Genomic DNA, 288,358 nt, shown 5'->3' on the forward strand with positions numbered 1-288,358 from the left:
AAATATTCTATTTCCTTCCCAGTCTACATTCTGATAGATGCTTAGTTAATTGCAGACAATAGTCCATGTTATCTGTCTCGAAGAAACCACTGTTCTCCATTAAAGATGTCAAAGGCATAGGCACAGTCACTAACCTTGCCATCCAGAGCCAATGGAAGCAGTCAGTTTCCACACTTCATTGCACCCACTGCCAATCTTACACAATTACCATGTCGATCAGGAGTGGACCCAGGAAAAGAGGAAAGGTAAAAGAGAGAGAAACAGAAAAACAGGATATCATCACACTGTCAGTTTTCACAGCTTTGATCGACATGTACTGCAGGAGCGTTGACATGTGTAGACAAGAGAAGTCTTTTAGTATGGTTTTAGCTTGCACACTCAAAGGTAACTATTGATGTTATATGTGATATACCTGATTACAGACTGTATTTCAAACTATTATAAAATGAGCTGTAGGACGATTAAAGTGGATATGATAACTAGAATGAACACTCTGAGTTACTATATGGTATTTTTTTTAAGAGAAATACTTTCAGAGTTATGGAATATGTTTAATATCACTGATCATGTTCAATGTAATATACCATTGGTAATCATATAATTGCTATACATATCTATTCTATACTATTCTCACAACAATACATATATTTCAACATGTTTCCACTGACTTCTCTTGCAGAAGAACATTGCACTAATATCTGACTAAATCTAGCCATATGGCGCCTTGTAAAAATACATAGTACAAATAGTGTATCTAATTCTAACAGAGGACTCATGGTGAAAAGACAGATTTCAAAATGGAGTTGGTAACCCTAATGGATGACTCCTGGTTCAATACAAGTACAAATCTGTAGATCCTTTATAAGTGTGGTGCATGAATACTTATATGTCTTTATTATCAATGATATCTTTTATGTGTTCTCAAAAATCACAAGTTAGAAAATTCAAATTTCCATTACCAAGTCCTGGCTGCAGCAAATATATCACGATTGCCTAGAAAAGGTGCTGAAACAAGAAGGAACTTATGCTTTAGGCCAGGGGTCTCCAAACCGGTCCTGGAGGGCCGGATCCATGCCAGATTTTTTGGATATCCCCATTGAGATACATGTAGTAATTTTAAAAATCTGGCATGGATCCGGCCCTCCAGGACCGGTTTGGAGACCCCTGCTCTAGGCATTCAAGTTAGTTGACACCATTGGTAAGAGGTCTTTGACTTCACAGGGCAGGCAGTCCTTCTTGCCTATTTTGGGATGTTTAGTGTTGTGCCTACTTCTAAGAAGCAATGATTCTGTCCCGATGGCACCGGCACTTCGGACACCCCGTCAAACTCCAAGACATACAAATTCAAGGGCGTATGGAGTAGCATGGCACCTGGAACTAGCTTGTCCAGGTAAGTGTATCCCCTGCCAAATCTTTCATTATCTGCAATTAAAAAACAACAACATTTTAATGATTTTTAATTGAAACTTGTGATATAGCGGCCATTAAAATACCAATAAAATATGAGACATACCAGCCAAGTTACATTAGCCACCGTCCCTCGCCCTCCGTGGGTATAAGGTCGAGCCATTGACGCATCTTTAAATATGCATTATGTTTCCTATATCAATATTATAGCCCCCCCTCCAAAAAAAAAATATGATGGTTCCCCATTGGCTCCAACTCATGAATCCCTCTAGATTTCAGTGGTTTCAACGCTCTTCCAGTGACCCCATATATCTTCAAATTCAAACGTCATGGGTAGCTCCATGCCTATTCCACTAGGTTTTTACCCCTGATGCAGCAGTCTAGATTGGACTCCCAGGCATGCAGCGTCGGTACCTTATCCTGCCTCCATAATCATGTTGCGTCTTGTTACCATCAAGGCGATATTACAAAAGAGGGTTGTGTAGTTGTCCAGGGTTTGTGCCCCCATATGCCTAGGGTCACCAACTGTGATGTGAGGTCTAGCGTGAATTCCAGGACTGCAGACAGCCTTTGGTCTATTTTACCACAGTATTCCTGGATCCTATGGCAGCGCCAGATTGAACGTACCAAAGTACCTTTCTGTCTGCAGCTCCTGAAGCAGAGGCCTGTATCGTTCCTCCCCATGTGGAACAATCCAGTCTTCATGAAGTAGGCTCTGTGGAGTAATTTAAATTGGATTAGTTGGAATGCTGCTCTTATGGCTACTTACCGGTCATACCTGGATGCCCCCCATTTATCATCTTCTGCTCTGCCTAGGTTTCTCTCCCATGTTCCCCCATGACTGTCAATAGGGGGAAGACTATTGGTTAGGAGAGTGGAGCATAGTCTGCACACTGTGTGGTGGATCGGGGGAGGCCCTAAAACTATATACTCCAGGTGTGTCTCATCTGCAGTTTCCTGCAGGATCTCTATGTGTCTTTGCAAATTGTTGGTATCGAAGGTTTTGCCTGCTGGACAACACATATTACTCCTGCAGTTCAGCAAATATGATTAGCTCGTTCCCTTTAGATGTCACCCACGTTGCAGATGTCCACCAGTTCCTTTTTTTTGTGTCCCTCTATATTTTGTAGTCACTTCAGTATCTCAGAGTCCCACAGTGTGGATTTTAGCATCAGTTTCACCTTCCAGCCCAGCACCTTGGTCACCACATGCCATAGCTTGACTACTACAGCAGTAGGGATTAATAGTGGTGCAATCATCCTTTCACCGTATAGTTGTCGGACATATCCCTCTGGGTCCATGGATCATCTGTCTGCCATCATGGAGGGTTTCTCTTGATAAGAACAGGCCCATTCAAAATTGTGTCACCCAATATTAAAGACGTAAATCAGGTAGATACATTTCCTCTCCAGGGGATTTTTTTGTGAGTCCAGGTTTTTCTCAGGCCCCCCCCCTCACGAAACCTTGTGTTATGTCCACTACTTCCTGGAAAAACCCATCAGGGACCTAGAGTGGGTTATTTTGTAACACATAAAGGAATTTCGGTAGGTAATAATTTTATAAAGGGCAGCTTTGCCCATGAGAGAGAGTTGCACTTTCCTCCAATGATCCACGTCTATTTTGTAGGAGTCAATGAATTTTGCCAGGTTTCCCCTGATGAACAGGTCACAATCTATTGTGATGAAGAGCCCAAGATATGTGAAACTTTGAGGTTGCCACTTTGAGGGATAGTGTCAGGCCCATTCTTCCTCTTCCTGTGACAGTTAGAACACAATTGACTTATGCCATTTGATGAGGTGAACGAAACACCTCCAGCATTCTCAGAAACTTGTGAACTGAGTGTTTTGAGTCCACTAGGTACAACAGTATGTCATCTGTATACAATGAGATGACGTCCTCCTATTCTGGGTGCCATCTTATGCGTCTTGCCAGTGCTTCTGTATGCAGCCAACAGAACTATGGGTTTAATTGCCATTTTGAAAAGTATGGGATGACAGCGGACATCCTGTACGTGTTCCTCTGCCGAGGCTGAATTCCCTAAAAAGGACCCAGTTCACACTGACCATAGCTCTGGGGTCTTTGTATAACAACTTTACCCACATCATGAACTCTAAGCCCATCCTCTTTTTATGCTGTATCACAATTAGGAAACGCCATTACAATGAGTCAAATTCCTGTTCGGTATCTACGGCGAGCAGAATGGCTTGCTCGGCAATCAAATCCAGCCAACCTGTGAAGGTTGTGCCTTGCCGCTATATAGGACATGCAGTCCAATTGACTGGGGGCCACCAATGTGTCCACTATTTGTAGCAGGGTTTAGGCCAGTACTTTTGCCAAGATTTGGTTTCCAGGATTATTAGTCGTATTGGGTGATATGGGGTGCACTCCTCCATTGGCTTCCTTTGCTTGTGGATCATGACTATTACTGCTCGCCTAAGGTCTCATGGCAGGGTGCCCTCCTTTCTTGCCCTATTAAACATTGCTAATAGCGGGTCCACTATTTGGAATTTTACACATTTAAAGAACTCAGGATGGAAGCCATTGTGACCTTGGGACTTCTCACTTTTTTAAGTTTGAGTTTATTGAAATATATGAAGTACAAAGGAAAAAATCATGGCGCAATATGTAGAAAATTTCTAACTCCAACAGTTCAGCCTCTGGGGACCGTCTCGCCTCCTCCTTTTTAATGAAGTCCTCAAGGCTGCATATGTGTATCTCCCTTGCCTGGTAAAGGTCAGTCTAGTGCTCAGCAAAGGCTTGCAAGATAGCTTCTGGGGTGTGGCCTAAATCCATCTTTAGCCTTCCTCCTTCTTGGTCAGCCACGCGAGTAGTTTACTCATTTTGTTGCCCATCTCATATAGATTGCCAGTGATGGCTCCTCCAGTAATGCGGATGAGCTTCACCCCACTGCTCCAGGAGCAGTGTAAATGACAAAAATAAATGATAATAACTGAAATATTTAATTTAATTTTTGTATGGTCAGGCTCTGGTGAGGATTGTCACCACTGGACAACATGACCACCCTCAAGCTCGCCAACCGAAAGCACCATCAACTGATCCGCGCCACCAAGAAAACAGCATTCAAGGACCGGCTGGACAACAACGCACACAACAGCAAGGAACTCTTCAACATCGTGAGAGAGCTCTCCAACCCCAACGCCGGAACCAACAACATCACCCCATCGCAAGACCTCTACAACTCCCTCGCCTCCTACTTCCACAACAAGATCGCTGACATACACAACAGCTTCAGCACACAAACAACGCTCCCCACAACCACACCAACGCCCCCCACCACCACCCTCAACGCCTGGACACCGATCAACCTCGAAGACACCATCCGCACGATGAACTCCATCCACTCTGGATCTCCAACCGACCCCTGCCCTCACCACGTCTTCAACAAGGCCGACGCTGTCATCGCACCCCTCCTGCGGGACATTATCAACACCTCCTTCGACACCGCCACCTTCCCTGAGGGCTGGAAGCACGCCGAACTCAGCGCTCTACTAAAGAAACCAACGGCGGACCCCACCGAACTCAAGAACTACCGCCCCATCTCGCTCCTCCCGTTTCCAGCCAAAGTCATCGAGAAGACCGTCAACAAGCAACTGGCAGCCTTCCTCGAGACGACTGGCTCCCTCGTCCCATCTCAGTCAGGCTTCCGGGCCAACCACAGCACCGAGACCGCCCTCATTGCTGCCACCGACGACATCCGAACCCTGCTGGACAACGGAGAAACAGCGGCCCTCATCCTTTTGGACCTCTCCGCTGCATTCAACACTGTCTGCCACCGCACCCTAGTGCAGCGCCTCAGCAACGTCGGAATCGAGGAGAAAGCACTGGAATGGATCATCTCCTTCCACGCCGGAAGGACACAGAGAGTCCGCCTGCCCCCATTCAGATCAGAAGCCACGGAAGTCATCTGCGGCGTCCCTCAGGGATCCTCGCTCAGCCCACACCCTCTTCAATGTCTACATGAGCCCCCTTGCAGCCATCGCACGCCAACACAACCTGAACATCATCTCCTACGCCTATGACACCCAGCTGATCCTCTCCCTGACCAACGACCCCGCCACCGCCAGAGCCAACCTACACGAAGGGATGAAAGACGTGGCCGAGTGGATGACGACCAGCCGCCTGAAACTGAACACAGACAAGACGGAAGTCCTCATCCTGGGCTCCTCACCCTCCGCCTGGGATGACTCCTGGTGGCCCCCCGCCCTGGGCAATGCACCCAAACCGACAGACCACGCACGCAACCTGGGCTTCATCCTGGACTCCTCCCTCTCCATGACCAGACAAGTCAACGCCGTCTCCTCGTCCTGTTTCAACATCCTGCGCATGCTACGTAAGATCTTCCGGTGGATCTCCACCGAGACCAGGAAGACGGTCACCCAGGCCCTCGTCACCAGCCGACTGGACTACGGCAACGCCCTCTACGCCGGAACCACCCCCAAGCTCCAGAAGAGACTCCAGCGGATCCAGAACGCCTTGGCGAGACTCATCCTCGACGTCCCCAGACGAAGCCACATCTCCAGACACCTGAGAGACCTGCACTGGCTCCTGATCAACAAAAGAATCACCTTCCGGCTCCTCACCCACGCACACAAAGCCCTACACAACCAAGGCCCGACCTACCTCAACAGCCGCCTCAACTTCTACGCTCCCAAACGCCACCTCCGCTTGACCAGTCACGCCCTCGCCGCCGTCCCCCGCATCCGCAGAGCGACAACAGGAGGAAGGTCCTTCTCCCACCTGGCCGCCAAGACTTGGAACTCCCTCCCGACCGACCTACGCCTGACCCAAGACCACCTCTCCTTCAGGAAGAAGCTCAAGACCTGGCTGTTTGAGCAGTAGCGGACCCTCCCAACCCCCCAAGCGCCTTGAGACCCTCCGGGTAAGTAGTGCGCGATATAAATGCCTATGTTTGATTGATTGATTGACTGACGTTAGGAGGCGCGGCTGTGCACTCTGTTAAGTGCACATGAATGTTTGACCAGCCCTCACGGACCGGGTAAACATTTAAGCGCACTTTGCACGTTCTCCATGTAGGCTGCATTACAGTCTGCCTGGAGAACATGCCCAGGGCCCCATTCCTTGGATGAGGACCGAACCACGGTGCTCATAGCAATCACAATGCTGCATTGCAGCATTGTTATTGGCTGGGGGGATTCTGGGTGCTTCCCGGTCTCTGGAAGAGACTCACTCATCATGGGAGTGATGGGGCCATGGAGAGACACAGTGAGATCAGATAAGTGATTTTTCTTATTCAAACCTCTTCATCCCGCCTGCCCCCACTTACCGTCTGCCACTATAGCTTTCCCTGTTTTGCCCTATGCCCAATACAACGCCCTTGCCTATAGGTGTACCAGGTTTCTCAGGTGTTCTCTCATCCTTTCTATCAGGAGATCCAGGCTAGGGGTTTGTCAGCCTACTGGTGTAAAAGTTTGTTTTCTAGGTCCCTGGCCTCTCTGTCTCTCTCTTTTCATTTACTGGAAACGTGTGATAAATTGTCCCCGCACTATTGTCTTATATTCCTCCTAGAGGTGAGTCTCAGAGTCCACCGTGCCAGTGTTTTCCATGGGCTCGACAATCCCTTTTCTGGTTCAGTCTAGACACAGAACTCATTTTGTAGAAATTATATGTGTATTGTCATGTTCCCAGGTGTTCTGTTCTTCCTGTCACATTAAATCGAGGATAGGAGCCAGGCGATTCTAGTCGGTTCTAGGTCTGTCTGCCGATATGTCATCCTGTCTGAGGCACTCTGTAGACTTATGTTAAGACCTCCTCCCAGAAGGAGTATGGTTCCTGACATTTCTGCTATCTATTTCCCCAATATATCCAACCCCTTAGTCTGTCCCCCTGGAGGAAAGTACCAACAGGTGAGTATCATGTACACCCTGTGCCACTGCCTGCACACAGTACTTGGCATCCCACCTTGTCTGACCATTTTTGGGACACTTGAAATGAGAGGGATTTGTGGACCAATATTCCTACTCTCCTAGATCCAGAAAAGAATTCTGCATGTAAGAACATATGGTATCCGCCATAATTCAGTGCCCAACAGTTTTTACCTGTGAGGTGTTTTTTTTGCAGTACGATTATGTCAAGGTTGTGCCTCACTAAATATGTTCACATAGCCCCTCTCTCAACTCGATACCTATGCCTTTTTGCCAAAAAAGTATAGCTGTCATGTAATTCCTAGAAAGCGGCTTTCTGGTGCTTGACTTTTTGTGTCCAGATGATTGGAGGTAGGTTACCTTTTCCACATCTCTCTCTTGATTTCTGATTCATCTATGAACACAGCAATCCTGACACTTCTTCAGGTCTTTGGAAGATGACAATCCTAATGTTATCTCAAGATAAGCATCAAACTCCAAGCTACGTGTTTTGTGGATTATCATCAGTTTTAAGACCACTAAGGGCCATATTAAACTTCGGACAGATGCCAGGCATGCACAAAAGGAGTGGCATTTTGAGAGTGCATTGATGTCATAGGCACTCTACATTTGGTGGACAGTACACGTTTTGGTGGTTTCACAGCTCAGCTGATGATTAAATAAGGCCCAAGGGGCCACATTTACGTAGATTTCTATTTGTGAATTCCAAATAGTGAAGTTTTGTTTCAAAATGATAGCTACTCCTAGTGGTGTCACAGTTGACCTGCCTCATTAATGTTCATGAAGTAGGTCGCAAATTGGGAATCACTAAAAACACAGGGATGGTGGCCTGCTCAGGACAGCAGACCACCATGTCTGTGTTTGCTTTTAAACAAAGTAGCTTTTTTTAAAAAAAACGCAACCCGTTTTCCTAAAAGGCTGCATTCAAAAAGAAAAATTGTGTTTCAATTTCATTTCTAAAGATTAGGCAGTGGTCCATAGGACCACTGCCTGCATTCAAAAATGTTTTGCATACATTAACTTGGGGACCTCTTCCCATTTGCAAATGAGTTACCACCAAATTGTTTTTGGTGGTTACAAATTAATGTTTTGAGACCTCATTTTGGGTGCAGAACATTCATACACACCACTGAGTTGCTGTTAAGAAAGGATGCCCATTACATGCCCCTTTCAAATACCAAATTGCAAACCCATTTTGTGATTTGGTAATAGGTTACCAAATAACAAAATAGGGTTTAGTAAATGTTAAAATGCATTTTTGCATTCTCAGAGCCGTTTGAGACCTTGACAAGGCTTCATACATGCGGTCCTAAGTCACTGGGTTTGCGGATTCCATAGATAATTGTTGCAAAAAGCCACTGTCATCTCTTTAAGTTATACCTGCATGTTCTAAAACGTTTACTCGCTCTGCATTTATAATTCCGCAGATGGATTTTAAATTGGCGCTAATCTTCCTCCTGGCTTCCCTATTCAAATCAATTAGCGGTTTCCCAGTCTTTTTACTGACATTAAAAACTGTGGGGCAGGTTAATATTCCTTTCACGCAGCACAACGCAGCAAGCCGCCTTGATGTGCTGCGCTGTGTGAAAGGGCAGGAATGAGCAGTATTTGCCATTGTATGGCGCCTTCCTATCCTTTCCTAGTGCTGGCACACTTTTGGCTACCTAACACCAATGCAGTCACCCATGTGTCATTTTGCAAAGATGTCTGCAGTGTAGGAAGACTTGTTACTGTACAGGAAGGGTCCCTTTCCTGCACAAAAACAATCCTCAGTGGCAGGTTCTTCTTTCTAAGTGTGCTGCAGACTAAAGCTTACTCAGAAAGAGGAAACGATGAGTAGAAATAACCACATTTCTCCTTCTTGCTCCTCTGGTGAGGATGGGTAAAATTCTGACATATTCTCAGGTCTACCAATGTTGGTAAATATGAGAATGTGTCAGAATCCATTTAGGTTTCCTGATGCAAAACATTGATAAATATGCTCCTGTATACTTGGGTGCAATTAATCCTGCCTGATGAGTCCATAAATTGCAAGCCATCTCAGTCTGACCATCTTTTTTGATGGTCCGCCCATTTTTTGGTGTCCGCCCTGATTCCTTCGGAAGCGGACGCTCCCCACGACCCCTGGTCCCACCTGGGTATCGTTACTCTGCTGAATTACTCTGCAACTTAAATTTAATTCTGGTGCCTGCGCGGCTCGCATTGCCTCCCCAGCTGCATCCGCCATTATTGTGCTCGATTTTCAGCTGTTTTGTTTTCGTATGCTGCTCGCTTTGCTTGGCTTTGTTTTGCCTATTTAATCGCATTGCCTCGTATTTATTTCCTAGGGCTGTAGCGATTGCCCGCTTTGCCTGCTAAAGTGTGTAGCCTGATTGTGCCAGTGCCCCTGCCGACAGCGTAACCCTGTCTGTGCCTCGGCCTGTTCCGGTTTCGTTTTGCCAGCCATTTTGTTGTTGTTGTGCATAGCAGCCCGTCCCCTCCACCACGATCCCGCCTCCCAGCTGCTCCTCCCCCGCCCCTCCTCACTCCACTATCCTCATATGTCAGATGCCTTTGCGTGCAGCGTTCACGCGCAGCGGTCGTGCCCCATGCGCGCCGAAGGTGCGCCAAAGGTAAGCACGTCTACGCCCGTCCACGCCTGGACCGCGCCCAGTGCCAGAACCCCTGGCCCTCGCAAAACTCACTCCACTCACTTAACTTATGACGCCGCTACTCTCCTTGCCCTTAACCCCGGACGCACCCCATTTTTTCTGCGTAGCTTCCCCAGGACACACCCACGGACCATTCGCCTGCCACTCCTGCAAGTTCGCCTGCATCAGGACCCATGCCAAATCCTCCCCCTCCAAACACAACTCCGACTCTAACCACCTGAAGTGTATCCTGCTGAACACCCGATCGATCCACAAACATGCCACTGAACTCTGGGACCTACTCGTCACTACATCACCGGACGTCGCCTTCCTTACAGAAACCTGGATGAACGCCTCATCAGCACCCGACATCGCCATAGCCATCCTGGACACCTACAAGAGAATACGAAAAGACTGCACCAACCAAACAGGAGGAGGCATCGCCATCGCCCATAAGAACACCATCCGGATCACGACCAGCTCCGACGTTAACCTCGCGACCGCCGAACACCTTCACTTCCAGATCCACACCGACCCCAGGACCACACTTAGAGGCACCCTCATCTACAGACCACCAGGAACCCGCACACAATTCAATGAAGACATCACTGACTTCATCAGCCCACACGCCTTCATCTCCGAGAACAACATTCTACTGGGAGACCTCAACTTCCATCTGGAAAAGAATAACGACAGCAACACCACCACCCTTCTGGACAACCTGGCAAATCTTACAGAAACCTGGATGAACGCCTCATCAGCACCCGACATCGCCATAGCCATCCTGGACACCTACAAGAGAATACGAAAAGACTGCACCAACCAAACAGGAGGAGGCATCGCCATCGCCCATAAGAACACCATCCGGATCACGACCAGCTCCGACGTTAACCTCGCGACCGCCGAACACCTTCACTTCCAGATCCACACCGACCCCAGGACCACACTTAGAGGCACCCTCATCTACAGACCACCAGGAACCCGCACACAATTCAATGAAGACATCACTGACTTCATCAGCCCACACGCCTTCATCTCCGAGAACAACATTCTACTGGGAGACCTCAACTTCCATCTGGAAAAGAATAACGACAGCAACACCACCACCCTTCTGGACAACCTGGCAAATCTCGGACTCAAACAACTTGTTGACACCCCCACCCACTTAGCCGGACACACCCTCGACCCTATCTTCACCTCCAGCAAACACATCTCCTTCGATCACACCACAGCTCTCCATTGGACGGACCACAGCTGCGTTCACTTCAGCTACAAAAAGACCACGACCCACATCCCACCACAATCTATTCCTCGAAGAAACTGGAACAAAATCCCCACCGACCAACTCTTCACATCGCTTAACCAAAACCCCCCCGCCATATCATCGGACCCACACCAAGCTACCACCAAACTCACATAATGGATCACCCACAGCGCTGACGAATTAGCACCCTTGAAAAACTACCAGATCAAACAAGGTAGCAAAAAGGCCCCCTGGTTCAACGATGACCTTAAGAAATCCAAGAAGTTATGCCGTACCCTCGAGAAAACCTGGAGAAAAAACCCAACCACCAACAACCTGACCACCTTTAAGGACGCCACCCGCAAACACCACCAATTGATCCGATCTACCAAGAAATCAGCATTCAAGGATCGACTCGACAACAACGCCCAAAACAGCAAAGAACTATTCAACATCGTCAAAGAATTTACCAACCCCACCGCTGGCACCAACGACATCACTCCCTCCCAAGACCTCTGCAACTCTCTATCCTCTTTCTTCCACAACAAAATCGCCGACAGTCATAACAGCTTTGAAAACCTGTCCGAAGAACAACCCACTCCACCCACCTCCGAACCAAAACAGCATTCTCACAACCTTTGCGCCTGGAACCCAATCACTACTGAAGACACCATCCGTCTGATGAACTCCATCCACTCAGGTTCACCAACTGACCCATGCCCCCACCACATCTTCAACAAAGCAGACTTCATCATCGCACCCCATCTCCGCGATGTCATCAACTGCTCCCTCAACTCTGCCACGTTCCCAGAAAACTGGAAACATGCCGAACTCAGCGCCCTTCTGAAGAAACCCACAGCGGACCCCTCTGAACGTAAGAACTACCGCCCAATCTCACTCCTCCCCTTCCCGGCCAAAGTCATCGAGAAAACCGTCAATAGCCAGCTCGCCGCCTTCCTTGAATCCAACAATTCACTCGACCCCTCACAGTCCGGCTTTCGAGCCAAACACAGCACCGAAACTGCCCTCATCACTGCTACGGATGACATCCGAACGCTACTGGACAACGGAGAATCAGTTGCCCTCATCCTACTTGACCTCTCCACTGCCTTTGACACAGTCTGTCATAACACCCTTATACAACGCCTCAGCAACGTCGGAATACAAGGAAAAGCATTGGACTGGATCATCTCGTTCCTCGCCGGAAGAACACAGAGAGTCCGCCTCCCACCATTCTAATCAGAGGCCACTGAAGTCATCTGCGGCGTACCACAAGGATCATCACTCAGTCCCACCCTCTTCAACGTGTACATGAGTCCCCTCGCAACCATCGCGCGACAACACGACCTCAACATCATCTCCTACGCTGACGACACCCAGCTAATCCTTTCCCTCACCAAAGACCCCAACACCGCCAAAACCAATCTACACGAAGGAATGAAAGAAGTAGCCGAATGGATGAAGAACAGCCGTTTAAAACTAAACTCGGACAAAACGGAAGACCTCCTCATAGGATCGTCCCCCTGGCATGGGACGACTCTTGGTGGCCACCGGCTCTGGGCACAGCACCCATACCCACAGATCACGCACGGAACTTGGGCTTCATCCTAGACTCCTCCCTCTCGATGTCCAGACAAGTCAACGCCGTTTCATCATCATGCTTCAACATCCTACGCATGCTCAAAAAAATCTTCCGCTGGATCCCCACCGAAACAAGAAAAACAGTCACCCACGCACTAGTCACTAGCCGTATAGATTACGGAAACACTCTACGCCGGAACCACAGCCAAATTACAGAAAAAACTCCAACGCATCCAAAATGCCTCAGCCAGACTCATACTGGACATCCCCCGTCAAGCCCACATCTCCGGTCACCTGAAAGATCTACACTGGCTTCCCGTCAACAAGAGAGTAATGTTCCGTCTCCTCACCCACGCACACAAGGCCCTCTACGACCTAGGACCCGAATGCCTCAACAAACGACTGTCCTTCTACACACCCACCTGCCAACTACGTTCATCCAATCAAGCCCTCGCCGCAATTCCGCGCATCAATAGATCCACCATGGGAGGAAGATCTTTCTCCTACTTAGCGGCCAAAACCTGGAATTCTCTCCCCACTCACCTCCGCCTTACACAGAACCACCTCTCCTTTAGAAAGCAGCTAAAAACCTGGCTATTCGATAAGTAATGCATCCACCCTCCCCCAAGCGCCTTGAGACCCTCTGGGTGAGTAGTGCGCTATACAAATTATTGAACTTGAACTTGTCTACTGAGATAAACTAATGCTTCAAGCATGCCCTTTGTTTCTGCCAAATGTTGTTCCTCTTTTTCCTCTAGTCCACAAATAGATTTTAATCCTTTTCAGTCATGTGTGGGAATGTTTGAAGTGGTCACCTTGAAAATGAATGTTACAAAATTCTGCTGATACACACTCTTTTGCTATAGTCATTCCAATCTTGGATTTGCTGGTCTGCGACTGGCCTAATTGATTTTACTGCTATTTACTTGACTGCTGGCTAAATAGAAGGAATTATTTACTGTTTGGCCAAAGGTCTTCAAAATAGCAGATACACTTTGGTATTTACTCAGCCACTGGCTAAATAATAGAGATTATGCACTGTTTGATGACAGCCCTGCAAATAGCAGACAAGTTCACTATTTACCAGGCTATTGCTTAAATTGAGAGAGAGTCAGCACTGTTTGGCCAGCAGCCATGAAAAAAAAGGAAACTTTGCTTTTAACCTAGCCACCGGCTAAGTAGCAGAGGTCATTTACAATTTGGTCATTAGCCATGCAATAGCAGAAATTATATAATGTTCAATTGGCAGCCTGGAAAATAATGAACTCATTTTAATATTTTCCAGGCTGTTTGTCTGGTAGCCTTGACTATAGAAAAGAAACTACCTTATTCACCTGGTGGCTTGCTAAATAGCAGGCATTTGCCATCAGGTAGAGCTGCAAACAAGGAGTGAATATAATTGACATCAATCTGGGGGGAGGATGTGACCTTATGGCTAGAGCGGTCAACCTCAAAGCTGGGGAGCCCGGCAACGATTCTCAACATCCTGTGATTCTGGGCATGTTACTTAATCTCCCCGTGCCTAACAAAAAAGAATGTCTCCATCTATAGCAAAACTGGTGCTCATGTAAAGCGCTCTGATACCCGATGTCTCGGGTCTGGTTTGCGCTATTTAAAACAAAAACAAAAAATCTCTCGATAATAATTGGGGGCCTGATGCATGATTATTTCATTCTCAAAATGTGCTTGCAACTGCACAACGGAATAGTATTTTACAAACCGACCTATGTGTTATTAGGCTAGCTAAAAATAATACTGAATAACAGGGGATTACATAACTACCTGCCTAATTAATATTCATGATGCAGGTGATACCTTGCAATCCTTTGTAATTAGTTGTAATCACACGTGCAGTGGCCTGCAAGTGACATCCTATGTTCCTAAAATAAACCAGTGCAGCTTTTTAAAAATAAGTGTTCCAACATGCCAACATGATTCCTAAAGGGAAATGGCTCTTAAGGGTAACCATTTCCTTTGGTGAATTAATTCCCACTCAAACCTAGGGGTAGCTAGACCATCAACGTTTTATTAACAGTAATTGCAATCGTAAACAATCAATACATTACTTTCCAAATAGAAAAGGACTTGTGGGAAACCCTATTCACCACCCTTCCTATTTGCATTAAGAAACAATCCTAAAATGTATTTTTCATGTTAAAAACATTTTCCAACTCATTATAGGGATTTTGTATATGATGATTCACACTTTTGTGATCACATGTGACATGAGGCCCTTAGTGCTAAGGCTAGCTTAGATGCAAGGGCTAAGCTATAGGTTGGCCTAGGTGCTGTCACAACTGGCAATCAAATTGTTACAGATAATCCCTCTTTGGACCATTTGAAATGATCTATCAGGAGCTTCCCTCTTCTGCTCATCTGAACCTTCGTATGAACGTCATTCTTCTGATTTCCATAAGCCAATGCCCCCCATGTTAGCCTCTAGCCATTTTCTCTGACTTCAGCCCTCCGAGTTTCCATAAACTGTTCTACTATTCCGCACTGACTACGCTCCTTTCCCCCATCCACCTTTAGATCCCTCTTCCAAGTTCCAGCCTCTCTGCCCTCAAATCAAACCTCTGACAACTGTGCCTGCATCAGACAACATCTGTCATCACTCAGAGATTAGGGTGTAACACTCCTGATTCTTACACAAATATTTACCAGCCTATACGTGGGCTACAAAATGCGGGGGGTTTTCGGGGGTTGACAACATAGAAGCTTCAAGAAGAACCATTTCTACAAAAGGGATATCCTAGTACATGTAGCAATGCTCCTGGTCTTCTTCCTTATGCTCCATATCCTTTATGTCATCAGTATCAAGGTGCTAATGCCCAGCAGATCTTGGGGCATCATGCTTACATTTACTCACCGAGTCCACCACACCATTAATATAAAGGGCAAATAATAATGATGCAAGGACGCAACCTTGCCTTACCCCACAATTGATTTGGATTTTTAGACATTGGGTTTCTGTTTGGCAGAGTTATGCACCCTGTATAAGCATGAACCAACATCTTAGTCAGTGTAAGTCTGATACACACCATAAACTAACCTGTGGTCACCCTCTGATAGCTTGGTACAGAGCAGGCAAACTTATCATAAGAGGCAATGTGTAAGTAACAGGAACACAGAGATAGCCCCATATAAGGACTCCACACCAAGGTAGAAAACAAGTGTATATTTATATGAATGAAACAACAATCTAATAAGTATAACCAGAGTTATCGATTAGAAAGAATACATGAAAATATAGTGTTTAGAAGCACCAACCCGAGGCACCTTGTCATGCTTGACCGGAGTGAATCCAAATGTTCAGGCCAACCGCAATGGAGTGCAAGTCAGATACAGGGACTGGCCTTGGCCTACTGAAAAGTACTGGTGTTCAGGGGTAGCTCCTCCATTGCCCCACTCGTCAGAGTCCGTAACAAAAAAATTAAATGCTAATGAAACAATATAATTTTTTTCTGTGACTGGCTCTGACATCTGTTCAGGGCAGTGCAGGGCAGGGCAGGGCCGGGCCATAACAGGCAGGTGGTGGACACCTAGAAGTGCACATGTATGTTTGACTGTCCATCCTAGACCTGCTAAACATACATGCTCCTTCTATTTCTCCAACCGAGCTGTGTTCACAGCCTGGTCGGAGAAAAGCAGCAGGCTACACAGCAGTGTCTTAGGAGAAGAGCAAGCCGCTCAGACCAATCCTGTTGCTGCTCTTCCAGCAGGGTAGCAGCACCAGGATTGGCTGAGTGGCCTGTGCCTTCCCAGAGACCACTGGAAGAGCTTTGAGGTGGCTGTCGGCATCGGAGTCTGCGGCGAAAGGTAAGTTTTAGAAAAAATATTATTTTCCCTGCCTTGTCCCTCCACCTGTAAATGAAAATTGTCCCCCACCTTCCTTTTGTGGCGACCACCTCTGCCTGGGATGCTTCATCAACAGAGTTGAGATGCGAGAGGCAAAGAGGTGATACGTTGGCATCAATCTGCTGGATTGAAAGCAATGCATCGGCATTGAGAGAGATGTGTCATTGTCGGGGTGCCAGATGTAGGCGATACATCTGGAACTGGAGTCGATGTACCGCTCAGCCGGTGATGCGATGTCCATGCAGCAGTGGTGATGTGTCAGCATCGAGGGAGATGAACCAGTTCCGATCAGCGGAACATTGTTGATGCGTGAAATGTCAACAGTTGCAGCACGTTATACCCACTTCCAAGGGCCGAGGACTGTAATGGCACCACTTGGCAGGGCAAGAGTTGCAACAAGCAAAGTCGAGGTGCTGTTTCAGGTGGATGAAAAGTCTTTGATGTCCCTGAGACTTCTGGCTGCAAGTGTGATAGGTCCAGTCCTTCCTCAGCAGGGCAGAGGGTGGCAGGAAGTAGGCAGCACAGCAGAAAAGCAGTTCTTCCAGAGCAACAATTAGGTAGGGTGTCAGTCATTGTATCAGCACCAGTCCTTCCTCCAAAGGTCCAGCAGTGTCTGGTTTGTTAGGGGTCAGAGACCCAGTACCTATATGAAGTTGTGCTTCTGAATTGGAGGTGACTTAAAAGAGGGGCTTCGAAGTGCACAGAAGTCCGCCCTACCAGCTCTCGCTCCAGACTCACTAAAGGGGGGTATGCAGCCCTTTGTGTGGGGCTAACACACATCCTATGCAGATGCAAGTGTCAGCTACTCTCTCCCATCCTGCCCAGAATAGATGTGGAATAGCCATTCATTCACATCTAAGCTCCTTTTGTGTGCGCTGTCTAGAGGGAATGCACAAAGCCCAGCTGTCACCCACCCTGGACATTTAATGGAGACAGGTTGCAGTTCCACAGGGCTAAGAGCAGAAAAATGCCATCTTTCTACAAGTGGCAATTTTGGAAAGGCAGTGATACATTCATCTTTACCATTAAAAAGAATATATCATTATCATTCCAATGAGCTGAAACACGACAGAGCTTCTCCTTCCCAAACAGAAATTACAGCTTAGAAGTACAATTCACAATGTTAACGTATGAGAGGGGTTCGCCTCATAGTAGTCAAAAGTGAATTTGGGAGTTTGTCAATATCAGGACATGTAAAACTTAAAAGTATGTGTCCTACCTTTTAATTACACAATGCACTGACTCATGGGCTACCTGGGTCCTTCTTTAGGGGTGACTTATATGTAATAAAAGGAGGGTTTAAGGCTTGGCAAGTGGTCAAGTCAGTATAAGATATGTTTAAAGTGATGTGTGTAGGGCTGACACAATTAGTGCTGCCTGCCCACTAGTAGCATGTCATGTATGGGTCTTGGCACATATAGTGCACTCTACTAGGGACCTATAGATAAAACTAAATATGCCAATTTTGGATCAGTCAATCAAACCATCTTTTAGGGGATAAACCCTTGCACTTTAGCACTGGCTGGCAGTGGTAAAGTGCTCAGAGTCCCGCGGCCAACAATAATCAAGACTATCAACAGTCTCAAAAGATCTTTGGAAGCCCATAACCACTCAGCACCTTCCAAAGATTTTCCCTTGGCACTGGATCAAAGGCAGCCCTCATCTCCATAAATATTACATAAAATTGGTCCCTTTTTAGTTCAACATACTTCCAGCATATAGTCCTAAGATGAAGAGCTTGATCTAGAGAACTGACTTTTTATCGAAAGCCGGCTTGGAAGTCTGAGAGCACATGATGATTGTTTAGCCATTCCTTTAATCTAGACATGTCTCCTAACTATATTTTGGAAGTTGTTGATACAACTTATTGGCCTATAATTAGCTGGTAATTCCTTCTCAGCTTTCTTGTACAGTGGTACCAGTATTGCACCTTTCCAGGATGGCTGAATCACCTCTCCTATCACAATAGTATTACTTAGTGTGTTCAAATAGAGGACCCAGGTAGGGGGCCGGGAGAGATACACATTGATGGCACTAAAATCTGACCCTGCAGCTTTTACCCTTTATATTAGCAACAGGGAAAGCTCTGTCTCTTTAAGGATAAAGGTTAGTGGTTTAATGGTACTTTTATCTTGACCTAGAACCAAAGTACCATTCCCATCATCCTTCACCAATTGAGTTAAATCCTGCCTTGGTTAATAAAGTACTTTTGGCTCACAATCCTCTGGCTGGACAATCACCTGTGGCTGTGCCATTGCCTCCCTGCTCCCATTGTTCAATATTTTCCAAAACCCCTTTAAGTCCCTTTTCTAGAGATCCTCTCCCATATCATCCCCCTGGAGTTCCTCCCACTCTTTCTTGCTGCGATGTAGGATAGCCTTATAATACTTCCTTGCCAGGACTCAAGGGGTTAGAGGTGCCCTCACATCACTGGTAAAGAAGCTTTTTAAACTAGTTGCTACCTCCGGTGGACATCTACAAAATTGATCAGGCCTCTATTTATATGTCTGTATGACACCAAGGAGTCTACAAACCTCCAATAGATCTTGCATACCGTAGATTAATTACGGCCTCCCACTTAATATTCCTATGATTATTTGTACTGAAAAGGGGGGTTGCATCAGCACTAAGATCTTTGTGGAAACAAGCATATAGCTCCTCAGTAAATTGAGCGCTAAGGTCATTGTGATAGCTGTACATTCTCAGCATCACTTCCATGTCAACCAGAAAGGGTCATAGCTTGAGATCGAGAAAAATATAATCAATGTTGATCGAATATAAGCCTCTGTTGAATGTAGGTTTCAGATTTATAGCAGACCTTGAACCCCCATTGGCAGCCTTTAACCCATACAACCAAATTATATCAAAGATGTGTTTAGAAACCTTTGGCCATCCTCTTTAGGGCTCAGTAATTAGAGTGGGAACTCCTTATACTATGGGGCATACCTAATACAAAGTGGCGCAGCGTTAGCCTCCTTGACTTAATGCCACACTCCATCACTTCTGACACGCAGGGCTGAACCATATTTACAACAATATGTTGCAGCTCTGCTTTTCCCCGAGCTGTTGCAAGGGTGTCTACGTTGAGAGAAAGATTATTTATGTGCAGGAAGGTCTCCCTTAATGCAGAACACATAGAAGTTGCAAAACGTAATTTTTTTTTATTGATTGTTTATGTGCAGGAAAATGTACCTTCCTGCACATAAGCCGTCAGTGGCCTTTTGCTGTTTACATGTGTGCTGCCCCATGTAAATGTGGGCAGCATCAAATTCAATGGTTGTTGTGGTGGATCGCCCACTGCAACACCCATTGCCCTGCCCTTACACACCAAGCTTAGCATGAAAGGCGGCCTTATTCACAAAGGAAAGTTAAACCACTTTAAGTGGCTTAATGCCATCTTGTGAATATGGCAAAGTCTCTATCGCCACTACAACGTCCTGAAAAGTGACGTTCTATTGACGATAGGGGCTTGTAATTATACTCCTACACCTTCTCACGAGTAAAAAGCAAAAACAATTGCATGAGTTTGATTGTTGCATATGATTTGCGGCCAGCCAGGATCTATACAGTCCAAAATGTCTGTTAAACATAGTAAGGTCTTCGAGAACTTGTTGTCCTGGACTGATCGTATATAGATGTTCATGTGAAAAAAAAGTGTTGGTTAACACCAAAATAACAAAAGGGACTCTAATAGCTGAAAACAAGGCGTACAAATCACTTCAGAAAGACCATGAGAAAGGTATATGATTCAGAAAATCTACACTGGAGCAAACACAAACAGGGCAAAAGAACAGGGTTAAGCAATTAGTGCTTGGAACCTAGATAAAATAATGTACACATTGCTGACCATTACTTTTCTAAAATAAATATCCGGGTTGCCAATTTTCAAAGTGAGTCTAAGCTTTATAGCAAATAAGCAAGAAATGTGTAAATGTGCAGCAATGTATTATGGCTTCTGGGCCTGCTAAAGTTATGAAACGTAGCATAACTTGTAGGGCTAATGAACACTTCAGATTGTATGTAAAATTGTCATTCAGATGTAGTTATATAATAAATACATACGCAAAGGACTATCATTGTTAAAGTAATAGGAACATATGATTATGTTTTGGACTCAAATATCTACATGCTTCATGTGGACGTCCTAACCCAATGTTTCCACAATGTATGGGAAATTTCTCATTGGAATATATCACCCACAGTCTATCTGCAAAGGAAGTGCAGAATTCTTATTAGTCTTGGGTGCTTTTGTGGTTATCTGGTTTCTGGATACCTTATTGACATCATGTGTCCGATGATTTTTTTGCAACACATTTTCAGATGGTGAACTATTAACGCACACCTACACATTTTGATCCAAACATCTCACTTGAAGCTTATGTTAAAATTAATTTTTAGAACCAATTCACCACAGAAATGTAGTGCTTCACATAATTTTACACCCTCTCGATCCTCATTTATTTTTAAGCCGTGAAAGAATAAGAGCAGCACCGCCTGTCTCTTTTTCTCATACTTTGTTTGTTTACCTTTTTTCCGTTCTTCTTTCTCCCTTTTCTGCATTTCTCCCTCAAGCTCTGTGTAAAAATGTGGACTTGAAATAAATAATTCCCGTTTCTCAAACCCGAGTCCTTTTTCCTACAACGTGCACCCACAAATAATGTTAATAACAGATGCTCCTCTTTTATGCAGAAACATTAGTGATATTTAATTCAACAGATTACATTAACCTTCTCCCATAACCAAGAGTCGGTCTAGGACAATGGAAAGGAAATCTTACTGCAAAGCTAATTAGTGTGTAGAACACAAAAGTAGCCACTTTCAAGCAGTTCAACTTAATCTAGCCCTATATTATTATTGAATGTCTGTCCTGCCATGATACAATCTAATTTGCCATTTCACTGTAGTTCTGCCGTTGAGGGATTAATTACTCAATCATGCTTGGGTACCAAGCATCTGCCTATGAAGGTCTGTAGAGAGGCACCTCCATCACCCTGAGGAATCTGGAAGCCACATGTGTGCTCCATCCTGAACTCAATAAAACCCGGGGACTGTAGGAGAGATTTGTAGATTGTGGCCATTGTGTTATTATGTTGAGATGAGGAGATTGACTGCTCAGGCATACCTGGGATCCTGTGTGTAACTCTCTAAGAGATATTGGGAAGTACAATCAGGAAAGGTATGGGCATCTTGTGTGATGGGAAGTGATATTTCTTAGGGTGAAGTATTGATTAAGGCGGTACAGGACAGTAGCTGATGGAGAGAAGGAGCTGAAGGTAAGAAAGGAGATGTAGGATAATCTGAATTTTAAGTGACCTGAAACGGCTGCATTTCAAGCCTCAAATGGAAGAGAAATTGATTTCAAGTGTTATCAATATGTACAAATTATCTAAGTGTTATATAAAATAGAGGCAGAAAATTCAACAACAAAAAAAAGGTTTGGAGGGAAAAAAACACATATTAAATTTGTTTTGTGGGAAATTTCGTGAAAAGCAATGTTTCCTAAAGCTGAAAAACTTGGCAACTTTTGAGAAGTTTGCCAATTATGCAAAACTTCACAGATGGGCATTTTCACCACCAGTAATGCAAAAATATTAGGTTCTTAGCATGCTGGCCAGTAATTAAATGCACCCTCTCCCTAATGGTCTGTCATCTTTTATCTCCGGCTAACTGCCCACCACTGAGTATGGATTGTGCTCATGATTACAAGGGTTCACCCAGTTGTTGGTTAACACATTCTTGTATTGGATCTACAAATTCTTTCTAGAGAACTCATTACAAGCTGGATACTTCCAGGTAGGACATCGAGATGTTTGGAATTTATCTGGCGCGTTACCGCACATATCAGAATATAGTGCAAAGGTAATGAAATGCAAATAGCGAATCACCATAATAAAGGGTACAAAATATATATATCTGATTTAGAGTAAACATATGTAAACATATGTGGAAATATGGACCAACATTACCACTACCTAACAAGGAACTGCAGATGGACAAATTACATTGCATAATTAGTTAAAAGAATAAGTACTATGATCCAAAGTTCAGCTCAGAAGCCTATGGCTTGTAATTCAAAATGTCAAATACTAAGGCTTCGAAGTCTTGATTTCACAATTTGCCTCTTTCATCCACTACTACACAATCTCTGTAGATTTATCTCTTTCTTAGAGGTTAGCCCTCATCTCCACTTTCTCCATGTCTGTCACAAAATGTCATGTCACAGACCTTCCACCAAATAATAAATCCATCAAGCAACATAAATACTTTTTTTTGACATTTTAGTAGGTTTGTGGCATGTCAAGAAAATACTGTTTCATAACATATTTTCCCAAATCTCTTAGGAAATATTTATTTGACACCCATCTTTCTCTGCCAATGGCAGCATGTGCCCACAATGATCTTAGAAACATCCATGCAGAGCTACTTAACTCACTTCATGAAGATGGATGGGCTTATAGGTAGATGTCTGCATGACTTTTCAGTACAAATGGCCTGACCAGATGACTGTGCATCTGGCACATGTACCTGAATCCCATATGTTCAATATGTTGGTGCGATAATGAATGCCTACTACTAAATATTAACATCACCAATACTGAGATAGGAGAGTATCAAGGACAGAATAATGAGAGACAGAATATTGTAAGGTAAGTGCTTGTTGGAAATTCAAGTTTTGCTATTCCTAAATCCACATCTACCCACCTTGAAGATATATGTACTGTGCAGGTACAAACATACTTACTTGTTGATATTTCTATTGATATTTCACCATTGTTATCCCTTCCCACCGATATTGTGGATTTGATATTCAAGGTGCAAACCCTTTAACTTATGATGCGTCACTGAAGAGAAAACCCCAGGACTTTTACTTGTCACAATTCAGTTGACCCAGGGTCTTATTATTATTAACTCACAACCTCTCGTGCTCAGAAAACTATGCTCACTGACACCTAGCTGACATTTTCCACATTTTTCATTTTTCAGCTGTCTAAATAAGTGTTTGATTTTTGGAAAGACAATGTTGGAATGCATTTGCCTAACAAAGGATTGGCAGGTTCAGGGGAACAAGGCTTTATTTAGAGCATGACTTATACCACAACAATTGATTTTCCTGAACAAGCCAGTGCAGCAAAATGTGTGTCTTGCCCTGGCCAAGATAAAATATTTTAATGCACTAAACATTACCCCCATTTGCACAATTTGCGGGTTGGCAACTATACATAAAATACATGGAGGAATCATCAGACACCATGCTTCATATTGGCTTATATATTTCTTCTGGTACCACTCAAAAGGCACAGACAACAGTCGACGTGGTAACTACTTACATTGTTGTGAAATTATGTCTAGATTGGCTAAATACCTCAACATTGTCTCAGGTAAAACAACATTTGTCCTTTCTCTCTGATGATATGGGATTCCAGGACTTTTAGTGGGTCCCAGAAGACCACATCAAAAGCACTTTCTGTAGGCAATGTACAATGAAGCCTGGAAGATTTCAAAGCAGCTAGCTTCTTAGAGATTGCATGCAATTGACAGGGCAAGGCAAGCGCGGAGATACCTCTTTGGGGGTCGATTCTGGCGCTATATAAGAATGCAATAATAATAATAATAATAATAATAATAATAATTAAGAAAGGGCTCTGGCAGTAGTAGATAATGGTATGACTGCTTTATCCACCAGGATTTATTCTCTGGGTAACATTATGTCTTCTACAATTGACAACATACAGAATGGCATGTCTTCTTTACAACATGGGCAGTCGCTGCTTAGAGCTATAATGTCACTGAGTTGGACTCTGGCAATGTATTTAGTCCCTGTTTTAAGTGGATTTATACATATTGAGCCATAAGACACATGATTCCTATGGTAACCTAAGAAGAAATATGAATCAATGCATTAATGCATGAATTAATGAATATGCCATGGTGAATTCCAGTTCATTTCTTAAACTGATGACATTCCCATTAATTAGATCTGTGAATTTCTTTTTATCAGTACTTTGACTTAAAGGGTTTGTGTTCTGTAAATCCGAGAGTCAGCAATGGGAAATAATGCTTAAATTACATCCTACTTCCAAGGAGTAAACTGTCCCTTGATCGAAGATATGTAATTCTCTATAGCTAATAATTTCTATGACTTAATTGTTGTTCTGTATAACTATGGAGGTAGTTCTTACAGAAATGAACCAATTCAGCAGTCAGTGCCAGACTCTAGCATGAATTCCCTGGAAGCTTTCAGAAACCATTTAACAAATCCCAGTCTAAAATTTGAGGAGAAAATCAAAGGTGTGAGTCCTACCTCACTGATATTGTCGATGGAGAAAAGGAAGAGCTCCCTTCCAAAGGTCTGCGACAGCAGGGGGCTCCTCCTTAAGGACAGACTGGTTTTTCGGAGAACAAAAAGCTGGATGGTCAGGGTCTAAGCCAAATCTGAGTGCTGAGCTAATGACATAGACATATGCTTCAGGTCACCGTTGATAGGACTGGCAGCCATGGTGAGTAGTCGGAGTTGGTGGAACCGGCTCATTTGTTCATCATGGGCTCCACTCCTAGTTTCTCAGTAAAGTCTGAAAGCTCCATATTTATGAGTGCTGGGCTTTTGGTGGGCCTGTTTCGAGGCAGATCCATAATAGTAATGAACCTCAGAGTAGTTCATAAGTTCCCTCACTGCTGAATGTGTACTGCCACAATGCAGATGTAGAACAATACTGATTGATACCCCCTGGGATTGAAGAGGTACCCCTGTGCAAGATGAATAGCAAGAAATGTAACTATTCTGCGTGGCTGTAAATTTGCCAAAGGACCTAAATGTGTTCCTTATGTGTGGGAGAGACATGATTATGTGTCCGATCAGCTATTCCAGAAAGGTGCATCCAACCTGCCCTGTTACAACAGGTCGGTATGATATAACTAAACCTCTGAGTATGGTTCCCAGCCGTATAAGGTATTGACCACATGAGGTCATATGTAATCAGGGCACTACAACCCTGATAGGTGGAGGCACAAGGTATATATCAGATGAATATCGCGATGGATTTATTTTTCCCACATAAGCATAGTCCTCCAGTCCAAGAATGCATGTCTATGTCTGTACAGGTCAGCATCGAACCTGGCATGCAGCTAAAAGGGATATTTGGTGTATGAAAAAGAAGCTTGAGTCATGCATAATTGCTACATTTTTTTTTGTTTTATCTGTGATGGATTGTTTATTTATTTTACATACTTCATGGTCAACTTCTCATTCTGCTTGTTCTCAAAATTGTTTTAATCATCTCTTAAGTGGAATCTTGATCTCCATGTAATAAAAAAACCCATAAAAAACATGATTTTTTATAACAAATAACATGAGCTCACACTTTATGAGGCTTCCATCGTTTTCATAGCAATCTAGGGACAACATAATTAATCAGGCTTTGGGGAGCACAGTAGAGTGTTCTTGCAAAATGGTAGGTATGTTTCTATGCCAAACCCATGTTACATAATTATACATGTATGTACCTATTCACCAACTGCATTTTGTCGTATGTTTAGTAGTATTACAATAGTACTACTAAACATACTATAAATGCAATTCACAAACTTACGTGCAGAGGTTCTGCCTCCTCCTCTTCCATAGTTTTCTGTGCAGAGATATCTGTCCAACTGCAGTCTGTGCATATGTAAGTATATGTTTTAGTTCTAAATCTGGAAGGAACAGAGGGAAGTGGCTGCAAAATGAGGAAAACATTTGACTAAAGGTGATGGTATTAGTAAGGAGGGGTTTAGGGATGGCTGAGGAAGAAACAGGGAGGGACGTGCACTCAACCACAAAAGAATAAGCCCATTGCTATCTACAAACTTCACTTCTGAATTTACTACAGTCAAAAAGGGACCCAAAACAGTAGTAAAATACTCAATCTCAGAGCTGGAGTAACCATAGCATCGCACATAGCCAAATACTGCATATGTGATGTAACACCCCTTCTTGAAAATAATGGACCTAAATCTAAACCCCATATGGTATAATCCCAAAATAAATTAACATAATATAAATATTAATTTAATTTAAACAAATTTAAAGATAATGCATATTTTTTACATAATTATAAAATATGTTTTACATTTAAAAATCATGTGACATTGTTTGCTAAAATATAATTAAATTACTTTTAATTGATTGGATACATCACTTTTAATAAATAATAATGCATAAATAATATGCATTTTTATCTTTTATTGAATGTATTTAAACTTAATAAAGATTGAACTCAAAATTAAATTAATAGTCCTGCAGCATTTCTGTTAGGTTGAAATAAATATAAATAATTGAATTAAATTATTATATAACAAAAAAATATTTGTACTAAGTTTTAGGATTTAAATATATCTCTTTACTTTTCCATATCCATTACCATAGTGAGATTCCTAAAGATCTCGGCAGATGGAAAAAAAAGAAGACAAGCTGCTCCCATTGCCAGACTTGTGTTGTGAGATGTTGCGCTCACTGCATTGCTGAGCTCACATGGCATGAGCTGCCTTGTGTATAAGCATTTGTGGCCACTCTAATAGTTGGCAGAGTACTGTGGGCCGGACAGTCAGTCAAAATACTTTATTCGGTTTGTTTTAAAACCATAAAAGCATACTACAAAAAAAATAATTATACCAGGGAATTATAAAACCATAAATTACATATGAAAAATATTAACAGTATACAGAAAATTTTAAATACACAATACATATAATCAAATTCATTTTAGACAGATTTCATAAAACCACATTACTGAGCTGAGACAACCATACATTCAATTGATTCAGATAGGTGCACTGGGACCGGTTATACATAGCTTATTTTTTCTCTTGATTCTAACGGCCGCAGTGAGGAAACTAGCAACATTAAAAATGTCCCACGCATTTGATAATAACTGCAGATAAAGAAGAGCTGGCTTAACTTGCAAGAAGCTTTTGTTAGCTAGGATTGGGAGGATAAAACGCTTCTGAATTTCAATAAAGTGCTCACAGAAAAAAATAAAGTGCGGTGTATCCTGTGCGGAGAAATCATCACACGAACAAACCCCCAGCTCTTCCACCCTCTTCCAGCCTGGTGACTCTGCAAGGAGGAAATGAACGCGGTTCAGCCTGAATCTGACCAGTAGGAATCGATGATTGGGGTTTGTAACGATAACCAAATATGGTTCAATAGTCAGGGTGGTTTTCCACAATTGATGAGCCCTTACCGTCGGCTTTGCCAACTCCCTATCTTCTCTAACCATGGCAGCCATTAAGAGATATGAATCCTTAACCCATTTGACATCCCCCTTCAACAGCTTTTCAGGCTAGTTATATAACTCAGTTCGGCCCAATTTCACTGTCAGGTTATCAACATATCTTATCCAGGGGATACGATTCCCATGGTCAAGAGCCAGACAATCTTTAAAGATTTCCTGGTTTAGCTCTAGTTCTGGATGCAACCAGGTCAAGATTAATTTTAAAAGGGGTGCCATGGCTATGAAGTCCTCCACAAAACCAGCTCCACACTCCTGATGAACAATATAGGCAGCTGTAGATTGTGGGACAGATAAAATATTTCTAAAAAACTTATCCTCAACGACCTGAATTGCTTTCACATTCCTAATTCCCCAAATGCGAGGTAGACGCATTTCGCACCGTATTTTTTCAAAAGGGCTTGCATGGGTCTTGCCCCCAAATTATGTGCAAAGCCCAAAACAGCAGACGTCGATCTCGCCAGGGCATTTCTTTTTGCTAGAATTTGTGGAGTCTAAGGGTCAGATGTAGGTAGCCCTTTACCGGTCGGTAATGGCCGAAAATCGGTAAAATCGGCCGTTACCGACCGGTATCCATGAAATGAGATGTAGGAGCTGAATATTTACCGAATCGGAAAACATGAGTCGGTAAAAATCGGACTCGGTATAAATGAGTCGGTTTTTACTGAAGCGGATTTTACCGATTACATAATTACCGAATTCTTATTTACCGAATCGGTAAATAAGAAACGGTAAATAAATGGCCATGGAGATGAAGGAAACACGAAAAATACCGAATTCACCGAAATTCGGTATTTATGAGTCGGTATTTACCATGGAATGAATGCAGGTGGTAACCAGGTGAAGGCTATAAAAAGAGTCCCAAAATGCAACAGTGGTTTCAGAATGGCGGCTTTCTACGTCATTGCAAGGCGGTTGAGACTACAGGCAGCAGAAGAGAGGGAATGGCAAAGGGAGGAACAAGTGTACAGGAAGAGGATAACACTGTTCCAACTGACAGATCCTGAAATACTCCAGAGGTACAGGCTACATCCCCAAACCATCATGGACTTGATCAGAGACCTACACCCACTCCTGGAGCACCCAACACCCAGGGCCAACGCCATCCCACTCCATGTACAGGTGCTGTGCAGCTTACACCTGCTTGCCTCCGGGAGCTACCAGAGTGTGATAGCAGCAGTGGGTGGTGTGTCCCAGAGCTGCCTGTCCCGCTTCTTCACGAGGTTCCTTGACGCCATGATGCAGAGGATTGAGCATTATATATCATTCCCTGACACACCTGCGGAGCTTGCAAAAACCAAGATGGAATTCTATGAACTGGCACACTTCCCTCACGTGATAGGCTGCATAGATGGAACCGCGTACCACTCTGTCCACCTGCAGCCACAGAACACATATACAGGAACCACAAGTCAACGAACTCCATCAATGTCCAGGTCATATGCAACGCTGGCAACATCATCACAGACATCGTTGCTAAATTCCCTGATTCGTACATATTCCAGAACAGTGGAATACACGCACGCCTAGTTGCTGGAGAATTTGGAAACGGATACTTGCTAGGTAAATTACATTGACACACCCTGACACCCACAGCAGATCATTGTATCATGTACATGCAACTAATGTCAATCTTACTCCTCCCTAGGCGACAGTGCATATGCCCTGCGGTCCTTTGTGCTCACCCCCTACCTGAACCCATCCACCAGGAGTGAAAGGCAGTACAATGTGGCACACAGATCCACACACAACGTTGTAGAGCGCACATTTGGACTGCTCAAGAGCAGGTTCTGCTGCCTCCACAAGAGCGGAGGCGCACAACAGTACACTCCAATCCTGTGCTGCAAAACCATAGCGACCAGTGCAATGTTACACAATCTTGCCACCAAGGAAGGCACATAGGTGGAGATCACACATCATGAGGACATTGATGATGACACAGAACAGGCAGAGGCCCATGGTACAGTAGCGGCACCTGCTACAGATGGGAGAGTCAGATGGGCGGAGGTCACACAGCAATATTTCTGAGTAAGTAATGAGACACAGACAGGCATACATTTTGACGTACGTAGTTTAATTTACACTACGCAAGTGCAATGATACCACACTATGGTTAGAGGTAATATCAATGTCCACAACTGTGTGGTCACGGTTAACACCAGCATGAACTATACCTTGGGTGGAGGGCATTGTTTCACTCCATGGATCACAGGGTGGGACTGATTTGACTGTGTGTCATGGGTTACGGTGTGGCCTCTCTCTGCCGAATGACGCCTGCCGTTCCTGCGTATCTCAGGGACAGGAGTGCTTGCGCCACTCCTGCTGGAGGACTCCTCACTTTCACCCACACATGTGTCGCCTCGAGTGGCAGTCTGTTGTGCGAGCAAGAGCTCCATGGCAGAGGTCACTCTGGCCATTCCCACAGATAAATTGGTGCAGCACTGAACCACAGCATCCTGCATCGCCACTGACCGTCTGCACAGCAGGGAGGTAGCAGTCGCAAATCTATTAAGGGCTTTTGTCTGCTGCCGCACATCTACACGGGCCTTGCGCCTCTCCAAATGGTCCCTGTCCAACTTGTCGCACAGGACAGTCATGCACTGTGTCATGTTTGTGATGCCAGATGCCATAGACTGCATGCTCTCTGATATTTCCCCTATGCCCTTGCCTATGTCATCCAGCTTGCTGTTGGTGGTGCGTGCCTGCCTCTGAACCCCCATCATTGCTTTTGCCTGCAGGCGCTGAACTTTGACCATGGTGGCCTCCAGACCGCAGAAGACCCCCTGACCGTGATGCTCTTCAGCTGCCTCCCGTGACCTTCGTCCTCGGACACTGGCCCGCACAGCTCTAGGAGTGGGCAGATGCTCAGCGTTGGCTGACTCTAGTTGGTTGCTGGGCATGTCAGCCTCATCCTCTTCTTCCTCTGATGTTTCCAGTATGCGGGGAGGGGGCACATCAAGCCGCCTTGACCTTTCAAGCACTGGGGACGGAGTTGTCGGGGTGGGGGACTGTGCAGCCGCTCCTGACTCCTGACTCTCAAACATTAGAGGAGACTGTGGCTGTAGTGGTGTTATGTCCTCAGGTGACTTGGCTGCCTGCTCATTGTCCTTCTCTCCGTGTGCTGAGCTGGGACCAGCTACTTCCCTCCTCTTCTCCCTGGCCTTCGCTGTGCTGCGCAATGACTCTCCTGTGGTGAGACATGGACATTGTGTCAGTGGAGTTGTTCACCTGTGTTACTTGATTAAACACACTACTATCGCATATTTGCCTGCCCCTCATTTGCTTATGCTAGTACTGTGTTGCATCCCTTGCTGTATGGTATGCTGACTGCATAGAGGTATCTACCTATGACTACATCTCCCATGATGCATTGCTGGGCATTGGTAAAACCTGTTCAGAAGTGTGATGTAGGCACACAGGGTGTGGAAGGGGATTCGGGAAAAGGGATGATGACAATGTACATGCATCTTACCTTGTTTATTTGCAGTTCTTGCGGAGCTGTCAGCGTCCCCAATGCCATGGATGGATTCTGGCTCAAGGGTGGATTCCACCTGCTCCTCTATGACGGTGAGTCGTGGTGCACGGTTCTTTCCTCCCCCTGTTGCTGCAGCTTCTTTTCGGTGGGCAGCTAGCTTCTTTTTTGTTGTGATGCGGAGATCATACCACTGTTTTTTCAAATCGTCTATTTCACGGTGGGTGACACCAATGGCATTTACCTTTCCTTGTATGTCAATCCAGGTAGTGCGCTTGATGGACTCAGCAACATGCAGTGATTGTTTCCCAAAGATCTTGCTGTAATGTTTGACAACCTCTGCAACAAGCACCTCCAGTTCTTCAGGGCTGCATTTAGATTTTCTTCTGCGCTCAGCAGCATCCCTCTGTCCATCCTGATTCTCCAATTCAATTCAATTTTATTTAAATATGATTTTGGAACTCCTTGGAGATCCACATATTACAAAGTAACAGGCAAAATATAATAAAATGGGACCACATGTAATCAACTTATTCTAGCAAAGAATGTACAGATTATCATACCATTCATCTAATACAGTTCTAAAAAACATTTGAAAAAATTAAAAATTCTGTTACAGAAAATTTTGTTTGGGGGACTAAAAATAGCATCTATCAGAGATCTTTCAGATAAAATACCAAACTGTACACATACGGGCTTTACCCACAGACGGCGGTGGGCCATTAATGCTGGACAAACTAGCAGGACGTGTATAGAGTCTTGAACTGAGACATTGCAGAAGTTACATACATTAGATATACCGTGCCATTTGGCCAACAACTTATTCAGTGGAAGGAGATCCTGCCTAAGAAGCAGCCAAAAACGGCGCAAACCGTGGGGTATATTCCAGGAGGCATAAGGTTGTATTTGTCTAAACAAACAAGAATCAACAGCTTGAGTAACCCCCTTCTTTTGTATAATCAAGTTGCGATCCCTTTCGTAGCTTAGCTTCCATGTGGCTTGTTTTAATGTAAATTTTAGTTGTTGCATAGAGAGGTCTAAAAGAGTGGCTTCCTCCAAGTCCAAGAGTGTAATGGCCTTCCTGTAATTCTTTATAAGAATCGAATGCTCTTTTAGGGGGCCCATCAACTCTTTTGTGATTAGGGATCTTAGTGTAGCTGGCTTTCCTTTGATCAAACAGATAACCCAGCGAATGACTCCTGCCAGAACCTGTGCCCAGCTACTTCTTAGACCGAATTCTAAACGAAGGGCTGCTGCACTGCAACTATTATTAACCGAAGTTAAGCTTCTCAAGAGGGAACCCTCGATAATGTCCAAAAAACATCATTCGACTAAGTCGATTAGTTCTATGCCGTAAAGCAAAGTTGGGGGGACTTTTGCCCGGAAAGCCTCCAGCAGATAACCAAAGTGTCTTTTACCGGTTGATTTGTATAATGCTCTTAACCCATTTCCCTGCGACTTTGCCTTGCGGGAACTATTTTCTATGTGGGATTCTCCATGGTGTAGTACAGGTAAGCTCAGGGAAGCCTGCTCTTCAGTCTGTCCTCCTGCTCTCCGGACTGTTGGTTTCTGCACCTGCATGGGCGTGGCCACTCCCTGGTACTGCGGAGGGGTGCTTGATTCTAATTGGTTGATTCCACTGAACCTTTGGGTTTGGGTGTGGTTGGTGTTCCTGATTGGTTCACATGCTCACATGTTTGTCAGTTTCAAATTTCCGATTCAGTATTTTCCGATTCGGTATTTTCCGAATTGGTATTTCCCGACTCGGTATATTCCGATATTCATTCATTCCTATGGGCCATGGGCTCGTTGGAATGTATGGGTTTTACCGATTCGGAATTTACCAAGAGCCTTGGTCGTCAAATATAATTCCTAAATAAGGGAAGGTAGAGACCCCAGATAATACGTTCCCCTCGCAGTGAAAGGTTTTAGCCCTTGTGGTCTTAGGACCAATTTTCCTTATGTGGGATTTAGAAAAATTGACACTAAGGTCTAGGGATTTCATAAAGGTCGCAAAGGAATTTAAAAGTAGTTATAACCCCACTGCAGTTCGTGCTAAAAGAGCGGCATCATCCGCATAAAGGAGTGCCGGGATCAGGTGTTTCCCAACATTCGGAATATCTTTACACGCATCGAATAGTACAGAGTCCAGATTATTAATTTAAAGAGTAAAAAGTAAGGGGGCCAAAATGCACCCCTGCCTGACACCATTGGTAATGCATATTCCTCAAATACAGTTGCGCATCTGATCATATCGCACGGTAGCAGATAAATCCCTATGCAGGTCTGCAAGGAAATAAACAATATTTCTGTCAACTCCTAATTTCTGGAGCATAACCCATAGTTTGGACCTATTCACTCGGTCAAAGGCCGAGGAAAGGTCCATAAATGCCAGAAAGAGTGCTCCCTTCTTAGCAACTGTGTATTTCCCAATCAGTAATTATAAGTTGAGGCATTGATCTGAAGTGCCCCTGCACTTCCTGAAACCATATTGCAGATCTGAAAGGGTTTTCATTTCCTCAAGCCATCTCATGAGTTGACTGAGCACCACCCTTCCGAGCACCTGATCTGTGGAATCAATGAGGGAGATGGGACGATAACAAGTAGGATCCCCTCTATTAACTGTTTTAAAAATGGGTACTATTACGGACTCTGACCAAGTGTTGGGTAGGCCTAATTGACAGGCCTTATTAAAAACATTATACAATATTTTAGACCATGTCTTAATATCAGATTTAAAGAGGTCAGCTGGCACACTATCCGGTCCTGGAGCCTTATTACTCGTCATCTGTTTTATTGCAGCTGACACCTCTGATTCTGAAAAAGATAAAGTATACGCCTCAGTCTTAAAATCTGGATTGACACAAATGTCATCCCTGTCATATGCTGATTTAAAATGATTATGCTAGATCTGCTCCTGGATGCCACAATCAAGCTGACTATTAGGAGATGAAAGAAGGGCTTATTAACAACTTCCCAAAATTTAGCGCTATTTTTGATGACATCAGTGGATAATAACCATTCCAAGCCTCCTTTCTGATCTCCTTTTTCCGGTTTATTAGGGCCAATTTATAGGTTTTCCTTAATGCAGTTATTGTTGGCTTATCTAATGGATTAGATTTTAAAGCAGCCAACAGCTTCCTGTGGGCTACTGAACAATTATGGTCAAACCATCTCTCCCCTACTATATCCTGTCCTTTACATGACCGTTTGAGATCCGAGGCGATCTGAGTACAGATTTTAGTATAAGCCGCCAAAACATCCTCATCCCCATTACCTTCATTCATGCAACTAGACATCTCATGTCCGACCGTAGCCATCAGGTTGGCATGGAAATCATGGGGTGCCACTCAACACCATTTTATTCTACGGGTTTGGTCTATGGGCCGTGTATCTAATTTGCCCACCGTTCTGTTCATTTTTCCCTGTTTCTTTAGATCATACACTATGGTCAGTGCAACAGGATTATGGTCACTGAATGTAAACCAAGATATAGTATACCCACTTACCCTATTAATTAATACAGCACTAATAAGAATGTAATCAATAATTGACCCAGTGCCATTGCCCTTAAAGGTTGGAACCGTCAAACCCCCATCAGTTGGCTTCGGACAAATCAGGTCATTTTCTGGCACCAGTTCCTCCAGGTAGAGTCCCTGTGAGGAATGTTCAAAATGGGTGTCTTCTTGGTCAGCCAGTCCCAAACTATCCCAAACATGGCATTTTTCATTACAACAATGTATATTAAAATCACCTAAAACAATAACCGAATAGGATTTAATGTTTATCCCGCTATATGATTCGAGAAAATGATATAAACTAACTAAATGTTCGTTTTTAAAAGTTCTTTCAAAGGAAATTTACAATAATCCAGTTGCCAGCATCAGTGGAAGCAATTTGTACTAACATACAGTCGGGTGAACCTGTCTCAAATTTGGTGTGAGTACCAGCAATTTTCAAGGAAATCAGTGTCAATAATCCACCCTTCGCCCTCCCCATGGGAGAAGTTATTGCAGATGACCAGTAAGTTGTATAACCATCCAGGTTAAATTAATTATTGGTGTCCCAAGTTTCCTGTAACCCAATAATGTCAGATTCAGTTAGACAAGCCCTCCACCTAGCATCATCACACTTATTCTTTAGCCCCGCAATATTCCAACTAAGCATCCTCGTCCCTGCATGGATTTTCTTAATGGGGGTACTGGGCACTAGTATTTCCTTTTTTGAAACCGACCCACTATCTATGATGGTCTTCGTTGGTACTGAGGGGCCCAGTCAATCAATCTCCTCTAGGCTTGTGAATGTCTCAAACCTATTTTGGGTGGGGACATTGAACTCATAGATACCCCGGGTGTATATTCTCTCTATTGGCTCGATCCTGCCTCTTACAGTTGGTAATGTGTTTCGTTAGAAGAACCCTAAGGGTAAAATACTAATAGAAACCCAACTTAGGTTCCTAGTTCCAGCCCTCTCTAGGATCAATTTGACGATTTGCGGGATCCAAAATTTTGTATCACGCAGTCGCCTCTACAGGTTTTGACTGAATCCCCTATCCAGACAATCCTGCGTGTCATTTTAAACTCTCTAAATAAACAGCTGCCAAGTCCCGTTAAGTTATCCAGATGATGGAGGGCTTCATTCCTAAGGGAGGTCCAATGTTCCTCCATTCCAGATTGCAGTGGGGGTACATTTGACAAGATGACAGTGTAAGGAGTGGCCTCTGGTGGTAAGTTAAGCTGAGTAGCCCTATTTTGTCGATGGTGTACTCCCTGGTCTACCCCTGAGACTTCACTTAAATCAGCCCTTCGCCTATCATTAACATATGCAACAGATTTACTGCTTCTCACTACTGGAGAGGCTTGAAGACCAGTATTTTAGCCTCTACCCGGCACCCCTGGCGGCTCGTTTGGTGCAATGACTGGTTCCCTAATCCGATTAGTGGACCCATTTGGCCCTCCACCATCCAGAATACATTGAGGCGAGACTAGCTGGTTCTCAATTTTACTCAATCTACAGTCTATTTCAGCTAGTTTAGTAAAAATAGGTTTAAGTAGGGGCAGTAATTTTTCTTCAAGTTTTGCTCCTATTCGATTTTCCAGGTGAGATTGCACCTGCCTAAGAGAACCTTGTTAATTTACACTTATTGGACTAGATACACTTGGGATAACAACCTCTTGCACGCAGCCTTTCCGTCCACGAGGACCTCTAGTTTTTGGCACCTTACTAGCCTGATGTGAAGTAGATGGGATGCCACCTGCCTTCCTTTTTTTTCGCTGTGGCACTAACAAAGACAGCTCCCCCCCCCCTTTTTCTGCATGAACTAATCGTTGCTGGTGGGTTAAAATTTCAGAAGGAGAGAGTTGATTATGGTGTAAATAAGTTTTCCCTTGGCTAAATTCAATAGCTATTGAAGCCCAAATACTCGTCTTGGACACAAGCAACTAAAAGTTAAATCATAAACATGGCAGCATTCTTTGTATGAGAATGTACAAATATTTTATTAAAACAATTGTCAATACCGAATCATATGAACAAAACACTTCATAAAAATAGAGTTGGAAAGGACTCTATGCGCAACTTATAAAAACATCACCACATAATTATATTAAAAAACATGAATGAAACATGTATGTACTGCATTAATCAAACAATTAATCAAAAAGGAAGACCTACTCAAATTCAATAGAGACATAAAGAATTGTGGGGGAGAGAGACAAAACAAACCCAGAGATTCACAATTTGTCATTCAATATTGCACATTAAATGTCCGATTAAACTCAAACCCAGACCCGACTTGTTCTCGATGTTCTTGGGGCGAGTTTGGTTGTTTTAATTGTGCACTAGTATGCGTCAAACATGAGAGTTGATTATGGACAGAAGTCTCGACTACATGGAATGAGTCATCTAACGCTGCAACTGGTAATACAATAGCCGGTTGGTGGATCAGAACCTCATGCACATTCAATGTTTCTCTAGTATCCACTATATCTGATGTCAGCAAGGGGCCAATTAAAGGGGCTCTAGCAGGGGCCTGTTGGAACTGGCCCTTTTTGCAGGGTCATCCCCAAACTTTTTGCTTCTTCCTCCCTTATTTTTCCTGACCCGTGGCTGTTGGCAATAGGACTCTGCGCACTTTACCACTGCTGATCAGTGCTAAAGTGCATATGCTCTCTGTTTAAATTGTTATCATGATTGGATATACATGTTTGGCATATTTGTATCACCATGAAGTCCCTAGTAAAGTGCACTGGGTGTGCCAGGGCTGGTGATGACAAATGCTACTAGTGGGCCTGCAGCACTGATTGTGCCACCCACATGAGTAGCCCTAAAATGGTGTCTCAGGCCTGCCACTGCGGTGCCTGTGGGCAGTTTAGAACTGCCATGTCCTCCTGGTCAGTGTCCCCACTGACCAGGCCTAACCCTTCCCTTTTCGTGCACATCAGTCACCCCTATGGAAGGCCCAAGGTACCCCCCTGGGCAGGGTGCAGTGTATGTGAAAGGTAGAGCATGTACTAGTGCAGGTACCATGCTCTGGTAGTGAATTACAGCCATTTTCGTTTTTCACTATTGCAAGGCTATCTTGCTCCATAGGTTAACATGGGGGATGCTGGCTACAGTGGTTAACAGCATTTCTTCCCATAGGAACAAGATAGGACATAAGTATCTAGTATCCCTGAACTCAGAATTTAATAATACATCTTTTAGGAAAGGTGGTTTTTAAATCCTGTGTTTGAGAACAGCACTTTTAGAAAGTTGCTGTTCTCTTGTCTGACCCTTCTGTGTGCCTGGGCCTGTTTGTGTATTGACTGTCTGGTTTGTGAGTGACAGGGGCTGGGGAATTCCCCCAGAGGCTGGATGAGTCAGCACTAGGCTGAATGAAGCAATTGCAACCTGAGTGGTGGGAGGAGTTAGCACCTGGGCTGAATAGGGCTGTGCCTGCCTGCCACAATGCTGGCTCCACCTCCTGCTGGGCGGCTGAGGACCCTGCCCCTCACTCTGAAAGGAAAGATGCAGCCAGCAAAACAAAGTACTCAGGATCCACCCAGAACTGGTTCAGACCGGGCTCAGGGCCCACATGCACTGAGAGAACAAAGACTTTAGGGGTATAAGTACAGGACCCCTGACAACAGAAAATTAGATCATCCTGGAAATCAAGAAGGAACCTCTGCCAAGGAGAAAGTTGACTCTGAAGAAGGAAGACTGTCCTGCTGTTGCTCTGCTGGACTGACCTGCTGTTGCTTTGCTGCCAAGGAGAGGGGAAGGACTTTGCTGTGAGCTGTGTCCCCTGTCTTGTAAGGAATCTCCAAGGGCCTGAGAAGAGCTGGCTCCCTGTTCTGAAGTCCCAGGAACAAAAGGACTTCACCCCCAGTCTCCCTGAACTCTGCTGAGAGAGTTCTGTCCTTCCTAGAGTGCTTGATCCAGTTGTGGGGCCTCTGGAAGTAGAACCTGAGCTGGGAAGCTTGAGACTAAGCTGAGAAACTTGTGAAGCTGAAAAGTGTCGCATCGCTCGCTTGCGGAGCGCATCCCCGACAGTGCGAGAAGTTTCCCGCCGCTACGAAGGTCGAGATCGGCGCAGCGCCTGACATCGCTGCCGGAGCCGTCGCACCCTTCGTTTGCGGGACGCACCAGACCGGTGCGGGAGAATCGAACATCGCTGCGAGTGTCGTCGCAGAGCCTGTCGTCGCTGGGTGAGATCGCCGCACCGCTTGCTTGCGGACCGCATCACGTCGCTGCGAGCATCGTCGCAGAACCATCGCATCGAGGAGCTGCGAGAGAGAGGATCACCGCTGGACCGCGCATCGTCGCCCCGGAGATCGTCGCAGCCCCTACGAGATCATCGCATCGTGCCTTTGCGAGAACAGACTTCCCACGGAACCTACGCACCGGAATCTACGCAAGCTGCCTTCCTCCCCATACAGATCGGACTCGTCGCAACACGCCCGCTGCTGCAGCGGGGCTGTCGCATCGCCTCCCCAGGGTCTCAGGAGTGACGCATCGCTTGTTTCCACCGCACCAGCTTCCTGCTTGTGGAACTTTGTTGCATCTAAAAGGTACTGTGAGTAAACGTGATGCAACTGTGAACTTTTCACGCATCTGTGGATTATTTTAACGCAACTTAAAGAACTTTGATTACAACCTGAAGAACTCTTTTGAAACCATATCCTTGAACTGTGTATGTTGGATTTTTGCCGTTTTGGTCTTGTGTAGGTTAGAATAAATATCTTTATTTTCCTAAACTGTTGTGGAATCAGTCTGTGGTGTTTTCACTGTGTTACTGTGAGTGTTGGTACAAATACTTAACGCATTGCCTCTGGTTAGCCTAGACTGCTCAGGCCAAGCTACCTTGAGGGCGAGCAGGGGTTATCTGAGAGGGTTATCTCCTTGTCCTGACTAGAAGCAAGGGTCCCTATTTGGACAGTGGTACCTACCTCTGCCAACTAGAGACCCCCAGTTCTAACAGGGCCCAATTAGGATCTAACAACAGACTCTTTTGGGTCAACTCTATTTCTTGGGTTAGTGCCGATTTGGCCCTAATGAAAAAATCATCAAGAGTGCCCACCATCCCTTATACCCCAGCCCCCTTACAATGACCCTTATTCATTTTTGACAAATATTCTGATCACAGTTATTAGAAGAAAATACAACACTTTTTAAAGTTCAGGTTTGAATACACTAACCCAAGTTTTTTCAAAACGTGAAAGTCTTGATAAAAGGGGGGTGGCCCAGCCCAGCCACTTCCAGCCGCTGACGGGCATGGACAGGCCCGCCCTTGGCCCGGGATTTGCCTGGGCACACCCGTGTGCGTCCCACACCACGGGAGGCACAGCGCTGATTGAAGCGCCTCTGGGCACCTTGGAACAGCGTTGTTGGTGTACGCGACCAAGGGGGTGCTGGGGGATAAAGTCCACGGTAACTGTGGTATCCTTCGGGCCGCCTACGCTGCAGCAAAAGTCCAGGTGAGTTGCAGCGCGATTAGCAAATCTCCCGTGGCAGGTCACTGGCAAGCGGCAGAAAAGAGAAGTTTCACACACATTCATGCCACGACTCTGCCCTTATCGGTGAGACACACCACTTATGCTTCCTTTCCTTTCTCAGGCCGCACGCAATTCTAAGGACCATTCAGATTTTTGACCGAAGCCCGGATAAAGGCTTTCCCAGGTACTACTGTAGTCAGTAATTGTAACCCAGCGCTCTCCACACATCTTAGCCACATGTTAGCAGACTGTTTAGTCCCCTCGATCCCCAGGGCACCCTGCTCCTCACACCCCGGGACCCTAGCGCATCGTTCTCGCACGCAGCCGCAAACACGTAGTAAACCGCTGTGGCCCCCCCCCTTTCTTTATACTAAGCTGCTAGCCCTCAAGCATGCGAGACCATTGTACTATGTCACAGGACAACCTGTAATTTATTGTTCTTTATGTGAATTGACACACTTTTAATCTTATTGTATGGCACTGTAATTTTGTATTTATTAATGCATTATATGTAATAAATTGTACAATTTCTATACAGATTTTTTTTATATATTTGCACTATTTTTTTAAACGTGGTTGCCAATTTGCTGGTATCTTGAGTTATGAGGGGGTATACACAATAGGTTTTTCCCTTAGGGAAGCATTGGGACTTCTCCCTCTTTGATCACAGTACATCAAAGTAGCCACTCACATTAAGGGACATGCCCTAGACCTGGTCTGGTCTGCCAACCTAGAGATAGACAACCTACGAATTTCCACATGCTCATGGTCGGACCATCACTTTATTACCTTCACTATACTGAGTATTCCTATCCCCAAAGCTCAGTCACTATCATGGTGTCAGACCTCCAGATCATGTACTAGCAGGAATAAGTACAAGTCCTGGCCCAACAAGTAAAAGATGGCCAGGAATCAATGATTGGACAATGCTGACGCGAAATCGGAATTGCAAGATGGCCGCCACCCATTTCGAAATCAAGGCAGCGGTCTAGTTTATGTTTCAACAGGTGCCTAGAGATTAGGTGAAGCGGGCGCTCTGAAAACAATGCGCACTTCACTGAAGAACATTTGTGTAACGCACCTTGTACTTGAAGCTCCGAGTCTGAAGAGAATATTTTAGGAATATTCACCAGGTTTTCGTCTGGTTCCCCGTTCCGCTATTCCGTCGGGAGTAGCGTTCTCAGTTCCTACTCCCCGGTTTCATTTCTTGATATCGCACAGATGAGGAAGCGAGTTTGTGTCACACGTCGTCTCTCCTCCTCATAACATGGTTCCATGAGAGTCCGCAACGCCCAAGGCTGAAGAGAAAATTCAGCACACAGTTTCTCCCGGTGCAGAACAGAAGGAGAAGGAGAAAGAAAATCAACAAGAAGAAAACAGAGCTAAGTGAAAAGACGATATTTGAGAATTGAAATCTAAAAACGATTTAAGCTGATAAGAACATTGTAATTGTTTACTTACCTGAAACTTGAAGGAAAAGACAACAGTTATTGGTCTATTAAGAAAAGAAAAGAAAAAACATTAGTATTAACAATAGAATATTGTACAGATAAAACAATTAATAAGAGCGATAAAGAAGTATACATTTAGAAAACAAAATATAAAATAGCAGCACAGCAGAAGAAGTAAGTATAGAAATATACTGGGACAGACTAAGAGATATAAGTGTTAGAGATAAAATAGAGTTAATAAGGAACACTTTGTCGTATAGGCTAAGCAATACTGTGAATTGTGAGACAAGAAGAAAGAACTATTAAATAAGAATAGAGAAACACAGTAGGAGAAGTAAGTAGAGAATCTTACGTAGATAGATACAATAAAAGACCAATACGAAACATTAGGAAAGAAATAAAGAGCAAATATCTTGTTGTGTAGGTTAACCATCACAATGGGTTAAATAGAATTAACAAGAAAAGAATACTAAAAGAAAAGACAGAAGAGAAGCACAGATCTTGGAACTCAGTGTATCTAAGAATAGTTTAAGGATAGAGTAGTTTTCGATAGAGTGGGATAATACATAATTCTTGTGTTTATATTCTAGGTTCTCAGAAAAGAACAAACAGTGAGCTGGTCGGACTAAGAGAAATAGAAGAAGCAGAGTACAAGTTTCGGGACCAGTCTCTTCTTAGTTTGTTGTTTTATCCACTCCCCCTTACCCCTTGGGGGTGGTCTAGAGTCTAGATATATTTTGAATATCCGGAGTATCCTTAAGAAGGAGTTGGGGAACTAGCATCTCTGTTCCTGTGCAAGTTCTTGATTAGAAAATATTATATAGAACCTGACACATGGCTAGGAATTGGAGTCAGGTTCATACCCAAGAATTCGGTACCTTACTAGCCGCATCTAAATCCTCTGTGTGACTGTAACCCCTCAAATCCAGGTCGAACACATTAATGCTTGTTTAGAATCGGCTAGAGACAGTTTTGCTCCTTTGAAGATAATTAAAAACAAGTGGCCCAATGATAGATTGCACTAATAAGGCCAAGGACATCTCACACCAAGCCGGTTTTAGACCAGAACATTCTACCAAGTCTGTCATTTTAAGAGTCCTCGATGAATTACAAAAGGGGGCCGACCGGAGCTCCAAGCAAGCCCTGGTACTCCTGGATCTCTGCTGCTTTCGATACGGTCAACCACTGTGTACTGGTCGACCGGGTCGAGACTGCGGGGATCCGGGGTCTCCCACTGGAATTTATATCTTCCTTCCTCAGTGACCACTTTCAAGCAGTCCGTCTCGCTAGCTTTCTTGCTGAGAAGAGGAGACTGACATGTGGGCTCCCACAAGGTTCATCGCTATCTCCCCTCCTTTTTAATTTGTGTATTTTTTCCTTAATTTTAGCCCTTCAAAAGAGAGGTGGTCATATTCAACTACGCTGACGATCTCCATTTAGTGTTTAACATTGACTCTTCCCCTTCATCTAGGTATAACTTTCAATCTACTATGTTATTCATCAGCAACTGGATGAATACTAACCATCCCAACAAAACCGAGCTGACTCTCACTGCCGGCCCAGTGAATACCTGGAATTCTACCTTTTGACCATACTCACTGGGGTGCCCTCCACCTCCTGTCAGCTAGGTCAAACGTCTGGGAATTGTGATTAGCAATGACCTCACAATGAAGGTACAGATAAATGCTGTGGTCTCTGCTCCTTTCTTTCACCTTTGGAGAATTTGCAAAATGTGCAGACATTTAACCATCGAGGACCGGACTCAAGTTAACTTGCCCTGGGTATGTCACTTATCGATTATGCTAACTCCTTGTACACCGGCATACCAGCCTACCAACTATGTTAGCTTCAATTGGGGCAGAACCAAGCCGCTAGGCTTGTCTATGGTCAACTTAAATCTCACTATGTGAAAACTTTGTTGAAAAACATACATTTACTACCCGTGTCTGGAGCCCCCTATGTAGCTTCTTAATAATTCCCTTATTAAAGATATTATCCCCAACCTTTTTAAAAGTGCGGAAGTTGTACCTATTTTTAAAAAAAAACAGGCTCTGATCAGCAAATGTTGTCCTATCTCACTGCTGCCCTTCTTGGGAAAAAAATTGGAAGCTCTCCTGGCCAAGTGTCTCAGCAGTTTTTTTGAGCAGTCACACTACCTAGTCCCACACCAAGCCGATTTTAGACCAGAACATTCTACCAAGTCTGTCATTTTAGCAGTCCTCGATGAATTACGAAGGGGGGCCGACCGGAGCTCCAAGCAAGCCCTGGTACTCCTGGATCTCTCGGCTGCTTTCAATACGGTCGACCACCGTGTACCGGTCGACCGGGTCGAGAGCGCGGGGATCTGGGGTCTCCCACTGGAATTTATATCTTCCTTCCTCAGTGACGGCTTCCAAGCAGTCCGTCTCGCTAGCTTTCTTGCTGAGAAGAGGAGACTGACATGTGGGGTCCCACAAGGTTCATCGCTATCTCCCCTCCTTTTTAATTTGTATATTTTTTCCTTAATTTTGGCCCTTTATAAGAGAGAGGCGGTCATATTCAACTACGCTGACGATCTCCAGTTAGTGTTTAATATTGACTCTTCCCCTTCATCCACAAATAACTTTCAGTCTACCATGTTATTCATCAGCAGCTGGATGAATACTAACCATCTCAAGCTAAATCCAGACAAATCTCCACCTTCTGTCAGCTTGGTCAAAAGTCTGGGAATTGTGATAAGCAATGACCTCACGATAAAGGCACATATAATACTGTGGTCTCTGCTTGTTTCTTTCACCTCCGGAGAATTCGCAACATATGCAGACATTTAATCATCGAGGCCCGGACTCAAGTTATACTTGCCCTGGTTATGTCACTTATCGATTACGCTAACTCCTTTTACACCAGCATACCTCCCTACCAACTATGTTGGCTTCCATTGGGGCAGAACCAAGCCGCTAGGCTTGTCTATGGTCAACCTAGATCTCACTACATGAAACCTTTGTTGAAAAACAAACATTGGCTTCCCTTGACCCAACACTGTCTCTTTAAATTAGGCCGCACAATCTACAGAGCCCTTTCGGATCGTGGTCCGGCCTTCACTGCATCTAAAGTACGGTGCCATTTCCCCTGCCGTGACTTACGCTCTGCAAACATGAATCTGCTGACCTCTTTTTCATTTAAATGTAAAAAACACGGGTTCTAAGATTCTTGTCTCTGGCACCACAATTTTGGAATTCTCTCCCCCCTGAATTGCGTTTGCCTACTTCCTATACTCAGTTTAGGAAGTCTTGGCTATTTGTTGAGGCATACAATTAAAATCCTCTTTTTCTGTCCCAGCAACTGTTTGACCCTGCTTAGTGCCAAGAAACCACTGGTGAACGTGCGCTCTATAAATAGTTTTCAACATAACATAACCACTCACTCAGGATGGGTACAGCAAACTAGCCATTGTAAGTCGCTATGGAGGTTCTGAGACAGTTGGAAATACAGTCCTTGCCCCCAGGAAGAAGGTGGCAGAGCAGCAAGACAACAGGGTAGCAGTACAGCAGGGCAGCAGTCCTTCATAGCAGCAGTCCAGCAGAGTGGCACTCCTTCTAACAGCAATCATTCTTCTTGGCAGAGTATCCACAAGGCCCAGAAGTGTACTGAAGAGTTGGAGTCTGAGGTCCACTATTTTATACCCTGGTGCCCTGGTTCTAAAAGATGGGAGAAGCTTCTAGACAGTGGTTCATAGTACATGTTCCTACCCCCCTGCCCTGCCTCCAAGCTGACTGGAGTGACAATGTGGGGTCTCTAGGTTCTTTGTGTGGAGGCAGAGCACACCAGATTAATTCGGAAATGGGGCTAGGCTCTGCTCTGACCCCCCTACCCGGCTCACAGATGGCCCATTAAAGCACAGCTAATCCCTCTATTCTGTGATTGTCCCAGGGAAGGCTGCTGGCACCAAATGGCTAGGAGCAGGAAAATGCCAACTCTCGAAAAGTTTCATTTAAAAAATAATTATTTAAAATATGACTTTACTGCTAAACAGGATTTTTATTTGCAATCTCACATATACCAAACATGAGATGCTCATCTGTTCCCAGTCAAATGTTAGCATTTATTAAATGCAATAATCCAACCCAATGTTTTGTTTTTGGACAGGCAGGCCTCACAGTAGTGAAAAACAAATGTAGGCATTTTTCATTCTCAGGATATGTAAAACGCAAGAGAACATGTCCAAGCTTTTAATTACAATGCATACTGTCTTTCGAACTCAATAGGTTCTACCACAGGGTTAACTTTTATGAGAACAAAGTGGAGTTTGAAGCTTGGCAAGGGAGTTATATTGCCAAGTCAAATTTGAAGTCTAAAAGTGAATTCAGGCTGCAATGGCAGGGCTGGGAAATGTTTTTCGGGGCTACTTAAGTGATGCAGGCCCACTAGTAGCATTTTATTTGGAGGCCCAGGGTATATGGTGTACCACTCTACAAGGGACCTATAAATGAATTAAATATGCCAATCAGGTGTTAACCAATTTAACCATATTTAGGTGAGGGAGCACAAGCACTTTAGCACTGGTTTGCAGTGTAAAAGCACACAGAGCCCTAAGGCCAACAGATTGAATGCAGCAAAAAAGGTCAGGGGTAAAAAAAAGGGTTGGAGGTGACCGTGCTGAGATGGCCAAGTCCAACATCTTGGTATTTATACCTAGCCACCTGTCTAAGAATATGTTAAATGCTGCACTTTTTTCTAGATGATTTGGGGTTTTTACTTTGCTGCTGTATACTATTGTTCTAAAATCATCAACTGCTTAAACTCTCCATTGATTTACTTCATATTACAAAAATCATGCTGGTTATTTAATGCCATAAAATAGTTTGTACTTTGTAGGGAAATGCCTCTTTTTGCATGATCACCCTCAATTTTTTGGGGGACTGATTGGACTCTGTACGTGGGAACCTAAATAGCCAGGCACCAGGTCATGTATTCTGGCCCCTCAAAGATTGTCAAATTGATTAAAAATCCTTATTGGGACATTTAACCTACCTAAAAGTCCCTATTATATTGTACCCAGTGTACCCAGGTCCTGTAAGTTAAATGTCATTAGTGGAGTGCCACACCTATTGTGCCACCACGAAAGTGACAAGGGAAAGTTTGTCACTTATGCAGTTTTAAACTGAAAATTCGAATTGTCAAAATACATCTTTTCCCAGGCCTAAACCTTCTTTTTTAATACTTATAAGTCACCCCTACGGTAGGCCCAAATTGTCCGTAGGGCATTGTGCTTGATATTTAAAAAGTAGGACATGTATACTTAAGCTTCTGGCAATGAAAATTCTCCAATTGCGTTTTTCACAAGGCTGGCTCTCTCATAGAAAAGCACTGGGTTACATTATAACACTTTATAATGCAGTTCAGTTTGGGAATAGCCAGTAGCATGCTTCAAGGACTCAAATTAGTAGCAATTTAAAATCAAATCAAATGGCCAAGTCAGATTTTAAATTACTGTTTTGAAAATGCCACTTTTAGAAAGTTGGTATTTTGTTGCCCTCCGCCACTAGTAGCCTTTTCAGATTTAATTCTGGTAACTTCATGGTTTTGTGTGATTTTTAACATGCATGTTGATGAGTCAAACTGCTCCCAGGCCTCTCAGCTGATTCATGGTTTGGAATGCATTAATCTGACTCAGTTAGTCCCCACCCCTTCCCATTAAGCTAGCATCAAGCATGACTTTAACTCGTCCAGTGAAAGTTTTAATATCATTAAATCTTTTACTATTCCGGAAGTGACTAAAAGTGCTTTTCATCTATCTCTATGTACTAGCCTGATTTCTTCATGAGAAGAACTATACTCAATGTTCTCATCAGAAGTCTGCTCAGCAAGACCTTTGATATCTTTGATGGTCCATCCCTTGCTTTATAGGAATTTTATAAAAGGACACTTTTGAGGAGATATTGACATGCTACTCTGGCTATCCAGAGGACCCCTGTCCTCCTCAATTTCTTAAACTGGCTGCCCTTATTGTAAATACTATCCTTAATAGGATTTGGAATGCTTCTTTTAAATCTGGCCTTTTTCCTACTTTATGGAAACAGGCGTTCTTATTACAAGTCAAGTCAAGTCAAGTCAAGTCAGAGAATTTGTATAGCGCACTACATACCCAGAGGGTCTCAAGGCGCTTGAGGGGGGGGGGGGTGGGGAATTACTTGTCGAATATCCACGTTTTAAGTTGCTTTCTGAATGCTAGGTGGTTCTGGGTAAGGCGAAGGTAAGTGGGAAGTGAGTTCCAGGTTTTAGCTGCCAGGTAGGAGAAGGATCTACCTCCCATGGTGGTTTTGTTGATGCGAGGTACAGTGGCAAGGGCTTGGCTGGATGATCGTAGCTGGCGGGAGGGGGTGTAGAAGGACAGTCGTGTGTTGAGGCATTCTGGTCCGATTTCGTAGAGTGCTATGTGTGCATTAATAAAGAAGCCTAATGTAGACCCCGGGGTGCTCAGCAATGTTAGGCCCATTTCATTGTTACGTGCACCTATGAAGATTTTAGAAAAATTGGCTCATTGCCAATTGTCTGCCTTTGTTGAAGCTAATGATTTGCTTCACAATACCCAATCTGGCTTCCGTGCTGGTTATAGCATGTAGACCGTTTTACTGGAAGTATCTGAGACTGTCAGAGAGGTTTTGATGGCTGTGCATCTGCTATGGTAGTGGTACTAGGCCTATTGGCAGCATTCAACATAGTGACACATTCCACCTGTTGAAAAGATTATGCAGTTTGTATGTTTAGGGAACTGTGCTGTCATAGATATGATCTATTTTAGAAGATCGAACTCAACAGGTCTTCCTTTGCCCATTTTCATGTTCGCCTAATCCTTCGCTTGTGGGGTGCCACAGGGATTTGCCCTCAGTCCACTGCTTTTCAACCTTTACTTAGCCCCTTTGGCCACCCTTATTGAGACCTGGGGAGTGAAGGTTGTTTCGTATGCAGATGACACACAACTTGTGTTTTATTTATATAACATTCAGAAGTTGCCTTTCTCAACTTCAAAGAGCATCTAAATGGCATTGTCAAAACAGAGGTGCTTTTCTTCAGTCAGATGGCACCCCCTCCATCCAGTTCCCGGTGACCGACTGAACTGGATCTGTCACTAACACCAGCCATTTCAGCTAGAAACTTAGGGATCAGGTTTGACTCTGACCTTTTCTTTGCAACCCAAATTTGGCAGATCTCATCCTGCTTTCGTAATTTAAGACCAGTCTTGAAACTATTACACCTTCTGCCTGTAGAGACCTGAAAGATCGTAGTAAATGCCCTGGTGATATTTTGCTTGGATTATGCTAACATCCTATATCTGGGTCTTCCGGCTTTCCTGACACATGGACTTCAAATGATTCAGAATGCACTGGCCAGGTTGATTCAGCAGGTACCCTTTCATCATCATATATCCCCCCATTTGAAGCAGCTCCATTGGCACCCTTTTGCTAAGATGGCTGAGTTCAACGCCCTGACATTGGCATTTAGAGCTATTAGGGGCAAAAGTCAATGATACTTGAGAAATAGGCTCAGTCAGTACCACAAAGAGAGAGCCTTGATATCTAATCACCTGCAACTCCTGTGCATACATGGGTCTGCCAAGTTTTTTTGAGGTGGCAGGTCTTTCTTGGCACCGACGGGTAGGCTTTGGAACTCCTTGCCTATTTATCTTTGCATGGCTGAGTCCAAACACCATTTGAATGAGTGAATGAATGAATTTTGGGACTTATATAGCGCATGGCTGCCCGAAAGCGTCCCAGGAAATATTTTTAAAACCTTGCTCTCTAATCAAGTGTAGACATGAGTGACTGATCCTGTTTTTCAGTCTAACCTTTGCGAGCCAGGATGCCTTTGCTGAGGTAGCCGTGTGCTGTACAAATGACTTTTATTGATTGATTGAATCCTCAGTTGACACCTGGAAACCTGCTGGCAGTTGTGACCCCCTCCAGGCAGGATGGCCAGGGGGATGTGCACACTAACTGCACAGATACACCTAGGCCTGTCCTTGCCATTGTCCAAGGAGCCAGAGTGGCAGCAATCCCAATGTGGACAGGGGTGTACCTGTTACAGGACTAGCATGCAGGAAAATTCCTAATCTCCACAGACACAAGTCAGGGGTGTGCCTAGTGCTCTAGCTAAGGAAAGAAAGATTATGCTATGTTGGATTTTGTCAGAGCAGGGAACTGTGGAAGTAGTTAATGCAAAAACTACAAGAAATGATGCCAAAATTGGTAATGGTGCCCCTAGGATTATTTTCTTATGGAACAGGGAGTTTCTCCAATCCAAACCTTTGTGGTAAAAAGGTGGCACCTATGGCTGCCTTCCTCAGAACACTATTGAATCTAAGGAAGACAAAAGTAGGACAGAACCTACTGAACCCTTGTGACTTAAAGAGGACTGAACCTACTGCAACCTGTTGAGAGGAATTACAAGGACAGGACCAGCTCCCACTTGAACCAAAGACAGAAGAGTGTCCTCCAAGGGCTAGTTGGCTAGTCTTATGTCAAGTTAGAGGGACAAAAAAGCTGCAAGAAGTCTACCTTACTGAAAAGCCTAGCTGACCAGTCCCAACTGGACTTGCCCTGGAATTCCTTGATGGCTTCCCCTTCAGTAAGATCTGACCCCCCAAGTGGTACATTGAGGTGCTGGGGCCTTTGAGAAGTGCCAGAGTGTACTCCACCTGCATAACCATTAAAGCTGGCACTTAGGATTTTTGCCAAAAGAACAAGACGCTACCACCAGACAGTCACCATGCGCAGCCACTGATTTCACACTGCCGGTCAGATCAAGTTGGTGGTTTACGCCACTGAAAGGGTTCTGACTTCCAGATGGTTTCAAAGTCCGAAGGTAGATATCTTCTCTGGGCGAAGGCACCAAACGTATCCTGCAGGGGCGGGGTCTTCCTCATGCAAGAATTTCAAAATTATCTTGCTCTAAGCCTTCCAGCTAAATGTAATTGGCTTCACCTGGACTTTGTCCAACAGCTATCTGGCCTTGTAGAATCCATTGTGGCCACTGCCATCTGCCTTGCCCTGCTGAGGGCATTTTGAATTCAGAAGGTAACAATCTTCAACCAACCCTTGTCCCGGTATCCATCCCTCACTCCATCATAGTCAGCCTTAATTTTTGACCTTCACCAGGTGTAGTGAGACCAGATACCCGTTTTCGGAGCTTTGCACTTGTGGGACACCCCCGCGCCGCACGGCCACCAGCTGCTGCGTGCCCTCTGCCTCGCTGCCGCCTCGTTTGCCGGTTGCCGGCTGCCTCCGCTGCGGGGATTGTTTTGCCTGGTTTTGACGATCATTTGTGCCTGTTTTTGTTTTACTTCGTTTAACCTCTTTTTTTCCTTGTTTTGTCGTTTATTTGTGCCTGTTTAGCATTTTTCTTTTTGCCCGTGTTTTAGGCTCTCCTTCCTTGTTGTCCGCCTACCTCGCCGCCCTCCGCCCTCCCTTCCCGCCACCGCCGCTTGTCCCCGCCCCTTTTCTCTTCTGTAACCCTCCCCGCTCCCGCCTCCCAGCTGCTCCGCCCACCCGCGCACTTCGCCTTAAATGGCGACCGTGCGAACGCGCAGCGGGCGCGCCGATTGTGCGCCGAAGGTGCGCCAAAGGTAAGCCCGTCTGCGCCCGTCCGCGACCGGATCGCGACCAGCGCCAGGACCCCTGGTCCTCGAAGACCCCGACCGACCCGCAGGACGTACTCAGCCGCCACCCTCAACGCACTCAACACCGGCCGACGCCCAGAGTGCCACCAAGCCACACCACGTCACACCCACGGACCCTTCAGCTGCCACGCCTGCAAGTTCTCCTGCATCCGGACCTGCCTCGCACCAACACCCGCCAAGTCAAACACCAGCAGCACCCACCTCAAGTGCATCCTGCTCAACACCCGCTCCGTCCACAGACACGCCATCGAACTCTGGAACCTCCTAGACGCCACAGCCCCAGACGTTGCCTTCCTCACAGAGACCTGGATGAACGCCTCTTCAGCTCCCGACATCGCCATCGCTATCCCAGAGGGCTACAAGATCGTCCGGAGGGACCGAAACGCCAACCAGATGGGAGGAGGCATTGCCATCGTCCACAGGAGCACCATCCGTCTCACGACCAGCACCGACAACACCCTGACCAGCGCCGAACACCTGCATTTCCAGATCCACACCAACCCGAAGACCACCCTCAGAGGCACCCTGATCTACCGACCCCCTGGACCACGCACACAATTCAACGAGGACATCGCCGACTTCGTCAGCCCACATGCCCTCCCCTCCGCTGACTACATCCTCCTGGGGGACCTCAACTTCCACCTGGAGAACAACAACGACCGCAACACCAGCACCCTGCTCGACAACCTCGCCAACCTGGGACTCAAGCAACTGGTGTCCACCCCCACCCACCTCGCCGGACACACACTCGACGCAGTCTTCTCTTCCAGCACAGACATCGACTTCAGCCACGCCACTGAGCTTCAATGGACGGACCACAGCTGCGTCCACTTCACCTTCAAGAGAACGACGACCCACCACCACCAGCAACAGGCCGCCCGCAGAAGCTGGAACAAGATCACAGCAGACCAGCTCGCCACCTCCCTGAGCCAGCACCCTCCTGCCAGCTCAGCGAACCCCAGCCAGGCCGCCGACAACCTCACGAAGTGGATCAGCAACTGCGCGGACGAACTCGCCCCACTGAGGACCCCGCCTAGCAGACCCGGCAGCAAGAAGGCCCCATGGTTCACCGACGAACTCAAGAGCTCCAAGAAGAACTGCCGAGCCCTCGAGAAAGTCTGGAGAAGGGAACCGACACCGGACAACAGGACCTCCTTCAAACTCGTCACCCGGAAACACCACCAGCTGATCCGCGCCGCCAAGAAAACAGCATTCAAGGACCGGTTGGACAACAACGCACACAACTGCAAGGAACTCTTCAACATCGTGAAAGAGCTTTCCAACCCCAGCGCAGGAAACAACGACATAACCCCATCGCAAGACCTCTGCAACTCCCTCGCTTCATACTTCCACAACAAGATCGCGGACATACACAGCAGCTTCAACAACCAACCAACGCACACCATGACCGAACAACCGCCCCCCACCACCACCCTCCACGCCTAGACCCCGATCAGCACCGAAGACACCATCCGCACGATGAACTCCATCCACTCCGGATCACCGACCGACCCCTGCCCTCACCACGTCTTCAACAAGGCCGACGCTGTCATCGCACCCCACCTGCGAGACATCATCAACACATCCTTCGACACCGCCACCTTCCCTGAGAGCTGGAAGCACGCCGAACTCAGCGCTCTACTCAAGAAACCCACAGCGGACCCCACCAAACTCAAGAACTACCGCCCCATCTCGCTCCTCCCGTTTCCAGCCAAAGTCATCGAGAAGACCGTCAACAAACAGCTGGCCGCCTTCCTCGAGACAAATGGATCCCTCGACCCCTCGCAGTCCGGCTTCCGAGCCAACCACAGCACCGAGACCGCCCTCATCGCTGCCACCGATGACATCCGAGCCCTGATGGACAAGGGAGAAACAGCGGCCCTCATCCTCCTAGACCTCTCCGCGGCATTCGACATGGTCTGCCACCGCACCCTAGTACGGCGCCTCAGCAACATCGGCATCCAGGACAAGGTGCTGGAATGGATCATCTCCTTCCTCGACGGAAGAACACAGAGAGTCCGCCTTCCACCGTACAAATCAGAGGCCTCCGAAGTCATCTGCGGCGTCCCCCAAGGATCATCTCTGAGCCCCACCCTCTATAACGTCTACATGAGCCCCTCGCGGCCATCGTACGCAAACACAACCTCAGCATAATCTCCTACGCCGACGACACCCAGCTGATCCTCTCTCTGACCAACGACCCCGCCGCCGCCAGAGCCAACCTGCACGAAGGGATGAAAGAGGTAGCCGAGTGGATGACAACCAGCCGCCTGAAACTGAACTCGGACAAGACGGAGGTCCTCATCCTGGGCTCCTCACCCTCCGCCTGGGACGACTCCTGGTGGCCTCCCGCCCTGGGCACCGCACCCAAACCGACAGACCATGCACGAAACCTGGGCTTCATCCTGGACTCCTCCCTCTCCATGACCAGGCAAGTCAACAACATCTCCTCGGCGTGCTTCAACATCCTACGCATGCTACGGAAGATCTTCTGGTGGATCCCCACCGAGACCAGGAAGACCGTCACCCAGGCCCTCGTCACCAGCCGACTGGACTACGGCAACGCCCTCTACGCCGGTACCACCGCCAAGCTCCAGAAGAGACTCCAGCGGATCCAGAACGCCTCAGCCAGACTCATCCTCGACATCCCACGAACCAGCCACATCTCCGGACATCTGAAAGACCTTCACTGGCTCCCCGTCAACAAAAGAATCACCTTCCGCCTCCTCACCCACGCACACAAGGCCCTACACGACCAAGGCCCGAGCTACCTCAACAGCCGAGTCAACTTCTACGCTCCCAAACGCCACCTCCGATCAGCCAACCACGCCCTCGCCGCCGTCCCCCGCATCCGAAGAGCGACTACAGGAGGAAGGTCCTTCTCCTACCTGGCCGCCAAGACCTGGAACTCCCTCCCGACCGACCTGCGCCTGACCCAAGACCACCTCTCCTTCAGGAAGAAGCTGAAGACCTGGCTGTTCGAGCAGTAGCGGCACCCCCCCCCCCCCCAGGGCCTTGAGACCCTACGGGTATGTAGCGCGCTTTACAAGTGTCACTGATTGATTGATTGATTGATTGCACTCTTTAGCAAAAATTCCAATTTCCGAGTCTCTACATCTGATTTTTGCAGTTTTGTTGTCTATTAGAAGATTACAATTTATACTACTTTTATAAATAGGAGTGGACATTTTATTGGGTTGTGGTCTCCTACATTAAACCTGTCTGATCTGTGCCACAGCTACACATGGTTGAGCTGAGGTTTGAATTATTGTGACACAGCTGGTCCTTGTAAGGAAAAGTGCTATTATTAATGGACGAGGACTCTCATCCACTTTTTCTTAGTGGTTCAATGGTGAAAAAAAGGTAGCAAGGTTAAACCAGAGAACATCATGATGATGCCGGACAGGCAGACCGCCGCTCGACACCATGGTGGTCTGGGGACCACCTGACAGGCAGGCGGAGGTCCAACCACCCAATTACATTGTGCCCTCTAGGGGGTGGGAAACACTGCAGCTTGGAATAGAGCCACAGCATAAGCCACAGTGTTCATGCACCATGTGCCAGGCACCATGGGGTCCTCGGCACATGGTGCATGAATGTGCATGGGGGCACTCCATGTGCCCCCAGGGTCACTGAACAGTCCCCCAAAGTCCCTTTCTGTCTGCCTTTTTATGGCAGTGGGAAAAGGCAGTTGGAAAGGGACATCCTAATCCCTACATCGGTATCCACACAGGCACCGCCTCCATTGTTCGGTTAGGATTTTGACCTCCACCCAAAAGGATCCAAAATCCTGTCAGAGGTGGCGGTCCTACCTCATCCCTGCGGTCCAACCAGCTGCATCATAATACAGAGGCCAGACCAATGACCTGTATGTTAGGGGGAGTCTGCCTGACTACATAATAAGGGCCAGAGTTCTTAAGAAGTGATTATTTGAGTCCTGGAGGTACTGAAATTAAGGCAAGAGGTTTGTGGTCGGACCACCACCGAATGGCCGAAAGACCATTGGTGGTGTTCCGACTGACATCCTGTAGAGTGGTCCGACCGTCGCATTATGATGCAGTCGGTCAGACTGCATCAGTCAGAGGGACCAACAAACACTTCTGACAGGCTCAAGGTGCCTGTAGGGCCATTGGTCGGATCATATTCCCTATAATAGGGAGTGGTGATCAGTTTCTGAACTGAATTGATTTTACTACTTGTTTCGTATTGGTTGTATGAAATTTGGACAAGAAAATAACATTTGTTTGAAGTATTGCTCCCTGCCATTACATAAATCGCAGGAACTACTGGTTATTTCTTTTGGGTGCCATTTGTATGTGAATGATATTAGAGGAAGTATTCCAGTAATATAACGAATTGCCAGACACTGTTCTTTAACCCCTCCCATGCTGATGACGAGCTCAGCTCGTCATCAGCCACGGTGCTCATGTCCTGATGACGAGCTGAGTTCGTCATGGCCATTAGAACGCTTGCACGCTGGGATAATTCCCCTGCTGTGCTGAGCATTCTAATGAAACAGGAGCACTGTAGCTCATGACAAGCTGAGCTCGTCATGAGCACCGGGGCGCTGTGCGCGCCCCCCGCCCCCAGCACAGCAGGAAAATGACCCCAGCAGCCAAGAGGTTAAGTTAAAATAAATATACTGCTGTATTTTATTATTAGCAATAAATTCAGTATAGGTTTTATACAGTGGTAATTTGGAACAATGCTGGATGTCAAGTTTGAAGCTTATCCTTGGTGTTAGGTGTTTTAAAAAGAGTTTAAACTGAGCAGGAGTCAAAGACTGCAGTAAATCAGTATTAACATTTGACATTTTAAAAGCAATTGAGACATTCCTACAGAATACATATTTCGGCGATCCTTGTTCAAATGTCTCTATTTTTAATAGGGATCGTAGGGTTCCTTGTTCCGCATGGATGAGGTTATTTGCCCAACTTATAATATTAGTGATTCCTCTGGCATAAGAACTTACTAGTGAGAGTTTGAGGTGAAGGGCTTGTACAGGTACAGCTTGTGACATCTTAGTTAGTTTCTGGAGGACTTTCCCTTCTTTCAGATCCAGATGTTTCCATTGACCTAATGGAATATATTCAAGTGCATATGATAGTACTGGTGGGATCTTAGCACTATATACTTGAAGGAGAGAGGAAAAGTGCCTTTGGCCGGTTTAGGCGTATAATCCTAAAAGTGCCTCCACGTGGACATCAACTTTTCGGCTCAGGTTCTGTATATGAAGCGTGTTTTGCAGAGATTGTGAAAAGTTCTCCTTAGGTATATGTATTTCTTTACCGCTTCCAGCGATTTTCCTCCTAGAGTCCAGTTGTATTTGACAAACCGTTTCCTTCCTGAGATTGGAACTATTTTTGTTTTGGTAATGTTGGTTATTAAATATTAAATGCTTGCAGATTCCTTTGCAGACCAAATGGCGTTAAATCTAAGATGACTACATCGTCTGCATACAACATGGTGTAGATTTTGTGGGATGCTATTTTGGGTGGGAAATTGAAGACTTGTTTAAAACTTTTGGGCAGATCACTAAGATATAGGGAATACAGTATGGGAGCTAAAAGGCATCCTTGACTGAGGCCATTTGGTGTACCTATTGGGCTTGTAAGACCCTTCTCTCTCCCCGTTTGGAATTGACAATAAGTCCCTGAATATAACGATGTTATTAAATAAAGGAGGTTTTCCGGGATTCCCATTTTACTAAGTTTTCTCCAAAGCGTTCCTCTGTCCACCCTATCAAATGCCGTCGTAAAGTCAACGAAAACTGCGTACACAACCTGAGATACATATTTACTGATTATTGTTTGCAATGCTGCAATGTTATCTGTGACCAAGTGTTTTGGTCTTAACCCAGCTTGATATAAGGGAATTAAACCTGATGAGAATGCCCAGTCTTTAAGATGTTCTTATACTACTGCAGCAAAAAAAAATCCTGTTGTATCCAGGAGAGCTACCTGCCTATAGTTGCAGGGGAGCATCCTTGGGCCCTTCTTATGTATTGAGATTATGATGCTCCCCTTCCAAGGTTTTGGGATTTCCCCTGCATACAAATTATGGCAAAAGAGGGGAGCTAAAAACTTTCTCCATTCTTTGAGATTGCTTTGGAGGACCTTAATTGGAATTTCATCCGGTCCCTTTGCTAGCCAACGTTCTTGCTTATGTTGGATAGAGTTCAATTAAAAAAGAAGATGGAGCTCTGTTATCTAATGAGTTGGCTCCTGAGTTACTTGCCGTTCTGTTCGTACTGTCTGAATTCTGATTAAATTTACATAAATTGGTTAAGTATGTTTCCCATTCTGTAGAGGGTACTGAGATAGCATGCAATGATGTTTTTGTGTCTATTTCTTTGGCAATTATATTCCAATATGCACATTTGTTATTCTGTTTTGCTGCTATATGTATGTCCATCCAGTTTATGTCCTGTATATTTTTTCTCTCCTGAATGATTTTTTTAAGTTGTTAATTTCACTTTGTTTTATTCCAGAGAACCAAAGGAATTGCGACCTTATTAATTAATTTATTTAATTTACATTTGTATCTAAGTTCATTCCTTTATTTTGTTCCGCTCTTGGTCCTTGTTGTATTAGATTTTTCTGTAAAGATTACATCAGATTTTTGATCACTGCTTCAAAGTTTGTTATCGGGTTTGTTGAGTAAATAGTCTGTAATGGTTAGGCCATCTAAATTGCACTGATAATTTTGCTAAGTGTCCTTGAATTCTATAGCAGCCACCCTTGGACCTGGTACATCAGAACTGTATTTTGAGAATGCTTAATGTGGCCAGAGGATGTAGGTTTTGGTTCCAACTCTGTTATTAATTGTAAAATTGTGTGATCACTTCCGGGCGCAACATTCATTTTTAGGTATGAGGCTGAACTGAACAGATCCAAACTACAGATCATATAAACGAGGGTTGAGGAGCTGAAGTTGCCTTGTCTTGTGGATGATGCCAGAATATATCCTTCTACATTGCTGTTTAGTATTACTCCGTTCAGCATTGGAAGAGAGGCTAGTAGGATTTTCCCTCTTTTATCTGCTTTACTTCCTGTAGGAAATAGAATAGTTGGAATTTCCAGGGCTTCTTCTTTTTCACTATTAACTCATTTTTCGAGTAAAGCGTTAGATATTTTTCGGTTGAAGTCACCTGTTATGAAGACTGTGGGATAGCTGTGGCCATCGACTACGTTTTCTATTCCTTTTAATATTTATATTGCTAATGCATCCATTTTTGACCCAGGGGGATGTAGACATTAAAGATGAGGAGGATTTTCGAAGTTTCTAGTGGATCGATCCCAAATTTGACCTTCATACATTGAAAGTACTTTGAATCTATTTGGATAATTTCATGGTCCCAGTTTTACGAAGAATTGCTGTCCCACTTTTTGCATGTCCCCGTTCAACCTGTACTGCTTTGATTATTCAAAGAGGTTAGGGTAGGGGCGGCACCACCATGTTCATGGGGCACCACCAATATTGTCCAGAAAGGTAAAGATCCCATTAACCTTGGCTCCTCTATGCCTATAACACTCTTACATAGTGACACTGAATTATATACAAAGATTCTCACTACCTGATTGAATAAGGTAAGGCGCCACCTGGTATCAGTATGGCAGCACAGCTTTATTCAAGGGAGCGGGCCTGTTGACCAAGTTTGGAAGCCAATGGTCTAGAGGATTCCTTTGTAAGAGCAGCACAGGTTTTGTACATAAATCCTACAGAGCAATTGCAGATAATGGGGGAAGAGTCTGAGATTGTTTTAATTGGCAGGGGAACTAGGCAGGGGTGTCCTTATTCCCCCTGCCAATCATGCTATACATATAGATCCTCTTCTTAGATGGCTGGAGGCTTTTCTAGACATTGTTCTGATAAGTCTACAGGTCTAGGATACAAAATTATTGGCATATGCCGATGACGTGGCAATAATTACCTCCGACCCTGACAGAGCACTGTCAGCGGTTGAAACCATTGCAGAAAAGGTTGGGGCACAATCAAGCTTTTCTTTGAGAAAGGCAAAAACTCAGATCTTGATAAATAGATTTCTCCCTTCTTCCGACAGCAGAATCATGGAGAAAGGAGTTTTTTTAGGAATAGACATCACAGCAAAGGTGGAAGATATCATAGATATAAACCCGGCCGCTATAACGGTGAAAATTAAGAATGACATTATGCGATGGGATAATTTAAAGCTGTCTATTATTGGTCGATGCAATTTGATTAGAATAACAATTTTACCTAAATTACTGTATATATTTTGTATGCTCCCTTTGGAAATACATAATGATTGGTTCAGGCTAATTGAGAGAGAGGTGGCTAGATTCATTTGGTCTTGTAGTAGAACCAGATGATATAATGTATTTTTTTCCCTCGCATCTCTGCAATACTATTGGCCTCTCATTGGAATCAGGTCAAGGGAAGAAACTGGTGCCAGTTTTATTCTATCAATCTTCGAGATTTTGATTGGATCACGGGCTAATGGCAGTCTCTTAAAGATTTACAAACCAAGTTATTTTCAAAGAACACGGTTTAAGATTCTGATTGCTGCATTCTGCAACAAGGCAAGCGTCCAGACAAAGGTGGGGGTAGGTAGGTTTAGTAGAAACACCCCTTTGTTTGGTAATGATCAACTACCAAAGGCTCTATCGGATGTCTGCCAGGCAAGGTGGGGAAAAGGGGGTTTCTACAGGATAGTGGACCTTTTGACGGAGGACCATATAGCATCTTTTGAAACAGTCAGGGAAAGATTTAACATCGGCCATCGGGATTTCTTTAAATGTTTGCAATCAAGGGTCTTCCTTCTCATAAAAGCTGGTGGTGCTGATGGCTTTGCACAGGTATCACTGATTGAATTATTAATAAGGTCCTCCGGTGCTTCGATTTTACAGCTGTATAGCTGTCTGCTAGAAGGGGTCATGGACGATATGGACAAGCATGGGCTGAGATGGCAGGACAGGCTAGGGGTCCAGGACTCCTGCTTCTTGGAATCATTAGAGATGGGCAACTCCATACAATGCTTTCCAAACCTGCAGACACAACATTTAAAACCATCTTCAACCTGTATGTCATGCCGCAAAAATAGTGAAGTGGTGAGGAGTGGATGGGACTCAGTGCTTTAGGTGTAAGGCACCTGGGGCCCAATTCACAGAACTAACTTAAGGCAAAATCCTAAACTTACTACCATTTTGGTATTCACAGTAGGCACTTACTCATTTTGGTATTCACAGAAGGCACTTATTCATTGATGAGTAACAAGTACCTTCTATGAAAACCAAAATGAGTAAGTTACTCAAAATGAGTAAGTTACTCATTTTAGCATTCACAGAAGGCACCTATTCATCAATGAGTAAGTGCCATCTGTGAATACTAAAATGGTAGTAAGTTTTAGGATTTTGTCTTAAGTTAGATCTGTGAATCGGGCCCGTGGTGTGGACCTAGTACATATCTTCTCTACATGCCCTAATATTGAGCCTATTGGCCGAAAAATATCTGGCTTTTTGTGTCATGTATTGGATGTTCTAGTGTCACCCGAGCCAATGCTATTAGGTGTCACTGAACAAGATGGGAAAATTAGTGATGAGCTTACATTTGTAGCAATGGCAGAACTTAGACTCTGTGTTGCTTCAGCCTGGCGGCTAGACCCTTCTCCCCTGACTTTTCAGGAGTGGAAAGGTCGCTTTCTGCACATATTCAATTTGGAAAAAGCAATTTATGAACAGAGCGGCAGAAAGGGCAGGATTAAAGGGAAGAGGATCTGGGGGCCATTAACTGCCTGGACGGCTCAACTTGCCCAGGGCGAATTAATATTGAAGCAATGACTAATTATGTTTCTGTATATATAATGAAATCTTGAGATGAATTTATGATACAGGTGTCTGTATTGTACCTATCCCTGTGTTTGTGAGGTCACTTTTTTAGACACTTCTTTGGTATTTTGGGATTTATGACTATTGAAAATTTGAAGGATCTTAGATTTTTGGTCTTAATCTATTTATTCTCATGCCTGTATAAACATGGTATGTTACATTAGTTGCACTGTACTGATTGACATTAAGGAAATATGGTCTCTTTGAAATGTACTTATATGAATTTTGACTTTTGCTGTATTTGCATTGCTTCTGTTTTTCTTTTTTTGAACTATGTATACAAATTAGCTAAAAAAAAAGAAAAACAGCAATCGTAAAATCAAAATCCCCAAAAACAAGAACGTTGCAAAAAAAGTGGCTAAAGAAAATCTATTGTTGAAAATTAAATTCCCAGGAAAAATCCAGTTGTAATTCATCTTCGTTGCAAGTCAGCTATCCTAAAAATCTAAATCCCGCTGAAAGAGTATGTAAAAAAAATTGTAAAAAAGAAAATCCATTTCCCAAAATGAAATTCCCAGACAAGCATCCTGAGTAATCCACTAACAAATCCCGAGTTTCTACAGCAACAATGTGGTATTTGTACCGAAAAAGAACCAAAGTTCTTAGAAAACTTGACACCAAAATGTGTCAATGTTGATTTTGTTTCACATACATTTAAAAAAAGTAATAACCATTTTTCTTGAAACTTTTCCAAAATTACTTCGCAAAACATACCGACTGACCCCACGTAGGCATACAAACACAATCTGCATGGGGATGATAAAGTGGTAAAAGCAGTAAAAACAAACAAGTGCACACTGTATAACATCTATCTACCCCTACCCTCTATTCTTACAATATATGTATTCACCTATATGTAAAAAAAGTAAAGTAAATTGTTCTTACCTTACCACAGCTCTTCTTTACATCCAAACTTGACTCCAATGCTCCACTGACTGTAGAAACAGACACACATCAGTGAACATCCACCCTGAAAGTGAAATGGAATAAAGGACAATATCCTCATTAAAGTCAATGGGAAAGAGTGAACAAATATTTTAAGAATTTTAAATAAATATGCTATGCATTGATAAAAATATATGTTATATGTTTGTAAAATATGTTATGGGTTTTACTATTTAATAATTTGTTTTTGCTATTGTTAAACTATTTATAAATACATATTTTATAAGTTATTGAAGGTTTGATTACCTGTCTTTTACATTTAACATTTTTTAAATGATTCTTTTTCTATAAAAATATGTTTAACATTGTTCTGTATTAGTAATATTTTGGTGATTTTTCACTAAATTCCACCATGTTTTTTAATTATCCATCATACTCACCAATCAATTGTCTTACTCAATGAACTCTTGAGTAATACAATTAATACCTACATATGAATACACTTCCCCACCCAACACCCCTATATCACTTGCATCCAGTCCTGAAATGTTTGTCCTATAATCATTTTAAATAATGAAAATTATATTTAAATATCATAAATTCTGTTCTCAAAACATTACTACACATTAACACACTTCCACGCCTAATACCTGAACACCCCTCTATCCCATACATCCCATCCGTAAAGGTTTGTCCATTTATTTGAAATCATTTTGTAATACAATATCATACACTTCATTCATTAAATAATACTACCCAAGTATTACAGGTAATACTTGAGTATTAATATGGTTTCCTACCCAATAATGCATACTAAATGTTAATGTTGAATAAAAAAAATAGCTTTTGTATTACTATATTTTATATTTAATATTAAATATAATTACACATTACCATTAATATTAATGCATAAAATAGGTATTAAAGTTAATTTCATTACTTTAACTAAGTATATACTTACCTCTCTACTTATCTATATACTTACCCAAAAATGTGTGGTAAAGGCATGCATGGTAAATGTATATATCTATAAACCATGGTAAAGGCATGAGTGGTAATAGAAATGTGTGATAAAGACAGTAGCTTGTTAGTGACATGCGTATAAAAGACTAATGCATGGTATTTACTGTGTAGTAACGGTATTGTGTGGTTAAGACTGTGTTGAATTGGTATATCCCCTACAGCACACCTCTTACTTTAATTGAAGAGGCATGATGGCAAATAAAAAAAAAAGAATTTAATAAATGAAAGGAGCTCGATTAAATAAGGTAGGTGCTGCAAATGACATTCACTAATCATTAGTTGTCAGGCATTGTTGTTGAAAAGTGTTTTTATAATGCTACATTTTGCTTCATTTTACAAAAATTTCTTAGGTGAGAAGCCCTTCTTACCCTTGAGTCTACCTTAGGCTGTTTTGACTTGCTTGCTATTCTCTTTGCCCCAATGCGATTACACTCAAGTCCAATCGATTTAAAATTGTACCAACAACTACTGGTCAATGGGGAACAACATTTTAAAGAGACAGCTTTCCACACAGGTGTTAGCTGTCAAGAAAACTGAAATGTGCCACTGGTGGTAGAATTCTGCTATAGGAAAATATTCATTATTCAGTTTATGCAACCCTCAAAGTTGTATTCAGAAGTGCAACAAAACTCTGCTGTTCTATGCTGAGCTCAGCAAGCAACAGAGAGCATTATTTAAATACTGTTTGTGGTGATTTTCAGTGCCAGGTACTTGTCCACACTGTGTAATCATCGCTATTGGCACCTTGCACAGTGTAAGCAGGTGGTGCTTCCTTTCTACTGCCAGTAGATTTTAAGTCGAGCGGCAGCTTTCTCCACGCGAACGGATGGTTTCTCAACTCGAGCGGTCATGAGTATACGCGACCACACGGAATAAGAAATCTGACTGCCCACGTTCAGAAATCTCACCGGGAGGTTAATTTTCCATGCTTGCGCTCGCCAACTTGATGTTGACGATCGATAATGAGGAAAAATCTAACAAGAGGTAAATTTGACTCGCTTGCGCTCACCCACTTGATGTTGACAAATGTGAGCGTATTGGGGAGTGTGGAAAATTCTGCAAACACCACGAGCGGAGAGGAATTAATGTTATGTTATATGAGTTTATCACCCTCGCGGCTACTCATGAGTGTTCCGGAGTGATGCCAAGCGGGGTATAATCAGTGGGTTTCAGGTAAATAGATGTGTTTTCAGTTTTCTCTTGAACACAACTGGGTCCTGGATGGTGCCCAGGGCAAGAGGAACAGCATTCCAAGCCACCGCCTCTTTCCCTGCAAATTATGTACCCCCTGACATCTGAAGCTTAAAATGAGGGACCTTAGCATAACATAAGAACAAAGAGCGCAGGGAGTGCTCAGGAACATAAAAGGAGAGAGGCCTCTGCAAATAAAGAGGACCAGAACCGTGGAGAGCACAGTGGCCCAGAACCAAAAGTTTAAATTTACCATCCAGACTTAGTATAATGCATTTTTAACATGAGCTATATATTGGCCATATCAATTAATATCCATAATTATTATAAGCAGACAAGATAAGCAAAGATGGCTATAGCAGTATCAATTTACAGGTCTCAATCAATTTATACATGCTATAAATGCATGTAAATTGAACTAAAACTACATAAAATAACCAATTGAAGTTGAATAAAGTAGTCCATATATGTAAAGAAAATCACATGAATTTTTTATTGAAAATTAAAGTGCCAATGTGCAACTGAAAAGTACAATCTTAGTAACATCGGACCCGATTCACAGAATGAACTTAAGATCAATCCTAAACTTACTACTATTTAGGTATTCACAAAATGCACTTACTACTTTTGGTATTAACAGAAGTTAGGATTTTGTCTTAAGCTTGTCTTAAAACAAACTTAAGACAGACTTAAGACAGACTTAGGACAAAATCCTAACTTCTGTGAATGCCATAAGTAGTAAGTTCATTCTGTGAATGCCAAAAGTAGTAAGTGCATTCTGCGAATACCAAAATAGTAGTAAGTTTAGGATTGAGTCTTAAATTCATTGTGTGAATCGGGCCCTTTCTCACGAAATGTCATGTTTCCCAAATACTAAACATCCCACATATGTCCAATGTTAAAAAAAGCTATAATAACATATCATAAAACACCATACATTATAAATAATAATTTCCCTACTAAATTCCTTAATTGTACTGCAGTAGAAATACATGTATATGGGCCCGATTCACAGAATGAACTTAAGACTCAATCCTAAACTTACTACTATTTTGGTATTCACAGAATGCACTTACTACTTTTAGCATTCACAGAATGAACTTACTACTTTTGGTATTCACAGAAGTTCGGATTTTGTCTTACGTTTGTCTTAAAACAGACTTAAGACAGACTTAAGACAAAAATCCCAACTTTCTGTGAATACCAAAAGTAGTAAGTTCATTCAGTTAATGCCAAAAGTAGTAAGTGCATTCTGTGAATACCAAAATAGTAGTAAGTTTAGGATTGAGTCTTAAGTTCATTCTGTGAATAGGGCCCTCAGTCATTAAGCCTATATATTCTGTTTTAAGAAGCTGGAGGTAATACAGAGCCGGCCTGCATTTTCTAATGTTCAAAGCCCTTAGTAATAGAATAATGAACTATTTCCGTGGTTTAGGGTATAGCTGACAGGAAAAGAGAAAATGCAGCATTTTCTGGGGTGAATTAGAGTCACCTGGGTAAGGCTCAAGAAGGGAGTCACAATAAACCTTACTGGGCTAGGAGACCAAAGGATGAGCAAAGTTGAACCTAAATCTAATAAGATAATGCATTTTGGAACGACAGAAGGAAACAAAAGGTACGGCTTTAAGCGTTTGGTGGTGACCATAGGGAAGTATTCAACTACTCTCTTCTTACCCAACTCAATTTGTTCCCTGTGCTCCCTTAACACAATTAGGAGATCATGCTTTAACTAAGATTTTGAAAAAATTGCAATAAGTAGCGGATTACGGAAACAGTTCACTCTCCCCATAAACTCAAGCTGCTTTTGATATAACTAAGCCATGGTATTTTTACATGTGACCAAGACTTAAATAATCCTGTATTATTGCTTGATTAAGTGCAGGTTTATCTTTTGACCAAATGGACATGTATTATGGTGACCAAACCTAATTCCATATGGCATAATATAATCGGGAAGCTGGTGGGGACTGCTAGTTGGGCTTCTAAGAAAGTTGTTTTCTATTGTCTGCAGAAGTGAAGCATTACAAAAGCCCCAGACTCCTGTCCCATACATAATAACAGAACAACAGCATGAAAAACGTAGATGCTAATTAGTGCATCAATTGCTTTAGATACCAGTTTCCTTACAAACCTAAATAATGGAACAAGGGGTTGGTCATCAAAACACCTTTCCTAACCTCAATATGGTGGTGCCAAGTTCCTCTTTGATCAAATGAGACTCCAAAGTATGAGAAGGTTGGTACATGGAGCAGCTTATTATTTTCAATAAAACAAGACTTTAAAGGGGAACAAGTTTTCCAACCACCATAACATGTGACGTAGCTGTATTTGTCTTTAGGCCTAAATCACTCATAAAATCATTATATTTATTTAAAAGTATTTGCAGGCCAACACCAATTCCAGAGATCAATACACAGTCATATGCATAAAGCACATCTGGAAGATTTCTAGCACCGACCCTTGGTGTGTCATCAGCCCACCCGATTAATATAACTCTCAAGGTCATTGATATAACAACAGAACATAAAGGGGGCTAGTATGCACCCTTGCCTTACGCCACACCTCATTTTCATTGGTGCAGTAAGTTTGCCATCTGCTCCATATCTACTCTCCTAGTCACATCTTGATAAATCTGCACTAGGAAGTGGATTGTTTGCCCCAGTTTATCTCTCTCCACCCAGTCAAAAGCTGATGTAAAATCCATAAATACTAGATAGAGACCACCATTTTTCACCAAAGTGGAATTCTGCTATAATTGTATTCTCTTTGCTTTTAACTATTATTGTTCAAACTATCTTTTAAGGGAGCATACTTGCTACTTCAGCTGAGAAGCTCTCAATTGTATTAGATTGTGCTTACCCATAGCTAACCTTAATGTGACTATGGTCAGAAATTCAATATTACAATTAAATAATTTGTTTACATTTTCCGTTTCCACTTGTAGGTTATTGATCACAAGCAAATGAAACCACATAATCAAACCACACAGTTTTCTCTATTATGCCTCACAGACTACCAACTCCTTAGAATTCCACTTTTCCTGCTCTTCATGGCCATGTATGGGGCAACTCTAGTGTGCAACGGTGGCATGATTGCCCTAATCCACAATGACCCTCGACTTTGGACACCCATGTATATTCTCATCAGTCATCTGTCCTTCGTAGACCTCTGCTACTCTTCCACCGTGACACCAAAGATGTTGGTCAGCTTTATTGTTGCAAAAAATGTTATCTCTTACAGTGGCTGTATGGTTCAGCTTTATTTCTTTACTGCTTTCGGAAGTACTGCTCCATTCCTCCTAGCGGCTATGGGGTATGATCGCTATGTTGCTATATGTCTTCCCTTGCACTACACCTCTATCATGACTAAGAAATCTTGCATGATGTTGGCATTCAAATGCTATCTGGGGGGTTTCCTTAATGCATCACTAAATGTAGGCTTTATGTTGGATCTCTCTTTCTGTGATTCTATTGAAATCCAGCATTTCTTTTGTGACTATCCTCCCCTGCTCCAAATATCCTGCACTGACACACAAATAAACAGAGTTCTGCTCTATGTCTCCCCTTTTGTGATAGGAATGTTTTCTACCCTAATTATCCTATTCTCTTATGCCTTCATTTTCAAAAGCATTCTGAAGATGCGTTCCTCAAATGGGCGGCGACGTGCCTTCTCCACCTGCTCCTCACACTTCACAACAGTAATGCTCTTTTATGGAACAGCTTTCTTTATGTATCTACAGCCACCAGGCAGCCACTCCATGGAGAAATATATGGTAGTGTCTGTCTTCTACACAGTGGTGATATCCATGATAAATCCATTGATCTACAGCCTGAGAAACCAGGATGTCAAGAAAGCCTTAAAAATGATCTTGTCCAAAAAATGCTGCTTTCTTCAGAAATTGTGAATTTTTGCCAAAAGGTGAAAGGACATCTGTAACATGTAATAATACTTGCCTTTAAGGTGACAGTGAGTTAGAGAGACTTCATAATCTAGCAGCCCTAATGGTATTACAGATATGTGCACATACTATCACTTTGGATGTTACGCATTAACATACCCTGATTTTTCAGAAACTTTAGCAAGGATTCTACCATTCTGTATTTATTTCTGGTACTCCTGTCCAAAAGATACCAGATGCTAACTGATTAGGGGCTGAAAAATATGCTGTTTCTTACCTAAAAAAAAGTCACTCATGGTGTATTTTCTAAAATTGCAAATCGGACCAAATAATTAGTGATTTTTTTTGTGGCAGAAAGTACTGAATGGCTTATTGCTGTTAACAGATAGCGAAATACGCTATTTTGTCAATGTACGAACAATTTACAAAATGAGATTCATTAAAAGACAGGATTTTGCGCCTGCAAAATGCCACCAATTGGTAGCATGTGGTATTAGATACAAAATGTAAAAGTGGGCCCAAAATGTTTTGCAAGCTTTTACAATAGCTACACTCTATGCTGTAATGAGGAGAATGCAGATTATTGGAGACCATCGGAGGAGGAGAAAGAGTATTTTCTGACAGAGGATGACTCTATTTGACCAAACAGATGAGTCATTTTTTAGTTTAATTAATGCATTGGATCATGTACTAATTAGACCTACACAATGTAGTGAGGCTTTTCCCATCTATTTTCAGACTACGTTATGTTATGTGTATTTCTTAAGTGTACTATCACCCACCTAGGGTATCCTGGCGCCGAGCAAGTCTGTATGGCTATACCTGCCTATGGAATGTTGGTTAATTGCAAAGCCATGTCTTCAACTTCTTGCAGAATTCAAGAACAGAGAAGGAGGCTCTGATGTGGAGTGGGAGATCATACCATGCTTTAGTAGATATGTAAGAGAACACCTGTCTCTCTGATCCGGTTCTATGTATGCGTGGGATGTGTACGAGTAGACGTTCAGTGGAGCGAAGGAGTCTGGGTGATTGGTAGAAGGAGAAGCAACTGTTCAGGTTAGTGGGATTGTGTGTCACCTTGAATGTGTTTATATGTGCACATGAGGATTTTGAAACAGAGTTGTTTGTGTATTTGGAGCCAGTGGAGCACCCTGAGATTGGTCTGATTGTAGTTCTGTTTGTAAAGTTCAGGATGAGTCTGGCTGCCAATTTTTAATCTTTTGTAGTCTTCTGGTGAGTTTCTTGGTGATCCTGTTGTAGAGGGTGTACCTGTAGTCCCACTTACTAGAGACTAGGGCTTGAATGATGGGTTATCTGGTGTTTCTTTGGAGTCATAGAACGATTTGCTTAGCATCTTAAGGGTGTGGAATCAGACTACAGTGACATTGTTGACTTGCACTGTCATATTCAGTTTGCTGTTGATGATGATGCTGAGGCTACTTGGTGGATGCTGGGGGTGGCTCTGACTTTGGCCAAACACCAGTTTGAGTCCTATGGTGAGGTATTCTTGCTAAAGGTCACTGCATCTGTTGAGGTTGAAACAATTGGCTTTCATCCAGTTACTGAACTATGTAATGTGAGGGATGTGCTTGTTTCTTGTGTTGGGGTTCAACTCTCTTATGGATCATGAAGATGTTGTCAGTGGCAGTGATGAATGCTGTTTCTGTACTGTGGTTTGGCCTGAATCTAGACAGTGTGGCATAAAAGAGCTGGTGGTTGCTCAGGTGGTCGGTGAAGATTTATTTAATTAGTTTCTCTAGACCCAGGCGGGTATGGAAGGAGGGAGATGGGTCTGTAGTTAGTTGTTTTTTTTAACAGAGGCATGGCAGCTGCGTGTTTCCAAGTGTCCTGGTGTCCAGGAAAGTGGCTGAGTCTTTGGTGAAGGCAAGGTTGGCACAAGAGTCAGATAGGGTCCCTAAGTGGATGGTCTTTATGATATCTGGATGTATCAATAATAAAGACAGCAGGTCACGGGCTAAGGGTTCATTCATGGGCTTAACAGTAACTGTTGAGGGTCAAACTTGCTGTATATGAAAGTGATTTTGCAACAGAATTCTTAGACCTTGTACTTGGAGGTGGTAAGAGGCACACTGAAATATTTGATGATGGTAAAGATTTACTTGCTGCTGTTTGAGCCTGTCTCAACAGTATATACAAGCTGGGAGCTTGGTGTTCCGTATCTGTGGGTAGCAGCATCAAGGGGCGGATTCAAAGGAGCTTTTTTACATTGTGTTTTGGCTTGATCTCAATTTGTGGTCTTGTTGCTTCCAGTGGCATTTAACCAGCCTCAGCTCCTGCTGACCTGTGGTCAGACTAATGCGGTTAGATTGTGCTTGAGGGGAGAAAGGATGTAGGTGCATCCTGGGATCCAGCTGGAGAGGTTTTTGATGGCTTTTGGCAAGATGCTCTTGTGCTCAGTCTGGTGCTTGGATAGGGCAGAAGCCTGGTGCTCTTCTGTGATGGTTTTCTAACTGTGGCAGGTGGTTCTGTTGGTGGTAGGTCTGTGTTGGTGTGGGATTGTCATGCTGAAATTTAAGAGGGCATGGTATATCTAGGTCATAGTTGCTGGCTTTTCATTTGTTATGTTGCTGATTGAGGAGAAAGTTGGGTCTAATAGTTGTTCAACTGTGTAGGTGGGTTCGGTAACTTACTGGGCAAGGTTTCCAATGTTTTTTTACAAGGGCAGTAGAATTTGGGTCAGTGTGATCTTTCATACGAAAATTAAGTTTTCCTAGAACGATGAAGATGCTGGCATTGATGATGAGGAGTGCAACAAAGTCTGTGATGTCGCGGTGGAATTGATGCATGGTCCTGGTGTTTGCATACAAGGGTTTCACGCCCAGGGAGAAGTTGGCTGTAATACATATCTTGAACATCTTGAATGTTCAAGATATTGCTCCATGCATTGTGTATCTGTGTAGGTACTCTAGCTGATATTGTCTTTGAACATAATGTGACTCTGGCTTGTGCTGATAATCTTGCCTGGCAATCTTGTAGCTTTTGGGAATGAATAAATGTAGTGCTGTTTGATGCAGTTTTGGGGTTTAGCCATTTTTCCCTGCGGAAGATCAGTTCCAGATTTGTGTAGCTTTCCCTTTTTTGCATCTGTTAGCTGCCAACACATGTTTTCCGTTTCAGGATGGTCTCAGTTTCAGTTCCTGTGTCTTTTGCCGGAAGTTGAGATATTACACCCTTTACTAAGTGAACTTTTGTTATCCAGTAACTGGTCTTTCTTTGGAACGCTGTGTACCCCTTCCATGCCCATCTCCACTCTAGCCTCTAGTGTACTGCGATGTAGCTGACATACCAAAAGAAATGCTGCTCACACTACATCCCTTCTCAGTTTCTCCAACTAACCTTGCTGCCCTAAATTCTGCATTAGCAGTTTTTATTTCCTCTAGGTTGTGGAAAAGCATACTTTCATATTCCTATTGTTATTATCTTGTTAATTTGAAGTGCCCTTTAGCCACTTGCTTGCTGTGGTTCATGACGCTAGCAGGTTTAGAAGTCATGGTATTTGACGAAGTACATTTGAGTACGTCCTGCATATCATAGGTTGACAGGTTTTTTCACTCCATAGGCTTGTATTGAAGGGGAAATATTTGTATTTGTATATATTAAGTACCAGAGAAGTAAACCCTGTGGAGTGAAGGTTGACTTCAGAAATATATATTTGTGGAGAGCTATGAGGTCTACAAAATGTATTGAAACTAATGATATCACTCAGAGTGCAATGTATGTTAAAAAGGAGCTGATTGTTGTGTATATGGTATAACGTGCACTTGTAAAGCACACGTTCACCCAAGGATAGCTTGATGCTGAATAACATGTTTCTTGTTACCCAACTGAATGGTTCCCATTTTATTGACCTAAGAAAAATGAAAAGCTGAGTGGACCTGCCAGGATTTGAAGCCGTAACCATGAGGTGGAACACAAGCCCCTTCAGGGGATGCAATAGTCGACTAAGCCACCTGACCAGGTATAATAACCATTGGACTGCAGAACTATTAGTCAGATAGTCAATGCATTTTGGGTCTTAGCTCTCACAATTAGAGTAGTTTTATCCTATGAATTTCTTCAAAAGGAGACCCAAAGCCCCTATGACTTACTCATTAAAAGGTGATTCATAAACAAGGACAAATGAACACCGCCAAATCTTAGGGACTCATCAGTAAAACTTTTGCAACACAGTTCCACTGCCATTAACTGTGATACTACAAGGGGTGGTAAAGTTAGTTGCCTTTTATGTATCCCTATTGAATACCTTTAGTAGACAGTACTTAAGGGTGATTTTCAAGTAATCAGAAGTAGCTCTCAATATAGGAAAGGTTGGAGATTCATGATCTAACCCCTTTGCTGTCTTGTGAGAATTCTTGCCACGCATTGCTTGACCATCATCACAGAACCTCTTTTGCTATTCCCTTCAAGTGCCGCCCTCGCAACTGCCAAATTAAGCCCCTAACTTTCACACTTACTTCCTCGATTGGAGAACACAGCAACAACAATCTGCTTGGCTCATTATAATGCTGTCCCTTTGCTGTTCCCTAAGACTTTAACATTGAGTCACTTCACCTTCTCCTTTGTCCCAGGCACCTTGCCCTTTCAGGGCATTTCCTCCACCACTTAGCTCACAATCTCTATCTCTTCTTTCCAACCCCCTACAACTCCAGCTCACTTCTCCTTGCCATATCTCTAGCTCCAGCTCACTTCTCCTTGCCATTAACTCCCGTGCTCAATTAGAGGATGAACTCGGCCATCTATGTCTGTAGTAGATTCCCTATGGAAGGAATCAAGAAGGGAATACTGCAAGTCAGCTCTAGAGCAGTCGTAAACCATGCCTGGGAAGGCCAGAAAAGGGTTATCAAAAGGAGAGAACTCTGTTCCAATCTCACTTTCTGAAGGACCCTCTGAATCATTGTGAAAGGGGGAAAAGCATAACCTTGGGTTTCCTTCCATGATTGAAGGAAGGCATTGACTGGCAGAGCACCCGGGTCGGGCAATCAGCTGAAATAATTATGAATTTGAAAGGTAAATATGCTTGCGAAAAGGTCTACCTCCAGTGGACCCCAAATTTAATTCAGAGTATGTCCAGTTTCCAATCGCTGAAGTCTATGAGGAATCTCCGGTTCCCTACTCCCGGAAGGTACCCCGCTCTGAGGGCAATCTTGTGTTCCAGACAAAACATCCAGAGCTTCTTGGCTAGATCTGAGAGGTCCGCAGATTTTGTGCCTCCGAAGTGGTTGATATAAGCCACCGCTGACATATTGTCCATTTTTAGCAGGACAAATCTGATTCCAAGACAAAATCTGGGGTTGAACCAAAGATAGCTTTCCCATTCCAAGCCTCTTGGTTGTCCAACCACCAATTCAGTTCTGAACGAGAATCTTGGTCTAGGGAGATACGATCCCCATCCCAAGTCCTGATCTCAGAGCTCTCGCTTTGTTTCTCTAAAGAGCTCGATAATTGAGGGGACTGGGAAAGATTGCTTGGATGGAAGATGAAAGAAGGCCTAGGACTCTCGCCAAGACCATGAGGGATAGGTCTTGACATTTGAGAACGTATTTTATTTGCTTGAAGATGGAAGATGCAACAAACTGTATCAACTGTGAATCCCAGACATTCTAGAGATCTTGAGGGAATTAGGCATGATTTTTCCTTGTTTATGATGAAACCTAGACTCTCTAGGAGATCCATAGAAAATTTAGATCTTTGCTCAGTTGTGAGCAATTCTGGGCCATAATGAGAATATCGTCCAGATAAATGATCAGATGAATACCCCTTGACCTTAAATAAGAGACCACAGCTCTCATCACCTTGGTGAAACACAAAGGGGTGGAAGAGAGACCAAATGGAATTGCTTTAAATCGGCATAGATGACCCTTCCAAAGAAACTGAAGGAAGTTTTGAAGGATTTTCGCCTCAGGAATGGTAAAATAGGCGTCCTTCAGATCTTGTTTGACCAGCCAATCTCCTTCTAGAAGGATGCCCGCCATCTTTAAATGTGTGTAGGAAAGAAATCTGTTCAGTTCTCTCAGGTTTGTCCTTTTTTTGACCAGGAAAAGGTTGCTTATAAAGCCCAGATCTTCAATAGGGACTTCCAAAAGTGCACCTTTCTGAATAATTCAAGAAATTTCCTCCTCTATGATATTTTGTTGATCTGGTGATAGGGGAATTTCCTTCTGGAAGGAAACTTGGGTAGGTGTACGTTCGAAGCCTATTGTGAAGCCTCTTACTGTGCTTAGTACCCAACGGTCCTGAGTAATCAGTTTCCAATTTTTTAGGAAATATTTTATCCTGCCGCCCACCTTTAAGAGGAAAGAATGGGGAGGTGGAGTGGAAATCCTCACCTGAGGGATTGTTTTTATTATTTGATCCGTGCGATCTGAATCCCCTGTTTCGTTGTCCTCTACCTCTTTGGGGGTAGAACTGTGGGAAGTGGTATTGTCGGTAGCCTCTGCCAAACCCATGTCCTCTGAAATTGGCCCTTTGGTTATACCGGCCAGATGGTAGGCCCCGTCTTCCTGCCTTTCCAAAAAGGTTATTACAGCTGTTGACGACCTTGCACATGTTTTCTTGCGCCTTGTCAAGGGCAGTGAATGTGGAAACATATTTCTCTATTGTTTTTATTAGTTCCTCACAAAAAAGTAGTTCTTTAAGGTTTTTAGAGGGTTCCTTATCTGCAAGGTCACTATGTTTTGGGTTGATCCTAGTAAGGACAACTCTACACCTTTCAGTGTTGATGCTTGCATTTGCGTTTCCCAAAAGTATGATGGCCCTCTGGCTCAATCTGCTTATCATTTCTGTATCGAGATGGGTGCCCTGAGTAGGGCTCTCTTTGGCCGAGTCAAAGATCCTTGTCAGAGGACCAAGAACGTCAAGGAGACAATCCTGACAACTCTTAAAAGATTTTTCTATACCCTTTCTAGGGTCATGCCCTAGTTTAAAAAGGAATGTATTCAAATCAGGGTCGAGATTGGGGGTGTAACAGGTCTTATCCCCAACAGAGGGCCTTGAACATTCTGCCCTCAGAATGTTGGGTGTTTTCCTTTCTAAAGGGTTTCTAATCAATTTTCTTACAAACTTCGCAACATGTTCCTACGGGCACCATTCTGAGCTCCGGGGATGTTTCAAATTCGGATGTGAGAGCATTTCTTCACCTAAGGGATTATGGATAACGTCTTTTGAGGAGAATGGTGCATCCTCAAATGCGTCTCCGAAATCCTTGTCCTCCTCGTTGAGGTCGAGGATATATTCATCTATGAATTCAGAGTTGTCTGATTCGCCTTCATAAGTGCCATAATGAGCATTTCTTGCATGTGTGTCGTTTTGGACACCTGTATCTTTTGTGCCACTAAGGACACCCATACGATTTGAGGTGCGAAGACCTCCATCACTCCAAGAGGTGCAAGGACCTCCTTTATTCAGTGAGGTGCTAAGACCTCCCATGCTCTTATCATCATTTCTGTACTTTTTCAATCTCTTACCTTGCGGGCCAGATTGTAAAATCTGTGTTACTTCTTCGTCCGGAGACGGATGTTTTGAAGACATAAGTTGTGAGAGGCTTTCCAACATACAAGATTTTACCTCTAAATGGAGCATTTTCTTAAACGAATCATTGTCTAGATTCCCTGAGGTGGTGGAAGCCTCATCTGAATCTGTGTTTGTCGGAAGGTAAGGAGCAAAGGATTTTAAAAAGGAGCCAGTAGTTAATATTTTTTTTTTAAGGGCTTGTCACTTTCTCCCAGGTTCAACCTAAAAGACTGCCATTCCTCTGAGCGTCCATCTTGATGAGAGGAGCGGGGACCCTGCCAACAAGGAGAAAAGCATAAAAAACTAAAAGGTAAAAACAATGTTTATCGACCAAAAAAACATATGTAGTAATGCTCTAAGCGCGTTAAATAACGCGCTGCGCTAAACGCGCTGAGGCAATGCAGTAGCACTAAAGCGCTCCGCAGACCTAATACACGGCATTATCCGATCAATCACATTGCTTAGACTTGCTAAGAATAGTAACTTAAGTTCGTTAAAATTGCACGCAGACAAGGAACAGAGAAGGGTAAAGGAAGGTAAATCTCAATAAATTGGAGATTAGTAGAGGGACGGGGTGCGAAGGGATGGGGGGTCAAACCACATCATGAGCACATCCTAGAAATAACCATTAAAGGCAATAAATACATTGTAAAAAACTGAGAAAAGGAAAAGGTAAAGTTTGACTTATCTGCTTGGGAGCGGCATTTAAAAGAGGCTATCTGTTGTTGCCTCATTGGCTTTATCTGTTGACTTTGTTCTATTTGGAATGTTTATATTGTGATGTATGTGGCGGATTGGGTCTGCATTAAAGGTAAATGCATAAAGTAGCCTCCAATCTTGTAATGAAATTCACTGAAAAAAACGATCAGTTTCAGGCACGTTATAGTTAGAAATTAGCATTTAAAAAACCTTAGAAATTCACTGAAAAAACCACAGGTTTTGGGGACGTGATAGTTAGTTGGACATTTGACTCGTACAAAACCAGAGAAATTCAGCTGTTATAGTTTTTTGTGCTAACTATAATGTGTGGCCCCACAATGCACTGATGATGATGTCACATATTACATTATTCATGACATAAAAGAAGCAAACGAGGAACTGAAAGAGGGAAGGGGGTGCAGAAAGGAGCATGGGAAGTACAGAAAGAAGCTACAGAGGTACAGAAAGAGGCAAGCAAAGTTCAGAAAGAGGCTGCAGAGGTGCAGAAAGAGGAAACAGGGGTGCAAAAAGAGAAAAGTGGGGTGCCAAAAGAGGCAAATGGGTACAGACATTTTCAAGAGAGGTGAATAAAGAAACAAGAGCAGTGCAGTAAGAAATAACAGAGGTGCAGAAGGAAGCAAGAGGGGTACAGAAGGAGGCAAAAAAGAGCAGTAACAAGGAAAAGCGATCCGGAAAGAGGCTATAGGAATGCAGAAAGAGGCAAGAGAGGTGCAGAAAGAAGCAAGAGAGGTGTAAAAAACACAAGAGCAATGCAGAAAGAAACAACAGATGTGCAGAAAGAAGCAAGAGCAGTGCAGAACGAACCAGCAGAGGTGCAGAAAGAGGCAAGAGGGGTGGGAAAGAGGCAAGAGAAGTGCAGAGAAAAGCAAAAGAGTTGCAGAAAGAGGCAAGAGGGGTGTAGAAACCCAGACAAAAAACATAAATACAAAGAGGCCATAAAAATATACCAAACAGAAATTGAAAAAGCCCAGGCACAATACTATGAGGAGCAAATTAAACTATCCCTATGCCCCAGCCAGAAAGGCCCTCAGAATCGGCCCCTCTGCGATGTAGGGAATTGGCGGAGTTATTGGAAGTCCTCAACCTGCCCCTAACTACCGCAACAGTACCATTAGGCTGGAAACATGCCATGGTCAAAGCACTCTTGGAGAAGCCCAACTTAAACCCAGAAATATGGAGCAACTACCGTACAGTATCTCTGTTCCCCCTGGTCAGTAAGATTCTGAAAAAAACATGTAAACACCTCCCTCTAAAACTACTTTGAAGCCCATAAAATTCTAGACACCTCCCAGACAGGGTTTCATCCCAAACACGGCACTGAGACAGCCCTGATAACAATGACTGAGGAATCAAGGAAAGTTCTCGACTTGGGAGGCATGGTGGCACTCTGGATCTGAGTGCCGCATTTGACACGGTACATCATGGCACTTTACTAGACAGACTCAAGGAGGTAGGAGTGACAGTAAATGCTTTTTCCTGGATCAAGACCTTCCTAATGGACAGAACATTCCAAGTCTTTGAAGGCAATCATACCTCAAGGAAGATCCCTCTCACCTGGGGGTGCCTCAGGGGTCCTCACTGAGCCCCACCCTATTCAACATGAACGTGAGACCTCTTGCCGATCTAGTCACCCCATTTGGAGCCCAGATAGTAACATACGCCGCCAACACCCAACTGGTGGTAGCCCTCAACCACCCTGATGGCAGAACAATTAACTTGGAAGAGTGTCTGACTAAGGTGGCTATCTGGATGGACCAGTCTTACCTGAAGCTTAACAGGGATAAGACTGAACTCATGATCCTGTGTAATACAGCCAGTGGCCCCACAGACCTAAGATTGCCAGCATGCCTTTGACCAATCCCCGAACCCAAAGAAAGAATAAAGAGCCTTGAAATCTTGCTGGATAAGTCACTTAAACTCGACCATCAAGCGGGTCAAGTGGCAGACACATGCTTTGGCGTCCTAAGGCAACTTAGGAAAATGCTTCCAATTCTCCCAGATACCGCATGCAGAACGATGGTACAAGCCCTTATACTCCCCCGATTGGACTACTGCAATGCACTTTACCTGGGCACCCCTAAAACCATAATAAGAAAACTCTAAGTGGTACAGAACTGCGCAGCCAGAACTACTATACAACATCCCCAGAAAACAATCAGCCAAGCCGGTACTGAGAACACTGCACTGGCTCCCCATTTCAGAGCTTGTTAGGTTAGGTTAGGTGTTAGCGTGTTAGGTTTAAATCACTTTGCATTGCAAACAAGACCCTCTGGGACACATGCCCAAAACTTCATTCCACCCTTGTCTCCTTTCACCACCCCCGGCGAAATCTGAGATCTGCCAATCTGTTCCTAGCCAAAGTGCCAAAGATTAGGAGGGTAAGAACGGGGGGACGTACGTTTTTGTACAACACAGCCATTCTGTGGAACACACTTCCCGTACAACTTAGATCCACATCACAGCACCTCTCTTTCAGGAAACAACTAAAAACATGGCTTTTCCAGAAGCTGCAGTAAAACAGGAACGTGTGGTGCCGTCAAAACCAGCGCTGGGATCCCTATGGGTAGCCATGCGCTATACCAAGAATCGATTTAATAATACTAATAATAAAGAGGGAAGAGGGATGTAGAAAGAAGCAAGAAAAGTATAGAAAGAAACAATAGAGGTACAGAAAGATGCAAAGGCAGTGCAGAAAGAACCAACAGAGGTGCAGGAAGAGGCAAGAGGGGTGGAGAATGAGACAAGAGAAGAGCCTTGAGAAGCAAAGGAGGTACAGAAAGAGGAGAGGGGGTGCTGAAAAAAGGAAGAGAAGAGCAGGAATAAGTAACAGAGGTGCTGAAAGAGGATCAACGTATGCAGAAAGATGCAAGAGAAGTACAGAAAGAAGCAACAGGGGTACAGAAAGAGGCCAGTGGAATGCAGAAAGAAGCAAATGAGGTGCAAAAAGAGGCAAAAGAGGTATAGAAAGATGCAAGTGAGGTACAGAGAAAAGCAAGAAAAGTGCAAAGTGGCAAGAGAGTTGCTGAAAGAAGCAACAGAGGTGTAGAAGAGAAGTGCTGAATGAGGCAACAGAGGTACAGAAAGAGGCAAAAGAAGTACAGAAAATGATAGGAGAACTGCAGACAGACGTAAGGGGATGCAAGAAAAGGGAAGCAGGGTGCATAAAGAAGCAAGAGAGATACAGAAATAGGAAAGGGGTATAGAAAGAGGCAAGAGGGGTACAGAAAGAAGCAAGTGAGGTAATCTCAGACGTGAGTCCCAGGCTCTCCACACCACTGGAGTCAAGCTATCCAGGCTGAAAAAGGCTGATAGCCAGAAACCGGTCCTTGGATGCTTGATTCCGGTCTGGGAAAGACATGGCTTGGTAGTTCGGACTGGACTGTTCCCATGAGGCACAGGGTCAGAGTTGATTTGCTTATAGCCAGTGTCTAACCCAGGGTGGTGTGGATTGCAAAAAAATGATGGATTTAGGCCCAGATCCTTGTACTGGGGTGAATGTATGACATTGTTTTACATGCTGTCCATCAACTGTGTTTTTTGCAATTTTCCAGAAGCTGCAGTAAAACAGGAACGTGTGGTGCTGTCACAACCAGCGCTGGGATCCCTATGGGTAGCCATGCGCTATACCAAGAATCGATTTAATAATACTAATAATAAAGAGGAAAGAGGGATGTAGAAAGAAGCAAGAAACGTATAGAAAGAAACAACAAAGGTACAGAAAGAAGCAAAGGCAGTGCAGAAAGAACCAACAGAGGTGCAGGAAGAGGAGCAAAATATGCAGAAAGATGCAAGAGAAGTACAGAAAGAAGCAACAGGGGTACAGAAAGAGGCCACTAGAATGCAGAAAGAAGCAAATGAGGTGCAAAAAGAGGCAAAAGAGGTATAGAAAGATGCAAGTGAGGTACAGAGAAAAGCAAGAAAAGTGCAAAGAGGCAAGAGAGTTGCTGAAAGAAGCAACAGCGGTGTAGAAGAGAAGTGCTGAATGAGGCAACAGAGGTACTGAAAGAGGCAAAAGAAGTACAGAAAATGATAAGAGAACTGCAGACAGATGTAAGGGGATGAAAAAAAAGGGAAGCAAGGTGCAGAAAGAAGCAAGAGAGATGCAGAAATAGGAAAGGGGTATAGAAAGAGACAAGAGGGGTACAGAAAGAAGCAAGTGAGGTATAAAAAGAAGCAAAAGAGGTACAGAAAGATGTAAGAGAGGTATAGAAAGAAGCAGGAGAAGTGCAGAAAGAGGCAAGTGAGGTACAGAAAAAGGTAATAGAGTTGCGAAAAATGACAAGAGAAGTGCAGAAAATAGCAAGAGGGATGCAATAAAGAAAAGGGTGTAGAAAGAAACAAAAGAAGTGCAGAAAGAAGGCACAGAGGTGCAGAGAGAGGCAAGAAAGGTGCAGAAAGAGGGAAAAGGGGTGCAGAAACAGGCATGAGGTTTGCAGAAGGAAGATCGTGAAGCACGGAAAGAAGCAACAGAGGTGCAGAAAGAGTGAAGAGAGGTGCAGAAAGGGGCAAGAGAAGTGCAGAAAAAGCAACTGAGATGCAGAAAGGGGGGAAAGGGTGATGAAAGAGGCAAGAGGGGTGCAGAAAGAAGCAAGAGAGGTGCAAAAAAAACAAAAGTGAAGAAAGGAAAGTGGTGCAGAACGAGGCAAGAGAGGTACAGAAAGAGGGAAGAGGGGTGCAAAGTGAGGCGCAAAGGTTGCAGAAAGAAGGGACAGAGGTACAAAAAGAAGTAAGAAAACTTCAGAAGGAAGCAACAGAGGTGTCAAAAGCGGGATGAGGGGGGAGAAAGAGGCAACAAAAGTACAGAAAGAAGCAACAGAGGTACAAAGGGGAACAGGTGTTGAAAGTAGAAAGAATGGTGCAGAAAGAAGTAAGAGAGATGCAGAAAGAAATCAAAGAAGAGTAGAAACAAGGAACAGAGGTGCAGAAAGACGCAAGAGAGATGCCGAAAAAGGGAAGACTGGTGCAGAAAGAAGCAAATGTGGTGCAGAAAGAAGCAAATAGGTACAGATAAAAGCTAGAGTAGTGCAGTAAGAAGCAACAGAGGTACAGAAAGAGACAAGAGGGGTACAAAAAGAGGGAAGAGGGGTGCAGAAAGTAGTAAGAGAGGTGCAAAAAGAGAGAAGATGGATGCAGATAGAGGCACGAGTGGTGCAGTAAGAAGTAAGAAAAGTGCAGAAAGAAGCAACAGAGCTGCAGAACGATAGAAGAGAGGTAGAGAACGGGGCATCAGAAGTGCAGAAAGAAGTAACAGAGATGCAGAAAGGGGGAGAAAGAGGCGAGAGGGGAGCAGAAAGAAGCAAGAGAGGATCAGAAAGAAACAAAAGAAGTGGAGAAAGAAAGAAAAGTGGTACAGAAAGAGGCAAGAGAAGGCAGAAAGAAGCAACAAAGATGCAGAAGGGATAACAAGAGAAAAGAAAGTGCCAAGAGAGGTGTAGAAAGAAGCAAGAGAGGTACTAAAAGAAACAAAATAAGTGCAGAAAGAAGGAACAGAGGTGCAGGAAGAGGTAAGAGGTGTGCAGATAGAGGGATGGGGTTGCGGAAGAAGCACAAGTGGTGCAGAAAGCAGCAAGAGACATGTAGAAGAAGCAAGAGGAGTCCAGATAGAAGCAACAGAGGTGCAGGAAGAGGCAAGAGTAGTGCAACCAAATTGAAGAGGGGTACAGAAAGAGGCAAGATAGGTAGAGAAAGAAACAAAAGAAGTGCAGAAAGAAGGAACAGAGGTGCAAAAAGAGGCAAGGGGGTGCAGAAAGAAGGATGTATGATGCATAAAAAGAACAAGTGGTGCAGAAAGAAGCAAGAGATGGATAGAAGAAGCAAGAGGAAGGCAGAAAGAAGCAACAGAGGTTCAGAAAGAAGCAAGAAGGGTACAAAAATAGAGAAGAGGGGTGCAGAAAGAGGCACGAGGGTGCAGAAAAAAGAAGAAACATGCAGAAAGAAAGAAAAGAAGTGCAGAATAAGGAACAGAGGTGCAGAAAGGGGCAACTGGAGTGCAGAGCGAGGGAAGAGGGGTGCAGAAAGATGCAAAAGGGGTGCAGAAAAAAGCAAGAGGTGCATAAAGAAGCAAGAGTAGTGCAGAAAGAAGCAAAAGAGGTGTAGAAAGAGGTAAGAGAGGTGCAGAAAGAAGCACAAGGGGTGCAGAAAGAAGCAAGAAATGTGCAGAAAGAAACAAAAGAAGTCCAGAAAGAAGGAACAGATGTCCAGAAAGAGGCAACAAGGGTGAAGAAAGAGTGAAGAGGGTTGGAGAAAGAGGCAAGGTGGGCAGAAAGAAGCAAGACAGCTGCAGATAGAAACAAAATAAGTCTAGAAATAAGAACAGATGTGAAGAAAGAGGCAACCAGGATACAGAAAGAAGCAAAAGGGGCACAGAAAGAAGCAAGAGTTGCAGAAAGAAATGAAATACGTGAAGAAAGAAGGAACATAGGTGTAGAAAGAGGCAAGATGGGTGCAGAAAGAAACAAAAGAAGTGCAGAAAGAAGCAGCAGAGGTACAGAAAGAGACAATAGGAGTACAGCAAGAGGGATGAGGGGTAGAGAAAGGCATGCAGAAAGAATCAAGAGAGGTGCATGAAGAAGCAAGAGAATTGCAGAAAGAAGCAACAGAGGTGTAGAAAGAGGGATGAAGAAAGAGGCAAGAGAAGTACAGAAAGAAGTGACAGAGGTGCCAAAAGAGGAGGCAAGGGTGGAGAAAGTGGCAAGAGTGGTGCAGAACAAGCAAGAGAGGTACAGAAAGAAACAAAAGAAGTAAAGAAAGAAGGAACAGAGGTGCAGAAAGGGGCAACAGGAGTGCAGAAAGAGGGAAGGTTTAGAGAAAGCGGCAAGGGGATGCAGAAAGAAGCATGTAGCTGCAGAAATAAACAAAAGAAGTACAGAAAGAAGGAAAAGAGGTTCAAAAAGAGGCAAGAGGGGTGCAGAAAGAGGCAAAAAGGATGCAGAAAGAAGTGAGAGGTGCAGAGAGAAACAAAAGAAGTACAGAAAGAAAAGAGGAACAGAAAGAGACAAGGGGGTGCATAAAGAGGGAAGAGGGTAAGAAAAATAGGGTAGAGGGGTGCAGAAAGAGGCAAGTGGGGGTGCAGAAAGAAGCAAGCGATGTGCAGAAAGAAACAAAAGAAGTGCTGGAAGAAAGAACAGAGGTACAGAAAGAGGCAACTGGGGTGCAGAAAGAGGGAGCAGGGGTGGAGAAAGAGGCAAGGGGTGCAGAAAGGTGCAGAAAGAAGCAAGAGAGCTGCAGAAGGAGTGCAGAAAGAAGGAACAGAGGTGGAGAATGAGGCAAGAAGGGTTCAGAAACAGGTAAGAGGGGTGAAGAACGAGGTAAAAGGTGTGCAGAAATAAGTGTGAACTGCAGAAAGAAACAAAGGAAGTGCAGAACGAAGGACCTCTTAGCAATACCACTGTGTGGGACCTACTGGCAGTAACAGAAAGGGTAGTGGGTAGTCCACCTTTGCCCACTATCCTGCAAATGCGCTCCCTAGCATGGTCTGGAAAGGGAATTAAAGTCTCCTTTGCTGTTGGGGGTCCTTAGGGGCCAACTAGCCTACCGGATACCTCCAGTAAGCCCCAGATAGTAGGATTGCGGAGAGTTGGACAGAGGTCACGTCCCCTTTCTCCACCACTCTGCAAAAGCGCCTCCTAGCGAGATCCCCTTGCCTCCTGAGGGTCCCTGGGGGAGAACTAGCCATCCTTTTATTTCTGGTAAGCCCACACAGCTGGAATGCTGAGAGTGGTCCGAGACCACCCTCCTTTTTTACACCACTCTACAAACACACCTCCTGGTGCACTGCTGCTCGTGGGATAAAGTCCACTTTAGTCCTGAGGTCCTCATCGCCCCACCAGCAGTGTGCCAGGAGGTGTGTTTGCAGAGTGATGTAAAAAGGGCCATGGCCTCGTAACACCTGTCAGCAATCCCACTGTGTGGGCTTACTGGAGGTACCTGGTAGGCTAGTTAAACACCAATGCCCTGGCAGTCCCTGACAACTCTCTGCCTCCTGCGGAAGCTGGCATTGCTTTTGGACAAGGACAGCTGCAGGCATGCAGCTCACATAGCCCAAAGTAAATCTGCTCTTCTTCTTGGAAGCAAGAGCAGGTTTCCTGCTCTCGCTTCCAAGAAGCAAAGCAGGGTTTGCTATGGCAGGGGGGAGCCGTGCTCCCGCCCTGCCATAGCAAACGGCAATGTGCCGGGGTGGGCACGCTGAGACAGTGCAGGAATGGGTGGCTGTGCCCAAGGTAGCATGGCTCCCCTCCCATCATTTGCCCAGCCCCAGGGAGGTGGTGGTCCCTGGAGCTGGGGGTTTATTACAATGGTGATGTTAGGGAGGTGAAAGGAAGAGCAATGAAAACATTCCTCCTCCTACTTTCATTTTGCTAAGTGTGCTGCATTATGCAGCACACTTAGAAAAAGGAATGCACCTACATGGATTGACTTTGTGCAGGAAAGGTCCCTTCCTGCCCCAAATCAATCATCCCCAGAACGCAGGCACCCTTCCACCATGGTACAAAGGTGACTGTGTTGGCGCATGGCAGCCCATTGTGCGCTGGTGCACGGGAAAAGGACAGCAATGTGTCATATCATATAGCTACAGTGGATTCCTGCCCTTTCCTTTTGCCGTAGGCAGCACAGCAGGGAGGCCTGCTGCACTGCCCTACAACAAAAGCCTATACATAATATCCTAAGTACTTCTTTCTGTACCTGTTTATCTGAATTGTTTATTAATCCTTCTTAAAGACAGATTGCCATGGTCAGACCGTCGGAAAGCCACAGCACAATCGAATGGCGATGCTGATGCTCTAGAGTGCACTATGGAGGTCGCTTTTCACCGATCACTGCCTCGCTGGACGTAAAATATCTACAATGGTGACAGATCAGTTGGACTGCTAAGTATGTGGAGGTGCATCCAACGCTGATGGTACCAAGGCATTCCGACCGGCTGTTACCTCACCAACCTGAGCAACAGTATGAAAAATGTTGGACGTTTTAGGGGTCGGATTTCCTACTTCTACTCCTACCCTCCCACTCCTACCCAAAGTACAGCAAGGAAAACATTGGAGAGGCTGCATTAACTAGTCGCACTCTAACATAAACAATAGTAGTGCTAGTGTTGGATTTTGGAGGGTTGAGAACTACTATTCACACTCTGTGTACGCCAGTAGGGAACTATTACCCTTCAGAAAGCTCAGATTAAATTTTACCTACCCTAAATTATTACTAAGTAAATTAGATTTGTACAACATAAAAATATAAAATATACTCCCATGAGCAAATTAAAAAAGATTTTAAAATAATGATTCCTATGTAAATTGTTAAAAACTAAAAACATGAAATAAATACATAAAATTGTAACTTAAATAATATTGTAATAATAAATCAAATTGTAATTTCCAAAAATATTTCAAAAATACTTCATACCCTATTACCCAAAATTCAAACACAAAAGCGAATTAACTTAATAGCTGAAAAAATGGAAATACATGTTAATATAATAAAATTATTACATTTAATAATTAAAAACATAAACATAATAAAATGATTGAACATCCAAATTAATAAAACAGTTAAGTAATTACCCCAACCACCCAATTTAAGTAAAAAATAATTACCATATTGTTAACATTATTAATAACATAACAAAAAATAAATGTATATGTAATTAAACAAATAAAACATAACATTTAATGTAATAAACATTGTTTTTAAAATAATCCCCACCCTCTTCCTTCCCGGGCTTTTCTCACCCGTTCTTTCCGCCAACAGAAGTTCTCCACACCCCAGGACTTATTTAATTCAAGCCACAGCATGACCGCAAGAGTGGGCACCTAACCTGCCAGTTGTCTGTGGCATCCTGTGCTTGCTTCTTCCAACCTAATCCAGTGACACGGTCACTGCCCGGGATTTCTCGCCTGGGTTTCCCCATTTAAAGTTCTTCCCACCATCAGAATTACCACCCACCGCAGGACCTGCTTAATCCAGGCCTCATCGCAACTTTCCTAATATGCACCAGGGCACCTAGCCTGCCACTTGGCGTGGTCTTCAGTTGCTGTTTGTTCTAGCTGTGTGTGAGTTTTTGCCACCAAGATTTCCGTGTCACTATTCTTCCACCAACAGAATCCCTACTCACCGCAGGACCTACTTCATTCAGGGCACAACATGACTGCAGTCATAGGGCCCTCGCCTGTCACCTGCCTGTGGCCTCCAGTTCCTTCTAATTCCATCATGAACCAGACACACTGCCACTGCCACTGTCTGGGTTTTCATGCTTGGATTTTCCAGCTCACCGTTCTTCCTTCCACCCAGGTACCTACTTATTGCAGGCCCCAGCAAAATGGTGCCAAAGACAAGCTGGTCTATGCCTGCCTGGGCCTGGGCAACACCCAGCTCCACAACTCTTGGCCCTCCCACCCCCGATACACTTTCTCTGACATCAACACTACCAACCTCCTTGACAGCATGAGAAACATCGAACTACCCTACTCTTCCATGACCCCAACTACACTGCAGGCAACTGGCTAGACCTCATCTTGATCTCCAGTGACCATATCAGGTACAGCCACACCACAGAACTCACCTGGACCGACCACTCTAAGTCCTCTTCAACATCACCAGCTCACAACCACTGATCCCAGTCTTACTAAAGCTCCCCACTGCAGCTGGAGCAAAGTCTCATTGATACATTGATCGATGCCCTCAATACCACCCAATCTCCTCAAACAACCTAGACTAGAGTATCAGAAACTTCAATAATTGGATTACCAACTGCACCAACAGCGTTGCCCCCATTGGCAACACCATCCACTGAAGCACCACCAAGCAGACTAGCTGGTACACTGAGGACCTCTGAACAACTAAACAGCACTGTAAACACCTGAAAAGGAGATGGTGCACCACCAAGTACACAACCAACAAGTCCAACTTCAAGACAACCTGCAACCTCTACCACAGACAGTTGAGAGAATCGAAGGAAATGTCCTAGTTGTATGCAGTGATCGAGCTCCAACAACAGCAAAAGACAACATTGTCAAAGAATTCTCCAACTTCTCAGCAGCAACAAACAACATTACCCCCTTCAGGAACTCTGCGAGAACTGTCAAACTTCATCCATGACAAGATCACCAACTTCAACAAAAACTTCAAACCCCAACCCAAGGCCACTGATTTCTTCAAGCAACACAATGACCCCGCTACCACCACAGACATCCAACTAACTAAATCTAGCCAGTTTACCCCACGGGACACTGCCTCCATCATTAACTCAGGAGCCCCAACTGACCCATGCCTTACTAAATCTTCAACCGAGGTAATACCAGAATCAGTTCTCTACTCATGACCTTGTTCAACATCTTAGTTGCCCAGCCACCTTCCCCAAGGACTAGAACCCCACAAAAGACAACACTCTTCTAAAGAAACCACCAGCAGATCCCAGCAAACTTAACAACTACTGACTGATCTCCCTGCGACTGACCAAAGTATTAGAAAAAGCCACCAACCAACAGCTCTATTCACATCTGGAACAGAACATCTTACTCGACCCCTCCCAATCCTGATTCCGCAGCCCAACTTGAACGAAGAGAGACTGTGGCTTTGATCCTCCTAGACCTCTTGGCAGCCTTCAACATTGTCCCCCACCACACACTCATCATAAGGTTCCACAACATGGGCATCCAAGGAGCCATTCTGAGATGGTTCGACCGTACCCTCAGCACAAGAACGCAAAAAGTCTGCCTTCCCCCTTATCTCAGTACCCAAAGAAATGTTCTGTGGAGTACTCCAAGGATTCCAGCTCAGTCCCACACTCTTCAACACTTATATTACACCACTGTCCAGCATCGTAAAAACCCATAGACTCATTCATATCCTACACCAATGACGCACAACTCATCCTTTCCCTCTCTGAAGACACCACCATCCCCAAGGCCAACATCCACAACTGCAGGCGTTGCCGACTTTATGAAGTGAACTGCCTGGAGCTCAAGATGGACAAGACAGTGGTAACGATTTTTGGAAACAAAAGCTCCCCATGCAATGCATTCTTCTGACACTCAGAACTCGAACCTACTCTAACTCCCACTGACCACGCTAGGAACCTAGTCATCATTGTGGACAATAGGCTAATAATGACAACTCAGGTCAAATCCGTCTCCTCCTCCTGCTTCTTCATTCTCCGTATGTTTTGCAAGATATTCAAATATCTATCGGAAAGCTAAAGATACACCATCACCCATGCCTAATCTCCAGCCCACAGGACTATGGCAAAGTTCTCTTGCCGGGATGGCAACTCACCTCCTTCGACAACTACAGACCATACAGAACAATGCAGCCAGACTTATCCTGGATCTCCCTAGACAAACCCACATTACCCTCTACCACAGGGAACTCCACGGACTTCCACCACCAACCACTCCAACAAGAAAGCCACATGGTTCATCGAAGACCTCCAGACCTCCAAGCGCACCTGTCGGAAACTGGAGAAGAACTGGCTCCCCAAACGATCACCAGACAGCTACACAGCCCACAAGAACGCCACCTGCAGACACCACCAACTCATCAGGACTGCCAAGAGGACCACATTCAAGGACCACCTGGATAAGAACTCACACAACAGCAAAGAGCTCTTCAACATCATGAAAGAATTCTCCAACCTCAGCTCCAACACCAACGACATTCCCCCATCTCAAGACCTGTGCGACTCGCTGACCACCTTCTTCCACCGCAACATTTCTGACATCCACGATAGCTTCAACACCACGACTCCCAAATCCACCGCCGAGCCCACCACCCCTGCGACCACCATCCGCACCAGCCGCTTAATTTCCTGGTTCAACGTCAGCGACGAAGACACCATCAAGACCATGAACTCCATCCAATCCGGATGACCGTCTGACCCATGCCCACACCACGTCTTCAACAAACCCATCTCCGGAAAGCGATCAACATCTCCTTCGAGACAGCAACCTTCCCGGAGAGCTGGAAGCACACCAAGATCAACGCCTTTCTCAAGAACCCCATGGCGGACCTCAAGAACTTCCGTCCTAGCTCCCTGCTCCCGTTCCGGGTGAAATCCACAGAGAAAATCATCAATAGACAACTGACCCGTTACCTCGAAGACAACAACATCCTGGACCCATCCCAGTCTGGCTTCTGCAGCAACCACAGCACCGAAACCGCTCTCATCGCCGCTTCCGACGTCAACAGTACCCTGATGGGCAAAGGAGAAACAGCTGCCCTCAGCCTTCTGGAGCTATCAGCTGCCTTCGATATGGCCTGCCACCGCACCCTAGGAGCACGCCCCCATGACGCCGGAATCTAATAGAAGGCTCTGACCTGGATCACATCCTTCCACTTCGGCAGAACCCAGAGCGTCCGCCTCCCATTCTTCAGCTCCAAGACTACCGAGATCATCTGCGTCGTACCACAAGGATTCTCAATCAGCCCGACGTTGTTCAATATTGACATGGCACCACTCACCTAACAGCACAGCCTCAACATCATCTCCTACACTGATGATACCCAGCTGATCATCTCCCTCACCAAAGACCCTCTCACTGCCAAAGCCAACCTCCACAGGGGAATGAAGGCCGTTGCTGAATGGATGAAGGACAGCAGGCTGAAGCTTAACTCTGACAATACGGAGGTCCTCACCCTCGGCTCCATCCCCTCAGCCTGGGACAACTTCTGGTGGCCTACCTCCCTGGGAACAGCTCCAGCACCCACCGACCACGCAGGCAACCTAGGGGTCATCCTCGACTCCACCCTCTCCATGACCAAGCAGGTCAATGCCGTTTCCGCATCCTGCTTCAACACCCTCCAAATGCTCCACAGGAACTTCAAGTGGATGCCCTCCGAAACAAGAAAAACCGTCACCCAAGCCCTTGTCACCGGCAGGCTGGACTACGAAAATGCACTCTACGCAGGAACAACAACCAAGCTTCTGAGACGGCTGCAATGCATCCAGAACGCCTCAGCTCGACTGATCCTCAACATCGGCCAATGCAGCCACATCACCCACCACCTGAGGGACCTACACTGGCTCCCCTTGAACTGGAGGATAACCTTCAAACTCCTCACCCTCGCACACAAAGCCCTACACAATGCTGGACCAGCATACCTCAACAGATGACTCATTTTCTACACCCCCACTCGCAGCCTCCGCTCGGCCAGCCTCGCCCTCGCTATGGTCCCCCACATCCTTAAAATGACCGCCGGCGGTAGATCCTTCTGCCACCTCGCCGCCAAGACCTGGAAGACCCTCCCCACCAACCTACGACAGACCGAAGACCTGCTGGCCTTCAGAAGACTTCTCAAGTCCTGGCTCTTCGATCAGTAGCCGCTCACCCCCCCATCCCCAGCACCTGGAGATTCTCACTGGTCTGTAGTGTGCTTTACAAATTCCCTGATTGATTCCAAATATGCACTATCAAGGAGAAACATGTTCTATTCGACTTTCTTTTCTTACTCTGTATGTGTGCTGTACTGTAGAGCACACATTCAAAGTGAGAAAAGGTTTCAAAATGGTCGAAGCATGGTATTTTGTACTGGAAGGATTCCCTCTAGGTACAAAACTATGCTAGACTCATGGAGACACCATTGGGCTGTATCGCAAAGGTGTGCCTGTGGCGCACAGGAGCATATTTCTGCACCAGCACTAAATAGAGGGGAGGAGAGTGCCATTTTCTGTAAATACGGTGTTCTCTTGCTCTCTCCTCACGCAGGTGCAGCTCAGCATTTGTGGCTGCTGCACTGCACTGAGCTGCATTAGAAACTAGTAAATCTGCCCCTAAAAGCGAAGGTAGAAATCTTTTCCAGGCCTAACGCCAAGCAACATTTGATCAACATCGATGAATTCCTGGTTGTTACCTACAGATTTTTCTTATTCACAGATTTTCCCGACTCCTTCAACAGCCTCATCAAGACTTCATTTTTCACCAAGCTGTCATCATTAACCCGGTTTTGGGCTCCAGTCTGCAGCCTTTCCCCACTGAGGACTCAACGTTCCTGGAAATAGTGAAGTGTGAAGGTAACTTTCTCAACAGAACCAACCTAGTACTCGTATCCAATCCACACTCCATCACAGTCAGCCTAAAACAGTACCTTTATTCCGATCAAGCAAAACCAGTTGCCCCTGGTTGGTTATTTGTGCTTTTTAATCCATGTTTAAAACTTAAAAATCCATAGCTCAGTTTCTCCTTATTGGAATTTTTAGGATTTTGTGTCATTTTGTTATATAAATTGTGTATATTTTTATATATATTGCAGTGGATTTTTTATTGTGCTGTGCTTTTGACTTTTTAATTGCTTTGGTACATGCTTTACACATTTTCTTAAGCTCAGCCTGTTCCTTCTGTGCCATAGCTATCAGGGGTTCCGCTCAGATTTACATTTTTACATCTTTACTGGACCTAGCATAAATATGGACATTAGTACTTTTGGTGCACTACCCTCCACCCCGACTAGTAATCCACTTTCTCACAAGGAACAGTAGGAACTAGGTTGTATCAAGCTAATTGCACTAGATATTTTGCTTTCTGACAACCCTGTTTGGACATTTACTGTGGGTGAGATTGACCAACTAAGCCTTACTCACAGTACATTCTGTGGAAATGGACTGAGATTGCTAATTGCTAGTGTCCACTATGGTGCAGATGGTTAAGAGGCTCTGGGCCATTTACACATGAACAAGTTCAAATATGTGTTAGCTGAGCATGTGGAAGTACTGCCTAGATCAACCCAGTATCAATGCACAGGCATCCTGTCACAGTACGGACCCATCAGGCATTGGTGCTCATCTGTTGTGGGCATTATAATATGAGTAGGCATTCATAGCATACATCTGTAGTGATTACTGCAGTGATGACTGTGTGCTCATAGCATAATACCTTACAGGCAAAACCTGCGCCACAACACTGACTAAAATTAGGCCCAATGATACCGGTCAGGTATCAATTTTAGGGTACACGGACTTTGAATGCAAATTCACTGTCCCTTTTTTTAAGTCTGTACTGTTTATGGCATTTGAAGAATTATCATATTTCCCTGGATCAGCCATAATTAGATTCTAAGACTTTGTCCCCACTACCAGACCAAGTTATTTACTGAGCTGGCCAGCAGGAAGATCAAAGTCTGTCAAAATCATTTTCATAGGGCAGTAAGGTATGCAGGGGTTATTGGGCGTTTTACTCCTGATGTCCTGAGGTCCGACCAGCTATGGACCCTAACCAACTGTGCCAAGTACCCCTTCTGTACTAGACTCTCAATGGTGGATATGATGGTGGATAAGATCAAGCAGTCTAAGGCTCCCTTCTGGGGGGGAGAGAGGTGTGAATACAGATTAATGAACAAGGCTAATCACACAAAAAGTTATCAGTAGTAGCAGCAGCAACAATTCAATTTACAACCAAATAATTACTTTTACACCAAAAGAAGTATTTTATTTCTAACTCTACTTATTCAAAGGAAGGTAACGGCATTCACAGACAGCAACACATTTCCCCCTTGCAGTCAGAGCTCTAGTGTTTCATAGGCACTAGCCGGCTTCATCTGACGAGTCCACTCTGACTCTTTGAATACAGTCAAAAGTGTCTTCAGCAGTGAGTCCCCCATGGCCGGATAGGCCCATAACACGTCTTACTTGCTTAGGCAGGAAGGAGGTGTGAGATGTCTTGGAGGGTGCCCCATGCGTGGGCACTCTCAATACCTCTAGTCCTGCTCAGGTGAGTTGGCTGAACACCAGCGGCATAACGAAACTGAAGGGGGACCCTCTTGCAAAGTACATAGAGGGGCCCCCCTCCAGACTCACTCAGGTGCTCATAGGCCTGGGTTCTGTGCTGAGGGGACACCCTGGAGCTCGCCCCCCACACTGCAGGGCACGGGGAACGTTTGTTGCACCATTGCTGGTTGGGTCAATTACTGTTCTCTTTGTTCTGGCAAATATTTGATAACCACTGCTCACAGTCGACGGGCTCCTGCCTGAACCGCTTTACACAATTATTCCCAGTAGCCCCTCCAGTACTCTCAACTGGACCTAGCTCCCTCCAACGCTCTCCTCTTCTTCACAGTGCACACTGGTCTTGGCAAGCAGGCAGGCACTGGAGCTCCACCTGCAGAGCAGGAGGTCTTAGTTTCCTTGGGTGATGCCCCTTCCCCCCGAAGGAAGACTTGAAGGCCCTGGCCCCCAGTTTTGATCGCAGGCAGAATTCTTGCAGAGCTTACCCATGTCACACAGCCTGTCTGGCTGCTTGGCAGATGTAAATTATTGGGGTCTCATAGCCCCATTCTTATAGTCCATTTTCAGACACCAAATGTGATAGGGTCTGGGTCTTCAAAGTTCTTGGTTGAGGTTCTGCTTATTTTAAAGTGTATACCTCTCCTCTCCCTCTTCCTCTTGAAAAGCTGTCTGTCACAGCAGGGGTGACTCTGAAGCTAATAATCCACTTCACAGGCCCTGGAAATGACTAGAGTTCACACCAGGATGTCAGCCACAGTGAAATATGCATTAAAAGGTTCAAATCAAGCTCCCAGTCCCACACTTTATAGTTCACTTATCAAACCAATCACCTTCTGAAATGTGTCCAGGCCTCTTTCGTGTGATCTCTCATTGAAAGTGTACAGGAGAGGCACATTCTCCCTCCTAAAGTGAGTCCCATCTGATTCCTCTACCTCCTCATGTCTTTACCAGCCAGGCATGGGCCTTCCAAAATGGAACCCAGGGTCCTTCATGTAATGTGCCATTAAGAAACACTTGTACTCAGTGTCTGTACAATGCACAAGCACTGTCCAGTTACTTACATGTACTGTTTAATCACAGGTACACATACACTTAGCACACACATTCACTTTCAGTGCACTTAGCATTACTGTATTCTGTGCCACTTGCTGACAAACATACACACAGCGCACACATTCAACATGTTTACACTACACACCACTATATCCCTTCATGTACTGTACTACTCGCAGGTAATCATACACCCAGTACAGGCACTCACCATGCACACACTGCATAGCACTATATCTTTAATGTACTCCTCTTCTTGCAGTTACATGTACACTGAGTACTGCACAACACTGCCCCATACCTGTGATGTACGCTTCCCAGGCATGCCTACAACCACTGCAGAATCACCACTACTGCACAGCACATAGCTTCTCATCTAACTCATGTAGGCCTATGGTGAGTAAAGCACTCAGTAGAGTTACTTTAAAAAGTGAGTGATACAACTCAGTGATACAGCGTAACAAACGTTTGCAATGCACTCGGTCTTAAATTTGCAAGAGGTAGAGTTATTGGCTGTGCAAATTACAATGTCTTTTAATCATGCATTTTTCTTTAGATCGGAGTGGAAGTATGTGGTTTGGAGTGGAATTATGTGGGTAGAATTGGAATTGCTAGTTGTGGAATTGTGTGAGATGGAACTGTGTGATGTGTAGTGTATGTGTGTAGTGGAATTATGTGGCATGGTGAATGGATAGAGGTGGGAGCTGCCACATATAGATAGAAAGGACAATAGAAAGGGATATTTGGCTTGTGCACAAAGTGGTGAATAAACTACAGACAGAGGAGCAGAAAGAGACTGTGAAAAAAAAGAAAGAAGGGGAGACTAAGTCAAAGACGCATAAAGAGGGTGCGCATGTGTATGCAGAAGATACCTCAAGAACAGAAGGAGAGTGTGGCTTTGAGGGATGGAAATCTTGAAAAGGTGCTAGAAACAAACTGTGCTCAAAGACATGATGTGAGTCAATATGAGAGAGATCGGACGAGTCATTGAGAGAGCGAAAGAGAGGTTTGAGTGAGAGTATGAGAAAGAGAGGGACAAGGGAGAGGGGAAACCTGGGGAGTGGCGAGAGGTAGACCAGTGAACAGCATGAGGAGGTAGAAAAAGCTAGCATTTGTGAGCAGGTAGTACAGAGAGGAGACAGGGAGTTCAAGGGAGGATGGAGGCAGTAGACTTGGGAGATGAGCAGGAGTAGTGGGAGTGTGAGAAAGAGATGAGAGGGGAAGTGGCTGTGTGGGGGGGAGATGACAGGGTTGGTGGAAGTCAGGCTAGCCTGCCCTTTATTTCAGTAAGCAGGCTGGAGGGAAAAACTTCACTTCCAGCAAACACATCTCCTTCAATCGCACCACAACTCTCCACTGGACGGACCACAGTTGTGTTCACTTCAGCTACAAAACCACCTCGACCCACAACCCCCCACAACCTATTCTCCGAAGAAAATGGAACAAAATCACCATCGACCAACTCCTCACATCGCTCAACCAAAAACCACCCGCCCTCTCATCGGACCCAAACCAAGCTGCCATCAAATTCAAACAATGGATCACTCACAGCGCTGACGAATTAGCACCCTTGAAAAACCATCACACTAAACAAGACAGCAAAACTATGCCTTACTCTCGAGAAAACATGGAGAAAAAACCCAACCACCGAGAACATGACCACCTTCAAGGCAGCCACCCGCAAACACCACCAGCTGATTCGATCCACCAAGAAATCAGCATTCAAGAATCGACTCGACAACAATGCCCATAACAGCAAGGAACTTTTCAACATCGTCAAGGAATTTACCAACCCCACCGCAGCCTCAAACGACATCACTCCCTCCCAAGACCTCTGCGATTCATTATCCTCCTTCTTCTACAACAAAATTGTCGACATACATAACAGCTTCGAAAACAATTCCAACGAACAATCCTCCCCACCCCCCTCAGAACCTAAACCGCCCTCTAACAATCTCAGCGCCTGGGACCCAATCACCACCGAAGACACCATCCGCCTAATGAATTCCATCCACTCTGGCTCGCCAACCGACCCATGTCCCCACCACATCTTCAACAAAGCAGACTCCATCATCGCAGCCCATCTCCGTGAGGTCATCAACTGCTCCTTCAACTCTGCTACCTTCCCAGAAAGCTGGAAACATGCCGAAGTCAGCGCCCTCCGGAAGAAACCCACAGCAGACCCCTCTGAACTCAAAAACTACCGCCCAATATCCCTCCTCCCATTCCTGGCAAAAGTCATCAAGAAAGCCGTCAATAGCCAACTCGCCGCCTTCCTCGAATCCAACAACTCCCTCGATCACTCACAGAACGGCTTTCGAGCCAAACACAGCACCGAACCGCCCTCATCGCAGCCACAGACGACATCCAAACACTACTGGACAACGGAGAAACAGTGGCCCTCATTCTACTCGACCTCTCCGCCGCCTTCGACACAGTCTGTCATAGCACCCTCATACAACGCCTCAACAACATCGGAATACAAGGAAAAGCATTGGACTGGATCATCTCGTTCCTCGCTGGAAGAACCCAGAGAGTACGTCTTCCCCCAATCAAATCATAGGCTACCGAAGTCATCTGCGGTGTACCACAAGGATCATCACTCAGTCCCACCCTCTTCAACGTTTACATGAGTCCACTCGCATCCATCGCGCGTCAACACAACTTTAACATCATCTCCTACGCTGACGACACCCAGCTGATCCTTTCCCTCACCAAAGACCCTAACTCCGCCAAAACCAACCTTCACGAAGGCATGAAAGAAGTAGCTGAATGGATGAAAAACAGCCGCCTAAAACTTAACTCAGACAAAACGGAGGTGCTCATCCTAGGATCATCCCCCTCTGCTTGGGACGACTCATGGTGGCCTTCGGCTCTGGGCACAGCACCCATACCCACAGATCACGCACGCAACCAGGGCTTCCTCCTAGATTCCTCACTCTCGATGACCAGACAAGTCAACGCCGTCTCATCCTCCTGCTTCAACATACTTCGTATGCTCAAAAAAATCTTCCGTTGGATCCCCTCCGAAACAAGAAAGACTGTCACCCACGCACTAGTCACGAGTCGACTGTAATACGGAAACACCCTCTACGCCGGAATTACAGCCAAATTACAGAAAAAACTCCAACGCATCCAAAACGCATCAGCGAGACTCATTTTGGACATCCCTCGCCAAAATCACATTACCGGCCACCTGAAAGACCTCCTCTGGCTCCCCGTCAACAAGAGAATAACATTCCGCCTCCTCACCCACGCACACAAGGCCCTCTACAAACTAGGGCCAGAATGCCTCAACACTCGACTATCCTTTTACACACCCACCCGCCAACTAAGATCCTCCAATCAAGGCCTCGCCGCAGTTCCGCGTATCCAAAGATCCACCATGGGAGGTAGACCCTTCTCCTACTTGGCGGCCAAGACCTGGAACTCACTCCCCACCCACCTCCGCCTTACACAGAACCACATCTCCTTCAGAAAAGAACTTAAAACCTGGCTATTCGATAAATAATGAACCCCATCCCCAAGCGCCTTGAGACCCTCTGGGTGAGTAGTGGCTATATAAATTCTTGAACTTGAACTAGAATTAGACACAGGAGTGTCTCCTACCCATAGACTAACACTGGGCATAAAAGTGGCATTTTCAGACCTAAAATCAAAACACTCCTGAACATGAGAAAATTCAGAAGAAGAACTGTCCTGCAGACTGAAGAAGAAAGACTGGACCTGCGTGCCTTTAACACAGGACCCCAGAAGTGACTCTGAGTCTCAGTTGGCTCACCTTCCTTCGGAGCTACAGAGGCAAAAGAAGATTCCAGTAGCAGTTCCTGCTTCTTAACCAAGTCCTCTCTGCTGACCTCTGTGAGAGTGAATCTTGACCACCTCAAGTGCTGGACCCTTGACTGTAGTCATAGTGTACTTCTCCCTCCTTAATTGAAGGTGTTTCTAGATCTGATTCAGAGCAGAACAGTTAATGAATAGCCTTGCATTGCAGCACTATACAGCTCCTGATCGTCGCAGCACTGGATTCAGCATGAAGCATCACAGAGCATTGCATCGCAATGCCGTACCTTGCAGCTCCTGATTAGTGGCTTCATTGGACCCAATTCAGAGCCTCGCACTGCAGCACCGCACAGTTCCTAATTGACAGCTGAACAAGTTCTGCTGCAAAGCAGTGGAGGGTCTTGGGCTCAATGTCCGCGGACTCGATAATTCTCGCCTTGGCGCCTACTCTAATCATGGGTCCCACGCTGCAACTCTGGGCAATAGCTTGCTTAATCTCCACAATGGCCCCTACAACACTGGGATGCCTGGCTTCACCTTGGGGGTGCCCAGGCGGGGTATCTCACAGGGAGAGCCAGGAAGGATTCCACAGCGTTATACAGCGCCGAGACGCCCCGTTGGGGCAGCTGTGCGCTTTACAAAATACACTACATTTACAAAATACACTACATTGTATCACAGCAGCACGCCACTCCTGACCGGTGGTTTCAATAAACTTAACTGAGAGCGATGAAGACCCTCGCATCGCGGCACCGTTCAACCCCTGCACCAAGGACAGGAGGTACAACTCCCAGCAGACCTAACCAGATCCTGTACCAAGCCCAGCCTCTGTTGTTGTTGGTCTAAACATGTGACTTTGTCCTGGTTTGATAGGACCAGGGGCCTCATTTATGAGAAATGATGCATCGCTGCGTGAAAGCAGCGATGCGTCACTTCTCAGTGCGCACTCTTTGCAACATACCTGATGCGTCATATTTATTGTATGACGCATCATGTCGCAAGGAGTTACAGATACATCAGTATTTCTGACGTATCTGTAAGCGCAAAAGTGACGCATTGCTGGAGTGTGTCACAAAAGTGACGCAACTCCAGCGATAAGTCCTTTCACATGCGGCAAGTCCCATGTGAAAGGACGCAGTGAAATCCCATAGATTTCACTGCGTCATTTCTACGAGGCTTTTTGTGGGGGAACGCCCCCCCCCCCCCCCTGCATACATTATACCTGACGTAGCTAAAATGTAGCACAGGAGTTTACAAAGTGACGCATCTGCTAAGATGCGTCACTTTGTAAATAGTGCGCAACATGATGCATGGTTTACGTCGCCGATGCGTCACAAAAAGTGACGCATCGGAAGCGCAAAACTGGCGCAAGGCCTCAGAAATGAAGCCCCAGATAGCTGCATTTGGCGCTTCATACTTCATTACGCTATTTTTATCTTAAGCCATTAAACATTAAAACGTCTGGCTGTACTGATTCGATTTTTGTTGTTTTTTGGTCATTTAATTTATTAAAATAGTCTCTTGTTTTCTAAATTGGTCGAGGAATGTTCCTATGTCGCATTTTCACTTCATATCTGTTAAGGTGTTGCCAAAATACTTTACACATTGCCTCTAGGCCAGGTCAGACTAACTTTTGCCAAGCTACCAGAGGGTTAAGCACAGGTCTTTAAATAACAAATGTGGTCCACCCTGACAAGGATTGTGAATATTATTTGAAGCGTGTCCTCTTCCACCAGTAATCCATTTCCTGACAGTACCACTTGGCATTGACTTAATCAAAAGCTTGTCACAGTCAGCTACTGGCCAGCCTCTAACCACCTCGTCACCATTGACCCAGCCAAGACTTAAGAAGCTCTTGGTCAATGTATTGGTCCACCCCGCAAAAGTTACATGATTAGTGTCCAGGCTTCAGACCCATTGGAAAATCATTATTTGCTTATGTATCTTAACATTTAATTTTTCAGTTTTTCGGTAACATGCTTCATTTTAAGGTGTTAAAAGCATATTTTACAGATTTTGCTGTGCTGTTCTGTAGGTTTTTGATTTTGCAACAAACAATGCAAAACATTTTCTCATATAAAATGTCATGTCCACTGACGATGAAAAGGACATGATAAGCTGTGGATTCTGACTATTAACCCAGTATATTTTACACTGGCACACCAATCATTTCCTACAAAAACTTTCTGTTGTAAAGCTCTAGACTTTTTTCCCTTTTGAGTTCTATATCATTAGGTTTTGCAATTACTGTCTAGCATGTACCAATGCTTGATAACAATATTCTACAATAATTAGAGGACATTCATGTAAAGTCACTCCTGAGGTTTGTGGCAGACCTGATGTCCCAAAGGTCAACAGTCCTAAATTATAAATTCCTGCAATGAGGCACATGGTTTTTCATTTGAAAATCTGCTTATGGAGATGCAAAGAGTAGAGGGATCAGGTTTAGAGGTAGCAGGATATGCAGCAGTGTTGGCAGAACATACAATGTCTAGCAGCAGCAAGCACATAATAAAACTGTCAGCCTTTGCCTCAGATGTTTTTTCATGTACACATTGATACCAGCATTGCAAAATCATCAGTGACTGGGGAGGATCTCACTGGAGATGTTGACAAAGAAGGTCTCAGGTCCATGGACTTCCATTTCTGAGAAGCTGAGGGAAGGACAGCAAGCAACACTTTCATGAAAATAGGAAAAAGGTGAGAATAGAATTCCTATGTATTTATGGAAAAAGCACAAGCAGGAGAAGGTAGTCCAAGGAGTCCTTACACAAATAACAATATAACAGTTAAGGTGGTTGGTCAAGATTATTTGCATATGGTGCATGTACCCCACAGGCGGTGCAACTAGTCAGTGGACCAACATACTCAGCAGTCCAGGATCCTGTTTCTTTGTTCAACATTGAAACTACAAACTCAATGGTGCAACCAACGTCTTTGTATGATCCTTCCCTTATCACTTTCCATCTTTTGCATATGTGTTCTCCAAGACTACATTTACACTTATCCCAGCCAGATACTACAGTATTATAAGGGAGGAAGAGTTGACAGGAGGCAGGATGGATCACAGTACATTTGTGGCTTGCGTTTATATGTTCTTGGTGGTAAGTAAGGCCTTACTTTAGGGGAAAAGACATGTTACCACGCAATTATGAAAGCAGGTTTCTGGCGATGGTAATGTGTTGCAAAAATACTTCTCCATTTATTAATTGTGCTACAATTTGTTGTGGTGGTAAAAAGTTGTGTTGTTTTTGGGTTGTTCTATGTTTGTGCTGCCCTATCATCTACTGTTGAACTGGTGATATAGTACCGTGTTTTGTTCTGACTGTTGTTTTGTTTTGCTTTGTTGTGTTTTATTTCTGCTATTATGTTCATGTGTATCATGTGAGACATAAGAGAAAGTTACAAGTAAACTTTGCACTTCTCTGTTCAAAACCCTGCTATGCTGAAGACAACTGTTAGGTGTTTTGAGAAATGACTACTTTGGAGATGGTATTGGGTTGTAAATGCTCTTCATCCATGGACAAATAGTGTCATTTACAAAAGATAGAGAGCAGTGCAAGGAAACACTTTAAAATTAATGATAGGCACTACATCTACTGGCACTGCCCCCGATGCCCACAAAGTATGCCCCTACACACACTGATCCAGGCTCTTACTCATAAGAGTAAATTGTCACATGTTGCATTGTTTGCTTTAGAGACTTTAACAAATTCATCTACATTTCCAGCCAAAAAGGACCATATTGCTTTAATTTCCAGTCACAAATAATCACTGCCACGGCCCATGGTGTTACAATATGCTGCTCCAATATTTAACATATCAGTTAGCTACCACCTGTAATAATGTAACATTTAGGGTCATATTTACAAGGGGATAGAGCTACCAGAACGTCACTTTTATTGTTGTTCTGGTGGGGCTGCGCCCTTCTCCATATTTGCAAAGCGGTGTTAAGCTACTTTTTGTGGCTTAACACCGCCTTGTAAATACAGCTACCTTACATTCATCACTTAGTGTGAAAGAGGCGTGCAATGGGTGTTGCAGTGGGTGTTTCATCCCAGCATCCATTGCTATTTGATGCTGCCCCAGATTTACAAAGGTGTGAAAATCTGAGGCAGAGTAAAAAATTAATGCTATGAAAGAACAGGTGGTAGAATGGAAAAATTAGGAGAAATACTTTTATTTCTTCATCGCTTTTGCTTTTTATATGTTTGCGGAAGAACAAATTCTCATTATGGATTGTTTATGTTAGGAAGGTGTCTCTTCCTGCACAAAAATAATCATTCCCTGCAATGCAGGCACACTTTCCTGTGGTACAAGGGTGTCTGTGTTGGTGGTAGGCAGCTAATTTCAGCATCAGCGCTAGGGAAAGCCCAGGGCTTCAGTGTGCTATTGTAAATATGACGCATCACCGCATTTTGGAAATGCCGGAGTGTGGTCCTGCCAATTTTGGGGGAGTGCTGTGCTCCGACATTTCATTGGAAAAATGCCCCTTACAGTGCTCACTTTATGTCATGCAGCTCAGGAAACGTCTGCATCTGTAGCTGTTTCACACTTGAGATCCAGAGGTTCTGCTAACAACCCTGCGCTATAACATAACCCGATCCTTGGAAACCTTAGCTTCTACCAAACTGAGAAGGACAAAACTGGTCCATCCAACGTTCATCAAAATGTGTCAATAAAGAATTGACAAAACTGAAACAAGAATGTTGCCATGTTTAACTTCAGTGGTTAAAAGGACTCACTGTAGAGGATAAAAAAGGTTGCAAAATACATAGGAGGTTTCACAAAGCCCAGGGCAATACGTCAAAACGAGTCAGCATTACAGTACCAGACTGCACGAAGGCTCTGCCATGGAAGACCTTAGACACGTTTTACAAGGCTACTTCTGTAGGTGGCACAACCCGTGCTGCAAGCCCACTAGCAGCATTTGGATTTACACGTCCTGGGCGCACTCAGTGCACTGTACTAGGGTCTGACAAATAAACCAAATAGTCAATCATGGAATCACTAATTAATACATTCATTTACAATAGGGAGAGCATATGCACTTTAGCACTGATCAGCAGTGGTAAAATGCCCAGAGTCATTAAACCAACAAAAACAGGTCAGAGAAAATATAGGAGGAAGGCAAAAAGTTCAGGGGTGACCCTGCAAAAAGGGCCGAGTACAACAATCACCAAAACGTGTATCCTGGTACTATCATACAGGAACCTATCTTGCTAAAGGTGCACTTGCAAAAAAACGATTGCTGAGTGGAATTTACATTGGAAAGAGCCAAGGTTTCAAGGCCCTTCTGAATTGCAACAGCTCCGATGAGGCTCTCAGTGAATACCTTATGTAAGCTGCTTTTGTTAAAAATGCGTGGCCCTCTTTACTTAAAAAAAAAAAAAAAACTATATTGATTTCAATGTGGAGTGAACAAGCAATAGTGCAGAATAATGAAAGGCGATAATGGCATATAAACCCTGCACATCCACCCCTCTTTCCCCTATTCCAGGCAGAACAACAATATCATAATTACAGCACATTCCGGACATAGCAACGCATCCTCTATTATAAGATAAAAGTAGAACACTATGAGAGATATCCTTAAATATAGGCCGCCAATATGGGCCTGGAGTGAGTGCATATCAGTTCCAGGGTACCTTGTTAAAGTCTACTAATATCTTGGCGAGTGGCAGGCACCTCGAGAGGGCCTTCATGCTGTGGTAGGAAAAGAAAAGAAAAAAAAAGACATAGAGATTGCTGGGCATAACATTCACAATATATCAGGATGGGACATCAAATATTCCGTAAGGGTGGCCCGTAAGTCTTTGGGGCGGAATGACTCCGCTAGCTCCTCCTCGTATACCAGCAGCTGATCCCTACAGTAAATCAGGTGGGCGAGCCATTTATTTTATATTGGGTGTTGTCCTGGCTCCCCAGCATTGTTAAAAGGAGTTCAGGTGGGGGTGGAGCCGGCAGGGAGAGCAGCCCAGGTGGTGACGGGCGCGCGTGGGCTCCTGGACCTTGGAGTCCCCACGCTACTAGCTCGCAGCCCTGCCGGTCAAATCCTGGGACAGAGACTCCCCTCGTAGTACTGGTCCGGCCGCTGCTGACCGCGAAGCGGGACCCGCGAAGCGGGTCCGGCGAGGCGTAGCGGCAGCAGCTGGCTCAGAGGGCTCCCGCTGGTATTCAACAATCCTTTGTCCACTGGTGGCAGGTCAATCAATGTGGCAATCCGATGAGCAAAAGCACGATGGTTCTTTAAAAGGAGTTCAGGTGGGGGTGGAGCCGGCAGGGAGAGCAGCCCAGGTGGTGACGGGCGCGCGTGGGCTCCTGGACCTTGGAGTCCCCACGCTACTAGCTCGCAGCCCTGCCGGTCAAATCCTGGGACAGAGACTCCCCTCGTAGTACTGGTCCGGCCGCTGCTGACCGCGAAGCGGCAGCAGCTGGCTCAGAGGGCTCCCGCTGGTATTTAACAATCCTTTGTCCGCTGGTGGCAGGTCAATCAATGTGGCAATCCGATGAGCAAAAGCACGATGGTTCTTTAAAAGGAGTTCAGGTGGGGGTGGAGCCGGCAGGGAGAGCAGCCCAGGTGGTGACGGGCGCGCGTGGGCTCCTGGACCTTGGAGTCCCCACGCTACTAGCTCGCAGCCCTGCCGGTCAAATCCTGGGACAGAGACTCCCCTCGTAGTACTGGTCCGGCCGCTGCTGACCGCGAAGCGGCAGCAGCTGGCTCAGAGGGCTCCCGCTGGTATTCAACAATCCTTTGTCCGCTGGTGGCAGGTCAATCAATGTGGCAATCCGATGAGCAAAAGCACGATGGTTCTTTAAAAGGAGTTCAGGTGGGGGTGGAGCCGGCAGGGAGAGCAGCCCAGGTGGTGACGGGCGCGCGTGGGCTCCTGGACCTTGGAGTCCCCACGCTACTAGCTCGCAGCCCTGCCGGTCAAATCCTGGGACAGAGACTCCCCTCGTAGTACTGGTCCGGCCGCTGCTGACCGCGAAGCGGTACCCGCGAAGCGGGTCCGGCGAGGCGTAGCGGCAGCAGCTGGCTCAGAGGGCTCCCGCTGGTATTCAACAATCCTTTGTCCGCTGGTGGCAGGTCAATCAATGTGGCAATCCGATGAGCAAAAGCACGATGGTTCTTTAAAAGGAGTTCAGGTGGGGGTGGAGCCGGCAGGGAGAGCAGCCCAGGTGGTGACGGGCGCGCGTGGGCTCCTGGACCTTGGAGTCCCCACGCTACTAGCTCGCAGCCCTGCCGGTCAAATCCTGGGACAGAGACTCCCCTCGTAGTACTGGTCCGGCCGCTGCTGACCGCGAAGCGGTACCCGCGAAGCGGGTCCGGCGAGGCGTAGCGGCAGCAGCTGGCTCAGAGGGCTCCCGCTGGTATTCAACAATCCTTTGTCCGCTGGTGGCAGGTCCATCAATGTGGCAATCCTGGCTGTTCTGTTTTGATTTGTGGTTTTTTTTGGTCATTTCATTTATTAAAATAGTCTCTATTTTTCTAAATTGGTCCAGGAATGTTCTTGTGTCGCATTTTCACTTCATATCTGTTAAGGTGTTGCCAAAATACTTTACACATTGCCTCTAGGCCAGGTCAGACTAACTTTTGCCAAGCTACCAGAGGGTTAAGCACAGGTCTTTAAATAACAAATGTGGTCCACCCTGACAAGGATTGTGAATATTATTTGAAGCGTGTCCTCTTCTACCAATAATCCATTTTCTGACAGTACCACTTGGCATTGACTTAATCAAAAGCTTGTCACAGTCAGCTACTGGCCAACCTCTAACCACCCCGTCACCATTGCCCCAGCCAAGACTTTAGAAGCTCTGGGTCAATGTATTGGTCAACTCCAGGCTCGTACACACATTTAACCCAAGACTACGCTGTCTCCACCCTGGAAAAGTTACATGATTACTGTCCGGCTTCAGAGCTATTGGAAAATCCTTATTTGCTTATGTATCTTAAAATTGAATTTTTCAGTTTTTCGGTAACATGCTTTATTTTAAGGAGTTAAAAGCATATTTTACAGATTTTGCTGTGTTGTTCTGTAGGTTTTCGATTTTGCAATAAACAATGCAAAACATTTTCTCATATAAAATTGCATGTCCACTGACGATGAAAAGGACATGATAAGCTGAGGATTCTGACTATTAACCCAGTATATTTTACACCTGGCACAACAATCATTCCCTACAAAAACTTTCTGTTGTAAAGCTCTAGACTTTTTTCCCTTTTGAGTTCTGTATCATTAGGTTTTGCAATTACTGTCTAACATGTACCAATGCTTGATAACAATATTCTACAATAATTAAAGGACATTCATGTAAAGTCACTCCTGAGGTTTGTGGCAGACCTGATGTCCCAAAGGTCAACAGTCCTAAATTATAAATTCCTGCAATGAGGCACTTGGTTTTTCATTTGAAAATCTGTTTATGGAGATGCAAAGAGTAGAGGGATCAGGTTAAGAGGTAGCAGGATATGCAGCAGAGTTGGCAGAACATACAATGTCCAGCAGCAGCATGCACAAAATAAAACTTTCAGCCTTTGTCTAAGATGTTTTTTCATGTACACATTGATACCAGCTTTGCAAAATCATCAGTGACTGGGAAGGATCCCACTGGAGATGTTAACAAAGAAAGTCTCAGGCCCATGGACTTCCATTTCTGAGAAGCTGAGGAAAGGACAGCAAGCAACACTTTCATGAAAATAGGAAAAGGTGAGAATAGAATTCCTATGTATTTATGGAAAAAGCACAAGCAGGAGAAGGTAGTGCAAGGAGTCCTTACACAAATAACAATATAACAGTTAAGGTGGTTGGTCAAGATTATTTGCATATGGTGCATGTACACCACAGGCTGTGCAACTAGTCAGTGGACCAACATGCTCAGCAGTCCAGGATCCTGTTTCTTTGTTCAACATTCAAACTACAAACTCAATGGTGCAACCAACGTGTTTGTATGATCCTTCCCTTATCACTTTCCATCTTTTGCATATGTGTTCTCCAAGACTACATTTACTCTTATCCCAGCCAGATACTACAGTATTATAACAGAGGAAGAGTTGACAGGAGGCTGGATGGATCACAGTACATGTGTGGCTTGCGTTTATATGTTCTTGGTGGTAAGTAAGGCCATTCTTTAGGGGTAAAGACATGTTACCATGCAATTATGAAAGCAGGTTTCTGGCGATGGTAATGTGTTGCAATAATACTTGTCCATTTATTAATTGTGCTACAATTTGTTGTGGTGGTAAAAAGTTGTGTTGTTTTTGGGTTGTTCTATGTTTGTGCTGCCCTATCATCTACTGTTAAACTGGTGATATAGTACTGTGTTTTGTTCTGACTGTTGTTTTGCTTTGCTTTGTTGTGTTTTATTTCTGCTATTATGTTCATGTGTATCATGTGAGACATAAGAGAAAGTTACAAGTAAACTTTGCACTTCTCTGTTCAAAACCCTGCTATGCTGAAGACAACTGTTAGGTGTTTTGAGAAATGACTACTTTGGAGATGGTATTGGGTTGTAAATGCTCTTCATCCATGGACAAATAGTGTCATTTACCAAAGATAGAGAACAGTGCAAGGAAACACATTAAAATTAATGATAGGCACTACATCTACTGGCACAGCCCCCGATGCCCACAAAGTATGCCCCTACACATAATGATCCAGGCTCTTACTCATAAGAGTGAATTGTCACATGTTGCAATGTTTGCTTTAGAGACTTTAACAAATGCATCTACATTTCCAGCCAAAAAGGACCATATTGCTTTAATTTCCGGTCACAAATAATCACTACCACTGCCCATGGTTTTACAATATGCTGCTCCACTATTTAACATATCAGTTAGCTACCACCTGTAATGATGTAACATTTAGGGTCATATTTACAAGGGTATAGAGCTACCAGAACGTCACTTTTAGCGTTGTTCTGGTGACGCTGCGCCCTTCTCCATATTTGCAAAGCGGTGTTAAGCTTCTTTTGTGGCTTAACACCGCCTTGTAAATACAGCTCCCTTACATTCATCACTAAGCATGAAAGAAGCGTGCAATGGGTGTTGCAGTGGGCGTTTCATCCCAACATCGATTGCTATTTGATGCTGCCCCAGATTTACAAGGGTGCCTAAATCTGAGGCAGCGCCAAAAATTAACGCTATGAAAGAACAGGTGGCAGAATGGGAAAATGAGGAGAAATGCTTTTATTTCTTCATCGCTTTTGCTTTTTATATGTGTGCTGCATTATGCCGCACACATAAAAAGTAACAAATTGTCATTATGGATTGTTTATGTTAGGAAGGTGTCTCTTCCTGCACAAAAATAATCATTCCCTGCAACGCATGCACAAGTAGTGTGGCTCACTGGTTAGAGGCGGCAGACCCGAGAGCAGAGGACGGCCCGGGACCAGGGTTCGATTCCCGGCGTGGCAGGTTTCTGGACCAGGGTCAGCGGACTTGATAATTCTCTCGCCTCGGTGCCCACTCTGATCAGTGATCACACTCGGCAACTCTGGGCATTAGCTTGCCTCATCTTCACTAACGGCCCCACCAGACCGCCGGGGATGCCTGGTCTCACCCTGGAGATACCCATTAAGGGACCATCTCTCAGGGAAGCCAGGAAGGGTTTCGCAGCGGTCGAAGCGCCTTGGGACCCTACGGGTAAGTAGTGCGCTATATAAATGCCAATACATTTACATTTACATTTACTTACCTGTGGTATAAGGGTGTCTGTGTTGGTGGCAGGCAGCTAATTTCAGCACCAGCGCTAAGGAAAGCTAAGGGCTAGAGTGTGCTGTTGTAAATATGACGCATCACCGCATTTAGGAAATGCCGGAGTGCGGTCCTGCCAATTTTGGGGGAGCTCTGTGCTCCGACATTTCATTGGAAAAATGCCCCTCACAGTGCTCACTTTATGTCACGCAGCTCAGGAAACGTCTGCATCTGTAGCTGTTTCACACTTGAGATCCAGAGGTTCTGCTAACAACCCTGCGCTATAACATAACCCGATCCTTGGAATCCTTAGCTTCTATCAAACTGAGAAGGACAACACTGGTCCATCCAACGTTCATCAAAATGTGTCAATAAAGAATTGGCCAAACTGAAACCAGACTGTCGCCATGTTTAATTTCATTGGTTAAAAGGACTCACTGTAGAGGATAAAACAGGTTGCACAGGTTGCAAAATACATAGGAGGTTTCACAAAGCCGCCTAAGAATTTAAAGGGCGCATCTAGCACCATTTGTATCAAAAGAGCCCTTAACCAAAGGAAAAAATTAATTAATATCCCTCAGGAACAGCACAGCGCAGAAGTTCAGAATCAAAAATCTTTATAAACCCTGCCTTCTGACCGAAACACTATAAATGCTCTTTATTTTGATTACACTATTGGAAATACACCGGGCACCAGAGATAGGAAAACATAATGAAAGCCTTCAAAATGGAACTGGAACAGATATCAAACCACTGGTAGATTCTTTCCTTTACAAAGGGCAGATGCCCACCCAATGCAACTATGATGTCATTGCCCTCCCTTCTTCAGAAGGAACTAACAGTGAGGCCTTCCCAACTAACTGCCAACCTCCAATCTTACTTGCTGCAGCAAAAACTCTGGAGAACTGACCGACAGTCAGACTATGAAGAAAATAAACTTCACTTCTGAACATCAGGGCCCCTTCCTCACCTTAGGTTTAGGCAGAGAAGCTGTTCAGGGACTTCGAGACCTCTGAACAGCTTTCAGAACTTGGGTTCCTTTAACTCATCCCGGCTGCCACAGCGAAATGAGTAGGGTTTCTGATATGACACAAAAAATGATTTGCTCATCCCCAACATCTGCATTAGTGGAGGAAAGATCTCTCATGACCCTCAGCAGGCCTCCATCACTGCGGTTGCTGTATCTCCTAGTGGGTCACAAATTGCGATCTACCCCATTAATATTCCAAAGATCCGGCGATATATGACCCCACTAGGAATATCTATTTTAAAACTAATTTTTAGTTCATGAGGAATTTCGATTTCCAAATTGTGATTTGATAAGAATTCCAATTTGTCAATGACAATTCCTAATGTTAGTGCAGGTGGCCCAATGTTGTGAGGGTGACACATGCATTGTAACTCTACTCTCCAACAAATACATCTACCAGAATACACCAGAGAAGCACCAGTCACAGAGAAAACTCTGTGGCAATATAAGCGGAGTCAACTGAATCACTCTGTGGCCGACAGGTAAACCTTGCAACAACCTCTATGCAACATTACAGTTAGTAAAAACTACTCACTCCCCAAAAAGCGAAACATTTCACAAGACGGTACAAACAGGCCAGGCATCAGTTTCATACAAACACACAAGCTGTGAACTATATTACCAATTGTATGCCGAACACCCTCAAATATATTCCTCACTTTCTCACATAACAACTGGATGTCCCAAGGCTCCTGCAGCTGATCATTCCTTAAAGCTGAAATTTGTATTTATTGAACAAAAAGTCCTACAACCTAGTAAATGTCTTACAAGTTCGACCATACATTCGACACTGCTGTAAAATCATTGCAATAGTTTAGATCATGAATTTCATCAAATGTGCCTCAAAGTAGCCTTCCTCTACCACAATCCCCATGGAGAACTTACCTGTACACAACCATTGTTGGATCCCACTCAGGCTGCAACATCTCCTCCCCTAATCCCTCAGAAAGACATAGCGCATTATTTACAATGATTTGGCGTAGAGCAGCGTACCAAGTGTTTTTGCTGAGCCGCCCTAAGACAACTTGAAAGGGAAGGAATGCACCGTATTTGCGGGATAAGCCCATTCCTGTCCTTTCAGCCGGCACACAATATGGTGCCAAGCTCCAATGCAGGCCCCCTTGCACCATGGTGCAGAGGTGCCTGCATGGGTGGCGGGATTGCATGGTTGTGTGCAGGGTTGTTTGGTTACAAGCAGGCCCGGACTGACTACTGGGTTTTTAGGAATGCTGCCGAGCCGGGGGCTGATTTCACTGCAGTGGGGGCTGATTTCATTCATGGAGACATGGGTTTGCTTTGAAATAACAAAAGCAAAACGAATTTCGTTCAGAACACGCAGGTACCCATCAATAATATCAGCTCCAAGCTCAGCAGCATTCCAAAACGCCCGGTAGCCAGTCCGGCCCTGGTTGCAAGCTGCCTGCATGGGTTTTTCTCTTTCATTGTGTGCTGCAGAGTAGAATGAGAAAAAAGCAAGAAGAAATAAATATATTTCACCTGGCTTGCACTAAGGAGTCATACAGTTCAGACACATAACAAGGTTTGCACATTTTTGTAAATCGGGGAATACGTCAAAACCCATTGGTTTTGTGTGGAAACACCCATCGCAACGCCCATGGAATGCCTCCCTGACGCAGTGTAGGCAACGCAGTGACTTGCGCTGTGCTGCCTTACTCCAGATCTATGAGGCCATGAAAAGCCATGCAAAGTGGATTTGCGTGTCCTCGCAGACAGGGGTCTGCAGGACGCGCTGCTGGAGCATCATAAAAAGGTGACGCATATGTGGCAAATAGGCCCGAGGTGTATTCACCTCAGTCTGAGCCCGCCTATTGATGGTGTGTCTCCCCCACAGTGACGTGAATTAAAACCTGATAGATATCCTTAGACATTGAGCAGGAACATCAATAATTGCAGGTCCTTCAGGAAGTCACTAAAATAACTTCTTTTAAGAGGCACACCAATCCTAACCGCTGGCTAATTGTAGTAGAACAATCAATATTTACAAGATCATGGTTAATTGATTGATTATAAACATTTCAAATGGTGGGTAAAACCAGTCTTTTGCCCTCAGTAACTGCTTTACAAGGCCTTGAAATATGGAACTGTTTTACTTACATTAGCATTCTTTAGCCATTCTGGCGACCAGCACACCAGCTTATTTTAATGACGTGAAACAATTAAAGGGTGTTTTTGTCATGAGGAGCACTTTAATCCGTAGACAGGGAGAACTTCCTTTCAGTAGAAGTGTGGGAGTGTCAAATTCGTGTAAGACATTTACATGAAGCAGTCACAGGCATTGGCCAGGATTGAACACTTGCACCTTGAATTGAAAGACTGGTAAATATATATGCCTTGTGAGGTCCTCTGTTAAATTATGTCACCTGACTCCATCATTCATGTATTGTGGCCGCTCTTTCCCTGTTTATCTTTATGTACTTAAAGGCATGGTTGTTGCATTACGTTTATGCATAGTGTCTATCATAGCACTGAGCTGAATTTACTGTAAAACTGAAAGTTTACATGTTATCTTTTAAGCATTAATTATTTTTTAATTTATTCTATAGTATTAAGAAAGTGCAGACTCCTCAGCAAAACTTGTATCCTGGCACTAACTTACAGGAACCCATCTTGCTAAAGGTGCACTTGCCAAAAACAGATTGCAGAGTGGAATTTACATTGGGTAGAGTCAAGGCTTCAAGGCCCTTTTGAATTGCAACAGCTCGGATGAGGCTCTCAGTGAATACTGAAGCTCATCCATATCTAAGCTGCTCTTGTTGAAAACGCCCGGCCCCCTTGTCTTAATGTTCAGTACTTTTGAATGCAGGTAAGGGGCCTCATTTATTAGGTTTTGATGTTGGGCAGTGCCACAAGAAATCTTGCAGCACTGCCCTGTGTCAAAAGAAAAGGGCAGGAATGTGCTGTATCCATGTGATACTGCGCATTCCTGTCCTTTTCCCCATTGCCGGCACACCTTCGGCTGCCTTGCGCCAACGCAGGCCCCCTTGCACCATGGTGGAATGGAGCCTGCTTGCGAAGTTGATTGATTTTGTGCACGAAGGTACACCTTCCTGCACAAAATCAATCAATTCAGGCACTTTTCTTTTTATATGTATACTGTATATTGCACACGTAGAAAAAAGAAAGCACGAGGAGAAATTAAAACGTCTTCTTGATGCGCCTCACTAACGCCAACCCTGGGGTGACATTAGGTTCTGAGGCAAGCACAGGTTTACAAATCTGGGAATGTGCCAGGCTGGGCCAGTCCTAGGACTTTTGGGGCCCAGGGAATGTGTCCGGCTGAGGGATGCACAGGTTTACAAATCTGGGAATGTGTCAGGCTGGGCCAGTCCTAGGACTTTTGGGGCCCAGGGAATGTATCAGGCTGAGGCTTGCACAGGTTTACAAATCTGGGAATGTGTATTGCACCTCATGTAGCAATGGGACAATGGGTCACGGGTAAGGCAAAGTAAATGGACTACTCTTCCTCGCCATACCTGATACCTAAGATGGATGTACAATAGATCTATAATTTTGGTAATATGGTCCAAAACACCCCAGGCTCCAGTGCTATGGTACCTTCTGCACTAATGAGAACTCAGACCCAGGGAGGGGCAACATTCCATGGGCCTCACAGCCATAGTCCTGTAAAAGACAGCCACAATTTAGGTACATTGGGGATCTGACACCCAAGAGTTCCACCTTTCCTGCACCTGCTTCATCATAATTAGCTACGCTCCTAAAAGGGGGATCGCAGTGATGGTCCTGTGATGCAAGGTCTTGCTGCTGAGGAACATGGTTTACAGGGGAAGGAAATCTGTGCCGTATCAGAGGTGCTTTGAGCCCTGGTGCAAACAAAGTGAATTGTTTCTTCAGCCATTGAAATGACAGTAAAATAAAGCCATAATTTAAGTGCATTGACTCCAAAACCCCACAAGGTAGCAGTGAGGCTGCATTTGATATGCTATCTGTAGCTACAGCCCCCAGACCCATTGTTCAGTGCTGGGAGGCCTAGGCAGAAGGCTCCCTTTCTTGGGTCTCTGTGCACTGGACCAAGGCTTTAAAACCTAGGAGAGGATAGGCTTTTCCTGGTCCTTACAGCTCTAGGTCATGGCTCCAAGGTGCATGGAAGAAGGGACCAGTGGCATATTATGGGCTTTGATGCAAGTAAATGATGCTGGACAGTAAAACACAACAATAATTGTTGTGCACTTTCTCCTTGCCATCCATAAACCCTGGTGCCACAGCACCTGCTGCACTATTGATAGCTACACCCATGAGAGGGCCCCCCATTGTCTCATAGCCATGGTAGGGTGCCCCAAAGCTCATGGGTGGGAACTGCCTGTCCTCGCCATCCAACTATGGCTGAGAATCTGCCCTCAGCCTCACATTGTAGAAACATGGCTGTGAGGCCCATTAAAGAGAGGCAAGTTGCATAAAAATGATGCAATGGCCCTGGTGCAAAGAAAAGATGTCCCCCCCAACATTGTTCACTACATGCACAGTAACATACTACCATAATTTGGGTACATTGGGCACCTAATACCCCTGGGCGGAGACTAGGTGTAGTTGAGGGAGTCTAACTCTCTTGGGCCTTGCAGCACTGGACTACAACTTTATGCCCGAGAGTGCCCCCCCGCTCCACTGCCCTGAGCCTCTCAACCAGGGTCTAGAGCTGTGAGACCTGGGAGAGCGGAGCCCAGTTTAATAGAGCCCTCATACCTGGGTCTTGCAACAATGGTCTGATGCTGCAAGCCCAGTTAATGAAGGTTTCCTCCCCTAGATGTTCCCCTCATGATAGAGAGCTGCGAGGGCCAGGGGAGTGGGTAGGAGCTTTCCCCTGGGCCTCACATCAATGGTCTACTGCTGTGAGGACAAGGGGCTGTGGTCTCACTCCACTATGTCCCCAGCAATGGTCTAGTGCTGCTAGGCCAAGGGGAGGGTGAGGGTCCCAACCCCATGGTGGGTCCCGTCCCCTGGTCTGCAAATCTAATAGCTGGTGCGGCAAGGCCCATGAGAGGAGGCCCAACTGACTTGGGTCTCACATCCATGGTCTAATGCTGCAAGTCTCAGAGGAGAAGAGTCTCCATTCCTGGGCCACGAAGATATGACCCATCACTGTGAGTCCACAGAGAGGGGTCCCCTAAAGCTCACTGGCATGGTCTAGCACTGTGAAGCCATAGTAGGGTGGCTAATTTGACATTTTTGTTTTACAGGACACTTTGTGTCTTTTGGGACACATTGTGTTTGCAGAGACATCAGAAGAATGTTCTTGCAGAGCAGAGGAACTGCAAGTCACTTAGAAGATTTTAGAACTTCATTTTAAATCTCTGCCTCTGACGCAGATCATATTAAAATAATTCGGCTGGAGATTGAGTTTATTGATTGTTATTGCTATTCATACTATATATGATTTCTGATCCTGTTACCACATCTTGGAGCAAGCCTGTACTACTTGCAAATTTTGAGTGACAAGTTTAGAAAATGTACTCAAACGGAATGAATTGCTTAAGCTTTTAAACACCGGTAGCAAATATTAGTATCTAGGTTCTTGTAGTAACCTCTGCCACAGGACCCCTTCCAGTTGGCATGTTGTAGCCAAGGAACTGTGATATTTAACATCTAATCTCAGCTTTACAATGTCACTTAAATAGGATGAGAAATAAACAATAATATAGAATGACATTTCCCTGAGAACAGCACCCCTTTGTCCTTGCCATAGGAATCAGTGACACTATATTTTTGGTCAAGTGTACTAGCTGTAAATGTGGAACATTTTAAACCCGGCCTTCCACCTGGACAAATTGTGTGTTCTTGGGCAATCGCTTTTCTGAACTTATTGCTGTGATCCTTTTTTTGGCAAGAATAAGAGTATTTTGATTCCATTGAAAAACTGATAGAAAGTGTATGATTACAATATGGACTAAGGGCCTGAACATGACTGTGGCAGTCCATTGGACCGCTGTAGTCACCCTGGCAGTCCACCCGCCGTATTACGACTTTGGAAGTTGGACCCCCACAGGACAGCTGCAACAGGTCAGAGGCTGCAATATGCTGGCAGTGCCGCTGCGGCACCACCAAGCATATTACGAGTTGCTTCACCGCCATCCTTTTCATAGCGATGTGACTGCAACAGGCTCCCTTGTTCCTCTGTGCGTAGGGTGCCTGCACGGGGGGCACATGCTGTGCCTCCCTGTATCTTTGCACCCCCAATTCCTGCACAAGAAGGAATGCATGGCATGGTGCATTCCGTCCTGTGCAGGAACATACAGCAGCAGTCCCATGGCAATGCCTTCCTAAGGCTCTCCTATGAGTCTTAGAGAGGAACTGCTGCATCACATCCGCCCGCAAAGGATTATAGTCATAATCCGGCAGGCGGTATGGCGGCGGCTTTGCCGGTACTTCCGCTGAGCACTGGTTTGGCGCTCCAAGGAGGACCGCAAAGCATATTACAAGTTGCCTCAGCACAATCCTTTTCATGGCATTGAGACTGCCATGAAAAGGGTGGTGGTGAGGGAAAAAAGGGTGCCCTAACAGGGCCACAGTGCGCCTCTGTGCGTAGGGGTGTGTGCAGGGGTGCACATGTTGTGCCCCCTTTTAGTTTTAAACCCACAGTTTCTGCAAGGTAAGGGATGCATGACATGGTGCATTCCTTCCCTTGCAGAAATGTACGGCAGCAGTCCCATGGCAGTGCCTTCCTAAGGCTCTCCTATGCGCCTTAGAGAGGAACTGCCACATCACATCCGCCCACAAAGGACTATAGTCATAATCCGCAAGGCGGTATGGCGGCATCTTTGCCGGTCCTTCCGTGGAGCACTGGTGTGGCGCTCCTAGGAGGCCCGCCAAGCATATTACAAGTTGCCTCAGTGCCATCCTTTTCATAGCATTGAGACTGCCATGAAAAGGGTGGTGGTGAGGCAACAAAGGGTGCCCTAACAGGGCCCCAGTGCGCCTCTGTGCATGGGGGTGTGTGCAGGGGTGCACATGTTGTGCCCCCTTGTAGTTTTACACCCCCAGTTTCTGCAAGGTAAGGGATGCATGACATGGTGCATTCCTTCAAGTGCAGAAATGTACGGCAGCAATCCCATGGCAGTGCCTTTCTAAGACTCTCTTTTGGGCCTTACAGGGACACCACCGCAGCATATCCACCCGCCAAGGATTACAGTTGTAATCCAGCGGGCGGAGCTGTACACAGCTTTGGTAGTGCTCCCGTGGAGTCCTGGTGTGGAGCTCTATAGAAGGACAGCCAAAGTTACAATCAGGCCCTAAATATTACCTGGAAGAAGAGATTTGCCAAATCACATGGTATATTCACCTAAATGCAATACAGTGGTAAATGTATAGCCAGCGCCACTGTGCAATTGACACTCAAGATACCTTTCCAATATGGCCGACCGATTCAACGTAATACGATCGGCACTATCGGGAATAATTGTAATGACGCTGAGCGTTGAGACTATCCCAGAATAATGTCCATTCTTGCTTATATAAGAACCGCATTCCATGTGCAAAAAATAAGATAAATATTGACGACAATACCCGTAGTCCACTGACACGCAAGCCATGTGACGCCGGTGAAGAATTGGCTTGGTAGTTTAGTCTGCCCTGTTCCCATGATGCACTGGGCCAGGGACAGACTGATTTGCATATAGCCAGGTTCTGAGCTGGGATGGGGCAGTGAGATAAATAACGGTGATGGATCAAGCCCTGATCTTTGGACTGGGTAAGAGTGGTCTGCTCAATTCAGACACCCTGTTCATCACCACCCCCTTTTCTAAATCGCTTTTGGCCACTATAGGTGTGGCAGGGTATACTCAGACATGAGTCCCTTTCTCACTGCTCCATCAGGATTCAAGCAAGCCGGGCCGAAGACGGCTGAAATGCCAGAAACCGGTCCCCGGTAGCTTGTCTCCTTTCTGGTGAAGAATTGGCTTGGTAGTTTAGTCTGCCCTGTTCCCATGATGCACTGGGCCAGGGACAGACTGATTTGCATATAGCCAGGTTCTGAGCTGGGATGGGGCAGTGAGATAAATAACGGTGATGGATCAAGCCCTGATCTTTGGACTGGGTAAGAGTGGTCTGCTCAATTCAGACACTCTGTTCATCACCACCCCCTTTTCTAAATCGTTTTTGGCCACTATAGGTGTGGCAGGGTATACTCAGACATGAGTCCCTTTCTCACTGCTCCATCAGGATTCAAGCAAGCCGGGCCGAAGACGGCTGAAATGCCAGAAACCGGTCCCCGGTAGCTTGTCTCCTTTCTGGTGAAGAATTGGCTTGGTAGTTTAGTCTGCCCTGTTCCCATGATGCACTGGGCCAGGGACAGACTGATTTGCATATAGCCAGGTTCTGAGCTGGGATGGGGCAGTGAGATAAATAACGGTGATGGATCAAGCCCTGATCTTTGGACTGGGTAAGAGTGGTCTGCTCAATTCAGACACTCTGTTCATCACCACCCCCTTTTCTAAATCGTTTTTGGCCACTATAGGTGTGGCAGGGTATACTCAGACATGAGTCCCTTTCTCACTGCTCCATCAGGATTCAAGCAAGCCGGGCCGAAGACGGCTGAAATGCCAGAAACCGGTCCCCGGTAGCTTGTCTCCTTTCTGGTGAAGAATTGGCTTGGTAGTTTAGTCTGCCCTGTTCCCATGATGCACTGGGCCAGGGACAGACTGATTTGCATATAGCCAGGTTCTGAGCTGGGATGGGGCAGTGAGATAAATAACGGTGATGGATCAAGCCCTGATCTTTGGACTGGGTAAGAGTGGTCTGCTCAATTCAGACACTCTGTTCATCACCACCCCCTTTTCTAAATCGTTTTTGGCCACTATAGGTGTGGCAGGGTATACTCAGACATGAGTCCCTTTCTCACTGCTCCATCAGGATTCAAGCAAGCCGGGCCGAAGACGGCTGAAATGCCAGAAACCGGTCCCCGGTAGCTTGTCTCCTTTCTGGTGAAGAATTGGCTTGGTAGTTTAGTCTGCCCTGTTCCCATGATGCACTGGGCCAGGGACAGACTGATTTGCATATAGCCAGGTTCTGAGCTGGGATGGGGCAGTGAGATAAATAACGGTGATGGATCAAGCCCTGATCTTTGGACTGGGTAAGAGTGGTCTGCTCAATTCAGACACTCTGTTCATCACCACCCCCTTTTCTAAATCGTTTTTGGCCACTATAGGTGTGGCAGGGTATACTCAGACATGAGTCCCTTTCTCACTGCTCCATCAGGATTCAAGCAAGCCGGGCCGAAGATGGCTGAAATGCCAGAAACCGGTCCCCGGTAGCTTGTCTCCTTTCTGGTGAAGAATTGGCTTGGTAGTTTAGTCTGCCCTGTTCCCATGATGCACTGGGCCAGGGACAGACTGATTTGCATATAGCCAGGTTCTGAGCTGGGATGGGGCAGTGAGATAAATACCGGTGATGGATCAAGCCCTGATCTTTGGACTGGGTAAGAGTGGTCTGCTCAATTCAGACACTCTGTTCATCACCACCCCCTTTTCTAAATCGAGTTAGACCGAAGCCGGAAAATAAATAGAACACACCCCACTCGCTCGGCGTTCCGGTGTTGAGAAGACGCCGAATGAGTATTCTCCACTGGTAAACGCTGCGATATGGACAAATCTGTTGCGAACTAAAGACCCGGTGAGGCTAGAATTACTATCTCTAATGTCCGCCCCGGGGGGGCTTTCTACTTTGTACTTTTTCTAACTAGATAAAAATAGAAGGGAGGAAAGACCATACTTACCGATCGGGAGTGGGTCCATGATTTTCAAAGACGTGGCTGTAACGGTATGAAAGCAAAAGCCGCAAGCTAGGTAATTAACATTCCTTTTGGCTGGTGCAATGCAATATTACGACACTGTGTTTACACAGTGCAAACACAGGCAGTCCCTCATACGTATATGTTTTTTTGATTTACAGCACGCTAAACACAGTATTGCTGGCAGTGGCTTTTCAATAATCTTTGCCCTGAAGAAATTGCCTGAATTTTTACCAAGGCAATGAAACATGTCGGCAGCGAGCTGAATGCGAATCGATAGGTAGTATTCGCTTCTCTCCTTTTTAATGTATATATGTTTACTGTTGGCAAACAAGAGAATACAAATAAAAGGGTTCTTAATCTTGTATGCACAGTATTTGTTGTGTTATATGTTGAACGTTGTTAGTCCTTGTCACATATAAGTTTGCGTACACTGCACCATTCACTGTCTTCTTTTCTTTTGGGAGTTGGACACGTTTACGTTAAGCTAGTTGACACCGATGATGAGAACAGGGCCATCCTGGTGAGTACCAACCAGGGGTCCCATTGGTGGTGCGCCCGTGAGGTGTCTTCTAGCTATTCACACATTTTTTCTAATGTTGTCCTTCTAGTGAATGTTTGTACTGTGTTGTCTATTGTCAGACTTATCAGAGATTGGCTATTTTTATTTTTGGCAATTGTCTTGAGCATGGCACCTATCTCTAGGTCTAGAGGTGCGAGTGGAATGATCTTTTGACAATCCATAGATGCCCATAGATTCATAAGAATTATTGCCCTCAGGACTAGGTTTTTTGGGAATTTTGATTGATTGAGTGGGGGGCGACCTAGTCCTGCAAGTCCCTCTCAACTCCTAATATATGAATATGCTAAATCTCCTCCCCAAATCTCTCAGAAAGAACAGAGGACATTATTTACAATGATCTGGCGAAGAGCAGCGCAGAAAGTATTTTTGCTGCGCCGCCCTAGGCCAACTTGAGAGGGTACAAATGCACTATATTTACAAGGCATGGCGCGCATGCCTGTCTTTTCAGCCGGCACACAATATGGTGCCTAGCCCCAACGTGGGCACCCTTGTACCATGGTGCAAAGGTGCCTGCAAGGGTGGCAGGATGGCATGATTGTCTGCAGGATTGCATGGATGCATGTTGCCTGCATGGGTGGCCACCAATCTGCGGAGGCGTTTTTTTCTTTCTATGTGTGCTGCAGAATGCAGCACTAATAGGAAGAGAAAAAAGAGAGGAGAAATACATATATTTCTCCTGGCCTGCACTGGAGAGGCATACAGTTTTGACGCATTCCAAAGTTTACAGATTCTTGTAAATCTGGAAATACGTCAAAATCTATAATTTTTGTGTGGAAACACCCACTGCAAAGCCCATGGAATGCCTCCCTGACACAGTGTAAGGCAACGCAATGACTAACGCGGTGTTGCCTTTCATAATATCTACGAGGCCATGAAAAGCCCTGCAAAGTGGCTTTGCGTGGCCTCGAAGACTGTGGTCTGCAGTATGTGCCGCTGGAGCATCATAGAAAGGTGACGCAAGGGCGGCAAATAAGCCCCTAGGTGTATTCTCCTCTGTCTGAACACGCCTATTGAAGGTGTGTCTCCCCCACAGTTACATGACATAAAATCTATCTGTACTTAGACATTGACCAGGAACATCATTAATTGTAGGTTCTATAGGAAGTCACCAAAAGAACCCTCTATTAAGAGGCAAAGCAATACTAACCGCTGGGTAAATGAGGTAGAACTATAGATAAAAACTTGATCATGGTTAATTAATTGATAATACACATTTCAAATGGTGAGAAACCCCACTCTTTTGCCCTGAGTAACTGCTTTACAAGGCCTTGAAATATGGAACTGTTTTACCTACATTAGCATTCTTTAGCCATTCTTGTGAGGAGCACACCAGCTTATTTTAATGACGTGAAACAATTAAAGGGTGTTTTTGTCATGAGATGCACTTTACTCCATATACAAGAAGACCTTCCTTTCAGTCGAAGTGCGAGAGTGTCAAAGTCATTTAAGACGTTTACATGAAGCAGTCACGGGCATTGGCCAGGATTGAACACTTGTACCTTTAAGTGAAAGGCTGGTAAATATATGCCTTGTGAGGTCCTCTGTTGAAATATGTCTCCTGACTCCATCATTCATATATTTTGGTCATCTGTTTCCCTGTTTATCTTTATATACTTAAATACATGGTTGTTGCATTACGTTTATGCATAGTGTCTTCATAGTACCGAGCTCAATTTACTGTAAAACTGCAAGGTTACATGTTGTCTATTAAGCATTTCTTTATTTAATTTATAGTATTTAGCAAGCGCAGACTCGTCAACAAAACTTGTATCCTGGCTCTGACATACAGGAACTTATCTAGCTAAAGGTGCATTACAGGTGGTTACATTGGGAAGAGTCAAGGCTTCAAGGCCCTTCTGAATTGCAACAGCTCGGATGAGGCTCTCAGTGAATACTGAAGCTTATTCCATATCTGAGCTGCTTTTATTGAAAACGGCCGGCCCCCTTATCTCAATATTCAGTACTTTTGAATGCAGACAAGGGGCCTCATTTATTAAGTTTTGATGTAGGGCAGTGCCACACGAAATCTTGCAGCACTGCCCTGTGTCAAAAGAAAAGGGCAGGAATGCGCTGTATCCATGTGATACACAATGGGCTGCTGTGCGCCAATGCAGGCACCATTGCACCATAATGCAAGGTTGCCTGCTTGCAGGGCTGATTAATTTTGTGCAGGAAGGGACACAGGTGATTTCCTTTTTCTGTGTGTGCTGCAAGTTACACACATAGAAAAAAAGAAAGCACAAGGACAGGAGGTACAACTCTCAGCAGACCGAATCTGGTCCTGTACCAAGCCAATGCTCCATCCTTGTCGGCCTAACTTGTGACTTAGTCCTAGTAGGATGTGATCAGATTCCCACATTTGGTGCTCAAGATTAATGGTGTTATTTTTACCTTAAACCTTTAAAATACTTGCTGTACTGATTAGATTTGTTTTGTTTTTGGGTCATTTTATTCATTAGAATAGTCTCTATTTCACTAATTTGGTTTCGGATTAATTTTGAGTAGAGTTTTCACTTTATTACTGCTAAGGTGTTGTAAAAATACTTTACATATAGCCACTAAGTCAGGCGGGAATGCTTTTGACAAGGAATGTGTGAATAATATTTGAATTGTGCCCCCTTTAACCAATAATAAGCTTCCTTATAGTACTACTTGGCATTAGTTTAATGTGATCTTAGATGGTGGTGGCTGTCTGAAGATCAAAGGTTTGTTACAGTCAGCTATTGGTCAACATTTAACCCCAGGCTATGCTGTCTCCATCCCAGGAGAGATACATGACTAGTGTCCAGGCTTCAGACCCATAAGTAAATTATTATTTGCTTAAGTATCTTTAGATTTTATTTCTCAGTTTTCTAGTAACCTGTCTCATTTTATGGTGTTAATAGCATATTATTCTGATTTTGCAGTGTTGTTTTGTATGTTTTCAATTTTGTAATTAACAATGAAAAACATTTTCACGTAAAAAATTGCATGTCCACTGATGATGGAAAGGAATTGATAAGCTGTGGATATTCACCCAGTATATTTTTCACCTGCCGTAACAATAATTCTCTACAAAACTTTCTGTTAGAAATCTCTAGACTCTTTTCCCTTTTGAGTTCTATATGATTAGGTTTTGCAATTACTGTCTAACATGTACCAATGCTTGATAACAATCTTCTACAATAATTAGAGGACATACATGTAAACTCACTCCTGAGGTTTGTGGCAGACCTGCTGTCCCACAGGTTAGCAAGACTAAGTTATAAATTCTTTTTATGAGGTACTTGGTTTTTCATTTGAAAATCTGCTTATGGAGATGCAAACAGTAGAGAGATCGAGTTTTAGAGGTAGCAGGATATGCAGCAGAGTTGATAGAACAACATAGAGCATGCAAAAACATAGAGCAATTAGCTAGCTAATTGTGTCAGCCTTTGACTAACATCTTTTTCCATTTGCAAATAAATATCATAAATATCAGCATTGCAAAATCAACAATGACTGGAGAGGATCCCATTGGAGATGTTCACAAAGAAAGTTTCAGGCCCATGGACCTCTATTTTTGAGGAGCTCAGGATAGGAAAGCAAACAATGATTTCATGAAAATAGGCTAAAGGTAAGAATATAATCTCTATTTATTTATGGAAACACCATAAAGTAGAAGATAGTGCAAGGATTCCTTACACAAATAACAATATAACACTTCAGTTGTTTGGTCAAGATTATTTGCATATAGTGCATGTACACCACAGGCGGAGGTGGTGCAACTAGTCAGTGGACCAACATACCCAGCTGGCCACACTTTGGGTCCTGTTTTCTTGTGGATCATTGTACATACAAACTCAAAGGGGCAATCCCACTCTTTGTATGATCATTCCCTTATCACTTTCTATTTTTTAGATATGTGCTCTCCAAGATTGCATTTAAACTTATCCCAACCAGATGCTACAGCATTATAAGGGGGGAACAGATATCAGAAGCCTGGATCACAATACATTTTTGGCTTGCATTTGTATGTTCTTGGTGTCAGTTAAGGCATACTTGAGGCAAATGACATGTTACCATGGAATTCTGAAAGCAGGTTACTAGAGATTGTAATGTGGTACAAAAATGCTTGTTCACATATTAATTGTGTTATAATGTATTGTGGTGGTAAAGATTTGTGCTGTTTTGAGAAATTTCTACTTTGGAGATGGTATTGGGTTGTAGCCGCTCTTCATTTAAGGACAAATAGTGTCATTTATCAAAGATGGAGATCAGTGCAAGGAAACTCATTAAAAATAAATGATAGGCACTTCATCTACTGGCACTGACCCCGATGCCCACAAAGTGTCTCTCTATACACAACTAGCAGCCCGTCCCGACGTTGTCCGGGTATGAATTGCTGCCGGCCAGTAGTACATTGTTTCGTAGGATTTCATTATGATAGCATTTCTTATCTGTGACAGGCCTGTGAAACGCTCCGATTCAAAGTGCGCTGCTGATGCAATTCTAGAACTTGTGGTGGGAGGTGTGTCTAAAAGTGTATGTCGGTGTTGGGCATCAATGAGAGAGACCTGTGCATTTTTCCAATTGGTGGTGAAAAAATATGAGTATGTTGCTGGAGATGTGGGCCGCCGTGCCACCAATGTACTTACGGGGGAGGGTAAACACCCATTATTCCGCAAATTTCTTTCTGCATACCATTACTCTGCATACTTTCATTACGAAAGTACCATGACTCCGCAATGCCATTATAACGCACGGCATTACATTTTATATGCTTTTACCAGGCATACATTTACAACGAAATTCGTTGTAAATGCATGAATGGTAAAAGCATGTTTTGAAAAAATGTTTGGATAAGGCAAGTATGGGTATAGAGGTATATGTTTTGGGGTGTTTGGGTATTTTAATGGTTCAGATATAGTTTTGGGTTATGGGGTACAGGGGTATTTTTAGGGTTCAGGGCTAGTTTGGGTTTTGGGGTATAGGGGTATTTTTAAGGTACAGGGGTAGGTTTGGGTTTTGGGGTACAGGGGTATTTTAAGGGTTCAGGGCAAGGTTTGGGTTTTGGGGTACAGGGGTATTTTTAGGGTTCAGGGCTAGGTTTGGGTTTTGGGATACAGGGGTATTTTAGGGTTCTGGGCTAGGTTTGGGTTTTGGGGTACAGGGGTATTTTTAGGGTTCAGGGGTAGGTTTGGGTTTTGGGGTACAGGGGTATTTTAAGGGTTATGGGCTAGGTTTGGGTTTTGGGGTACAGGGGTATTTTAGGGTTCAGGGGTAGGTTTGGGTTTTGGGGTACAGGGGTATTTTTAGGGTTCAGGGGTATGTTTTGGTTTTGAGGTACAGGGGTATTTATAGGGTTCAGGGCTAGTTTTTGGTTTTGGGGTACAGGGTATATTTATAGGGTTAAGATAGGTTAGTGTTTAAGGGTGTTGGGGTATTTTATAGAGTAAGGGTGGGTTATGATTATGGGGTGCAGAGGTATTTAAAGTAGGGGTGGGCGGATTTGGTGAAAACTTGGTACAATAAATCCGCAATATTTCGTTCCGTCAGATTTCCAATTATTAAAACAGAAACCTCATATATTCAAGGTAAAATAACAAGTGGCAGATTTATGTTAACTGGCGCATCCCGAGGGATGCGCCAGTTAACGTGCGCCACAGTGCGCCACAGCTACGCCACCCATGGTGCGCCGCATTTATAATGCGGTGCACCAATGTGCAAAAACGGCACAGATGCGTGACGCATCTGTGCCGGAAAAGTGGTGCATTGCTGGAGTTGCGACGCAAGTGCGATGCAGCTCCAGCAAGGCTCGGGGTGCCCCATCTTCACAATGCTGCGTCAAGCCCTACGCCTGCTTCAAGCAGGCGCAGGGTTTTGACGCAGCATTGGCCAGAAAGTGACTTAGTGAAATCTCATAGATTTCACTCAGCCACTTTCAGGAGGCATTCCTGCGCAGGAACGCCTCCTCATGGCGCAGGGCTTTACAACGTGACGCATCTCCTAGATGCGTCACGTTGTAAATAGGGCGCATTGTTTGCGCCACAGTTGCGTCAATTAAAGTGACGCATTTGCGGCGCAAGGGCATCATAAATCTGCCCCAATGTATTTCTACATGCTAAAATGCATATAGTCATTTCACAAAAGTGAAATTAGCTTCCAGCAAGCAGTGAGAGAGGTGATGATTTTGAGATCAAGCCCCTGCAAACCATTATGGGACGAGATTAGCAGTGGGAAGTGAATATTATAGTATCCAAATAATTCTACAAAGAGCTGCAGTTCACCTCGTTCTCCCCAGTTGTCCCCAAGAGGCAAATGCAATAGCATTTAAAATATTATACATCAAGCTGCAGTTCACCTCATGGTCCCTAGATGTCCCTAATGAGGCAAATGCAATAGCATTTAAAATATTACACATCAAGCTGCAGTTCACCTCATGTCCCTAGATGTCCCTGATGATGGAAATGCAATAGCATTTATAATATTATATATCAAGCTGCAGTTCACCTTGCCGTCCCTAGATGTCCCTGATGAGGCAAATGCAATAGCATTTAAAATATTATACATCAAGCTGCAGTTCAACTCGTCGCCCCAAGATGTCCCTGATGAGTAAAATTCAAAAACATTGAAACCCTTTCATGAATGCAAAAAATTATGCTAAGCTTATCCCATAATGTTTTTCAGGGCCTTTTAGTTGCATTTTTGCCCATAACTGTGCTTGGGGTGGTTCTAAGAGAATGGGACCTCCACTGAATTACTATTTAAAGGGAGCAGGAATGTATAGAACCTGGGACGAAAAAACAACACTCGTGACGGAATGCCCCCAGCGATTGTCACGCCCCCAGCACACACCCACAGCACAATCCAGACATGCCCACAAGGGACTACTTTGCTGGCACGGTTCTTTTACATTTAAAATGTATATGGTGGGCGTCTGCATAGCCTATGTCCTTCTGCTGCAACTGCCCTTTCCAACGCTGTATTGGGTGTTGTGATTGGTGCTGTGGTTCTCGAGTTTACCAGGCCAAAAGGTGCAAGTTCTCTCTTTATAATAGTAGTATAGATAATCCAGGTTTTCACTCATATGAAAGAATTGTCACATGTTGCATTGTTTGGGTTAGAGACATTAACAAATGCATCTACATTTCTAGTCAACACAACAATATGGATTTAATTTCCATAACAAATAACCATTACCATGGCCCATGGTGGTAAAATATGCTGCTCTACTTTTTAATATAGCAGTTAGCTACGACCTGTAGCAAAGACCTGTATTATTGTAACAGTTAGGGTCAGATTTGCAAGGGGATAGAGCAACCAGAATGTCACTTTTAGCAATGTTCTGGTACCGCTGTGCCTTTCTCCATATTTACAAAGTGGTGTTATGCAACTTTTTGTGGTTTAACACTGTCTTACAAACAAGACTCCTTTACATGCATCACTTAGCATGAAATGGGTGTGCAATGGGTGTTGGTCTGGGCATTTCGTGCGACACCCATTGCTATTTGACGGTGCCCAAGATTTACAAGGATATGTTAATCTGAAGCAGCGCCACCAATTAACGCTATGCAAGAGAAGATGGTATAATAGCTTTTTCTTTTTCTATGTGTGCTACATTCTGCAGCACACATAGAAGTAACAAATTGTCATCATGGATTGCATATGTGCAGGAAGGTGTCCCTTCCTGTACATAAATAATAATTCCCTGTAAAACAGGCACCCTTTCACCATGGTGCAAGTGTGTCTGTGTTGGTGCTAGGCAGCTAGCTTTAGCACCAGCGCTGGGGAAAACATAGGGCTGCACTGTGTTGTTGTAAATACGATGCATGCTGCCAATTTTGGGGCATCTCTGTGCTCCAACATTTCATTGTAAAAATGCCCCTTTCTGTGCTCCCTTTATGTAATGCATCCCAGGTTACGTCTGCACGTGTACCTGCTTCACACTTAAGATCCAGAGGTTCTGCTAACAACTCTGCATTATAACATAACCTGAACATTGTGCAAGTTAGCTTCTATCAAACTGAGAAAGACAAAACTGGCCCAAAGTCAATCAAAATGTGTCAATGAAGAATTGGCAAAACGGAAACACGAATGTTGCCTAGTTTAACATCATGGTTTCAAAGTACCTACCGTAGAGGATAAAAAACATTGCAAAATCCATAGAAGGGAGTTTCACAAAGCCGCCTAAGGCTTTAAAGGGCTTCTGGCACAATTTGTTTCAAACGACCCCTGAACCAAAGAAAATGAATAAATAAATTAATTTATTATAAATAAATAATTAATATCTCTCAGAAACTGACCAGCGCAGAAGTTCTGAATCAAAAATGTCTGAAGTCCATGATTCAAACTCACTCAACAACAATCTTTATAAACCCTGCCTTCTAACTGAAACACAATAAAAGCTCCTTATTTTTATTTTCACAATTGGAAATACATCAGGTACCAGAGCTAGGAAAAAATAATGAAAGCCTTCAAAATGGAACTGGAACAGATATCAAAACACTGGTAGATGCTTTCTTTTTCAAAGGATAGATGCCCACATAAAGCATGTCCCTACCCGTAATCTCGGCTTCATTCACTTACCACTCCCACTATTAGGTTGAAAAGGCAGGGAGGCCGCCAGTTCTCGTTCCTTGCACCAAGGCTCTGGAACTCCCTCCCCCTCACAAGTAAGACCTGCGGCAACCTATTGAGCTTTAGAAAGGCTTTGAAAACTGGGCTATTCGTACAAGCTGGCTAACCTGGCCCACCGCAGCAACATCATACATATTCAGCGCCAGGAAACTTATGGTGTCAGTGCGCTTTACAAGCTTCTATTAACATAACATAACACTCAATGCAACTATGATGTCATTGCCCTCCCTCCATCAGAAGGAACTAACAGTGAGGCCTGCCCAACTAATGGTCAATCTCCAATATTTCCTGCTCCAGCAAACATCTGACTGACAGTAAGACTATAAAGAAAATAAACTTCAGGACCTCTTCCTCACCTTAGGTTTAGGCAGAGAAGCTGTTCAGGGATTTTTAGACCTCTGAACCGCTTTCGATACTTGCACTCATTTAAATGATTCTGGCAGCTACTGTGAATAGAGTAGGATGTCTGTTGTAACATAAAAACTTATTTGATGATTCCTCAGCAACTGGATTAGTGAAGTTGAATTATCTCTTCTGGCCCCAGCAGGCCACCATCACTGCCATTGCTGTGACTCCTAGCGGGTCACAAATTGCAACCTACCTCATTAATATTCATGAGATGGGGGATTTGCAAACCCGCTAGGAATATTGATTTTAAAATAATCCTTTAGTACATGAGGAATTATGATTTCCAAATTGGGATTTGGTTACTATTGCAATTTGGCAATTGCAATTCCTAATGTTAGTGCATGTGGCCCAGAGTTTCAAAAGTGACACATGCATTGCAAATCTACTTTCCAACAAATTCATCTGCCAGAATACTCCAGATAACCACCAGTCACAAACATTGTGATAGTGTAAGCAGAATCAGATAAATAACTCCTTGCAAAACAGGTAAACCTTACAACACACTCTATGCAGCCTTGCACTTGCTTAGTCAAAACTACTAACTGTCCAAAAAGTGAAACGTTTCACAAAAGGGCTCAAAATGGCTTTGTATACCTATTTACCAGTCACAACAGGTCATGCATCAGTTTTATACAAACACACAAGCTGTAAACTATATCACCAAATATATGCTGAACACAAGGCTACCTTAAACCTGAAATTATTATTTTTATTGAAGAAACTGTCCTATAACCAAATTACTTATAACTTAGACCATACCGTTGACTCACTGTAAAAGTGTGATTGTTCTTCTAATATCATTGCATAATTTAGATACTGAATGTCATCACAACTACACACTGTGCTACAAAGTAGCCTCCCCCTACCACAATGCCCCATGAATAACTGACCTGGACACACGCATTGTTGGATCCCACTCAGGCTGCTACATCTCCTCCCGAAACCCCCAGAAAGAATATAGGGCATTATTTACAATGATTTGGAGTAGAGAAGCACAGCAAGTATTTTTGTTTGGCTGTCCTATGCCAACTCATAAGGGCCAGAATGCACTGTATTTATGAGATACAGTGCATTCCTGTCATTTCAGCCAACACAGCGCAAAATATGATGCTTAGTGCCAATGCGGGCACCCCTGCACAATGGTGCAAGGGTGCCTGCATTGGTTGCAGGATGTTCCTTCTTGTGTGTTACTTTCTGCATACAAACAGTCCATAGAGGTGTTTTTCTCTTTCTATGTGTGCTGCAGATGCAAAAAAAAGAAAAGAAAGAATACACCTGTGGAGGCGTACAGTTGTGACGCATTATCAGGTTCACACAATCTTGTAAATCTGGGAATGCTTCAAAACACATGGGTGTTGTGTGGGAACATCCACTTCAATGCTCATGTAATGCATCCCTGACTCAGTGTAAGGCAACGCAGTGACTTGCACTTTGTTGCCTTACACCATATCTATGAGGCATACAAGGTGGCTCTTGTGAACTTGTAGACATTGGTCTGCAGTATGCACCGCCAGATCATCATTAGAAGGTGATGCATCATCAAGAGAACCCTTAGGAATATTTTCCTCAGTCTGAGCCCATCTTTAGAAGGTGTGTCTCCCCCACAGTAACATGACTTGAAATCTGATAGAACTTGTCCTTAGACATTGAATAGCAACATAAAATGCGGTCCTTCAGGGAGTCACCAAAAGATACCTCTTTTAAGAGGCAAACCAATGCTAACCGTTGGGTTGTATGGGAATCCAAATGCCGAGTAAATGTAGTAGAACTATTGATAATATTGATAACAACCTGATCATGGTTAATTAATTCATTATGCACCCTTCAAATGGTAAGTAAACCCAATCTTTTGCCCAGAGTAACTGCTTTACAAGGGTTTAAAATATGGAACTGTTTAACTTACGTTAGCATTCTTTAGCCGTTCTAGTGAGGAACACACCAGCTTATTTTAATGTAGTGAAACATTTAAACAGTGTTTTTGAAATGATAATAAGTTTAATATGTAAACAAGGAGAGTCCATCTTCCAGTAGAAGTCTGAGAGTGTCAAATTAATTTAAGACATTTAATGAAGCAGTCACAGGTATTGATCAGGATAGAACACATGGACCTTGAAGAGAAAAGCTGGTAAATATTTGCCTTCTGAGGTCCTCTGTTGAACTATGTTATCTGACACAGTCATTCATATATTTTGGTCATCTCTTTCCTTGTTTATCTTTACGTACTTAAAGACATGGTTGTTGCATTATAATTACGCAGGGGCAGATTCTCCATTAGGGCTCAGAAACTGCGCCCCTCTGTAAATTCCGGCACATTTACATAAAAACATATTAAACAGATCAATTTATTTAGAGATATTATTGTAACTCTAAATAAATTTATGTATTTCAGTTTGGGCTCTCTGTCCTAGGCTTCCTGCCCCCCCAGCTCTGAAGCAGGAGATGGTAGTCAGGCAGTAAACCAACTTTCTAACTGTGATGCATGAAACAGGGATTTCTGTTTTATCGGAGACTTCATCCCTGTGTTGTTTCAGGCGTCCGTCATTCAAAAGCTTTAAAAGACATAGATCCCACTTTTTCATCATATGTGAGATTGGATTCGAGCAGCTCTGATCAGGGACGTTGTTCTCGAAAGTGGCAAGTATTTGCAAGCAAATGCTGTGTTATGTATTTTGTGCTAATGTGAAACCCCAAGCCCTCGCTGCAGATTGATGGGTGCATTAGAAGTGGAGGTGCTGTTTTTTCCCCCTAGCTATATGGATCCAAATATCGAGCAGGGTTCTTGTTCCCTTGCAAAAGTGATCGAAATATACCAGTAAAGAATGGCGAGAAATATGTGCGGAGAGTGGGAAGTTCTTAGATATATAACATTGAGACTGATGGCAAAAACATGGATTGACTTTCAAACAATTAATGCTAAGAACGTTAAGAGAATGCATTTCAGCTATTTAGTTCCTCTTTTATTTCACATTATTGCATTCCCCAAGAGTTAGGTATTTTATAATTTTGTTGTTAAACTGTATTTTGTTCTATTCAGACATTGAGCACGCAGGCAATAAGGCTGAAGCCAAACAAAGTGAATGTCAGTGGGCTGGCCTCTCTGCAGAGCACGCATGTTAGAAATGGGGATTCCTGGATGGCTAAGGCTTGCGCCAAAGCCTGGCAGAAACCACCACTCTAGTCAGGGCAAGGAAGTCACACGCCAAGATAACCCCGGCTCACACCCTTGGTAGCTTGGAACGAGCAGTCAGGCTTTTGTGGAGGCAAGGTGTAAAGCGTTTGCGCACACACCCAGCAACAACACCCAAGGCCCACCACAAAGGAAACTCCACACAAGGTTATATATAAAAATAGTCTTTGTATTATACCAAACGCATTAGATAATAAACACACAATTTACACTGTGCCACTGGCACTGGCGGAATTTACAGGGGATTATATACACAGGACAGGGCCACATGTCAGGAATAAGCACTTGGTAGAACTAGCACTTTGTAGAAATAGCACTTTGTGGGAATAGCACTTAGAACATAGAATAGTTGTAGCACCAAATAGCAAATGTAGCACACAACCAGTAACCACTGGTAAATGGTAAGTACACCCTATGTAGTCCTAAACACCTTAGGCATATATCACGCAGGGAACCATGAACTCACTAGCATAACCTATACTAGGAAAAACAACCTCCTAAGCATGAGCACACATTTAGAGGTATAGGCAAAAAGCATTGCATACTATGCATAGATCATATTAGGCAAGTAATCACATTTGCGCAGAAATCACATAACTGACCCCCGGCCAACTTGGCCTCTCAGGGGCTCACAGGCCCAATGTCCAGAATGTCTGGGCTGGCTGCGCAGGCAGCCAAAGAAGAATGCGCAAGGGCCTAAACGATGCAGCTGCCCACTAAGTGCTGGGCAGCTGGAGAACTGAGCCTGGCACCAGCGTGCCCCCTGGCTCTCCTCTGGGCTCTAATAACCAAAAGGGCCCAAAAACAACGTAGGAGCCTCGTGGGCTCGAAATACAGCAGTGCCCGTTGGAGCCTCGTGGGCTCGAGATAACAGTAGGCTTGCTGGAACCTCGTGGGCTCGAGATGCAAAATGCCCCCTCAGGTGTATGAGTCACGTAGGCTTTTAAAACAAAATGGCCCCACATGTTGGAGCGGCTCTCTGGCAGGCGGGGTCGCTCAAGGAAGAAGCTCTGGCACCACCTGTGCCCTCACTGGCACTGACAACTGAAGGCACCAGAAAATGCCCCCAAGGTAGAGCGGCTCGTCCTCTTGCGAGCCCGCTCGGCAGATGTGGCTCCCACACAAAGTTAGTACCGGCAGGGGGGAGGGGCGGGCACCGGCAATGTGCCCCGATGCCCCCTCCACAATACTGAACCCCTGGGCCCCACTCACCAGCTTTGGAAGACTCCTCCGGACTCTGTCTCCTGCTGGCGGTGGGTGGCGACGGAGGCTGCGATGCTCCGACTGCTCTGGGGCTGCGGCTTCCTCCGTGACCAGGCACCTGCGTCGCGCTGCTTCTCTCCCTCGCGGCAGCACTCTTCTTTCCCGGTGTGACGCAGGGCTTTCTCCCAGTATGGGAGCCCCAACGAGCCTTTGCCCGTCCTCCTGTCACTTCCGGTTTTGCTTCTGTTCACAGGAGCGTGGGGTAGGCTCCCGTCCGCTTCCTGTCTTGGCTGCCAGCCCCACCACTGTCTTCTGCGGGGCTGCATGACTTCCGGTATCGCAAACTGCGGCGGTGATGGTGCACAGTACGGGGTAGGCTCCTGTAAAATAAATAATAAACCGGGGTGGGCTCCCGTGAATGTAAAATAATGCAAACGCAGGGTGGGCACCTGCACTCTTAGATATAAAAATAGCGGCAATTCTGCAGAGTCGGCACCTGCTCGGAAATAAAACAAACCGGGGGATCTCTACGCCGGGGAATCCCTCTGGAAAGGGGATCGGCGCTCCAGCGGCGCAATGCTCTATTTTTGAGAGGGAGGCCAGCGCTTCTCAGGCGTTGGCAGTCCACCAAAGTCCCAAAGGGCCATGGACAAAATCCAAAAAGGAAGGAAGGAAGAAGGCAGGGGGCAAGGCTGGGCCCAGGGGCCAGTTTACAGGGCCCTCCAGGCAGGGAGGCAGTCCCCAATGGCGGTCCTCCTGGCACCCAGCAGCAGCAGCAGGCCCCCCTCAGGTTCGGATCAGGAAACTAACATTTTGATGGGGTCACAGCCCCTCTTTTATACACATATTCCTTTGTCTCTGGCTGCAGGGTGTGGGGAAAACCAGACGCAGCTGGTTCTGGAGCACTCTGTTGTGCTCAGCCCCTCTTCCCATTCACTAGTCAGGCTAGGGACATCAGTCACACCACAAGGGCAGAGCCATCATTGTGTAGGGTTTCATTGGCATATTTACAAGCCCCTTGCACAAAGTTTGACATTAATGCTGGTATACAGATAGTGTAATGGTTTCATTGGCATATTTACAAGCCCCTTGCTCAATGTTGAACATTAATGCTGGTATAGAGATAGTGTAATGGTTTAATTGGCATATTTACCAGCCCCTTGCACAATGTTTGACATTAATGCTGGTATAGAGATAGTGTAACGGTTTCATTGGCATATTTACAAGGCCCTTGCACAATGTTTAACATTAATGCTGGTATAGAGATAGTGTAATGCTTTCGTTGGCATATTTACAAGCCCCTTGCACACTGTTTGACATTAATTCTGGTATAGAGATAGTGTAATGGTTTCATTGGCATATTTACAAGCCCCTTGCACAATGTTTGACATTAATGCTGGTATAGAGATAGTGTAATGGTTTCATTGGCATATATAAAAGCCCCTTGCGCAATGTTTGACAGTAATGCTGGTATAGAGGTAATGTAATGGTTTCATTGGCATATTTACAAGCCCTTTGCGCAATGTTTGACAATAATGCTGATATGGAGATAGTGTAATGGTTTCATTGGCATATTTACAAGCCCCTTGCGCAATGTTTGGCATTAATGCTGGTATAGAGATAGTTTAATGGTTTCATTGGCATATTTACAAGCCCTTGCGCAATGTTTGACATTAATGCTGGTATGCAGATAGTGTAATGGTTTCATTGGCATATTTACAAGCCCCTTGCGCAATGTTTGACATTAATGCTGGTATAGAGATAGTGTAATGGTTTCATTGGCATATTTACAAGCCCCTTGCGTAATGTTTGAAATTAATGCTGGTATAGAGATAGTTTAATGGTTTCATTGGCATATTTACAAGCCCCTTGTGCAATGTTTGATATTAATGCTGGTATAGAGATAGTGTAATGGTTTCATTGGCATATTTACAAGCCCCTTGCGCAATGTTTAACATTAATGCTGGTATAGAGATAATGTAATGGTTTCATTGGCATATTTGCAAGCCCCTTGCGCAATGTTTGACATTAATGCTGGTATAGAGATAGTGTAATGGTTTCATTGGCATATTTACAAGCCCTATTCGCACTGTTTGACATTAATGTTTTTATAGAGATATTGTAATGGTTTAATTGGCATATTTACAAGCCCCTTGCGCAATGTTTAACATTATTGCTGGTATAGAGATAGTGTAATGGTTTCATTGCCATATTTACAAGCCCTTGCACAATGTTTGACATTAATGCTGGTATAGAGAAAGTGTAATGGTTTCATTGGCATATTTACAAGCCCCTTGTGCAATGTTTGACATTAATGCTGGTATAGAGATAGTGTAATGGTTTCATTGGCATATATAAAAGCCCCTTGCACAATGTTTGACAGTAATGCTGGTATAGAGGTAATGTAATGGTTTCATTGGCATATTTACAAGCCCTTTGCTCAATGTTTGACAATATTGCTGGTATGGAGATAGTGTAATGGTTTCATTGGCATATTGACAAGCCCCTTGCGCAATGTTTGGCATTAATGCTGGTATAGAGATAGTTTAATGGTTTCATTGGCATATTTACAAGCCCCTTGCACAATGTTTGACATTAATGCTGGTATGCAGATAGTGTAATGGTTTCATTGGCATATTTACAAGCCCCTTGCACAATGTTTGACATTAATGCTGGTATAGAGATAGTGTAATGGTTTCATTGGCATATTTACAAGCCCATTGCGCAATGTTTGAAATTAATGCTGGTATAGAGGTAGTGTAATGGTTTCATTGGCATATTGACGAGCCCCTTGCGCAATGTTTGACATTAATGCTGTTATAGAGATAGTGTAATGGTTTCATTGGCATATTTACAAGCCCTATTCGCACTGTTTGACATTAATGCTGGTATAGAGATATTGTAATGGTTTAATTGGCATATTTACAAGCCCCTTGCGCAATGTTTAACATTAATGCTGGTATAGAGATAGTGTAATGGTTTCATTGGCATATTTACAAGCCCCTTGCACAATGTTTGAAATTAATGCTGGTATAGGGATACTGTAATGGTTTTATTGACATATTTACAAGCCCTTTGCGCAATGTTTAACATTAATGCTGGTATAGAGATAGTGTAATGGTTTCATTGGCATATTTACAAGCCCCTTGCGCAATGTTTGACATTAATGCTGGTATAGAGATAGTGTATTGGTTTCATTGGCATATATTTACAAGCCCCTTGGGCAATGTTTAACAATAATGCTGGTATAGAGATAGTGTAATGGTTTCATTGGCATATTTACAAGCCCCTTGTGCAATGTTTAACATTAATGCTGGTATAGAGATAGTGTAATGGTTTCATTGGCATATTTACAATCCCCTTGCACAATGTTTAACATTAATGCTGGTATAGAGATAGTGTAATGCCAATTTTATTACTCTGCATGCATTTTCTGCTTGCATCCATGTTAAACATTGCGCAAGGGGCTTCTAAATATGCCCCTCTTTTTGCATATTGTATCTCAATTGATGCCATTAGTAAAATCGTTTATGCATCTCTCACAGCATTTCATATTGTTTTCTATCGGCTATTCCTATCCCTCTGCATACATTTACTGCTTTCATCCATGTTAAAGGTAGCGCAAAGCGCTTTTAAAAAAGGAGCATATTTACAAGCCCAATGAAACCATTAGCACTATCTCTATACCAACATTGAATTCAAGCATGAGAAACACTTTAAAAAGAAGTCTACCCTATAAGGTAAAAGATACAAACTGTAAGAACGCACAGCTTACATTAAGGAAAAAGATGAAAATATAATTCCTTAATTCATATATACACTCAGTGTGATGCTTGTCAAAAATCTTAAAGCCAGTCATTTCAGCAAAAAATATTTAGCATGGTAAATCGTTTTAGGCACAGACAGTGAGATGACACATACACACAAACAGACAGATGGTGTAGGCAGAGATTGAGATGACACACACATACAAACAGAGAGACGGTGGAAGGAGAGAGTAAGATGAGGCATGCAAAGAGGGATATTGTGCAGGCAGAGAGTGATAAGAGACACACGAAGAGAGATGTGAACTAGTGTATGGCTGAGATACCCGCCACCCCCTCTCAACACAATCCCCAAAGGAGGGAAACCGGAAACAGTTCTTGAAGTTTTTGGAAGTGGGAGGGAGTGACCCTCCCGGCCGTATTTATTAAAACAAAAAATTATAAACATTTTAAACATTAATGTACAATTTCATACCACATTGCGATGTTTGGCTAACCTTAACAGATTCTCTAATACAGAGGTTCTCCTAGCCGAACTAACATCCTACAAAACATTTACTTGAAATATTGAAATTGTACATCCTAACGTTTAAGGGCCAACGGCAAGGTCGTAACCGGTGTCAAGATCCCTAACCAGACATACCCCCCCCACTTGGAGGGGCGACAGCACTGAGGCGTACTCAAGTGCAACTACTACCAATTTCCCTTGACTTGACGGGGGCACTTATCAACTCGACGCCAGTTAAAGGTCGTTCGAAGACTCGTGTGAGGTATCTAGAAGGTATCGTAGACCTCCCCCCAACCCCACACAACTTACCGCATCTGCCGTCGCAGATGTCACTGGCCCCGGGAAATTCCCCAGGAGGGGGCTGTAACCCCTCCTACACAGGAAGGGGCCTTGACCGCCTTTCCTCTTCTTTCGGCGACCCATCCTTAGAAGGGACCGCCTCCCCGTTGAGGGGCCAAAGGCCACCTCCCCCGAGCGCTCCCATCCGTGTTGGGTGACGCCCACTCATAGGGATCTTCCAATTAGTGCTCACCGATCATGACCTTACCGCCCGACCAAAATAAATACGACAAATGCTAACTAAACGAAACTACATTGGCCACTATGACCGAAAAAGCCTGTTTATAAATGGACCTTACATCCGAAGTTCTTTAATCGCAACTTGTAAAATTAGACCAATCTTTATTACGCATTTCAACATCAACACAACACTACAATAACCTGTAACGAAATAGAATAATTGATCAAATTTATTAAAACCACTGGCTGTCCTCAGGGGCTGGTGGGTGGGTCAAAATTGGCTCTTCGTTCCGTCTCGAGCTCACGTGCAGCGAGGAGGTGCAGCTTCAGAGCACAGGAACAAGAGGATGTCTTCTGGTCTTGCGTCCCTTTTTATTCATCTTCAGGGCGGGCGTAAACCCGCCCCTGCCTGCCCCGAGGGCGTGGCCAGCCGCGTCAGTGTCTAGGCCAGCCCACTCTAGGGCGGGAAAAAGCGCGCCCCGGCTACGCCGCTTCGGGCATACCAGCCGAGACGCGCCTCCCGCCCAAAATGGCTTCCCGGGGGGATCGAGGCACTCTGCCATACGTTCGGGGGGACCGAGTGGTCGCCCCTTTCCATATGGCTGAGATACCCGCCACCCCCTCTCAACACAATCCCCAAAGGAGGGAAACCGGAAACAGTTCTTGAAGTTTTTGGAAGTGGGAGGGAGTGACCCTCCCGGCCGTATTTATTAAAACAAAAAATTATAAACATTTTAAACATTAATGTACAATTTCATACCACATTGCGATGTTTGGCTAACCTTAACAGATTCTCTAATACAGAGGTTCTCCTAGCCGAACTAACATCCTACAAAACATTTACTTGAAATATTGAAATTGTACATCCTAACGTTTAAGGGCCAACGGCAAGGTCGTAACCGGTGTCAAGATCCCTAACCAGACATACCCACCCCACTTGGAGGGGCGACAGCACTGAGGCGTACTCAAGTGCAACTACTACCAATTTCCCTTGACTTTACGGGGGCACTTATCAACTCGACGCCAGTTAAAGGTCGTTCGAAGACTCGTGTGAGGTATCTAGAAGGTATCGTAGACCTCCCCCCAACCCCACACAACTTACCGCATCTGCCGTCACAGATGTCACTGGCCCCGGGAAATTCCCCAGGAGGGGGCTGTAACCCCTCCTACACAGGAAGGGGCCTTGACCGCCTTTCCTCTACTTTCGGCGACCCATCCTTAGAAGGGACCGCCTCCCGTTGAGGGGCCAAAGGCCACCTCCCCCGAGCGCTCCCATCCGTGTTGGGTGACGCCCACTCATAGGGATCTTCCAATTAATGCTCACCGATCATGACCTTACCGCCACAGGCCGGATAGTTGACCGGCTATCCAGACCCCCCACACAACTCCTACCTAAAGGTCATGTTGCAACGATTTTAACCATGCTAAGAAGTCTCCTAAGAGTAACTCATTCCCCACCCAAGACAAATGCACACCATCCCCCGAATACATACTGTCATCATTAATACAGCTATGAGAAATAGAATGCAATGCCCTGGAACGGAACAACCTACTCACTTTATTGTTAAGCTTTCTAACAGAATGGTTCAAAGCAGGAATAGAGATAGCCCCCCGCCACACCTTTCGTGGAATCAAATGGGACCATGCAATCGTGCACCCCGGAACTCTCCTCGCCAACCAACTTACGGTGGAAAGCATTGCCTCCAGGAGTAGTCGTCTACCGATGGTGACCAAATCATTACCCCCAAAATGCACTATAACTATAGACGGCGGTGACCTTGTCCGCCCTAACAAACCCTCGAAAAATGTTTGAAACTGGTCAATACAGAGACCGCCCCTTCCGTAGAAGGACATCCTGTACCCGTATTCCCCAGCTACGTGAATCATGTCACCTGCTTTGAATACGTCTGCGGCACGCCTCACGTATGAGTGGCCCACGACCCACACCTCCTTTTTCACAGCCGGTGATGTCTGACCGCTGGCCCGGTGTAGGGTCGACTGCATAGTCCGCCCCGCCTCGTAGGCTTGCGTAACTGAAAACCAAACAAAAACAAGAAGCGTGAGTACATTATTACAGCTTCACAACATGTGCAACCGCACGTATCTTTTGTAACAATTGGAGGACCAACGCCCCACTCGTTTCACTTGCTCAACATTAAGACCCCTGGCTGTAGCTTCCGTAGCAGCCCCTATCCGAAAGGAATGGGTCCCAAATTCGCCCGGGTTCAAGCCCGCAGCGGCAATTGACATCGCAAGCACCCGCTGAAACTGAAATTTCGTCAGTGGGGTGGTGTCAGCGTGTCTTAACAAAGTCCCCCCCATGATGCCACCCTTCGTGCTAGGTAATCCTCTAAACACTTTACCGGACACATGGAGGACCCAGGAATCCTGCGTATGATGACGCAGTCACCCATCCCATCTTGATCAGTCTTGGATTTTACAAAGGAGACAGTCATTGTTTCTCCCCTGATCTGAACGTGTTCCTGGCACAAACCCCCTGCCACATCCAGTTTGTTCCTTGCAACTAGTTCGCTTACCCGCATTGCTCCGTGAAATGCTAGCGTAAAAGCGGCTCGGAACAGCACCGCCTCAAACTGAGATGAACATGTGGCCGGGAGTGTGGCCAACAACTGGGACAATCTATCCAAACCTATCGGGCGCCTTTCATCTACTCTGCGACCCTCAAGGCGTTGCCACCCACGCAGCGCTTTCTGTACAACGAAAGACGCTGTTGGGTCCTGGATAGCGTGTGCTCTGGCAACAAAGGAAATGGCAGCACGATGCCTCTGGGCCGTAGCCACCGATTTCCCAGCCCTACGTAAGGACATCAGGAAATTCACTACCCCTTCCTCGTGACCCCAAAGTCGCTCTCTATCACTCCCCAAAAAGGCTAAATAGGCCTGAAACGCCCCTTCGTATGCCTTCCTCGTCCTTGGTGCTAGACTCTCTCCCACGAGGTGACGAAGTTCGGGGCACCGAGAGACCAGAGAGCTTCGGGAAAGGGTGCCGGCTCTGGGTCCGCTGAGGGGAGGAAACCCGAAAAAGCCTGCATTTGAAAACGAGACAGTGCGTCAGCCGCCTGATTCATCACCCCTGGAACATGTTTTGCTCTGAATAGCACGTTCAATTGCATACATAGTAAAACAATTTCCTTAAGCAGTCTTAAAATCAGTTTACAACGTGCTGCCTGACTATTGATGCACTCGACCACGGTCATATTGTCAGACCAAAATATGACAGAGTGATCTTTGAACCCATCCGGCCATGTTCTCAAGGCCACCAAGATGGGAAACAGTTCCAGGAAAGCAATATTACTCGTCAGACCATTCTCATGCCACCATGCCGGCCATCTTTGTGCCGACCATTTCGTGCCGAAGATGGCGCCAAACCCTATGCTTCCTGCTGAATCTGTCCACAGCCCCAGCTCTTCAGAAGACACGGCTGGTTCATTCCAGACGATTCTACCATTGAAGTCCGCCAGGAATGCTAACCAAATACGTATGTCCTGGCGGATCTCGGCCGATAGTCTCGTGCGATGATGGCTCTCTTTAAGGCCGACCATCGCCTGGGCAATTGAACGGGAAAAGGGGCGGGCCATTGGTATTACCCTCAGGGCAAAATTCAACTGTCCCACCAACTGCTGTAATTGTTGCAGCGTAACTTTTGATGCATTTATACACACTTGCAGCGCAGCCCTGAACTTCAACACTTTCTCAGCTGGCAAACGGAAACACCCTTCAATGGAGTCCAACTCGATCCCCAGAAACTCGAGGCAAGTCGTAGGACCCACTGTTTTACCCGGCGCCAATGGCACACCAAACTGTTTCATTAACACACAAAATTCGGCCAAGGCCCGGCCACATTCAAGATCCCCGGCTGCCCCAAGAAACAGAAAATCATCAAGGTAGTGCATTACATCTTGGAAACCTGTTTTCTTTGTGAAGACTCATTGTAGAAAACAACTGAATTTCTCGAAATAAGCACAGGATATAGAGCACCCCATTGGCATACACCTATCCATGTAATAACAACCCTGAAACATGAATCCTAGGAGACGCTGGTCGTCTGGGTGTACCGGGAGCAATCGGAACGGATATCTGACTTCGCCATCAGCGCCCCGGGCCCCAGGCGATTTAAAATGGCTACGGCCTCATCGAAGGATGCGTACCGCACCGAACATACTTCTGGATCGATTGCATCATTTACGGAAAGACCTCGTGGAGCTGATAAATTATGAATCAGTCGGAACTCACCGGGGTCTTTCTTGGGGACTACCCCTAAGGGAGAACAAACAAAATTCTGGACCGGGGGTACACTAAACGGGCCGGCGACCCGACCTCGAGTCACCTCTTTCCGGATCTTATCCTGTACTACGGTCGTATGCTGCAGGACGGAAAGTTGATTTTTACACTTTTCCACACCCTGAAAGTCCCCTACCGGGATGCGGAAACCATACGAAAAACCGTTCCGCAGCACCCCAGCAGAAGTACGATCCGGGTATTCACTGAGCCAGGGAATCATCGCCAGGGTATCAATTGGGGTAGGTAAAGGCGCCCCTCGGACTATATTAGACCTGTTTGGCACCTCCTCTCCCCCCATTATCACCCGTTCTGGCTCTGCACGAGGACTCAGGATGGGACGACCCACAACCACTACATTCATGTTTGAATTTACACGATCCCTGGGGTCTAGTACATTTACCTCTGTTGTAATTAAAGCAGAAACCCCTTTTCCCGGTATTGCCGGCGGGTTTCGAGTAATCGTCGGCACCCGTACCTGATCGAAAGGGCGTCCCCGCATATTGCCGGGAGGATTCGCCAACATTACTTCCCACCAACGGCATTTTCAACATTCCTGACTCCTTCATTTTATCCCAAGTCAGGGAATCATAACAATCCCAGGTTAAACTTTTATTATGCTCTTTTTCCTTTCTGAACAGATTATCGTAACAAAACCAATGATTACCCTGGTGCGATGTCGAGTACCCCATGATTCGTGATTGATAGATTGGGAACTCGGAAAGCAACTCAGGTCTACGTTCCCCCAGGATTGATGTAAAGATTCCCCAAGCATTTCCCCAATTGCCGATATTCTCATTCACTTTAAAGGCGGCCATTTTTGCGCGCCAAACACTCGGATGCATGAGATCCTTCTGACCCTTTACATGCTCTACCTCATAATGATCAACAAGCAGTGAGAAAATGTTCACATACTCCCCCGCCCAAATCTTTTCCTTAATTGCCAAAGGAACATGTTGCCCCAACTTTTCTCTCCGAGAGGGTGTTGACTCATCCCTCGCAATCGGCAATGGCCGCTTACCTGCACCTGACGCTGCCTCTGTGGTCGCAATCGTCCCTGGTGTCTTGTCCCCTACTGCAGCCGGCACGGGCACCTTGGCTGCCTCCCGTTTCTCACGCAATTGCTTTATCAGCGCCTGCGCATCGACAGCCGTGGCGCCCTCGTTACCTTTTCCCAACCACGCTGCCAATTGTGCTGCCAGCTCGGGCGGCATATCATCCTCGGACACGGGGGTGACCACAACGGGAATTGGATTCCCCTCCTCCGGCACGGGAGTTGGAGCCTCGAGCGGGGCACTGGGACCCGGGATGTCTTCACCCGCTGCCCCCCTCCTGGGCCTCTTGTTTTTCCCTCCCGGGGCTGCTCCCGCCAAAGGACGTTTTGGACCCCCTTCCTCATTCTTGTCCACCCGCTTCTTTAGCTCGGACATCTCCTTCATGAGAACACGCAGCATCTGGTCAGTAGTCATGCGCTTTCCCATTTTCTTCGGCATTCTCCAACAAAGTAACTGTAAAACAAACAAGAACGATTAAAACGCTCAAAATTGGCTCTTCGTTCCGTCTCGAGCTCACGTGCAGCGAGGAGGTGCAGCTTCAGAGCACAGGAACAAGAGGATGTCTTCTGGTCTTGCGTCCCTTTTTATTCATCTTCAGGGCGGGCGTAAACCCGCCCCTGCCTGCCCCGAGGGCGTGGCCAGCCGCGTCAGTGTCTAGGCCAGCCCACTCTAGGGCGGGAAAAAGCGCGCCCCGCGCACGCCGCTTCGGGCATACCAGCCGAGACGCGCCTCCCGCCCAAAATGGCTTCCCGGGGGGATCGAGGCACTCTGCCATACGTTCGGGGGGACCGAGTGGTCGCCCCTTTCCATTTATACTGTTTAGTTAAAAGTGTTACTAGAAAGAAAAAGTAGAGGTCACCAAAAAATGGTATAATGGTACGAGGAGATCATAGTGTGTCTGGTAATCGTAGGACAAATCAGTTTTTTGACATTCGTAGATGAATGTTTCGTAACAGAGTAGTTTTGAATTTATTAAAAAATCTTAAGAAAAATAATAGGAAAACAGCTTTTTACAAGAAAAAGAAAAGATTAGAAAAGTTTGTTGATCAGGCTTTTGAAGTGAAGAGAAAGCTGTATATTTTAGTAATCAATAGAGTTCGTACACTAGATAAGGCAATCAAGGATTTGAAATCAAACTGTAAGCGGAAAAGAGTAATTAATTGGACTAATTTTTGTGATGTTTTTTCGGGAGAATGGAAGCATAGTTCAAGTTGTGAGCCATTTTTTGATGAAGAGAGTTACTTTCAAGATAATGTTTTGGTGCATGCAGTTGACACCAGTGGTCGAGCATATGTGGTGAAGGACGGTTGTCCAGTTGAAAAAGAAAAAATTGTGCCTAGAAATGCAGATGAGGTGTTAGCTGATGAAGTTTTAGAGAGACGTCCTAAGGCTCCGGTGTATACTTGGAATTGTAGTAGTATTTGTAGTGTGCGACAGGATTCTATTAATTTGTTTTGCAATTTTTTACGTACATATAGTAAGAAAAGTCTAAAACAAAGGTTTAAGATGTTGCAAGACTTAGATCCTTGCAGAGTGAGGGAAAAACAGGTTTGCATGGTCATTCACTGGCTTGTCTTTCTAGAAAAGTATGTCAGAGTACTTTTCACCATTTTAGGATGTTAGCAGTGCATAAAACTAAAGTGAGGAAAATAGTGAGAAGGTTGTATTATGCAAAAAGTCCAGCACTTAAGTTAAAACAGTTAAACAGTGCTCTTTTGCATGGATCTGAATTAGATATGAAGAAGATTTGTGAAGAAATAGAGTTTTGTTACTTTGTAATAGAAAGTAATGTGGAAGAGGATGTACAGATTGTAAGTACTCAAAATTTTGATCATGAAATTACAAAGTGTAAGGTCATTTCAAGTGAAAGGCCAAATCTTTCTTGTGTGTGTTGTCGACGAACTCATTATAAGAATAAGACTCGGTTAGTTGATTTATATGTTAAAAGTGAATTGGAAAATAATAATGAATGGAAGGATTTTGCAACTTATTTGTTAGTTGAGAATTGTTTTGATTTGGGTTCTGATCTACGTATTTGTAAATATTGTTATAATAAATTAAATGAAAACAGAATGCCTGCTAGAGCTGTACATGATAATCTTGAGTTGGTAAAGATTCCGTCTAAATTGATGGGTTTAAATACCTATGAGTGTATTCTGATTCAATGTGTGCATCCTTTTCAGGCTATTGTTCGCATGGAGCCTAAGACAGGGAAAATGCCTCCTTCAGATTTACAGAGAGGATTAAAGGGAAGAGTTGTTTATTTGCCTTCAGATTTGAAGAAAAATATTGACACCATTGGCGTAGAAAAAGTGGAAGAGGAATCTCTGGTTATTCTAGTTAATGGCGTTCCTACAAAGAGTAAGAAAATCTGGCAAGAATTAGTGGATGTTAAGAAAGTCAAAAAGGCAACGTTGTATTTAGTAAAAAACAATCAGTACTACAAAAATGTATATGTACGAGAAGAGGAAACAACTGTAGAAGAGGACAGTGATTCATCAGCTGGACAGATTGAAAAAGTAGATGTTTCTAGAAGTGAACAGATTTATGAGCATTATAGTGTTCATCCTCTGCATTCCAAAGAAGTAATGGGGAATGCTATTGAGTTGTTCCAAATGAAAGAAGCCAAAGGAAGTCCCATAACTGTATGGGAAGAAAGCTTGGAAGCTCGTTGTTTTCCTCAATTGTTCCCAACAGGTCAAGGTGGAAGATATGATGAGCGACCTTTTCAAATTCCTGCGTCAGAATACCGGACTTTAAGCTTATATGCAGAAGATCCAAGATTTCGTCAATGCATTCCATATTTGTTTCATCTTCTGTTTGAGAGTGACTTCTCTGGACTATCTTATGCAGTGAACCATATACTGAAATCAGGAGTACATCTTCAAAATGTTTCGGCAAGAGACTTCATGGATAAAGTCCAATGGAAGACAGTATTTTGGAATCTCACCTAATCAGTCTCATGGCATGTCAGCGTGGTACGAATGAGTATTGGTACCGTTGTCATGGGGAATTGAAATGTATGCTAAGAAACATAGGAACTCCTACATGGTTCCTCACTCTTAGCTGTGCTGAGTATGCCTGGGAAGACTTACTTGAATTTCTTCGAGAGGCAAATGGAAACATGGAAAATATAGAATTCAAGACACCAGGAGAACTGTGCTCTTTGGATCCAGTTAATGTTTCTAGGTTTTTTAATCATCGATTTGAAGCTATGATGTCTTTCATCACAAACAAAAACATCCTCTACTTTGAGAGGTTTTGGATTTCTTTTGGAGAAAGGAGTATCAAGCAAGAGGTGCTCCTCACCTACATATGCTGCTATGGATCAAAGATGCTCCCAAATTTGGAACAGATTCGGATGACACAGTGATGAGTTTCATTGAACAATATTCCACATGTGTTGTTCCGAAAAGTACAGAAGAAGACAATTTACGACATCAAGTCTTACGCTTTTAAACCCATTGCTGTGGAAAGTACTGTCGTCGAAAGTTCAAATCCAAGGAGAAGTTCTACACATGTAGTTTTGGATTTCCACGACCAGTAATATCTAAAGGAAGAGTGAACAATTTTATGTCTTCACTGCGACATACTGTGACTAGAAAATCACCGTAAAATATGTACAACTTGAAAAGAAATGAAGAGTCCAAATACATAAATGACTACAACCCAGTCATTTTGTAGGCTGTGATGAACTATTTTGTTATGGTGAATAAAGTATTATGAACATTGTCCGAACAAGAGAAAACCACCGCTGCCGTCCCCAGCCCCAATTTTGATTCTTTTTTTTTGCTCCTGTTGAGCAGTTTGACATTCCCTGTTTTTGTTTTTGTTGTTAAAAAAAGGAAAAAAGAAGAAGAAAAAAAAGGTCTTTTTAGAACTACCTCCAATTCTCAAACAAGCATTTACAATGCAACGGTTTCGCCTTACAAAAAGTTAGACACGCTTTCAGTTTTAGTAGAGGAGACCCCTTGCCTCCCACTGCAGCTGAAGCATTTCAGCGCTGTGAATTAACCCCCTCCTGGGAGAGTTAGCTCTACTTTTTCAGAGAACTTTTAAGGCATCTGCAAAGTAGACTCTGGCCCAGGGCCCCAGCCTTTCAAAGGGGGTGGGAGTGAAGGGGAGGTGTGGTGTGAAAGAGCCAGCTCTGTTCTACAGATTTTTGCGCTCATCACTTAAACTATTTCCAAGATTGTCTTTAAAAATTAATCTATTTTTTAATTTATTTTTAATGTATATTACAGACATTTTGCAGACAAAATGTGTTATACAAGGAAGCCATAGCTGGATGGATTAGTGAAAGTATGAATGGATGAGTGAAGGGGTGAATGGAATGATGAGGGAAAGGATGGATAGATGAGTGAATGAGTGGAAGGATGGATGAGAGAAAGCGTAAATAAATAGATGTATGTGTGAAACGGTGGATGTATGCGTAAGGGTGGATGGATGAGTGAAAGGATGGATAGATGAGTGAAAGGGTGGATGGATAATGAGTGAAGGGTGAATGGATAATGAGAGAAAAGATGGATGGATGCATGAGTGGAATGTTGGATGAGAGTAAATTAATTATTTTATTGGTGGAAGTGTAGATGGATGTGTAAAAACAGGTGGATGTATTATTGAAATGGTGGATGGATCAATAAAAGGGAGGCTGATGCATCAGTCAGTGGATGGATGAGAGAAATTATGGATGCATTGATGTATTGATAAGTGAAAGGATGAATGAATAGATAGATGGATGAGTGAAAGCGTGGATGTAAGGATGTATGAGTGACATTTCACAAAATGGGAGCGAAATTAGGAAAGCAAGAGGGGGGTTCTAGAAAGAGGGTAAGGTAGCTGAAAAAAGGAGTTTACAGGAAAGGCAGAGGAAGAAGGCGAGTGCTCAAGGAAACTATTCACGGAACCAACTTTACTCTAGCAGCAGTCTGGCTTTTCTGATTTCTGGCAGCCCCCAGGTTCAACTCTGAAATCCAGAATTCAGGTATTTGGGGAAGGTGCCTCAACTATATCGAACCTGCAGGGCTTTAGAACACTAGATTGAGGCAAAGGTGTTGCTACTCAAGAGAGACCCCGTCACTGTAAAGAAATAAGATTCTGGGTGCCGTTACTGTCCAGAGACCACAGAGCAGATGCAAGTCTACACTTTCTGAGACTTTGATTTAGCAAAGAGTGCTTGGAACACAGCACTGGTGTTCTCAGATGTTATAGCCATGGGAGAAAATCCAGCAAAATATAACTCAGGCTGCATCACTCATGTATTTGTGGAGTCCAGAGTCAAAAAATTGAAGCGGAGTCCTTCGTAGTATGAGGAACTGTTTCAAAGTTCAAAAAAATATCCAGTGAAAGAGAACCAAGGCAGATCCATCATCAGTGTGATCTAGAGGTACTAGTCATGTTAGTTACTTCATCTTTAACAAATAGGGCCCCGTTGCTTTAAAATGTATAAATAAATGTCGCACCATGAGAAAGCAGGGTGCCTAGGGAATAACGACCCTCTACGCAGCCTTCTGTCAGGGCAGCACTGTGCTTACTGTAACATGCACAAAAATGTAAGGCTGCTGCTACTTATTATGGTTCTATTTTGAGTAAATACACTAAAATCATGGCTTTTTCAATCCCCGCATTGCAACACTTTCTTTATTACCGCTCTTTATCCATGCTGCCATCTTGGAAATGATCACCCCCACATGGCTGCGGCTCTTCATGTTCAAACCTTTATTAGCCTTCTTTGTCTACCCAGAGTGGTACTGGTGGTGCTTTTCTTTCAGTGTTGCAATGCCTTTGTCTTCTCATCACACATTTCTGCAGTATTGTCTTTGTAAGGCCTTAGTCAAAACTCTTAAGATTTGCCTTTTCATGACTTCAAAGGAATCCATTCATTGCCTGACACACTAAAAGTCAAGCTGATTTGAAAAGATTATGCCCAAACTGCTATAATTCCATAGCCACGCCTTTCTTAATCTCGGTTTCTGCTGCGAGTTGACTTCCTTTCAGTGCTAATAAAAAAGGCCTGACCTACATACAATTTTAGGGGAATTATCTCAGTGTGAGGTAATTGAATGGGACACTCAAGAACAAACTTCAATAAAAATAAATCACCAGATGAAGTTGACAGAGTGAGGGGGAGAAGAGGAAACAGAAGATGCGCTGTCAGCCCATCAGCCTGGGCACTGGCGTGCACTAATGTATTATTCTGTGGGTGAATGTTCTTAATGTGCTGCTTTGACAAGATAATTTCCCCTCCTGACAGGTCGATAGTGGACAATTACATGCCCTGAATGGCACATTTTACAACAAAACTCTCGGTGTCAGGCACAGTGCGCAATTAAGCTTTCTCCCACACTCTAATCATGCTGAAAGGTTGGAATTACCGGGAACAGGGTGAAACTGCCACAAAAAAAATCAATGCTGTACATGTTTTGAAATATAGCAACTTATTACTAAAGTGAATTTATTGTGTGGCTGTCTCAAAAACGACTCGCCTGTGCCAGCTGAATACTGCATGCACTGAAAAGTAAGTCGAGAGCGAAGTTATTTTGCGCGTCTCCTGCACACATTACATGTAATGCATATGAAGCTGTTCTAGAGGCGGATTTGGCGCTCATTTCTCGCAGCGACGCGTGCACCAGACTCCATCCCAAAATAAACAAACCACACAAGTGTCAGACCTGACAAGAGTCCAAGGGGGAAAAAAAGTTAATTTGGTGAAGTGCCCTTCGCCCCCACGTGTCTGCCAAGGGACACAAGCCGGCTTTGGGAAGGAACAGCCAAGAGGGAGACAGTGCAGCAGGAAGAGACAGCTGCAAGCTGCGCTTGGCCGGTGACTGCATTGGACCGCGGGATGTTTCAAAACGAGAGAGTAAAAGAAAGGAAAAAGTCCAGACATAGATTGAGCAAAGAGGAACTAGTACACCTCCTGATCACAGAGAAGTGTGGCGAGCGGTACGTCCGAGCACACGAGGCTCTTAACGTGAACCCGGGCAATGCCAGGGAGGATGTGCCAGGGAGTACATGCACACGGGTGGATGTTTAAGGAGAGCCCTAGGGCGCTTCAGGCAGGTGCACAAGGGCATGAACCTCGATTCCAGAAGGGGTGGGTGGTAAGGGCACATGCCGGCGGCAGAGATAGGGCACAGCAGGTCCACCCGGGTACATTTATTCAGCCTTCTCGTTCTGTCAGCCCTCGCCTTTCACTATCACAAGAACCACTGCCCTAATGCAAGCACGGCTAATGTCCCCTCCCGTGATCAGTAGAGTAATAAAATAGTCCTATATGGGGTGCAGCGGGACTTGGTGCCACTGCACCTGCTGCACGACGGATAACTACCCCCCCCCCCAATTCCTGTCATCATAGTTACCTAAAACTGTCATAGCTCCCCCCAGTGACCCAGTGATACGCCAGCATCGCAAGCTGCACCCTCGGCCATGGGAGAACCGGTTGGCTGTCAAAGTAAAATGAAAGCAAGGTGAGGGAGTAAACAGCTCACTCTCTGGGTGCGGACTGTCATTAAAGCTACACGTGGGACACTCAGTGAGTTAAACAAAACTCATCCAAGGCGGAGATCCCACGGCAGGATCCGGCTGCTCACCCCGGAGGCACTCGACGCATGCACGGGCGGGGTGCCAAAACCAAACACTGCGTAAAGCAACCCATGACGTAGTGCACACTTTACACCCTGCAATGAGACCCAGTAGGCTTTGAAACCATTTGTCGCAGTAACTACAAATAAAAGCAAGCATCGCACAAGGCACTGGATTCGGGGACCACAACGAGCCCTTCCTCAGAGGGCTACAGAGCCGTCTGAGGGCAGCACACAGCTGCGCTTGCAAAGATCACACGCCACGGCACACGGGAAGCGGTGACTGAGTCCGGCTTCGGGAGAGCACACACTGTAAACAAGGAGCACGTGCACGGGGCTTTGGCTCTTGCAGCTTCACTGTCAGAGCCCTCAGTGCTACACTGCATTCTGGTACTTGCAGTTCAGGGTTTTAGAGGATTATAAATCAAAATTAGCAATGGCATACATTAAAATAAAACGTATAAGACAGAGTTAGTTAAGCACCCTGGCACGGGACAGCGGGAGGGGGGGGGGAAGGAACGCACTCACCTGGACTTCTTCCGGCGGCCGTGGTCGGCATGAAATGAGGAAAACAAACAGCAAAAAAAAAAAGTCAGGTCCCGGGCCGCGCTGTGATTGGCTGACGTCACGGGGGTGTCCCGGGCCGGCAGCCAATCACAGCGCGGCCTGGGAATGACGTCACGGGGGTGTCCCGGGCCGGCAGCCAATCGCAGCGCGGCCCGGGACAAAGGGGCGGGGCTTAAAAAAAAGCACCAGAAACGCCCCCGAATCGCGTTTTCTGGAGAAAGCGCGATTGACAGCCTCTGTCTCCCAATGGCTAGTCTCCATTTATGGAGCTAGCCAATTGGAAACAGAGGCTGTCCTAAGCTCACTACTGAAATCAAAAGATTTCGATCTGGGAGGGGCTTCGCCCCTCGCCAGGTTTCGAAACCTAAAAAGAGCTGTATTCTTAAACAAATCAAAAAGAGTAACTGAAGTGGAGTGCAGTGAGAGAGGAAAGGAAATAAGTGAGAAAGCAAAGAAAGGGACGAGAGGGGAAGGGAAGTGAAGTAGGGGGACTGAAAGAAGGTGAGTGTGGGAGGTGAGTGAGGAGAAGGAAAGTGAACATGGGGAATGAGGATAAGTGAACAAAATGTAGTAAAGGAACGGGGGTGTGGAAGGGTAAGAAAAGAGCAGTGATGTTGAGCAAAGAGTGGAGATACAGACGGGATAAATGCAAGTGAGTGTGAGACAAGGTGAGTAAGGGAGTGAAGAGACAGAGAAAGTGAAAGAAAAAGTGAGAGTAGAGGACTGAGTGAGGGAGGAAAGAAACATACTTGAGGGAGTGTGGCTGTGTTGTAGGGTGTGAGCGTGATAGAAGAGGAGTGACAGACTAACGGGTCAGAGAGAATGAGGCTAACAGAGAGAGAATGAGGGAAGGGGAGTGTAGAAGTAAGAGGACAGAGGGAGTGAGAGAAGGAATTAGTGAAGTGGAGTAAGGAGAGTAAGGGAAGGGAAAACAGTGAAGGAGCAAAGGAAGGGAAGAGAGAGGAAGGGAAGTAAAAGAGAAGGTTTGAAAGAAGGTGACTGTGGGAGTATGGCTGAGTTATAGGGAGTGAGCATGACAGAAGAGGAGTGAGAGACTAAAGGGACGGAGAGAATGAGGCAAACAGAGAGAGAATGAGAGAAGGGGAGTGTAGAAGTAAGAGGACAGAGGGAGTAAGAGAAGGAATTAGTGAATTATTGTCACGTGGTCTGAAAATGATTTTAAAGGACATCTTTGGGCAATTGATGCCACTTTTTCCAAAAACTGCCTTGGTATTTTCTAATATATGCCAAAGGCAAAAATGGAACTGGTCCAACCAATTTTGTCCACAAAGTGAGAAAGCAAGGAAACATGTGAATAAATCTGTTTCTGCTTTCCTTACAGACTATGATATGTGTTCCATTTACCACAACAACTTGCGTTACAACATGCAAGGCATCTATAGGAGAGATGGTGTGCATTTTACAGATGAGGGGAATAGAGTTTTCCTCTTGAATATAAGACTCTGCATTGGTACCTACTTGTAGGTACAAAAACCACCCACATAACACAACAGCTCTTTTCAGAGCTAACTTACCTGTAAGCACTCTAAATTATTTTTGCAAAAAAAAAATGCTTTACCCTTCAGGGTACTTGTAGGCCAACCACAAAAAACCTAGGGGGTCTGGAGTGTGTAGCCTGCCCCCTTTTACACATTTTCCCCTTTTTTTCTTTCATCTCAGGTGTCTCGATTTTCCAGAGACACAAGATGGCGGACTCTCCGGACTGTTAAGAATGTTGACAGACACACGACATCCAATCAGCTTACAGCTCGCGCACTCCCATAGAGCGCCGGGTGCGCTCTCCGGTACGCGTATCGGTGAGCGCTCGGAGCACGCCCATAGATATATATGTGTTTTAGAAGTTGCTTTTCATAAAAACCACTTGAGCAATTTTTAAAAAATATGGAAAAGGCCCTACTACATACAAGTGCCTATCATTTTGCCAACTTTGGTGTAATTCCTTTCAACCGTTCAGGCTGTAGCCGTATCTAAAAGTCCTATGGAAAACTGCATGGGGAAAACACATTTGAAACTATTGAAAATTAGAACCAATCAAAATGTAACTTACGTTTTGAATTTGTATGTGATGAAGTATTTTTGGTTATGTATATATCTTAAATGAGAGGAAAACACAGCCATTTTGTGATACTCCTGTCAGAGGCACTTTTGAGAGGAATTTTCGGTGCACAATTTCTGGACTTTCAAAAACACAGTACTTACTCTTCTGCTGTCAAAAAGGTGAGTTGTAAATTTGTAAGGGGAACTATATTGTACACTTTAAGATAATTTGGAAAATGTATTCTGTTAGTTATTTACAGTCCTTATAATATAATTATGGATTAAGATAGGCTTCATCGCATACAGTGCTTTATATTTCTAGTTCCTGCCTGATACTATACACTGCCCAATTAATTTGAAATAAATAAATACTTAATTAAGCAACTTTTATGTTATGCATTACCAAAAACGATAAATGAAAGTGATTACTTTTTTCTGCAATTTACAGCAAAAAATTTGAAATTAAAATGGAGGAGAGCAAATAAATTTCATTTGAAATTACTTCAACATATCTTGATAATGAAAATGTAATGGAGATTGAAAGCAACATTTCATCACATGGAGAAGATGACTTAAAAGACTTTTTAGATCAATCTCTAGATGAAGAATTAATAAAATGTTTGGATGAAATAGAATGCCAACAAACAGCAATGAACAATTTTCATAAGGAGATTAAATATATGAATGAAGATGAAATACCCGATGACGACATGCTACAAGTTCTATTAAATTATGAGATTTCTGAACAATAAATTATTAATTACAAATTAAAAATTAGTTGACATATTATTCATTTGTATTTCTAATTTATGAGGTAAAAGCGAAGTGAATGTAGTATAATGTAATACTTAAAGTATAGAGTGCAAAATGTTTATGTTACATAGTAAGGTTAATCATATTTACTGCCCTTCTTCCACTGTATTTTTACCAATGTATATTTGACATCTCTTCTTCATCTCCTGCCTCCTTTCTCCCACTGTCTGTCTCTGATGCACCCTATCGCCATTTTATGTAGTTTCGGAAGAGAGTGAAATGTAATACTTTAAAACTTGAAAAGAGAGCACAGTAGAGTGCCCCTCACCCCCTAGACCTTCTCAGGAGGTCCCAAAAGGATCTGTTTCTGCTTTCCTGAGAAACTATGGTATGAGTTGAATATACCACAATAACTTGCATTACAACATGCAAGATATCCTCAGATGAGGAGAACAGAATTTTGCTCTTGAATTTTAGACTCTGCATCAGTACCTACTTGTAGGTACTCAAATCACCCACATAACACAACAGCTCTTTTTAGAGCTACCCTACCTCTAAGAAATCCAAATTCTTATTTAAAACTATTTTCTTTCACTGTTTTACCCTGTGTTGCGCTCAGGGTACGCGTACCGGAGAGCGTACATGGGAACGCATGCAGCGCTTACCCTGCGAAAATTTGAAAATAAATAAATATTTGTTTTGCCCTTCAGGGCCCTTCTAGGCCCCCCTCAGAAAACCTAGGGGGTCAGGAGGCGTCTACCATGCCCCCTTTTGATCATTTCCCCCTTTTTATTTTCACCTCAGTTATCTCGATTTTACTGAGACACAAGAAAGCGGACTCTCAGGACTATTTAGAATGTTGACAGACATCCGACAGCCAATCACCTTTCCGCTTGCGCACGCCCGTAGCGCGTCGAGTGCGTACCCCGGTAGGCGTACCAGTGAGCGCTCGGAGCACACCTATAGATATGTATGTGTTTTTGAAATTAATTTTCATAAAAACCACTGGAGAAATTTTCACCAAACATAGCAAAGGCACTTCTGCGTACCAGTCCCGACAATTTTACCAAGTTTGGTGCAATTCCGTTCAGCGGTTCGGGCTGTAGACTTGTCAGACCGTCCTATGGAAATTAACATGGGGAAAACAGGTTTTGAGACGCCCCTTTTTTCTCAGCCCCAACTTCACGAATCACCCCGAAACTTTCAGGGAAGGAGCAGAGCAGAGCTGGCCAAAATTTTGGAAAATTACACGAAAATTCCTCAACCGACGGCAAAGTTATTCTCAATAGAATGTTGCAGATTTCCTATGGTAGCTAGGTCCTAACTATAACTACCTACTGGCGACCGCCAGTAGGTAATATATATATATATATTACCGACGGGCCCGATTCACAGAATGAACTTAAGACTCAATCCTAAACTTACTACTATTTTGGTATTCACAGAATGCACTCACTACTTTTGGCATTCACAGAATGAACTTACTACTTTTGGTATTCACAGAAGTTAGAATTTTGTCTTACGTTTGTCTTAAGACAAACTTAAGGCAGACTTAAGACAAAATCCTAACTTCTGTGAATACCAAAAGTAGTAAGTTCATTCTGTGAATGCCAAAAGTAGTAAGTGGACTGGGTACCAAGACAGGGTTACCTTTTTTGAATTTGATGATCGAGCCTAGAGAGGGGTTACTTCAAACTAGAATCTTCCATAAACCTATGGATAAGAACTCACTTCTAGCCTTCGATAGGGAAAACTTACTGGTGGGACAATTTTACTGGATATGCTGGAACTGCTCTGACAAAACAGATGTCAACCCGGAACTCCTGTTGTCCAAACCCATCAGACCTGCAACTAACAAACCAGTTTTTGTCTCCACATTTAACACAGCTTCCCAGCAGATAAAACGGACTGTCCTCAAAAATTGGAGGATTCTGAACTCCAATGGGTTGAGTATGGAAAAGCCACTATTCTAGTGGAGAAGTGTGGCTCAATGGTTAGAGGCGGCAGACCCGGAAACTGAGATCGGCCCGGGACCTGGGTTCGATTCCCAACGCGGCAGAGTCTTGGGTCAAAATGTCTGCGGGCCTGATAATTCTCGCCTTGGCGCCTACTCTAACCTTAGGTTCCACTCTGCACCTCTGGGCAATAGCTTGCTTAATCTTCACAACGGCCCCTTCAACGCCGGGGATGCCTGGTCTCACCTTGGGGGTTCCCAGAAGGCACCATCTCACAGGGAAAGCCAGGACGGGTTCCCCAGCGGTATACAGCGCCGGGACGCCCACGGTGCGGGCAGGTGTGTGCTTTACAAGTATACAACATTTAAATTTTTTACTATTCTCATTCAAATGCAGTTAGAATTTGAAAGACCTATTGGCTTATACCAGACCCAGGGTCATGCAACATGGTTTAATGAACTGGTCTACCTCTGGTCATTGGACATACACAGTGCGGTTCATGTAGTGTGTACCATTTGACCAGTAATATGAAGTGCATTGATGGTGGGTTAGCGTACCCCTGGGAGCAGAGATCCCACACAAATTGTAACTCTGAAGGAGTACTGTACCTGATTACGTGTCCATACCTGAAGCAGTATGTTGGCATGAATTTTCCTGAATTGTGTGTCCACTCCTCCTTGTTGTAACACCTTGGATGAAGGGTAGGGGTGTTTTGGAAAGTTGGAGATCACAAGCCATATAAGGATTTATAACCTGGGTCTTACATGTCCGGCCGTAATTGAGATTGGGGCTCTTGGAGGGTGAGGGAATGCGCCTGTTTGCTGGTTTTCGCAGTACCGGCGTGGGAGTGTCATTGTCAGGATACACTCCGGTATACTATACCTCCAAATTAATATGTGCGGGATGTGCTCAGGATTAACATCTGGGTCCCACATCTTAGGCTGAGTGTGATATCCGAGTGCCTGGATTATGAGTGAAGGCCTGCGTTATTTGGTTGTTGTAAATATGTTGTGAGAGTGACATTGACTTTAGATTTTCCGTCACACTATACCCCCGATTGATGATTTACGAGATGGGATTGGGAAAAACATTTTTGTGTCACCGTTACGGCAAGAAGGGTCTGGATTGCAATCGTGCGGGCCTACGATGTACAGGGCCCGGCCCCTCCCCCTCCTAGTGTTGGGAGTCCTGATGCATACGTGCCCACGTGATCAGCAGGGCGTATCTAGAAGCAGGACATATTTTGCTCCGGTTGGCAGCTTTCCCCTTGCACTACGTGGCGGTGAGGAAGCAGGCTCGACTCGAGTGAACTACCTTCGGAACAGTAAGCGGGTCTGCTTGGGGTGTTTTTTTGATGCGGGCTGTGTTCTTAAGGGTTCTTCCCGCCATTTCGAGTTCACAAATTTGATAAATTCGGAGGCTGGGGGGTAGGGACTGAGTAATCCCCCTGTGATATTGTAACAAGGCCATTTTGAATTCAAATATGAGTGGATGGATAGTATTGTTTTGTGCGGGCCAGCAGCTGGTATGAATACCTGGAACTTACAGGGACATACCGTAGTAGTGTATGTAAGGAAGGGTTCACTTTATAGTTCTGACCCTGGCTTTGGAACACTTGGGAGGTTTGTTATTTATCTATGGGGGGTGTCTGTTGGCACATAATTTTAGGGATAGGTTGTAAATTACCAGATTCTATCTTACTCCTCATATGTGTTTTATTTTTTTCAGTATTTGTATCCAGCGTTAGGGGAACTGCCTCTACGCGCTTGGATCTCTTTAGGCCTTGAATCCCCGGCAATTGACCAGATTAAGGTAATGTGGGATCCTGACTGGGACTGGTAGAAGTCCTGAGGAAGACCGACATGACCCTCTATTGTGGGCATAACTTCACGATCGAAACATGTTGACATTGGCAGTTTAAGGAGTGGTGTTGTGAGTACCTTGCCATTTCTATAACACGTCCATCCTTCACTATTTTAATCCTGGCCATGGGACCCTGGAATAAAGGTGACTGTTGGGTTACCCATGAGCCAGTTTTAATCACTGCACCTGGTCTATCACTGTCCACAGTTGCTGGTTATAGCACATATATACACCATTTTGATTTATTTTTATGTTGTTTTTCTTCCTCCTTCCCTATGCTCCATCCTGTGAATGGCTACACCAGGGTGTATTTAAAGCAGACCCAATGATGAAGCATGTCACACACATTTGTGTGTGAGTGAGGGCAGTTTTCAATAACACAACTTGTGCCACTGCATGTGAATCACCTTTTTTTCTCCTCTCTTCCCCTCTTGGTGTTAGCATGTCGAACGAGGGGATTTGGGGTAGATGAGTAGCTGACCCTCTCCCCTTTTTTGAGTTATGTAGGGTCCCAGTAGCTCCCAGATGGGTAATAAAAGGGCTGTTAAGCATAATTTATGGAGACCTTCCTCAAGACTGTGCAAACACTAAAACATGCACCATGCCGGGGGGAGGCGGAGCCCAAACAAAATTGTGACACTGTCACCACTATTGTAGACCCCAAGGGGCACCCTTGGCATACAGAGTCCGACTCCTCTCAGTCCCTGGTTGGGGACGGGGTCCACTCAGATCTGTTCGAGCCTACCCAAATTTACCATCCTAGGTCGGCGGAGTGAACCCCTGATGCCAAAGTGGCAGAATATGAGATGGGTAAAATCCATCAACCCCTTGAAAGGGAGGTCAGGAATAGGATGAGAGGAGAATGCCCCAGGCCCTCACTGAAGGGGAAGGTGGAACACATGCCTGAAATTGATGAGAAACTATGTAACTTTTTCTCCGAGTAATTGAGGGATCCCAAGAAAGGAATTGATAAGTCTTGGACGTGGTAGGGCTCTTGACCCAAATTATTCAATTGTCGGAGCGTTCAAAAGAGTCACAATCCCCTGTGTCCATGGATATTGTGGCTGGTTGGGTGCACTACCCTAAACCCTAAAACACTACCCCTTCCACTACCCAAACACCACTGCAAACCCTAACTCCTACATCTACCCCAAAATGAAACACTATACTACACAAACACCACTGCACTACCCTAAACCCTAAACACTACCCCCAGCATGATACCCTTCACTACCCAAACACAACTGCACTACCCTAAACCGAAAGACACTACCCCCAGCAGGACCCCCTACACTCCCCAAACACCACTGCACGACCATAAACCCTAAAACATGACCACCTACACTATAAAAACACCTCTGTACTACCCTAAACACTAAAACACTAGAACCCAGCATGACCCCCTACAGTACACAAACACCACTGCACTACCTTAAACCCTAAAACCCTACTCCCTACACTACACAAACACCAACTGCACTACCCTAAACCCTAAACACTACCCCCAGCTTGCCCTTCTACACTACACAAACACCACAGCACTACCGTAAACTCAAAACACTACCCCAGCACTACCCCTACACTACCCAAACACCACACCACTACCATAAACCTTAAACCACTACCCCCAGCATGACCCGTTACACTACACAAACACCACTGCCATACCCTAAACGCTAAAACACTACCCCCAGCATGAACCCCTACACTACCCAAACACCATTGCACTACCCTAACCCTAAAACACTACCCCAAGCACGACTCCCTATACTACCCAAACACCACTGCACCACCCTAAACCCTAAATCTACCCCCAGCATTACCCCCTACACTACCTAAACACCACTGGACTACCCCAAACCATAAAACACTACCCCCAGCACGACACCCTACACTCCACAAACACCACTTCACTACCCTAAACCCTAAAACACTACCACCAGCACTACCCCTACACTACTCAACCACCACTGCACTACCCTAAACCCTAAAACACTAACCGAGTACGACCTCCTACACTACCCATATACCACTGCACTACCCTAAACCCTAAAACACTACCCCCAGCATGACCCCCTACACTACTGCATTATCCTAAACCCTAAAACACTTCCCCAGCACAATCCCCTACACTACCCAAAAACCACTGCACTACCCTAAAACACTACCCCCAGCATGAAACCCTACACTACCCAAACACCACTGCACTACCCTAAACCCTAGAAAAGAAATTCCCCCCCATGCCCAATCCCCCTTACCTCTGACTCCTGGTGGTTCCTCTCTTTTCGTGGTTCCTGCTTCACGTCATTGACAATTTGCGCAGGCAGCGCTACTCACTTGAGATTTATTAATACTACAAGAACCATGCATCCACGGGAGCGGCGACGCCCTGTGGGCGTGGTTTTCAGTTTAAATTAATACCGTAAGGTTAGTGCCTGTGCTGATAAAGTCTTTGCCCATGAAGAAGTGAGTCATCACAAAACACATCGTCGAAAAGGACTGATTTTGGTGATGCCTGCCTCTATCTTGCTAACGCACTCCAACAAATAATTTGTGGCTATGAACTTACCTGGTGAGTTGACCTTTCTGCAGCAGGCAACTTTTGTTTGATTGAAAGCGGCCCCAACTGAGCTGCAGAAAGTATCCCGGTGCCTCACAGCACTCCAGCAGCGACAGTGAAACACGCCACTGCATATTGGCCAGGTGCCGGTTTGTTGAAGTATGAGAGTACTAGCGAGGATTTGAGCCATGCATCACAACCCACTCGGGATTTTAATCATTGACTATTTGCGGAGGCAGCGCTGCTCACTTGAGATTTATTAATACTACAAGAACCATGCAGCCACGGGAGTGGCGACGCCCTGTGGGTGTGGTTTTCAGTTCAAATTGATGCCGTAAGGTCAGTGCCTGTGCTGATAAAGTCTGTTGCCCATGAAGAAGTGAGTCATCACGAAACGCGTCGGCGAAAAGGACTGATTTTGGTGATGCCTGCCTCTCTCTTGCTAACGCCCTCCAATAAATTATTTGTGGCTATGAACTTACCTGGCGAGCTGATCTTTCTACAGCAGGCACCTGTTGTTTGATGGAAAGCAGCCCCGTCTGAGCCACGGAAAGCATCCCGGTGCCTCACAGCACTCCAGCAGCAACGGTGAAACACGCCGCTGCATATGGGCCAGGTGCCGGTTTGTTGGAGTATTAGAGTGCTAGTGAGGATTTGAGCCATGCACCAGTACCCACTGGGGATTTTAATCATTGACAATTTGCACAGGCAGCGCTGCTCACTTGAGATTTATTAATACTTAAAGAACCATGCAGCCACGGGAGCGGCGACGCCCTGTGGGGTGGTTTTCAGTTCAAATTGATGCCGTAAGGTCAGGCCTGTGCTGATAAAGTCTATTGTCCATGAAGTAGTGAATCATCACGAAACGCGTCGGCGAACAGGACTGATTTTGGTGATGCCTGCCTCAATCCTGCTAACGCCCTCCGATACAAAATTTGTGGTTATGATCTTACCTGGCGAGTTGATCTTTCTACAGCAGGCACCTTTTGTTTGCTGGAAAGCAGCCCAGTCTGAGCCACAGAAATTATCCCGGTGCCTCAAAGCACTCCAGCAGCAACAGTGAAACATGCCGCTGCATATGGGCCAGGTGCCGGTTTGTTGGAGTATGAGAGTGCTAGCGAGGATTTGAGCCATGCACCACAACCCACTGGGGATTTAAATCATTGACAATTTGCACAGGCAGCGCTGCTCACTTGAAATTTATTAATACTACAAGAACCATGCAGCCACGGGAGCGGCGACGTCCTGTGGGCGTGGTTTTCAGTTCAAATTGATGCCGTAATGTCAGTGTCTGTGCTGATAAAGTCTGTTGCCTGCCATATACCAGTCACCATTCTCATTACAGCCCAGCGCCAAGACAGCTCAGCAATAGTTGTGCTTTATAAATGTACTCACTCAGAAAGAGGCAGGAGAGGTGTACACAGAGGCAAAAGGGATACAGAAAGAGGCAAGAGGGGTACAGAAAAAAGCAAGAGAATTGCAGAAAGAAGCAAGAGAGGTGAAGAAATAGGGAAGAGGGGTGCAGAAAGAGTCATGAGGGGTGCACGAATTTGCAAAAGAGGTGAAGAAAAAAGTAAGAGTTTTGTAGAAAGAACCAACAGAGGTGCAAAAAGATGCAAGAGGGGTGCAGAAAAAGGTAGGAGAGGTGCACAAAGAGGCAAGAGGGGTACAGAAAGAGGCAGGTGGGGTGCAGAAAGAAGGAAGAGAAGTGCAGAAAGAAGCAACAGGGGTACTGAAAGAGGCATGAGAGGTGCATACAGAGAAAAGAGAAGCACTGAAAAAAGCAACAGGAGACAGAAAGGCAATAGAAATGCAGAATCAGGCAGGAAATGTACAGAAAAAGGGAACGGGGTACAGAAACAGGCAAGAGAGGTGCAGAAAGGACGGAGAGGGGTAAAGAAAGAGGTAATAAGGGTGCAGAAAGAAGCAAGTGAGGTGCAGAAAATGCAGGAGAGATACAGAAACAAAGAAAGGAAGAGCAGAACGACGCAAGATAATTACTGAAAGAAGCAACAGAGGTGTAGAAAAAAGCAAGAGAAGTGCAGAAAGAACCAACAGAGGTGCAACAAGAGGCAATAGGGACGCAGATAAAAGGGAGGAGAGGTGCACAAAGAGGCAGGAGAGGAAGAGGAAAAGGCAGTTGGGGTACAGAAAGAAGGAAGAGAAGTGCAGAAAGAAGCAACAGTGCTGCTGACAGAGGCGCAAAGTATGCAGAAAGAGCAAGAGAATTGAAGCAAGAAACAACAGATGTACAGAAGAAAGAGGCAAGAGTGGTGCAGGAACAGGTAAGAAAGGTGCAGAAAGAAGGAACAGGGGTACAGACAGAGGTAAGGGATGTACAGAAACAGGCAGGAAAGGTGCGATATGAGGGACATGGGTGCAGAATGAGGCTACAGGGATACATAAACTTGCACACGAGTTGCCGAAAGCAATAAGAGCAGTGCAGAAAGAACCAACAGAGGTGCAGAAAGAGGCAAGAGGGGTCAGACAGAGATAGGAGAGGTGCATATAGAGTCAAGAGGGGTGCAGAAAGAGGCAGGAGGGGTGTAGAAGGAAATAAAAAAAATGCATAAAGAAGCAGCAGATGTGCTGAAAGAGGCATGGGGGTGCAGGAAGAGGTAAGCGAAGTGCAGAAAGAAGCAAAGAGAGGTACAGAAACAGACAACAAAGGTGCAGAAAGAAGGAACAGGGGTGCAGAGAGAGGCAAGAGGATACAGACATTTGCAAAAGAGGTGCAGAAAGTAGCAAGATCAGTGCAGAAAGTAGCAACAGATGTGCAGAAAGAAGCAAGAGAGGTACAGGAAGAGTCAGGTAGGGTACAGAAAGAAGGAAGAGAAGTGCAGAAAGAAGCAACAGATGTACAAAAAGAGGCAAGTGAGGTGCAGAAAGAAGCAAGTGAGGTACAGAGAGAGGCAATGAAAGTGCAGAAACAGGCAAGAGAAATGCACAAAGAGGCATGAGAGGTATAGAAAGAAGCAAGGGAAGTGCAGAAATAGGTAGGTGAAGTGCCACAAAAGCAAGAGCAGTGCAGAAAAAAGCAACGAAAGTGCAAAGGTAAGCAAGAGGGGTGCTGAAAAATCTTAGGAGAGGTACACAAAGAGGCAAGAGAGGTACAGAAAGAGTCAGGAGGGGTACGTAACGAGCAAGAGAAGTGAAGATAGACGCAAAAGAGATACAGAAATAGGCAAGGTGGTGCAAAACAGGCAGGAAAGGTGCAGACAGATGGAACAGTACTGTAGAAAGAGGCAAGAGCAGTTCAGACATTTGCAAAAGAGGTGCAGAATTAAGCCGGAGCAGTGCAGATTGATAAAAACAGAGGTGCAGAAAAAAGCAGGAGGGGTACTGAAAGAGGCAAGAGAAGTGCAGAACGAAGCAAAAGAGTTGCAGAAAGTAGCAAGAGGACTGCAGAAAAAGGCTAGAGAGGTGGAGAAAGAGGAAGGAGAGATACGAGGCAAGAGGTGTACAGAAACAGGCAAGAGGGGTACTGAAGGAAGCAAGAGTAGTGCAGAAAGAACCTTCATAGGTGCAGAAAAATACAAGAGGGGTACTGAAAAAGGCAAGAGGGGTGCAGAAGAAAGCAAGAAAAGTACAGAAAGAGGGAATAGGGGTGCAGAAAGAGGCAAGAGCGATACCGAAATTTGCAAAAGAGGTGCAGAATTAAGCAAGAACAGTGCAGAAAGAACCAATAGAGGTGCAGAAAGAGGCAAGAGAAGTGCAGAAAGAAGCAACAGAGATGCAGAAAGAAACAAGAGAGTTGTATTAACAGGCAGGAAATGTGCAGAATGAGGGAACATGGGGTGCAGAAAGAGGCAAGAGGGATACAGACATTTGCAAATGAGTTGCAGAAAGAAGCAAGAGGAGTACAGAAAGAACTAAAAGATGTGCAGAAAGAGGCATGAGGGGTGCAGAAAGAGGTAGGAAAGGGGCACACAGAGGTAGGAGGGCTACAGAACGAGGCAGGAGGGGTGCAGAAAAAAGCAAGAGGGGTGTTGAAAGAGGCAAGTGGGCTGCATAAAGAGGCAAGAGAAGTGAGGAAAGAAGCAATAAAGATGCAAAAAGAGGCAACAGAGGTGCAGAAACAGGCAGGAAAGGTGCTGAATGCGGAAAGAGTGGTGCAGAAAGAAGTTTGGGATGTACAAAAGAGGCAGGAGGGGTGCAGAAAGAACCAACGGAGGCAAAAGGGGTACAGGAAGAAGCAAGAGAGTTGTATAAGCAGGCATGAAAGGTGCAGAATGAGGGAACAGGGGTGCAGAAAGACGCATGCGGGATACAGAAATTTGCAAATGAGTTTCAGAAAGAAGCAAGAGCAGTGCAGAAAAAACTAAAAAGGTACAGAAAGAGGCAAGAGGGGAGCAGAATGAGGTAGGAGATGTGCATACAGAGGCAAGATGGGTACAGGAAGAGGTAAGAGGGGTGAAGAAGAATTAAGGAGAAGTGCAGAAATAAGCAACAGAGGGGCTGAAAGAGGCAAGAGGGTTACAGAAAGAGGCAAGAGAGGTGCAGAAAGAAGCAAGAGCAGTGCAGAAAGAAGCAACAGAGGAGCAAAGGTAAGCAAGAGGGGTGCAGAAAAATCTTAGGAGAGGTGAACAAAGAGGCAAGAGAGATACAGAAAGAGACAGGAGGGGTACGGAAAGAGCAAGAGAAGTGAAGATAGAAGCAAAATAGATACAGACATAGGCACGAGTGGTACAAAAATGGGCAGGAAAGGTACAGAAAGAGGCAAGAGGGGTACAGAAGGAAGACAGAGGAGTGCAGAAAGAACCAACAGAGGTGCAGAAAAATGCAAGAGGGGTACAGAAAGAGGCAAGAGGGGTGCAGGAGGAAGCAAGAAGAGTTATGAAAGAGGGAACAGGGGTGCAGAAAGAGGCAAGAGAGATACAGACATTTTCAAAAGAGGTACAGAATTAAGCAGGAGCAGTGCAGAAAAAACCAACAGAGGTGGAGAAAAAGGCACGATGGAAACAGAAAAAGGGCCAGAGAAATTAAATAAGACAAAGGAGAGGTACACAAAGAGGCAAGAGGGGTACAGGAAGAGGCAAGAGAGATGGAATAAGAGAAAGGAGAGGTGCACAAAGAGGCAAGAGGGGTACAGTAAGAAGCAAGAGGGATGATGAAGATAGCAAGGGAAGTGCAGAAAGAAGCAACCGAGGTGATGAAAGAGGCAAGATGGCTGCAGAAAGAGGCAAGAGAAGTGTAGAAAGAAGCAACAGAGGTGCAGAAAGAAACAAGAGACTTGCATTAACAGGCAGGAAATATAGATAATGAGGGAACAGGGGTGCAGAAACAGGCAAGAGGGATACATAAATTTGCAAATGAGTGGCAGAAAGAAGCAAGAGCCGTGCAGAAAGAACTAAAAGATGTGCAGAAAGAGGCACGAGGGTGCAGAAAGAGGTAGGAGAGGTGCACACAGAGGTAAGAGCAGTACAGAACAAGGCAGGAGGGGTGCAGAAAGAAGCAAGAGGAGTGCAGAAAGAAGTGACAGATGTGCTGAAAGAGGAAAGAGGGGTGCAAAAGAGGCAAGAGAAGTGAAGAAAGAAGCAATAAAGGTGCATAAAGAGGCAACAGAGGTGCAGAAACAGGCAGGAAAAGTGCTGAAAGCGGAAACAGTGGTGCAGAAAGAGGTTTTAGAGGTACAAAAGAGGCAGGAGTGGTGCAGAAAGAAGCAACAGAGGCAAGAGGGGTACAGGAAGAAGCAAGAGAGTTGCATAAACATGCAGGAAAGGTACAGAATGAGGGAACAGGGCTGCAGAAAGAGGCAAGTGGGATACAGATATTTGCAAATGAGTTGCAGAAAGAAGCAAGAGCAGTGCAGAGAAAACTAAAAAAAGGTGCAGAAAGAGTCAAGAGGGGTGCAGAACGAGGTAGGAGAGGTGCACACAGATTCAATAGGGGTACAGGAAGAGGCAAGAGGGGTGAAGAAGAAAGCAAGAGAAGCACAGAAAGAAGCAACAGAGGTGCTGAAAGAGGCAAGAGGATAGGAGAGCAACAGGCCCCGATCGGACGTGGCCGAGAGAGCGCCGCACCTTCAATTACTGAGCCTGGGCCTGGATCGCCTGCAGCCGATGACTGAAAAGGCCTTACGGTCCGCCCGATGACCTATGGTGCTCAGAAGTCATCCATGAGCCTCTCCCGTGAGACGGAGAGGTAAACCATAGGAACGTTGACTGGAGCAATACGGCGCCTGAGAGGGCATGACTGTGATGTCCTCCAAACACACGCACCCGTGCTGGGGCGCTGGCCGGCTGCCAGAGGTGGGTGAGAAGTCCAGGCTTTGCCCTCGTAGACACTGAGGCGGCCTGAGTAGTGCCTGCAAGTGACTGACCCCACCATCCCCTTGAACAGATGTGGATTGGAACTGGATGTGGGTGCAGTTTTGAGAGCGGAGCGCAAAGTTATCTGCACATGCACCCATGGTGGAGCTCCAGAGGGGGACCTACGAAGCCCTACTAGATACAACAGGTGTGTGCTATATTATATAGTGACTGTGCTGGCCCACGGCTAGAGCAGCTGGGAAAATCTGGGCCTTGCTGATCTGACCTTATTGACTGTGGCGCCCCCTGGGCCTGGTGGCAAATGCGTTAAACTTTGATGAGTGCCCTGGATGTGATATACTGGGGCCGGTCTTCCTGTTGTTCTTGCTTTAGTGTACTCAACTGCCTAAGGCCATATGTGATATACCCACCTACACCCCCTTGTTCCTTGGCACACAGGTGGCTCAAGAGTCTGGCAAATTGTTGGAACCCTATGATGTTTGGAGGGCTTAATTGCTGATTATGTCCTGGGCCTGAACGGTGGCGACTCAGTGACAAACGGGTGGACTGTGATTGCATCGTGTTTCGCGCCCGGATCGTCCTGCTTGGGGTTCCACAATACCTGCAAACAGCGATGCCCCTGGTGCCCCATTCCTCTGCGAACAACAGATTACTAATTCTGTCACGTAGCCTGTTACGACGGAGTTACATCAGCATCCTCCACTTCGATGCGAGACAGGCCCCACACAAGTCGGACGTCCTTGGGTGGAACCCCTTTTAGGGGTTAGTTCAACCTAGCATTTCATTGGGGGATCCTCTCCAGGGCACTACCGACAACTCGCCATGTCCGGCGCCAAGGGCGCCAGAACATCTCAACAAAGTAGACTTGACCGATTTACCTGCCTGAAGACAGACCTTGCCGAGAAAAAGGGTACAGGCGACAAATCGCAAAGTGGAGCAGAACAGGACCCCACCAAACTAACGATGAAGGACTTAATGGCAGCTACCATATGCGTCCGCACTTCTATTGACACTCTATCATCAGAGGTAACACTGATCAGAGCGGATCTTACAAAATGTAGGGACAAGGTCAAACAATTGGAAATCACCACTGCCAAACTTGTGGAGGATACCTCACAACTCCAAACGGATATCGGAGAGCTCCAATCGTTTTGCAAATCCATGCAGTGCAGATGCAGCGGCTCTCCTTCCTTGATGTTAAGCGACCGTTAAGAGAAAGAGGTCTCAAGTGCGCCAAGCTCTTCCCAGCGCGCCTGCGACTTTAACTTGATGGTAAAACCCACTTCTTAGACCTTCCGGAGGTGGCATCGGACTGGTTGGACAGCCTTAAACCCTCGCCGGACCGGGACTCTACCGACCAGTGAATTCAACGATGCTCTCTTGAACGCAAGGCCTTCTCTGCTTCACATGCCTCTCTTTACAGCTGCTGTAGAACTTTGAACCTTTGACGTCCAGCCCATGTTGACATAGAACTCTCCACTGACTTCCTGATACTCTCCCATCTGGTGACTTAAATATCGGACATGTCCTGCATCAACGATCTGTAGTGGTAGGCAGGGAGGGGCTGAGGTGGCGCTGAAGCCTCCCCTCATGTGTTTTTCTTTTTAGTAGAATAGTTGGGCGACAGCACTCTGCATTTATATATTATGGGAAGTTATAAGCCCGGAGAGCAGGAGTGCAGGGTGGGGGGTTGTTGGGAGGGAATGTTATTATTTTTGAATATTGTTTTGTTGTATTTTCTCGATGATACAATGTGTACATGTGACCCCGTTTGTGGGGATCTATATAGCTTACAATGCGAATGCAGTACAATGGGGAACCTAAAATCTTAAGTTGGAATGTTAACAGGCTGGGGGACAAGATCAAGAGTAGTGTTGTGTTGCAATATGTTAAACGGCAAGCGCCGGACATTGTCCTACTCCAAGAAACACACCTTGTTGGTAATTCATGTAAGGCAATGCATAGATGGGGATATTCAATGGTGGCCATGCAGGTTTCACTTCTAGTTCCAGGGAAGTGGGTATTATGTCAAACAAATAGTTTCCTTTCTCGCATACCTCTACATACGCAGATGACTGAGGCAGATATGTTGGAGTCATGGGCTCTTGGGAGGGCAGGCTCATCACCCTCATGTAAATATACGCACCCCCCGGGATGCAGAGCACAACCTTCGCTGACTTGAGTGCAATACTCCTAACGTTGTCTGAGAGACACCAAGTGCTTGGAGGCTATTTTAATTCTATTGTCTCAGGCGCTTTAGACAGACACCCCCCTCAAGCAACTCCTCAGGCCGCCTGTGCGTTTTCCGGCATTCTAGAAGCAATTGGACTATTGGATGGCTGGAAGATGAATAATCCCGATAAGGTACAACATACATTCCACTCAGGGTCATACAAAAGCTTATCCCGCCTAGATTATATACTGGTCCCGGCTTCACAGATTACAGACATATACGAAGTCGGACATCTGGCAAGGGGTATCTCAGATCATTCCTCATTATGGGTCCTCATAGTGCTACATCGCACACAAGTGGGGAGAGTTGACCCAATAAATCTGTGGTATCTTAAGAACCCCAAAATTCAGAAAGGGCTGACCAAATCTATCAAAGAATACTTTCTAGATAACAAACACTCAGTTGACTCACCCCAGACGCTCTGGGAAGCTTTTAAAATGGTACTCCGAGGACAAGCCTTGTCCTTGATAGCTGGCTCCAAAAAGGACAAGGTGAGAGAGATCTCAGACATAGAGCAGGATTTATACCATCTAGAAAAAGATGTCACCTCAGACCCCACGCCCGAAAACTTCCATTCTCTACGCCTGAGACAGGAGGAATATCAGGCATTGGTCACCGATCGTGCCAAACTACTCAGGCAGGCAAGGCTGGGGCGAATATATGACTGGGGCAACAAGGCTGGCACATTGCTCACATGGTTAGACAAGCGCGATCAGGCCAGCAAACTTGTACCAGAAATTAAGAGCACTGATGGATCCTCAGTGACGGATCCCCAAGACATAGCCAACCATTTTGCAGCTCATTCTCAAACCACATATAGTTCGGTAGCGCCATACCCTGAAACAGATTTTACTGATCTTATTAAGGATATAACTCTTCCTAGATTATCGGACTTTGACTTCACGTTCATGGATAGTGTAATCACTACTGACGAAATAGCTATTGCAATAAGAGCACTAAACTCTGGGAAAGCTTTGAGCCTAAATGGCATTCTGACAGAGCTTTACAAGCTCCAACTGTATACATTGGCCTATTACCTGAAGACTATGTTTGAGGATAGCCTAAGGGAGGGAACCTTACCAAGAGATCAAAGGATCGTAAATATAGTCACAATCCACAAAGAAGGAAAGCCTAGGACAGAATGCACCTCCTACTGGCCCATATCGCTGCTGAATGCGGAACCCAAAATTCAGGCTAAGCTACTGGCAATAGACTGCTCAAGGTGATAGGCGACCTAGTCCATCCAGACCAATTAGGGTTTATGCCTAAGAGGAACACGGCCCGCAATCTGCGCTGATTAAATGGAGTCCTGGGCAGGGTACCGACGTTAAGGGAAGATGCAGTCATGGTCTCTTTAGATACAACAATGGCTTTCAACACCTTGGAATGGCCCTACCGCTTTGCAGTACTCGCCAAGTTGGGCTGTGGGTCAAATTTCTACCCTTTGAACTTAGCAGAGGTACCCGTCAGGGGTGCCCCCTTTCTCCTTTATTGTTTGCTCTGGCCCTAGAACCACTCGCATTATGGATTCGTAAAGATGTAATGATTCGGGGGATGCGCTGGTCGGCGGAATGGGAAGACCGGATCTCCCTATACGCTGATGATATTCCCCTTTATCTTACGTCCCCCAAGAGTTCCCTAATAGCAGCTTTTGATATATTGGATACTTTTGGAAGGTACTCTGGATTTTGAATCAATTGCCAGTAGTCGCTCCTCTATGTCCTTTGAGGAACTCCTCCCCCTTTGCCCCGAAATTGCCCGATTCCAGTGGTCTCAGAAGGTTTCAAGTACCTAGGCATCTTTATATCTTTAGCCCCTTTGGTTCACTACACACGCAATCTACTCCCTCCCCTGCAACGGCTCAAGAGTGATATAACACATTGGAAGTCCCTTCCACTCTTGCTGTTGGGCAAGGCTGCCTTATTTAAAATGATGTATTTGCCTCGCTTTATGTATGCGCTTCAGAACTTAGCTGATCTTGTCCCAACCACATACTTTAAAGACATCAAAGGGCTCCTTAGAGACCTACTGTAGGGAATGAGGCCGCGTAAAGCCATGAAAAAACTAACACTTGGTTGGTATGATGGGGGAATCTGGCTACCTGACATAAAATAATACTACTGGGCTGCACATTTTACAGCTATCAACCAATGTAGGTACGGACACCCGGACAACCTGGGATTCCTGATGGACCGATGGCTATTACCCAAAGGGAGTTTTTCGAGAGCACTATACTCAATGCCAAATAATTATCCACTCACCGGAACAACAGCCCATACAATTACAATCTGGGACTCTACCACTAAATCACTTGGCTGGCAAAACAAATTGACGATGGCCACACCTTTGTGGGACTCACAAAAACAAGGATATATGGGGAATACGAAGGGATTTGACAAATGGGACCTAATAGGGATATCCCATATCAAAGACCTTTGGTGCGCGGGGGTAGTGAAGCCCTTTGGAGCTCTGCAATCTCAATATGCCCTGGCACATTAAGAATACTACCGTTACTTACAAATCAAACCCATAGCTGCAAGCAGCTATCCCAGAGGACTCCACTATACCTGACATTCCCCAACTGGAGGACAGACTACTGGATGGCTATCTACCTGATAAGGCCATCTCCCTAACATATCGAAAGCTTATCAGTAACATTGACAACCCTCTCCTCCCATTGCATGACAAATGGACGGAGGACGGAATCGAATTACACGATTAAACTTGGCAGGATGCGGTCTCCTCTCCTAAAACGGTTGCTATTCCAGCGAGACTTTGACTGGTGCAATTAAAGATCCTCAATAGAATTTATATAACTGGTCCCCAACTGATAGACATGGGTGGGCTTACAGACGGCTCTTGTAGGAGAGGATGCACACAACTGGGCACGATCATACACATATTATGGCACTGTGAGCAAATCCAAGAATATTGGGGCAAAATCCACACGACCATGAGTGAAGTGTTGGGGATAGACCTTAGACCGGAAGCACCTAGGTGCCTCCTAATTATCTGGGAACCCAACGTCCTCAATGCCTACACAACGAAATGGTTACACTTGGATGCATGATAGCCAAGAGAAACATCTCACAGCTCTTGGGAGCCTCGCATCCGCCCACAGTCGTAGCTTGGAAACAAGATCTAGGATCAGATGTAGGTAAATATCATTTACCGATTCTAAAAAACTGAATTTTACTGATTCTGCATTATAGAATCGGCAAATGATATGTAGCTAATAATTCTGTAAATTTTACCGAATTGGTAAAATTTGGTAAATACTGATTCAGTATTTACTGATTCGGTATTCCCCATTGATTCCTATGTGCCTGGAGGCCCATAGGAATTAATGAGAATTACCGATTCGGTAAATACCGAATCGGTAATAGGGGGTAGACCTACAAGGGTGGCAGGGTGTCACATTGACACCCTATTGCACCCCTGCATAGTGCATTGGTGCACATGTGGCTGACAAACATGCCCTAAGTGCATGTATGTTTGCCACATTTGAAAAAAGCACACAATGGCTTTTTTTAATGTTTTCGGTATTTACCACCAACTTGTAGTTGGTGGTAAATAACGAATCCTTACAAGTGAAAAGCACTCACTTGAGTGCTTCCTACATTAAGGATTCAGTAATTTACCGAATCAGTATTTAAGAATTTAGTGATTTATCGTTTCCTTAAATTACCAATTTGGTAAATTACTGAATCCTTAAATTAGGTCCCTACATCTCAAATGCCTAATACCGGTTGGTAACGGCTGAAATTTGGTAATTTTGGCGGTTACCGACCGGCATTAGGCTTCCTACATCTGGCCCCTAGACTGGTGTATGTTGGGAGAGAAGACAGTCTATGTAGCTTGGGGCTATCCCCGCAAATGGTCTAAGATTTTTGCCCCCGGAACACCTATCGGGGAGATATATGTACGCCCGCCGAGATGCTGCTGAAGATGAACCCCCATCAGCCGTGAATTTCAATTAACTGTGTTGCTATATTGTGTATTACCTGATTCTACTGTAAACAAAAATGATTCTGTTATTTGTATCTCTGTGTCGAGACTGTTTAATAAAAAGATTTATTGAAAAATATATATATTTGGGTGATTTTGTCTGTGGATGTTGCGCTTGTGATGCATGTGGGTGTATATTCAATACTGTATGTATATTGTTGTTGTGCAATGCTTGACTTGGAAACACCACTGCATGGAACGATCAAGGCCTAAATGTATCAGGATTGTACTTTTCCAGGGAGCTGGCCCTAAGTGAGAATTCTTCCAACCTGAAATGCCTTCTGCCTTCCTTGTTGATATAGGCTTGTGAAGGACTAGGAGGAATGTTCTTAAAAATTAGTTTCCGGGAAATTATCGAGGGCCATCTGAAAATATGAACATCTCTTTGAAATAAGTTGTCACTGTGTTTCTTACTCTGTATCTTCACTTAGTAGTTTGCCAATTACCATTATTAATGATGTATTGTAAATGACCTACCGACTTATGAAGGAGTCCTAGATACCACAATATATAAAATACTCATGTCTATTGATGTTAATGGGACCCTATTGTAGCAGGTATTCTGCTCCTACACAGAACTGTGCATAAAGACTTAGAACTTCAGTGAATTAGGGTGTGCCAAAACTCACCTTAGTATCCAAAATCCCCGACCAGACTAGCAATCAGTGTCTCATTGGTACTTACAAAACCCCAATGATTTAGACAACCCAGAACATGGACTTCGAACACCTAGGGGAACGTTGAACACATGAACACTCTTTCGTTATACTAACATATAAATCCAGGACACGTGTAAGTTTGAAATGCTTATTTCTAATGTAGTGTTCTTCCACGCAGTATCTTAGCTAATACAAGCATACATATTATAAAGATCAAGGTTTAAAACATAGTTACTATTCCATAAAATACAAAGGGAGAAAGCATGTTAAAATGCTAAAGGAAACAGGTCTAAATAGAACCTCAGTTTACCCCCCCCTAGCTAGTATCTTATATTATATCTACAGAAGGTCTCTTTGGGTTTAGAAGGGTGGGCCCACACCTTTAGGTTCAGTGGAAATGGATCACATCATCTCCTACACCAACACTATGCATACGGATATTCATCAAGTGTTTGTCTCCTGCCTTACGCAGTGCAATATCATTTGTGCCTAAAACCGAAGCTGGCCGCAGCTGCATCCATATTATGTCTACTATGTGCGCTGATCAATCCAAAAAATAAGAGCTGTGTTGAGATAACCTTAAAGGCCATGGCACCCACTGTACAGACATAGCTTACCAAGCAAAACTGATATTATAAGCAAACATGTTATTCTCGTGTAAAGCAAAATACCTATCTAGGCGAAAAGCATTAATAACAAAATGTGTTGTGTGCAGAGGCAGCAGGAAAGGAAAAATGGCGTTTAAAACTCTAACTAACACATGCCAACTTAACACAGTGCAAAGGTGAAACCCATACATAAGACACTATGCCAGTGATGGAGCAAGGATTTACCCGTAAGGCGCCTTGCTCGTATGCAAAACCCTTGTCTAAACTGCATAATAATATTAACCTCATTATTCGTCATTTATAAAGTGTTTTCCCAACACGCGGGTGTCCCCGGGATGCTTGCTTGTTTATTTTTCCGTACTAAAACGAAGCTTGCACTTAAAATGGCTGCTTCGCTGAGATTCAGTCTGCGCATGCGTCGGTCAGACCCATGTGATGTGACGCACTCGCATTCTGGAGGGATTCTGTGCTCATGCGCACTGATGCAAAATATGGCCGCTTGTCTCTTACCACGCTCTCTGCTTGCTACTGCTGCTTTAGCCTATCTGTCTTTTCGCACTAATCTATAACGCTATAGTCATTATAAAGTAAGGGTTGGTTAGATTTTATCATGGTATACAGTGCGATCATTTTTATGTATGATTTTAATTTGTTTTCGCTTACTTTTCATGTACCGCGTCTTTGTGGGCTGGGGCATGCATGAGCAACGCCATGGTGAAGCTCCTCTGAACCCTGTCAGCTGACCAGGGAGAATCCTAACTGCGCAGAAGCTAAAACTAGCCAGCTGGCTCCTGGAGCCCGATGCGCCTGGGAACCCATCCCGAAGATGCAGATTACACCTTGAATTGTCATACACTGTTGCTATATGCTGGACTCTCGCATTGTCTTCTGTATTCCTATGCCTGGGAACGTGAACCAGGGGGGCGGGTGTGCAAAATTGAATAATTATGATGGGAACGTTGAATTCTAGGAGGTGGTAATGACCGCACCACCTCTCCTGTCCAATCACAATGTGGGAAACTGTCACTTGCAACATTAGTGGGTGGTCTAAGGGTCCCCAAAACCGTATAATTGCCCTAGTTTAGCTTAGGAAAATTGTCCGACTTGTCCGAGTAGCAGACCTGTCACTGACCCTACGATCTCAATAGGTGCTCATTCTGAAAGTGCTGCGGAGCACTTTATCCATACTTTCCACAATCTCCTAAGGGGTGGAAAATCCTAAGTGCTGGCGAAGCACTTTGCTGGGGAATTCGAAAATCCAATCGGGGTTTCTGGCGGATTACTTGCAGGAGGGGGTAACGCAGGCGTTGCTGTCCGAAGCTGTGGGTGTTGGTCGTACCCTGGGAGGCCCAGTCCTTGACCTGAACCTGAGGGGTATCCTGTCCTTACTGTCCGTGAGCTGTACCTGCTCGCATTCTGGCATTCCTTTTCTGAGGGTCCCTGTCCCCGTCTTCCCAACTGACCCGTGGCCAGGGTTGGTCTTCAATCTGAACTAGGTAATTATTTGATTGTGGGTTTGCGTATCCCTTTCTCTCTCTCTCTCTCTCCCTTTTATCTGATCTGGTAAAAGCACTCTTACCTGTGTTATTGCTTTATTGCCAATGCAATTATATGTGTCTGAATTTTAGTTGGTTCCTTCTCTTCCCCTCTCCTTTAGAAACTCATTGATTTCATAAAACCATAGCATGTTCCCGTTTTTCCCTTTCCTTTAGTGGTTTGCAGTGAACTTAGCAAGAATAGCTTAAAGCTTAGGTTAAGTACATGTTCTAGGTCTCATCTCCATTCCTACGTTCTAGTATAAAATTGCAGTGACTAGTTTTGTTCTAAAAACTCCTACCTTTAGTCTCCCCATATATTCTAATGGTCATATTTTTGATGCAAAGTTACCTATTGGTGTTGATTTTAATGTTTGATATATTATTCTGTGTATCGCTTATTATCTTGGCATCTTCTCTTTGAATTCTTATATAAAGTTTTACACTTCATCAGGTGTCTGTGGTCATTTTACAGAAATTGTGGAAAGTATTTTTCTGATTATAAAGAGTATTTGATGTTAGGCCTGTCTACTATTTTCCCTAATAGCTCCAGGTCCGTCGTAAGAATTGTGCCTGTGGTAAGTCGGGTACATGGTAAGCAGAGGTAAATCCAAACTTGATTACTCTTAGCAGCGTGCAGGAGGAAGAATCCTCACCCAGTTCACCCAAACAAATTAGTGTGGTAATGAAAGGTTTTTGCACGCCAAGGGCCCAGTGCGTGTAAAGGAATTGGTAACTCGGGTGACCTGGGGGAAACTGCGCGCTCTAGCAGTAATTTCTGGCAGCCAGAGGATGGTTTGGACTAGTTAGATTAGGTAGACAGGATAGTCATAAACAAACCTTGAAATAAAACGTGCTGCTGGTTTCTACTGTATTTTTCCAAAAATTATGAAATGTTTTTTTTTTAATATAAATGTGCATGATTTTGCATTGCTGCTATAAATATTGCATGTTGAATTAACCCAGAATTGTTTGTAAATGTTCAGTGTAGTCCGAATCCCCGGGGAAGTATTTTAGCTAACGGTGAGTAGAATCCGGTTAGCTGTTGAAGTCACTAAGTTTGAATCATTAGTGCAGGGTTAAAGGAGTAACTGGAAGCACTAATTAGGACCTTTGTTTCTGGAGTGAATGATAGCTACGAGTCCTTTATAAAACTTTCATTGCGATATCACCTAGTAAGGGTCGCATACGGAAGGAGTAGTAGGGTCTCCGAGGCTTGTCTGGTAAGTAAAATAGTACGCTGGTGAAATCCTGGCTCAGTACATATCCCCGACTAAGGTGGATGAGTCAGAAGAATAACGGGTTCTATATTACTGGTGTGAAGGGACAGGCAACGAAGTCTATCCAGAGTGAATGAAAAGTAGACAGAAGTGGTTTACTAGTAGCGAAAGAAAAGTCTTTTCTCTCTTTAGAACACTCAGACATAGTGGCAAACGTTGTGTGTTATTAACTAAAACTTGCACTCGCACTTTAGAGAGAGTAAAAAGTTTCCGTTACCTTGTGAAGGAGGGAGTCAGTCGGAGAGCTGCTCTGACGTCACTCCGTGCCGCGCTGGTATTGGTCAAAACAGCGGGTGGGTAGTGGAGCTGAATTTGTAAAGGAGGGGTGAGTGCCGAAGCGTGAGACTCTGTCTGGCGAAAAGGCCGCGCACCCATTGGTTAACAGTATTTGTATTCCCTGACCTGATTGGGTGGTGCGAAATAAAAGTCGCGCTAGCATTGGAAGCACAAAAGTAAACAAAATTAATCAAGCCGAGTTAGAAGCGAGTCTGGAGAGTTGCATGTGGTATCCAGATTTCATACCGAATCCAAAGTACCTAGGATTTCATAAGGATCAGCTTATACGAGGTAGACCGCACATGATGTATGGAATAAAGAGAAAATTGTCGTTCTCTGATAAAGTAAAGAATTTTTTCAAAACTGACAAGCCCATTAGAACGAGGGAAGGCGTACTCATTCCCCCGCCAAATACCCCTGCTTCTTTCATGTTGTTTGATAAAGGGTATCACACTTGTGTCTGGCTAGAAAATTGGGCAAAGTATACTGTGGATGACGGAGTCCTAGCATTCCCTGTTGAAGGTACATTTAATGGTCGGATCCTGTTTAACTTAAGGACCCGCATGAATGAATTACACCCTAGACCGAGGTTGACCCAGTACGAAGCTTTGGAGGAATGGGAGATTGAGGCTGCCGAGCGAGACAAACCCCGAATGGATAAGGGAGTGAGTAAATGGTATCCCAGACTTCCAACGCCAACCAAAGAGCAGAAAATGAAACAGTGGAGGCAGTCTATGTTAACTGAGGGGCTGTTCCCTATGATGGGGGTATTAGAAGAGAAGAGAGGAAAGTGTAAAGAAAAGACCCATCACCTAGCACCTATGGGGGACATAGAAGATGAACACCTGGAAGATTTGTTAATGAAGAATCCACCTCCCTATGTTGCAGAATCAGAACCGGTGCATTCTCAAAATCCCTTTACAAATTACCCCCGAAGTAGGAGAGAAAGTGATACAGACAGAACAGCTACAGGCAGTAAAACTAGTGAAAGGGATGAGTTTTGCAGACCTAAGTCCACGGTTCCGAATTATCAGCCATTCGGAGAAAGTCCACCTCGATTGGTAGCTCCGACTGCCCCGAGTATTTATCCGTCCTTAGTACCTCAGGTATTGCATGGCAGTTCTGCTGAGAGGGGGTTGCAGGAAAAAGAGAAAGAAGCCCTGACTAAACAGCGAGAGGAATTAGTTAGAACCATTGCCCAGATGCATCCCCATCCTGATTCCTTGACCATTCCGGTAACTATTGGTCCTGCTATTCCAATGTATAGAAATGACCTGACTAGTCCCCATCCTCCTGTTATCACCCCAATACTGCCTACTCCTAGCATCCAGACCCCGAGGAAGGAAATATTCATAGATGAGGATCAGGAAAGTGAGTGTGAATCTGGAAGCTTGATGGATCTGCCCATAAGGGAGTCGAGGGCCAGTATAGCAGGGACAAGAAGTCAGCCCAGACAAAAGGAGGTGGTGATTGAAAGTGCAACTGGAGTTAGGAGTGCCACTTTAGTTTCCCCTGAAGAATTGGACAGATGGACAAAGGAGCTAGAGAAGGAGACCACTCCCCAACCTAAAGCATTGGAAATATATAAATTAAGAATAGAAATAGAAGAAATGATGGCTGGGAACGTGGGAGTTGAGCGCCTGAGCTCGTATAATGAAGAAGAGCTACTATTTATCAGTAAAAATCTTACCCGGAGTGCTAGGGTGCTCCATGAAAAGATAATGGATGCCGCCACAGAAATGGGAGTTGATGTTAGTCGATCCAAAATTCTTCAGAAACCCTACAGAGTGGACTTCTCAGACAAGGATTTAGAAAGCCTGAATGTGATGGGAAAACAGATCCAAGTAAGAGAATTGTTGAAACTCTTGCAGAAATGGGGCGAAGTGGGAAAATGGAGAACCAGGTGGGCAAAGAAAAGAGAAGGCAGCAGGGCTGGGTCAGTAACTTCAGAATTCGTATTAAAGGAAGTAACCCCGACTGAAAAATTGTGCCCCATGAGAGAGGTCCCGGGAGGAAAATATGTCCATGTCCCTTGGTCCAGACAAGACATTGTGTCATTTACAAACGACTTCCCGAAATTACGTGAGAAACCAGTTGACTGGTACAGACAGGTAGAACGTTTCATAAAAGTTCAGAAATGCCTGCTGAAAGACCTGGATGGGTTTTTCGACATTGTGGTCCCTGTAGATCTGTGGACGGAATGTAAGATAGAAATTGACTGGCCTAATGATGAATATCCCAGAGATGAGAAAACGGGAGCCCCTTCACCGGATGTAATGAGGAAATATGACCAGGTCATACAGTACCTTAAGAAAAAGGTGCCAGCGAAGGAGACAGATTGGACCCGTATAGATAGAACCACCCAAGAACGTGATGAAACGGTGCATTCATTTTATGAAAGGTTACTGCAGGTATTCAAAACTTACAGTGGTATCGATAATGTAGACATGAAAGACATGACGCATTTCAGTTATAGGTTTGTGCTAGGATTAAGGCCTGAAATCTCACAATGGATTCGAGATAACAAAATCAGTTGGCAGGGAAAACCCATAGATGATGTCCTGAAATATGCAAAATACTGCGAAGATGAAATCGAAAATAAAAAGAAGGCCCTCAAGGAAAAGGTCATGTGGGCACAGGTGAAATTAGCTGAACAGCAATAAAAACAGTTAAGTAAAATGACTTCTGATAATAATGTCCAGAATACCACTACTGGGGGGGGAGGAAAGCCCAGACCTAAAATGAGTCGTGAAGAGGCCATGAAAAAGTTTCCGTGCCATGGGTGCGGCCAGATGGGGCATTGGAGAGACGAGTGTCCACACCTACAGGCCGGTAATGCCCCTGTAAATGGTTTAAATCCACAGGTGCCGAAAGAGGGGACAAGAAAAACCCAGCAACAGGTAAAATTACCTCCAGTACCCCGCGCTCCTAGACAGAATTTTAAGAGTCAGGGTCAGCAGAATGAGAGGGCGGAAGTATGGGAGGTTGAGAGTGAAAGAAACGCAGTCATTCCACAGTACTTGTTAAATGATACCTTCCTTTGTGAGGATCAAGATTGACGGGGCCTGAGAGGGGAGGATGAGGAGTGCGTACTTGGCGCCTCCTTACCGGTAGACCAGACTGGACCATACATTGAAGGGAAGGTAGAGGGAAAAGACGTCACCTTTCTGTTGGACACTGGTGCTACCCGATCTACTGTAAGAACAGTGGATGTTCCTAACCTACCCCTCTCGGGAGAAGCAATCCAAGTAGTGGGCGTCTCAAATCAGATAATAAGTACCCCTGTAACTGAACCAATGGAAATTTCTATAGGAAATTTCAAGGAAATGCACAGATTTGTGGTCTGTGATTCCAGTCCTGTAAACCTGCTAGGACGTGATTTGTTGTGCAAGATGCGTTGTACCATTTTCTGCACACCAAATGGCGTAGAAATTCAGACCCCCGATGAAGATGGCCTGTACAAACTGATGTTGGTCAGACAAGATGCTGATATCAAGCCTTTGACAATTGAAGATTTACCTGAAGAACTCCAGCTAAGAGTAGTACCAGAAGTGTGGGATTTCACAGGAAAAGATGTAGGCCTGATGGCAAATGTGGACCCAGTGAAAATAGCAATAAAAACAAATGCTGTATACCCCAAAACCAGACAGTACAAAATGAGTGCAGAAGTAAAAGCAGGAGTAGCGACCGAAATTACCAGGCTGCTCGAAGCAGAAATAATAGAAGAAGTGATGAGCAGCCCCTGTAATTCGCCTATCATTGGGATCAAAAAGCCTAGTGGAAAGTACCGGGTGGTGCAAGATTTGCGCAAGGTAAACCAAATTGTTGTGCCTTGCTGTCCTATTGTGCCCAACCCTGCAGTAATTCTATATCAGATTCCCTGGAATGCAGAATGGTTCACTGTCATTGACCTATGCCACGCTTTCTTTTCCATCCCATTGCATCCAGAAAGCAAATTCCTTTTCAGTTTTGAATTTGACAGCCATATCTATGTCTGGAATCGTGTCCCCCAGGGGTACACCGAAAGTCCATCGATTTTCAACCAGATACTGAAAAGGTGCCTTGAATCCCTAGTGCTGCCAAGAGAGTCTGTTTTGGTACAGTACATAGATGACCTGTTAGTGGCATCTAAAACCCAGACTGACTGTGTCACTGACACAATTGCCTTGCTGAATCACCTAGGAAAAGGAGGACATAAAGTGTCGCCTGGCAAATTACAATTCTGTAAAAACTCAGTAAAATATCTGGGGCACCAGATAGAAAAAGGAATCAGGAAGGTCACTACCGAAAGGATCAAAATAATCAAAGCAATGGAACTACCCAGAACACAGAAAGAGGTGAGAATGTTTTTGGGAGTTGTAGGTTACTGCAGACAATGGATTGTAGGATTCGCAGCTTTAGCCCGACCCCTGATAAATATGACAAAGAAAGGAGTAGAAGACCCCGTCCACTGGGACAGTGAAAGCATGAATGCTTGGGTAACTATGAGAAACTGTCTATGTACTGCACCTGCATTGGGTATGCCTGAGTACACTAAGCCCTTTGAGCTGTTCTGTGACACGAGAGAGAATTGTGCTCTTTCAGTCCTGACCCAGGAGCACGGATTAGTCAGAAGACCGGTAGCCTACTTTTCGGCCACCCTAGATCCAGTGGCTGCTGGACTGCCGGGATGCTTAAAAGCCGTTGCTGCTACTTGCGTCAGTCTGGAACAGAGTGAGAACATTGTCATGGGACATCCCGTCACTGTCTATGTTCCTCATTCTGCTGTCATCCTACTGACTAGAACTAAGACCCAGTACCTCACACCTAGTCGGCTGACTAAGTATGAGAGAATTTTGATTGGTGCTGAAAATGTAACTATTTCCCGGTGCAATGTCCTAAACCCTGCGACACTGTTACCCATCCCTCTGGATGTAGACTCTGAAGAGGAAGGGGAACATAATTGCATCGATCTAACTGAATATAGCACAAAACCCCGTCCAGACATCCGTGAAATAGCGCTACTTGACGGGGATAAAACAATGTTCGTGGATGGCTCGTGTTTGAGACATGAGAGTGGAAGTCTAAGTGCTGCCTATGCTGTGGTTACACTGACAGGAACCATCGAAGCATCTTACATGCGCGAGGTGAAATCTGCACAAGTGGCAGAGCTCATCGCGTTAACCAGAGCCTGTAAGAGGGGTAAGAACAAGAGAATAACTGTTTACACAGACAGCCAGTATGGTTTTGGGGTCGTTCATGACTTCGGCCAATTGTGGCTACAAAGAGAATTCATGACTTCCTCAGGCACACCTATCCGAAATGGGAAGGTGGTGCATGACTTACTGGAAGCTATCCAATTGCCCAAAGAATTGGCTGTGGTCAAGTGTGCGGCTCACCGATCTGGAAATGATGATGTGACTGCCGGTAATAGGTACGCTGACCAAATTGCACAGTTTTGTGCCCAACACCATATGTCCCTACAAATTGCACCGTGGGATGGAACCAGCTGCCAACTTATGTTGTTTGAGAATGTGTCAACGTGGGAAGAATTAAAGGAGATACAACAAGCCACAGACAGGCAAGAGAAGGGCAGGTGGGCCGCGAATGGATGCGAGTTGAGAGAAGATGGTGTGGTGGTAAATCCGACTGGGGTGCCTGTACTGCCTGATAGTTTGATCGACCCCATGGTCAGAATGATACATGAGCCAACACATATGGGAAGAGACGCGATGTGTCGGGTGTTTGAACAGGTGTTCTGTAATTCAAGGTTCAGGAACCAGGCGGAAAGGTTTTGCCAGAGGTGCCTAGTGTGTCAGCAATTCAATGCAGGAAAGAAGACTGTAGTGGAACAGAGCACTATTGGAAAGGCAGTAGGGCCCTTCGTTAGAATGCAGGCAGACTTCATAACCATGCCCAGATGCAAAGGATATAGATATATCTTAGTCATAGTTTGTCTATTCTCCAGGTGGGTGGAAGCATATCCAGCTAAGAAAAATGACGCTATCACCACAGCCAAATTATTGCTCAGGGAGTTGATACCTAGGTATGGGATCCCAGAGACGATCGAAACGGACCAAGGTGGGCATTTTGCCAACGATGTCCTAGAGGAACTCTGTAAAGCATTCAAAATGAAGCAAAGATTGCACTGCGCCTACCATCCAGAGGCTTCTGGGGTAGTGGAACAAATAAATGGCACCCTGAAGTCCAGATTGGGAAAAATGTGTGACTCCACAAAAATGAACTGGATAGAGGCTTTACCCCTGGTGCTGATGAGTTTGAGAAGTATTCCGAACCGAAAGACTGGCCTAAGTCCCCATGAAGTGTTGATGGGAAGAGTGATGCGCCAGGCATGGGTACCCGGAAACAAACTGCTAAGCATTTCTGATGATATGGTGCTAGAATACTGCAAGCAGCTGGGTGACCAAGTGCGTTCTCTCTCTCAGCAGATTGGAGAGACAGAAGACGAGTGGCCAAAGGATCCAGCACACAATCTGCAACCAGGAGACTGGGTGGTGTTAAAGAAACACACCCGGAGCAGTTGCCTGAAGCCGAGGTGGGGAAAGCCACGACAAGTGATCCTCGTCACTACCACTGCTGTGAAGTGTGCTGGTGTACCGAAGTGGATCCACGCCAGCCACACAAAGCGGGTATCTGGAGAAAACGCGACTGGAGCTGAAGGCAGCGCAGCTGAAGAGGCTTCCGAGGAAGAGAGTCCGGAGCTAGCTGACATCGAACTGCCGAGCACAAGTCGAGACGTTGAATGGTATCCCGCCGACGAACCAGTTCATGATCCAATACGAACCAGGAAATATTCCTACTTAGACAGTGAGTGGGATAGTCCAGGTGAGTCAGAAATAGAAGAAGCAGGTCAGGTCAACGAAAGCCACAACACACCTGATCAGGACATAGGCCAAGTAGGGTCAGATCAAGACCTCGAGACTCCTCCTGAAACTCCGGAGCCGAGAAAGGGACAGATAAGAGTTAGAGCTGACGTTCATGCAGAAGAAAGCGAAGAGATCGAAGAGCATGAACAGGAACAGATAGAACTAGATCAAAGTGCTCAGACAACGGAAACAACAGTAACCAAAAAGAAGAAGAAAGTGCGTTTTGAATCTGAGCAGGGTCAGAATAGGGACCAGGCAGAAGAAATAGACGAAAGACCTGGGACTAGTCAGACAGGCAGGAAAACTGAGGTGCCACCACCAAAGGTGAAAAGAGTGCACGAGGAAGGCGAAGTCTCCTCAACCACTGGGAGGCACGGAGGAAGAAGTGCACCCCGATACGTCAAGAGACTAAGGCTCAGACTAAAGACAGTCGAAGAAAACGATAAAGACCGGAAAAGGGCTCAAAGTGAAAGAAATGCAGCCCAAGGCAAATCGCTGAGAAAGAGCGACAGAATAAAGAAACAGAACCGACTGTATCGGAGCCCTGAGTGGACGTACTTTGTATTGGAGGAAATTGACGAGCCACACCACAGTGGCAACAGTGACAAAGAGTCCATTGCTGATCGGAGTTCGGACGAAGACCCTCCTTGAAAGAGCCCTGAAGTGAGCCTTTGGTGCCAAGAAACGAAGAGGGGTAGCAAAAGCCACCTGTAAGCTAAATATGTCTGATCCGAATGTCTCTGGGAGATCCCGGTGTGGGTGTCTCAAAACCTGTTGTAAGATATGCTTATGTAGTGTAGCCATGCTAATAGTAATGTGGATAGGACTAACTGTTTTTCTACCTTTTATGATAAGTAAAGATCCAAACTTGTCCCCTACTGAACCCGAAGCAGTAGATGTAGGGGTTGTACAGACTGCAGAAACGCCACGAAGCCTAGTAAGACACGACAAAAGAGTAGGACTGACACACACACGACCTAATTTAGAAGCACCAGATGAGGATGGACTACATTTTCACAAAATGAAAAACAGGACGCATCTAAATGTTTTTGCTAACTTGTTAGTGCATTATGTAGAAGCTATGGAAATAGAGGACTGTTATGTCTGCATGAAGCTACCAACCTCAGTGGCTGAAGGCGTGACATACCACCATCTACCTTTGACCTATGGAATCTCCTGTAGTATATTAGCTAGCTTGTTCTATAGGAGCACCTTGCAGTACTATTATTCAAATGATGACATAGTATTTTCTGAACTTCCTGTTAGAGGACACTTGAACCGTGTACATACTACAAGTGACGTGACCCGCTATATGGGAGAGTATTTCCTGACTATAGGTAACATAGATTTAGATCAAGCAAGAGAAGACAATCTGACCTGTTCACTGCAAGAGCAAGAAAAGATGTTTATAAAGATGGCAGACAGAAGGAGGGAAAAGTTTCAGAAGAAGGCAAATGACGAGAAGGATAGAATCCCTAGGTGGGCTGAGCACATGGATAACACCTCGGAAGGCGAAGCCAGTCCTGCCTTGTTGCTGGATTTTGAAAGAAAGGGGAAACTTTGTATCCATAGGGAAAAGACAGAGTACTATAACAATGTATTCATCGGTTCCAGCGAGTGTGAACATAATTACAAGGTAATTGGGGGTTGGGGTTTCAAAAATGGGTCAGAACCTGTGTTTCCCGGAATATATTATATATGTGGGAACAAGGCTTATTTCAAATTGCCGGATCACTGGTATGGAAGCTGCTACTTTGGCATCGTTTTTCCGAAAATATACCATGTGAATAATGCAGCTGGAAGCGATGATGAAACTAATGGCTTAGTGCGTAGTAGACGTGAAAGTGTAGGTGAAATTATAGGTGATATTTTTAGTGCACTGATACCTGGAATGGGGGTAGTTCTGAACACCCATAGAATCTGCAAACTGTCTACAGTAGTGGACCGGTTATCAACGGACACTGCTGCTGGTTTCCTGCCGGTCAATACGGAAATGGTTGCGATCAGATCAATGGTTTTACAAAACCGTCTTGCCCTTGACACCCTGTTAGCAAAAGAGGGCGGAGTCTGTAGAATGCTGAAAGCGCAACATTGTTGCACTTACATTCCTGATAAAAGTATCGAATTAAAACAATATGTGAAGAACATAACTAATTTGGAAAGGGAACTCAAACCATTGGAGGTTGACAGTGCCTGGACGAGACTGACTGGAGGTCTCTCCTCTATAGGTAGTTGGTTTACTAACTTAGGTAGGAATCTTTTGGGGAAAATACTGATGCCAATAGTTATAATAGGTGTGATTGTGTTGATCATTTTTATCTGCTGCAAATGCCAAAAGTGCAAAAAGAAATATACAGTAAATCAGAGGGGGGTGAAAAGAAACATTGATGAACTAGAACTATAAGAGTTAAAGAGTGCAATTTACAAAAAGGCGAAAAATCACCACTCTCATAGAGAAGCTGAAAGAAAACTAAACAATAAGTTTATTGAAATTGAAATGGACGATGTGGATGAATGAGAAAAGTTGGCATCTGTTTCCTTCATGTGGTGATGATAGTAAATATCATCAAAGAGGGGATTGATGGAGCAAGGATTTACCCGTAAGGCGCCTTGCTCGTATGCAAAACCCTTGTCTAAACTGCATAATAATATTAACCTCATTATTCGTCATTTATAAAGTGTTTTCCCAACACGCGGGTGTCCCCGGGATGCTTGCTTGTTTTTCCGTACTAAAACGAAGCTTGCACTTAAAATGGCTGCTTCGCTGAGATTCAGTCTGCGCATGCGTCGGTCAGACCCATGTGATGTGACGCACTCGCATTCTGGAGGGATTCTGTGCTCATGCGCACTGATGCAAAATATGGCCGCTTGTCTCTTACCACGCTCTCTGCTTGCTACTGCTGCTTTAGCCTATCTGTCTTTTCGCACTAATCTATAACGCTATAGTCATTATAAAGTAAGGGTTGGTTAGATTTTATCATGGTATACAGTGCGATCATTTTTATGTATGATTTTAATTTGTTTTCGCTTACTTTTCATGTACCGCGTCTTTGTGGGCTGGGGCATGCATGAGCAACGCCATGGTGAAGCTCCTCTGAACCCTGTCAGCTGACCAGGGAGAATCCTAACTGCGCAGAAGCTAAAACTAGCCAGCTGGCTCCTGGAGCCCGATGCGCCTGGGAACCCATCCCGAAGATGCAGATTACACCTTGAATTGTCATACACTGTTGCTATATGCTGGACTCTCGCATTGTCTTCTGTATTCCTATGCCTGGGAACGTGAACCAGGGGGGCGGGTGTGCAAAATTGAATAATTATGATGGGAACGTTGAATTCTAGGAGGTGGTAATGACCGCACCACCTCTCCTGTCCAATCACAATGTGGGAAACTGTCACTTGCAACATTAGTGGGTGGTCTAAGGGTCCCCAAAACCGTATAATTGCCCTAGTTTAGCTTAGGAAAATTGTCCGACTTGTCCGAGTAGCAGACCTGTCACTGACCCTACGATCTCAATAGGTGCTCATTCTGAAAGTGCTGCGGAGCACTTTATCCATACTTTCCACAATCTCCTAAGGGGTGGAAAATCCTAAGTGCTGGCGAAGCACTTTGCTGGGGAATTCGAAAATCCAATCGGGGTTTCTGGCGGATTACTTGCAGGAGGGGGTAACGCAGGCGTTGCTGTCCGAAGCTGTGGGTGTTGGTCGTACCCTGGGAGGCCCAGTCCTTGACCTGAACCTGAGGGGTATCCTGTCCTTACTGTCCGTGAGCTGTACCTGCTCGCATTCTGGCATTCCTTTTCTGAGGGTCCCTGTCCCCGTCTTCCCAACTGACCCGTGGCCAGGGTTGGTCTTCAATCTGAACTAGGTAATTATTTGATTGTGGGTTTGCGTATCCCTTTCTCTCTCTCTCTCTCTCCCTTTTATCTGATCTGGTAAAAGCACTCTTACCTGTGTTATTGCTTTATTGCCAATGCAATTATATGTGTCTGAATTTTAGTTGGTTCCTTCTCTTCCCCTCTCCTTTAGAAACTCATTGATTTCATAAAACCATAGCATGTTCCCGTTTTTCCCTTTCCTTTAGTGGTTTGCAGTGAACTTAGCAAGAATAGCTTAAAGCTTAGGTTAAGTACATGTTCTAGGTCTCATCTCCATTCCTACGTTCTAGTATAAAATTGCAGTGACTAGTTTTGTTCTAAAAACTCCTACCTTTAGTCTCCCCATATATTCTAATGGTCATATTTTTGATGCAAAGTTACCTATTGGTGTTGATTTTAATGTTTGATATATTATTCTGTGTATCGCTTATTATCTTGGCATCTTCTCTTTGAATTCTTATATAAAGTTTTACACTTCATCAGGTGTCTGTGGTCATTTTACAGAAATTGTGGAAAGTATTTTTCTGATTATAAAGAGTATTTGATGTTAGGCCTGTCTACTATTTTCCCTAATAGCTCCAGGTCCGTCGTAAGAATTGTGCCTGTGGTAAGTCGGGTACATGGTAAGCAGAGGTAAATCCAAACTTGATTACTCTTAGCAGCGTGCAGGAGGAAGAATCCTCACCCAGTTCACCCAAACAAATTAGTGTGGTAATGAAAGGTTTTGCACGCCAAGGGCCCAGTGCGTGTAAAGGAATTGGTAACTCGGGTGACCTGGGGGAAACTGCGCGCTCTAGCACCAGCAAGTGAGAAATACTGTCTCTATGGGGGTCATTACGATGTTGGGCGGACTCGAGTCCGCCCACTACTGTTGCTGTGCCTCAGACCGCCCGCATGTAATACAGCGGTCCCACACAGCAGATTACGATGTGACCGCTACTGTGGCGGCCGCATAGTGCCTGGTTAACATTGTGACGGGTGCTGCTGGATGCAGTACCTGCCGCAATGCTAAACATGCAGGTCATGCTTTTCACTGCACTACGTGGCAAGCACCATGCGGTCATTGCTACTTAGTGCAGTGAAATGTAGGGGGTACCATGGGTCCCCATACAGTGCACAGCACCCCCAAAACAAGGGGGCGCCCGCAACGGGCCCTCAAATGCATTCTCCACCAGCCATTTAATGGTGGTCTACCCACCAAGGAAAGGCTGGCTGCGGCCAGCATTGTAATATAGCTGATGGTGCCTGCTAGGTACTGCCCCCATTTTACACATGCTGAACACTCTGCCAGGCAATTGGACTGTGGCGGAGCAGTGGCGGGCAGTCTTTACAACTGCCAAAGTACCGGAACGATTTCCCCGCCATCGTAATGATGTATCGTAAAGAGGAGTTAAGCATCTCTGTCGAGAGCAGGCATTGTTACCTGCCTTAGAGAGCAAAGGCTCTAATCCCAGGAGGCCAGAAACATGACTAGTGGTGCCATGGTGGGTGAGACCAGTTGGTAGTCACACTAGCAGCTTGTAGGTTTTCAGGGGACACTTATTTAATGTGCATTTATTATTAAATCCAACACTGGCATCAGTTTAGGGGCATGGCATTCAGGGATGGATGCCATGTTAACTCTTTTGTTTTGTCTGCACCAGGACACACAGCCTGCAATGACAGTTTGCATGATCTTGTGAGGTGTCCCTAGGGTGGCACGATTCATGTTTCAGCCTTAGCGAAACCACCTACAGACCAAATGCCTGAGGTACCAAGGGTACCACTTACTGGGGACTTACAGGGTGGCTGATGTTGTACCAATTGTGGTAATGTTTAGGGAAAGAACACTTGCACTGGAAACCTGGTTAGCAGGGACCCAGTCCAATCATAGTTGCATTCGAAATCAAGCAAAAACTCAGTTTTATCTACTTTGGGAGAATGTAAAGCAGCAACACAGAAAATGAGTCGTACTTCAAAATGAAAACTCAGCAGAAGAGAACAGAATAACTCTGAAAGGATGCAATCCCAGCAGAAAACACATATTAATCATTTACCTCATTTGAAATCAGGCATCTTTACAGTTAAATTTTTATGAAGATGTATTGTTTAGACAAGGCTTTAATTTCAGGTACTGTACAGTAATTAAACCTAAAATGTTACATATCAGTCAACACAGTAACAACATTTCTTCTTGTGCCAGAAATGTGCATACCGAGATGAAAGATTGGCATAAAATATTGAAATACCACCAACCACTTCTGATTATTTTAAGTGACTTTTTTTCCAGACCCTCATACAGAGATAAGAACTTGCAGCCATGAGACCTGAAAATGAAAGCATTGTGACTGAATTCATCCTCAGGGGGTTTACCACAGATAAAGACCTCCAAGTCCTTCTTTTCATAATCTTTATCTTAATTTATGCCTTAGCCCTGATGGGCAATGTGAGCATATTGATCATCATTTGTATGGACCATCGTCTTCATACACCCATGTACTTCTTTCTTGGCTGCCTGGCTGTTTTGGATTTTGGATTCTCAACAACCTCGACCCCTAAGATGCTTATTGACATGCTTTCTAAAAGGAAGGTAATCTCATTTTTTGACTGTATAACTCAACTCTTTTTCTATGTGGGCTTTGGTGGCACTGAGTTCTTTCTGTTGGCTGTGATGGCATATGACCGTTATGTGGCTATATGTAACCCATTGCATTATAGCCTTACAATGACGATGACTCTCGCTATTTATTTGGTAGCTGTAGCATTCTTTGGTGGTTTTCTGAATTCTCTGATTGATGCAGGATGCTTTTTGCAGCTATCTTTTTGTGGCCCGAATATCATTGACCATTTCATGTGTGATTATCCTGTGCTTTTAAACCTCTCCTGTACTGACTTTACCATGACTGAACTGGTGCGTATTGTGTGTGCCCTTTTTGTGATGCTGTCATCCCTTATCTTAGTTCTCATCTCATATTTCTATATTCTTGTTGCTGTCTTGAAGATCCGTACATCTGCAGGAAGACGCAAGGCCTTCTCAACTTGTGTGTCCCACTTCATTTGTGTCTCTCTTTTTTATGGAGCAATCCTCTTCATAGAAGTTCAACGCAACTCCAGCACTTCACATGAGAAAGACAAAGTGGTTGCAGTGTTCTCAACAGTTCTAATCCCAGTACTGAACCCCATGATCTACAGCCTGAGGAATCAGGATATGAAAGAAGCCCTGAGGAATGTACTAAGCCGGGCAATACTCTTTCAGTAATGGAAACATGCAACCAACATTTGGATCAACTGAGCTTATAGACACACATTCACATATTCATTTACTATAGTACAAAGTTTAAATTCATGTTTGTCATCATAGTACTGCAAAATTATCATGATAATAACATTGTTTACTGCCTCACAGATTGAAGGTAACAATGAATTCACACAGGCAGATAACATCGGTCACAATGCCTCTTCTTCAATGTGATTTACCTTAAGGCACAAATATAACCCCTAGAACCTTGGTTTTAAATAAATATCATCTGTCAGAACAAAAATACATGAGCAAGTGTGTGGTTAAACCATGAATGGAGACGAACAGAGTGTAATATGCTATTAATTATTATTGTTGTGGCCTCGTCACTCAGGATATATTTCCCCTCACATAATCCTATATGGTAATAAATAGCATTCTACATTGTGCATACAATACCTTTTTATTAAAGTGAATTGGGATAGTGTCAGAAGATGATAGATGGACAATTACCTTTGGCTACTATGAAAAACCCCACTTATTTTTAGTAATACATTAACTACTGTGGAAATACTGCTCACTTGAGCATGATTAACTATCAAACAATAGTTTAAATAGAGCATTCCTATAAAATATCTGATTTTGAAAGAAACAGCTAACATAGCAGATCCTCCCGCAAGAACTGATATAACTTATGCAATTATATGTTGTAAAAATGAGGAATCACTCTTTTAGAATAAGAATGTAGTATTTATGTCTATTTTTCTATGTAAATTCCATGGGGAAAAAGTGTTTTGGGACCTCTCTTTTATTCTGCCCCACTTACCAGATCACCAGGAAACTTTCCTGGAAGGTGGTGAGGCAGGATAGTTCCATAAAGATTTGTCTAAAAGTAATCTAAAAGATATTACCAAAACATAAAACCTCTTATAAATAAAATTCTCTCCACTCACATATAACTGCGTAGTATATATATATATATTCACTGAAAAAAACATAGGTTATAGACCATATATAGTTAGGAATTCGCATTTACAAAACCTTATTTTACTCACACAAAACCATTGAAATTCCATATATAGTTAGTTGCACTAACTATATATCGCGCACCCGCAATCCACTGCTGATGATGTCACATATTACATCATTCATGACATGGTCAGTGACATCACTGATGACATCACTGATGACATCTCAAATGACATCACTGATGACATCTCAAATGACATCACTGATGACATCACTGATGACATCTCATTTGACATTACTGATCACATCACTGATGATATCATTCATGTGATAATACGATGAACCTCTTCAGACTCTAATATAACCTTAGATACAATCAGTGTAAACAGACACTCACAGACTGTCACTCATCCATGGAGTTACTCACACTCCTAGTCAGTCATGCAAAGAATCAATCACACCTCCATTTCCTCAACTATACAGTTATACAAACTTTACTTATTCAAACATATACTAACACATATTTACTCTCTTATACAATCCCTGATGCAAGTTCACAATGATCCATACAGCCACTCACACATTCACTGGCTCTTATGCACAGTTATTTATATATGTCAACTCTCACATGTACTGTGTTTTACACATGTACTTACTTTGACATGTAGCACTGAGATATTCATTCACTCACCAATACACTCATGCACACAGTCAACCGCCCATACAGCTGTTTCCACATGCACTTTTGAAACCATACATCTAGTGAATCAACTGCTCACACATCTATGCACAGAGTCATACACCTCCCAGCCACCCACACACACACTCAGTCTCCCATACAAATACTTGGGCAACCAATCAATAACCCATATAGTTACTCATATAGCTACTTATCAACACATGCAACAGTTTACAGAACAACAGACATAATGATGCACAAATTAAGACAGTTTAGTCACTAACCCATGCACTCAGTGAGACACATTTAATCACTCACTCATACAGTCAGTCATGCACCTACTAAATCCTTCATCCAGACACTTATACATCCACTCATTCTTCAATATGTAAGACATATTTTAACTTTACAGAAACATACAGTCACTGGATGTTGTCATCAGTGATGTCATCAGTGATGTCATTTGAGATGTCATCAGTGATGTCATCAGTGATGTCACTGACCATGTCATGAATGATGTAATATGTGACATCATCAGCAGTGGATTGTGGGTGCGCGATATATAGTTAGTGCAACTAACTATATATGGAATTTCAATGGTTTTGTGTGAGTAAAATAAGGTTTTGTAAATGCGAATTCCTAACTATATATGGTCTATAACCTATGGTTTTTTCAGTGAATTTTCAAGGTTTTGTAAATGCTAATTCATAACTATATATGGTCTATAACCTATGGTTTTTTCAGTGAATTTTCAAAGTTTTGTAAATGCTAATTCCTAACTATATATGGTCTATAGCCTATGGTTTTTTCAGTGAATATATATATATATATATACATACATATATAAACATATATCATCTGTATATCTATATAAATACAAACATAAATGCATGCATACATATACTTATATGGATACAGATGCATGTTATTTACATGAAAGTTGAAAAAACACTAATAAAAGCAAAGCTAAAAAGCCACCTCATTACAAACAGAATGGCTTTAACTTAAACGAGGGCGAGATCTATTGCATTTTCAATGCTTGTTTACTTTGGTTCCATCAAGAAGGCATTCAGATGTGTCACACATTTGCCATAAATTCTGAATGTTAGCACTCTAGTTGCACATTAGATCACTGTAGTAAAGCTACTGCTCACCAGGGACGTCTGCTGCTGGTATTCAAAGTGCATGTTTCAGTCTGCATGTCAGAATTTTTTTAATTAAATAGAAGAGGATTTGAGAAGTCACTCAAAATGATCCCTAATTTTTCTTTCTGAAGCACTAATCATACTTTCTATGGCAAAATTAACCCCCTCATGTTGTTCCTTTTTAAATTGAGTGTTTTCAGACTTACCACTTCATTCCAATCAAGATGGCTTCTGGTGTGCCATACTTTTGTCATAAGTAAGACTGTTAGCGCTCTAGTTGTTCTTTAGAACACTCTGGGACATTCTGTCATTGGGCTATACTTCGGGTAGATCTGGGTGATATTTGGGCTACATTTAGGCTCTTTTGTCTCTGGTGGCCATCTTGGGAGACTGTATGTCAGAATGTTTTAATGAAATTGAAGAGGGTTTGAGAAGTCACTCAAAATGTGCCCTAATTTTTCTTTCTGCAGCACTAATCATAATTCATATGGCAAAATATACCCCCTCATTGTGTTCCTTTTTAAATTAAATGTTTTAAGAGTTACCACTTTATTCCAATCAAGATGGCTTCAGGTGTGCCATACCTTTGTAATAAGTAGGACTGTTAGCGCTCTAGTTGTTCTTTAGAACACTCTGGGACATTCTGTCATTGGGCTATACTTGGGCTACATCTGGGTGATATTTGGGCTACATTTGGGCTCTTTTGTCTCTGGTGGCCATTTTGGGAGACTGCATGTCAGAATTTTTTAATGAAATAGAAGAGGATTTGAAAAGTCACTCAAAATGTGCCCTAATTTTTCTTTCTGCAGCACTAATAATACCTTCTATTGCATAATATACCCCCTCATTTTGTTCCTTTTTAAATTAAATGTTTTAAGAGTTACCACTTTATTCCCATCACGATGGCTCCAGGTGTGCTATACCTTTGTAATAAGTAGGACTGTTAGCGCTCTAGTTGTTCTTTAGAACACTCTGGGACATTCTGTCATTGGGCTATACTTGGGCTACATCTGGGTGATATTTGGGCGACATTTGGGCTCTTTTGTCTCTGGTGGCCATTTTGGGAGACTGCATGTCAGAATGTTTTAATGAAATAGAAAAGGATTTGAGAAGTCACTCAAAATGTGCCCTAATTTTTCATTCTGCAGCACTAATCATACTTTCTATGGCAAAATATACCCCCTCATGTTGTTTCTTTTTAAATTAAATGTTTTAAGAGTTACTACTTTATTCCAATCTAGATGGCTTCAGGTGAGCCATACCTTTGTAATAAGTAGGACTGTTAGCGCTCTAGTTGTTCTTTAGAACACTCTGGGACATTCTGTCATTGGGCTATACTTGGGCTACATCTGGGTGATATTTGGGCTACATTTGGGCTCTTTTGTCTCTGGTGGCCATTTTGGGAGACTGCATGTCAGAATGTTTTAATGAAATAGAAAAGGATTTGAGAAGTCACTCAAAATGTGCCCTAATTTTTCATTCTGCAGCACTAATCATACTTTCTATGGCAAAATATACCCCCTCATGTTGTTTCTTTTTAAATTAAATGTTTTAAGAGTTACCACTTTATTCCAATCAAGATGGCTTCAGGTGTGCCATACCTTTGTAATAAGTAGGACTGTTAGCGCTCTAGTTGTTCTTTAGAACACTCTAGGAGGCTGCAGTAGAACACAAAGGAATCAACTGACAGTCTCTGTCCTTGTTGGATGTACATGTTTTACTGAGAATGTCAGACTTCATTTTCACATGACTGATAAAGATAATGTTAATTTACAGAAAATATGCTTTCAGTTTAGCTTATAGATCCCCTTCCAAACCACTGTGGGAAAATCATGAGATATTAGTTTTCTTTCAAACAATATTCATGATATCACAGCAGAAGGTTTTTTCACATGGTAAAATCACCTTAGAACCCACCACAATTCCTAAAACGAGTATGGTACCATCAACAAATGATTTATAATGTAACTAAAGTCCTAAAACCCTCTATTAACTACAATGCTTTTTAATGAGGTGCTATCATGTATATTGGTCCCAAGATGGCTGCCAACACTTCTTGGATGAAGTGCTGACAGCCAATCAGATCAGATGTGTGGTTAGGCTCCGCCCAGATATATATCTTTTTTTGAACCTAAATTACTCAAAATCCACTGGAGCACATATATTGAGACCTAGCAAAGGCACATCGGGCTAACAGTCCCTACAATTTTGCCAAGTTTCGTGCAAATCCATTCAGCCGTTCGAGCTAAAAGTGAGGCCAACCGCCCTATGGAAATTAACATGGGAAAAACGCGTTTTGGGACCCCCCTTTTTTCTCGGCCCCCCTTGATGAAACCCCCCCCCAAATTGTCAGGGGCTGCTCAGAAACAAAATGTTCCATTTTCCTGAAAATTTCAGCCAATTCCGTCCACAAACGCCAAAGTTATTAGACATAGAATTTTCAAAAATCCCATAGAGAAAAAATCCTAACTATATATACCTACTGGCGACCGCCAGTAGGTAATATATATATATTCACTGAAAAAACCATAGGTTTCACACCAGTTGTAGTTAGCAGAAAATTTTACTCATACTCATACAAAACCATTGAAATTCCGACGTTATAGTTAACTGGCTATAACTGTCAGTAGTAACTGGCATTGGTGTGTCAATGGTTTTTGGAATGGTAGTCTGTATTTAACACTGGATGTATCAAAAGGTTAGATTAGAGTGTGAGGAGGTGCATCGTATTGTAACATGAATGATGTCATCAGTGATGTCATCAGTGATGTCATTTGAGATGTCATCAGTGATGTCATCAGTGATGTCACTGACCATGTCATGAATGATGTAATATGTGACATCATCAGCAGTGGATTGCGGGCGCGCAAGTTATAGTGAGTCCAACTAACTGTAACATGGGAATTTCAATGGTTTTGTATGAGTAAAATGTTCTGCTAACTATAACTGGTGTGAAACCTATGTTTTTTTCAGTGAATTTGAAAGGTTTTTTAAAAGCTAATTCCTAACTATAATGTTTTTTTATCATATTTTCCTGGGGCGCTCAGGGTGAGCCTACCCGTATCTTTTTGTCTTATAGTGCTCCGGGTGCGTGCACCGGTAAGCTCTTCCGAGAGCGTGGCGAGAGCGCTAATTATGGGTTCGTAAAAAAAAATATGTATGAAAACTATATAATAATGCAATACATTCAGTACCATACTTCCCTCAGGCGCGCTGTGTAAGCGCCCCCGGAAGCACCTACGGTCGCGCTGCGTAAGCGCCCCCGTAAGCGCCTACGTTCGTGCCGCGTAAGCGCCCCCGGAAGCGCTTCGGTGCGCGCAGCGTAAGCGCTTCGAGTCATGTGACCTTAAAATAACACTTTTCATTGGTTGCTAACATTTTTTTTTAGAAAGAATGAAATCCCCACCCATTTCCTTCACTTCTTCTGTCACTTTTGTGACTGCAAGACCTGTCTTTTTGCTGCTTAATCTTTGTTGGATTATCATGGCTGCCAGTGCATCCAGAAACAGTGATGACTCAGAGGGATTTATAGATGAAGAGGTTCCTCAGCCTAGATTTAAAGAGCATTTTATCTGGAATTTTTTTTCCATACCTGCAGACCAAAAAAAAGTAAATGCTCCAAAGGTGGAGTGTCAAATTTGTCACACTGTCCTGTCACGGGGTGACCCTACCAAAAAATATTCCTTTGGAAATTCAACCATGATCCGGCACGCCGAGAGGAGGCACCCTCAGAACTATGCCCGAGAGAGTGTCAGGGCTCTGGCACAAGAGGCTCCAGGGGACGGTGCTTCTACATCAACTGGAGGAGCAACTGCATCATCAGTGAGGGGGCGACCAGAACAGATGATCCCATATATTCAGCCTGCTTTTAATGAAGCCACAATTAAATGCAGACAATGTGATCATCTACTTTGTTATGGGGAAAAAAGTGTTATGCTCATGGTTCGAGCCCTAATTTTGATTATTTTTTTTTGCTCCTGTTGAGCAGTTTCCCATTCCCTGTTTTTGTTTTTGTTCAAAAAAAAGGAAAAAAGAAGAAAAAAAAAAGTTCTTTTCAGAACTATCTCCAATTCTCATCAAAGAGCTGTATTCTTAAAAAAATGAAAAAAAAATAACTGAAGTGTTTTTCCCCGTGGTGCGCTCAGGGTGCGAGTACCGGAGAGCGTACCAGGAACGCACCCAGCGCTTACCCCGTGAAAATAAAAAAAAAAAAAGAAGTTTTCTTTGCCCTTCAGGGTCCTTCTAGGCCCCCCTCAGAAAACCTTGGGGGTCAGGGGGTGTCTACTCTGCCCACTTTTAATTCTTTCCCCCTTTCTTTTTCACCTATTGTGTCTCGATTCTACCGAGACACAAGATGGCGGACTCTCCAGACTGTTTAGAATGTTGACAGACACCCGACAGCCAATCAGCTTTCCGCTCGCGCACTCCCGTGGCGCGCCGGGTGCGCTCCCCGGTACGCATACCGGTGAGCGCCCGGAGCGCGCCTAAAGATATATATGTGTTTTTGAAGTAAATTTTCAAAAAAAACACTGGAGCAATTTCCACCAAATATAGCAAAGGCACATTTGCGTACCAGTCCCTACAATTTTCCCAAGTTTGGCGTACTTCCATTCAGCCCATCGAGCTGTAGACTTGGAAATGAACATGGGGAAAACACGTTTTGGGACCCCTCTTTTTCTCAGCCCCCACTTCAGGAATCCCCCCGAAACTTCCAGGGAAGGAGCGGAGCAGAGCTGGCCAAAATGTTTGAAAATGACACACAAATTCCTCAACTGGCGCCAGAGTTATTCCCAATAGAATGTTGCAGATTTCCTATGGTAGCCAATCCTAACTATAACTACCTACTGGCGACCGCCAGTAGGTAATATGTATATATATATATATATATACATATTACCTACTGGCGGTCGCCAGTAGGTATAAAAAGGGGGGTCCCAAAACGCATTTTTCCCATGTTAATTTCCATAGGGCGGTTGGCCTCACTTTTAGCTCGAGCGGCTGAATGGATTTGCACGAAACTTGGCAAAATTGTAGGGACTGTTAGCCCGATGTAACTTTGCTAGGTCTCAATATATGTGCTCCAGTGGATTTTGAGTAATTTAGGTTCAAAAAAAGATATATATCTGGGCGGAGCCTAACCACACATCTGATATGATTGGCTGTCAGCACTTCATCCAAGAAGTGTTGGCAGCCATCTTGGGACCTATATACATGATAGCACCTCATTAAAAAGCATTGTAGTTAATAGAGGGTTTTAGGACTTTAGTTACATTATAAATCATTTGTTGATGGTACCATACTCGTTTTAGGAATTGTGGTGGGTTCTAAGGTGATTTTACCATGTGAAAAAACCTTCTGCTGTGATATCATGAATATTGTTTGAAAGAAAAATAATATCTCATGATTTTCCCACAATGGTTTGGAAGGGGATCTATAAGCTAAACTGAAAGCATATTTTCTGTAAATTCACATTATCTTTCTCAGTCATGTGAAAATGAAGTCTGACATTCTCAGTAAAACATGTACATCCAACAAGGACAGAGACTGTCAGTTTATTCCTTTGTGTTCTACTGCAGCCTCCTAGAGTGTTCTAAAGAACAACTAGAGCGCTAACAGTCCTACTTATTACAAAGGTATGGCACACCTGAAGCCATCTTGATTGGAATAAAGTGGTAACTCTTAAAACATTTAATTTAAAAAGAAACAACATGAGGGGGTATATTTTGCCATAGAAAGTATGATTAGTGCTGCAGAATGAAAAATTAGAGCACATTTTGAGTGACTTCTCAAATCCTTTTCTATTTCATTAAAACATTCTGACATGCAGTCTCCCAAAATGGCCACCAGAGACAAAAGAGCCCAAATGTAGCCCAAATATCACCCAGATGTAGCCCAAGTGTAGCCCAATAACAGAATGTCCCAGAGTGTTCTAAAGAACAACTAGAGAGCTAACAGTCCTACTTATTACAAAGGTATAGCACACCTGGAGCCATCGTGATGGGAATAACGTGGTAACTCTTAAAACATTTAATTTAAAAAGGAACAAAATGAGGGGGTATATTATGCAATAGAAGGTATTATTAGTGCTGCAGAAAGAAACATAGGGCACATTTTGAGTGACTTTTCAAATCCTCTTCTATTTCATTAAAAAATTCTGACATGCAGTCTCCCAAAATGGCCACCAGAGACAAAAGAGCCCAAATGTAGCCCAAATATCACCCAGATGTAGCCCAAGTATAGCCCAATGACAGAATGTCCCAGAGTGTTCTAAAGAACAACTAGAGCGCTAACAGTCCTACTTATTACAAAGGTATGGCACACCTGAAGCCATCTTGATTGGAATAAAGTGTTAACTCTTAAAACATTTAATTTAAAAAGGAACAAAATGAGGGGGTATATTTTGCCATATGAATTATGGTTAGTGCGGCAGAAAGAAAAATTAGGGCACATTTTGAGTGACTTCTCAAACCCTCTTCAATTTCATTAAAAAATTCTGACATACAGTCTCCCAAGATGGCCACCAGAGACAAAAGAGCCTAAATGTAGCCCAAATATCACCCAGATGTACCCCAAGTATAGCCCAATGACAGAATGTCCCAGAGTGTTCTAAAGAACAACTAGAGCGCTAACAGTCTTACTTATGACAAAAGTATGGCACACCAGAAGCCATCTTGATTGGAATGAAGTGGTAAGTCTGAAAACACTCAATTTAAAAAGGAACAACATGAGGGGGTTAATTTTGCCATAGAAAGTATGATTAGTGCTTCAGAAAGAAAAATTAGGGATCATTTTGAGTGATTTCTCAAATCCTCTTCTTTTTCATTAATAAAATTCTGACATGCAGACTGAAACATGCACTTTGAATACCAGCAGCAGACGTCCCTGGTGAGCAGTAGCTTTACTACAATGATCTAATGTGCAACTAGAGTGCTAACATTCAGAATTTATGGCAAATGTGTGACACATCTGAATGCCTTCTTGATGGAACCAAAGTAAACAAGCATTGAAAATGCAATAGATCTCGCCCTCGTTTAAGTTAAAGCCATTCTGTTTGTAATGAGGTGGCTTTTTAGCTTTGCTTTTATTAGTGTTTTTTCAACTTTCATGTAAATAACATGCATCTGTATGCATATAAGTATATGTATGCATGCATTTATGTTTGTATTTATATAGATATACAGATGATATATGTTTATATATGTATGTATATATATATATATTCACTGAAAAAACCATAGGTTATAGACCATATATAGTTAGGAATTAGCATTTACAAAACCTTGAAAATTCACTGAAAAAACCATAGGTTATAGACCATATATAGTTAGGAATTCGCATTTACAAAACCTTATTTTACTCACACAAAACCATTGAAATTCCATATATAGTTAGTTGCACTAACTATATATCGCGCACCCGCAATCCACTGCTGATGATGTCACATATTACATCATTCATGACATGGTCAGTGACATCACTGATGACATCACTGATGACATCTAGTGAATCAACTGCTCACACATCTATGCACAGAGTCATACACCTCCCAGCCACCCACACACACACTCAGTCTCCCATACAAATACTTGGGCAACCAATCAATAACCCATATAGTTACTCATATAGCTACTTATCAACACATGCAACAGTTTACAGAACAACAGACATAATGATGCACAAATTAAGACAGTTTAGTCACTAACCCATGCACTCAGTGAGACACATTTAATCACTCACTCATACAGTCAGTCATGCACATACTAAATCCTTCATCCAGACACTTATACATCCACTCATTCTTCAATATGTAAGGCATATTTTAAATTTACAGAAACATACAGTCACTGGATGTTGTCATCAGTGATGTCATTAGTGATGTCATTTGAGATGTCAACAGTGATGTCATCAGTGATGTCACTGACCATGTCATGAATGATGTAATATGTGACATCATCAGCAGTGGATTGCGGGTGAGCGATATATAGTTAGTGCAACTAACTATATATGGAATTTCAATGGTTTTTTGTGAGTAAAATAAGGTTTTGTAAATGCGAATTCCTAACTATATATGGTCTATAACCTATGGTTTTTTCAGTGAATATATATATATATATATATATATATATATATATATATATATATATATATATATATATATATATATATATTACCTACTGGCGGTCGCCAGTAGGTAGTTATAGTTAGGACCTAGTTTCCATAGGAAATCCTCAACATTCTATTTGGAATAACTTTGGCCCTGGTTGAAGAATCTTAGCGAATTTCTCAAAGAAGATGGCTCGGTCCGCTGCGCTCCTTCCCTAAAAGTTTGGGGGGGATTGGTCAAGTGGGGGCTGAGATAAAAGGGGGGTCCCAAAACTTGTTTTCTCCATGTTATTTTCCATAGGACCTTTAGACTCGGCTACAGGTCGAACGGTTGAATGGATTTATAAGAAATTTGGCAAAACTGTACAGTCCGGCTCGCAGATTACGCTTTTTTTGGAATGGTGTAAATCCCTTCAGTAGTTGCTGAGGAAATTAAAGTTAAAGTCAAATATATATCTATACGCGCGCACACGTGCGCGCACCCAAACGGCTGCGCGCGCGAGCGGAATGTTGCTGCGTGACGTCTGTTAACGTTCGATTCGAAGGAAATCAGGAAGTGTTGACCGCCATTTTGTCATTGCGAGTAAATATATTGTTGATTTCAAAATGTTGGAATATGGAAAGGGGAGAAGGTAGAGATTGTTTTGCTGCGTAGGTTTTCTCAGGGTGTGCAGTAAGGCCCTTAAAGGCGAAAATATATATATATATTTTTTTTTAAAGTTGCGTGGTGCGCGCACTCGGTCGCGCACACCTTTTTACGAGAGTGTGAAAATGGAGATAAATCAGAAGTTTGAATGCTTAGATATAAGGTGGCTCTGAAAAGAGCCATTGTGTTAATTGAGTGTTTTCTGCATTTATAAGTAAGTACCGATGCAGAGCCTGATGTTGCAGAGGAAGATTCTGTTTCCCTCATTCGTGAAATGAACACCGTCTCTCCTATAGACGTCTTGCATGTGGTATCGCAAGTTGTTGTGGTAAATAGAACCCATGCTATAATCTCTGAGGAAAGCAGAAACAGATTTATTTACATGTCTCCTTGCTTTCTCAAATTGTGCACAATGTTGATTGGACCAATTCCATTTCTGTCTTTGGCATATATTGGAATATACCAAGGCTGATCGAGGAAAAAGTGTCATCAATTGTCGAAAGGTGTCTTTTAGAAGCATTTCCAGACCTACCCCAGTGATTGTGCCTAGATCGTTCCCACCACAGTGCACAATTATAAGGTCTGGTTCTGGGAGATGCATAAAAGTTTTCACCAATGGAATCCATTGGTGACATTTCAATCCTCTTTTGCCAATCCATGTTATGTGTACATTTGGTAAGCCGAGGTTGCAAATTCGTCTGCTTACTGCATATTTTTCACTCCAGTGAATATAACTGTGTCCTATTAGCCAGACCTTCATTTTCAAGGGATTTGTAGTCGTCCTCCGATCGGTTCTGGAAGTGGAATGGTAGTTAGAAGTTGAAATTCTAAATAAAGAAAAAGGAAGAGGCTGGGTGTGGTTTAAAAAATAAAAATGATTGGTTGATTGTAAGAAGTGGAGACTGAACAGTACGTTGCATGTTAATGTTTATGTTAAACGAAAAGTACTATTGGGTGTGAAAAAAAAAGACATGTAACAGAGCTGTGGATTGGCAGGTGTTTCTGGAGGGAAAACAGTGTTGTTACTTTGCTGTAGAACGTTGAGATATGAACTTTTGACCTGTGCCTTCAGCCAGGTGCAGAATGAGGTGTTACCATGGAAACAGCCAGAGATGGCAGTGGGTGATGGGTGACTTTTATGTGACATTGAAAATATTGTGAGGGAGAACCAACTGAAATGTAAATGCTTACGTTACGCGCTCCGCGCCGCGCCCCGGATTGCTTCCGGGAAGCTGCGCTTCGCGCCTCGCGCACCGGAGCACTTCCGGGTGCGCTAACGCTGCGCGTCATATGACGGATTACGCAACAACGCGATACGTCGTTGGGGCTCCACCGGAACTGATCGAATTGGTAGTCTACAGTGTTTCTGGATGTTTCAGACTGAAGCTGGCGTCAGCATGAGAGCACCCCGTGGCTACGTCGTGGCCATTCCGCGAGCAATCATGGCAGTCGCTCCCCACCGGAAGTCTGCAGGAGTCGGGGGCCTCGGTGACTCTTGTAGAATCTTCAAGGCTGAGGGGACGCTTTTGGGAATGGGGCTCATGCCCTAGCAGTCAAGCGTCCGAGTTCCAGGGTTGCCCAGAGCCATCCTTGCAGGCCAGGCCCAAGTCTGTGGAGCCGACCGCCATTTCCTGAGCTCCGTGGCAGCCGCCTGTCGCTGTATCGGAAGAGTGGGTGCAATTCAGCCGGATGGCGGGTGAGACGGTGTAATAGCAAGAGCAGGCGTAATTCAGCTGGCCGAGCGAGGCACTGTGCCGCAGGAGCAGGCGGAACTCAGCTGGCCGAGTGAAGCGCTGGGGTGTAGCTGAGAAACCTCCACCTGGGGAGGTGGGGGAGGCTCGTTCGCGCCGCCTCTCCCTTCCAGTGCACCCCACGCCGTCTCCTGGCGCAGGTATATGTGATGGTCGGACCAGGGCACCGCAGGACGTGTCTTCAGGTCAAACGGATTGTGGGACAAGGTCCAGAATGGAAGAGGCATCAAAAGGCAAGAAGTTCCGCCTGACCCCGGGAGCCGGCCGCCTATGTCGGGGGCGATCTCAGGCCATACCAGGGGAACAAGACTTGGGGAGGGGGCAGGAGCCAAGCGCCCCCTCCGAGTCCGCGTTTCTTGGACCCTGAAGTATGGCACTCAACATCCAGAACTTATGACATTTGTGCAAGGCAGGGACATCGAAGCCTCTCAGGGACCAAGTATATCCAGAGTCCTTCCTACAGAAGGTGGTGGGGGTGGCGGCATTAGCAAGGCATCCCCCCACACAACTTGTCGGACCCTGAAGTATGGCACTCAACATCCAGAACTTATGACATTTGTGCAAGGCAGGGACATCGAAGCCTCTCAGGGACCAAGCATATCCAGAGTCCTTCCTACAGAAGGTGGTGGGGGTGGCGGCATTAGCAAGGCATCCCCCCACACAACTTGTCGGACATGACCTCTGGATGTACTGGGTGTTCAATTTCAGAATTGAAACTACTAAGAAGCAATTAGAAGTGTTGTTTTCATGTTGCAGTAGGCTGCCATGTAAATAGTTATTTAATAAAACGTTTTATCCTGTTACTTTGCTGGTGTGTTGTATATATTTATAATATTTGCATAGTGTTTGTCGTTATTTTGGGCGGGGTGGGCGGCGGAGCCGGGCTGTCTTGCAGCCATCATGGCGTCGAGCTCGGTTCCTCTCTCTAACGATTTATATGTTATAGTTTGCTAGCACGATACAGCGGATAGTCCGCATTTTATATATATGTCCTTTTTATTAGGGGGGGTCCTCCGGTGGAGTCGGATGATCTACCTCTAATAAACGGTCCGGGTTGAACCAACTACCAACAAACGGGGCAGAGATAGGCATGACGGGTTACAAAGGGGACAAAAGTTTGCACTACCTATCCTTCACTATCTGCAAAAACTAAACAGAGTATTGCGACTTTATGCTTATTTGTGAACAGAGAATGACCCAAAGAGAACCAATTTCGAACAATCATAGGCTATTGGCAGTGGGCAGAGAGGCCATGACACAGAAAATGGCTGTTACTTACGTGCATGATGGGGCCTAAAAGGGACTAGATGGCGTGGCCACTGTTTCGCGACTTTCACTTTACTTTTAACAATGGTTGTGGTGAACATAAATGAACGCCGCTTATGTATACCTAATTTTAGTCATTTTCCACAAAAAAGCTTTTGATATTTGCTATTAAAAAACCAAAGAAAATCACTGAAAAAACCATAGGTTATAGACCATATATAGTTAAATATCTGAAGTCCATCTCTGCACTCGATGGAGATACAGGTCGTCGATCAGAAGATGTGCTGGCCACCTCTAATGGTAATAGCGTGGCCAGGGCTCTTGTTGTTGCCTCTGCAAATTGCAGAGGGTGCACTTGTTTGACATGCCGCACCATGGTATGTATGGAAAAGGAATATTTTTTGCTGGATTTTTCTTGAGAGAACCAAGTCACATATCGTGCAGGTTACTTTTGGTGTATTCACTTTCTTTTGATCTTCAGGATAAGTGAAAAATTGCCAGATGAAAGATTTATTTTTTCTTATTAAAGGTAGTCGATCATTTTGGTCAGATTCGGAAGATGAATGAGATACGGTAGCCATTTCACCATAGTCTTCCGAAAGATGTAGGAAGTTGTTCTCTCTTGAGAGTAGAAAAGATAGTGAGGGAAGTGGGTGGAGTGCTGCGTGTAAATTCCAGAATTGAAACTATTAAGAACCAATTGAAAGTGTTGTTTTCATGTTGCAGCAGGCTGCCATGTAAATAGTTATTTAATAAAACGTTTTACCCTGTTACTTTGCTGGTGTGTTGTGTATCTTTATAATATTTGTCGTTATTTTGGGTGGGGTGGGCGGCGGAGCCGAGCTGTCTTGCAGCCATCATGGCGTCGAGCTCGGTTCCTCTCACTAGTTTCATATTTCTCATGAGGGGTTGTTCCTAATTTTTCTATTTTAGCGAGGTCAAAAAAAGATCTCATCAGTGGCCTACTGATTTTGCTCGATTCCTTTTGTTTTTTCTAACGATGAAATTCCACGTTATAGTTAGTTGGACTCACTATAACTTGCGCGTGCAATGCACTGCTGATGACGTCACATATTACATCACTCATGACATGGTCAGTGACATCACTCATGACATCACTGATGACACCATCCAGTGAATATGTGTCTTTCTGAAAAATAAATATTAGTGAGTAATGTTTAAATATTTAAATATATATATTAGTGTTTCACTTTGTGTATAAGTGGCTACATGTGTTGGTAAGTAGCTACATGCGTATGTATATGGGTTATTAGATGTTTCTCTTAGTATCAGTATGAGTGTCTATATGGTTTGGTGGGGGTATTACTTAGCACATAGATGCATGAGTGACTGACTCTCTGTTTGTATGTGTTTTGAAGACAGCATATGTGCAGGACTGTATGGGTGGATGAGTGTGTATATGTGTTTGTTAGTGAGTGAATGACTGTCTCACTAGTGTCTTTATCAGTAACGACATATGTTTTAATCTAGTATATGTGAATATTGATGTATATAAGTGAGTATATGTGAGAGTAAGAGATTGTAAGAGTTCCTGTTTAAATAAGTATGTGTTTCTATAAGTGATTGTTTAAGAGAATAAATATGTGTAATTTTCAATAGAAGTAAGGTGGAAGTGTGTGTATAACTCTATATTCAAATAAATGGATGTTCAATAGTTTATTTGCACGTGTGAGTATGTGTGTGAGTAACTTTTCGATGACTGTCGGTGTGTAACAGGATGTATAGGTGTATCACTTCATATGATGAGTGAGTATATGTATGAGTGACTATATAGAACTGTTAGTGAATGAGAGGATGTGTATATAGATGGTGGAATTACTGAATTACTTGTTGTAACTGATATGGGTATCTCCATTTTTTTTTAAATTTCAGTTTATATTTTTGAATATGTGTTTCAAGGGTTACATTACAGTGAAAGGAGGTCTGTCACTATGTCACAAGGATGGTGTCATCAGTGATGTCATGAGTGATGTCACTGACCATGTCATGAGTGATGTAATATGTGACGTCATCAGCAGTGCATTGCACGTGCAAGTTATAGTGAGTCCAACTAACTATAACGTGGAATTTCATTGGTTTTATGTCAGTAAAATTTCCAGCTAACTATAACATGTGTCAAACCTATGGTTTTTTCAGTGAATATATATATATATATATATATATATATATATATATATATATATATATATATATATATATATATATATATATATATATATATATATATATATATATATATATATATATATATATATATATATTACTTGGAGTCCGATCTCGACTGCCTTATGATAACGGAAACATGGCTGACGGTAGACAGTAACCCTGACATTGCTGTCGCCCTACCCCAGGGCTACTCGCTCTTCAGGCAAGATAGAGTTAAGGGCCGAGGCGGAGGTGTCGCAATCATACTTAAAGACACCCTCCCTTGTCATACCTTCAGTTTGGAGCCCTTAAAAAAGACAGAAGGCCTAGGCTTCTCTATTAAACTGAACGAACACACCTCCTTCTCAGGTGGACTTATCTACCGCCCACCTGGCAATGCCACCGAGTTCCTCGACTCCTTGTGCGATTCCTTAGGACAACTTTCACTCAGATACCCATTCTTCACCCTCCTAGGGGATTTTAATCGACATCTTGAATCTAAATCAGATGTACAAACCATTAACTTCGCTCAAACCCTAGACATGTTCAATTTTAAGCAACTTGTCACTTTACCCACCCACTCCCTGGGTCACACCCTTGACGGAGTTTGTACAAACTCTTCCTCACTAATCACACTGCCCCCTTTGCCTCAGATCTGGTCTGACCACTCCCTAATCCCATTCCACATTATGAGCGTAAATCCGCCTGCCTGCAATAAAGCTAATCCTTACCCCAACAACCACATCAACTGGAAAAAGGTCCAAGATAACATCATTCTTAAACCCCTAATGCAAACTCAAACCCCCATCCTATCTGGCAATGTCGACACCGACGCCGACCTCTTCCACAACTGGATCACACAGGAAATGAATTCCAGAATCCCTCCCACACGTTCCCGCACCTCCCGGTGTAAAACCAAAACCAATGCCCCTTGGTTCACACCTGAACTAGCCAATGCTCATTTGCTATGCAAAAAGGCAGAACGTAAATGGCGAAAGACATACGAGGTGGTAAATCGGCTTTCCTATATCGCCACAAGGAAAAACTATCTCTCTGAAATCAAATCGGCCAAAAAAAACTATTACGTAAACGCCATTAAAAACTCCTGCCAAAAACAAAAGGCGCTGTTCGCGATAGTAAAATCATTTACGCAGCCCAAGGCACTTCTGCCTGAAATTCCCCCTTCTCAGAAGTTCTGCGACCAAATCTCTGACTACTTTGAGGACAAAATTGCCTCTATTCAAATCAACTTTCCCCCCCAGCTACTCCTCCTGTGCCCCCTCCACCGGACCCTCAAGGTAGTCCTCTCAGTAGCTTCTCCCCGGTCACTTTAGAGCAAACTAGAGAAGCCATCCTGGCTTGCAAATCGGGTTCCCCGTCTGATCCTTGTCCCCCTAAAATACTTCACCAACTAATCGACGTGGTTAACCCGACCATCAACAATCTAATCAATTCATCGCTCAGCACAGGCTTAGTACCCAGCCGTTGGAAAAAGGGAATTGTCAAACCCCTTATGAAAAAGGCAAATAAACCCCCGACAGACCTTACCAACCTTCGCCCGATATCGCTGCTCCCGGCCTTGGGAAAAATAACGGAACAACTAGTTCATAGTGAGCTAAAACGTTATCTGGATGATAACAACATTCTCCACCCCCAACAATCGGGTTTTCGGCCCAAACATTCGACCGAAACCGCACTAATTGAACTGTCTGACACCTTAAAAACCCTACAAGATCAGAGGAAAAACTCCATTCTCATCCTTCTCGACCTAACGGCGGCGTTTGATACCATCTCCCACTCCATCCTTATCAGTAGACTTATGGACATTGGCATCTCTGTTTCCGGCCTATGCTGGATAAAGTCTTTCCTCTCTGACCGATCTCAAACTGTCGCTCTGGGCCCCTTCCACTCCAAAGATAAGTTGGTCTCCTCATGTGTCCCGCACGGGTCCATCCTGAGCCCTCTCCTTTTTAACATTTACCTCATTCCTCTTCTGACCCTGATTGAATCATTCGGCATACCTATCACCTCGTATGCCGATGATACACAACTCATTGTGCCACTAGAGGATAACTCCACTGAAGCAGAACTCAATCTTAAACACTGCTTGACCGAAGTCTTCCGATGGATGGACAACAATCACTTAAAATGTAACTCGAGTAAAACGGAGATCCTCCCGATCGGAAAAAACACCTCCTTCTGCCCAGCACTCTGGTGGCCAGACAATTCAGTTGCTCCCCCTCAGACAGTGTCATCGGCCAGGAATCTTGGCGTAATCTTTGACTCCGACCTCTCTTTTGATCAGCATGCCAGAACCGTCGCAGGCAAATGCTCTCGGAATGATCAAATCCCTCAGAAAGTTCTTCGATTTTCTCCCAATCGACGCCAGAAAAACGGTGACAGTGGCACTCATAATTTCACACCTGGATTATTGCAACGGCCTGCTCGCAGGGGCTAAAAAGAGCACGATTTTGAAACTACAAAGCGTACTACATACAGCCGCGCATTTAGTCCTTGGACTGCCCCGCAGATCTTCCATCACTGCAGCGCTTCGATCCCTCCACTGGCTACCCCTTCACAAAATAATTCTCTTTAAAATTCTGATCATAGCCTTCCGGGCCTACAACACAACAGGCCCTAAATACCTCACCAGGCGTTTTCCCCACTACACCCCTAGTCGCCACCTTCGCTCGACCCATGACAATCTCATCCTTCCCTCTAAATACAATTTGAAAACGAAGGGTGGGAAAACCCTCAGTTTCCTTGCCACGAAAGCTTGGAATAAACTGCCTAAAACCCTCAGACAACTCACCCAGGATAAACCTTTTAGAAAGCTTCTTAAGACCTGGATTTTCACTCTCCCTGACGATTACTCCAAAGCAGCCATCTAATCCTCTTGGACTGGTTTTTACAGGATCTTCTGCGCCAAGATGCTCCCTCCGGAGCGAACGCTGCGCTCTAGAAATACCCCACAAATATCAAATATCAAATACCTCAAGGCACTAACCAGGAAACGGACCACAACGGCAAGTTTAAGTATTTAGTGATTTATTTTCCACTATGCAGACATGACGCGTTTCATCCAGTGAAACCGGACTTGATCACATGACATATTATGACCCCACATGTGACTAAATACTGTTCATTTCATCGTAAACTCCTCCCTCAAATGTATAGACATGAGAAACAGACTTTTCGACCATCAAATAGTCCCAAAAATATTTTTTCTTTTGCAATTTAAGAATACAAAAATGGACAGAATAAAGGGCAAGTGCCCAATAACACATTATGAAGTACATGTTATATCCTTAGCATTTATATCGTATTTCAACACATACATCATCATTTCCTGAAGATTCATTACTTCATTAATGAGGGTATGATTAGAACAGAAAATATAAAGATAGTGTTAACCCTAAGTGATTTAAAACTACTGCAATTCAATTCGTCCTATAACTTGTACTTGTTAGATGTACATGTAAAAGATTCAATTCAATGATTTCATCAAATATATCTTATTATAACAGTACTATAAAGTGCTAGTTAATATCGGAAAAGTGACATATGCATATAAAGTGCAGATTACTAACCAATTATTTACAAATTATTTAGCAAATTCAAGCTGATAATATGACCAAAGCGACTTAAATGTCTTGTGCAAATAGCAAAACTGTGGACTCCCCACCCATAGACACCAGATAAAAACCAGTAAAACCAGAACCTATTAAAACCAGCTAAAATCCAGTAAAAATAGTTTTTAAAAGTCCACATAAAACTAACCGCACAAATAAAAAAGGCTTAATATAAAAAAATATTATATTGATACAAAAATACAAAAATTCATTATAATTGATTTTAAATAAATATCATATAATATAATATCCCATCACAAAAAAATATATAGAATCAAGATTATCCATAATTCATCAGCAAGTCAAAGTGTCTGAGACATAGCAGCAAAAAAATTAATTTTATAATTTGTAAAAATTATAAAAAAGATATTCCCCTGTATTTAATCCATTTGGCATTTTTGTGTCAAACTGCACAATGTACTGACTTTCCAGTTGGCGTAACTTTTTTTCTCTGTTTCCCCCTCTTATGTCTTTAGGTAAGGCATGAATCACAAAATAAGTTAAATCCTTAAGATTGTTGTTATGCACTTATTTCAAATGCCGTGCCACAGGGTAACTGGAGACGGAGTTGACAATAGCATGTAAGTGCTGTAAAATCCGATTAAAAACAAGTCATTTTGTGCTGCCTATGTACTTCAATTGGCAAGTGCATTCTAAAATGTAAACAGCTAATTCTGTTTTGCATGTAAAGAATCCTTTGATTTTATACAATTCTAGGGAGAAAGCATCCTGTACTTCCCTCACGTTGATTCCAAATTTACTTGCTCTACAAGAGCTGCATTTGAAGAAACCCTTTCTCTTCGATAACCAGTCAGTTTAACTCTGAGTCTCAGGCATAGATCTATCTAGAGCATCCCTCATGGATGGTGCTCTCCTGTACGTGATATTGGGGGAATTATCAATTTCTGGTGCCAAGGTCATATCAGATTTTAAAATAGACCAGTTTTTGGCAATTATTTGTTTAACTTTCTTATTTTGGCATTTATACGTAGTAATAAGTCTAATAGGTACCTTTTTAACTTCCACTCCCTCATATTGCACAACTGAGACTATTGCCTGATTCTCATTTATAGTATGTACATCTTGTGAGGTCTCCAATTTAAATAAGGATTTCTTCAAATCCTCCATTTTATAACCTCTCGTTAAAAATCTCTGCACTGCTTCCTCAAGAGAGATCGATAAATCCTCTCTGTTACTACATATTCTATTGATTCGTGAGAATTCCCCGTAGGGTATACTCTTAATTAGGTGTCGAGGGTGAGTACTGCTAGCATGGAGGGTCGAATTTCGCGCAGTAACTTTTCTGTGTAATTTCGTATTTATGATGTTATCTGAAATATAAATTTCAACGTCACGAAACTCAACCCTTTCCTTATTGACATTGGCAGTGAATTTCAGGTTTAGGTTATTGTCATTGATGATGTTAATGAATGTCTGTGCCGATTCGACAGAGCCCTGCCAGATCACACAGACATCATCAATGAAACGCCACCATGTGACTACGTTGTCAGAGAATTTTTCCTCTAGGACGTGGCTGATGACATACTCCTCCCACCAGCCTACATACATGCATGCAAAACTGGGGGAAAAACATGCCCCCATCGCCACGCCCCAGAGTTGTTGGTACACGGTCGAATTGAAAAGAAAGTAATTATTTTTTAGACATATATTAATCATTTTTAACAGCATTTTGTTATGTTCATTAAATTGTATGTCTCTGTTAGTTAAATACTGTTTAGTAGCTTCAAGACCTTGCTCATGATCAATACTCGTATATAAAGAAAATATGTCTGTAACGATAAAACAATAGTTATCACACCAGGTAGTTTTGCTGAGATTTTCAAGGAAATGACCCGTGTCTTTAATATAAAATGCAAGGGTTTCTACATAACCTCTGATAAAAAAATCTACATATTTGGACACGGGTTCCAATAAGCCTCCCTGCGCTGATATAATGGGACGGCCCGGTACCGGGGGGACTTGTTTATGGACTTTGGGTATAAAATGTAGCGTCGGAGTTATCGGATGCTCTTTTTTAAAAAGATTGTACTCCTCCTTGTTAATTAAACCCACTCTTTTCCATTGGGCAAGCTCCTTGTAAACCAGTTCTTTAATTTTCCTTAATTCATTGAAAGAGACCATTTTATAATATGCAACATCATTTAAGTGTCTATTTGCTTCTTCAGGATGTATGACGTTACAACGCATACTTTTACCACGCATACCATTGCAGCGCGGTATTTACAACGCATACCGTTACAAAGCATAGCGCTTAGAGGTGCTGGATAGTGGTAAGTATAATTTTATATTCCAACTCCAGTCCCCGTGGACACTAGGGAAGGTGTTGGATATAAAATTATACTTATTCCCTATCCTAGAGCGCCCCCCAGCGCAATGCGTTGTAATGGTATGCGTGGTAATGCCTGCATTGTAGTGGTAGTGCGTGGTAAAAACTTCGTTGTAAACGTTGTATACCGCTTCTTCTATATAGTTCACCCTGGGTCAAAGGACAATATTTCCCCCTTTGTCCGCATTTTTAACAATGATGTTGTCCCTTTCCTTGATTTACTTCATAAGTTTGGTGTATTGCTGTTCAATATAACTTCTGCTGCACGACGGATAACTACCCCCCCCCCCAATTCCTGTCATCATAGTTACCTAAAACTGTCATAGCTCCCCCCAGTGACCCAGTGATACGCCAGCATCGCAAGCTGCACCCTCGGCCATGGGAGAACCGGTTGGCTGTCAAAGTAAAATGAAAGCAAGGTGAGGGAGTAAACAGCTCACTCTCTGGGTGCGGACTGTCATTAAAGCTACACGTGGGACACTCAGTGAGTTAAACAAAACTCATCCAAGGCGGAGATCCCACGGCAGGATCCGGCTGCTCACCCCGGAGGCACTCGACGCATGCACGGGCGGGGTGCCAAAACCAAACACTGCGTAAAGCAACCCATGACGTAGTGCACACTTTACACCCTGCAATGAGACCCAGTAGGCTTTGAAACCATTTGTCGCAGTAACTACAAATAAAAGCAAGCATCGCACAAGGCACTGGATTCGGGGACCACAACGAGCCCTTCCTCAGAGGGCTACAGAGCCGTCTGAGGGCAGCACACAGCTGCGCTTGCAAAGATCACACGCCACGGCACACGGGAAGCGGTGACTGAGTCCGGCTTCGGGAGAGCACACACTGTAAACAAGGAGCACGTGCACGGGGCTTTGGCTCTTGCAGCTTCACTGTCAGAGCCCTCAGTGCTACACTGCATTCTGGTACTTGCAGTTCAGGGTTTTAGAGGATTATAAATCAAAATTAGCAATGGCATACATTAAAATAAAACGTATAAGACAGAGTTAGTTAAGCACCCTGGCACGGGACAGCGGGAGGGGGGGGGGAAGGAACGCACTCACCTGGACTTCTTCCGGCGGCCGTGGTCGGCATGAAATGAGGAAAACAAACAGCAAAAAAAAAAAAAGTCAGGTCCCGGGCCGCGCTGTGATTGGCTGACGTCACGGGGGTGTCCCGGGCCGGCAGCCAATCACAGCGCGGCCCGGGAATGACGTCACGGGGGTGTCCCGGGCCGGCAGCCAATCGCAGCGCGGCCCGGGACAAAGGGGCGGGGCTTAAAAAAAAGCACCAGAAACGCCCCCGAATCGCGTTTTCTGGAGAAAGCGCGATTGACAGCCTCTGTCTCCCAATGGCTAGTCTCCATTTATGGAGCTAGCCAATTGGAAACAGAGGCTGTCCTAAGCTCACTACTGAAATCAAAAGATTTCGATCTGGGAGGGGCTTCGCCCCTCGCCAGGTTTCGAAACCTAAAAAGAGCTGTATTCTTAAACAAATCAAAAAGAGTAACTGAAGTGGAGTGCAGTGAGAGAGGAAAGGAAATAAGTGAGAAAGCAAAGAAAGGGACGAGAGGGGAAGGGAAGTGAAGTAGGGGGACTGAAAGAAGGTGAGTGTGGGAGGTGAGTGAGGAGAAGGAAAGTGAACATGGGGAATGAGGATAAGTGAACAAAATGTAGTAAAGGAACGGGGGTGTGGAAGGGTAAGAAAAGAGCAGTGATGTTGAGCAAAGAGTGGAGATACAGACGGGATAAATGCAAGTGAGTGTGAGACAAGGTGAGTAAGGGAGTGAAGAGACAGAGAAAGTGAAAGAAAAAGTGAGAGTAGAGGACTGAGTGAGGGAGGAAAGAAACATACTTGAGGGAGTGTGGCTGTGTTGTAGGGTGTGAGCGTGATAGAAGAGGAGTGACAGACTAACGGGTCAGAGAGAATGAGGCTAACAGAGAGAGAATGAGGGAAGGGGAGTGTAGAAGTAAGAGGACAGAGGGAGTGAGAGAAGGAATTAGTGAAGTGGAGTAAGGAGAGTAAGGGAAGGGAAAACAGTGAAGGAGCAAAGGAAGGGAAGAGAGAGGAAGGGAAGTAAAAGAGAAGGTTTGAAAGAAGGTGACTGTGGGAGTATGGCTGAGTTATAGGGAGTGAGCATGACAGAAGAGGAGTGAGAGACTAAAGGGACGGAGAGAATGAGGCAAACAGAGAGAGAATGAGAGAAGGGGAGTGTAGAAGTAAGAGGACAGAGGGAGTAAGAGAAGGAATTAGTGAATTATTGTCACGTGGTCTGAAAATGATTTTAAAGGACATCTTTGGGCAATTGATGCCACTTTTTCCAAAAACTGCCTTGGTATTTTCTAATATATGCCAAAGGCAAAAATGGAACTGGTCCAACCAATTTTGTCCACAAAGTGAGAAAGCAAGGAAACATGTGAATAAATCTGTTTCTGCTTTCCTTACAGACTATGATATGTGTTCCATTTACCACAACAACTTGCGTTACAACATGCAAGGCATCTATAGGAGAGATGGTGTGCATTTTACAGATGAGGGGAATAGAGTTTTCCTCTTGAATATAAGACTCTGCATTGGTACCTACTTGTAGGTACAAAAACCACCCACATAACACAACAGCTCTTTTCAGAGCTAACTTACCTGTAAGCACTCTAAATTATTTTTGCAAAAAAAAAATGTTTTACCCTTCAGGGTACTTGTAGGCCAACCACAAAAAACCTAGGGGGTCTGGAGTGTGTAGCCTGCCCCCTTTTACACATTTTCCCCTTTTTTTCTTTCATCTCAGGTGTCTCGATTTTCCAGAGACACAAGATGGCGGACTCTCCGGACTGTTAAGAATGTTGACAGACACACGACATCCAATCAGCTTACAGCTCGCGCACTCCCATAGAGCGCCGGGTGCGCTCTCCGGTACGCGTATCGGTGAGCGCTCGGAGCACGCCCATAGATATATATGTGTTTTAGAAGTTGCTTTTCATAAAAACCACTTGAGCAATTTTTAAAAAATATGGAAAAGGCCCTACTACATACAAGTGCCTATCATTTTGCCAACTTTGGTGTAATTCCTTTCAACCGTTCAGGCTGTAGCCGTATCTAAAAGTCCTATGGAAAACTGCATGGGGAAAACACATTTGAAACTATTGAAAATTAGAACCAATCAAAATGTAACTTACGTTTTGAATTTGTATGTGATGAAGTATTTTTGGTTATGTATATATCTTAAATGAGAGGAAAACACAGCCATTTTGTGATACTCCTGTCAGAGGCACTTTTGAGAGGAATTTTCGGTGCACAATTTCTGGACTTTCAAAAACACAGTACTTACTCTTCTGCTGTCAAAAAGGTGAGTTGTAAATTTGTAAGGGGAACTATATTGTACACTTTAAGATAATTTGGAAAATGTATTCTGTTAGTTATTTACAGTCCTTATAATATAATTATGGATTAAGATAGGCTTCATCGCATACAGTGCTTTATATTTCTAGTTCCTGCCTGATACTATACACTGCCCAATTAATTTGAAATAAATAAATACTTAATTAAGCAACTTTTATGTTATGCATTACCAAAAACGATAAATGAAAGTGATTACTTTTTTCTGCAATTTACAGCAAAAAATTTGAAATTAAAATGGAGGAGAGCAAATAAATTTCATTTGAAATTACTTCAACATATCTTGATAATGAAAATGTAATGGAGATTGAAAGCAACATTTCATCACATGGAGAAGATGACTTAAAAGACTTTTTAGATCAATCTCTAGATGAAGAATTAATAAAATGTTTGGATGAAATAGAATGCCAACAAACAGCAATGAACAATTTTCATAAGGAGATTAAATATATGAATGAAGATGAAATACCCGATGACGACATGCTACAAGTTCTATTAAATTATGAGATTTCTGAACAATAAATTATTAATTACAAATTAAAAATTAGTTGACATATTATTCATTTGTATTTCTAATTTATGAGGTAAAAGCGAAGTGAATGTAGTATAATGTAATACTTAAAGTATAGAGTGCAAAATGTTTATGTTACATAGTAAGGTTAATCATATTTACTGCCCTTCTTCCACTGTATTTTTACCAATGTATATTTGACATCTCTTCTTCATCTCCTGCCTCCTTTCTCCCACTGTCTGTCTCTGATGCACCCTATCGTCGCCATTTTATGTAGTTTCGGAAGAGAGTGAAATGTAATACTTTAAAACTTGAAAAGAGAGCACAGTAGAGTGCCCCTCACCCCCTAGACCTTCTCAGGAGGTCCCAAAAGGATCTGTTTCTGCTTTCCTGAGAAACTATGGTATGAGTTGAATATACCACAATAACTTGCATTACAACATGCAAGATATCCTCAGATGAGGAGAACAGAATTTTGCTCTTGAATTTTAGACTCTGCATCAGTACCTACTTGTAGGTACTCAAATCACCCACATAACACAACAGCTCTTTTTAGAGCTACCCTACCTCTAAGAAATCCAAATTCTTATTTAAAACTATTTTCTTTCACTGTTTTACCCTGTGTTGCGCTCAGGGTACGCGTACCGGAGAGCGTACATGGGAACGCATGCAGCGCTTACCCTGCGAAAATTTGAAAATAAATAAATATTTGTTTTGCCCTTCAGGGCCCTTCTAGGCCCCCCTCAGAAAACCTAGGGGGTCAGGAGGCGTCTACCATGCCCCCTTTTGATCATTTCCCCCTTTTTATTTTCACCTCAGTTATCTCGATTTTACTGAGACACAAGAAAGCGGACTCTCAGGACTATTTATAATGTTGACAGACATCCGACAGCCAATCACCTTTCCGCTTGCGCACGCCCGTAGCGCGTCGAGTGCGTACCCCGGTAGGCGTACCAGTGAGCGCTCGGAGCACACCTATAGATATGTATGTGTTTTTGAAATTAATTTTCATAAAAACCACTGGAGAAATTTTCACCAAACATAGCAAAGGCACTTCTGCGTACCAGTCCCGACAATTTTACCAAGTTTGGTGCAATTCCGTTCAGCGGTTCGGGCTGTAGACTTGTCAGACCGTCCTATGGAAATTAACATGGGGAAAACAGGTTTTGAGACGCCCCTTTTTTCTCAGCCCCAACTTCACGAATCACCCCGAAACTTTCAGGGAAGGAGCAGAGCAGAGCTGGCCAAAATTTTGGAAAATTACACGAAAATTCCTCAACCGACGGCAAAGTTATTCTCAATAGAATGTTGCAGATTTCCTATGGTAGCTAGGTCCTAACTATAACTACCTACTGGCGACCGCCAGTAGGTAATATATATATATATATCACCGACGGGCCCGATTCACAGAATGAACTTAAGACTCAATCCTAAACTTACTACTATTTTGGTATTCACAGAATGCACTCACTACTTTTGGCATTCACAGAATGAACTTACTACTTTTGGTATTCACAGAAGTTAGAATTTTGTCTTACGTTTGTCTTAAGACAAACTTAAGGCAGACTTAAGACAAAATCCTAACTTCTGTGAATACCAAAAGTAGTAAGTTCATTCTGTGAATGCCAAAAGTAGTAAGTGGACTGGGTACCAAGACAGGGTTACCTTTTTTGAATTTGATGATCGAGCCTAGAGAGGGGTTACTTCAAACTAGAATCTTCCATAAACCTATGGATAAGAACTCACTTCTAGCCTTCGATAGGGAAAACTTACTGGTGGGACAATTTTACTGGATATGCTGGAACTGCTCTGACAAAACAGATGTCAACCCGGAACTCCTGTTGTCCAAACCCATCAGACCTGCAACTAACAAACCAGTTTTTGTCTCCACATTTAACACAGCTTCCCAGCAGATAAAACGGACTGTCCTCAAAAATTGGAGGATTCTGAACTCCAATGGGTTGAGTATGGAAAAGCCACTATTCTAGTGGAGAAGTGTGGCTCAATGGTTAGAGGCGGCAGACCCGGAAACTGAGATCGGCCCGGGACCTGGGTTCGATTCCCAACGCGGCAGAGTCTTGGGTCAAAATGTCTGCGGGCCTGATAATTCTCACCTTGGCGCCTACTCTAACCTTAGGTTCCACTCTGCACCTCTGGGCAATAGCTTGCTTAATCTTCACAACGGCCCCTTCAACGCCGGGGATGCCTGGTCTCACCTTGGGGGTTCCCAGAAGGCACCATCTCACAGGGAAAGCCAGGACGGGTTCCCCAGCGGTATACAGCGCCGGGACGCCCACGGTGCGGGCAGGTGTGTGCTTTACAAGTATACAACATTTAAATTTTTTACTATTCTCATTCAAATGCAGTTAGAATTTGAAAGACCTATTGGCTTATACCAGACCCAGGGTCATGCAACATGGTTTAATGAACTGGTCTACCTCTGGTCATTGGACATACACAGTGCGGTTCATGTAGTGTGTACCATTTGACCAGTAATATGAAGTGCATTGATGGTGGGTTAGCGTACCCCTGGGAGCAGAGATCCCACACAAATTGTAACTCTGAAGGAGTACTGTACCTGATTACGTGTCCATACCTGAAGCAGTATGTTGGCATGAATTTTCCTGAATTGTGTGTCCACTCCTCCTTGTTGTAACACCTTGGATGAAGGGTAGGGGTGTTTTGGAAAGTTGGAGATCACAAGCCATATAAGGATTTATAACCTGGGTCTTACATGTCCGGCCGTAATTGAGATTGGGGCTCTTGGAGGGTGAGGGAATGCGCCTGTTTGCTGGTTTTCGCAGTACCGGCGTGGGAGTGTCATTGTCAGGATACACTCCGGTATACTATACCTCCAAATTAATATGTGCGGGATGTGCTCAGGATTAACATCTGGGTCCCACATCTTAGGCTGAGTGTGATATCCGAGTGCCTGGATTATGAGTGAAGGCCTGCGTTATTTGGTTGTTGTAAATATGTTGTGAGAGTGACATTGACTTTAGATTTTCCGTCACACTATACCCCCGATTGATGATTTACGAGATGGGATTGGGAAAAACATTTTTGTGTCACCGTTACGGCAAGAAGGGTCTGGATTGCAATCGTGCGGGCCTACGATGTACAGGGCCCGGCCCCTCCCCCTCCTAGTGTTGGGAGTCCTGATGCATACGTGCCCACGTGATCAGCAGGGCGTATCTAGAAGCAGGACATATTTTGCTCCGGTTGGCAGCTTTCCCCTTGCACTACGTGGCGGTGAGGAAGCAGGCTCGACTCGAGTGAACTACCTTCGGAACAGTAAGCGGGTCTGCTTGGGGTGTTTTTTTGATGCGGGCTGTGTTCTTAAGGGTTCTTCCCGCCATTTCGAGTTCACAAATTTGATAAATTCGGAGGCTGGGGGGTAGGGACTGAGTAATCCCCCTGTGATATTGTAACAAGGCCATTTTGAATTCAAATATGAGTGGATGGATAGTATTGTTTTGTGCGGGCCAGCAGCTGGTATGAATACCTGGAACTTACAGGGACATACCGTAGTAGTGTATGTAAGGAAGGGTTCACTTTATAGTTCTGACCCTGGCTTTGGAACACTTGGGAGGTTTGTTATTTATCTATGGGGGGTGTCTGTTGGCACATAATTTTAGGGATAGGTTGTAAATTACCAGATTCTATCTTACTCCTCATATGTGTTTTATTTTTTTCAGTATTTGTATCCAGCGTTAGGGGAACTGCCTCTACGCGCTTGGATCTCTTTAGGCCTTGAATCCCCGGCAATTGACCAGATTAAGGTAATGTGGGATCCTGACTGGGACTGGTAGAAGTCCTGAGGAAGACCGACATGACCCTCTATTGTGGGCATAACTTCACGATCGAAACATGTTGACATTGGCAGTTTAAGGAGTGGTGTTGTGAGTACCTTGCCATTTCTATAACACGTCCATCCTTCACTATTTTAATCCTGGCCATGGGACCCTGGAATAAAGGTGACTGTTGGGTTACCCATGAGCCAGTTTTAATCACTGCACCTGGTCTATCACTGTCCACAGTTGCTGGTTATAGCACATATATACACCATTTTGATTTATTTTTATGTTGTTTTTCTTCCTCCTTCCCTATGCTCCATCCTGTGAATGGCTACACCAGGGTGTATTTAAAGCAGACCCAATGATGAAGCATGTCACACACATTTGTGTGTGAGTGAGGGCAGTTTTCAATAACACAACTTGTGCCACTGCATGTGAATCACCTTTTTTTCTCCTCTCTTCCCCTGTTGGTGTTAGCATGTCGAACGAGGGGATTTGGGGTAGATGAGTAGCTGACCCTCTCCCCTTTTTTGAGTTATGTAGGGTCCCAGTAGCTCCCAGATGGGTAATAAAAGGGCTGTTAAGCATAATTTATGGAGACCTTCCTCAAGACTGTGCAAACACTAAAACATGCACCATGCCGGGGGGAGGCGGAGCCCAAACAAAATTGTGACACTGTCACCACTATTGTAGACCCCAAGGGGCACCCTTGGCATACAGAGTCCGACTCCTCTCAGTCCCTGGTTGGGGACGGGGTCCACTCAGATCTGTTCGAGCCTACCCAAATTTACCATCCTAGGTCGGCGGAGTGAACCCCTGATGCCAAAGTGGCAGAATATGAGATGGGTAAAATCCATCAACCCCTTGAAAGGGAGGTCAGGAATAGGATGAGAGGAGAATGCCCCAGGCCCTCACTGAAGGGGAAGGTGGAACACATGCCTGAAATTGATGAGAAACTATGTAACTTTTTGTCCGAGTAATTGAGGGATCCCAAGAAAGGAATTGATAAGTCTTGGTCGTGGTAGGGCTCTTGACCCAAATTATTCAATTGTCGGAGCGTTCAAAAGAGTCACAATCCCCTGAGTCCATGGATATTGTGGCTGGTTGGGTGCACTACCCTAAACCCTAAAACACTACCCCTTCCACTACCCAAACACCACTGCAAACCCTAACTCCTACATCTACCCCAAAATGAAACACTATACTACACAAACACCACTGCACTACCCTAAACCCTAAACACTACCCCCAGCATGATACCCTTCACTACCCAAACACAACTGCACTACCCTAAACCGAAAGACACTACCCCCAGCAGGACCCCCTACACTCCCCAAACACCACTGCACGACCATAAACCCTAAAACATGACCACCTACACTATAAAAACACCTCTGTACTACCCTAAACACTAAAACACTAGAACCCAGCATGACCCCCTACAGTACACAAACACCACTGCACTACCTTAAACCCTAAAACCCTACTCCCTACACTACACAAACACCAACTGCACTACCCTAAACCCTAAACACTACCCCCAGCTTGCCCTTCTACACTACACAAACACCACAGCACTACCGTAAACTCAAAACACTACCCCAGCACTACCCCTACACTACCCAAACACCACACCACTACCATAAACCTTAAACCACTACCCCCAGCATGACCCGTTACACTACACAAACACCACTGCCATACCCTAAACGCTAAAACACTACCCCCAGCATGAACCCCTACACTACCCAAACACCATTGCACTACCCTAACCCTAAAACACTACCCCAAGCACGACTCCCTATACTACCCAAACACCACTGCACCACCCTAAACCCTAAATCTACCCCCAGCATTACCCCCTACACTACCTAAACACCACTGGACTACCCCAAACCATAAAACACTACCCCTAGCACGACACCCTACACTCCACAAACACCACTTCACTACCCTAAACCCTAAAACACTACCACCAGCACTACCCCTACACTACTCAACCACCACTGCACTACCCTAAACCCTAAAACACTAACCGAGTACGACCTCCTACACTACCCATATACCACTGCACTACCCTAAACCCTAAAAAACTACCCCCAGCATGACCCCCTACACTACTGCATTATCCTAAACCCTAAAACACTTCCCCAGCACAATCCCCTACACTACCCAAAAACCACTGCACTACCCTAAAACACTACCCCCAGCATGAAACCCTACACTACCCAAACACCACTGCACAACCCTAAACCCTAGAAAAGAAATTCCCCCCCATGCCCAATCCCCCTTACCTCTGACTCCTGGTGGTTCCTCTCTTTTCGTGGTTCCTGCTTCACGTCATTGACAATTTGCGCAGGCAGCGCTACTCACTTGAGATTTATTAATACTACAAGAACCATGCATCCACGGGAGCGGCGACGCCCTGTGGGCGTGGTTTTCAGTTTAAATGAATACCGTAAGGTTAGTGCCTGTGCTGATAAAGTCTTTGCCCATGAAGAAGTGAGTCATCACAAAACACATCGTCGAAAAGGACTGATTTTGGTGATGCCTGCCTCTATCTTGCTAACGCACTCCAACAAATAATTTGTGGCTATGAACTTACCTGGTGAGTTGACCTTTCTGCAGCAGGCAACTTTTGTTTGATTGAAAGCGGCCCCAACTGAGCTGCAGAAAGTTTCCCGGTGCCTCACAGCACTCCAGCAGCGACAGTGAAACACGCCACTGCATATTGGCCAGGTGCCGGTTTGTTGAAGTATGAGAGTACTAGCGAGGATTTGAGCCATGCATCACAACCCACTCGGGATTTTAATCATTGACTATTTGCGGAGGCAGCGCTGCTCACTTGAGATTTATTAATACTACAAGAACCATGCAGCCACGGGAGTGGCGACGCCCTGTGGGTGTGGTTTTCAGTTCAAATTGATGCCGTAAGGTCAGTGCCTGTGCTGATAAAGTCTGTTGCCCATGAAGAAGTGAGTCATCACGAAACGCGTCGGCGAAAAGGACTGATTTTGGTGATGCCTGCCTCTCTCTTGCTAACGCCCTCCAATAAATTATTTGTGGCTATGAACTTACCTGGCGAGCTGATCTTTCTACAGCAGGCACCTGTTGTTTGATGGAAAGCAGCCCCGTCTGAGCCACGGAAAGCATCCCGGTGCCTCACAGCACTCCAGCAGCAACGGTGAAACACGCCGCTGCATATGGGCCAGGTGCCGGTTTGTTGGAGTATTAGAGTGCTAGTGAGGATTTGAGCCATGCACCAGTACCCACTGGGGATTTTAATCATTGACAATTTGCACAGGCAGCGCTGCTCACTTGAGATTTATTAATACTTAAAGAACCATGCAGCCACGGGAGCGGCGACGCCCTGTGGGGTGGTTTTCAGTTCAAATTGATGCCGTAAGGTCAGGCCTGTGCTGATAAAGTCTATTGTCCATGAAGTAGTGAATCATCACGAAACGCGTCGGCGAACAGGACTGATTTTGGTGATGCCTGCCTCAATCCTGCTAACGCCCTCCGATGCAAAATTTGTGGTTATGATCTTACCTGGCGAGTTGATCTTTCTACAGCAGGCACCTTTTGTTTGCTGGAAAGCAGCCCAGTCTGAGCCACAGAAATTATCCCGGTGCCTCAAAGCACTCCAGCAGCAACAGTGAAACATGCCGCTGCATATGGGCCAGGTGCCGGTTTGTTGGAGTATGAGAGTGCTAGCGAGGATTTGAGCCATGCACCACAACCCACTGGGGATTTAAATCATTGACAATTTGCACAGGCAGCGCTGCTCACTTGAAATTTATTAATACTACAAGAACCATGCAGCCACGGGAGCGGCGACGTCCTGTGGGCGTGGTTTTCAGTTCAAATTGATGCCGTAATGTCAGTGTCTGTGCTGATAAAGTCTGTTGCCTGCCATATACCAGTCACCATTCTCATTACAGCCCAGCGCCAAGACAGCTCAGCAATAGTTGTGCTTTATAAATGTACTCACTCAGAAAGAGGCAGGAGAGGTGTACACAGAGGCAAAAGGGATACAGAAAGAGGCAAGAGGGGTACAGAAAAAAGCAAGAGAATTGCAGAAAGAAGCAAGAGAGGTGAAGAAATAGGGAAGAGGGGTGCAGAAAGAGTCATGAGGGGTGCACGAATTTGCAAAAGAGGTGAAGAAAAAAGTAAGAGTTTTGTAGAAAGAACCAACAGAGGTGCAAAAAGATGCAAGAGGGGTGCAGAAAAAGGTAGGAGAGGTGCACAAAGAGGCAAGAGGGGTACAGAAAGAGGCAGGTGGGGTGCAGAAAGAAGGAAGAGAAGTGCAGAAAGAAGCAACAGGGGTACTGAAAGAGGCATGAGAGGTGCATACAGAGAAAAGAGAAGCACTGAAAAAAGCAACAGGAGACAGAAAGGCAATAGAAATGCAGAATCAGGCAGGAAATGTACAGAAAAAGGGAACGGGGTACAGAAACAGGCAAGAGAGGTGCAGAAAGGACGGAGAGGGGTAAAGAAAGAGGTAATAAGGGTGCAGAAAGAAGCAAGTGAGGTGCAGAAAATGCAGGAGAGATACAGAAACAAAGAAAGGAAGAGCAGAACGACGCAAGATAATTACTGAAAGAAGCAACAGAGGTGTAGAAAAAAGCAAGAGAAGTGCAGAAAGAACCAACAGAGGTGCAACAAGAGGCAATAGGGACGCAGATAAAAGGGAGGAGAGGTGCACAAAGAGGCAGGAGAGGAAGAGGAAAAGGCAGTTGGGGTACAGAAAGAAGGAAGAGAAGTGCAGAAAGAAGCAACAGTGCTGCTGACAGAGGCGCAAAGTATGCAGAAAGAGCAAGAGAATTGAAGCAAGAAACAACAGATGTACAGAAGAAAGAGGCAAGAGTGGTGCAGGAACAGGTAAGAAAGGTGCAGAAAGAAGGAACAGGGGTACAGACAGAGGTAAGGGATGTACAGAAACAGGCAGGAAAGGTGCGATATGAGGGACATGGGTGCAGAATGAGGCTACAGGGATACATAAACTTGCACACGAGTTGCCGAAAGCAATAAGAGCAGTGCAGAAAGAACCAACAGAGGTGCAGAAAGAGGCAAGAGGGGTCAGACAGAGATAGGAGAGGTGCATATAGAGTCAAGAGGGGTGCAGAAAGAGGCAGGAGGGGTGTAGAAGGAAATAAAAAAAATGCATAAAGAAGCAGCAGATGTGCTGAAAGAGGCATGGGGGTGCAGGAAGAGGTAAGCGAAGTGCAGAAAGAAGCAAAGAGAGGTACAGAAACAGACAACAAAGGTGCAGAAAGAAGGAACAGGGGTGCAGAGAGAGGCAAGAGGATACAGACATTTGCAAAAGAGGTGCAGAAAGTAGCAAGATCAGTGCAGAAAGTAGCAACAGATGTGCAGAAAGAAGCAAGAGAGGTACAGGAAGAGTCAGGTAGGGTACAGAAAGAAGGAAGAGAAGTGCAGAAAGAAGCAACAGATGTACAAAAAGAGGCAAGTGAGGTGCAGAAAGAAGCAAGTGAGGTACAGAGAGAGGCAATGAAAGTGCAGAAACAGGCAAGAGAAATGCACAAAGAGGCATGAGAGGTATAGAAAGAAGCAAGGGAAGTGCAGAAATAGGTAGGTGAAGTGCCACAAAAGCAAGAGCAGTGCAGAAAAAAGCAACGAAAGTGCAAAGGTAAGCAAGAGGGGTGCTGAAAAATCTTAGGAGAGGTACACAAAGAGGCAAGAGAGGTACAGAAAGAGTCAGGAGGGGTACGTAACGAGCAAGAGAAGTGAAGATAGACGCAAAAGAGATACAGAAATAGGCAAGGTGGTGCAAAACAGGCAGGAAAGGTGCAGACAGATGGAACAGTACTGTAGAAAGAGGCAAGAGCAGTTCAGACATTTGCAAAAGAGGTGCAGAATTAAGCCGGAGCAGTGCAGATTGATAAAAACAGAGGTGCAGAAAAAAGCAGGAGGGGTACTGAAAGAGGCAAGAGAAGTGCAGAACGAAGCAAAAGAGTTGCAGAAAGTAGCAAGAGGACTGCAGAAAAAGGCTAGAGAGGTGGAGAAAGAGGAAGGAGAGATACGAGGCAAGAGGTGTACAGAAACAGGCAAGAGGGGTACTGAAGGAAGCAAGAGTAGTGCAGAAAGAACCTTCATAGGTGCAGAAAAATACAAGAGGGGTACTGAAAAAGGCAAGAGGGGTGCAGAAGAAAGCAAGAAAAGTACAGAAAGAGGGAATAGGGGTGCAGAAAGAGGCAAGAGCGATACCGAAATTTGCAAAAGAGGTGCAGAATTAAGCAAGAACAGTGCAGAAAGAACCAATAGAGGTGCAGAAAGAGGCAAGAGAAGTGCAGAAAGAAGCAACAGAGATGCAGAAAGAAACAAGAGAGTTGTATTAACAGGCAGGAAATGTGCAGAATGAGGGAACATGGGGTGCAGAAAGAGGCAAGAGGGATACAGACATTTGCAAATGAGTTGCAGAAAGAAGCAAGAGGAGTACAGAAAGAACTAAAAGATGTGCAGAAAGAGGCATGAGGGGTGCAGAAAGAGGTAGGAAAGGGGCACACAGAGGTAGGAGGGCTACAGAACGAGGCAGGAGGGGTGCAGAAAAAAGCAAGAGGGGTGTTGAAAGAGGCAAGTGGGCTGCATAAAGAGGCAAGAGAAGTGAGGAAAGAAGCAATAAAGATGCAAAAAGAGGCAACAGAGGTGCAGAAACAGGCAGGAAAGGTGCTGAATGCGGAAAGAGTGGTGCAGAAAGAAGTTTGGGATGTACAAAAGAGGCAGGAGGGGTGCAGAAAGAACCAACGGAGGCAAAAGGGGTACAGGAAGAAGCAAGAGAGTTGTATAAGCAGGCATGAAAGGTGCAGAATGAGGGAACAGGGGTGCAGAAAGACGCATGCGGGATACAGAAATTTGCAAATGAGTTTCAGAAAGAAGCAAGAGCAGTGCAGAAAAAACTAAAAAGGTACAGAAAGAGGCAAGAGGGGAGCAGAATGAGGTAGGAGATGTGCATACAGAGGCAAGATGGGTACAGGAAGAGGTAAGAGGGGTGAAGAAGAATTAAGGAGAAGTGCAGAAATAAGCAACAGAGGGGCTGAAAGAGGCAAGAGGGTTACAGAAAGAGGCAAGAGAGGTGCAGAAAGAAGCAAGAGCAGTGCAGAAAGAAGCAACAGAGGAGCAAAGGTAAGCAAGAGGGGTGCAGAAAAATCTTAGGAGAGGTGAACAAAGAGGCAAGAGAGATACAGAAAGAGACAGGAGGGGTACGGAAAGAGCAAGAGAAGTGAAGATAGAAGCAAAATAGATACAGACATAGGCACGAGTGGTACAAAAATGGGCAGGAAAGGTACAGAAAGAGGCAAGAGGGGTACAGAAGGAAGACAGAGGAGTGCAGAAAGAACCAACAGAGGTGCAGAAAAATGCAAGAGGGGTACAGAAAGAGGCAAGAGGGGTGCAGGAGGAAGCAAGAAGAGTTATGAAAGAGGGAACAGGGGTGCAGAAAGAGGCAAGAGAGATACAGACATTTTCAAAAGAGGTACAGAATTAAGCAGGAGCAGTGCAGAAAAAACCAACAGAGGTGGAGAAAAAGGCACGATGGAAACAGAAAAAGGGCCAGAGAAATTAAATAAGACAAAGGAGAGGTACACAAAGAGGCAAGAGGGGTACAGGAAGAGGCAAGAGAGATGGAATAAGAGAAAGGAGAGGTGCACAAAGAGGCAAGAGGGGTACAGTAAGAAGCAAGAGGGATGATGAAGATAGCAAGGGAAGTGCAGAAAGAAGCAACCGAGGTGATGAAAGAGGCAAGATGGCTGCAGAAAGAGGCAAGAGAAGTGTAGAAAGAAGCAACAGAGGTGCAGAAAGAAACAAGAGACTTGCATTAACAGGCAGGAAATATGGATAATGAGGGAACAGGGGTGCAGAAACAGGCAAGAGGGATACATAAATTTGCAAATGAGTGGCAGAAAGAAGCAAGAGCCGTGCAGAAAGAACTAAAAGATGTGCAGAAAGAGGCACGAGGGTGCAGAAAGAGGTAGGAGAGGTGCACACAGAGGTAAGAGCAGTACAGAACAAGGCAGGAGGGGTGCAGAAAGAAGCAAGAGGAGTGCAGAAAGAAGTGACAGATGTGCTGAAAGAGGAAAGAGGGGTGCAAAAGAGGCAAGAGAAGTGAAGAAAGAAGCAATAAAGGTGCATAAAGAGGCAACAGAGGTGCAGAAACAGGCAGGAAAAGTGCTGAAAGCGGAAACAGTGGTGCAGAAAGAGGTTTTAGAGGTACAAAAGAGGCAGGAGGGGTGCAGAAAGAAGCAACAGAGGCAAGAGGGGTACAGGAAGAAGCAAGAGAGTTGCATAAACATGCAGGAAAGGTACAGAATGAGGGAACAGGGCTGCAGAAAGAGGCAAGTGGGATACAGATATTTGCAAATGAGTTGCAGAAAGAAGCAAGAGCAGTGCAGAGAAAACTAAAAAAAGGTGCAGAAAGAGTCAAGAGGGGTGCAGAACGAGGTAGGAGAGGTGCACACAGATTCAATAGGGGTACAGGAAGAGGCAAGAGGGGTGAAGAAGAAAGCAAGAGAAGCACAGAAAGAAGCAACAGAGGTGCTGAAAGAGGCAAGAGGATAGGAGAGCAACAGGCCCCGATCGGACGTGGCCGAGAGAGCGCCGCACCTTCAATTACTGAGCCTGGGCCTGGATCGCCTGCAGCCGATGACTGAAAAGGCCTTACGGTCCGCCCGATGACCTATGGTGCTCAGAAGTCATCCATGAGCCTCTCCCGTGAGACGGAGAGGTAAACCATAGGAACGTTGACTGGAGCAATACGGCGCCTGAGAGGGCATGACTGTGATGTCCTCCAAACACACGCACCCGTGCTGGGGCGCTGGCCGGCTGCCAGAGGTGGGTGAGAAGTCCAGGCTTTGCCCTCGTAGACACTGAGGCGGCCTGAGTAGTGCCTGCAAGTGACTGACCCCACCATCCCCTTGAACAGATGTGGATTGGAACTGGATGTGGGTGCAGTTTTGAGAGCGGAGCGCAAAGTTATCTGCACATGCACCCATGGTGGAGCTCCAGAGGGGGACCTACGAAGCCCTACTAGATACAACAGGTGTGTGCTATATTATATAGTGACTGTGCTGGCCCACGGCTAGAGCAGCTGGGAAAATCTGGGCCTTGCTGATCTGACCTTATTGACTGTGGCGCCCCCTGGGCCTGGTGGCAAATGCGTTAAACTTTGATGAGTGCCCTGGATGTGATATACTGGGGCCGGTCTTCCTGTTGTTCTTGCTTTAGTGTACTCAACTGCCTAAGGCCATATGTGATATACCCACCTACACCCCCTTGTTCCTTGGCACACAGGTGGCTCAAGAGTCTGGCAAATTGTTGGAACCCTATGATGTTTGGAGGGCTTAATTGCTGATTATGTCCTGGGCCTGAACGGTGGCGACTCAGTGACAAACGGGTGGACTGTGATTGCATCGTGTTTCGCGCCCGGATCGTCCTGCTTGGGGTTCCACAATACCTGCAAACAGCGATGCCCCTGGTGCCCCATTCCTCTGCGAACAACAGATTACTAATTCTGTCACGTAGCCTGTTACGACGGAGTTACATCAGCATCCTCCACTTCGATGCGAGACAGGCCCCACACAAGTCGGACGTCCTTGGGTGGAACCCCTTTTAGGGGTTAGTTCAACCTAGCATTTCATTGGGGGATCCTCTCCAGGGCACTACCGACAACTCGCCATGTCCGGCGCCAAGGGCGCCAGAACATCTCAACAAAGTAGACTTGACCGATTTACCTGCCTGAAGACAGACCTTGCCGAGAAAAAGGGTACAGGCGACAAATCTCAAAGTGGAGCAGAACAGGACCCCACCAAACTAACGATGAAGGACTTAATGGCAGCTACCATATGCGTCCGCACTTCTATTGACACTCTATCATCAGAGGTAACACTGATCAGAGCGGATCTTACAAAATGTAGGGACAAGGTCAAACAATTGGAAATCACCACTGCCAAACTTGTGGAGGATACCTCACAACTCCAAACGGATATCGGAGAGCTCCAATCGTTTTGCAAATCCATGCAGTGCAGATGCAGCGGCTCTCCTTCCTTGATGTTAAGCGACCGTTAAGAGAAAGAGGTCTCAAGTGCGCCAAGCTCTTCCCAGCGCGCCTGCGACTTTAACTTGATGGTAAAACCCACTTCTTAGACCTTCCGGAGGTGGCATCGGACTGGTTGGACAGCCTTAAACCCTCGCCGGACCGGGACTCTACCGACCAGTGAATTCAACGATGCTCTCTTGAACGCAAGGCCTTCTCTGCTTCACATGCCTCTCTTTACAGCTGCTGTAGAACTTTGAACCTTTGACGTCCAGCCCATGTTGACATAGAACTCTCCACTGACTTCCTGATACTCTCCCATCTGGTGACTTAAATATCGGACATGTCCTGCATCAACGATCTGTAGTGGTAGGCAGGGAGGGGCTGAGGTGGCGCTGAAGCCTCCCCTCATGTGTTTTTCTTTTTAGTAGAATAGTTGGGCGACAGCACTCTGCATTTATATATTATGGGAAGTTATAAGCCCGGAGAGCAGGAGTGCAGGGTGGGGGGTTGTTGGGAGGGAATGTTATTATTTTTGAATATTGTTTTGTTGTATTTTCTCGATGATACAATGTGTACATGTGACCCCGTTTGTGGGGATCTATATAGCTTACAATGCGAATGCAGTACAATGGGGAACCTAAAATCTTAAGTTGGAATGTTAACAGGCTGGGGGACAAGATCAAGAGTAGTGTTGTGTTGCAATATGTTAAACGGCAAGCGCCGGACATTGTCCTACTCCAAGAAACACACCTTGTTGGTAATTCATGTAAGGCAATGCATAGATGGGGATATTCAATGGTGGCCATGCAGGTTTCACTTCTAGTTCCAGGGAAGTGGGTATTATGTCAAACAAATAGTTTCCTTTCTCGCATACCTCTACATACGCAGATGACTGAGGCAGATATGTTGGAGTCATGGGCTCTTGGGAGGGCAGGCTCATCACCCTCATGTAAATATACGCACCCCCCGGGATGCAGAGCACAACCTTCGCTGACTTGAGTGCAATACTCCTAACGTTGTCTGAGAGACACCAAGTGCTTGGAGGCTATTTTAATTCTATTGTCTCAGGCGCTTTAGACAGACACCCCCCTCAAGCAACTCCTCAGGCCGCCTGTGCGTTTTCCGGCGTTCTAGAAGCAATTGGACTATTGGATGGCTGGAAGATGAATAATCCCGATAAGGTACAACATACATTCCACTCAGGGTCATACAAAAGCTTATCCCGCCTAGATTATATACTGGTCCCGGCTTCACAGATTACAGACATATACGAAGTCTGACATCTGGCAAGGGGTATCTCAGATCATTCCTCATTATGGGTCCTCATAGTGCTACATCGCACACAAGTGGGGAGAGTTGACCCAATAAATCTGTGGTATCTTAAGAACCCCAAAATTCAGAAAGGGCTGACCAAATCTATCAAAGAATACTTTCTAGATAACAAACACTCAGTTGACTCACCCCAGACGCTCTGGGAAGCTTTTAAAATGGTACTCCGAGGACAAGCCTTGTCCTTGATAGCTGGCTCCAAAAAGGACAAGGTGAGAGAGATCTCAGACATAGAGCAGGATTTATACCATCTAGAAAAAGATGTCACCTCAGACCCCACGCCCGAAAACTTCCATTCTCTACGCCTGAGACAGGAGGAATATCAGGCATTGGTCACCGATCGTGCCAAACTACTCAGGCAGGCAAGGCTGGGGCGAATATATGACTGGGGCAACAAGGCTGGCACATTGCTCACATGGTTAGACAAGCGCGATCAGGCCAGCAAACTTGTACCAGAAATTAAGAGCACTGATGGATCCTCAGTGACGGATCCCCAAGACATAGCCAACCATTTTGCAGCTCATTCTCAAACCACATATAGTTCGGTAGCGCCATACCCTGAAACAGATTTTACTGATCTTATTAAGGATATAACTCTTCCTAGATTATCGGACTTTGACTTCACGTTCATGGATAGTGTAATCACTACTGACGAAATAGCTATTGCAATAAGAGCACTAAACTCTGGGAAAGCTTTGAGCCTAAATGGCATTCTGACAGAGCTTTACAAGCTCCAACTGTATAAATTGGCCTATTACCTGAAGACTATGTTTGAGGATAGCCTAAGGGAGGGAACCTTACCAAGAGATCAAAGGATCGTAAATATAGTCACAATCCACAAAGAAGGAAAGCCTAGGACAGAATGCACCTCCTACTGGCCCATATCGCTGCTGAATGCGGAACCCAAAATTCAGGCTAACCTACTGGCAATAGACTGCTCAAGGTGATAGGCGACCTAGTCCATCCAGACCAATTAGGGTTTATGCCTAAGAGGAACACGGCCCGCAATCTGCGCTGATTAAATGGAGTCCTGGGCAGGGTACCGACGTTAAGGGAAGATGCAGTCATGGTCTCTTTAGATACAACAATGGCTTTCAACACCTTGGAATGGCCCTACCGCTTTGCAGTACTCGCCAAGTTGGGCTGTGGGTCAAATTTCTACCCTTTGAACTTAGCAGAGGTACCCGTCAGGGGTGCCCCCTTTCTCCTTTATTGTTTGCTCTGGCCCTAGAACCACTCGCATTATGGATTCGTAAAGATGTAATGATTCGGGGGATGCGCTGGTCGGCGGAATGGGAAGACCGGATCTCCCTATACGCTGATGATATTCCCCTTTATCTTACGTCCCCCAAGAGTTCCCTAATAGCAGCTTTTGATATATTGGATACTTTTGGAAGGTACTCTGGATTTTGAATCAATTGCCAGTAGTCGCTCCTCTATGTCCTTTGAGGAACTCCTCCCCCTTTGCCCCGAAATTGCCCGATTCCAGTGGTCTCAGAAGGTTTCAAGTACCTAGGCATCTTTATATCTTTAGCCCCTTTGGTTCACTACACACGCAATCTACTCCCTCCCCTGCAACGGCTCAAGAGTGATATAACACATTGGAAGTCCCTTCCACTCTTGCTGTTGGGCAAGGCTGCCTTATTTAAAATGATGTATTTGCCTCGCTTTATGTATGCGCTTCAGAACTTAGCTGATCTTGTCCCAACCACATACTTTAAAGACATCAAAGGGCTCCTTAGAGACCTACTGTAGGGAATGAGGCCGCGTAAAGCCATGAAAAAACTAACACTTGGTTGGTATGATGGGGGAATCTGGCTACCTGACATAAAATAATACTACTGGGCTGCACATTTTACAGCTATCAACCAATGTAGGTACGGACACCCGGACAACCTGGGATTCCTGATGGACCGATGGCTATTACCCAAAGGGAGTTTTTCGAGAGCACTATACTCAATGCCAAATAATTATCCACTCACCGGAACAACAGCCCATACAATTACAATCTGGGACTCTACCACTAAATCACTTGGCTGGCAAAACAAATTGACGATGGCCACACCTTTGTGGGACTCACAAAAACAAGGATATATGGGGAATACGAAGGGATTTGACAAATGGGACCTAATAGGGATATCCCATATCAAAGACCTTTGGTGCGCGGGGGTAGTGAAGCCCTTTGGAGCTCTGCAATCTCAATATGCCCTGGCACATTAAGAATACTACCGTTACTTACAAATCAAACCCATAGCTGCAAGCAGCTATCCCAGAGGACTCCACTATACCTGACATTCCCCAACTGGAGGACAGACTACTGGATGGCTATCTACCTGATAAGGCCATCTCCCTAACATATCGAAAGCTTATCAGTAACATTGACAACCCTCTCCTCCCATTGCATGACAAATGGACGGAGGACGGAATCGAATTACACGATTAAACTTGGCAGGATGCGGTCTCCTCTCCTAAAACGGTTGCTATTCCAGCGAGACTTTGACTGGTGCAATTAAAGATCCTCAATAGAATTTATATAACTGGTCCCCAACTGATAGACATGGGTGGGCTTACAGACGGCTCTTGTAGGAGAGGATGCACACAACTGGGCACGATCATACACATATTATGGCACTGTGAGCAAATCCAAGAATATTGGGGCAAAATCCACACGACCATGAGTGAAGTGTTGGGGATAGACCTTAGACCGGAAGCACCTAGGTGCCTCCTAATTATCTGGGAACCCAACGTCCTCAATGCCTACACAACGAAATGGTTACACTTGGATGCATGATAGCCAAGAGAAACATCTCACAGCTCTTGGGAGCCTCGCATCCGCCCACAGTCGTAGCTTGGAAACAAGATCTAGGATCAGATGTAGGTAAATATCATTTACCGATTCTAAAAAACTGAATTTTACTGATTCTGCATTATAGAATCGGCAAATGATATGTAGCTAATAATTCTGTAAATTTTACCGAATTGGTAAAATTTGGTAAATACTGATTCAGTATTTACTGATTCGGTATTCCCCATTGATTCCTATGTGCCTGGAGGCCCATAGGAATTAATGAGAATTACCGATTCGGTAAATACCGAATCGGTAATAGGGGGTAGACCTACAAGGGTGGCAGGGTGTCACATTGACACCCTATTGCACCCCTGCATAGTGCATTGGTGCACATGTGGCTGACAAACATGCCCTAAGTGCATGTATGTTTGCCACATGGCACAGTTGAAAAAAGCACACAATGGCTTTTTTTAATGTTTTCGGTATTTACCACCAACTTGTAGTTGGTGGTAAATAACGAATCCTTACAAGTGAAAAGCACTCACTTGAGTGCTTCCTACATTAAGGATTCAGTAATTTACCGAATCAGTATTTAAGAATTTAGTGATTTATCGTTTCCTTAAATTACCAATTTGGTAAATTACTGAATCCTTAAATTAGGTCCCTACATCTCAAATGCCTAATACCGGTTGGTAACGGCTGAAATTTGGTAATTTTGGCGGTTACCGACCGGCATTAGGCTTCCTACATCTGGCCCCTAGACTGGTGTATGTTGGGAGAGAAGACAGTCTATGTAGCTTGGGGCTATCCCCGCAAATGGTCTAAGATTTTTGCCCCCGGAACACCTATCGGGGAGATATATGTACGCCCGCCGAGATGCTGCTGAAGATGAACCCCCATCAGCCGTGAATTTCAATTAACTGTGTTGCTATATTGTGTATTACCTGATTCTACTGTAAACAAAAATGATTCTGTTATTTGTATCTCTGTGTCGAGACTGTTTAATAAAAAGATTTATTGAAAAATATATATATTTGGGTGATTTTGTCTGTGGATGTTGCGCTTGTGATGCATGTGGGTGTATATTCAATACTGTATGTATATTGTTGTTGTGCAATGCTTGACTTGGAAACACCACTGCATGGAACGATCAAGGCCTAAATGTATCAGGATTGTACTTTTCCAGGGAGCTGGCCCTAAGTGAGAATTCTTCCAACCTGAAATGCCTTATGCCTTCCTTGTTGATATAGGCTTGTGAAGGACTAGGAGGAATGTTCTTAAAAATTAGTTTTCGGGAAATTATCGAGGGCCATCTGAAAATATGAACATCTCTTTGAAATAAGTTGTCACTGTGTTTCTTACTCTGTATCTTCACTTAGTAGTTTGCCAATTACCATTATTAATGATGTATTGTAAATGACCTACCGACTTATGAAGGAGTCCTAGATACCACAATATATAAAATACTCATGTCTATTGATGTTAATGGGACCCTATTGTAGCAGGTATTCTGCTCCTACACAGAACTGTGCATAAAGACTTAGAACTTCAGTGAATTAGGGTGTGCCAAAACTCACCTTAGTATCCAAAATCCCCGACCAGACTAGCAATCAGTGTCTCATTGGTACTTACAAAACCCCAATGATGTAGACAACCCAGAACATGGACTTCGAACACCTAGGGGAACGTTGAACACATGAACACTCTTTCGTTATACTAACATATAAATCCAGGACACGTGTAAGTTTGAAATGCTTATTTCTAATGTAGTGTTCTTCCACGCAGTATCTTAGCTAATACAAGCATACATATTATAAAGATCAAGGTTTAAAACATAGTTACTATTCCATAAAATACAAAGGGAGAAAGCATGTTAAAATGCTAAAGGAAACAGGTCTAAATAGAACCTCAGTTTACCCCCCCCTAGCTAGTATCTTATATTATATCTACAGAAGGTCTCTTTGGGTTTAGAAGGGTGGGCCCACACCTTTAGGTTCAGTGGAAATGGATCACATCATCTCCTACACCAACACTATGCATACGGATATTCATCAAGTGTTTGTCTCCTGCCTTACGCAGTGCAATATCATTTGTGCCTAAAACCGAAGCTGGCCGCAGCTGCATCCATATTATGTCTACTATGTGCGCTGATCAATCCAAAAAATAAGAGCTGTGTTGAGATAACCTTAAAGGCCATGGCACCCACTGTACAGACATAGCTTACCAAGCAAAACTGATATTATAAGCAAACATGTTATTCTCGTGTAAAGCAAAATACCTATCTAGGCGAAAAGCATTAATAACAAAATGTGTTGTGTGCAGAGGCAGCAGGAAAGGAAAAATGGCGTTTAAAACTCTAACTAACACATGCCAACTTAACACAGTGCAAAGGTGAAACCCATACATAAGACACTATGCCAGTGATGGAGCAAGGATTTACCCGTAAGGCGCCTTGCTCGTATGCAAAACCCTTGTCTAAACTGCATAATAATATTAACCTCATTATTCGTCATTTATAAAGTGTTTTCCCAACACGCGGGTGTCCCCGGGATGCTTGCTTGTTTGTTTTTCCGTACTAAAACGAAGCTTGCACTTAAAATGGCTGCTTCGCTGAGATTCAGTCTGCGCATGCGTCGGTCAGACCCATGTGATGTGACGCACTCGCATTCTGGAGGGATTCTGTGCTCATGCGCACTGATGCAAAATATGGCCGCTTGTCTCTTACCACGCTCTCTGCTTGCTACTGCTGCTTTAGCCTATCTGTCTTTTCGCACTAATCTATAACGCTATAGTCATTATAAAGTAAGGGTTGGTTAGATTTTATCATGGTATACAGTGCGATCATTTTTATGTATGATTTTAATTTGTTTTCGCTTACTTTTCATGTACCGCGTCTTTGTGGGCTGGGGCATGCATGAGCAACGCCATGGTGAAGCTCCTCTGAACCCTGTCAGCTGACCAGGGAGAATCCTAACTGCGCAGAAGCTAAAACTAGCCAGCTGGCTCCTGGAGCCCGATGCGCCTGGGAACCCATCCCGAAGATGCAGATTACACCTTGAATTGTCATACACTGTTGCTATATGCTGGACTCTCGCATTGTCTTCTGTATTCCTATGCCTGGGAACGTGAACCAGGGGGGCGGGTGTGCAAAATTGAATAATTATGATGGGAACGTTGAATTCTAGGAGGTGGTAATGACCGCACCACCTCTCCTGTCCAATCACAATGTGGGAAACTGTCACTTGCAACATTAGTGGGTGGTCTAAGGGTCCCCAAAACCGTATAATTGCCCTAGTTTAGCTTAGGAAAATTGTCCGACTTGTCCGAGTAGCAGACCTGTCACTGACCCTACGATCTCAATAGGTGCTCATTCTGAAAGTGCTGCGGAGCACTTTATCCATACTTTCCACAATCTCCTAAGGGGTGGAAAATCCTAAGTGCTGGCGAAGCACTTTGCTGGGGAATTCGAAAATCCAATCGGGGTTTCTGGCGGATTACTTGCAGGAGGGGGTAACGCAGGCGTTGCTGTCCGAAGCTGTGGGTGTTGGTCGTACCCTGGGAGGCCCAGTCCTTGACCTGAACCTGAGGGGTATCCTGTCCTTACTGTCCGTGAGCTGTACCTGCTCGCATTCTGGCATTCCTTTTCTGAGGGTCCCTGTCCCCGTCTTCCCAACTGACCCGTGGCCAGGGTTGGTCTTCAATCTGAACTAGGTAATTATTTGATTGTGGGTTTGCGTATCCCTTTCTCTCTCTCTCTCTCTCCCTTTTATCTGATCTGGTAAAAGCACTCTTACCTGTGTTATTGCTTTATTGCCAATGCAATTATATGTGTCTGAATTTTAGTTGGTTCCTTCTCTTCCCCTCTCCTTTAGAAACTCATTGATTTCATAAAACCATAGCATGTTCCCGTTTTTCCCTTTCCTTTAGTGGTTTGCAGTGAACTTAGCAAGAATAGCTTAAAGCTTAGGTTAAGTACATGTTCTAGGTCTCATCTCCATTCCTACGTTCTAGTATAAAATTGCAGTGACTAGTTTTGTTCTAAAAACTCCTACCTTTAGTCTCCCCATATATTCTAATGGTCATATTTTTGATGCAAAGTTACCTATTGGTGTTGATTTTAATGTTTGATATATTATTCTGTGTATCGCTTATTATCTTGGCATCTTCTCTTTGAATTCTTATATAAAGTTTTACACTTCATCAGGTGTCTGTGGTCATTTTACAGAAATTGTGGAAAGTATTTTTCTGATTATAAAGAGTATTTGATGTTAGGCCTGTCTACTATTTTCCCTAATAGCTCCAGGTCCGTCGTAAGAATTGTGCCTGTGGTAAGTCGGGTACATGGTAAGCAGAGGTAAATCCAAACTTGATTACTCTTAGCAGCGTGCAGGAGGAAGAATCCTCACCCAGTTCACCCAAACAAATTAGTGTGGTAATGAAAGGTTTTGCACGCCAAGGGCCCAGTGCGTGTAAAGGAATTGGTAACTCGGGTGACCTGGGGGAAACTGCGCGCTCTAGCACCAGCAAGTGAGAAATACTGTCTCTATGGGGGTCATTACGATGTTGGGCGGACTCGAGTCCGCCCACTACTGTTGCTGTGCCTCAGACCGCCCGCATGTAATACAGCGGTCCCACACAGCAGATTACGATGTGACCGCTACTGTGGCGGCCGCATAGTGCCTGGTTAACATTGTGACGGGTGCTGCTGGATGCAGTACCTGCCGCAATGCTAAACATGCAGGTCATGCTTTTCACTGCACTACGTGGCAAGCACCATGCGGTCATTGCTACTTAGTGCAGTGAAATGTAGGGGGTACCATGGGTCCCCATACAGTGCACAGCACCCCCAAAACAAGGGGGCGCCCGCAACGGGCCCTCAAATGCATTCTCCACCAGCCATTTAATGGTGGTCTACCCACCAAGGAAAGGCTGGCTGCGGCCAGCATTGTAATATAGCTGATGGTGCCTGCTAGGTACTGCCCCCATTTTACACATGCTGAACACTCTGCCAGGCAATTGGACTGTGGCGGAGCAGTGGCGGGCAGTCTTTACAACTGCCAAAGTACCGGAACGATTTCCCCGCCATCGTAATGATGTATCGTAAAGAGGAGTTAAGCATCTCTGTCGAGAGCAGGCATTGTTACCTGCCTTAGAGAGCAAAGGCTCTAATCCCAGGAGGCCAGAAACATGACTAGTGGTGCCATGGTGGGTGAGACCAGTTGGTAGTCACACTAGCAGCTTGTAGGTTTTCAGGGGACACTTATTTAATGTGCATTTATTATTAAATCCAACACTGGCATCAGTTTAGGGGCATGGCATTCAGGGATGGATGCCATGTTAACTCTTTTGTTTTGTCTGCACCAGGACACACAGCCTGCAATGACAGTTTGCATGATCTTGTGAGGTGTCCCTAGGGTGGCACGATTCATGTTTCAGCCTTAGCGAAACCACCTACAGACCAAATGCCTGAGGTACCAAGGGTACCACTTACTGGGGACTTACAGGGTGGCTGATGTTGTACCAATTGTGGTAATGTTTAGGGAAAGAACACTTGCACTGGAAACCTGGTTAGCAGGGACCCAGTCAAATCATAGTTGCATTCGAAATCAAGCAAAAACTCAGTTTTATCTACTTTGGGAGAATGTAAAGCAGCAACACAGAAAATGAGTCGTACTTCAAAATGAAAACTCAGCAGAAGAGAACAGAATAACTCTGAAAGGATGCAATCCCAGCAGAAAACACATATTAATCATTTACCTCATTTGAAATCAGGCATCTTTACAGTTAAATTTTTATGAAGATGTATTGTTTAGACAAGGCTTTAATTTCAGGTACTGTACAGTAATTAAACCTAAAATGTTACATATCAGTCAACACAGTAACAACATTTCTTCTTGTGCCAGAAATGTGCATACCGAGATGAAAGATTGGCATAAAATATTGAAATACCACCAACCACTTCTGATTATTTTAAGTGACTTTTTTTCCAGACCCTCATACAGAGATAAGAACTTGCAGCCATGAGACCTGAAAATGAAAGCATTGTGACTGAATTCATCCTCAGGGGGTTTACCACAGATAAAGACCTCCAAGTCCTTCTTTTCATAATCTTTATCTTAATTTATGCCTTAGCCCTGATGGGCAATGTGAGCATATTGATCATCATTTGTATGGACCATCGTCTTCATACACCCATGTACTTCTTTCTTGGCTGCCTGGCTGTTTTGGATTTTGGATTCTCAACAACCTCGACCCCTAAGATGCTTATTGACATGCTTTCTAAAAGGAAGGTAATCTCATTTTTTGACTGTATAACTCAACTCTTTTTCTATGTGGGCTTTGGTGGCACTGAGTTCTTTCTGTTGGCTGTGATGGCATATGACCGTTATGTGGCTATATGTAACCCATTGCATTATAGCCTTACAATGACGATGACTCTTTATTTGGTAGCTGTAGCATTCTTTGGTGGTTTTCTGAATTCTCTGATTGATGCAGGATGCTTTTTGCAGCTATCTTTTTGTGGCCCGAATATCATTGACCATTTCATGTGTGATTATCCTGTGCTTTTAAACCTCTCCTGTACTGACTTTACCATGACTGAACTGGTGCGTATTGTGTGTGCCCTTTTTGTGATGCTGTCATCCCTTATCTTAGTTCTCATCTCATATTTCTATATTCTTGTTGCTGTCTTGAAGATCCGTACATCTGCAGGAAGACGCAAGGCCTTCTCAACTTGTGTGTCCCACTTCATTTGTGTCTCTCTTTTTTATGGAGCAATCCTCTTCATAGAAGTTCAACGCAACTCCAGCACTTCACATGAGAAAGACAAAGTGGTTGCAGTGTTCTCAACAGTTCTAATCCCAGTACTGAACCCCATGATCTACAGCCTGAGGAATCAGGATATGAAAGAAGCCCTGAGGAATGTACTAAGCCGGGCAATACTCTTTCAGTAATGGAAACATGCAACCAACATTTGGATCAACTGAGCTTATAGACACACATTCACATATTCATTTACTATAGTACAAAGTTTAAATTCATGTTTGTCATCATAGTACTGCAAAATTATCATGATAATAACATTGTTTACTGCCTCACAGATTGAAGGTAACAATGAATTCACACAGGCAGATAACATCGGTCACAATGCCTCTTCTTCAATGTGATTTACCTTAAGGCACAAATATAACCCCTAGAACCTTGGTTTTAAATAAATATCATCTGTCAGAACAAAAATACATGAGCAAGTGTGTGGTTAAACCATGAATGGAGACGAACAGAGTGTAATATGCTATTAATTATTATTGTTGTGGCCTCGTCACTCAGGATATATTTCCCCTCACATAATCCTATATGGTAATAAATAGCATTCTACATTGTGCATACAATACCTTTTTATTAAAGTGAATTGGGATAGTGTCAGAAGATGATAGATGGACAATTACCTTTGGCTACTATGAAAAACCCCACTTATTTTTAGTAATACATTAACTACTGTGGAAATACTGCTCACTTGAGCATGATTAACTATCAAACAATAGTTTAAATAGAGCATTCCTATAAAATATCTGATTTTGAAAGAAACAGCTAACATAGCAGATCCTCCCGCAAGAACTGATATAACTTATGCAATTATATGTTGTAAAAATGAGGAATCACTCTTTTAGAATAAGAATGTAGTATTTATGTCTATTTTTCTATGTAAATTCCATGGGGAAAAAGTGTTTTGGGACCTCTCTTTTATTCTGCCCCACTTACCAGATCACCAGGAAACTTTCCTGGAAGGTGGTGAGGCAGGATAGTTCCATAAAGATTTGTCTAAAAGTAATCTTAAAGATATTACCAAAACATAAAACCTCTTATAAATAAAATTCTCTCCACTCACATATAACTGCGTAGTATATATATATATATTCACTGAAAAAAACATAGGTTATAGACCATATATAGTTAGGAATTCGCATTTACAAAACCTTATTTTACTCACACAAAACCATTGAAATTCCATATATAGTTAGTTGCACTAACTATATATCGCGCACCCGCAATCCACTGCTGATGATGTCACATATTACATCATTCATGACATGGTCAGTGACATCACTGATGACATCACTGATGACATCTCAAATGACATCACTGATGACATCTCAAATGACATCACTGATGACATCACTGATGACATCTCATTTGACATTACTGATCACATCACTGATGATATCATTCATGTGATAATACGATGAACCTCTTCAGACTCTAATATAACCTTAGATACAATCAGTGTAAACAGACACTCACAGACTGTCACTCATCCATGGAGTTACTCACACACCTAGTCAGTCATGCAAAGAATCAATCACACCTCCATTTCCTCAACTATACAGTTATACAAACTTTACTTATTCAAACATATACTAACACATATTTACTCTCTTATACAATCCCTGATGCAAGTTCACAATGATCCATACAGCCACTCACACATTCACTGGCTCTTATGCACAGTTATTTATATATGTCAACTCTCACATGTACTGTGTTTTACACATGTACTTACTTTGACATGTAGCACTGAGATATTCATTCACTCACCAATACACTCATGCACACAGTCAACCGCCCATACAGCTGTTTCCACATGCACTTTTGAAACCATACATCTAGTGAATCAACTGCTCACACATCTATGCACAGAGTCATACACCTCCCAGCCACCCACACACACACTCAGTCTCCCATACAAATACTTGGGCAACCAATCAATAACCCATATAGTTACTCATATAGCTACTTATCAACACATGCAACAGTTTACAGAACAACAGACATAATGATGCACAAATTAAGACAGTTTAGTCACTAACCCATGCACTCAGTGAGACACATTTAATCACTCACTCATACAGTCAGTCATGCACCTACTAAATCCTTCATCCAGACACTTATACATCCACTCATTCTTCAATATGTAAGACATATTTTAACTTTACAGAAACATACAGTCACTGGATGTTGTCATCAGTGATGTCATCAGTGATGTCATTTGAGATGTCATCAGTGATGTCATCAGTGATGTCACTGACCATGTCATGAATGATGTAATATGTGACATCATCAGCAGTGGATTGTGGGTGCGCGATATATAGTTAGTGCAACTAACTATATATGGAATTTCAATGGTTTTGTGTGAGTAAAATAAGGTTTTGTAAATGCGAATTCCTAACTATATATGGTCTATAACCTATGGTTTTTTCAGTGAATTTTCAAGGTTTTGTAAATGCTAATTCCTAACTATATATGGTCTATAACCTATGTTTTTTTCAGTGAATTTTCAAAGTTTTGTAAATGCTAATTCCTAACTATATATGGTCTATAGCCTATGGTTTTTTCAGTGAATATATATATATATATATATATACATACATATATAAACATATATCATCTGTATATCTATATAAATACAAACATAAATGCATGCATACATATACTTATATGCATACAGATGCATGTTATTTACATGAAAGTTGAAAAAACACTAATAAAAGCAAAGCTAAAAAGCCACCTCATTACAAACAGAATGGCTTTAACTTAAACGAGGGCGAGATCTATTGCATTTTCAATGCTTGTTTACTTTGGTTCCATCAAGAAGGCATTCAGATGTGTCACACATTTGCCATAAATTCTGAATGTTAGCACTCTAGTTGCACATTAGATCACTGTAGTAAAGCTACTGCTCACCAGGGACGTCTGCTGCTGGTATTCAAAGTGCATGTTTCAGTCTGCATGTCAGAATTTTTTTAATTAAATAGAAGAGGATTTGAGAAGTCACTCAAAATGATCCCTAATTTTTCTTTCTGAAGCACTAATCATACTTTCTATGGCAAAATTAACCCCCTCATGTTGTTCCTTTTTAAATTGAGTGTTTTCAGACTTACCACTTCATTCCAATCAAGATGGCTTCTGGTGTGCCATACTTTTGTCATAAGTAAGACTGTTAGCGCTCTAGTTGTTCTTTAGAACACTCTGGGACATTCTGTCATTGGGCTATACTTCGGGTAGATCTGGGTGATATTTGGGCTACATTTAGGCTCTTTTGTCTCTGGTGGCCATCTTGGGAGACTGTATGTCAGAATGTTTTAATGAAATTGAAGAGGGTTTGAGAAGTCACTCAAAATGTGCCCTAATTTTTCTTTCTGCAGCACTAATCATAATTCATATGGCAAAATATACCCCCTCATTGTGTTCCTTTTTAAATTAAATGTTTTAAGAGTTACCACTTTATTCCAATCAAGATGGCTTCAGGTGTGCCATACCTTTGTAATAAGTAGGACTGTTAGCGCTCTAGTTGTTCTTTAGAACACTCTGGGACATTCTGTCATTGGGCTATACTTGGGCTACATCTGGGTGATATTTGGGCTACATTTGGGCTCTTTTGTCTCTGGTGGCCATTTTGGGAGACTGCATGTCAGAATTTTTTAATGAAATAGAAGAGGATTAGAGCGTTTCGCTCAAGGCTTCGTCAGTGTCGTTTTAAACGACACTGACGAAGCCTTGAGCGAAACGCGTCTGTCGGGGGTGTAGGGGGTTCGGGAACAAAATAAAAAGAATAATATCTCACCCGAGTGCTGGCCGTTTTTTCTGGTAGACGAAGACTGGAATTGTGGAACAATATATATATATATATATATATATATATATATATATATATATATATATATATATATATATATATATTACCTACTGGCGGTCGCCAGTAGGTAGTTATAGTTAGGACCTAGTTTCCATAGGAAATCCTCAACATTCTATTTGGAATAACTTTGGCCCTGGTTGAAGAATCTTAGCGAATTTCTCAAAGAAGATGGCTCGGTCCGCTGCGCTCCTTCCCTAAAAGTTTGGGGGGGATTGGTCAAGTGGGGGCTGAGATAAAAGGGGGGTCCCAAAACGTGTTTTCTCCATGTTATTTTCCATAGGACCTTTAGACTCGGCTACAGGTCGAACGGTTGAATGGATTTATAAGAAATTTGGCAAAACTGTACAGTCCGGCTCGCAGATTACGCTTTTTTTGGAATGGTGTAAATCCCTTCAGTAGTTGCTGAGGAAATTAAAGTTAAAGTCAAATATATATCTATACGCGCGCACACGTGCGCGCACCCAAACGGCTGCGCGCGCGAGCGGAATGTTGCTGCGTGACGTCTGTTAACGTTCGATTCGAAGGAAATCAGGAAGTGTTGACCGCCATTTTGTCATTGCGAGTAAATATATTGTTGATTTCAAAATGTTGGAATATGGAAAGGGGAGAAGGTAGAGATTGTTTTGCTGCGTAGGTTTTCTCAGGGTGTGCAGTCTGGCCCTTAAAGGCGAAAATATATATATATATTTTTTTTTAAAGTTGCGTGGTGCGCGCACTCGGTCGCGCACACCTTTTTACGAGAGTGTGAAAATGGAGATAAATCAGAAGTTTGAATGCTTAGATATAAGGTGGCTCTGAAAAGAGCCATTGTGTTAATTGAGTGTTTTCTGCATTTATAAGTAAGTACCGATGCAGAGCCTGATGTTGCAGAGGAAGATTCTGTTTCCCTCATTTGTGAAATGAACACCGTCTCTCCTATAGACGTCTTGCATGTGGTATCGCAAGTTGTTGTGGTAAATAGAACCCATGCTATAATCTCTGAGGAAAGCAGAAACAGATTTATTTACATGTCTCCTTGCTTTCTCAAATTGTGCACAATGTTGATTGGACCAATTCCATTTCTGTCTTTGGCATATATTGCAATATACCAAGGCTGATCGAGGAAAAAGTGTCATCAATTGTCGAAAGGTGTCTTTTAGAAGCATTTCCAGACCTACCCCAGTGATTGTGCCTAGATCGTTCCCACCACAGTGCACAATTATAAGGTCTGGTTCTGGGAGATGCATAAAAGTTTTCACCAATGGAATCCATTGGTGACATTTCAATCCTCTTTTGCCAATCCATGTTATGTGTACATTTGGTAAGCCGAGGTTGCAAATTCGTCTGCTTACTGCATATTTTTCACTCCAGTGAATATAACTGTGTCCTATTAGCCAGACCTTCATTTTCAAGGGATTTGTAGTTGTCCTCCGATCGGTTCTGGAAGTGGAATGGTAGTTAGAAGTTGAAATTCTAAATAAAGAAAAAGGAAGAGGCTGGGTGTGGTTTAAAAAATAAAAATGATTGGTTGATTGTAAGAAGTGGAGACTGAACAGTACGTTGCATGTTAATGTTTATGTTAAACGAAAAGTACTATTGGGTGTGAAAAAAAAGACATGTAACAGAGCTGTGGATTGGCAGGTGTTTCTGGAGGGAAAACAGTGTTGTTACTTTGCTGTAGAACGTTGAGATATGAACTTTTGACCTGTGCCTTCAGCCAGGTGCAGAATGAGGTGTTACCATGGAAACAGCCAGAGATGGCAGTGGGTGATGGGTGACTTTTATGTGACATTGAAAATATTGTGAGGGAGAACCAACTGAAATGTAAATGCTTACGTTACGCGCTCCGCGCCGCGCCCCGGATTGCTTCCGGGAAGCTGCGCTTCGCGCCTCGCGCACCGGAGCACTTCCGGGTGCGCTAACGCTGCGCGTCATATGACGGATTACGCAACAACGCGATACGTCGTTGGGGCTCCACCGGAACTGATCGAATTGGTAGTCTACAGTGTTTCTGGATGTTTCAGACTGAAGCTGGCGTCAGCATGAGAGCACCCCGTGGCTACGTCTTGGCCATTCCGCGAGCAATCATGGCAGTCGCTGCCCACCGGAAGTCTGCAGGAGTCGGGGGCCTCGGTGACTCTTGTAGAATCTTCAAGGCTGAGGGGACGCTTTTGGGAATGGGGCTCATGCCCTAGCAGTCAAGCGTCCGAGTTCCAGGGTTGCCCAGAGCCATCCTTGCAGGCCAGGCCCAAGTCTGTGGAGCCGACCGCCATTTCCTGAGCTCCGTGGCAGCCGCCTGTCGCTGTATCGGAAGAGTGGGTGCAATTCAGCCGGATGGCGGGTGAGACGGTGTAATAGCAAGAGCAGGCGTAATTCAGCTGGCCGAGCGAGGCACTGTGCCGCAGGAGCAGGCGGAACTCAGCTGGCCGAGTGAAGCGCTGGGGTGTAGCTGAGAAACCTCCACCTGGGGAGGTGGGGGAGGCTCGTTCGCGCCGCCTCTCCCTTCCAGTGCACCCCACGCCGTCTCCTGGCGCAGGTATATGTGATGGTCGGACCAGGGCACCGCAGGACGTGTCTTCAGGTCAAACGGATTGTGGGACAAGGTCCAGAATGGAAGAGGCATCAAAAGGCAAGAAGTTCCGCCTGACCCCGGGAGCCGGCCGCCTATGTCGGGGGCGATCTCAGGCCATACCAGGGGAACAAGACTTGGGGAGGGGGCAGGAGCCAAGCGCCCCCTCCGAGTCCGCGTTTCTTGGACCCTGAAGTATGGCACTCAACATCCAGAACTTATGACATTTGTGCAAGGCAGGGACATCGAAGCCTCTCAGGGACCAAGTATATCCAGAGTCCTTCCTACAGAAGGTGGTGGGGGTGGCGGCATTAGCAAGGCATCCCCCCACACAACTTGTCGGACCCTGAAGTATGGCACTCAACATCCAGAACTTATGACATTTGTGCAAGGCAGGGACATCGAAGCCTCTCAGGGACCAAGCATATCCAGAGTCCTTCCTACAGAAGGTGGTGGGGGTGGCGGCATTAGCAAGGCATCCCCCCACACAACTTGTCGGACATGACCTCTGGATGTACTGGGTGTTCAATTTCAGAATTGAAACTACTAAGAAGCAATTAGAAGTGTTGTTTTCATGTTGCAGTAGGCTGCCATGTAAATAGTTATTTAATAAAACGTTTTATCCTGTTACTTTGCTGGTGTGTTGTATATATTTATAATATTTGCATAGTGTTTGTCGTTATTTTGGGCGGGGTGGGCGGCGGAGCCGGGCTGTCTTGCAGCCATCATGGCGTCGAGCTCGGTTCCTCTCTCTAACGATTTATATGTTATAGTTTGCTAGCACGATACAGCGGATAGTCCGCATTTTATATATATGTCCTTTTTATTAGGGGGGGTCCTCCGGTGGAGTCGGATGATCTACCTCTAATAAACGGTCCGGGTTGAACCAACTACCAACAAACGGGGCAGAGATAGGCATGACGGGTTACAAAGGGGACAAAAGTTTGCACTACCTATCCTTCACTATCTGCAAAAACTAAACAGAGTATTGCGACTTTATGCTTATTTGTGAACAGAGAATGACCCAAAGAGAACCAATTTCGAACAATCATAGGCTATTGGCAGTGGGCAGAGAGGCCATGACACAGAAAATGGCTGTTACTTACGTGCATGATGGGGCCTAAAAGGGACTAGATGGCGTGGCCACTGTTTCGCGACTTTCACTTTACTTTTAACAATGGTTGTGGTGAACATAAATGAACGCCGCTTATGTATACCTAATTTTAGTCATTTTCCACAAAAAAGCTTTTGATATTTGCTATTAAAAAACCAAAGAAAATCACTGAAAAAACCATAGGTTATAGACCATATATAGTTAAATATCTGAAGTCCATCTCTGCACTCGATGGAGATACAGGTCGTCGATCAGAAGATGTGCTGGCCACCTCTAATGGTAATAGCGTGGCCAGGGCTCTTGTTGTTGCCTCTGCAAATTGCAGAGGGTGCACTTGTTTGACATGCCGCACCATGGTATGTATGGAAAAGGAATATTTTTTGCTGGATTTTTTCTTGAGAGAACCAAGTCACATATCGTGCAGGTTACTTTTGGTGTATTCACTTTCTTTTGATCTTCAGGATAAGTGAAAAATTGCCAGATGAAAGATTTATTTTTTCTTATTAAAGGTAGTCGATCATTTTGGTCAGATTCGGAAGATGAATGAGATACGGTAGCCATTTCACCATAGTCTTCCGAAAGATGTAGGAAGTTGTTCTCTCTTGAGAGTAGAAAAGATAGTGAGGGAAGTGGGTGGAGTGCTGCGTGTAAATTCCAGAATTGAAACTATTAAGAACCAATTGAAAGTGTTGTTTTCATGTTGCAGCAGGCTGCCATGTAAATAGTTATTTAATAAAACGTTTTACCCTGTTACTTTGCTGGTGTGTTGTGTATCTTTATAATATTTGTCGTTATTTTGGGTGGGGTGGGCGGCGGAGCCGAGCTGTCTTGCAGCCATCATGGCGTCGAGCTCGGTTCCTCTCACTAGTTTCATATTTCTCATGAGGGGTTGTTCCTTATTTTTCTATTTTAGCGAGGTCAAAAAAAGATCTCATCAGTGGCCTACTGATTTTGCTCGATTCCTTTTGTTTTTTCTAACGATGAAATTCCACGTTATAGTTAGTTGGACTCACTATAACTTGCGCGTGCAATGCACTGCTGATGACGTCACATATTACATCACTCATGACATGGTCAGTGACATCACTCATGACATCACTGATGACACCATCCAGTGAATATGTGTCTTTCTGAAAAATAAATATTAGTGAGTAATGTTTAAATATTTAAATATATATATTAGTGTTTCACTTTGTGTATAAGTGGCTACATGTGTTGGTAAGTAGCTACATGCGTATGTATATGGGTTATTAGATGTTTCTCTTAGTATCAGTATGAGTGTCTATATGGTTTGGTGGGGGTATTACTTAGCACATAGATGCATGAGTGACTGACTCTCTGTTTGTATGTGTTTTGAAGACAGCATATGTGCAGGACTGTATGGGTGGATGAGTGTGTATATGTGTTTGTTAGTGAGTGAATGACTGTCTCACTAGTGTCTTTATCAGTAACGACATATGTTTTAATCTAGTATATGTGAATATTGATGTATATAAGTGAGTATATGTGAGAGTAAGAGATTGTAAGAGTTCCTGTTTAAATAAGTATGTGTTTCTATAAGTGATTGTTTAAGAGAATAAATATGTGTAATTTTCAATAGAAGTAAGGTGGAAGTGTGTGTATAACTCTATATTCAAATAAATGGATGTTCAATAGTTTATTTGCACGTGTGAGTATGTGTGTGAGTAACTTTTCGATGACTGTCGGTGTGTAACAGGATGTATAGGTGTATCACTTCATATGATGACTGAGTATATGTATGAGTGACTATATAGAACTGTTGGTGAATGAGAGGATGTGTATATAGATGGTGGAATTACTGAATTACTTGTTGTAACTGATATGGGTATCTCCATTTTTTTTTAAATTTCAGTTTATATTTTTGAATATGTGTTTCAAGGGTTACATTACAGTGAAAGGAGGTCTGTCACTATGTCACAAGGATGGTGTCATCAGTGATGTCATGAGTGATGTCACTGACCATGTCATGAGTGATGTAATATGTGACGTCATCAGCAGTGCATTGCACGCACAAGTTATAGTGAGTCCAACTAACTATAACGTGGAATTTCATTGGTTTTATGTCAGTAAAATTTCCAGCTAACTATAACATGTGTCAAACCTATGGTTTTTTCAGTGAATATATATATATATATATATATATTACTTGGAGTCCGATCTCGACTGCCTTATGATAACGGAAACATGGCTGACGGTAGACAGTAACCCTGACATTGCTGTCGCCCTACCCCAGGGCTACTCGCTCTTCAGGCAAGATAGAGTTAAGGGCCGAGGCGGAGGTGTCGCAATCATACTTAAAGACACCCTCCCTTGTCATACCTTCAGTTTGGAGCCCTTAAAAAAGACAGAAGGCCTAGGCTTCTCTATTAAACTGAACGAACACACCTCCTTCTCAGGTGGACTTATCTACCGCCCACCTGGCAATGCCACCGAGTTCCTCGACTCCTTGTGCGATTCCTTAGGACAACTTTCACTCAGATACCCATTCTTCACCCTCCTAGGGGATTTTAATCGACATCTTGAATCTAAATCAGATGTACAAACCATTAACTTCGCTCAAACCCTAGACATGTTCAATTTTAAGCAACTTGTCACTTTACCCACCCACTCCCTGGGTCACACCCTTGACGGAGTTTGTACAAACTCTTCCTCACTAATCACACTGCCCCCTTTGCCTCAGATCTGGTCTGACCACTCCCTAATCCCATTCCACATTATGAGCGTAAATCCGCCTGCCTGCAATAAAGCTAATCCTTACCCCAACAACCACATCAACTGGAAAAAGGTCCAAGATAACATCATTCTTAAACCCCTAATGCAAACTCAAACCCCCATCCTATCTGGCAATGTCGACACCGACGCCGACCTCTTCCACAACTGGATCACACAGGAAATGAATTCCAGAATCCCTCCCACACGTTCCCGCACCTCCCGGTGTAAAACCAAAACCAATGCCCCTTGGTTCACACCTGAACTAGCCAATGCTCATTTGCTATGCAAAAAGGCAGAACGTAAATGGCGAAAGACATACGAGGTGGTAAATCGTCTTTCCTATATCGCCACAAGGAAAAACTATCTCTCTGAAATCAAATCGGCCAAAAAAAACTATTACGTAAACGCCATTAAAAACTCCTGCCAAAAACAAAAGGCGCTGTTCGCGATAGTAAAATCATTTACGCAGCCCAAGGCACTTCTGCCTGAAATTCCCCCTTCTCAGAAGTTCTGCGACCAAATCTCTGACTACTTTGAGGACAAAATTGCCTCTATTCAAATCAACTTTCCCCCCCAGCTACTCCTCCTGTGCCCCCTCCACCGGACCCTCAAGGTAGTCCTCTCAGTAGCTTCTCCCCGGTCACTTTAGAGCAAACTAGAGAAGCCATCCTGGCTTGCAAATCGGGTTCCCCGTCTGATCCTTGTCCCCCTAAAATACTTCACCAACTAATCGACGTGGTTAACCCGACCATCAACAATCTAATCAATTCATCGCTCAGCACAGGCTTAGTACCCAGCCGTTGGAAAAAGGGAATTGTCAAACCCCTTATGAAAAAGGCAAATAAACCCCCGACAGACCTTACCAACCTTCGCCCGATATCGCTGCTCCCGGCCTTGGGAAAAATAACGGAACAACTAGTTCATAGTGAGCTAAAACGTTATCTGGATGATAACAACATTCTCCACCCCCAACAATCGGGTTTTCGGCCCAAACATTCGACCGAAACCGCACTAATTGAACTGTCTGACACCTTAAAAACCCTACAAGATCAGAGGAAAAACTCCATTCTCATCCTTCTCGACCTAACGGCGGCGTTTGATACCATCTCCCACTCCATCCTTATCAGTAGACTTATGGACATTGGCATCTCTGTTTCCGGCCTATGCTGGATAAAGTCTTTCCTCTCTGACCGATCTCAAACTGTCGCTCTGGGCCCCTTCCACTCCAAAGATAAGTTGGTCTCCTCATGTGTCCCGCACGGGTCCATCCTGAGCCCTCTCCTTTTTAACATTTACCTCATTCCTCTTCTGACCCTGATTGAATCATTCGGCATACCTATCACCTCGTATGCCGATGATACACAACTCATTGTGCCACTAGAGGATAACTCCACTGAAGCAGAACTCAATCTTAAACACTGCTTGACCGAAGTCTTCCGATGGATGGACAACAATCACTTAAAATGTAACTCGAGTAAAACGGAGATCCTCCCGATCGGAAAAAACACCTCCTTCTGCCCAGCACTCTGGTGGCCAGACAATTCAGTTGCTCCCCCTCAGACAGTGTCATCGGCCAGGAATCTTGGCGTAATCTTTGACTCCGACCTCTCTTTTGATCAGCATGCCAGAACCGTCGCAGGCAAATGCTCTCGGAATGATCAAATCCCTCAGAAAGTTCTTCGATTTTCTCCCAATCGACGCCAGAAAAACGGTGACAGTGGCACTCATAATTTCACACCTGGATTATTGCAACGGCCTGCTCGCAGGGGCTAAAAAGAGCACGATTTTGAAACTACAAAGCGTACTACATACAGCCGCGCATTTAGTCCTTGGACTGCCCCGCAGATCTTCCATCACTGCAGCGCTTCGATCCCTCCACTGGCTACCCCTTCACAAAATAATTCTCTTTAAAATTCTGATCATAGCCTTCCGGGCCTACAACACAACAGGCCCTAAATACCTCACCAGGCGTTTTCCCCACTACACCCCTAGTCGCCACCTTCGCTCGACCCATGACAATCTCATCCTTCCCTCTAAATACAATTTGAAAACGAAGGGTGGGAAAACCCTCAGTTTCCTTGCCACGAAAGCTTGGAATAAACTGCCTAAAACCCTCAGACAACTCACCCAGGATAAACCTTTTAGAAAGCTTCTTAAGACCTGGATTTTCACTCTCCCTGACGATTACTCCAAAGCAGCCATCTAATCCTCTTGGACTGGTTTTTACAGGATCTTCTGCGCCAAGATGCTCCCTCCGGAGCGAACGCTGCGCTCTAGAAATACCCCACAAATATCAAATATCAAATACCTCAAGGCACTAACCAGGAAACGGACCACAACGGCAAGTTTAAGTATTTAGTGATTTATTTTCCACTATGCAGACATGACGCGTTTCATCCAGTGAAACCGGACTTGATCACATGACATATTATGACCCCACATGTGACTAAATACTGTTCATTTCATCGTAAACTCCTCCCTCAAATGTATAGACATGAGAAACAGACTTTTCGACCATCAAATAGTCCCAAAAATATTTTTTCTTTTGCAATTTAAGAATACAAAAATGGACAGAATAAAGGGCAAGTGCCCAATAACACATTATGAAGTACATGTTATATCCTTAGCATTTATATCGTATTTCAACACATACATCATCATTTCCTGAAGATTCATTACTTCATTAATGAGGGTATGATTAGAACAGAAAATATAAAGATAGTGTTAACCCTAAGTGATTTAAAACTACTGCAATTCAATTCGTCCTATAACTTGTACTTGTTAGATGTACATGTAAAAGATTCAATTCAATGATTTCATCAAATATATCTTATTATAACAGTACTATAAAGTGCTAGTTAATATCGGAAAAGTGACATATGCATATAAAGTGCAGATTACTAACCAATTATTTACAAATTATTTAGCAAATTCAAGCTGATAATATGACCAAAGCGACTTAAATGTCTTGTGCAAATAGCAAAACTGTGGACTCCCCACCCATAGACACCAGATAAAAACCAGTAAAACCAGAACCTATTAAAACCAGCTAAAATCCAGTAAAAATAGTTTTTAAAAGTCCACATAAAACTAACCGCACAAATAAAAAAGGCTTAATATAAAAAAATATTATATTGATACAAAAATACAAAAATTCATTATAATTGATTTTAAATAAATATCATATAATATAATATCCCATCACAAAAAAATATATAGAATCAAGATTATCCATAATTCATCAGCAAGTCAAAGTGTCTGAGACATAGCAGCAAAAAAATTAATTTTATAATTTGTAAAAATTATAAAAAAGATATTCCCCTGTATTTAATCCATTTGGCATTTTTGTGTCAAACTGCACAATGTACTGACTTTCCAGTTGGCGTAACTTTTTTTCTCTGTTTCCCCCTCTTATGTCTTTAGGTAAGGCATGAATCACAAAATAAGTTAAATCCTTAAGATTGTTGTTATGCACTTATTTCAAATGCCGTGCCACAGGGTAACTGGAGACGGAGTTGACAATAGCATGTAAGTGCTGTAAAATCCGATTAAAAACAAGTCATTTTGTGCTGCCTATGTACTTCAATTGGCAAGTGCATTCTAAAATGTAAACAGCTAATTCTGTTTTGCATGTAAAGAATCCTTTGATTTTATACAATTCTAGGGAGAAAGCATCCTGTACTTCCCTCACGTTGATTCCAAATTTACTTGCTCTACAAGAGCTGCATTTGAAGAAACCCTTTCTCTTCGATAACCAGTCAGTTTAACTCTGAGTCTCAGGCATAGATCTATCTAGAGCATCCCTCATGGATGGTGCTCTCCTGTACGTGATATTGGGGGAATTATCAATTTCTGGTGCCAAGGTCATATCAGATTTTAAAATAGACCAGTTTTTGGCAATTATTTGTTTAACTTTCTTATTTTGGCATTTATACGTAGTAATAAGTCTAATAGGTACCTTTTTAACTTCCACTCCCTCATATTGCACAACTGAGACTATTGCCTGATTCTCATTTATAGTATGTACATCTTGTGAGGTCTCCAATTTAAATAAGGATTTCTTCAAATCCTCCATTTTATAACCTCTCGTTAAAAATCTCTGCACTGCTTCCTCAAGAGAGATCGATAAATCCTCTCTGTTACTACATATTCTATTGATTCGTGAGAATTCCCCGTAGGGTATACTCTTAATTAGGTGTCGAGGGTGAGTACTGCTAGCATGGAGGGTCGAATTTCGCGCAGTAACTTTTCTGTGTAATTTCGTATTTATGATGTTATCTGAAATATAAATTTCAACGTCACGAAACTCAACCCTTTCCTTATTGACATTGGCAGTGAATTTCAGGTTTAGGTTATTGTCATTGATGATGTTAATGAATGTCTGTGCCGATTCGACAGAGCCCTGCCAGATCACACAGACATCATCAATGAAACGCCACCATGTGACTACGTTGTCAGAGAATTTTTCCTCTAGGACGTGGCTGATGACATACTCCTCCCACCAGCCTACATACATGCATGCAAAACTGGGGGAAAAACATGCCCCCATCGCCACGCCCCAGAGTTGTTGGTACACGGTCGAATTGAAAAGAAAGTAATTATTTTTTAGACATATATTAATCATTTTTAACAGCATTTTGTTATGTTCATTAAATTGTATGTCTCTGTTAGTTAAATACTGTTTAGTAGCTTCAAGACCTTGCTCATGATCAATACTCGTATATAAAGAAAATATGTCTGTAACGATAAAACAATAGTTATCACACCAGGTAGTTTTGCTGAGATTTTCAAGGAAATGACCCGTGTCTTTAATATAAAATGCAAGGGTTTCTACATAACCTCTGATAAAAAAATCTACATATTTGGACACGGGTTCCAATAAGCCTCCCTGCGCTGATATAATGGGACGGCCCGGTACCGGGGGGACTTGTTTATGGACTTTGGGTATAAAATGTAGCGTCGGAGTTATCGGATGCTCTTTTTTAAAAAGATTGTACTCCTCCTTGTTAATTAAACCCACTCTTTTCCATTGGGCAAGCTCCTTGTAAACCAGTTCTTTAATTTTCCTTAATTCATTGAAAGAGACCATTTTATAATATGCAACATCATTTAAGTGTCTATTTGCTTCTTCAGGATGTATGACGTTACAACGCATACTTTTACCACGCATACCATTACAGCGCGGTATTTACAACGCATACCGTTACAAAGCATAGCGCTTAGAGGTGCTGGATAGTGGTAAGTATAATTTTATATTCCAACTCCAGTCCCCGTGGACACTAGGGAAGGTGTTGGATATAAAATTATACTTATTCCCTATCCTAGAGCGCCCCCCAGCGCAATGCGTTGTAATGGTATGCGTGGTAATGCCTGCATTGTAGTGGTAGTGCGTGGTAAAAACTTCGTTGTAAACGTTGTATACCGCTTCTTCTATATAGTTCACCCTGGGTCAAAGGACAATATTTCCCCCTTTGTCCGCATTTTTAACAATGATGTTGTCCCTTTCCTTGATTTACTTCATAAGTTTGGTGTATTGCTGTTCAATATAACTTCTGTTTATTTTCTTGTTGACAATGTCTCGATTCCATTTTTTCAAATCCTTTATGACAACTTCCCCAAAAATGTCAATAACATCGCGCGGCATGACAGGAATGAATGTAGATGCTGGTTTGAATGGGCTTACGACAGTGCTAGTACTCATAATGCCCATTCCACCAAGTTCTTGTTGAGTACTATCATTATCATTTTCTTCTGTCAAACCTGCCAGCGAGTGTGCTGTTCTTAGGGTGGTGATGTATAATACCTGAAATTGCACACTAGGTATATTGTCACCTGAAATAGTTGTTGCCAATTTATTTGCTTTGTTCAATTTGTGTAATTTGACCAGCTTGAGTTTGGGTATAAATTTAAAAACATAATGACAATAGTTGGATTTCCGCAGTGTCAAGGTCAAGGTCACTCAGATTAATGACAGTGTTGTTTTTGGCTTGATTATCCATATTCATTGATCTGCTTGGGTTTTATTTTTCCCTCCTTTCCCTCTCCAATTGCCTCTTGCGTTTCCGCCTTTGGTTGCGGCATCTGTTTCGTTTGGACCTTTGTTTTTCAGCGGTACCATCTTTCTCAGGGTTTGTCTCCGATCTTCTATGATAAACCCCAATTCTTCTGACGGGGTGAAACTGGCAGCATATTCCACTCCCACATTTGTCATAGAGTCATCATCTGATTCCACACTGCTGCTCAAAGAATCTGCCTCTGTGTCAGTTGACAAACTAACATTCAATGTCGGAGCTGACGTGCTTACTATTTTGGAAATCAAAGCTTTTCTTTTAACATTATGAAACTTAGACGTAAATATTTGTAAATATTCTACCTGTTTCATAGTCTTTTTTATCTCTGGCAAATTTAAAGACCTTCCGCTCCTTGATTACAGTTTCATGTTTTTCCAATTGTTTCTTGATATTTTCTTTCTCTTTCTTAATGAAATCTTGCTGTTCTGTAGTGCCCAATTCTTTTATTAATGCCTCAATTTGTTTCACCACGTCCGCTCTGTCTATTTCTGCGTATTTTATGAGGATGCATATCATATTCATTGATGCATCCAAATTGTTGGTGGCACACTCTTGTAGCATTAGGGGGTTGGGGTTTTCAAAAGATGGAGTTATCAACACCTTCAACCCCCTAGGCACTCTCCCGGCTTCCTTGTACTTTTGTAAGAACTTACTCTCCCACCATTTTGTTAGTTCTGTTCTTTGTAATTTTCCAGTTTTTTTTAATAAAGTCTTAACATTAGTTTGGTTGTTACCTGCTTCCACATTGCCACTTTCCTTATTTTTTGTCATTGCAGGTAAATTTGAGAACAATGCCTCCGCAATTGCCTCCCGGTCACGAAGCACTTTTGCTGCTTCCGCCATCACAGCGTCTTAATTTTTTTGGAATGGTTATTCACTTACAACAACAAAAGGCTCTCAAGATGTATTGCTCTCACACCTGGCCAATTTGTTGCCTCTTTTCAACTTTATAACTCATCTCCCTGTATTCGTCACACAATAGCCCAGTGATATTTGACAAAACGCTGCACCTCACCTCGGACAAGATGCGTTAGCCAGAAAAAATCCTCTGATTCCTCCCGACTCCCGCAGTACTTCCCTACAGGTTGCGTCCACGGCGTCTTCCACTGATGCAGTCTTTCTGACGACTTCTGGTGGGCTGGCTCACTCTACTCCTTCTGAGTTCCACAATTCACCGCAAAACGGTATCCGCTGCTTCGAGCCAACCAACTTGTGAGGAGGGTTCTGTTTAATGCCGACTGCAGCAGACAACCAGGAAAATGGATGGAAGGGTATACTCAGATGTGAGTCCCTTTCTCACTGCACCATCAGGATTCAAGCAAGCCGGGCCGAAGACGGCTGTAATGCCAGACACCGGTCCCCGGAAGCTTGTTTCCTTTCCAGTAAAAGAATTGGATTGGTAGTTTGGTCTGCCCTGTTCCCATGTTGCACTGGGCCAGGGACAGACTAATTTGCATGTAGCCAGGTTCTGAGCTGGGATGGTGCAGTGAGCTAAAAAACGGTGATGGATCAAGCCTTGATCTGTTGACTGGGTAGGAGTGTTCTGCTTAATTCAGATACTCTGTCCATCACCACCCCCTTTTCTGAATCGTTTTGTCCACCATTAGCGTGGAAGGGTAAACTCAGATGTGAGTCCCTTGATCACTGCACCATCAGGATTCAAGCAAGCCGAGCCAAAGACGGCTGTAATGCCAGAAACTGGTCCCCAGAAGCTTGTTTCCTTTCCAGTAAAAGAATTGGCTTGGTAGTTTGGTCTGACCTGTTCCCATGATGCACTGGGCCAGGGACAGACTAATTTGCATGTAGCCAGGTTCTGAGCTGGGATGGTGCAGTGAGCTAAAAAACGGTGATGGATCAAGCCCTGATCTGTTGACTGGGTAGAAGTGTTATGCTTAATTTAGATACTCTGTCCATCACCACCCCCTTTTCTGAATCGTTTTGTCCACCATTAGCGTGGAAGGGTATACTCAGATGTGAGTCCCTTGCTCACTGCACCATCAGGATTCAAGCAAGCCGGGCCGAAGACGGCTGTAATGCCAGAAACCGGTCCCCGGAAGCTTGTTTCCTTTCCAATAAAAGAATTGGCTTGGTAGTTTGGTCTGCCCTGTTCCCATGATGCACTGGGCCTGGGACAGACTAATTTGAATGTAGCCAGGTTCTGAGCTGGGATGGCGCAGTGAGCTAAAAAACGGTGATGGATCAAGCCATGATCTGTTGACTGGGTAGGACTGTTCTGCTTACTTCAGATACTCTGTCCATCACCTCCCCCTTTTCTGAATCGGTTTGTCCACCATTAGCGTGGAAGGGTATACTCAGATGTGAGTCCCTTGCTCACTGCACCATCAGGATTCAAGGAAGCCGGGCCGAAGACGGCTGTAATGCCAGAAACCGGTCCCCGGAAGCTTGTTTCCTTTCCAGTAAAAGAATTGGCTTGGTAGTTTGGTCTGCCCTGTTCCCATGATGCACTGGGCCAGGGACAGACTAATTTGCATGTAGCCAGGGTCTGAGCTGGGATGGTGCAGTGAGCTAAAAAACGGTGATGGATCAAGCCCTGATCTGTTGACTGGGTAGGAGTGTTCTGCTTAATTCAGATACTCTGTCCATCACCACCCCCTTTTCTGAATCGTTTTGTCCACCATTAGCGTGGAAGGGTATACTCAGATGTAAGTACCTTGCTCACTGCACCATCAGGATTCAAGCAAGCCGGGCCGAAGACGGCTGTAATGCCAGAAACCGGTCCCCGGAAGCTTGTTTCCTTTCCAGTAAAAGAATTGGCTTGGTAGTTTGGTCTGCCCTGTTCCCATGATGCACTGGGCCAGGGACAGACTAATTTGCATGTAGCCAGGTTCTGAGCTGGGATGGTGCAGTGAGCTAAAAAAACGGTGATGGATCAAGCCCTGATCTGTTGACTGGGTAGGAGTGTTCTGCTTAATTCAGATACTCTGTCCATCACCACCCCCTTTTCTGAATCGTTTTGTCCACCATTAGCGTGGAAGGGTATACTCAGATGTGAGTCCCTTGCTCACTGCACCATCAGGATTCAAGCAAGCCGGGCCGAAGACGGCTGTAATGCCAGAAACCGGTCCCCGGAAGCTTGTTTCCTTTCCAGTAAAAGAATTGGCTTGGTAGTTTGGTCTGGCCTGTTCCCATGATGCACTGGGCCAGGGACAGACTAATTTGCATGTAGCCAGGTTCTGAGCTGGGATGGTGCAGTGAGCTAAAAAACGGTGATGGATCAAGCCCTGATATGTTGACTGGGTAGGAGTGTTCTGCTTAGTTCAGATACTCTGTCCATCACCACCCCCTTTTCTGAATCGTTTTGTCCACCATTAGCGTGGAAGGGTATACTCAGATGTGAGTCCCTTGCTCACTGCACCATCAGCATTCAAGCAAGCCGGGCCGAAGACGGCTGTAATGCCAGAAACCGGTCCCCGGAAGCTTGTTTCCTTTCCAGTAAAAGAATTGGCTTGGTAGTTTGGTCTGCCCTGTTCCCATGATGCACTGGGCCAGGGACAGACTAATTTGCATGTAGCCAGGTTCTGAGCTGGGATGGTGCAGTGAGCAAAAAAACGGTGATGGATCAAGCCCTGATCTGTTGACTGGGTAGGAGTGTTCTGCTTAATTCAGATACTCTGTCCATCACCACCCCCTTTTCTGAATCGTTTTGTCCACCATTAGCGTGGAAGGGTATACTCAGATGTAAGTACCTTGCTCACTGCACCATCAGGATTCAAGCAAGCCGGGCCGAAGACGGCTGTAATGCCAGAAACCGGTCCCCGGAAGCTTGTTTCCTTTCCAGTAAAAGAATTGGCTTGGTAGTTTGGTCTGCCCTGTTCCCATGATGCACTGGGCCAGGGACAGACTAATTTGCATGTAGCCAGGTTCTGAGCTGGGATGGTGCAGTGAGCTAAAAAAACGGTGATGGATCAAGCCCTGATCTGTTGACTGGGTAGGAGTGTTCTGCTTACTTCAGATACTCTGTCCATCACCACCCCCTTTTCTGAATCGTTTTGTCCACCATTAGCGTGGAAGGGTATACTCAGATGTGAGTCCCTTGCTCACTGCACCATCAGGATTCAAGCAAGCCGGGCCGAAGACGGCTGTAATGCCAGAAACCGGTCCCCGGAGGCTTGTTTCCTTTCCATGAAAAGAATTGGCTTGGTAGTTTGGTCTGGCCTGTTCCCATGATGCACTGGGCCAGGGACAGACTAATTTGCAAGTAGCCAGGTTCTGAGCTGGGATGGTGCAGTAAGCTAAAAAACGGTGATGGATCAAGCCCTGATATGTTGACTGGGTAGGAGTGTTCTGCTTAATTCAGATACTCTGTCCATCACCACCCCCTTTTCTGAATCGTTTTGTCCACCATTAGCGTGAAAGGGTATACTCAGATGTGAGTCCCTTGCTCACTGCACCATTAGCATTCAAGCAAGCCGGGCCGAAGACGGCTGTAATGCCAGAAACCGGTCCCCGGAAGCTTGTTTCCTTTCCAGTAAAAGAATTGGCTTGGTAGTTTGGTCTGCCCTGTTCCCATGATGCACTGGGCCAGGGACAGACTAATTTGCATGTAGCCAGGTTCTGAGCTGGGATGGTGCAGTGAGCAAAAAAACGGTGATGGATCAAGCCCTGATCTGTTGACTGGGTAGGAGTGTTCTGCTTAATTCAGATACTCTGCCCACCACCACCCCCTTTTCTGAATCAACACGATCCCCGATAGCACAGCACCTCAAGGTACCAACCAGGAAAAGGACCACAACGGCAAGTTTAAGTATTCAATGATTTATTTTCCACCATGCAGACATGACGCGTTTCGTCTGGTGAAACCGGACTTGATCACATGACATGTTGTGACCCCACAAGTGACTAAATACTGTTCATTGCATCATAAACTCCTCCCTCAAATGTATAGACATGAGAAACAGACTTTTCGACCATCAAATAGTCCCAAAAATATTTTTTCCCTTGCAATTTAAGAATAAACAAATGGACAGAATAAAGGGCAAGTGCCCAATATTACATTATGAAGTACATGTTATATCCTTAGCGTTTATCTCGTATTTCAACACACACATTATCATTTCCCGAAGATTCATTACTTCATTATATATATATATATATATATTCACAGAAAAACCATAGGTTTTAGGCCATATATAGTTATGGATTAGCATTTACAAAACCTTAATATACTCGCACAAAACCATAGAAATTCGCATATATAGTTAGATGCAATAACTATATATCGCGCACCCGCAATCCACTGCTGATGATGTCACATATTACATCATTCATGACATGGTCAGTGACATCACTGATGACATCTCAAATGACATCACTGATGACATCTCAAATGACATCACTGATGACATCTCAAATGACATCACTGATGACATCTCAAATGACATCACTGATGACATCACTGATGACATCTCAAATGACATCACTGATGACATCACTGATAACATCTCATTTGACATTACTGATCACATCACTGATGATATCATTCATGTGATAATACGATGAACCTCTTCAGACTCTAATATAACCTTAGATACAATCAGTGTAAACAGACACTCACAGACTGTCACTCATCCATGGAGTTACTCACACACCTAGTCAGTCATGCAAAGAATCAATCACACCTCCATTTCCTCAACTATACAGTTATACACTCCTTACTTATTCAAACATATACTAACACATATTTACTCTCTTATACAATCACTGATACAAGTTCACAATTATCCATACAGCCACTCACACATTCACTGGCTCTAATGCACAGTTATTTATATATATATCAACTCTTACATGTACTGTGTTTTACATATGTACTTACTTTGACATGTAGCACTGAGAAATCCAAGCACTCACCAATACACTCATTCAGACAGTCAACCGCCCATACAGCTGTTTCCACATGCACTTTTGAACCCATACATCTAGTGAATCAACTGCTCACACATCTATGCACAGAGTCACATACCTCCCAGCCACCCCCACACACACACTCACTCTCCCATACAAATATTTGGGCAACCAATCAATAACCCATATAGTTACTCATATGGCTACTGATCAACACATGCAGCAGTTTACAGAACTACAGAAATAATGATGCACAAATTAAGACAGTTTAGTCACTAACCCATGCACTGAGTGAGACACATTTAATCACTCTCTCATACAGTCAGTCATGCACCTACTAAATACTTCATCCAAACACTTATACATCCACTCATTCTTCAATATGTAAGACATATTTTAACTTTACAGAAACATACAGTCACTGGATGGTGTCATTAGTGATGTCATCAGTGATGTCATTTGAGATGTCATCAGTGATGTCATCAGTGATGTCACTGACCTTGTCATGAATGATGTAATATGTGACATCATCAGCAGTGGATTGCGGGTGCACGATATATAGTTATTGCATCTAACTATATATGCGAATTTCTATGGTTTTGTGCGAGTATATTAAGGTTTTGTAAATGCTAATCCCTAACTATATATGGCCTAAAACCTATGTTTTTTTCTGTGAATTTCAATGGTTTTTTAATAGCAAATATCTATAGCTGTAACATATATTTTTTTATTCTAATTCACAAATATTTTTTATATATATTTGTATTATATTTTTTTAATTCAATTTATATTATAGTTTACATTTTTTTTTCTTGTTTCGTTGCCGGTCCGCGAATCGGTAAACGTTCCGTTAGTATAAATACCGCGTTAGAAAGGCACATCGTGACGCGTCCCATAAACGCAACATATCGCGTTACTACGTAATGCCCCTTATGACATGCTGCGTTAGCTCAGCCGGAAGCGTTCTAGAACGCGAACAAAGGGGCGAAACGTAAAGCCCCGGAATCGATCTAAGGTGCGGTGCGGAACGCGGAACGTAAGCATAACAGGTCATGTGACTAGTTAATAAAACTTTTCATTGGTTGATTTTACTTTTAGTTTCCTAATGATGGAACGCTTGATCATATGACGTAAAACAAACACTTTTCATTGGTTTAGAACATTTTGTTTTCTCAAATGATGAAAGTCCCACCTTTTTTCCTCACTCCGACTTTCATTTTTATGAGAGAAAGACCTGTTTTTGTTTGCTAAGACATGGCATTTCTATTAGCTGCAGCTGGTGGATCTCCACCACCTCCACCACCACCAAAGAAGACAGGACCGACTAGCCAGATCATCTTCGACTAGGAAGAAGAAGAGGAAGACGAGGAAGAGGAGCAAGGGACAAGTGGCTTTCTGAAAGAAATGACAAGAACTTCCCGTGTGAAAGTGAATTTTATCTGGCAATTTTTTTCTTTTCCTTCTCATGAAAAGAAAGTTAATGCTAGGTACGTTACCAGCCTCATCTGCAAAAAAACACTCTCGAGAGGGACCAAAAAAAATATAGCTTTGGTAATCATACCATGCATCGGCACATGGAGACTTGGCATCCTCTTAATTATTCTAGAGCGCAACTTCGAGATTTGGTGGATAACCCGCGACCGGCAAAAACATCCACCAATGACTTTACAATAAGTGAGTCAGAGGCAAGGGAAACAATTCCAAATCTGCAAAAGAACTTTGGGCAGATGAGATTGACTTGTTTACAGTGTGGAAAATTAATTTCATGCGGAGAAATGAGTATTACTTTAATAAATAGATCATTTGAAAATCATAAATGTCCAAAACGTCCTAGAAAGTAATTTTTTTTTTGTTGCTCCTGTTGAGCCCTTTGAAGTAAATCATTTTTGTTTCTCCTTCCTCAAAAAAAAACAAAAAAAATATAAAACATCAAAAATAAAGTTCTTTTCAGAACTACCTTCCCTTTTCCCAAAAAATTGCAAGAATGTTTAGCACTCTAGCATCCTCTATTTCTATTGATACGCTTCCCGATTAGCGTCCGAGTACGCGAACCGGGAGCGAAGTAAAACATTTTTTTTTTTTTTTTAAAAAGACGAATTAATAAACAGAGAGTAATGTGAAAACAAAGAAAAATAGAGTGAATAACACAGTTACTGTAGAAAGAGGAACTGATAAAAGAAGTGAAAAGAGTAGTATAAATAAGTAATATAAAAAGAAATAAAGGAAGTAGCAAAGACAGGAAACTAAGGGTTACAAAAAAGAAGCAGAGGAACTAATAAAAGTTAAATCTGATAGACATGTAACGTAAAAAGTACTAAACGCTTACCTTATAATTGTCATTACCGTACTGTATTGTCATTTTCATACTTTTTATCTGTGTAAAAAAGAACAAAAAAATGTAAATTAATACAAGATGGTAAAAAAAGAGTGAGCATAAGACAAAATGAATGTTAAATGTTAAATGTGGTATACTAGTAAAGCGTACAGCTGACCCAGCAAAGAAGCGTCCCGGCGCTGTATTTTGCTGGGGAACACATCCTGGCTTTCCATGTGAGATAAACCCTCCTGAGCATCCCCAAGGTGATGCCAGGCATCCCCGGCGCTGATGGGGCTGTTAGTTGAGATTAAGCAAGCTATTACCCAAAGTTTCTGAGTGGGACCCATGGTTGGAGTAGGCACCGAAGCAAAAATTATCAAGTCCGCTGACCAAGGCCCAGGCCGACCTCTGCTTCTGGGTCTACCGCCTCTAATCAGTGAGCCACACCAATCCATATACATATTACAAAATCCCAATTCAAAGTAGAAAATTAATTGAACATATTTAATGGTTTATTTTTGCTGTTATCAGAAAAAATCAAATTTCACTGAAAACAGTGAGTTGAAGGTATTCATCATATAACAGCGGGGAAAAAAACACAATCAAAATGATTGTGTTTAAAAAACCCAAATAATATAAATAAGCAGAAATAGGAACTTCTCCAAAGTAACTTACTTTCTATGACATCAAAGGATATCCTATGAACAGCTTATACTCAGTTGTGCTGTTACTATTTTCTGCCCGCCACTTTCTGAAAAATAAACTCAATTGTTTTAAGAAAACTGAGACATACAAAGCAATTTGAAACAGTACACTAAGTTACAGCAACACCTAGAATCATTGTAGTCCAATTACCTACCCTAAATTCTGACTTCAAAAATCAAGTTAAAAGGCAACATTGCTTCATACTCAATTAGTAATGTTTGCTGAAAGAATAGCCATTTTAAAATTTTTAAATAAGCTTTGTAATATCCAGATGTTGTCAAAGTACCAGCATATTATGTAATAACTGCAGTTGCAAATATTATTCCTGAAATCGATGACTGTGTAGCAAAAACATTTTTAATTAGACTGGACAACTTATTTTCTTCTAGTTTATGTAGTTGAAATTGTAAAATGACGTTTCATCCATAAGTTTTCTAAAATAATGTGGACAGCATTGCAGACTTACATTTCCTCTACTCCTTTTTTTGATCTGCTGCTTGGCTATGCTTATAAAAACAAATAGTTTTCGCTCTGTACAACAATTATCCACAAGGCCATATATAGTAGGAGCCATTAGAACCTCTGTAAATTCCTCTAAACAAATCCCAAGCTTCCTTTCCTAAAATTTTGGTTGTAAGAACACCAGGTAAGAATTTTGAAGGTGGAAAGGCAATCTTTTTTTAAAAGTTAAAACAGAATCATTGCAGAATGACCATCCGTTTCCGGATTTCAAATAAGCTGTGTAATGTCCTGAATTAGTTGAAGGACCGTTATGATATATAATTGCAGTAGTTTTAAAAGTCCTTCCTGATATTGACAACTGCGAAGCCACAAAATTATTAATTAAAGTTGTCAATTTAGTTCCATCAGGCCTACATCGTTGGAACATTAAAATGACATACTGGCCATAACTTCGTAAAATTAACGTGGACAGCATTCCAGACTTACATTGCCTGCACTCCATGTTTTGATCGGCTGCATTTACTACCTTATTGAAGGATACTGATTTACTGTCAAGCAAAGTTAAATATATAAATCTTTCTGAGTCTACACTAGTAGTACTTGATAGCCTACAGTTCTCGCAGTCATGCTGCCATTGATAAGAAAGGCCAAATAGATAATCTACATCTACACCCTCATCTTGCAATACATCAAGCATATACATTAAAAACTCCTGACAATCCTGCTGAATATTTTCAGAGAATTCTGTTTGACCTGAACGATTTTCAGGACATACTCTTCCTGCCCCCAATGCTCCCCCCTAGCTGGACCCAAAAATGCCCAATAGGAACGGAACGCCCCTTCATATGCCTTCCTTGTCCTGGGGGCTAGACTCTCTCCCACGAGGTTTTGTAATCCGGGGCACCGAGAGACCAGAGAACTTCGGGAAATGGTGCCGCCACCAAGTCCGCAGAGGGCAGACGGCCCCGGAAGGCCTGCATGTGGGAACGAGAGAGTGCATCAGCTGCCTGGTTCAGTACCCCAGGCATATGTTTTGCTCTAAAGTGGACGTTTAATTTCATACATAGCAGGACAATTTCTTTCATCAATCTCAAGATCAATTTGCAGCGTGCTGCCTGATTATTGATACATTCTACCACGGTCATATTATCCGACCAGAACACCACAGTGCGATCACGAAATCCCTCCGGCCATGTCTTCAAGGCCACTAAAATAGGGAACAGTTCAAGAATCCCAATGTTACCTGTGAGCCCACTCTCATGCCACCATGCCGCCATGTCTGTGCCGACCAATGATTACCAAAGATGGCGCCAAAACCCACACTCCCTGCCGAGTCAGTCCACAAACCCAGCTCCTCGGAGGACACCGCTGGTTTGTTCCACAGGACACGACCGTTAAAATCCGCCAGGAATGCCAACCATATGCGCATGTCCTGGCGAACCTCTGCCGAGAGTCTCGTGCGGTGATGCCCTTCCTTTAGGCCAACCATGGCTTGAGCAATAGAGCGTGAAAAGGGGCGAGCCATTGGCATCACTCTAAGGGCAAAATTAAGCTGACCCACAGCCTGCTGCAACTGATGCAATGTTACTTTCGTCTCGTCAATACATGCCTCGAGTGAGGCCTTAAATTTCCATACCTTCTCTTTAGGCAAACGGAAGCACCCCTCTTCAGAATCGAGCTCAATACCTAGAAACTCGAGTGAAGTAGACGGCCCCACTGTTTTGCCCGGTGCCAGTGGCACGCCAAATATTCTCATGAGATCACAAAATTTACTCATTCCGTGTCCCCAGCTGCCCCCAGAAACAGAAAATCATCAAGGTAATGCATAACCAGCGTAAAGCCTGTGGCTCTGGTGAACGCCCATTGTAAAAAACTACTGAATTTTTCAAAATACGCACAAGAGATGGAGCAACCCATTGGCATACATTTATCCATGTAATAGCGTCCCTGGAACACAAAACCTAACAGACGCTGATCCTGTGGGTGTACCGGGAGCAACCGGAATGCTGACTCGAAATCCGATTTTGCCATCAGCGCTCCGGGCCCCAGGCGATTCAACATGGCGACAGCCTCATCAAAGGAAGCGTACCGCACCGAACAAACTCCCGGGTCAATCGCATCATTCACGGAAAGACCCTTAGGAGCGGACAAATTATGTATTAACCGAAACTCACCTGGGTCCTTCTTAGGGACTACTCCCAATGGTGAACAAACAAAATTATGAACAGGCGGGTTCGCATATGGACCCGCAACCCGACCTCGGGCCACCTCCTTTGCAATCTTTGCCTGTACTACCACCGCATTCTGCCAAACCGACAGTTGGTTTTCACACAGTGCTTCCCCCCGAAAATCCCCCGCCGGGATACGGAAACCACATGAGAAACCGTCCCTCAACACCCCAGCGGAGACATGATCAGGGTATTCGTTCAGCCAGGGGATCATAGCCATGATGTCGATGGGAGTAGGTAGCAACGCCCCTCGGCCGTCATTAGACCTGTTTGGCGCCGCCTCTGCCCCCTGTATCGCCATTCTTGGCTCTGCATGAACTCTCGGGGTGTGAAGACTGTCCGCACCCTGCACACTCATGCCTGAACTTGCACGTCCCCTGCGGTCTAGTGCACTTGCCCCTGTTGAAGCTCCAACAGACCCCTTTCTTGCCACAGTTCCCATTACTCCTTGCGTGCTGATCACTACCGGCGCCCGCTCGAAAGGGCACCGCCGGGGCATGGCGGGAAGGCTCTGTCCCATTCCCGCCAAATGAAGACAGCTTTGTCGAGTTCGACCTGACCTGTTTCTGCCAGGAAATGGAGTCGAAACAATCCCACGTCAGGGATGAGTCGTGCTCCTTGGCCTTACGAAATTTGTTATCATAACCCAACCATTAATCACCATCGTACGATTCATAAAACTCCATTATTCGTGTCTGGTAACAAGCCAACTCAGTCAATACCTCAGGCCTACGTTCCCCCATGATTGCAGTAAACATCCCAAAAGCCCTGGCCCAGTTAGCGATTGTCTCATCAACTCTGAAACCCGCCATTTTTGCTCGCCATACACTTGGATGCAACAATTCCTTCTGATTTTTAACGTGTTCTATTTCATAATGATCAGTCAACAGCGAAAATATGTTCACGTATTTATCCGCCCATATCAATTCCTTTGTGGCCAACGGTATATGTTGTACCACCTTTTCCCTTCTCGAGGGTACCGACCCCTCCCCAGCCATTGGCAACGGCTTCTTACCCGAATCAGTAGCTGAACTCGCTGCTGCCGCTGTTCCAACGCCTGAAGACGGTTGTTCCGCGGGAACCTGAGGGGGAACAAAAGGACAAGGTGCCTTCGCAGCATCTCGCGACTGCCGCAACTGCTTCATTATTAATTTGGCCTCTTCGGCCGTATCCCCTGGAGCTATAGCACCCTCATTATTCTTGCCCAACCACGCCGCCAACTGGGCGGCCAACTCGGGTGGCATATCCCCCTCGTTCACAGGTGTAACTACGACAGGGATCGGCTGTCCTGCATCCGGAATCGGAACTGGGGCCTCCACTGGCCTGATCGGGCTCGCCGGAGGTGACTCGGGAACCGGAGCCTCACCCCCTGCCGCCCTGTTCCTGGCTCTTTTACCTCTCCCAGCCGGGACTATCCCCGGCAATGCTGGTCCGATGACTTTCTTAGGCCGGCCCGTACCGTTCATGGCCGCCATCTGCTTCTTCATATTCGCCATGTCCTTCACCAGCATACGAAGCATTTGGTCGGTGCTAACCTTCTTTCCGACCCTTTTGCCCGGCATTTTCTTACGATATTCGACCGAAAGATCCTGGAACCAAGGTTCGAAGCGCTAGAAGAGAAAACACAAGAATTACAAATTCTCAAAATTGGCTCCTTGTTCTGTCTCGAGCTCACGTGCAACGTGGAGGTGCAGCTTCCGAGCACAGGAACAAGAGGATGCTTCCTTGGATTGTCGCTCCTCTTATCCTCCTTCGTGCGGGCGTGGACCCTCCTCCAATCCGCCTACAGGGCATGGCCAACAGTGTAGGTGCCTAGGACAACCCCTCTTGGGCGGGAAAAGGCGCGCCCCGGCTATGCCGCTTCGGGCATACCAGCCGAGACTCGCCTCCCGCCCAATAATGGCCTCCCGGGGGGATCGGGGTACTCCACCATACGTTCGGGGGGACCGAGCGGTCGCCCCTTTCCATTCGTCTAACAGAAAACGAATTTCAGACACACTTTCTACTCTCGTTTTATCAGCACTACATTTCTCTAACACAGAATTCAGCAAACAGCATAAACTTTGTTCCGAATTGATCACAATCTGTTCTTTGAAAGTCTCTAGTGAAAAGAGAACATTAACAACTACATTAGCATAGCAGTTGACACCAGAACTATTTTCAAATTTAAAACCAACAACATTTTCAACAGAATTAATTTTATTCCTGCTTTCACTTTTGGGTTCATCGACTTTTGCTCTTTTTGCTACAACCTCCCTACTATTACTGATATTTATTTGTTTCCGGCCTACCACACGTTTCTCAATCAAAGGATATTGAGGCAAATGTGGCGCATACTCTCTTCTTAACCTATTGTATTCCTTAACACAATCTAGATCTGCACAATTGTTGGTGACATCACAGTCAATCAAGTACAAACCCGATAAAGTTTTGACTCGTGACAATGCTACATAAGCCATACCCTCTTTGAATACAGAACTGCCAATATTCACTAAAGCAGTGTCTACACTTAAACCTTGCGATTTATGAATTGTCACCGCATATGCCAAGCAAACAGGAAACTGTTTACGACGAACATATAAGTCTTTAACAAGCAAAAACCTAGCAGAGCAACGACCAATTAGCTGTACTTTCTCAATGCCATCAAATTTGATTTTTAAAAATTCAATTCCATCTCTATTTCTGTATTTCTCAAAATCAACAACATTACCCATTGATTGATCCATTTACCAGACCTCTTTCCACATGTAAATTCCTTCTCAAAATGATTCGGCAATTTAAACACACATTCAAAGTCTTTTCAAAACCCGCAGTTTTAGATATAGTCTTCTCTAATGAATCCAATTTAGATTTCAAATTCTCTGACAAAATAAGTGTTGCTCCCATATGCTCTATTTTGTCAATAGCTTCAAGTTTTACAATCTCTTGTTTTTCTAAATTCAACATTTTGTTGTTGAAGATGGAACATTCTGCAAGAGTTGGCATCAAACATATTCCAGATTTCTTCACAGTAATTTTCTGAAAAATATCCTCTGGCAAAACGTCTTCTTCTGGATATAAATTTGACAGTAATCGTGCATGTAAAGCTTGTTTACCACGCTCAGTCACTCTCCCGATTCTAATATCTTGTAGAATATTCTTGTAATCTTCGTCCTTCGCCTGACGCATATTTTCAAACAGCTCAGCATAACTGAAGTTCAACCATATGTTAACGTTGCCAATGCTCCCTAGGCACTTCTTGGTATCTTCATGTGTAAGCAGTTTAAACACTGGTTGTCCTTTCACTGGTGTCAGCTGCAGATGATCACCAAAAACAATGATGTGTTTGCCACCGAATAACACATCATACTCTGTTTTAAGAACTTCCTGCATTCTTAAATGCACAAAAGCAAGCATGAGATTGGAAACCATGCTTACTACGTCAATGATAAGAAGTTTCATCTTCTTCAAAACTCGAGATACTTCACAACAAGCATCTCCAGATAACTTGTGGTATTGTAATTTGTTATCATGCTCCACTGGCAGCATCAGTAACCGATGCAAAGTAATCCCTTTAATATTATGAGCTGCCAGTCCAGTTGGAGCGGTCACAACACAAGACAGTGATGAATCAGTCCTTTTCTGCATATAACATGAAATTGCTTTAATAAGGAAACTTTTTCCAGTTCCTGCTTCTCCACTCATGTACAGTCGGACAGGCTTCAACGACGTACATGAGCACTCTTTCTTCTCATGACTTAATCCATGCTCAATTTGGTTGGTAACTTTGACATATATTTTCCTCTGCTCAACGTTAAGTTGTCTTTCCAATTCTTCTAAGTTAACCGCATCCTTCTGAGCATGTGCCATGGCTCTTTCCACTTCAATCATGGCAGTAGCAGCTTCATTTTCAATAACTGGATCTCCTAGTGGATCCTGACTCAATGAAACAGAACTCTGACTGTCCTGAGAACTGTCTCTAGCAATCTCAGCTGCAATTGTTGCTTCCTGCTCAATTTCTGCATTCAACATTTGTAGATATTTTGGAAAAACAGGACATTCTATGGACTCCTTGGCTGCATTGAAAGAGTCTTTATAACAGAGGAAATCTCCAAGCAGTTCCTCTTCTGCACGCCAAGGCTTGAAAAGTTGCAAAAGAGCTAAATAGAAAAACTCTTTTCTTTCGGGAGATTTGCAATCCAATTTTCGATGATTTATCAATTGATATTTTTTTTGCTTCACCAGACATCCCTCACTTCCAATTACAGCATACACACCTTTATCAATATCTTCTTTGATGTTCCTCTTGAAAATGTAATTTTGAGGAACTTCATACAGACAAGCATTCTCCAGGTGACTGCTTGTATTTAGATAATATGTGTCCAACATGTTGCTCTTCAAAATATCTGTACTGTTTGGCTCCTTCTCTGCCAAATACTCAATTTCCCGTACAGGTTTCAGAACTCGATTACGCGTTGCAGCAAGACCAAGACTCGCCCAAATGATACTCCTAGATTTGGCATAGAGACTTGCTGAAGATAACATTCATAAGCTCCAATTTCTCGATGCGACAACATCTTCAGACTGAAACTGTACAACTTCTTACTGAGGCTCTTTTCATGGGAAATATCCTCCCACATATCCTTCAGTTCTGTCTTTTCTTTTTTAGTGATGTAAGACGTCACATACCGAGCGCAACAGCCATACAGTTGTCAGCCACAAACTGTATATCCATGTTAGCATTCCACATGGACAAAATCACTGGGTTGTAGTCGTTGATGTACTTAGACTCTTCGTTTCTTTTCAAATTGTATGTGTTTTTGGGTGATTTCCTCGTCACATTATGTCGCAGCGATGACATCAAATTGTTAACTCTTCCTTTAGATATCACCGACCGTGGAAATGAAAAACGACATTTGGTGTAGTATTTGTCCTTGTTTCTGAATTTTCGACGACAGTACTTTCCACAACGATGACTTTGAAACCGTAAAACTTGTTCTCTTAGACTTTTGTCTTCATTTGTCTTTGGAACAGCACATGTAGCATACTGTTCTATGAAACTCATCACTAAGTCATCCGGATCTGTTCCAAATTTAGGTGCATCTTTGATCCATAGTAGCATATGTATATGAGGAGCACCTCTTGCTTGATACTCCTTTCTCCAAAAGAAATCCAATACCTCTCCAAGAGGTGGATTTTTCTTGTTCGTGATGAAAGACATCATAGCTTCAAATCTATGATTGAAGTACCTGCAAACATTCACAGGATCCAAAGAGCACAGTTCTCCAGGTGTCTTAAATTCAATATTTTCAATGTTTCCATTTACCTCTCATAGAAATTCAAGTAAGTTTTCCCAGCCATACTCAGCACAGCTGAGAGTGAGGAACCATGTGGGAGTTCCTAAGTTCCTCAGAATACATTTTAAGTCACCATGACGGCTGTACCAATACTCATTAGTACCACGCTGACAAGCCATGAGAATAATCAGGTGAGAATCCAAAATACTGTCTTGCACATTGACTTTATCCATAAAGTCCCTTGCCGAGATATTTCGCAGTTGTATACCACTTTTCAAGATGTGGTTCACTGCATAAGACAATCCAGAGAGATCACTTTCAAACAATAGATGAAATAAATAGGGAATGCATTGTCGAAACCTAGGATCTTCTGTATAAAATCGTAAAGTCCGGTATTCTGAAGCAGGAATTTGAACAGGTCGCTCATCATAACGTCCTCCTCGACCTGTGGGAAATAACTGTGGGAAACACCGAGCTTCCAAACTTTCCTCCCAAACACTAATAGGACTCCCTTTGGCTTGTTTCATTTGAAACAACTCAATAGCATTCCCCATGACTTCCTTGGAATGCAAAGGATGAACACTATAATCTTCATATATTTCTTCCTTTTTAGAGGATTCTATTTTCTCAATTTGACCAGGACACAAATCGCTGTCCTCTTCTTCACTTACTTCCTCTTCTGCAACACATACATTCTTGTAGTACTTATTATTTTTTATCAAATACAATGTTGCCTTTTTAACTTTCCTAACATCCACTAAATCTTGCCAGATTTTCTTACTGATGGGCTGAGTGCCAGGCCCTGACCGGCAGCCCATGCCTAGCGCCGGCCCTGAGTTAAGGATAGAGTTAGACTTCTATAGTATAATTCAGAATTGACTAAGAGTTTATTTGATAATTTTCTTCATATTTCTACTTCCAATTTGATACAATACACTGCCCAAAGAAAAAAACACTGTATAAATAACCAAACTGCCTGTCTGTACTGAAACCCAACAGTGCCCTATCTGTACTGATATATTTTTTTAAAATTCATTTTTCAGAATTCAAAATGGAAGTAGAAGTAAACAACTTTAAAACTGAAACAGAAAAAAAAATGAGACAGAAGTTGACATGGATTTCTACGACGACACAATAAACAATGAACTTGTGCAATGTGTAGATGCAGTAGATTTTCTACTGAAAAATGAAAAAAAAAATTAACACGATTTTTTAGATTTTGAAAAACAATCTGAAAAATAAATTTTAATTTCTTAATTCAAAAATAGTTTGACACATTATTTATTTTTATATATATATTGAAAACTAGTAGCAAATTGATTATAACGTGAAGTCAGACTTTAAATATACTGTGCAACTTTTTGGTGTTACATACTAACTTTGTACATAGTTACTTCCTTTCTCCCACTATATTATCTCCAATGTGTATTTGCAAAAACAACAAGTGACAACATCAACAACATCTCTTTATCATCTCCTGCCTCCATGTTGTTTCGGCTTTCCAGACAGACTATGGTATGAATTCCATATACCACAATAACTTCTTTAACAACAAGCAACATATCTACAAAGGAGACGGCGTTTATTAAATTATACACTCTACATTGATACCTACATGTAGCTACGTAAATAAAAATAAACAAAAAAACTAACAAAACGAACAATCAATAAACATACAATAAGTTAAAAGTCAATCATTCTTGTTTCCTAATACTACGCTCCCTAGACCGCTTTCCAGTACGCGAACCGGGCGCACCCCACGAAAAAAACAATTTTTTATTATTTTTTTTGGCCCCGCGGGGCACTTTAATATCCCCCTCATCAATCCTAGGGGGTCAGAAGGGGTCTACCTTGCCCCCTTTCCTTCATTTCCCCCTTCGTTTTGGCCTCCTCTTGTCTCTCGATCCTACCGAGAGACAAGATGGCGGCCGCTACAGACTGTTTAGAATGTTGACAGACACCGGAGAGCCAATCAGCTTCGCTTCGAAAAGCTCCGAAACGCGAAAAGTACACGAACTAGTACGCTATCTAGGACGCTGTCACAGATATATCTGTTTTTTTAAACGTTCATTTCTCAAAATCCACTGGAGCACATATATTGAGACCCAGCAAAGGCACATCGGGATAACAGTCCCTACAATTTTGCCAAGTTTCGTGTAAATTCATTCAGCCGTTCGAGCTAAAAGTGAGGCCAAACGCCCTATGGAAATTAACATGGGAAAAACGCGTTTTGGGACCCCCTTTTTTCTCGGCCCCCCCTTGACGAAACCCCCCCAAATTTTCAGGGGCTGATCAAAAACAAAATGTGCCATTTTCCTGAATTTTTTTTGCCTATTCCGTCCACAAACGCCAAAGTTATTAGACATAGAATTTTCAAAAGTTCCATAGAGAAAAAATCCTAACTATATATACCTACTGGCGACCGCCAGTAGGTAATATATATATATATATATATATATATATATATATATATATATATATGTATATATATATATATATATATATATATATATATATATATATATATATATATATATATATATATATATATATATATATATATATATATATTTACCAATACCTCGTACACCAAGGATGACAACGCCTTGTTTTGAAGAAAGTTGATTTATTTGTTGGATGTCGGACACGTTTCGCCTGATAAGCAGGCTTGCTCACCAACAAAGGTCAATAAAGTTTTCAACCATTTTTAAATACACCTTTTTGTCATATTACGTCATGTGAAAACTACAAAATAAGTATATTAGAAGACAGACTCGTAGTTATTACAACTTTTAAATACTGAACATAATGATATTGAAATTAATACACCATTGCTCAAGTCAATTCATGAAATCAAAATTGATACTGAATCAGGATAATTTTACCGTACGCTTAACAGTATTACCAAGCCTCAAATTTGTTGGCATCATTATTTACCATACACCCTGCCCATGTGGGCATTGGTACACCCTACATTACTAAAATCAATGGCTATGAGCGCACACCGACTCATTTTTTCTTGTCAATTTAGTGCAGCTTTAGCTAATACACTGAGTCTTACATTTGAACAATTCCAATCCATATGGGAAACTGCACTCAGGTCTAACCGTATCTTAACCGAAATCAGAGCAACTTTTTAATGGTTATGATAAACCTTCATCGCAATTCTGCCCAAGTGGGCTTTGATTGTTGGCACAAGGATATTACATGTAAAAACACTGTGTAGTCTTCTAAAAAGTGCAACGTGCTGAAAATAAAAATAAATAAAAAAATACGAAAAAAGATATGTAGATAGTTAAAAAAAGAGATTGTGGAGAGACTCATTCCACAATTGTATCAAGATTCATTAAGAAGTGTGCAAATCTTTGTCCAAATTTAAGCCTTTCGGTGCATGAGCATCTGAGTGGGTTTGTGACTAACAGCCACATGCATCATTGTAAGGTTTTGCGATTCCTTATTTGCGATTTTTAGGAAATCGCAAATGAGGAATCGCAAAATGGGATGCATGATTTTATTCACATAATATTTGCGATTCGGTAAAAATCGAAATTTTTACCGAATCACAAATATTATGCGAATTCCTAATTGCGATTTCGCAAATCCCATTGATTCCTATGGGCCAAAGGCCCATAGGAGTCAATGGGAAGGCATTTACAAATTGCGAATTTGAAAATGCGATTCGCAATTTGTTAATGCATTCCAAGGGTGCAGAGGGGGGTCCAAAGGACCCCCTGCACCCCTGAAATGTATTTTAAAGTGCATGTTTCACACACACATGTCCTAAGGACATGTGTGTCTGTAACATGAAAGTTTAAAAAATGCATTTTTGAGCATTTTCATAACTTTTCGCAAATTACCACGAGGTTCAACCTCGTGGTAATTTGCACCCCCTAATTGCTAATTAGCAATCTGAAAAACAATCATGCATTGCTTTTAAGGAATCGCAAATTTGTGATTCCTTAAAAGCAATCACATTTTTGGAAATCGCTAAAAATAGCGAATTTTACAAAAATGTATGATGCATCCCAAAAACGTATTTAGGAATCGCAAACGGCCGAATTTACCGATTCGCACCGTTTGCGCTTCCTAAATAGGTTGATGCATGTGGCCGTAAATTCTTAAGTGTGAGAATGGGTATGTGAATGGCTGTATAAGTGTCTGAGGGCCAGATGTACGACCTATGTTTGTATGCGCAAACAGGTTTGCAAAAAGTTTGCACATGCAAAAATACCACTGGGCCACGTACAAACCTTATTTAGCAAGTCACAATTTATGTGCGTCTCGCTAAATAGGATTTGCGACTCACTGTTAGGAAGGGGCGTTCCAAGCCATTCCCTTCCTAATAATGACTCGCTACCCTATGTAATAATGTTTTGCAACCGCAATTGAGGTTGCAAAACACTCTGAATTTACTGCCCTCTTCAAGAGGGTGGTATAGCATTCGCAGAAGGGAAGGGGTCCCCAGTGACCCTCTTCCCTTTTCTGAATGCAGGGGATAATATTTTCTAGGGGGAGGCTGGGTCCACGGGACCACTACCTGCCCTTAAAAAATTTACAAAAACGTTTCATTTTTCTTTTTTTAAATGCATCCCGTTTTCCTTTAAGGAAAACAGGCTGCATAAAAAAACTGCTTTATTTAAAAGCAGTCCCAGACATGGAGGTTTGCTGAGCCTAGCAGGCTACTATACCTGGGAAGGCCAGCCATTCCCAATGGGTTCGCAAATTGTGAGTGCCTCATGAATATTGATGAGGCATGCAATTTGCGACCCAAATGGGAATCGCAAACATTGTCTCTGACACTGTTGTGCATTGGCATTAGCGACTCTCAAATTGCGACTTTTCACAATTTCCAAGTTGCTAATGCCAATAGTCGTACATCTGGCCCTGAGTGAGTTAATGAGTGCATACTTGAGTTGTGAAAGTGACTGGTGAACGTGTTCATATTTTTTATATATTTTCACCTACATTCGCAATGTTATGGCGATAGTTACAATGTCCCCACGAAGAAAAATGTTGGTAGTCATGGCGTCATTGCGAATATTGCAAGCAATTAAAAAAATAATTTTTGGACACATATATTGTGACACTAACACACCACTTTCTCAATCATCGAGTCAGAGTATCTTCACCCTGATCTCTTATGTGGGCTTTTACACAAATTTCTTGCCCCAGAGCAGTTCCTGATTGATAAAACCACAGCCATACCTTTCTGTTCAGGTTGCGTTGACCAAATTAGAGTCTTCCTTTTAGCGTGCATATTTGTGATTCATCGCAAAACCAACATGAAATATCTACGGCCAGAGATATATCTATAATTATCAGCCTAAATTTCTCAAAAACGTCTGGGCGTATTTGCCTCAAATAAGAAAAAGCACACTCCGTCCAGAAGTACGGGCTGTAGGTTTGACAAGACGTTCCCCACTGCACAGTTCACTCCCAAACTTTCCATGACAACCATAACATACTTTGACAGTTGTTTGGGAAAATGTCATGAATATTGGTCAAAGTACACCAAAGGTATAGCCAAGACAAAAATACTTTTCCTATGGTAACTAGGCTCAAACTAAAACTACCTATATTTATATATTACCTACTTGTGGTTGGCAGTAGTTAGTTATGGTTAGGATAGAGTTTTCATACAAAGATCATTTTTTATTTTGTCGATATCTTTGGTGCCATTCAATCTTAGCGGCAGGAATTTAAAGTGGACATTTCTCTGCTTTTTGTGTGCCTTACAGCCTTTCTCCAATTCAAAGTTTGGGTAGGTAAGAGCTATACTTTGTGCATTACCACATCTCTGATGTCACCTGCTCTTCAAAGTCACTTTAGAATATAAGTATTGAATCTCTAACCCCCTCTTTTTAGACACTGCTAGAACTTGAAACTGCACTTTTTTTTTTTATATTTTATATAGCACAAACTTGACCCGAATTGGGCATTAGAGCGCTTTACATAGCACCAGTTGCATTACATGAGGAAACATTCATTAGGTCGAGCGTAGCGATGGACCTCTTGTATACTTTAGTATACTGAATATTGGGGACACGAGTCGGAGGCGCGCATTTTCCGTCTCGGATTTGGCCTCGTGAGCGCGCTTTTGCTGCTGGCTGTTTGCTGTCAATGTGTGCGAGCGCGAATCTGCCATGCGCCTTGGAAACCGAAACCTAAGAGCAGCGCGACGTGAGCTGTCTACGGTAGAAGCTCACGCACGCGGCTCTTAGGTTTCGTTTTGACTTGTCTTTTGTTTGAACTCAAAATGGTACTCCGATCAGAGCAATGCGCTTGTTTTTGAAAATAGCCGTTTGTTCCACAGCCTGAGTCCTCGCAGCGCGGCCCAAGCTGCAGCATCCCCCACCCCAGCCTCTCAGTCACGGAATCGTTGCGCACCCTCAGTCAACAAGTGTTCCCGGCTAGCTACCCACGGCGCCGTGTGATCCCTGGCGCTTTCTGCGTGCAGAGATAGATTTGCCACGGTACAAGGTAACCTTTATTGATGAGGATGTCGCCTTCGCCAGGAAAGGTCACGTTCTCACCTACTTCCTCGGAATTATGCAGATTCCAAACTTAAGTGACTCCAATCACAAGCAGGGTGTTTGCATCTGGTGTTGTTTGAAGCCTCTAATAAGACGACCGTGAAAGGTTACCAAAGCCCAGCGCCGCCGAGGATTCATCAGTGGTTAATAGGAAAATGGAAGGCTGGGAGAGAATTACAGGCAGGGATGCGGAGAGCTTCTCCTTGTTCGGTGTATTACTGTTTCCAAGCAGCTGTGAGCACCAAGAGATTATCGTGCGTCCGCTCTTGTTCCTTGTAGACTCTTACTCTAGCGCTCTCTAGTTTGCTGTCTTGCCTGTGGGCATTTGTCCCCAGCCAGATTGCATCTTTAATCTGTGTGGTTTCTGCAGGTCGTAAACTCTATCCCAATATTAATAGCTTTTTCGTTTTTTTTTCCTTTCTAATTTACATGCGCTTAACTTATTTCGTGCCAGCCTTTTAAATCAGAAACGCGCTCCGATTAAGGTCCATTGGGAGCTTTACATTACTGTTGCATGTGTTGCGCTTTTAGTTGACTGCATGCAAACTTTATTAAAATAACTTCAGATTTTAGTTTTAACATTTCAGGTGCTATTAATTTTTAACACGGTTTAACTATTATTCCAATAACCGTAATGCCCAACTTTTATTCTTTCTAGAGCAAATAAGACACAGCATAGCACATTTCTTTCTTTGTGAGGTGTCCGCGTAACCATAGGAGTTCCCGGATCTGCTTCATTCTTCACACCGATAGGAATGTCTGAGGAGTGTAAAAAGAACACTCCCATTAACCAGACACTGTAGCCTCAAGCACAAATAGCGTCGAACGGTGTATATTTGCTTTCGGAGGTTCCTGTTTTTTGATAACAATGCTGAAGTGGCAGGAAGGTAAACTAGTAAATACATATATCTAGGTAAACTGTGGCATCTCCAGCTGCAGGCAGCTCGAAACTCTTTCTTGCTAATCTTATCATGTACTTTCCTTGTAAGGAAAATATGCTAAGTGGTAAATGAAAGAAACTGGTTTTCCACTTACCAAGTTCAGTTTTTTTTTTTTGCCAGGAACACTGCATTATGGGATTTGTAGTTTTGTGTTCAACTTTTTGATTACGTGCTTGTCCAGTGCAAACACAGACAGCCATAATTGGCTAATGGGATGCTGCGTGCATTCAGCCACTTGACAATTGATTGACTCCTCATGCTAATGGGCTCAGTGAGTGCCTGTAATTATTTATTTTTTATTTAATATGGACCTATATCCAGCAGTAAGCACCCTGGCAGCTTTAAAGGGCTGTATCAACTGCAATAGAAGTGACGCTGCCAAATAATGCACGCCACATAATTACACTGCACTCAATGAAACATACACTCCAAATACCACCAGTGCCACATAGTTACACCCCACATAATTACACTGCACTCAATGCAACATACACTCCAAATACAACTCAGTGCCACATAGTTACACCCCACATAATTACACTGCCCTCAATGCAACATACACTCCAAATACCACTCAGTGCCACATAATTACACGCCACATAATTACACTGCACTCAATGCAACATACACTCCAAATACAACTCAGTGCCACATAGTTACACCCCACATAATTACACTGACCGCAATGCAACATACACTCCAAATACCACTCAGTGCCACATAATTACACGCCACATAGTTAAACTGCGCTCAATGCAACATACACTCCAAATACCACTCAGTGCCACATAATTACACACCACATAATTACACTCTAGTGAGTGCAACACACACTCCACACAATACCACTCAGTGCCACATAATTATATGCTACATATTTACACTGCGCTCAACGCAACATACACTCCAAATACCACTCAGTGTCACATAATTACACGCCACATAATTACACTGCACTCAATGCGACATACACTCCAAATACCACTCAGTGCCATATAATTACACACCACATAAATACACTCTAATGAATGCAACACACGCTCCACACAATACCACTCAGTGCCACATAATTGTACGCTACATAATTACAATACAACATACACTCCAAACAATACCACTCAGTGCCACATAATTGCACGTCACACAATTACACTCTACTGAATACAACATACACTCATCATAATATCACTCAGTGCCACATAATTATATGCTACAAAATTACACTGCGCTCAAGGCAACATACACTCCAAATACCACTCAATGCCACATAATTGTATGCTACATATTTACACTGCGCTCAACGCAACAAACGCTCCAAATACCACTCAGTGCCACTTAATTACACGCCACATAATTACACTGCACTCAATGCAATATACACTCCAAATACCACTCAGTGCCACATAATTACATGTCACATAATTACACTGCACTCAATGCAACATACACTCCAAATACCACTCAATGCCACATAATTGTATGCTACATATTTACACTGCGCTCAACGCAACATACGCTCCAAATACCACTCAGTGCCACTTAATTACACGCCACATAATTACACTGCACTCAATGCAATATACACTCCAAATACCACTCAGTGCCACATGATTACACGCCACATAATTACACTGCACTCAATGCAACATACACTCCAAATACCACTCAGTGCCACATAATTACACGCCACATAATTACACTGCACTCAATGCAACATACACTCCAAATACCACTCAGTGCCACATAATTACACTCAACTGAATGCAACACACACTCCACACAATAACACTCAGTGCCACATAAGTATATGCTACATAATTACACTGCACTCAATGCAACATACACTCCAAACAATACCACTCCGTGCCACATAATTACACGCCACACAATTACTCTACTGAATACAACATACACTCCACACAATACCACTCAGTGCCACATAATTATATGCCACATAATTACACTGCGCTCAATGCAACATACACTCCAAATACCACTCAGTGCCACATAATTACACACCACATAATTACACTCTACTGAAGCCAACACACACTCCAAACAATACCACTCAGTGCCACATAATTACACGCCACATAATTACACTCTACTGAATACTACATACACTCCAGACAATACCACTCAGTTCCACATAATTATATGCTACATATTGACACTGCGCTCAACTCAACATACACTCTAAATACCAGTCAGTGCCACATAATTACACGCCACATAATTACACTGCACTCAATGCGACATACACTCTAAATACCACTCAGTGCCACATAATTACACTGCACTCAATGCGACATACACTCCAAATACCACTCAGTGCCACATAATTACACTGCCCTCAATGCAACATACACTCCAAATACCACTCAGTACCACATAGTTACACGCCACATAATTACTCTGCACTCAATGCAACATACACTCCAAAAACCACTCAGTGCCACATAATTACATGCCACATAATTGCACTCTACTGAATGCAACACACACTTCACACAATACCACTCAGTGCCACATAATTATATGTTACATAATTACAATGCACTCATTGCAACATAGACTCCAAACAATACCATTCAGTGCCACATAATTACATGCCACACAGTTACACTCTACTGAATGCAACATACACTTCACACAATACCACTCAGTGCCACATAATTATATGTTACATAATTACAATGCACTCATGGCAACATAGACTCCAACCAATACCATTCAGTGCCACATAATTACATGCCACACAGTTACACTCTACTGAAAACAACATACCCTCCACACAATACCACTCAGTGCCACATAATTATATGCTACATAATTACACTGCGCTAAATGCAACATACATTCCAAATACCACTCAGTGCTACATAATTACATGCCACATAATTACACTGCACTCAATGCAACATACACTCCAAATACCACTCAGTGCCACATAATTACACGCCACATAATTACATGCACTCAATGCAAGATACACTCCAAATACCACTCAGTGCAACATAGTTACACGCCACATAATTACACTCTATCTATGTATTGCATCACCACAGAATCACTCAGCACCACCACAGCATCACTCAGAGGCACCACAACATCACAATGCGCTACCACAGCATCACTGAACGCCACAGCATCACTCGTCGCCACCACAACATCACTCAGTGCCACCACAGCATCAATCTGTGCAACCATTCAACAACAACTGGTTCAAATATGTTCTCTCAATGTTTCAAGCTTTATTACAAATGTCACAAAAAGATGTTAATATTTCACTTCTGTGCTTGGATTTTCGTCACAATAAAATACACTGAACATAATCTTCACAAAAATTATTTATAAAAGTTAAAGCTATTGCAATTATAAATGTCAATAACTGTTTTATATAAGTATTAATTATTAAAAAAATTAAAAGCAATTCTTATTTGTAATATCAATACATGTGAGTCACGTAAATACAACACATATTGCATTACAAATGCTACAGGTGTTACATTTGCGAAAGTTAAAAGTATTGGCATTGTAAATGACAAAGCTATTAATTTAGCTATTTTTAAAACCAACACATAAATACAAAATTTGTCATTCACAATACCAATAGCTCAAACTTTCCTAATGCGAGACCTATTGCTTTGCAAATGCTTGTTTTTTGTTAGGCACGGTAGATTACGTGATTTGCCCAGAATCACAGGATGTTCATCATCATTGCCGAGACTCGAACCACTGTGCTCGCCTCACTTAACTCCAGGCAGGGGCAGTAATCCTCTATGGCGCACATGCAGGATCTGTGCTCGTCCATGACCAAACATCAGCACTAGGATTCCATGAATCTTCGCGGCCAGGGCACACATTAGAGGGATACAGGTGTATTTTCTGTCTCAACAGTCACATTTACCAGATGTGTGTTTAGCACTGTATAGATCAAAGAAGCCAGTAAATCGGTGCAGGATTGTGTTTTTTCTTTCTGGTCCCTTCTCTTCAATTGTTTTAATATTGAATTTGATTTGATGAGCTAACCCATTAACACACTTTCTGCCAATCATTCAAGTAAAGAAGCTCTGTGTCAAACCAGTTGCCCATTCACTAATTTACTGGGGATTAGTGCTCTGGCACATGTAATTAAATCAAAGTTAGAGTCCAGACACACAGAAGAAATTCATCACATGATTCTTATGTGGAGGATTTTCATGTGGATTGTTTCATGGAAGCTGATATCTCACACCCTAATGATAATGAAATGTTTGAAAATCCAAGTACTTGTAGGATTGTGCATTCACATTGCTGTTGGAATTCCTTTGAAGGTAGAATTAATGATGAGTGAGAATGTGGATCATTGTATGTAGGGACACTCTTCGTGAGCATCTGTGGGCAGGGCCAGTACATTTAGTTCCTATTGATAATATTTGAACAGTTCATATTACACTGTCCT

The 288,358-nt window shown here is 43.9% G+C and overlaps 1 protein-coding gene across 1 annotated transcript; it reads left to right on the forward strand.

The window, feature by feature from the left end:
- Positions 1-67,366: 67,366 nt before the first annotated feature.
- Positions 67,367-68,308, forward strand: LOC147735043 (olfactory receptor 8D1-like). The gene has a single exon (XM_086952571.1). The coding sequence runs from the start codon at positions 67,367-67,369 to the stop codon at positions 68,306-68,308; it is 942 nt and encodes a 313-aa protein (XP_086808697.1).
- The last annotated feature ends 220,050 nt before the right edge of the window (positions 68,309-288,358 follow it).

Source organism: Lissotriton vulgaris, chromosome 1_2, assembly GCF_964263255.1.
Source record: "Lissotriton vulgaris chromosome 1_2, aLisVul1.2, whole genome shotgun sequence".
Classification (NCBI taxonomy): domain Eukaryota; kingdom Metazoa; phylum Chordata; class Amphibia; order Caudata; family Salamandridae; genus Lissotriton; species Lissotriton vulgaris.

Excerpts from the sequence above, each read along its gene's own strand:
- LOC147735043 (XM_086952571.1), top strand. The coding sequence starts at position 67,367 with ATGAAACCACATAATCAAACCACACAGTTTTCTCTATTATGCCTCACA.